The sequence below is a fragment of the Eulemur rufifrons genome, chromosome 23 (genome assembly GCF_041146395.1).
Source record: "Eulemur rufifrons isolate Redbay chromosome 23, OSU_ERuf_1, whole genome shotgun sequence".
Classification (NCBI taxonomy): Eukaryota; Metazoa; Chordata; class Mammalia; order Primates; family Lemuridae; genus Eulemur; species Eulemur rufifrons.
The window spans coordinates 4,939,364-5,202,411 of NC_091005.1; the positions used below are offsets into that span (position 1 = coordinate 4,939,364).

Consider the following 263,048-nt stretch of genomic DNA (forward strand, 5'->3'; position numbering starts at 1 on the left):
TGGGCATGGCTCTAGATCTGTGAACCAAACAAAGTCTTTGCCTGTGAGAGCTTACCTTCTAATAGTGAAGACAGTTCACACACACACACACACACACACGCACACACAATATAATGTCCATGATAAGTGCTAGGACGAAAAGCAAAGCCAGACGAGGGACGGGGGCGTGTGTGTGCTATTTTGGAGAGTGGCTGGGAGGAGGTGTGGAGGACAGACTGGAAGGGCTATGGCGGGAACTCCAGTCCCGTAGCGTCTGCGCCAACCCAGGGGACATGGAGCCTCAGGCCTGGGAGGTGATGGTGGGTTTCAGCGAGAAGTGGTCGCTCGCGTGCGATGATCATTTCGGCCGTTAGGGGGAGACCTTGCTCGCAACATTTCACTTTCTCGCGTTCTCGAAAGGGCAGCCTGACGTGGCGCTGGAGCAAAATGAGATAGAAGGTTTCTGTGCTGGTGATTGGTTGGCCAGAAGCTGCGCTTTGCAAACAACGGGAGAAAGTGCTCAGAAGCAAACGCGCTTTCCAAGGGTTTCTGATCGCTGTTTTTAGGAGGAACTGCTTTTTAAAAGAAAGAAAGGGAAAAAAGAAGAAAGAAAAGAAAAAGAAAACTGCTTGTTTTTGTCAACTTGTTGAAAATGTTAAAAGCTTAATTAAAATTTTAGTGTTTTCTTCATTGATGTCAGGTGGCTTTTCCATTTGCAATGGGGCAGAGTGGCAGATTCACGGGGGCTCGGCACCCCGACTTTCTGTGAAATGAACTCTCAAAGCAGGTTGGCCTTGCAGGACAGTGTCTGTCTGTGGCTGTCGCCCTCACTGGGTGGCAGCATTTAGAACATTATTTCTGCATCATGGAAACTTTGGGTTCCCTCGCAGCATCGTACAGACCCGAGCGAACCCGGCAGACGGAGCAGGGCCCTTTTCATCCCCAGCACCTGTCTTGGCTTTGGAGCTCGAGGTAAGATTTCCCATGCTAGAACCTCTCCATTGCTGTAAAAACCGAGCCACCAACCCTCAGAAACCACTCTTTTACCGAGGCCCACGGGTGTCAAGAGGCAAAGAGAGGCAGCTGGCGATCAGACTCCAGGTCTCTTGACTTGAAACCTAAATTAAGTTGGCAAAGAGGAAGCCCTGGACAGAAATGGTGTTTAAACTTTGCTATGGTCAATTCGAGTATGTTCTCAAAAGTTAGTGTTTGTAAGCTTGAATTCTAAATGGAAGTCCTAGAAAGCCAAGCTTCGGAGTGGAAAACTGTAACCAAAATTATTTTTGAAAACGACCAACACACAACCCCTTTCAGATTTCCACAAATTAGAAGTATTCCAGGCTGGGTGAGGTGGCTCACACCTGTAATCCCAGCACTCTGGCAGGCCGAGGTGGGTGGGGGGGGCATCACTTGAGCTCAGGAATTCCAGACCATCCTGAGCAAGAGCGAGACCCCATCTCTACAAAAAAATAGAAAAATTTGCTAGTCATAGTGGCGCGGGCCTGTAGTCCCAGATACTCAGGAGGCTGAGGCAGGAGGATCGCTCTGATGATACCACGGCACTCTAGCCCGGGCAACAGAGCAAGACTCTGTTTCAAAAAAAAAAAAAAAAAAAAAAAAAAAGATTTAGAAGTATTCCATACTCTTTTATTTGGGAAGGCAAAATACTTAGAGCACAAAGGGTTTTCCAGGAGCACACCAGGCAGTGTGAGTGTACAACATCCACGAAGTTAGGAAAAAGCCTTGAGCGAGAGGAAACACCTGGATACACCTGAGCAGATAATCGATATCTGCTGGTCTCACTCAGACTTTTCTCTTGGGAGGGGATTCTGTTCTTACCTAACTGGAAGGGAGGCAACTCCCTACTGCTTGGGGTCTCCTCTCCTTCCCTTGACTTCCTTAAACATTGTGCTTCATTTTGTTGCCTCAAGGAAAACCACAGTCACTGTGTCTGTATTCAGCCCTGACAACAGGTAGCAAAGAACCACTGTGGGTAATTTTGACATTGCAAAGGACAAAGCTCAGATGTTCCAGCTCCCTTGGTTTACAGAAGTGAGGATCGGTGCCTTGCCTGAGTCGCTTTTTGTAGAACAGCTGTGGCTAGAGGCAGCACATCTCATATTAGGAGGTTTTTTCCACTGCATCCCAAGTGACCAAGACCTGCTCAGGTGGGACTGTGCAAATTGGAAATGGCCTTGGAACTGCCTATGACCAAGTTCCCAGAGAGTTCTTTTTGGGCCACTGACAGAACTTAGTTCCTATGATCTGAAAACCAAAAGAATGGTGAGTTTTTGGAATATTTTGGGATTTTTTTATGGCCACAACATAAAAAACATCCCAGCGTGATTGAGTTGATGAAAATGCAGAATTCAAGGTAGACATTGCTTCAAACTCAGAATCCCTTCATCATTTCTTCTCAACAATCTCCCCATTTTTCCAGGCCCAACTCGATGCCCCGGTTTCCACAAGACCTCCCTCAATTAACCCAGGCAACATGATTGTCTTCCTTCTCCTCATCTGGAACTTTCTCTCATTCAAAATCTCTCAATCTCTCTCTTTCAACAACATTAAAAATTGCATTAAAATTACCTTTCCCAGCCCGGAGCCCAAGTCCACTAGTTTCTCCAGAAACGTCAATATATGAATGTCTTCCTCACATTCGTATTATTAATGTCTGTATCTTTGCCATTCTGTTATATGAAAAAAATCAATGCTCTTTTCCCTTCAGTAAGAGTTGATAAGCTATTTTCTTTCAGTCAGACATCATAAGCCATTTTTCCTTCTTTTTCTGGGGCTGCCTATTCTTACTCTTTGCCCATTTTTCTATTGATTTATTGGATGTCTTATTAATCAATAGGAACACTATTAAATAGCCATAGATTATGCAATATTTTTAAAATTTCATTTGTCATTTAAAAAGATATTGTTTATGTCTGTGATATAGGTTTTTCCTACAAACTATATTTTAACCTTTATATAGTAAAATTTATCAGTTATATTCTTTAAGGTCCCTTGGTTTTCTATCTTGGAATGACCATCCCCACTTCAAGATTTTAGAAACATCCTTTTTTCTATATTTTTTTCAAGTACTTTTTATGGGTTCACTGTATTTAAATCTTTGATCGATTTGGAATATATTTGGATATGAAGAGTAGATTGGAATTCAACATAACAATTTCCCCAATCCCATTTATTAAATAATCTACCTTTCCCCCACTGACTTGAAATGCCACCTTTATCAAAGAACAAATTATCTTTTGGGGATTTCTGAACCCTCTGGTGTCCCGTGGGTTTGCAGGTCCACTCAAGGGCCGATGTTCACCTGTTTTAGTTACTTCTGACTCTCTTGTGGTATTTTTTACTTTCTTACATCACAATTCTTTGTGTACATGTCCTAGCTCCTTTATTACATTATAAGTTCTTTGATGACAGAGAAAGTATCTTATTCTTTTTTGTAAATTCTGTAATCGCCTCTTTACTCAGAGCTGGTGTTCAATAAGCATTTGTTATTTGATTGAATAGAGATGGCTTCAAGTTGAAAATTGGATGCATAAATTCAGAGCAATATCAAGATTTGTCATACTTCTGGTTGTTAGACCCCTTTTCCCCACGAGACCAGGCCCCCCAAGGAACTTTTCTCTTCTGTTTCTCTCTCTCTCTCTCTTTTTTTTTTAGACAGTGTCTTGCTGTGTTGCCCAGGCTAGAGTGCAGTGGCATCCTCATAGCTCACTGCAACTTCGAACTCCTGCCTCAGCCTCCCAAGTAGCTGGGACTACAGGCACTCACCACCATGCCCAGCTAATTTTTGTATTTTTTGTAGAGATGGAGTCTCACTCTTGCTCAGGCTGATTTCAAACTCCTGGCCTCAAATAATCTCCTCACCCCATCCTCCCAAAGTGCTAGGATTACAGGCCTTTTTCTCTTCTCCCTTAAACTTTTTACCTCTGTCACTCATTTGAACCTTAATCTCATGTGGCCTTTTCTCATTGTTAGTTTCATACATGTCTTATTTTCCCACCAAGGTTGTGCTCTCCTCGAAGGCTAGGCTAATCTTTCGGATACCTACACTGTCCATGTCAGTATCTGGTACAGAGCTAGGCACATAGAGAAATTCTCAAGATACTATTGAAAAGAACAGTTGTAGAATTGATAAGAATTAACATGATGTTTTTAAATAACATTTATTTTTTAAGTTATCTCTCAAAATGTATTCCTTTTTCAACAATGTGACAAGTTTTTTCTTTTGCAAGCTGTTCAAGTTTATTGTAAAATTCCTGTTTAATTTTTAATTGTAAAATTTCTATAGCATAGAATTTACCATTTTAATAATTTTTAACTGTACAATTCAGTAGCATGAAGTACATTCCCAAAATTGCAATCATCACCACTATCCATCTCCAGAACTTTTCTCGTCTTGCAAAACTGGAATTCTGTACTTATCAGACATTAACTCCTCATTGCCCTACTCCCCAGCCCCACAACCACCATTCTGCTTTCTGTCTCTGTGAATTTGACTACTCTGGGTACCTTATGTTAGTGGAATTGTACATTAATTGTCTTTTTGTAACTGGCTTATTTCACTTAACATAATGTCCTCAAGGTTCATCCACGTTGTAGCATGTGTCAGGATTTCCTTCCATTTTAAGACTGAATAATATTGCACTGTATGTATATCCCATATTCAGTTTATCCATTCATCTGTTGATAGACATGGGTTGCTCCCACCTTTCAGCTATTGTGAATAATGTAACTATGAACACTGGTGCACAAATATCTGTTCCAGTTCTTATTTTCAGTTGTTTTTGGTATACACCCAGAAGCAGAATTACTGGATCTTATGGCAAATCTATGTTTAATTTTTTGTGCAACTGCCGTACTATTTTCCATAGTAGCTGCATCATTTTTCATTCCCACCAGCAATCCACAAGGGTTCTGATTTCTCCACATCCTCACCAACACTTCTTGTTTTCTGTTTTGGGTTTTTCTGTTTATTTTTGTTTTGTTTTTATGATACCCATCCTGATAGGTGTGAGGTGATGTCTTATTGTAGGTTTGATTTGCATTTTTCTAATAATTAGTGATGCTGAGTATCTTTTCATGTGCTTAATGGCTATTTGTATGTCTTCTCTGGAGATATATGTCTATTCTTGCCCATTTTTAAATCCAGTTATTTGGTTTTTTATTTTTGAGTTATAGGGGTCCTTTAAATACTCTGGGTATTAACATCTTTTCAGATACATGATTGCAGATATTAACTCCCATTTCATGGGTTGCATTTCCACTCTGTTGATAGCGTCCTTTGATGCACAAAAGTTTTACATTTTTATTTTAGTCCAATTTACCTATTTTTCTTTAGGTGCCTGTGCTTTTGGTGTCATATCCAAGAATAACCTGACAATCTGACAGTGCAATGCAAGTCCCTCAAAATGGGCTCTAACCCTAAAATATTAGAAATCCTAATATAAGAGCCCGGACCAGCCAGTTATACAGGTTTTTCTAGACACTGTAGATTTTTCCAGAAGATGTGAAATATGTGTCCTGACTCTCTTAATCAGGAGACTTGACCTACAGGATCAGAGTAACATGTTTTCATTACTTGGTGAAACTCTGTCCTTCTCAGGATAGTTTTTCAGCAGCAGAAAGGGGCAGACGTGGTCCTATTAATACAAACACAATTAATGAGAAAAAAATGTTGGGCAAGGTCATCGCAGAAGAGATTGTCACCTTGGAATTTTAATAGGCCAAATTGTATTATAAATTTTATCTGAAAGGCATAACAGCTATGGAGAATGCAATTGATACTTCAGAAAACAAAGGGGCATTAAGTGAACCTGTGACTCTAATCACAGGACGGGAAGGGAGGCCTGAAATATGCTCTCATGGCAACTTTGTGCTCATCTTGGTACCGGAACTATCCAAAAGCTTCAAATATGATTTCTATTACTAGAACATTCTGCGTAGCCCCCAAAGTATTTCCTTTTGTCACTCATTTATGATATCCACAAATCTATCTATGTCTACTCTGTATGATTTGTAGAAGTTTCTCTTACATTTTCCCCAGATTTGAAAGCAGCAACTTTCTTTTTCGTGGATTCATGTAAAAATGGCAAACTCACGTGAACAAGAGACTTAAAATATAGATACATTTTCAAGTTACCAAAAATATTTGAAGGGTCAAAAATACATTTTTAAAATTCTGGTATGGAATCTTCAGACTTTCTGAAATCATGGTCTTTTTAAAAAAAAAAAAAAAACCCTCAGCTATAAGGAATGATGAAGATACGACATCTCTATGGTTCTCCTGGAGAGAGTTGGAACCCATTATATTAAGTGAAGTATCCCAAGAATGGAAAAACAAGCATCACATGTACTCACCAGAAAATTGGTTTCCCTGATCATCACCTAAATACAAATCTGGGAACGACACCAATTGGACATCAGACTGAGGTGGGGGGTGGGGGAGGGGATGGGGGTATGCCTACACAATGAGTGCATTGCGCACCGTTTGGGGAGTGGTAACACTTGAAGGTGCTGACTCGGGAAAGGGGGGGTGGGGAAAAAAAATATGAAACTATTGTTTTTAACTTGCACTGTTCACTTAATAATTTATCATGAATATTTCCCATATTATTTCATATCATTGTACAAGAAATAATGTATACATTATGAGGACATACTGTATCTAACAAGATATACTGTTAGACTCTTTGATTCTGTAAAATTAAATTGAAAAAAAAAACTATAATAAAAAAAAAGAAAAAAAAAAACCATGAGCTTTTATATTAAAAGGTAATTTGACCTTTTTCACACACTAATTTTATTGATGTATACAACAGAGATTATAATAAAATTTATGAGTTGTACCTAGCAATTCATCTTAATTGAGAGTTTTGAGAAAATAGTAATAATGAAAATAACATTTCAGAGTCATTAGATTAGAGATCAAGATTATAATAAATTTTTCTTTTTTTGACGCGGCAACCTATCCAAAGAGAAACAAGTATAATATATTTTCCATCCATAGGTGGCAATATTTGCACAGTGAGCATCATCATCCTTATTAAAGGGAGATTATTAGAAATAATCTTTATGCAAAAATTTTTAAAACTTTTTATTATGGGAAATTTCAAACATATGCAAAGGTAGAGAGAGTGGTATAATGAACCACCTGTTCTCACCCATGTGGACAGGTGCCACAGCTAGTCTTGTTTGGTTAACCCATCCGTACCCTCTATACCTCCATCTGGTTTATTTTGAGGCAAATCCCAGACTACCACAAAATTAAAACAGAAAAATAAAGTTACAATACCACTTGTAAAATACTTCCAAGGAATTCTAGTGGTACCTATGAAATCCTAAAAATAAATAAATGGACAAAACAAAAAGCAACCCTCCTGCCATGAAGATGAAAGGCATTGAATGCCGTATCATTGTGTGATAAAACTCCGTGTCTGTCACATAATGTAAGAAGGTCTATATTATACAGGTAGAGCGTGTGCAGGTAAAGTAAAAGGTGATACTTTAATTTTTTTTTCTTTTTTTTTTGTCATCCTTGTGCAGGGGCCATGCTAATCTTCTCTGTATCATTCCAATTTTAGTATATGTGCTGCCGAAGCGAGCACGATACTTTAATTTTTTTAAAGCGATTAGTAACAGAAATAAAATACCAAATGACAGAATATATGACATGCACATCCTTCCTTGGGGTTAAAAATAATAAGATCAATTATGAATAAAGCAATTAATATACTTTTTTAAACAAGATCAATTTAGAAAGTTTTTACAGAGTGAGCGATTAAATATAAAAAGGAAATATGAGTAAGCAGGGGGAATGGAAAATTACTGACTTGTTAGAACAAAGCAGTGACAGCTGTTGGCTCTAAAATTAGGAACAGAGACAAATTTTCAGAGCACCACCAAACAAATCACAAAGGCTCAATGCACCCAGCACCTTTCAGAAAGATTTTAACCCCTAAAAGAATACAATGCAAGCCATTGCCAGCTGGGTCATTCAGTGCCTGTTTATCTCCCAAAACCTTGCTACTCACTGAGTCCAAGGTCATTTCTCTACAGAGGGCTGTCCTTGAATGACAGCCCGAATGAAAAGCAAGGGCAGAGAGCACGCATCTCTCTGAAGCCTTCTGTGTGTTCTATGCTTTACTGAGATTTTCTGATTTCACATACAATCTAAGAAGTCCAGGACACGTGACTTACATTTCCATCATACTCTTTGAACTCTTCCAGCCTAAACTCTGGAGATAAAATGATTAGCCAAAGCAATCTAGTTGCATTACACGGAACATGAACATTTTTAGGTACCTAGGCAGTAGGTTCTTTTACCTATCTGAAGCAGAAACTTAGCCAATGGTACTTTTAAAAAATTTCCTACGTAATAATCTGTAAACACAGTAGTTCTGTCCTCAGGAGGAACAGAAGGCAACTTTAGGAGCTCAAAGCCTGGTTTCTAGTCAGTTCTCTGCCCTCGATGGATCAAGGACCTCAGAGAAGCCACTCAGGGCTTTAGTTTCCTCCCTTAAGAGGGAGTAGCCCTACTCACCTTAAATTAACTAAGTCATGGGATGACCAAGGAAATAAAGCATCATAAAACCACTGAAAAACTTTAAATGCTAAAATGTTAGCTGACCCATGGCTTTTCTTCACTTTGTTCCATCGTTGGTTACATATATAATTTGTGCTAGTCGTGGTCATTTGCTGTTTGGATGGCCCTACATCCGCTTCCCCTTCTGCTGGTAACAGCACCCTTGCCCCCAAGGGCCACGGCTCCCTTCTCTCAGTGGTGTGCTTTGGGTACAGTGGACCCACCCCTCCCCACCCCTAGTGGGGCTGGAGGCTCAGGCCTGGCCACAGGATGGCTTGTACCCCAGTGGTGCGCAGTGTGGTTGGATGAGGCTCTGGGGGATTGCTCAGGCTTCTTTCTTGTGCCGTCTTGCTGCACTTGAACCTGGAAGGATGAAGGCCTGAGCCAATCACTTTAAGGTCCCAATCCAGCTCCCCCTGAAACAGCTGTTACGTCAGTATAGTCTCATTTTGTTTAAGCCACTTGGGGTTGGGTTTTCTGAAACTCATCCTAATTAGAATCCTCACCGACCAGACACTCACTCACTCACTTGGTACAAGGTACTTAACGGCATCATACTGTCAAGAGACAAAATGACAGAAACTTTACTTATAGTTCTAATTGGCTTTTATTTGTGATTCATGAATCACGGCAGCCTCCATTCTCCGAAATAGAATGAGAGCTCCCCCTGGGCAAGGGCAGAACAGTGGTTTTGTAAGGTGGGAACCAGGAAACGGAACAATAGAAAAATAACTGATCGGTTAACATCAGGTTACTTTTTTGTAAGGGTTAAAGGAGAGGGAACTGTCTTATTACACTGTCTCCGGTAAACGAGAATCTTCAGTTTTCAGGAAAAACTGGGATCTGTTTGGGATTTTTCTGCTTCCTTCAAGTTTCAGTTTCTTTACGTGACATTTAGCATGAGTGACTCCATTTTGGTTTGGTCTTTCTGTTGGGGTCTAGTGCGAGAGCTCAGTCCAAAACCATGGGCTCCTCTAATTTCTGTTTGACATTGTGGAGATGTTTACTACACCAGTGAGTATTTAAACTCAGGGATTCATTTAGTCACTGACTAGCCCATAGATTCTAAGGCTACTCTTGATTGCTTCTAAATTAGAACTCTTAAATAACATCTAACACGCCCAGTTTTACTTCCTCTTCGGGGAAATTAGAGAAATAGCAGTACTTGGAATTTTGAAGATTTCTATATTGCAAGATGTTGGCTGCCAAGTGGAGAGAATTATCTAGGCACTATATAGTTCACATTAATTGCTACATAGTGGTACTAATGTGGAGATATTTGCTGCAAAGAGATAAACTAGTGGATCACATCCATCTTCCGGACCACACAAGAGCCAAGAACGTCAAAGTACTCTTGCATAATAATAACTAAAAGAAGGAGCCCTAACCAAAAAGTCCTCTCCAAAAAGCTGGAATACTGATACAGTTTGTGGTTTCTACAATAAAATGCCAAAAAATGTAAAGTAGGCTATACGAAAATGTTATAAAAGCATCACATACAGTCAAGTTTTGAAATCACTAAACAGGCAAGAGGACTGATCAGAAATATTTTTGTTGGTAGGAGACTAAGGTGGTTAGAGCCTCCCTAGGGCTCTTCTCAGAGAAAGGAGACACTTTTCAATTCCATTATATTAACTATGATTCCTTGATGGGAAAATTGTGGTCCAGGTAGAGCAGGGAAACGTCACTACTGTGTAGATCAGGATTTCTCAACTCCAATACTGTGGACATTTGGGCCACATAATTCCTTGTTGTGGAAGGTTGTCCTGTGCATTGTAGAATGTTTAGCAGCATTTCTTGCTTCTACCCACTAGATGCCAGTGGTATCCATCCCCCCAAAAATGTCTCTGGACATTGCCAAGTGTCCCCCGGGGGGCAAATTGCCCTCAGTGAAGGACCACTGGTGTACGGAGTGTATAGATTCAGCAGTGTCATCAAGTTGAAACCGAGCTGGTTATATCCACACAGGATTTAAGATATCATCTGGTACAGTCAATGTGAAGATTAACAAAGAAGCTGTCTACCATAGCTCATTTGGGAAATTCTAAAAAGTAAAATATGGGCTGGTCATCCTACAGTGGCTAAATAATTAGGCTATTGTATATTCAGAGTGTCTATAAATTATAAGCAATTTGAGTTCAGTAAAGTTTCTTTAAATCATTATTTTAGGGTAAACAACAACTATAAAACTATAGATTTTGTATTATTCCACTTATATGAGGTACCTAGAGTAGTCAATTGATAGAGACAGAACGTGGAAGGGTGGTTACCAGGGACTGAAGGGAGCGGGGAATGGGAAGCTGTTTAATGGGCACAGAGTTTCCATTTTGCAAGACAAAAAGAGTTCTGGAGATTGTTCCAGAACTCAATCAACTCAATAGCAAAAAACCAAATAATCTATTTAAAAATGGGCAAAAGACCTGAATAGACATTTCTCAAAAGAATACATACACATGGCCAACATATATATGAAAAAATGCTCCATGTCACTAGTCATCAAGGAAATGAAAATAAAAACCACAAAGATACCACTTTATCCCAGTTAGGATGTCTATTATCAAAAGGACAAAAAATAAAGGCTGGCAAGGATTCAGAGGAAAGGGAACTCTTATATACTGTTGGTGGGAATGTAAATTAGTATAGCCATTATGGAAAGCAGTATGGAAGTTCTTCAAAAAATTAAAAATAGAACTACCATATGATCCAGCAGTCCCATTACTGGGTATATATCCAAAGGAAATGAAATCAGTATGGGGAATAACGATCCGCAATCCCATGTTTATTGCAGCATATTCACAATAGCCAAGATAAGGAATCAACCTAAATGTCCATCAACAGATGAACGGATAAAGAATGTGGTATGTAGACACATGCACACACAATGGAATTCTATTCAGCCATGAAACAGAATAAAATCTTGTCATTTGTGGCCATATGGATGAGCCTGGAGGACACTATGTTAAGTGAAATAAGCCAGGCACAGAAACACTGCCACCACATGATCTCACTCATATGTGGAATCTAAAAAAGTTGATTTCGTAGAACTAGGAAGTAGAATACCAGAGGCTGGGGAGGGGAGGGAGAACGGGGTACCAGGAGAGGTTGGTTAGTGGGTACAAAGTTACAGTTAGACAGGAAGAATAAGTTCTGGTGTTAGGGTGACTACAGCAAATAACAATGTAGTGTATATTTCAAGATAGCTAGACGAGAAAATTTTAAATGTTGTCACCACAAGAAATAATAAATGTTTAAAGTGATGGATGTGGTAATGACCCTGATTTGATCATTATGCAGTATGTTTATGCCTTGAAACATCACACCGTCCCCTATAAATATGTACAATTATTATAAATCAATTATAAATAAATTTATAAAAGAGGAGGGAGGAGAGGTTCAGAACAGATAAAACAATGAATTAAGAGTCCAATATTCAACCACCATAAATGATTTTTCTGTCCTCGTTGCCTCCTGTGATCACTGTCACCAGTTGAAACTGAGCTGGTTACGTGCACACACGGCTTGGGATACCATATGGTACAGTCGTGAAGATTACCGAAGAGTTGCCGGCTTCTGCAAAGGGAAACATGATTTACGAAAACGAAGCCTGTCTTAAATAAGAGCCTGCATTGCATCACCTGGGAAGAGGCTGGGGTTGACCCAGTTAGCTTTATTTGTCGCCTTATCAATTAAAGCATTCGACGTTAGAATGCCGTGGACACAGCCACAACACCGCGGGCTTTGGAATCGACGAAACTGAGTTCACAGCCCAGCTCCACCGCTTTGCAGGTCACTTCACTCCCGGGAACCTCCAGTCCCGATGGAAATTGACCCAGGCGGCAATGAAGAGCACCTGCATTAGGCTTCAGAGGAACAAAGACACAGGTGTGTAATTGGGGGCTCATCACGAAGGCATCTGCAGCAGGGAGATCAGATGCACCCAGGCAGGTCCCACCTGCCAGACTTCATAGAAACAGCCACTGGCTGGGCCTGATGGAGACCCAGGTCACAGTAAGAATGCAGCTTGGCTCTGACACAAGGGTATTTTGCCACCCTCCTCCCTTTCCCGGACAACCTCCTCCTCCTCCTCCACTCTGCATCTTTTCTCTACCTCGTTGTTTCTGTTTATTCACAGCAATCCCTACCTGATGCCCTCCTGCCAGGCATCTTTCACCTTCTGCTTTTGCCACCAACCCAGTCTCACCTTTTCCAGTTAACATTCCCAGGAGAGATTCTGATATGTCCAGCTAATCACCGTCAACCCTGATCGGGTGGAACTTTTTCAGTCGGGCCCTTCATGGGCTGATCTCGAGTCCTCTCTCATCCCTGGTTTGGGCATCAGGGGTCCAGGAGTGAGGTTTCATGGTGTGGAAAGTGGCCACCTGTGGCTGCTCCTCTGCAGAGGACTGGGGCAGAGCTGTTAGCACAAGTTAGATGGGGCAAGACAAGACTAAGAAGGGCCTTGAATGTCACTGCTGTTTTCCTGTGGACATTGAAGGGCGTTAAAGCAAGGACACAGTGATCCGGATCAGAGTAGTTAGAGTGCTAAGGTTTACAGATGTGCAATTTCCTTGTGAAGAACAAAAGAATGGAGGTAGGAAGAAGGAGAAGGCAGTTGATTTTGTACATGGTGAGACATGGGGGTCTAGTTTCATTCTTCAGGCCTCGTGTCATTCTGCCAGGAGCATCTCTTCCCACCCCAACCTCATTCTTCTACATGTGGATATCCAGTTTTCCCGGCACTATTTATTGAAGAGGGTGTCCTTCTCCCAATATATGTTCTATATGCCTTTGTCAAAATCAGTTGGCTGTAAATATATGGATTTATGACTAGGTGTTCTGTTCCATTGGTCTATGTGTCTGTTTTTATACTGATACCATGTTATTTTGTTTACTGTGGCTTTGCAGTATATTCGGAAGTCAGGTAGTGTGATGCCTCCAGCATTGATCTTTTTGCTTGGTATTGCTTTGGCTATTCAGAGTCTTTTGTGGTTCCAGATGAATTTTAGGATTATTTTTTCTACTTCTGTAAAGAATGTTACTGGTATTTTGCTAGGAATTGCATCGAATCTTTAGATTTCTATGAGTGATATGATCGTCTTAACAATATTAATTCTTCTGATCCATGAGCATATGTGTAGACTAGAAAGGGAAAGGAGAGTAAGGACGGTATATCCCCATGGAAAGAGAGGAAAAAAAAATGGGCCAGCAAAAGAGACAAAAAACTAATGGGAAAAGGCAAGAGGAAGGCCAAGGTTGAATGCTGTACCGGAATGCAAGAGGAGAGAAAGTATCGAGAAGAATTGAGTAGAAAATAGCATCAAATGCTGCGGAGAAACCAACCAGGTAAGACCTGAAAAGGGTGCAGCAGGTCATGGTAAGTTCGGAGGCACGGAGGGAGCAGAGCCAGAGACCAGGCTGCAGGGGGCAGAGAAGTGAGTGTGGACACAGAAGTGGGCACAGCAAAGACAGACTACACTGTTGAAGCATTTCACTCAAGATGAAAGGACAGGAATTAGCAAAGTCAAGGCCACTCAGGATCATAGGGATAATTTTGAACTCATATTGTAGTTTTATATAGAGATGAAAAAACCCAAAGTTCACAGAGTCCTCTTCAGTGTTAGAAAATCAAACTTGTCAAGTTAATGAAGCTTGCATAAGTGAGACAGACCCTGTTAGAGCATATGTCACTCGGCTGTTATAGGTACCCAGCCATGACTCAGAAATGCTGACACAGAGCCATGTGGTGCCGTATATTACTAAGCAGTGCCGATGCATTGTCAAACAGTGATTGCAAAGATTGCATAGTGGTTTACAGCTGGCAGAACAGCCCGGAGCTATGGAGGTTACATTTCTCTTTGTGAAAACTTTGGGAACCGATATTTGATTACAAAATACCTCGAGAATTATAAAAGCCAATCAGTAGATACAGGAAACTTGCAGTTTTATTCATATCAAAGCTTCTGTTGGAAAAAAATGACTCCGAAATGTATTGAATAAATTCTATGGAATTTTTTTTCCTGGTTCAATTAATCAATCTTTCTAAAAATTGGATTCAAGTGTGGTGTGGTGGTTAAGAGCACAGGCAATGAAACCCAGCTGACTTCAGTCTTGAATCCAGGGTCAGTCTCATGAGCTGTGAGATCTTGGGTAATGTTTTAGTCCATTTTGTGCTGCTATTGCAGAATACCACAGACTGGGTAATTTATAAAGAACAAAAATTTATTTCCTCACAGTTCTGGTGGCTGGAAAGTCCCAGATAAAGGTGCTGGCATCTAGTGAAGGCCTTGCTGTGTCATCTGATGGCATGAGGCAGAAGGGCAAGAGAGTACCCAGGTACAGAGTAAGGGGGACAGACTTGCTTTATAACAAACCCACTCTCACAATAATGACATTGATCCATGATGAGGGCAGAGCCCTCATGACCTCATCCCCTCTTAAAGACCCCACCTCTTAACACTGTTGCCTTGGGGATTCAGTTTCCAACACATGAACTTTGAGGAATGCCGTCATTCCATAGTCAGTAAGTTCCTCATTTGTAAAATGGGAAAAATAATAGTGCCTGCTCCAGAAGGTTGTTATGCAGATGAGGTGAGGTCATGCATATGCAGTGCTTGGCACAGTATACGGCACCTAGAAGGGGCTCCGTTAGCCTGAGCCAAAATGTGGTTCACTGAGGCCAGCAGGTGGACCCTGGCAGGAAGGGAACTGTGGACACAAAGGGCTGAAGGCAATAATGACTGAGGCTCACCTGGGACAGGAGAGGATGTTGGGAGGAAATTGACAGAAAATGAGGTAGGGAGAGTGGGAGCAAGATATGTGGATCTTTTTTTGGGAAAAACAATAAAGCAAGTCTCCAAATAATATTGATATTTTGTGTGTACATATGTATATGTAATATATATCTGAATATACGTATATACACACGTACATGTATACTATACGTTACCACCAGAGTCTTTCATGTGCTTACCAGAGCCACTGTATCTCTCAGTATCAAGTAACAGAAACCCAACTTCAAGTGGCTTAGGCCAAAATTGGAATGTACGAGTGTACTGGCTCACCTCACTCAAAACTGAAGGGCGCGGCTTCGGCCTGGCTAGATCCAGTCCCTTAAGGGGATCCAGCCTCTCTTGCCCCACCTCTCAGCTCTGCTTGTCTCCCTGTGGGCTCTCAGGTTAGGCAGGTGCTCCCCTGCAGGTGGCCAGCAGTGCAGAGCCACTTGCAATTGGGTTTCTGTCATTTGATAGTGAGAGATACAGCGGCTCGGATAATATCTCTGTCATAGGTTTAGCAAAGCGTAGGAAAGACTCTGGTGGTAACACGCAGTACACATGTACATGTATATCTGTGTATATATGGACATGTAATATATGTTATTGACCGTGACAGCATCCTCCACTGGAAGAGCACGCTCCTGGTCCCAGGATTGGTTTGGCTTGGGTCACAGACCCGTCTCTCTACCGCCGTCACTGTTCCGATTGACGAGCCTGAGTCCCTCGACCAACCAGGTCAACCTCACAGAAACTACGTGGACTAAGAGCAGGGAAGGGGTGGTTCCCTAAACAAAAATCAACCATTTATAGATTCTGAGCAATCAAAACAACTCGTATCCTCCATTGCTTTTGTCTCAGAGGTTGAAAAATGTTACTGATTTAAGAAATTAAGGGTCTGGGCTGGGCGTGGTGGCTCATGCCTATAATCCCAGCACTTTGGGAAGCCAAAGTAGGAGGATTGCTTGAGGCCAGGAGTTCGAGACCAGCCTGCACAACATAATGAGACCCCATCTCTACGAAAAACTTTAAAAATTAGCGGAGTGTGATAGCACACACCTGTAGTCTCAGCTACTCAGGAGGCTGAGGGCAAGAGGATCACTTGAGCCCAGGAGTTCAGGGTTCCAGGTGACAGCGAACTACGAGGGACCACTGTACTCCAGCCTGCGCGACAGAGTATGTGACTGTCTCAAACAAAAAAAAAGGGTCTGAAAAAATTCTTGTGCATATTAGACTTTTTTTTTTTTTTTTTTTTTGAGATGGTCACATACTCTGTCTCCCAGGCTGGAGTACAGTGGTCCCATCATAGTTCGCTGTCACCCTGAGGGAAAGTGGGGCTTCTGGGCTTCAGAACCTGCCCTTTCAAACACCAGGGGCTGAGACCAGGGAATCTGCCACGTATGGGACACACAATGAGTGAGCAGGCGTCCCCAAGTACATCTAGGGGATGGAGGAACAGACGGGGAACGGCCTGCAGGTAAAACACATGGTGACCAACGGTCTCAGTTTGCATGGAACTAAGTAGGTTTTATTGCTTTTGTTTTAAATTTTTAATTTTTTGTAATAGCAATACATATATAACATAAAATTTACCATTCTAACCATTTTGAAACACACTGTTGTTCAACCATCCCCACCATCCGTTTCCAGAACTTTTTCATCTTTCCAAACTAAAACTGCACCCATTAAACACTAATTCCCTATTCCCCCTCTCCCCAGCCCTTGGCAACCACCATTCTACGAATCTGACCACCTTGGGTACCTCATATAGGTGGAATCATACCATATTTGTCCTCTTGCGACTGGCTTATTGCATTTAACATAATGTCCTCGAGGCTCATCCATGTTGTAGCATGTGTTAGAATGTGTTAGAATTTTCTCCCTTTTGAAAGCTAAATAATATTCCACATCTTATTTACTCATTTGTGCACCAATGGACACTAGGGTTGATTCTACCTTTTGGCTGTTTGTGAATGGGACTGACTCAGTTTTAACGCTAAAAGTCCTGTGTCCCAAGAAACCCCTCAGGCCTGGGCAAACTAGGACAGTTGGTCACACTAAGCATGGACCATGCTAGCACAGCAGAAGCCAGAACCCCAGCACAAGCGGGCAAGGGCATCCGCACCAGGGGAGCTCCCCCTGCATAGGGCATGATTTTGGTGTTCCAAGAAAGGTGGCCCTTCCTGCACAACCTCTGAGGACTAAGCAGGCTAAAAAGAGGTGGTTCTCAGAGGTCCCCAGGGGAGCAAACCATTCTCAGGGACAAAATCCATTGCCCAAAAGGGATACCAAAGATGATACTTTCTCTCTCGTTATTTCTCTCTCTCTCTCACTCTCTCTCACCCTCACACACACTCACAGTCCACAGGATTCAGTTTTGTCTAAGCCTGGCCTTATTTGTAAATACCAAAGTGCATCAAAGATCTGACTCCCACAAAGCTGAGATGGTTTCCCATTAACAAAAAAAAACTTCATGAAAATGATACATTTTCAGTAAATCTAAGGTCTATTTCTTCCCTGGTGTTTTTTGTGCATTATTACTTAAATGTGCTAGCTGGCAAAGGTACTACTTTTCTATATATTTTTTTTTTTCCACACTGCATTACTTGCAATAAAACAGAATGCTCAGTTTCTGGCATTAAACACATTTTTTTGGTATTACTGTCAGTATAATCAACAAGGCTTCTGTTTCTCGTGGTCGGTAATGCGGTTTGTTGTGTGGTAAGAACGGGAACAGTAGGTTTTGGGGAGGTGTAATGTTCTATTTGCATTGGTTTCCCAACTGCTAGTGTTGACAGATTTGAGCATCTTTCAGGTCTGAAATATCTTAGATCTTCTGTGGCACTGGAGATGGGTGGAGGGAAAGAGTTTTGTTCTGTTTTTTTAAAAAAAATAAGTACTTGATTGTTTATCATAGAATCAAGCCATACTCTCTGTACTTTAAATCTCATATTTTAAATTTTGACTGCATGGTACTGTCTGTTGTTTACTGGTAGTGTGGGATGCAGGATTTTTAAAAGTGTATTTGCATAGACTCTTCAGTTAATTTTTTAAACTTTTTGATTAAATATAAAATACTATCTCCTAAGAAGAGACATTAGGTGAACAGGAGAAAACGTAAGGAAGCTAGAACTCAGTCGTGATGATGTGCTCCTGATTGTCATAAACAAAGTAAACAGGCAACTGGCTCTGTTTCTAAAGATCACCCGGCTGTGAGTGGCTTCACTTGAAGAGAGCAAAATTGCGGGAGGGGCGTTCCTGGTTCCCGCCAGAAGCGTGGGTCTACTTTACCTTACACACACCCTCCGACTCAACATGTTAATACATAAGAACACCTACGTGGCTGGGACTGATGAGTGTTTTAAAAGTTTAAATTATGTGTGATGATATTTTGGAAGATAAAAGCTCCCCTGAGGCCAAACCATGGGGGTAGCTTGAAGCAGAGTCACGGAGCTGTCTACACATCCAGCGGCAGAATATTGGGAAATGCTGCCTTTGTCACTTCGTGGGGTACAGTGACACCCCTCCCCACCCTGAACTTATAAATTAGGAGACTTTGGTGGCCTTCTAAAGTTGGGTGCACGTTGGTGGTGTTTACCCAGCATCCATTCCCCTCCTCCCAGTAAAAGCTCTCATTTCCCCATCGAAAGGGGCGTGGGATCAGTATGGCACGTCAACCTATGATTTGTAAGCTCTCATCTTTGCTTTCACTACAAAAAATATTATTTAAATTTTACATTTGCTTTACTTCTCAATTTCTTAGAGTTTTTAGTGTAAGAATAATGCATGCACAGGTTTAAAATTTCAAACCATGCAAAAAGATACAGTGAAAAGTAAGTCTTCCTCCTCCCTCGACTCTCAGCTTCCTAGTTCTCCTCCCTAGAGGAAACCACCGTCACCATTTTTATTAATATCTTTCCAGAAATACTGTATGCAGATACAAGCAAATTTATAACTATATGGCTCCCATTTTTACAAAAATGGTAGCATGCTACACATGTTCTGCACCCTGCTTTTAAAAATTAAACCTTTAAAGATATTTATAGGTTCATAAGCAATTATAAGAAATACAGATGCTCCTCAACTTATGAAGGGGTTCATATCCCGCTAAACCCGTGCTAAACTGAAAAGATTGCGGTGGAAAATGCACTTAATACACCTAACCTATTGAACATTATAGCTTAGCTTAACCTACCTTCAACATGCTCAGAACACTGACATTAGCCTACAGCTGGACAAAATCACTGGCAACACAGTACACTGTAGAGCACCAGTTGTTTACCCTCACTGTGGCGTGGCTGACTGAGAGCTGCAGCTCACTGCTGCTGCCCAGCCTCACTGGAGAGAAACTACTGCATTTTGCTAGCCTGGGAAAAGATCAAAATTCAAAATTCAAAGAACAGTTTCTACCTAATACGTATTGCTTTTGCGCCATTGTAAAGTCAAAAAATTATAAGTTGAACCATGGTAAGTCAGGGACCGTCTGTAATGCACAGAGACATATGTACTCTTTTTTTTTTTTTGACAGAGTCTTGCTCTGTTGCCCAGGCTAGAGTGCTGTGGCATCAGCCTAGCTCACAGCAACCTCAAACTCCTGGGCTCAAGCAATCCTCCTGCCTCAGCCTCCCGAGTACCTGGGACTACAGGCATGCGCCACCATGCCCGGCTAATTTTTCTATATATATTTTTAGTTGTCCATATAATTCCTTTCTATTTTTAGTAGAGACGGGGTCTCACTCTTGCTCAGGTTGGTCCCAAACTCCTGAGCTCAAACAACCCTCCCACTTCGGCCTCCCAGAGTGCTAGGATTACAGGTGTGAGTGACATGTGTACTCTATCCAGTTTCCTCCAGTGGTAACATCTTGCAAAGCTGTTGTACGATATATCACAACCAGGATATTGATATTGATACACTCTATGACATTATTTAGATTTCCCCACTTTTTCTTGTGCTCTTTTATATGTATTCAGCCCCGTACAGTTTTATCACATGTGTAGGTTTGTGCATCCACTACCACAAAGTTCAGAACAGTTCCATGACAGCAGGGATCTCTTATCTGTCCCTTTTATAACCACAACCAACTTCCTTCTGTCCTTTCCCCCATCCTGAACCCCTGGAAACCACTAGTCTCTTTGTTCATTTCCAAAATTTTACCTTTTCAAAAATGTTATGTAAGTTGAAATATACTATATATTATCTTTTGGCCTTGGCTTTTTTCTCCCAACAAAATTTTCTGGAGATGCATCCAAGTTATTACACGACGAATCAACAACGATCCATTATGCAATAGTTCATTCCTTTTTGTTAATTTTTAAATTTTATTTGCCTCCTAAGATTTCTGCATCCTACATTTTTTAAATCCTTCTTTATCGCTGAAGAGCTATTTCATAACATGGATGTACCACAGTTTGTTTAGCCACCAACCTGTGGAAGGACATGTAGGTTATTTCCAGATTTGGACCATTTTGACTAAAGCTGCTAATGAGCATTTATGTGCAAGGTTTTCTATAAACATAAGTTTTCATTTCCCTGGGATTAGTACCCAAGAGTACATTACTGGGTCATATATAATTGCATGTTTAATTTCATAAGAAATTGCCAATCTGTTTTCCAAAGTGACTGTACCATTTTACATTCCCATCAGCAACCTAGTTTCTTTGCAACCCTGCCTTTTTTACATATCAAAGTTAGATAATATTATTTTTTATTCAACTGAATTCTCCAGGTTGTGTTTTTGTTGTTGTTGTTGGTTTTTTTTCTTTTTTTTTTTGCCAGGATATCACTCTATTGCCTGGGCTGGAATGCAGTAGCGTCATCATAGCTTACTGTAACCTTAAACTCCTAGGCTTAAGGGATCCTCCTGCCTCAGCCTCCCTAGTAGCTGGGACTACAGGTATGTGCCACCATGCCCGGCTAATTTGTTTTTATTTTTTGTAGAGACGGATTAAACTCCTGGTCTCAAGCCTGGGCAACATAGAGAGACTTTGTCTCTACAGAAAAATTAAAAAATTAGTCGGCATGGTAGCATGAGCCTATAGTCCCAGCTACTCAAGAGGCTAAGGCAGGAGGATCATTTGAGTTCAAGGCTGCAGTGAGCTATAATTTCATCACTGCACTCCAGCCTGGTTGACAGAGTAAGAACCTGTCTCTAAAAAGAAAAAAAAAAAAAAAAAGACAAAAAGAAGAGAAAGAGACACCAAAGGCACACACGTACAGAGGAAAGGCCATATGAGGACATAGCAAGAAGAAGAGATGTTTTGTCCTAAACTTGTACAATTCCACATCTTTGCCGGAGGTTGATCCTTGGGCCTGGAATGACCCCTCCCCACATTTGTGGGCCTACTGAAAAATTCCTACCAATACTCTAAGGCTCTATTTTTTTTTGCAGTGTGGTTCTGTTATATCTAAGGCCCTATTCTGATGGTCCTTCCTCTGCGGACAGTGTAAACTCCTCTTATGTCCAGGTCAGAACTCACCATGCCTTTTGAACCTCCATGACATTTTGGACAGGGCTTTATCATCACTTTTTTTTTTTTTTTTTTTTTTTTGAGACAGGGTCTTGCTCTGTCACCCAGGCTGGAGTGCAGTGTCATCATAGCTCACAGGAACCTCAAACTCCTGGACTCAGGCGATCCTCCTGCCACGGCCTCCCAAAGTGCTGGGATTACAGGCATGAGCTCCTAGTCTCTGTCATCACTTGTATCAGCTCCTGTTACTGTGTCCTCTCCTGGGTGCTGCCTGACCTCCTTAACCATCCAGCCACTTTATACCCATCTTCGCATGAGTCTCTGCAGCCCTAGGGCATCTAGTAGACACCTGAACATCTTGATAAGTAAATGACCACTGTTCTCCCCTATTTTCTCCTCAGAATAACAGATCTGCTGCCCACCCCACCCCCTTTGGACCGAGATAAACGCTGGCTATCAGCCCCTGGATTGAACTATATAATAAATAGCCAGAAAAATATGAAAATATAGGAATGGTAGGAAAAGGTATTTTGATGGAACTGAAAATACACAAAAAGAAAAGTTGGATTAACAAGTGCTTGCATTGCAATGATGCAATATGTTTACATATGTCGGCTTTCGTAGGTACTGCCAACAGTTTTCCAAAGTGGTCGCACCATTTCACACTTCCGTGAGGGAGCTCCACTTGATTCGCAGGCTTGCCAACGCTTTTCTGTCCTTTTCTTTTCAGCCATTCTGGTGGGTGGTGCTGCATTTTAGTTTTAATTTGCATTTTCTTCATGACTAAAGAAGTTGGCAACGTTTTAATGAGTTAATTTTCTCTGATCTTTTTTCTCAGCTTTTTATTTCAAAATTTTTTCGCATACAGAAAATTGGAAAGAATTGTATAATGAACACTCATCTACCCAGTACCTAGATTTAAACAAGTTGTTAACCTTTTGCGAATTTGTTTTGTGTGTACTTGTTTTGCTGCTCCACTGTAAAGTAGGTCGCAATTGTGACACGTGACTCATAATCACACCAGGAAGTATATCTTAGAAATAGACATTTTTCTATATAACCTCAAAACCATCATAATATCTAACCCAATTAACAATAATTTCCTAAAACTATTACCAAATGGTCTGTGTTGAAGTCTCCCCTGTTGTCCCCAAAATATTTGTAATCTACTTTTTTGAACCAGAAGCCAATCAAGGCTGAATCATTGCCTTTGATTTTTATAGCCCTTTAAACACACCCACCATTTTCCCCACTCCCACCCACAACATTGACTTTTTGAATAGCCATATTCTGCTCTAGTTGTCTATATAAAGAAATTAAAAAAAAAAAACACTTCAAAACTTTAGTGGCTTAAAACAACTATTTTATTATATTTCACAATTTTGTGGATCATGAATTCAGGCAGAACCCAGTCAAGCAATTCTTCTGTTTCACGTGACATTGACAAAGATCCCTTGGTGATATTCAGCTGTCAGATGGACTGCTCTGGAAGGCCCAAGATGGCTTCAGCACGCTCATGTCCGACACCTTGGTTGAGATGGCAGGAAGGCTAAGATCAGCTGGGACTGCCCACCAGAACATGCCCATGTAGCCTCTCCAGTATGGTGTCCTCATGCCCATGTAGCCTCTCCAGTATGGTGGCCTTGGAGGAGTCTCTTTTTTTATGTAATGACTCCTGGCTCTGAGGACAAGTGTTTTGGGGAACAGGACAGGAGCTGCATTGCCTTCTATGACCTCGCACCGGGAGCACATAGCCTCACTTCCATCAAGCTCCGTTGTTTGAAGCAGTCACAAAGCCCACCCAGATTCAAAGAATTTTGCAGCTATGTTTTGAAAACCACCATGGTCTGCCTCCTGTCCACAAATCATTTGCCTTTCCCTCACATGCAAAATACTCACCCTTTCCCAAGACTCCTCCAAAGTCTCATCCCACCATGTCAGCAGGCTCAGTCTCTGAGATGTGCCCTTCTTTCTCCTGGGCTCCCTGAGAAGCCTCTGTGTGCCCCCAGCCTTGGGAATCTTAGACACATTGATGTCTGGCTGAGAGGAGCCATGAGCCTTTAGATGCTTAGAGAGCTTCTGGTATAACTGAGAGGGCACAAAGCACCATCTTAAGTCTTTCTGAGGTTGCAAACAAGGGTCCTAGAGTTATACACTAGATGCCCTGAGACAATATTGCACTGGCAGTGCCCTTGTAGGGTGCCCCACATTCTGATCTTGTCTGCCTGTTTCCTCTCAGTGTCATTTAACTTTTTCTCAAATCCTCCTCCTTGACTTCCAGATCGCCTGTAAAATTAGGTGTAGAGGCTTGATTGGATTCAGGTTGAATATTTTGGCAAGAATAATTCGTAGGTGATTCATTATACATTGTAACTGCATGATCTTACAGGCGCATCATGTCAAGTTGTTCTACTGTTAATATGTTAGGTGTCATCACTTCCGTGTGGTGGTGACCCCAGATGCCTCCATTGTAAAAGGACAGTTTCCTCCTTGCGATTACCATGACATCTGTGGGGTGATACTATGAAAAATATGAAATGCTTCACAAATTCATGTCATCCTGGCGCAGGGGGCCGTGCTAATCATGTTGGCATCCTTCCAGTTTTCCTTTGCGCTATGGAAGCAAGTCCTGACCTGCCTCTTGTGAATACAGACCCTCCACCTCTTGTCCCAGTACCACCTCCTGCTCCTGGTATCTGTTGACTAAGCTTAGAATATTCCTGAACTGCTCTCATTTCCTTGGTAGTATAAATAGTTTTTGCCCACCTTGGTTAAGCTGCGTCTGCCATTGCTCCAGATTTTCTACCCATCGGATCCCATCTGCTTTCTGTTCTACAGAAGTTCCTGTAGATTTCTGGTCCCCTTCATCATTCTCCTGTGTTTTTATGGGTTGCATGTGTACATGCGAGATACCCACAAAGAGACAGACTATGTTCTTTAAGGAGATTTGAAGCAGGAACCAGGAAGGTAGGTGTGTGTGGTGGTGTTCGGTCAAGCATGTGTAGCCAGCCTTGCTCTAGGGCAACAGTCTAAAGAAGTGTCACATATTATCAAATCACCACATTGTCCCCCATAAATATATACAATTATTATTCATCCATTAAAATAAAAAATAAATTAAAAAATCATATCAGATGACATAGATGGAAACCAGATTGTTATGGACTGTATTGGGGCCCCCATCAAAATTCATAGTTTGAAGCTCCAATTTCCAATGCGACTGTGTTTGGAGATAGGGCCCTTAGGAAGGGCATCAAGGTTAAATGAGGTTTTAAAGGTAGAGCCCAGTCTCGTACGACTGGTATCTTATATGAAAGACAGAAAGAGACACCAAAGGTGCACATGCGGAGAGGAAAGGCCTGTGTGACGACACAGCGAGGAGATGGCCATCTGCAAGCCAAGGAGAGAGGACTCAGGAGAAACCACCTCTGCTTGGTCAGGTTAGATTAACAAGCACCTCTATCATAGTGATGCACTAGCTGCTTCTTTGCAACTTATGAGCGTGACACACACACATTAAGAAAAAAAATCTCTGAATATATAAGATGGGTTTACGATTTCTGCTGAAGACTGTGGGAAGTATCTAAAATTGGCACTACCCACACAGAAGGTCGCGTGGTGCCCATCAATTTATTTTGATCCCAGGGAAGGCGTGTTGGAGCAGTGCTCAAGAAATAGCTCAACCAAAAGAACATTTAAATTATGTAAAAATGAACTCCAGTGATTTAAATCCATTATCTTTACATAATAAAATTTCAATCATAGTACTGTAATTTCAAAACACCCTCCCCCCAAAAAAACTTTAATAATTCGATCTCATAGAAGATAAATTCTACCTGAACTTTTGCAGGAAAAAGTTGGATTGGAGAACAATAAATTATCACCTTCAAGTACATTTAGTCACTTGACTTGGAGAGGAGACCAGTATAGCCAAGCCTAGACCAATGTTGATAATTAGTAATGACAGATGTTTGACAAATGTTTCCTGAGTGCTTGCTATGTGCCAGGTGTTGTTTAGGTGCTAAGCATATAGCAGTAAACAAACATAGATGGATAATGATGATAAGAAGGACATTTATTGAGCCTGTACTGTGGGCCAGACTCTGAGTTCAGTGCTCTGTATACAGTTGACCCTTGAACAACACAGATTTGAATTGCATGGATTCACTTGTATGTGGAATTTTTTTCAATAAATGTTATACTGATGGCTGGGTGGGGTGACTCATGCCTGTAATCCCAGCACTTTGGGAGGACAAAGCAGAAGGATCACTTGAGGCCAGGAGTTTGAGACCAGACTGGGCAACATAGAAAGACCCCTGTCCCTCCCCTCCCTCCCCCCAAAATTAGCCACGTGTGGTGGTATGCACCTATGGTCCCAGCTACAGGGGAGGCTGGGACAGGAGGATCACTTAAGCTCAGAAGTTCAAGGCTCCAGTGAGCTATGACCAGTGCACTCCACCTTGGGTGACAGAATGAGACTCTGTCTCTAAAAAAGAAAAAAAAGTTACACTAAGTGTATCCACCTCTCCTGTCTCCCCTTCCACCTCCTCCACTTCTTCTGCTTCTGCTCCCGAGACAGCAAGACCAACCCCTCCTTCTCCTCCTGCTCCTCAGCCTGCTCAATGTGAAGATGAGCATGAAGACCTTTATCATGATCCACTTCCACTTAGGGAATAGTAAATATATTTTCTCGTATGATTTTCTTTTCTTTAGCTTGCTTTATTATAAGAATACTGCATAGAATATATACAGCATTCAAAATATTAATTAATGGTTTATGTTCTCAGTAAGGGTTCTGGTCAGCAGTGGGCTGTTGGTAGTTAAGTTTGGGGGGAGTCCACAGTTCCATGCCGATTTTTGACAAAGCGGGGGTCAGCGCCTCTGCCCTCCTCAGTGTTGAAGTGTCAGCTATGCATTGGCTCATTTGTTCCACAACTCCACGAGCTACGGTGATCATCCCCATTCCAAGAGGTATCTCGCCCAGGGTCACAAAGCCAACTAAAATGATGGAAGTTGGACTCTACCCAGGCCTGTCAGATTCCTGATGTAACACAGCATTTGAGTAGAAACAGCTGCTGGCGATGTTTCATAGGCAGGGAACTCAGCCACTTGAAAATGCACTCCTTCTATTTGCTGAAGCATCCCATTTTGACAGTTTGTATAAAGGTAAAATTCAGTACAGATCTCCCAAAACTGCAACAAAACCTAAATTCGTGGAGCCCAATCAGTGGGCTTTCATCATGACATTGTTAACGACTTAAGCTCACAGATCTAGAGAATTACATGTGACTTAGCCTGTCCCTTGGCTAAGTTAACTCTTTTTTTTACCACTTTATCTTAGTTTTTCATTACTTCACTGCTACGTTTTGTAACCATTGTAATATCTGCATATTGCCTGTACTATTATTTACTTAAAACTTTTACTTGATGTTTTAAAGGAAGTTTAATATCATTGCTATAAATAAAAAGCCACTAGTTCATTCAGCAAATATTTATGAAGTGCCTCACCTCCACTGGGCAGCGGGGACACAGCAGTGAAAAACAGACTTCAGAGAATCCCCGCCCTCACGGTGCTAATGTTCTACTAGGCGTAAGAGACAATAAACGTGATAAATAAGTGAAATAAATAGTACATTCCAGAGCCATCAGTGATGAAGGGAAAAGGGGGATGTCTTCGTCCATTTTGTGCTGCTATAATAGAATATCTGAGACTGGGTGATTTATAAAGAACAGACATTTATTCTCTCACTGCTCTAGAGGCTGGAAAGTGCAAGATCAAGGTGCTGGCATCTGATAAGGGCCTTCCTGCTGTGTCCTCACATGGCAGAGGAACAGAAGAGAGAGAACCCACTCCCCCAAGTCCTTTTTCTAGTGGCATTAATCCATTCACGGTGGTAGAGCCCTCATGTCTAAACACTGCTGCTTGGGGGCTTGAGTTTCCAACACATGAATTCTGGGGGTCACACTCAAACCACAGCAGGGGCATATCAAGCGTGAGTGGAGAATAGTTAAAATTTCAGGTAGTGTGGCCAGGGAAGCCTCATTGAGACAGTGACTTTTGAGTGAAGACCTGAAAGGAACCAGCCATGTGGAAACCTAAGAGAAAGGCAATTTAGATACTGGAACAGACAGTGCAAAGTCCTGAGGAGCAAGTGTGTTTGGGGTGTTTAAGGAACAGCAAGGAGGTCATGGGCAGAAACAAGGAGAATAGGCCAGGCGTGGTGGTTTATGCCTATAATCGTCACACTCTGGGAGGCTGAGGCGGGAGGATCGCTTGAGGTCAGGGGTTCAAGACCAGCCTGAGCAACATAGAAAGACCCTATCTCTACAAAAAATAGAAAAAATTACCTGGGTGTAGTGGTACATGCCTGTAGCCCCAGCTACTCGGGAAGTTGAGGCAGGAAGATCGCTTGAGCCCAAGAGTTTGAGGTTGCTGTGAGCTAGGCTGACGCCACAGCACTCTAGCCCAGACAACAGACTGAGACTCTGTCTCAAAAAAAATGAAAGAAACAAGGAGAATTGATAGAAAGCTAATGCACAAATCCAAGCAAGAGATGATGGTGACTTGGACCAGGGTAATGAGAAATGGCTAGATTCTAGAAATATGATGGTAGAGTCAGCATTTGCTGATAGGCCAGTTACAGAGTGTAAGGATGGGGGGAAGGGATCAAGGAAAACCCCAAAACTTTTGGGCTGAGCAAGCACCTGGGAGGATGGAGGCCAGTACATTTCGTGGTTCCTTCTTTCCCACCCCCCGCTCCCGTAGGTCCTCCCCACCCCCAGGATTTGGATTTCTGTCACTTGCATCACAACCTCCCCACTGAATGAAAGAAATTTAGAGAGCCCTGGTATTCAAAAGAACAGATCTAAAGCTGCTTGTGGTTTTGCACATCTAAAGCCTATATATGCTTCTGAGGCAGTGACTTCTGAGGCTGCACCTTAAAACCTAATGCAGCTGTTGTCCTTTTCCCCAAAACACTTGTGCTGTGTTCTAAAACTCTGTACTTCTGTGATTTTGCAATCTTGTAATGATTGCATTGGAAAAATTGCTCTATTTTTCAGGGATCTAGCAGATACCTTTCAGAATACTGAAATTCTGTATATTGTAAATATACCGAACATACTCTGAATATTCTAAGTATACTGAAATTCTGTTTAGTGTCATCTGGTACGTCGATTGGTTGGCCAGACGCTAAGGAACACAGCTTTCCCAGAGAAGAGAAGTACTCCTGGCTCTTAGAAGTTAAGCTATAGACAGATATATACTTGATAAACCATGTGCCACTTCTGTCAAATGAATCAATGCAGTGTAGCTTCATTAGCTCACACTTTCATTAATTTTGCTTTTTCTGGCTTATTCACTTGTTTATTAGTTCAAGGAGAAGACAGATTATTTTAAGTAGAGTAACAATAACATGCAATGAATGATACTGTCATCATGAGCCAAGACATTAAATAATAAAAACAAGTCAATATCATCTTTTCTTAAACACTGATGTATTACTTTAGTATTAAAATAATAGTGACATTTGTGTTTAGAGCCAATATTCTTGTCTCTGTACAAAAATAAGGGCTTCTTTGGCATCAATAAACCAGTAAGCATCTCTCTTAAATTGTTTCAACATGAAAAAAATAGCTTACTGTCCCCAGCAGTAAATAATGCATTGCCTTCAATTAGACAAATTAATTTATATTTCTGTCCCAAACATTATCCAGTACCATACATCCATTTCATCAAATTCTAAATTAACTATATTTGCTTTTATATTGGATTGTATAGCAAAATGAACATTTAAAATATGATAAAGGAAAAAACCTTCATATAACTACCTCCAAGTATAATAGGTGCCTCCTAACTCTGCAGTATCCAGGCTGGTTTCCCCACTGGGCTGCAGACTTGCCTGTCCAGTAGCTCCGGGACTCCGAGTGCCAAACTGAACTCATCCTTTGCCTCCAACTGCCGCTATTCCTGTGTCTTGTGTAGTAACAACATCTCCATCCACCTGGTCAACCAGGCTCAAAACTTGAATCTTTAACCTCTTTCTATACTTCATTCCCTGTATCCAGTTAGTTGCCAAGTACTGCCCATTGAACAGCTTCCAAACTAGCTTCCCAGTATCTAATCTCTCCCTTCTTCACACCACTGCTAGAATTCTCTTCTTCTTCTTCTTCTTTTTTTTTTTCTTGAGACAGAGTCTCACTCTGTTGCCTGGGCTAGAGTGCAGTGGCATCATCATGGCTCACTGCAACCTCAACCTCCTGGGCCCAAGCAATCCTCCTGCCTCAGCCTCCCGAGTAGCTAAGTCTACAGGCACATGCCACCATGCCCAACTAATTTTTTTTTGTTTTTTTGAAACAGGGTTTAGCTATGTTGCCCATGCTGGTCTTGAACTCCTGGCTTCAAATAATCCTCCTGCCTCGGCCTCTCAAAGTGCTTGGATTACAGGTGTGAGCCAGCATGTCTGGCCTAGAATTCTCTTTTTAAAGCTCTGATTTGTGTTGTTATTTTCTCAAAAACCTTACAATCTTCTCCCATTTTCTAAGGAACAGCCTCCTTAAATAGTACACAAGGCTTTCCACAGTTTGGCCCTGACTCTCCACTGCTCTCTTGTTTTCATTGTCCTCTGAATTTAATTTATAGAGGTGACTACAGTTCTCAGAAGGGGGCTTTGCCACACCACACAGGGCCACACAGGGGAGTACCAGGGTCAGTCAGGAAGCAGAGGGAGCAAGGAGAAAGAATGGCCCAGAGCCTCTACTGAGGTTTCTGTGGGCAGGAATGGGTGAGGCAGGATAGGCAAGTTTAGGATGGAATAGTTTGAGTAATGTTGGCAGGCTCTCGGATATCGGGGTGATGTCTAGTTGTCCGGTCCTTGGCCCTGGGGTCATTTACTACAGTGATTTAGAGCAGGGGAAATGTTGGTATGTGAGCTGGATAAAGGAAGCGTGGGGATATAGGCTTGGACTGATTGGTTTGTATATGCAAGCTGTGCTCACCAGCAAATTGTTTGCTATCTCTAGGAATTACCTAACCCTGGAGGGACAGTTCCCCTCCAGGTCCCCAAGGCCCCAAGATGCCAAAGCGTCATAAAATACAGAAAATAAAACTCACAATTAATACACAAGTCTGTTGCTCTGTGGCCATGATCCCTCCCCTGTCACCCTCCCCCAGCCACTGGACCAGTGATGGCACCTGACACAGACACCCCATCTATAGGATGTCTGGCAATCTGTGACAATTGTGGCCAGCCTCAAAAAGATAAACTGGACTAACTGGATTTCCTCTTTTAGGTACTTAAATTGAGAGCGGCAAAAGGAGATTGTCTGTTGATGGTAAGGTGACCACGGATGCCCTGAAGGAGACTCAAGGCCTTTCTTTGCAAGACTCCCCTCCATCCACCCTGCCCCATCCTCCGTCCCCACCAAAATACAACAAATAGTTCATAATCTAGTCCATGATAACTACCTGGGGCTGGTGCTGGAGATTTTTTTTTTTTAATGTTTCTTTCAAATATCAAGATTAACGGAGTTGCGCGGTGAAAAAAACTGTAGGAAAGGCCAGACTTAAGCATGTAGTGGAGGCACGTGATGTCTTTATTTTAAGACCCAAACGTGTTGCAAATTGTTTTTAATTTCATATAAACAGTTAAAAGACCACAGTCTAGTGCGAATGCATCCTGGAGCTTCAATGGGCCATCCAGGTTCTTTGTAACGAACGCACACTGAGCCGCACGCGGAGGGAAGAGCACGTCGGGCCTACCCACCTGCTGTTCGCAGCCTCTGGGTCCCTGGGCTCCGAGGCCGCAGACTCTGTCGATTGCTTCTGCCTGGGCAGGCGCGCCTGGATCGACTGCTCCTGCCTGGCCCGTCCCGGAGCGCGGGAAATGAGTTTCCCCGTCAATCCCGCCCGGCCTCCTCCTCCGTCTCTTTTACGCCCTGACTCCCTGCGGTCCCCCCGAATCACGCGAGTGGAAGAGGAGACGTTCGAGGGGCCGCCATGGGCGAGGCTTATTGCCGGGTGGAGTCGGGCGCGCTGGGGCCCGAGGAGAACTTTCTGTCGTTGGACGACATCCTGATGTCTCACGAGAAGCTACCGGTGCGCACGGAAACCGCCATGCCCCGCCTGGGCGCTTTCTTCCTGGAGCGGAGCGCCGGCGCCGACTCTGACCACGCGGTCCCCCCGGTGAGCCTTCGGGCGCGGGTTCCCGCCGCACGGACTGCAGCTCCCGGCGCGGCTCGAGGCCCAGGGTCGCCGCGTCGCGGCGCGCGGGCCTCTGGGCTTTGTAGTTGCGGGAGCCGGGTCCGCGGGCGCCGAGCACCTCTGCGCGGGGCTCCGCGCGCACGGTGGGCTCCCGACTTTACCTGTGGGGAAACTGCCTTGATCCTAGGTCGTCGGGCTCCCTCCAACACTGATTTCATTTTTGACTGTCCAAATTCATCATTATGGTGAATGCTTAAGGATTGCCTCCAGCTCAGGATCAGGGTGCTGATCACGTTTGCCTTAAAACCTCTTTGGGCTGTAAGAGCATGTGATGAGTGTAGGAACCCTAAAATGTTAGGTGCATTCCTGCGTAATGATCAAGGTATCAGCACCCATTTACTGAGGGCTTGCTGAGTGCCAGCATGGGCGAGGCGGGGGAGTAAGCTTTTCCGTCTGTTACCTCTGTAATCTTTCAACAGCCCTCTAGTTAGGTATTGTTACGTACGAGAAAACTGAAGCCCAGAAAGGTTGGGTAACGTGGCCAGGGTCTCGCAGTAAGAGTGGTGAGCTGGGAGTCGAACCTAGGGCCCTGTGGCTTTAAATACCAGTTTGTCCCAGGAACGTGACTTAGAATGGTTAATTTTGATTTCCTGTTTCACCTAAGTTTTGTTCAGAAGGGTGTTTCTGTTTGGTCTGTTTCGAGTTAATTTTTATCGAAGTAATACACAAAGTTTTAAAAGTCAAATAGTACCAAAAGATTTATCAAAAAAAAAAAAAAAAATTCAGCCTTGTTCCCCTATTTCCCCTTCCAACTCCGCAGGGCTTGTGTACTTTATCAGTGATGTCCTTGTTTCTGTTCTGGGATCCTGTGAAGGATACCATATTGCATTTAGTAGTCATGTCTCCTTAGACTCCTCTTGGCTGAGACAGTAAGACTTTGCTTGTTTTTAATGACCTTGACAGTTTCGTGGAGCACTGGTTAGGTATTTTGTAAAACATTCCTTGGTTGGGATTTGTTTGATGTTTTTCTCATGATTAGACTTTGGTTATGGGTTCTGGGGAGGAAGACGATAGAGGTCAAGTACTGTTTTCATCACATCATTTCAAGGGTGCCTACTGTCAACATGATTTATTACTGTTCATATGAACCTTGATCACCTGGCTGAGGTGTTTGTCAGGTTTCTCCCCCTTTTCATACTGTACTCTTTGGAAAGAAGTCATAGTTGAGTTTTGTTTTTTATTCAGTTTGACAATTTTTAATGGGTATATTTAATCCATTTACATTTACATTTAATTTTTGATATATTTGTGTTTAATTTTGCCTTCCTACTTTTTTCTTTGTGCCTTATCTGATTTAGGTTCCTTTTTCTTTCCTTTCTTGACTTCTTTTGGATTAACCAAGTTTATTTTATTATCCATTTACCTTTTTATTAGTTTAGTTAGATATTCTATTATTTTAGTGGCTACCGTAAATATAATATTACACAATCATTTCTGACTAACAAGAATGTTATACAAGTTACTACTTTCAACACAGACATTACTAGGATCTTAGAACACTAAAACCCCATTTTCTTCCTCCTTTTGTGTTATTGTCAGCTACTCTAATTTGACTCACTTTAAACCTTATAAAACATTATTATTATATGCCCACTTATTTATTCTTTTCATTACTCTTTTTTTCTTCCTGTATTTCCATAGTATTTTCTGGAGTCGTTTTTATTCTTTCTTCAGGATTTCCTTACTCTTGGTTTTCTGGTAATAAATTCTCGATTTCTGTCTATGCCAGGGGTCCCCAAGACCAACCCAGGTTTGATCTTTCACTAAGAGGACTCACAAGACTCAGCATATGGTCATATTCACGGTTAGGATTTATTGCATCAGAAGATACAAAGCACCATCAGCAAAGGGAAAGGATGCGTGGGGTGAAGCCTAGAGGAGACCCAGACAGAAACTTCTGAGCGTTCTCTCCCAGGGGAGTTACACAGGATGCACTTAAATTCTCCAGTAATGAACTGACAACATGTGTGAAATATTCTCTACCAGGGAAGCTTGTTAAAGACTCAGTGCCCAGAGTTTTAGTGGGGGCTGGTCACGGAGGCACTGTCTGCCTAGCACGTACCAAAATTCAGACCCCCAGAAGGAAAGCTGGTGTTCAACATGAACCACATTGTTTTACAAACAGTTTAGGCACAGTGAGGCACTCTCATCAGCTCTGGGACTGGTGGGAACACTTCTGAAATCCAAGTTCCCAGATGGCAATCAAGAGCCAATTGTGATGTACATTCTTGTCTGATGCAGGGCTCCAAGATTGAACTCCCCTTGTGGCTGGCAAAAGGACTTTTTGACAACAAGCGTCGGATCCTCTCCGTGGAACTTCCCAAGATCTACCAAGAGGGCTGGAGGACTGTGTTCAGTGCAGATGCCAATGTGGTGGACCTCCACAAAATGGGGCCACATTTCTACGGGTTTGGCTCCCAACTCCTGCGTTTTGACAGTCCTGAGAATGCAGATATTTCCCAGTCTCTGCTACAGGCAAGTAATTGATGTGAAAACCTATGGTGCTGCAAGTGTCTCAGGAGCCAGCGTGGCAGCCACCAGATGTCTTTTACCCAGGACACTGTATGACTTGTTAACTTGGTTTGTTATCATTCCAGGCCAGCCTACAATTACACCGTGTCAGCTATTTATATGTTTTTAAAAATATGACTTGTCTGCTGTTCCTCATATTTGCTCGCTAAGAGTTGGGACCAGCGGAAGTCCAGGGAATGAAAAAAGGGTGATGGTGGATTACAGGTGACAGGGACTTAGACACACAGTGCCAGCCCAGTCGCAGGCCTGGTCTGGGGGTTCCCGTTGGAAATACATGAGTTATTGGGTGATTTGTTCCCTTCCTTTGCTCTGGGGTTAAGACCTGGCTGTGCCGTGGAGTAACACGTGACTTGCTCAAGCTACTTGACCTGTCTCGGCATCGATCCTTCACCTGTAAGATGGAGATGATAATAGTGCCAAAATTACAGAGTTGTAAAGTTACGTAGTGCCATGTCATAAACAGTAACTATTATTGTTATTATTTTGCACGGAACAGAACAATCTTATTCATCTGTTACCATCCTGTATAGTATAACATTATTTTAATTTTTCATAATTATTTTTTATTCTGTTAATTTTAGGAAAAAAACATCTTTTTTGCCTCTTAGGACATAAATCTCCGAAAGGCTTTATTCCTCATTTCTAGCTTTATAAGAACAGTTGGTTCAAGACACGTTTGCTCCCTGGGCTGTGTTGACATCTTTTATCAGGCTTAAGGGTTGTTTGGCCTGCCACGTGCTAGTGCTGTTTTTAATGTAGACAGTCAGGGAAAACGTTGTTGCTATCCATTCAATAGAATAAGTCAATGCATAGGTGACAGACGGTTCAAGTTTAGGAAATTCTTTGAGCAGAAAGCTGTTCTTAAATTGGAATCCTGCCCCTTTTTAGTGAGGGCTGTGTTTTCTTTTTCCATCACTGCTTCAAAATACTTTAAACTAGCGTTGCTTATAGATAAGGTGATTTTGCCCTTAGGCAATTGAAGAAACTGGAGCAGAGCCTTATGGTTTATGCTCCGAGCCTGGTGGTAAAAGGGTACCCCCAGATAATACGTGTCTCCGTCCTGCTTTCTAGCTGACAGACGTAGAAATTGCATCCAGTTAAATCAGGAGTCTTTTCTGGTTGAAAACTCTCTGCATGTGACTACAGTACATTATTATGGCCTTTGTTACAAATAGCAGTAATAGATAATGCTTTTTGAGGACCTTACTATGTGCCAGGCATTAGTTAGGTGCTTGACATGTATGACTTTGTTGGTTTTCATGACAATATTTTGCAGACAAGGCAATGGGGGTTTGGCAGTGTGCAATAACTCGCTTGAGTGGTACAGAGGACTCAGACCTCCTGGCTGAGTCCTGCGACCTAATTCTTTCTTTTCATACTGTTTAAAGTTCTAAGACAAAAACGGATCTGGCTTTAAGGGGTGTGAGATCAATCCTGACTTCTCTTACTCCCTTCTCGTTCAGACATTTATTGGCCGTTTTCGCCGCATCATGGACTCCTCCCAGAATGCTTACAACGAAGACACTTCAGCACTGGTAGCCAGGCTAGACGAGATGGAGAGGGGCTTGTTTCAAACCGGGCAGAAAGGGCTGAATGACTATCAGTGCTGGGAGAAAGGGCAGGCTTCTCAGATCACAGCTTCCCACCTCGTTCAGAACTACAAGAAGAGAAAATTCACGGACATGGAAGACTGAAGGCCAGAAGAACACGGAGTTGTTCCTTGTAGACTTATCCCTCTGTGTGTCCTTGGTAAGAGCTGGCTGACCTTATACAGGACCAGATTCATGTCCTGTTTCATGGCTTATTTCCTGTAGCAGTCTCAGGAGTGGGACCATCTGGTTGGGAACGGACATGCCACAGGATGCTCCTGGCCCTGTGAGTTTTCTAGGACTATCCCTCCCTGGCGACCCTCAGCCCAGGCCTTTTAATGCCAGAACCCACAGCTGAGGAGAAATCAAAGTCATTCCCAAATAAGGATCATGGATGTATACATCGCAGTAACATTGCAACTGGGATTCCTTGTGTCGGTGAGTTTGGAGCCTCAGACGCCCAGTTTCACCGGCTGCAAAGGACAGGGACAAACTGGGCTGTCTTGGCCTGTGCACAGAATGTTCTCTCGATCTTACCTGCCTCATCTTCCTCATGGTTGTAGGGAGGACAGCACTCCCATGATGCTGTCCTCACGTGGTATCTCCTGCCACCCACCTGCAGGGAGTTACCCCAGTTTCCAAAAACAGTCACCAAGAATAAGGGAGGAAAAGAGAAAGGCCGACGAATGGCATGGCTGTGACTAAAGAAAAGACGTTGCTTTCATGCTCTGCCGTCAGGGCTTTGTGAACGGGAAGTCACACAACTCTGCAGTCAGCCTAGAAGGAACGTGGTTAGACTGAGCTTGCTCTGTCTGAGAGATCTGTAGAGCACCCGCAGGCTTGCTCTATTCCCTGCCTAGCAACGCTGTCAGGGAGTCACTGGGAATTGCAAAGTCGTTATTAAAGGATGTTAACCAGCCTTTAGTACATCTGGAAATCAGGGCTTGAGGGTTGTCAGCTGTGCAGAGTCCTATTTGAGAAACTCAACATGGCGAATCTACGTGGGCAAGAAGCCTCAATTGTGTTTGTTTTCTCTTCAGTAAATTTTGCAACATTATTGCACAGAGGATCCCTGGACATTTACTGGAAACCTGTTTAAGCACAAAACTCCTCCCCTGGAGATCGAGGAGGCAGCCTCAGGCTGAGTAAGAGGCGGCATTCCCTGGGCCCACCGGACTGTTAGCAGAGCACCCCTGCTCCCTCTCCCTCACCCCACAACTAGCAAAAGTTGTCTCTGTCGTTGGGAATTAGAGGGATTTGGGTCTCCAGACTGTGCAGACGTCTTGATGTAAACTTAGAATGACAGAAATGCTTTTAAAATGCCTGTTTTAAGATGGAATTGATGTTTTTATAATTTGATTTTAGTGCTAAATAAATTTGTACATGAATACATTATGTACAAGCACTATTTCTGTAACTGTGGTACTACAGATGATCAGCAAAGCTATCGGAGAATTTTGCCTTTGATCGTATTTGACGAGAATGCCCAAATAAATCCATGTTTCAGCAGTTGCTCTTTTGCTTGTACGATACGCGTAAATATGAGGCTCATTCTCCATAGGAATGTGCCGTGTCCTGGGAAGATGAGATGTCTATTACTTCTACAGAATTTATATATAGTCAGGGCCCCAGAAACCATTCACAGAGTGAGAAAAGCATGTTATTTAACTTTTGGCATCATTATATTCACTTTGTATTGAAAGTTAATTCTAAGACTGCTGCCATTTTTCTTCTCTCACTAAAGGGTGGCTCATGCCTGTAATCCCAGCACTTTGGAAGGCCAAGGTGAGAGGATTGCTCAAGAGCAGGAGTTTGAGGCCAGCATGGACAATATAGCAAGACCCCGTCTCTACCACAAAACAATTTAAAAACATTAGCCAGGCATGGTGCATGCACTTGTCCTAGCTACTCAGGAGGTTGAGATGGGAGGATCACCCAGGAATTCGACGCTGCAGTGGGCTGCGATTGTACCACTGCACTCCACCATGGGTGACAGAGCGAGACCCTGTCTCTTAAAAAAAAATTACTCAGGGGCCACATGTCAGGAATATGTGGGTATGCATGTACAGAATTTATTCCCTGCTTTAAGTTGTGGACAGCTTATATTACACAGCTTTTGAACCCATTGTCAATTACAGCTCCGCCTTCAAGCCTGTCGGTCAGCCTACCCTCTCACTACCGGCCCTCAGTAAGTCTTTTGGATTACTATTTGGTCCCTTCAAAGGGGCGAATTTTTCAAAAGACCCAACAAATTGACTCAAATACCAAATTGCTTTCCAAATCCAGGGAGTAAATGTGTGCCCTGTCCCCTTCAGGGCTCTGTTCCCACATCATTGTGGCCTTAATTATAGACAAAAGACCTCACTGTACTCAGGGTTTTCCCAGGGACAATCTGGGCTGCCAGGAGGAGTGGGACAAAGCTCTGTCTCTGTCAGTTCCTCCTGTTCTCCCTGACCTCTGAACTTTGGCCGCTCCAGGCTGAGTCCTTAAATCTCCATCTATATGCTGCTAACTCCCAAATCTGTATCTCCAGCTCAGATCTGTCCCTCTAACTCCAGACTTCTATCCAACCACCTACTTGGTGTTTCCACTTCAGCACCGGACCTAACACGGCCCAGACCGAGCTCCTGATCCCGCCCGCCGGGCTGCTCCTCCTCTGATCTTTCCCATCTCCAGTGCTGTCACTGGGGCCCAGGGCCCCCCCACTTCTCCCCTGCATTGTTGGGGTTGCCCCTTGACTGCCTTCCCGCATTCACGCTCCACACCACCTCCATCCAGGCTCTTCTCACTATAGCAGCCAGAGTGGTCTTGCTCAGAAATAAACCCAATCTTGTCGAGTCTCTGCTCAAAACTCTCCCATCTCAGAGAAAAAGTCCACTCCTTCATCCCAGCACAATTTGTTGAAACGTCCATCTTTACCCCAGTGGTCTGATACTGAATTTCCTTACTGCTTTCATAGCAGAAATAATTTCTTATTTTAAATAAAAATTCTACCTTCTTCCTAAGAGAATTCTAAGCATCCGACAGAGCTTCTCATTAGTCTGTCAGCACCGCTGGACCTGAGAAGTTTCTGGAATACTGTGTCTGAAGTAGGAAAACTGGCTTGCAGAGGCGTTGACTGAACACACATCGGTTCTGCTCTGAGTCTTTCTGTTCTCAAGAAACCCTAAGAGAGCTTTGTATCTTTATGCTTGAAACAATTGTGTTTAAGTGAAACTATGTTTTAGACTGACCTTGGCCAAATAAAACAACTGTGTGGAGGCTGTATGTGTGCTTCTCAAAGTAGATATTTTTGTGTTCTGAAGGAAAATCTATACTTGTAGAACAGAATATAGGGTAGATGCTTAACTATAAAGATTAAGAACTATAATTTCCACGTTTCTTATCTAGTAAAGGTAAACTTAAAATTCTAATATTGAACACACATAGGAACAATTTTTTAAGGGACAGTTAAATGCCCTAAACCTAAAAACAGGGATCTGAAAGTTGGAAGAAAGTTGGAATTCTGTTACTAACTCTTGATATTACCCTTCCGAATGGGCTGCAGTACATCTCCCATCCTCAATAAGAGCGAATAAAATGTCAAGTGAATCAAGGGCAAGGGGGAGAAAATGTAGTTTGCTCTCTTCCCGCGAGCAAATGACTAATCCAGGTGACGGGCCCAGCCTGCTTTTTTTAGAGCTCATTTTGTTGATTTCTCCAAGTTTCTGCTTTTCTGCCTAGTTAATCAAAGGAGACACGGTGTGGCCAGACAGCACAGCCTGCTTGCCAAGCAGTCTTACTCATTCTCCTTAGAGCATTCTCCTTCCCGGCTGCGCTGTCCTGTTGCCTGCCTGGTGATCGAGGGGAAGGGACAAATGAGGCCACCCCCCAGAAGCAGAGGTCTCCTATGTCTGCTTTTTCTGAGATCAGAGTCAAATCAACTAAAGGGGCATCATTTCATTCAACTTTTTATTTGGAAATAATTTTAGATTTAAAGAACAGGCCAGGCGCGGTGGCTCACAGCTATAATCCTAGCACTCTGGGAGGCCGAGGCAGGAGGATCGTTTGAGCTCAGGAGTTCGAGACCAGCCTGAGCAAGAGCCAGACCCCATCTCTACTAAAAATAGAAAGAAATTAGCTGGACAACTAAAAATATATAGAAAAAATTAGCCGGGCATGGTGGCACATGCCTGTAGTCCCAGCTACTCGGGAGGCTGAGGCAGGAGGATCGCTTGAGCCCAGGAGTTTGAGGTTGCTGTGAGCTAGGCTGACGCCATGGCACTCTAGCCCGGGCAACAGAGTGAGACTCTGTCTCAAAAAAAAAAAAAAGAACAATTGCAAAGAGAAGACAGAGAGTTCCCATATATCCCTCACCCAGCTTTCCCTAACATCTTACACAATCGTGGCATATTTATCACAACACTTATTAACTAAACCACAGGCTTTATGCAGATGTCACCAGATTTTCCACTAATGTCTTTTTCCTGTTTCAGATTTCAATCCGAATCCCACATTGTACTTAGGGGGCAATCATTTTTGAAAGCAAAACAGAGCATCGAACTCTCCACCACATTAATTTCAGAAGTTAAGCTTATTGAAAAGGTTTCACTGCACTGGGGGGGGGAGGGGGTCACTAGGGCCAGCTAAGGGCCAGCTGGAGCTTGCGTGGGAGCAGACTGCTGGTTAGCTCATAGAGGAAGGGAGAGAATAGTTGCTTTTCAACTGAAATTTTCACTTTTTCCCCAGTACTCGCATCTGACAGAAAAAGGCCTCTTTGATTGTACTGAAAACTTTTAGCATTGTTTTTGTCTGATTGCAGTAACTTGATTTTCTCCCCCTTTCTTTTCTGGCACTCTCTAGCTCATTTTCTTTGTGTTTAAATGAGTTTAAAACGAGCACGACTTTCTACACCAACATTATTAACAAGTGTCAGCGCAGCTCTGAAAATAGTGCCTGGGAACTGCTAGTGTTGGAGAATTCATAAAGCAGCACATGGAACCGGCACGTCCCACAAACGTCTCCCACTGGTGGCTAAGGACAAAAAAAAACAAAACAAAACCGAGTTTCAAACCTTTATGACATTTTTTGCTCCTATATCACCCTTGAGGGAGAAGTGTATATGATTCCCATGTGATTTGCACGTCTCCCTTTGTACAGCTAAAATTCTTCCCTGGGGACATTTTCTTTTCTTTGGACACAGGAGAGCAAGTGAGTAGCTAAAGAGTGTAGATTGAGTACAACAAATGGGGCAGGTGAGAGAAAGATAGTGTGATTTATTAAAGGAAAAGTGTGGTTGGGATTTGTTTTGAGGCTTGTGGAAAGACAGACGGGAACCAGTATTAAAAGCCGGCACTGCCGGTCAATGAGGGGAGAGATGACAACGGTTGTTCCCAGAGAGTGGCCTTATCTTAATGGGACCAAGAGGGCCTGGCATTCGGCTATCTCTTTGGTTCAGGAGCAGAACATTTGAAAAACTGTTTCAAAGGACACTGTCATTTTCTAATTTAGCATGTCACATTCACTCTTATTTCTTCATCCAAGGCAAATATTGAATAATGTGCTTCTTTTGAAATAATTCACAGCCCGGGAAGACTTTTCTCAGGTTTTAAGCCAGTTCAGACCTCGATCAACATTTCAGAGGACGCTACTGCCTGCATTTCTAGACCATTTAAAAGATTTCTCGTATAACATGACACACGATGTTTGTGTCTGGCCAGCAGTGAAAATGAAGTTCTTCGATTTTTAAGGCATTTTAAAAGAAATCAATAAAAATGGAAAAGTTCACACTCCATTTTGAAAGACTCATTTCCATAAGCCATTGTGGTTTTAAAAGGCTTTTCTGCCACTTCAAATAAAACAAAGAAACCATAGAAAAACAATGTGTCTCGGGTACTGTGTGTGTATCTGTAGAAAGAACAAAGTGTTTATCTGGGTTAAGTGGAGATGAATGTACGACCTTGCTTAATGACAGCTCAACCACACCCACCTCCTCATGCCATGGGGCAAGGTCCCTGGGGGACCCACGTCGCAGAGCAAATCTCCCGGGACAGAGGTTTGGTCTTCAGGCCCCTGAGATGTCATAAAGACCAAGAGAACTAATGCAGGGATAACCAGGTGAAGGAGGTTGTGGCGAGTTTGTTATCAAATCTCCCTAAACTGGTAGCTGCTACACCATAGCTCAGAAATCATAGCCTAGAGCAGGAGGCTGAACTAGTCCAGACTGTTAAAAAGACTTATTTTATTGTTTTATATTTGATACATGCAAAAGAATGTATGTAACATACCTGTATGTTTTGAAGTGTCGCAATATAATGAACGCCCGTGAACTTCCACTCCTGTAAGTTCTAGAGCATGACCATTGCTTCCCCACTCTTTAACGTGGTTTCTCTGCCGCCTTCCACCCCCAGAGTATTCACTATCCTGGATTTTATATTTATCCCCTTTATTTTTTTAATAAGCCTGTCCCTTAGCTAACTACTTGACCTTTTGAGTTGTTTCTCAGAAATGGCAGAATTTCTGCAAGACAAAGGAGTTGAAATTCCAAAGTCCCCTGGGCAGACTTCCTGACACCAAGACTCAGGGCCCCTCACTAACCTGCCCCAATGCACACAGCCCCTTGTTTAAAGCCCACACTCGCCCTTAGCCAGGGAGACAGATTTGATGCTCCTTCTCCTGTTCTCCCAACAGATGTGTTTCATATTAAAAATTCCTTTCTTCCTTAGCGATCTTCATGGTCTCAATAACTGGCTATCTATCTGGGCGGTGGCAAGTAACCGGACCTAGGCTGGACCCCTTCTGGGTTCAGTAACAAGACTGTTGGCTTGCAGGTCTGTGAGTGCCCTACTCCACAAGCTAATGCCAAATTGTACCACCTTATTCTCCCATCCACAACACATGATTTTCCATTATTAGAATTCTTATTTTTTTTGGCCAATTTAATGAGTATTAAAAAAAATCTCATTGTGATCCTAATTTACATTTTCCTGAGTACTAAAGAATTGAACATTTTTATACATTTGTTGGCCATTCAGGCTTCCTCTTTTGTGAAATGCCTATTTATGCATTTTACCCGTTGTTCTACTGGGTTGTTTATCTTTCTAATAATTTGTAGGAGTTCTTTATGCTTTCACATACTAATCCTTTGTCAGTTATCTGTGTTGCAAGAATCTCACCGTTTGTAGCTTGTCTTTTAATTTTCTTGGTAGTGTCTTTTGATGAATAGAAAAATTCTTGACCTATCTTTTTTAAATAGAAGGAAAAATAGGCACAAAGAGGTGATATGACTTCCTCAATATACAAGTGTTACTAATAATAGCTATTATTTATTGAGAGCTTATTCTGTGCCAGGCATTGTGGTAACCACTTTATATGTATTGTCTCATTTAATCTTCATAACAACCCTAACAGTCAAATTACTGTTACCTCCATTTTACAGAGAAAGAGACAAATTCAGTGAGGTTGAGTAACTGCCCAAGGTCACACAGCAACCGGGACTGGAACGCGGGCCAGGTTGATTCTGGAAGTCGAGTTCTACCCACTCTCCTGTACCGTGCGGTTAGCAGGGGAGCCCGGCCAGGGCAGCCCATTTCCCACGACACCACCAGGCGTCTCTGATCAGTTCTGGTCCTTCCAACACAGCTTCTATAGGAGTCACCACCACGACTAAGCGTCCCCTTTGGGAAAACTGGCCCAAGCTATGTCTATGTCACATAACCATTATCTGCAATATAAATAGGACCCCTCTTTCTGTTTCAAAACACTGCTCATGTCATTGACAATTCATGCTCATTCCTGAGATTGCAACTTGCTATTTTTGAAAAGTTATTTTGCATGGCATTTTGCTCCAGGGGCCCTAAGCTTGTTTAATCTGAGTATCTCAATTGGCAGAACACTGTGCAGCCCTCTGGATTTGATTACATGTGTCTAATCTGCAACTCTGGCTGTGGCAAAAACAGCCTCCCTCTGCCTCCTTCTGCCTCACCCCCGCCCCCTTGCTCAAAACAAAGTGAGGGATGGCTGCTGGTTGCCTGGAGGAGGGGAGGTTCTCAGAAAGAAGAGCCCTGGCAGCTCAGCCAGTCCCCTGCGGTGACGGTGGCGCAGGGTTGGCTGGCTTCTGGCCTCTCCTGTGGACTTCCCTGAGAGCAGGAACTAATCCCACTCGTTCACGTGTCCATTCACCTCTCCAATGAGGGTCTCCCTTGGGCCATGCTGGGCCCGGGGTCCACAATGGGGAGCAGAATGGTCATCCCTCCCTACCGTTGTGCAGTTTACATTCTAATGGGCAAGGGGGACTATGAACCGGATTGCGACTAGATCTGTGAAGTGAATTAAGAGGGTGTGTGTGAAGGGGAACAGCTAGGGGACCTTCTTCAAATGGTGAGTTCAGGGAAGGTGTCTGAGGAAGGATGTGGAACCCGCCCAGTGAAGAGGCCAGGGAAGGGCATCATTCCGGGCAGTAAGAGTAGCAAGTGCCAAGGTCCTGGGGCAGGAAAAGGTGAGAGGTGTGTGGCTTGGCCTGCCCTGAGGAACGAAAGCAGGCCTGGTGGCAGGAGCGTGGACAAGAGTGGCAGGAGAAGAGGGAAGGAGAAGGAAACGGGGTGCAGCTCCTTTGAGGGGTGATGGAGCTGACAGGGAGTGGGAGCACGTTATTAGGACTATAGATTCTAGTGCCTCACCCCAGACTCGCTGAGCCCCCCAAAGCACAGAGCCTTACATGTGGTCCATTAGTGGCCAATGAATTGCAGCTGTCAAGACCCAGAACGTGCCCCAGAGTTAAGATGCACAGAGTCACGAGATGGGGGGGCGTACCCCAGCCAGTGGGTGGCGCCCACCCAGCGACCCACCCAGGCGTGGAACGAGGACAGGGCCCAGCTTGCCTGGATTTAGCTGATTTCAAGGTGCAAAGGTAGAGACAGAAATGCTCTCTACAGCTCTGCCAGTGAAAGTTCACACTTGGCCTCCATGTGCCTCTGGCAAGGTGTGAAAGGAATTAACATTCGCTAGAGCGGTTAGCAAGCTTTAAACTGGTTTTGAGTTACAAAATGCAAAAGAAAAGGAGTCAGGAAATTAGGTTCTCTTCAACCTCAGTTAACTCAAGACCAGCTGCAGAGGATGTTACCAAATTATCCGCCAAGAAAACCCACCTTGGGGCTGAGACTAAGCCTGAGACTTTCAACCTCCGGGGTCCTTTTGAAAAGAAAGTTCTCTGCCTGAGAACAGTTGCTCGCAAAAGCCACCTCCTCCACAGCGCTGTCGACACTTTAATTGCTCTGATGGAAACAAGCTAATGGGTTTCAATAAAAATAGAACCCAAATAGGCGTTGGGTCCCCTATTTTTTGCAATGGGAGGCACTGCCAGAGCTGCAATGCCACCAGTGCTAGCGTGGTCTCTTTTGGTGGCACCCTGTTGAGAATTACATAAGGGAAACGAGCTTATGGAGTCAGTATTTTGGGAGTGTCAAGAAAAAGCTGTAGAACTCCGTCAATTGCGGCCTGGTCTATCACCATGCAGGGAAAACCTGGTCACTACAGGTAGTAAAATCCTGGTGGGGTCGGGGGTCCTGTGGGTGCTGCAGGCTCCTCAAGCCAATTTGAATCTTCAAAAGGTAAGATTAAGGTGTCGGTTTTTTGTTTTTTTTATCACATTAGTAGTTTCAGGCAGGATCATTTAGGAACTAGCAGCCCAGGCTTTAGACTGAGAGCACCTGGGTTCAAATCCCAGCTTTGCCGTTTTAGAGTCTTGTGACTCGGGGGCAAGTTGCTTATCTCTGTGCTTCACTTTCCTCACCTGTGAACTGGCATCATAGTCACACCCGGGAGAGTCTGGAGGAGGCTAACTGGGTTATCTGCAAAGCGCTTCACGCAGCACCCTGCGCACGGTAAGTCCTTGGATAATGCTGGCTGGTCGGGGAGATGGGGAATAAACTAGGACAACTGAGGATGGCAGATAACGGTGGAACCGAAGTGATAGAGTCCAGGACGAGAGGGTTGGATGCACTTGAAACGGGGCCCTCGGACCACACAGAGGTCTGGAGAGTCCAGGCGTGGGGAGCCGGGAGTGCACAGTTCCCAGGGTGGGCGACAGCGTCGGTGTCCCGGGACAGAGCAGGTCCGGCTGGAACAAGTAATGCAAGAAGAGAAGCCAGTGGGGTCAGAGATTAGATCAAGAATCTTATTATAAAAGCCGCAGGGAAACAGGGAACCGACACGACCTGAGCAAGGTCGGAGGCCATCGCGGCTGCTGTGCGGGCACAGCCGGGCTCTGGGGGGACAGCGCCACGGGAGACCACCAGAGACCCTTAGGAGGCTACTGCGTTAATGGAGGTGAGAGATGAAGGTGCCAGGGACCAGGGGGGCAGCAGTGGGGATGCCAAGAGGATGTGGTGACAACTGGATTCCTTCGAACTTTGATGAGAAAGCCCCAGGGAGCGATAGGTTTAGGCCAACGTGCCCTAATCCCCCCTGGCTAACTGCGACTCTCAGCCCTTCATCCTGGGCATGCGCGAAGCCCGCCCGGCTGTAAGCCCCCCAGCGCTGTGCAATTGCCCACCTGATTTTTGTCACTTGCTTTCCACACCGCTCCACGATCTTCCCAACTACTACTGTTCTTGCTTGGGACATAAGAGCATGCCCCGTATGGCAGCGCCACTCTTGACGTAACCATTTGTCCCTTGCTGGGGACTGAGCCTGTTTCTGACCCTGAGCGTAGCCAGGATCTGTGGGCCCTTCCTGAAACTTCCTGCCACTTTGCAGATGGAGCCGTTGAGCAGCTCAATGGGGGGAAACATTTAGCGTTGGGGTGGGGGTATTTTAAAGCTCTTTCTTATTTTTTACTGTGTGCTTTAAAATTGGTTACATAAATAATACACAGTCACACATAGACGACTTGTAAAAGATTCAAATAATCCAGAACAAAACAGAAAGTCCCCTTCACCATCACCTCCCACACCCCACACCACTTCCCAGTGCCTGGAGGTAACACTGTCAACAAACAACGGCTCCTTCCAGCGCCTTTCATCGCCTTTACACACACACACACACACACACACACAGACACACACACTCTCACCAGTCCTTTATGTAGGTTGAATCTTATTATATATTCTGTTCTGTAAACTCCCCCTTTTTTTTTTAACCTAACAATTTTTCTTGTCAGAGATCTAGCTACCTTATTTTTTGTTTTTGTTTTCAAACAGCTGCAGAGTTTTTCAGAATATGGAGATACCACATTTTATTTAACCACTCACCTTCTCTGAAGGGTTTGTTTGGGCTGTCGATCAATTTTCGCAACATTGTGGTGAACGTCACCGGACTTACATTCAGACTCACGTGCAGAGATTTCTGTACAACAAACTCCTGGAAGTGGAGCTGATGGATCAAGGGTACGTACCTTTAAAATTTTGATAAGCTACTACCAAATGATCTTCCCAAAGGCTGCCTTTTCCTTACAAAAATTTTTCTTTGATTACAAAAGTAATTCATACTCTTGTAAACATGTAAAGAACACAAATGAGACCTGAAAAGAAGTTTTAAACATTCATGATTTCATCACCCCGCAATGACAATTATTAACATTTGTAGGCTACTTGAGTCCTTTTACTGTGCATGTTTGTACATATGAATTTTTTAATGAAAATGTGGTCATAATATAGACTCTCTTTAGTAACCTGCATTTTGCAGTTAACTATGTATCATGAAGACCTTTCCAAATCATTAAAGATTCTTCTATGGTGACATTCTAGTTTGTTAATAGGTTTAGGGGCAGGAAGAAGAAAGCTTATATGGAAAGAGGAAAGCTAAAAAAAAAATTTTCTTTAATCACTGTGCTAAAAGCAACATCGACAACCCGTGAACTTGTTTACACAGGAGAATTAGTCTACGAGCCTGGTTCCCGGATGCTTCTGAGAATCTGGCAAAGCTGTCCTCTTCCCAGCAAGGTGTGTGAACATACAACTTGTATATAATTTCAGGGCTCCATCACCCTCCCACTAAAATGTTCCGGGACAAAATCCCTTTACAACATCATTTTAAATGGTTGCATTGAATGCCTTTGGTGGGAGCGTGGTGAAGAGTACGGGCTTTTGAGTCAGACACACAACTTCGTATCCTGGCTCTATTCCATACTCTTCAGACCTGCCTGTTTCCTCACTTGTAAACTCCAGATAATAATAAGCGGGTTCCAGGGTTACTGTGAGGTTTAAATGAGTTCATATGCATAAAATGTTTGCAATAGAGTCTGGTACACGGTAGGTGGTAATTAAATGTCAGCTCTTATTATTTCCAGTGTTTCACTCTTGTAACATTTCTAACCATATCCTTGCACACATCTGTGATTACTTCTCAGGGATAAATTCCTAGCTGTGAAATATAGCTGGGTCAAATCATTAGCATATTTTTTTTTTTTTTTTTTTTTTTTTTTTTTGAGACAGAGTCTCACTCTGTTGCCCAGGCTAGAGTGAGTGCCGTGGCGTTAGCCTAGCTCACAGCAACCTCAAACTCCTGAGCTCAAGCGATCCTCCTGTCTCAGCCTCCCGAGTAGCTGGGACTACAGGCATGCGCCACCATGCCCGGCTAATTTTTTCTATATATATTTTTAGCTGTCCATATAATTTCTTTCTATTTTTAGTAGAGATGGGGTCTCGCTCTTGCTCAGGCTGGTCTCGAACTCCTGAGCTCAAACGATCCGCCCACCTTGGCCTCCCAGAGTGCTAGGATTACAGGCGTGAGCCACCACGCCCGGCCCCATTAGCATATTTATAAGATGTTGGAGATATAATGCAAAACTCAGCCAGATGTAGTAGCTCATGTCTATAATCCTAGTGTTTTGGAAGGCTGAGGCAGGAGGATTGCTTGAGACCAGGAGTTCAAGCCCAGGCAGGGCCACAGAGTGAGACTCCATCTCTACAAAAAAATTAGCTGGGCATGGTGGTGTGCACCTGAAGTCCCAGCTACTTGGGAGGCTAAGGCAGGAAGATCACTTGAGCCCAGGAGTTTGAGGCTTCAGTGAGCTCTGATCATGCCACTGCACACCAGCTTGGGTGATAGCAGGGCGGGACCCTGAATCTAAAAAAAAAAAAAAAAAGTAGAACTCTTCTGTAAAGATTCAGATTCAATGATTGTTCTAGCACTGGGTTTACAATGGTAAAAACAAAATAACAATAATCTTTGCCCTCTTGGAGTTTCCACTAGAAAGGGGGTAGACGGTAAACTAAATAAGTGATCTATTAGGGGGTGAGAAGTGCTATGGAGAGAAATAAAGCAGGGATGGGGGCTGGGAGGCTGGGACAGGGTGGGGGCTGCAATTCTAAAGAGGGTGGTCAGGGAAGCTTCCCTGAGAAGGTGACATTGGAGCAAAGACCTGAGGGAAAGAAACATGCGAACTCCTGGGGAAGGAGTATTCCAGGCCGAGAGAATAGCAAGTGCAAAGGGCCTGGGGCAGGAACTTGCCTGGGTGTGTGGGGGAAGTGGGAGGAGAGGAGGACAGAGCAGTAAGGGCCTGGGACATGTCAGAAGGGCCTGGCAGGTTGAATCAAACTGCACTTTGGGAGCAGTTTTAATTTTATCCAACTATGGGTCTGGGAAAGATGAAGTAGGCCTTCAAGGAGACAACTAGAACAAATTGAAATTATGTTTTCCTTGTTTCAATTTATGCTTAGGAGCTCTAAAAGGAAGTGACACCTCTGTTTCCCGAGAAAATCAGAGATTCCTTGTTTTTTCAGTAATAAGTGAATATTTCAGATACTCAAGTCCAGTCTTTTTTTTCCTAGAACAGTAAGAACCAAGAATAAAATGAAAAGACAGATGCTTGTTTTGTCACTGGGCCATGTTCCCAGACAGCCTGTTTGCCAGGTATGCGATTTTGAGACAGCATCTATCAGGGGAATTTAGGTCTGAGATGACACTGCCCTGGTGGAGGGTCCCCGAGCCCGAGACCTCACGGCCACAAAGCCTCAGCCCCAGAGACACATGCAGAGGGCAGAAAGACCAGCTCACAGGTTGCAGTTCAGGGCAGAGAAGCAGTGAACTACAGGTTCATCTTGGGGACCACTGTAGCTGAAGTAAGTGACCTAGAATTGCCACCTATTTCCCCAAACTGCGCAGTCTGTGCCTCAAATACCCTAGGACGTTCCAGGGGCTTGAGAAGGACCATACTTCGAGCTGAAATGGCTGGAAACAAGGGGAACTGAATCTTGGTATAGAATTGAGGCTGGTGGATGCACCTGTCGACCTAGGGGGTCAAAGATGACCCCTGACATGACAGAGCAGCATCTATACCGTGACCAGCACTTGCATTTGTTGTGTGGCTTGTTGACAATATGTCACGGCTCACCTGCTGTGTACAGGCACAGGGCCAGGTGTCGAAAGAGAGGATGAGAAGAAATATATCTGGAGGAGCTGCCAGTTCCTGCAGGGGCTGGGGGGAGGATGCTTTGTAGCACGAGCGCCTTGGCTGAGTGCCCCACGAGCATTCCCTTCTGCAAGTTAGCACTGTCAGTCTGCTCTTTTTCTCCTCCTTTCCTTCCCTCCTTCCTTTGTTTCCATTCTCTCTCCTTCCTTCCCTCCTCCTCTTTCTCTCTCTCTTCTTGTTTTCGGATGGTACAGTGCGAACACTATGCACTGGGAGTCGACGTGTAGCTACTTTGCTTCCTGATAACCGTACCTAAGTTCATTTTTATTTTTTAGCAGAAAAATAAACACTTGTTGAAAACAATAAAACAATGAAAACATCCAAATGAAATGGACACATCCTCCCCATTGCATCTCCCCTCTCTTCCTCTCCTGACATACTTACTATTAACAACTTAGCATTTACTTTCCAGATGAGACATTTTTTCCACGAACACACATATTTCCATATACAGTTTTTATACAAGAAAGGAATATGAATTTCTCCTGTGCTCCCAGCTCCTGGCACGTGGTAGGCATTGAAAAATGCTTGTTAAACAATGAGTTACTAATTTCTGAAACGTGCCTCCCTTATTCAGAATACAGCACGGACGGGCTTCCACGTCATCGCCCTCATTCTTTCTGTGGCCGCAGAGCGATCCCTAGACTGGCTGCATCGTTCATCCGAAACCCGGTTGTCAGATGTTCGGTTGTCTCTGTGTTTTCAACGTTTGTACCTATATCCTTGCACGCTTGCGGGTTCTGTAGGCAAGCAAGCGTGGGAGACAGAATAGTGGCCTCCCACAGATGCCCACATCCTGATCCTCAGAACCTGGGACTGTGTTGTCTGGCATGGCCAAGTGGACTCACGGGTGTGATTAAATTAATGCTCTTGAGATGGGGCGTCATCCTGGGTTATGGGATGGGCCCAATGTAATCATAAGGGACCTCGTAAGAGGGAGGCAGGAGGGTCACCGTCGGAGCAGGTGATGTGACCAGGGAGCTGAGGGAAAGCGGAAGCTGCGGTGACGGAAGCAGAGGTTGGGGTGACATCGTTGCTGAAGGGGCCACAAGCCAAAGTGTATGGGCAGCCTGTGGGAGCCGGAAAAGTTAAGGAAATGGAGTCTCCCCTGGGCCTGCGGGAGGAATGCAGCCTCGCCGACCCATTTTGGACTTCTGCCCTCCAGAACTGTAAGGTTATGAATTTGTGCAGTTTAAGCCACTCAGTTGGTAATAATGCCTTACAGCAGCAATAGGAAACAAATTCAGCAAGAGATCTCGAAATGAAATTACTCATTGTGTCAGTCTGTTTAAGCTGCTATCACAAAATACCATAAACTGGGTAGCTTGAAAACAACAGGAGTTTATTTCTGACAGTTCTGCAGGCTGGGAAGTCCAAGGTCAAGTTGCCAGCAATTCCTTGTCTGGTGAGGGCCCATTTCCTGGTTCATAGATGGCATCTTCTCACTGTGTCCTCACCTGGTAGAAGGAGTTAGTTAGCTCTCTGCAGTCTCTTATATGAGGGCACTAATCCTGATAATGAGGGCTTTGCCAGGAGCGCCACTTCCTAATGTCGTCACCTTGGTGACATGAACTTGGGGGGTTGGGCACAAATGTGCAGATCATAGCACTGGTTCAAAGGGTGAACTCATTTTCTCAATTCATGGATCGTTGCTCTTACACATATGGTTTCCATCCTGGTCACTGCCCTCCAGGTGGTTTCTTATGTTCCTACAACCTTCCAAAGTGTCAGTGCCAGAACGACCTACCTGTCCAGACCCATGAGCCATCATGCCCGGCTCATTTTTTCTATATACATTTTTTAGTTATCCATATAATTTCTTTCTATTTTTAGTAGAGGTGAGGTCTTGCTTTTGCTCAGGCTGGTCTCAAACTCCTGAGCTCAAACGATCCACCTGCCTCAGCCTCCCAGAGTGCTAGGATTACAGGCGTGAGCCACCACGCCCGGCCAGGCCTCATATTTAATGTGCATTTAGAGGAGCGGCTTATGTTGAGCGGGACTTTTAGAAGCAGGAGCTGGTACAGGGCCCGATTGCTCCTCTGCTGTCCTCAGCTCCCCGACTCAGCAAAACAGAAGCTCTGGAGTGAGTGCAGTGGCTCAAGCCAGTAATCCTAGCACTCTGGGAGGCCCAGAAGGGAGGATCAGTTGAGGCCAGGAGTTCAAGACCAGCCTGAACAAAAGTGAGACCTGGTCTCTACTAAACATGGAAAAATTACCCAGGTGTGGTGGTGCACACCTGTAGTCTCAGCTACTTGGGAAGCTGAGGCAGGAGGATTGCTTGAGCCCAGGAGTTGGAGGTTGCTGTGAGCTAGGCCGATGCCGTGGCACTCTAACCCAGGCAATAGAGTGAGAACCTGTCTCAAAGAAAAACGAAACAAAACGGAAGCCCTAGAGTTCTTCCGTCACCTGCCTTGGAACCCAGGTGGCAGTTGTCATTACTTATTCATGTTCTTTGCTGCGTCTCACCTCCCTCGCCCAAGAGGCCTACCAAAGCGTTCCTTCCTACCCCACACGTGGCTTTCCCCAAGAAGAGAAGAGCTCTGGTTAATTCATATGATTGTCCCCCCCTGCATGGCATTTGCAGTGTGTCATGGTGCCCTGACTCACTGGCATCCCGGGCAGCTCTCTGGCCTGCCGGCCCCTCAGCATCGCTCTCCTCGCAGCTCTTGGCCTTGGAGAATGAGGCTGCCTGGTTTCCAGGGACTCGCTGCCCGGGGAGCCTACGCCTGGCTGCTTTCTGGCTTCCCAGTGCTGCCGCTGGCCTGCTTGTTCTGCTCCTTGTCCAGAGTTAGTTCAGCCAGGGTTTGCAGACAAACCCAAATCCGTCACCTGGAAGATACCAGGAACCATCCCATCCTGTTTGCATGGGCCACTCAGGCCAAACGGTCCCACAGGGGCAGCGAGGGCGGCCCGGACTGCTTCATTCCGAGTTCTGTCATCCTTGACTGGAAGCATTTTTCAAGCCCACGATTAGCCTAGATAGCAAACTGCAGCATAGCCTTTCCATTGGGCAGTTCTAGAAATGCCGCCTAAGAGGACTCAGCCTGTGCTGAGTGCTTTACCTGTGTGACAGACCACAGGTATGTAAATGTGAATGTTCCCAGCTATTCCGGGCCTGCGAGAGAGAGCTCCGGCGGTGCCTGCTCTGTGTCCTTCCGTACCCTCCCTGGAGGACCTTGCCATTGCTGGACAGAGAGACATAAAAAGAACTGTCCCCAGGAAGCAGGGTCAATGGCAGCAGGGTCAATCTTGTGGCAGGTGGCAACAGGGCCGCCGCGCCACCTCGCCCGTTGACGCGCTGTGAGTGGAGCCTTCTGGAATTGGGCCCTGGCTGCAGGGCCCGGCAGAGGTGGAGGAGACGTGCATGGAGGAAGGGGCGGTTTCCTGTAAAACAGAGTGAGCATTTTGTGGGAGTTGCTTGGTGTTGCGAGGACGGGGACTTGACCAGAAGTGGCTGTGGCTTATGTACCTAGACACCACCCCTCCGCGTGTTCGTCAGGAGACTTGAGCGCTCGCTGGAATTCCAGCGTGCCGCATTTCTCCGAGACCCTGCCCCAGGACTGGACCACGTGGGTTTCAGAGCCTCGGTGGGTTCCACATGCCTTGTCCTCTATAATCCTGCGACAATCCTGAGATATTGGTGTTATTGCTGATGAGAAAACCATTTTACAGATGAGAAAACCAAGGAGCAGGGAGGCCAAGTGACTGGCTGGAGATCTCCGACAGCTGGTGTGCGCAGAGCGAGGATTTAGAACCCTGGTCTGGACGACTCACATTTTCCTGCCTTCTCAGTGCCATGTGGCCCAGAACCAGAATGATCTGGCTCAGACTCGGGAATCGAATGCTCCAGGGTCTGGAATTGGCCAGAGCTCTCAGTGCTATAAATGCCTACGGCCCCATGGGATGTGCTGTGTGGGGACCGGCAAGTCCCGCTGCAGCCCAGGCAAGGCATCAGCGCTGCCCTCGGGGACAGTGTGCAAGGACTGCCTCCCTGGAGAGAGTGTGCAAGGGCTGCCGCAGGCGCTGCTGGGGGAGGAGAGCCGGCCTGCCCTGCTCCTGGCTTCTGCCTTTCTCCATGTGGCCTTTCTCATCCCCCCACCACCCCCAGCATGTCACCGCCATGGTGGCCAGGAGGCAGTGAGTCTCAGAGGGTTCCCTCCCAGTGGGCCGTCAGCCTGAAACTATAAATATGTGGCAGCTTCCGTAATCACCGTGCTGCCCAGAGGCGCCCACTGCGGCTGTTCTGAGGCAAGTGTGGATAAGGGGCAGGGCTCCAGAATCGGCCCCAGCTCAAGTCCTGGTTCTTCCACGGTGTTGGCCTCGTGACCTCAGGCAAGTGAGACAGGCTGGCAAGACCCAGGCCTGGGACTCGGCTCACCTCAGCGCTGCTGTCAGTGCAGCCAGCACCCATCCCCCACCAGCACCCACCCCCCCAACCAGCACCCACCCCCCTAACCAGCACCCACCCCCAACCAGCACCCATCCCCCACCAGCACCCACCCCCAGACCAGCGCCCACCCCCCTAACCAGCACCCACCCCCGACCAGCACCCACCCCCAGACCAGCACCCACCCCCAGACCAGCACCCACCCCCCTAACCAGTACCCACCCCCGACCAGCACCCATCCCCCTAACCAGCGCCCACCCCCCGACCAGCGACCATCCCCCACCAGCACCCACCCCCAGACCAGCGCCCACCCCCCGACCAGCACCCACCCCCCTAACCAGCACCCACCCCCCGACCAGCACCCATCCCCCGACCAGCACCCACCCCCCGACCAGCACCCACCCCCTACCAGTACTCATCCCCCTAACCAGCACCCATCCCCCACCAGCACCCACCCCCCCTACCAGTACCCATCCCCCAACCAGCACCCATCCCCCGACCAGGACCCATCCCCTGACCAGCACCCACCCCCCTAACCAGCACCCATCCCCCGACCAGCACCCACCCCCCTAACCAGCACCCACCCCCCCGACCAGCACACTGTGGTGCCAAGGGAGTGGGTGTGTGGACTACACTCCCTGGTCCCTCCCACATTCCTCAGGGAAACATGCCCAGAGTTTGGGGCTCAAGTAGCCCAACTTGGGAGGAGGAAGAGATCCTGCAGGTCAAGGGCTCCCAGCGCCCAGGCTGCTGGGACTTTATCAGAGTGGCCATAAGAGGCTACATCAAGCCCCAGGGCTCCCCATTCTCCACACCAGCGAGTGCCTGTGCTGAAGGCAGACACTGCACACTTTCACCACGTTGGCTGGCGTGTTCACTGGGAGCCAGAGCGTGTGCACGAGGCTCTGTTCTGGGGTCTGGCGTGCATGGGACAGGCACCCCTTCCCCTCTTACAGCTTTTCCTGCCCTTGGCTCTGCAGCCAGAACAAGCTAGCAAGTCCCTAGTCCTCAGGCTCAATTTGTCATCTGTCAGTAGTGTCACAAGAGTCCTTATCTTGCAGTGTGGTCGTGAGGGTCCATGGGAGATGATGGGGGAGGGGGCACCTGGAACTGGACAGGTGTCTAGTAAATAGTAGCTATTGTATATTGCTATTGAATAATATTAATGATTACATTGTACTAGAATATAAACTTCTTCAGGGCAGGGCAGACCCCAGACTCTTCCATTCATTTTCCTTCTGAAACATAAGAAGGTGGGGGAACCCAAAATTAGGAGTCAGGAGACCCAGGTTCAAGTTCTGACTTTGCCATTTATTTGCTCAGTCATCTTAATGAGTGAGGATCAAGTTCCTGCTATGAGGTCTGTGTTTGTTGATGGAGATTCGGTCTCAGGCAAGGCCCCTGACCTCATGGAGATCACAGACCAGGGAAGACACAGGCCGTCAAAAAGTGAACATACAAATTCGTTTCCAACAGTGATTGCTGGTGTGAAGAAAATAAGATAACAGCACAGGCAACAGCTAGGATGGGAGGTGCTTAGCACAGTGTGTTGGTTGGGTGCACCCAGAGAGGGCACCCTGAAAGGGGAGATTGCTGGGGATTTATTTATGAAGAGCTGTATTCAGAAGTGTGGGCACAGTTCAGGGAAACCAGCATGGTATGGTGATGCACCCAGGGACTGGCTACATCGGAAAGCCTTCATGTCGCCCAGCTCTGGAAGGACAAGGAGAGGGGAGTTACTACCAGAATCCAGCAAGACGTGTAGGAGAGGGCCACCACGAAGGAGCTGTGGCCTTCTACTATGGTCTGAATGTGTGTGTCCCCCCAAAATTCACGTGTTGAAACCTTAGTCCATGCATGCTGCTACAACAAAATACTTCCAACTGAGTGATTTGTAAAGAACAGAAATTTATTTTCTCATGGTTTTGGAGGCTGGGAAGTCCCAAGCTCAAGGCGCCACAGGTTCAGTTACCTGGTGCAGGCTGCACCCTCCAGAGGGGAGGAACACTGTGACTTCATGTGGCAGAAGGCAGAAGGGTGAGCTGGCTGAACGCTGTGGGAAGCCTCTTTTATAAGGGCCTTCATCCCAGTTACCAGAGAGGAGCCCTCTTGGCCTTATCACCTCTTAAAGGCCCCACCTCTTAATACCTTCACATGGCCATTAAGTTTGAATGCCGCCTGAATTTTGGAGGGGACACTTTCAAGGCATAGCAAAAGTGAATCCCCAACGCGATGGTGATAGGAGGTGGAGCCTTTGGGAGGTGATTAGATCATAAGGGTGGGGCCCTCACAAATGGAATTAGTGCCTTTATAAACAAGGTCCAAGGGAGTTCATTTGCCTCTTCTACCAGGTGAGGACACAGCTAGAAGACACCATCTGTGAATCAGAAAGTAGGCACTCACCAGACACTGAATCTGCTGGTCCCTTGATCTTGGACTTCCCAGCCTCCAGAACAATGTGCAACAAATTTCTGCTGTTTAGTAGCCACCCAGTCTATGGTATTTTGGTGTGTCAGCCCCAATAGACAAAGACACCTTCAGAAGAGGAACCAGTCACTGCCAAACCAAGGCATGGAAGGGACGGCTTCAGGGTGACAACCCACCCCACTCTCCTTCCTTCAACTTCCTGCCAGTCTTCCCATTGGCTGAAACCACCCAGAAGCCACAGGGCAAGGGTGACAGGCACCCACAGGTCAGCTGTCCAGGGCTCAGAGCACGCTGAAGGGAGGGAGGACAGCAGAGGTAGAAGAGCAAAGGGAGAATGTTTGAGTCTGGGCAAATGGCATCGAATGTATAAAACCCAGGTAGGGATAGCCACCAGGGTGCTGGTGAGTGACCAGAAACTGGCCCTTCAATTCTCCAGACTTCAGGGTCCTCACGTGTAAAATGAGGATTTGAACCCAAAAAGCACCATGGCCCCCTCTCATGCTTACATCCCAGAATTCCAGCTGGTCACTGTGGCTGGGGCCTGGGCTCCACTCTGCGTCCTGCTGCAGCCAGCAGAGAAGTGGATCAGCAAGTGCCTTTGGAAGGTGACAGTGAGAAGCACCACCTTTGACAGTGTGCACGGTGTACCTAATGAAGGGAGAAATGTTTGCAGCAATTATAGCTTCAAATGTGGAGCATATATAGTATGAGTCTACCTATGTTAAAATTATAAAAAAAAAATGAATAGAAGCATTAAAAAAAGACTGGAAGGAAAAACAGCCACAGATTTTAACAGGTCTGTGGGTGGTTTTTGCTTTTTATAGTTTTCTATGTTTGCGATTTTTCTAAGTTGAGCATGAGAGAAAAAAAGTAAGGAAAAATAATGTGAAACAAAACTCGTTGGACCTTAAGCATGAATTAGAGTTTAAGAAAATGTGGTTCTTGCCAAGAAGCATGTGGTAGGAGGTCCTCCTGCCTCCCTCCCTCCCCTGCCTTCCATTCCTCCTCCTCCTCCTCCCCACGTGGACCAAGCGCTAAGTATGTGTTGCACACAGTGACAGGCACCAGAGATGCAGAGACAGTGAGGCTGGCACTTCCTGCCCCGACACTAACAAAGGACAGAATGTAAGCATTTGCTTCTCTCTCCGCCTTTTTTTTCTTTGAAATAACTGCCCCATGTATTCCTGTCTCGAACAAATCAGCTGACCCAGTTGGAAATATCCTAACCTAATCTGTTGCTTCCCTACCATGGGTCTGGCTTTCGGAAGCGTGCCGCCTGTGCAGAGTTCTGGCCCTTGGAGAGTTATAGAGCTCCGTGGTTAAATATACGGGCTTTGGAGCCAGGCGATCCTGGGTCCCAGTCCTGCCTCCGCTGCACGCAGGCTCTGAGACCTGGGCCAGGCACTCTGCCCTCGGGCTTTAGCATCCTCGTTTGTAAAATGGCACAGGGTGCCTGGCAGGTCGGACTAGAAGACAGATTGAGGGGACTTAGCATCTGCTATAGGCTGAATTGTGTCCCCCTAAAATTCCTGTATCGCAGCACTAACCTCCAGTGTGATGGTGTTTGAAGATGGGGCCTTTGGGAGGTAATCATGGCTAGATGAGGTCATAAGGGTGGGACCCTCATGGTGGGATTAGTGCCCTTATAAGAAGAGACACCAGAGAGGGTGCTTGTTCTGTCTCTTTCTCTCTCTCTCTCTCTCTCTCTCTCTACCCCCCTCTCCCCCCTCCCCGTCTTTCCCTCTCTCCCCCTCCCTCACTCCCTCCCCACACAAAGAAGAGGTCATGTGAGCACACAATGAGTTGGTAGCCACTTGCAAGCCAAGAGAAGAGGTCTCAGAATGAAGCCTACCCTGCTGGCACCTTGGTCTTGGACTTGCCGGCCTCCAGAACTGTGAGAAATACGTTTCTGTTTAAGCCACCCAGTCTGTGGTGTTCTGTCATGGCAGCCTGAGCTAACAAAGCGCAGCTGCAGGGTGGTGACAGGGTGTGTTTCTGAAGCCTCTGGTTTGTGTCTGTCGTTAGGTTCAGGGTCGGGAAGCACCGATCAGCCAGGGAGCTGCAACCACCCCCATCAGCACGTCCCCGGGAGTGACCGGCCATTGCCCATCTGCTCCCCCAGAGCTGAGCTCCCAGCTCCTGCTTCTCATCCTCCACTTGGTACCAGACTCCATGTGCACAGCCCTGAGCTGGTGGGAGCCTGTGACCCCAGGCCACTCTGTCCCCACGTGCCCTGATCCAGGGGAAGCTTCCAGATGGGAGCCGCTGCATGGCCCCCAGGCCCCAGAGATGTGACACAGCCTGTAGCTTCTCCCACCACTATCACCCATCTAAAGAATGTGTTGAAAACTCATAGGCTCTGTGCGTGTGTGTGTACGTGTGTGTGTGTCCATAACACAACAGGCTGGATTCTTTCCTGGTGTTTCGCTTCAGGCTGAGGTTTGCTGCAAAAGACGAAGGGAGACCAGGAGGGCTTCACGCACAGGGATGGGACCTCATTTGTGGAGGGGGAGAGGCTAGATAACAGGTGGCCATCCGGAACAACTATTAACACCTGGAGAATCAGGGTTTCCCATGAGGCCGGTGAGCAGGGGACAGCAACAGGAAACTCACTCAACAGGCAGGTATGCGTGAAGCACCTGTTGTTTGCCAGGCACGATGGCCCTCTGGGATGTAGACAGGCCACAGCCCCAGGTGCGGCCCCAGCTCTTCCACTTCGCAGCTGCGTGAGGCCAAGACCATCTGCCGCCGGTTCTGGCAGCATCCATTCTCCACCCCCTGGAAACTATAGCCCTGTCGTCCTCTGGGGAGCGACTCCTTTGGTTCACACGCTCCCAGACAAGCTGGCCTTAAGCCCTGTTCCAGGGCAGGAGCCCGTGCCCCCACTCTCCCGCCCATCTGGATGGGAGCAGGCCCTTGGCCAAGTCCGAAATCCGGGCACGCCCCGGACACGTGCAAATTCTTGCTGCACCTGAAACCAGGGAGGAGGTGGGAGGCATAATGCTCGTCTCCACCCGACCACAAAACAAAGCCTGACACTGAAGCGGACATGGCAGAAGCAAGAGCCAGAGATGGGGAGAAACCGAGTCAGCTGTGCCTGAGACAGATGCATCCCCAGACCTCTCAGTTTAATGAGTAAATTAATGACCTTTTTTCTTTTAAATTGTTTTCTGCATAAGCCAGATTAAGTTACTGTCACATACGACTGTTCTGATACGTGTTCGTATGCAAACCAAGTACAGATTTCAAAAAATGGAGTGTGAATAAAAAACAGCAGGTTGCACTTGGCGACTCATTGTCGGTGAGGAACTAACTGATGGGGCAGATCTGTGATTAGAGTCGGAGAGTATCTGATGTAGACAGGAGAGCTCATCTAAGTGGCTTCGTGGATACCAGATACAACCTGACCTTTCCCCCTTCTTTTCTGAGGTTGCCACACAGCAGACTGATTACTCCTTGGGGACCCCAAGGGGAGAAGTCCTCAGGTACCACCCGAGGGACCCTGAGCTTAGAGCCTTCGGTTGCCCATCCTGACATCCTGGGATGGCCGTAGTCGCGGGCAGGCTCACTGATCCCAGAATTAACACATTCAACTCATCCGGGAATGGGACTCCTAGATCAAGAGAGAGGCAAGGGAAGGCATATTTTTAGAGAGAAGTTCGGCAGAGCAGCAGAAGGAATTCCATGTCCATGTGGAGTGTGGCAGGAAGCTACTAGATCTTTCTTAGTCAACTAGCAGAGCCTGGCACCCATAGAGGCTCGATAAACTGGGGCTTGCATAAATATGAATGAATGAATGAGCAGACCTCTCAGAAGAGCAATGTATGGAGGTGGCTACTATATAGGAATTTTCCAAGCCCTTGGGATGTCATTTGGCAGAATGCACCCCAAGCTTGTCATTCTTAGGCAGAGCAAAATCTGCCTCTTCGGAGCTTCCCCAGCGCCCTCTCAGAGCATCTTGTCAAGTTGTGTAACTGCATGACGTCTCCCCGCAAACTAGGAGGTGTTCTAGGCTGGGGCTCCGTCCTCATTCCATCCCCAATCCTGTGAGCCCAGAACACTGCCGGGCACAGGGCAAAGCCCACCCTACATTTGTTGAATGAAAACTGTATAGAAGCCACCACCCCACATACGGTTCACTTACAAATTTAAGTCAAGTCATGCCCGAGAGTAAACAACAGTGATGTCAAAGATTTAACAAACAAAAAGTTAACATTTAAAAAACTCACGTTCCATTCTATTTTTTAAAATACGTAAGCATTCTTTCATGAACATAATTGTTAGACTGGGTCTTGTTTTCTCTTTTCGCGTAGAGTTCTGATCATTTTCAAAGAGGTCTGCGTGTGAGTGGCTTTAACAAGTTTGTAAAAGCTGGTTTAACAAGTTCACAAAAGTCAGATTCGCCTGAGGTTTTGCCTAACGGATCAGATTCGTCTTATCGAATGAATTTTATTTTTAATAACAATAACTTTATTCTTATTGTTATTAAAATGATACACTATTTTAAATTACAAACAATGAAACATAAAACAGGCAAGGACACATAAAGAAGAAATTAAAAATCCCCTTAAAATCCACCACCCAGATATAACCACTGTTAGCATTTGGTGAACCAAATGCACCAGTAAGAACCCAAGCTGCTGCTTTTTACGATGATCTAGTACGGTATATATTTTTAGGACTCCAGACTGGCCCTCTTCCGCCCCGCCAGACTGCTGAGCTTGGGCACAGAGAGCCAAGGCCTTGCCCTTGGTGAGCAGATACCCCCGTCGCAAATCACAGGGCTCAGCTGTAAAGCTCCATTGCGCTTGTGTGAGTCTGGCTTCGAAGAAGAAAACAACGATGGGAAAATATCTGCAGAGTAATCAGTCCAGTGAACACGCTTAAAGAACACACTCATTTTTGGAAAACAAAATTATTAAATTAGCAAAAGGGAACACATTAGACTCAGCAGAGCTGCGTTTCCAAATGTCTTTTGGAAATAATTAACTCCAGGCAGCAGGGATTGAGCACATTCCCTGCCAGTGGGAAGTGGCTGCAGAACTGTAGACTGCAAGGTGGCCCTGGGGACAGAGTGTACAGAAGAGGGCTTGAGGAAGGGGCTGTCCTATGAAACCAGGCACTGTTACCAATATGAGGGGGCTCTTTGGCAGAGTGGCTAAAAGCATGGGCTTGGAGGTCTGGGCTGGAGTCTTTGCTCCACCACTGGCCAGCTGTAAGACTGTCAGCAAGTTTCTTCACTTCCCTCAAGCCTTGGTTTTCTCATCTGTAAAATGGGCAGATAATCTAAATTCCTACGTGATAGGATTGTGGTGACAAATACGTAGCACATTTCAGATGGATTAGCAGTCTATGGTGAGCATTCAGGGCTCGCTGGTGATTATTTTGGGGGCTCCTTTGGTGAATGAGATGGAAGAAGGGCGGGCATGTGTTCATGAGGGTCACAGCTGATTCTGGATTAGGGGGGCATTGAGCACCACCAAGGTCACTGAAGTCACTTGGGACCTCAGAACCAGACTGCTTCGCTGATTCACTGCAGGCAGGAAATCACACAGTGACATATTAAAGTAGTCAAAGCCTCAAGCGTCTCTGACAAAACAGATTGTTCCTGGTAAACTAGTTAGCTATTGCTGTAACAATGCTGCCTGGAAAACCACCCCCCTCCTCGGCCTCCAGCATTTACCAAGAGCTCTCTGGCCCAACCAGACTCTAGACACAATGACGAGGATGCTGGTGTTTGGGGCTTGTGGCTTCCTGGACACCGGTCACACAGATACCTTGGTTGTCTTGCTGCCAGTATGGCGGGCTCTGCAATTGTGTTCCTAGGTCTGGGGAAGACCTTGATGTAGATCACCTGTGCCTCCAGGAGAGGCACCTGCAGAGCCAATGCCAATTGTCCTGGGTCCGAGAACAGGTATGGTGATTGTAATTGATTAGAATACAGACACCAGTGGAGGAAGTGAGAGATGGTGAGGTTTGGGAAAGCTCGTTCCCTTAATTCTCAGGGTCTTGGGATGGAAGAAAAGGAGCTTGAGAGACAGGACTCTGGAGTCCAGGACTCTTTCCAGGGGCATCTGGAACAATCTCCAGCAGAGCACTTGCTCTCTAATTTCCCACCGTGGGCCATCTGCTTTGGAACCACTAAGGAAGCGTATTAAAGCCAGACTCTTTGGTGCCCCCAGCCCCACCCAACCAGGGTCCCAGGGTCAGGGCTCAGGGGCTTTGTGGGTGCCAGGGCCCCAGATGATTCTGAGAACCTTCAGCCAGTCACTCAGGATCTGGGAGTTTGGGGCTTAAAAGTAGGGAGGAGAAACAGATCCCTGCCTCTGGTTTTAGGGGCCAACACTTGCCGAATAAATGCCTTAAATTCTGAGGAAAGGGGAGAGTTCAGTCCCAGGTGGGGCGACTTCTGTGATCACCTGGAGTTTTCACTTTCGTTTCCAGAATTTCCTGGTGCTAGCCCTGGCTTTAAACAACTACTGCCTTCAGCTATTGCCCATTTTATAGACATGGAAACTAGATGAAACTGACCCGGCTCCTGCCTGAAGCTCATCGAATTCTGCCCGTGGAGCCCTTGGCTTCCCCTTCCCTCCAGGCGCTTCCTTCCAAGACTTTGTGATCCAAACTGGTGCACTGTCCGAAGTTCATTTTCCCAGCATTTACTGTCCCCCAGGCCCTGCGCTGATGGCTCTACCCAAACCCTCTCATTTAATCCTCAAAGTGACTCAGTGAGGCAGTGAAAGAGAAGGAAACTAATGTGCAGAGAGGTCAAGCAACTTGCTCAACATCACACAGCTCCACAGCTGCGGGCTCCCGGGGCCCTCAGGGTCCCACCTTAACTCTACATCTAAGCCCCTCGTCCCACTCCCTTGGGTGAGAATGAAGAAGAAAATGATCCTTACCGGTTACACTTTTAGTTAGGAGACCCAAAGAGGCAACAAAAATGTGCTCAAACATGAGTGCTTAAATCACTCTCTTCCACATACGACACACACAGGCCCTCCTCTCACGACACACATGTACCTATACATGCATGCACCATCCACACCCCTTGCCCCACCCCTACAGACACACCAGGGCGAGGGATGGTGAGCTGGGACTTTTCGGCTGCGGCTGCTGCTTGGCTTGGGAAGTCAGGAGCTTGCTGAAGGCGTCAGCTGCCTTGGCAAAGACGAAACTGTGCTCACAAGGTGGTTCTCATGGATGGGAAGAGGGGACAGGTTGTGCCACACGCCAGGAGCCTGCCGAGACCCAGAGAGGCGGGGGGAGGGGGAGGGGAAGGGAGAGCTGAGAGTGAGGCTGGGGAGGAAGGAGCCGCCCTTGGTCCTCTCCAGGGACACAGCGAGGTCACAGCTTATGGCAGGCAGCATCTGGGTGCCCGCAGGAGGTGAGTAATGGGCCATAAATAATGCACCAGGGCAAGGCAGGGGGCAGCTGGAGGGAGAGCGCGAGTCTGGACTTGCAGGCAGAAGACCCAGGAAGGAATCCCACCCTTGCCTCCGATGCTGGGTGCCTGTCTTTCCGGAGCTCTGATTCCCAAAATGTGAGCCAGGGGCACTAATCATAACGACCAGCCACTGACAGGATGACAGGAGAAAAGAGGAAAATGTCCTGTAAACTGAAAGGCTTTATCCAAATGCGAGGTGGTATTGTCAGGGAGGAAAAAAAAAAAAAAATTTTTTTCCTTCTATCCCCCTAGGTTCTCTGGCTGGGGCCCTGCAAATGAGATGACAAAAGACAGATGAGCAAGAGAAAATCAAGGAGAAGTTCATTAACACGTGCATTGTGCACACACGTGGCAGCACTCAGTGATGAGTAACTCCCAGGGGTGGTTAGAACTCCGGCTTATGTAGCATCTTAACAGAAGATACGTTCTTAGAGAAGTGACAAGACAAAGGGAAAGGCCTTTGAGTTCCTGGGGACGCAAACTGTGGGAAGATGCATGTAAGTGGGAATGAGTGGAGGCAAATTAGGAGGGTTTGTTATGCGGATTCCTCTTGCGCCCTCCCTGGGCCCATGAGCTTCCAGACTCATCTCTATTGATTAACTTCTGTCCTTCCTGTCGAGAGGGACAGGGAGATACCTTTGCAAATTTATGTCCTGCTTTTACGCAAACAGGGAGAGGACAGAGAGTTTTTCTTGTATTTGTTTGTTCTCAGTTGTCTTCAGCTCAAAGTAATCAATATGCCAAGGTGGCATATGTTGGTATTCTGTTTTTATAACATTGTGCTATTATATATTATGTTATAATTATTATTTCATCTAGAGAGGGAGTAGAGTATTATGCTTAAGAACAGAGGTCCTGGAGCCACATTGCCTTTGCTCAGACACAATTGCTGATTATGTGAGTGGGCAAGTGACTTCCTTTCTAGGCCTCAGTTTCCTAATCTGTAAAATGGGGATGAGGATACACCTGCCGATGTGCAGCTTCTGCAACAGTGCCCGACGCGGTGCAGGACTGTGCAAGCGCCGGCTGGTCTCTCCTGTGGCACAAGTGCTTGCGTGACGGGCTGTTGTGCCGATTCTGTGGGGGGCTTAGGACCCTGCCTGGCAGAGGTAGAGACTCAATGCCTGGTGCCCTCGTGGTTGTGAAGGTAGCAGGTGTGGCAGCCCAGGCCTGAGGCCAGGGGCGGTCCCAGAATGCTGACACCTACCTGCCCTGCCTGGCGTCGTTGCTCACTCACCAGCCTGTGGCTCCCTTCCCCTAGGGGGCCCCTGTGACATTCTCCGTGACCCACCCAGCCTCTCAGGACCAAAGTCTGACCCAGCTTGACACCTCCCAATTAAGCCCCGATATATAAATCCAAAATATAAAAAGTACTTTTTTCTTATGTGTCTTTCCTGAGAATAAGTGGAAATCACCCGGTAAGTGACCACCAAGTGTGAGCTGTGATCCCTGGCATTGGGGATGGGGCACTATATTAGTTTTTTATTGCAGCTGTGACAAAATTACCACATTAGTGGCTTAAAACAACACAAATGAATTTTCCTATGGTTCTGGAGGTCCTAAGTCTGAAATGGGTCCCCCTGAGACGTAGGCAGGGCTGTGTTCCCTTTGGAGCTGTGGTCCCCAAGCCCTGGGCCGCAGGCAACCACTGTACAGGGTGCAAGAGAGGAGCTGAGCCATTTACTTTGCTTCTGTGGATCTGTTTCTTCATCTGTGAACTCAGAAAAATAAAGCTACAGGCAGCTCTCTAAACACGGAGAGAATCCAATGAGATAACACACGTAGCTAATGCCCCCGGCACTACGCCTGGCACTGATAAACAGTAGGCTGTTATTACCAGTAAACATGCGGCTCGGGCCGGGCACGGTGGCTCACGCCTGTAACCCCAGCACTTTGGGAGACTGAGGCAGGAGGATCACTTAAAAAGCCCGGAGTTCAAGACCAGCCTGGGAAACACAGTGAAACCTCATCTCTACAAAAAAAAAAAAAAAAAAAATAGAAAAATTAGCCGGGCATAGTGGCTCATGCCTGTAGTCCCAGCTACTCAGGAGGCTGAGGTGGGAGGATCCTGGAGCCCAGGAGCTCGAGGCTGCAGTGAGCTGTGATCGGGCCTCTGCACTCCAGCCTGGGCAAGAGGGAGATCTTTTGCAAAAATACATACATACATACATACAAAAGCACGTGGCTCAATGGGAGCACAGAAGAGGGTAGTCAGGGAATCGGGGAGTAAAGTGAGGTCTAAACTGACACCCAGATGATGAGCAGGATGAGCCCCCCCAGGGAAAGTGGGGAAGTGGAAGGAAGGGGGCCCTGGGCAGAGAGAGTGCACATGCCCTCAATCCTCCCGACACCCCAAAGCCCCGCTAAGTCTCCTCCTGCCATGAGTTGTGCTCCCTTCCCAGAAGTCCCGAAGCCACAGGGCCCCCCGACCCGTCAGCGCCCAGTTCCAGGCAGCTGGATGTGTCACCATACCTACTGCACACATCAGAAGGGTCTCAGTTGCCCCCACACCTTGCACCTGGAGCCACTGTCCCCACAGCCACTAATCAACGGGCTCCAGCTGGGCACCAGGCCCTGGGCTAGGGGCTCCGCAGTTATCAACTCATCAGTTCCTCACAGCTGTGTCCATGAGAGCCGCTTGAGAGAAGAGGAGATTCTGCAAGGTTAGGATACTTGCCCAAGGTCACCCAGGTGGTAGGTGGCGGAAGCCAGGCAGACTCCACGCCATGAAGCCTGCACGGGCCAGCAGCCCCAGCCTTGATGGCTCAGCTCCATGCATGGAGGCTGGACAGTGGGGAAAGGGGATGAGATGGGACCTTAGAAGACGAGCTGGTCTACCCTAGAGTCAGCCCAGTGAGGGCCAGAGCCCGGGGCAAGGGGCAGGGCAGGGGGCAGAGCACGTGTCAAAAAGAACAGGCTGCCTTCTTTGCCAGGATAAGTTGCAACAGCAGCAAGGCCCAGGAAAGAAAGGACCAACTGGCTTAGACACTTAAGGAAGGGTCCCAGACTGTGCCCTCCCACCCTCGGCAGGCCCTAGTCCTTCCCAAGAGCAGGAACAGCTGACCCAGAGCTGCTGCAGGAACCAGAGGCAGCCTCTCACCTGTTCCTCGACTGGACACAAAGCTGTGCAAACAAACAACAAAAACGTCTTTGTTGGGTTCATGGTGTACACTGGTGGCTTTTGGCTCCTTCATCTTCAAAGTCAGTAACATCGAGCCAACTGTTTTCTCTTGGGGAGCACCCACTTATATTATGTCATGATATCCAGCCCACTTTCTTGGCTTTAAACCTCCTTTTTAAAAAATGAAATCATGGTGATAACAGATAAGCATGTGTGTGTGCATGCGTGCGTGCGCACAAAATAAATCATTGGCTTCTGAATGGTAAGGGATTAACTCAGCAGGCTGGTGTTGCTCAAACCCTGCACATTCCGAAGAAAGGGCTGGCCCTGGACTCCTGCAGTGAGATGACCTCTGAGCCCTCGGAATATCCTACTGGATAGCAGTGTTTTTGTGTGTCTGAGGCCCTGGGCAACGCTGCATCCGTTTGAGCTCTGGGGGCCTGGAGATTAAGCAGCTGAGGTTAGTAACATGGGTGCCACGTGCCTATGTGACTGACCCCCATAAAAACCCTGGATACCAAGGGTTGGGTGAGCCTCCCTGGTTGGTCATACTTTGCATGCGTTGTCATACATTGCTGCTGGAAGGGGAGGGGATTCCTGTAAGTTTGCAGCTGGCGTCTCCTGGACTTTGCTCATGCACCTTTTCTTTTTACCGATTTTGACCTGTATCCTTTTACCACAATAAATGGTACACATGAATGTAATGGTTTTTCTGAGGTCTTCCTTCTAGCAAATCATCGAGCCTTAGGGTGGTCCCGGGACACAGCACAGCATCCTAAGTCAGTTCCTCCGTTTCTATTATTTGGAAACTTGATTGGAACTTCTGATTCAACCCAACCCTATTGTCATGATGCTGAGGACACTGTGGGGACGCTACAGCCCCTGAAAAGGGAAAGTATTCACAGGTGGTCCAGCCATAGGGCCGACAAATCCACCCCAGGTCTGGGAACTGGCATGTGCACAGCTGCGTGGGCAGCTTTAGCTCAGGCCCAGGGTGGGACTGGGACAATGACAGCCCATGAAGCCTGAGCCTGCAGAAAGGGGGCCAGCTCCCCGCACCACAGGACAGAGGCTTCTCCAAACACGTGTGCTCTCCTTAGGAAGGAGAAGGCATTGCTCAGCTCCAAAGAGCGAATCTCATCTTGCACCTGCTTTCTGCCAGATTCCCCATGGGGAAGCCATGTCCCTGTCCCCCTCAGGTTCTCTCTCCCTGCAGAGAGCAGGGAGGTCAGCACACACTTGGGCCAGCAGGGACACTATGACAGAGGAGAGCCTGGATGGCCACCTGCCACTCACCATGAGGGGCGCCTTTCCCTACACCAAGTCCCACCCTTCAGGGGAAACTGAGACAAGGACAAGGAAATGTAAACGCTACGTAAATAGTTGACATACTGTATTTTTTATTTGTATTATTTTTGTTATATTGCTTATTTTTATTTTTTCCAAATAGTTTGGATTTGTGGTTAGTTGAATCGTGGATGCAGTACCTGCAGCTACGGAAGGCCAACTGTGTGTGTGTGTGTGTGTGTATATGTATTATATTTATGCAAATATGTAAAGTGCTGAAGGTCAGACCCCCCAATGTGTTAACACTGGCTATCTTTAGGCAATGGGATTATGAGTGATTTTTATTTTTCCCTCTATAAGTATTGTGCGCTGAATACATATATAATTATTGTAATTTTTAAAAAATATTATCAGATCCACCTCTTGCCTGGACTCAGCACCAACTGGGCTTCCATTTGTCTGCTAAAGTTTCCAGGTGAGGGAGAGGGACATTTGCAAAGGGCACTAGGGGGGCTCTGCTGTCCTCAGGAATGGAGGAGATAGTGGGGTATCTGGAGTTACCTGGAGAGCAAAGGACTGGCCCTGCAGGAAGGAGGTCCTTACATGTCATGGGAGAAAGGGGGTGGCAACATAGCCAGTGAGTGGCCCAGGGTGGCCCAGGAACAAGAAGCAGATAATCTGGCAGCGCGTGAAATTCCAGAGCCAGGCTAAGGCCGGGCACTCTCCGCTACCTGCTTCCTCATTCCAGCTTCCTCACCATCCACTCATGCATGCCCAGCCTTCTCCATCTCCATCCAGGAGCTCCTGTTGTGGGACAGGTCCGCAACATGCTCAGCTCTGTGCCTCCCCAAGCTTAGCACAGGGCCTGGCTGACCCAATGTAGGATGGATGGATGGATGGATGGGCGGGTGGATGGATGGACAGATAGATGGATGGGTGGATGGACAGATGAATAGATGGATGGGTGGATGGATAGATGTGTGGATGGACAGATGGATAGGTGGATGGGTGGATGGATGGATGGATAGATAGATGGGTAGATGAGTGGATGGATGGATAGATGGGTGGGTGGATGGGTGGACAGATGAATGGATAGGTGGATGGATGGATAGATGGATGGAGTTCTCCCCATTTGCCCCATCTCCTATCTCCATCTGCTGACCTTCCACCTCTTCCAGGCTCAGATGCCTCTACCTCCAGGAGGCTGAGCCCTCCAGGCCTCCACTGCACTCCATGGCAACCTCAATTACACATTTTAGCAAAGTCTGCCTGTACCTGGATTATGGGGCTCTGAGCTGGTTTCCTCCATCAGTGCATGAACCTTAAAGGCAAGGTCAATGTCCTTGTCAGCTCTGGTTCTCCAGGGAAGCCCACAGCACAGGACTCAGCACTAAAGAGGCATTCAATACTATAAAAGGAGAGAAAGGATCCTCTCTTCTCTCCCTGAGGCTGCGTGGCTCATGATTAGTGAGTAGGGAGTGTTAGTGGCGAGGGGGAGACAGTTGCTGCCTCCCCCTCCTCCTGCTGAGGAACAAAGATTCCAGATCCCTAGGCTCATCTGCACCCCCAACTCCATCAGCTGGTTCATTTTACTTGCTCCCAGTCATGGTCACAAGGGGACCGGAGAGGGATGGTGACTCAGCCCAATTCATCACCACAATGGAAAAACCCAGTCACCTGTCCTCCTGGCAGCAGGACCGGAGCTGCCTCTGCATCTGGAAGGGCAGCAAGCCATACTGTTTTCAAGGTCCTTTTGTCTTTCACCTGCTGAAAAATCAAAGAGTAAAGTATGGAGGAGCACCATTGGTTGACACTGTAGGTTTACAGTGTGGTATGAATCTCAACGCAGGGATCGTGTGTCCCTTCCATGCCAGGCTCTGAGTTAAGTGTCCATGCAGGTCATATCACAGACTTTGACAAGTCCACTGTTATCTGAAGTGGTCACTAGTCACTCTTTTGGCCACCGGCATCTCACACGCCCTTCCTACAAGGCAGAGCCTACCTCCCTGCATGGAAACTGGAAATACCTTTTCCCTGCCTCCCTTGCAGCTTTGTCAGAGTACATGACCTGGGCTCCTCCAAAGAGACGTCTCATTCCTGACAGTGAATTAGAAACTGTTGACATGGGGAAGCCAAGACCGTGCAGAATCCATTGTAGTGAGGACGGGCAGCGGCAGCAGCACCACCTCCGACTTCAGAGGCAGCCATGGTCCCGATGACCGTGTCCATGTCCAGGAATGGCACCGGCTGCAGCTTCTGTGCCCAGGGATGGCAGTGGTGATTTTAACACCAGACCAATACTGCTGTGTCAGGCCTGGGTCTTGGGATCCCAAGAGCTGCCCACCTTCCTTTTTACAAAGCCTTTTTCTGCTTAAGTTAGCTAGAGTGGGTCTCTATTTCTTGCAACTGACACCCTGATTAAGTCAGCCTGAGTTTACAGATGGGGAAGGGAAGGCTCATTTGAGATCTTCAGAAAGGCTGTGTCTCATCTCCAGCCTAGGTGCAGGCCAGCCAGTCTTCTGCCCGTATACGAGGCAGTGACTCACAAAGCATCTTTCAAGTAATTAGGCACAAGAGTCGGGGGGACACTTGTTAGAAGCCCCCTGTCCCAGGCAACAGCTTGGCTCTCTGCAGTGTTCTGCTTTCCACCGTTAAAAACCCTGCCACCCAGCTGCCCCCAAACATCACCCTTCCTCCACGGGTGCTAAAGACGAAGAGCCCAGCAGCACAGGGACCGAGAGCTCACCCTTCTGCTGACTGAGCAGTGACTCCTTTTTTGCCTGGTGTGACTGACGCCTCCAGAAACTGCCTATCCCCTAAGCACCTTTGCTTGATGCAATAGCCCTGGGGGGCTCTCACAATTACATTTCTTCATCATTTACTAAGCTTCTACTTTTACGGGTTCAAATCCACAGCATGACCCTCCGGAACACTCACTTGGAGTTCATGAGTTATTGGAGCCAAGTGGATTGTATGCATTAGTTTAAGGCCGTTGCAGACGCCTTTCCGCACACAGACAGACTTGTCATAGTGTCAAAGCTCTTGTTAGGCAGCCTTTTACATCCTCTCGGGGCCTGTATTCCACCAAGGAATGCAGAACAGGCTAGACCTCGTGAATTACATTGCTAGAACATCAACAATTAATTTTGTTCAATGACTAGGTCTGAAATTACTGAAAGGGTAGAACTCAGGAAAGCCTGAAAGAATCTCTAATGCAATAATAACAATTTCATCATTGGTAACAAAAGTGACCACTTATTGAACACTTAAGCCATGTGTCTGGCACTATTCTAAGCATTTTCTTTATATTCTGTCATTTAATTCTGTCATTTAATAGCAGGAATCCTCTGAGGTCTGCATCGCATCATCCCAGTTTCACAGAGTATGACATGTAGGCTCAGAGAGGGTAAGCGGGTAAGGCTTGCCTGACATCACACAGCCAGGAAACTGCAGAACCAGCCTATTTCTTAAGGACGGGCTCCTGATTTCTATATATAGAACTACCGTCTGGGGGAAGTTTCAGAAACAGAGGTTCACACTGTCACCGCAGACCTCCCCGCTCCTTCACATGGAGGAAACAGAGGCAGGGATTTCCTCCAGGTGAGGAACCCAAGTTTGCTGCCTCCTTTGAGATTTATATACCGCACCCCGAGCAGGAAAAAGCTGTAACCCAAGGGGGAATGTGGGCCTTGTCTGAGGCCACCAAAATCTCACCAGCTTCCTCAGCTGGTGGGTGGATTAATTCGCTGCCACCGCAGCTGCCACCGCCCCCTGGAGCTGAAGGAAAGTCAGGACCTCGGCAAAAAGCAGTGCAGACAGCGGTGGGCTGCGGGCTTCCTCCCACCCCGCAGCCATCCCCAACCTCCCGGAGGACCTGGCCCAACGCAGCCCTTCTGCGCTGAAAAGGCTGGAACCCAGGGAGGAGCAGAGCCCCCGGCCAAGGTCACCCCAGCGAATACGACCGGGTCTCCAGGAGCCCCTGTCTAGAGCTGTCTTGTCCAGGTTTATTTTTCCAGGTCATCAGATCCCCATACTCGCTAGAGTGGGACCAACACTTTCGCCTTCCCTCTGGGCCGGCGGGGAGCGCAGGGTGGGAGCGGTGCCCCTGGGCCGGAGCAGGATGAGCCCGCAGAGGACACGGCTCTCCCCGTTCCCTTTTCTGCTCAGGTAATGGAGGGAGAATTGGGGATAACGGGGGGCTCACCACACTCTGGGCAGGACCCTGAGGGCCCAAAACACCTTTGCCAGAGACTTCCCTCCCGCACGAGTTCGCCAAGGAAACCCTCGGTTCCCAAAACAGGGGGCACAACGCCCCAAGGGCCCCTGGTTCTTCCCGACCCCCCAGGGCTTTTCTCCGGCGCTCCCCAGTCGGGCAGGAAGGAGAGGGCAGGGGGGCTCTGTCCCTAAATGACCGAGGTCCCCTCGGGAGTCTGAACAAAGTCCGAGGCAGAGGCCGCCCACCCAACCCGACGCCGCGCGGCCACCGGGGGACAGGAGGGGCGGGCAGGGCCCAACCGCACCCGCCGGGGTCCGAGTAGCCCGGGACGGGGGGAGGCGGGCGGAGGCCGCGGGTCGGCCCGGGGTCGCCGCCAGGCCCGCGCGTCGCGGCGCCGCGGTCGCCCTCCCGCCCACACCGGCGCTCGGGCCGCGGCAGGAGGCGGAAGCCCGGGACCGCCGTCCTCGTCCCGCCGGCAGGCCCGGCCCCGCGCGGCCCCGGAGCGCCCCCGCCCGCCACACCCACGCGGGCACGCCCCCCGCGGCGCGCCGCCCCCAGCCCCGGCCTCCACCCTCGCTGCGGGCGCGCGAGGGGCTCCCCGGCCGCCGGCACCTGCACCCGCGCGTTGGCGGCGGCAGCGCCCAGGCCCGGCTCCCGCCTGCGCGTCTGTGTCGCTCGCATCACCTCGGTGAGTCGGCGGCGCCCCTCGCCCCTGCTGCCCCGGCCCCCGCGCCCCCTGCCACTGCGGTGGCGGCGCGTCCCCGCCCCGCCCCAGCCCAGCCTCCGCGCACGACCCCAGACTCGCGAGCCCCGCAGCCCGTCGCCGGGGCCACATTTCGCCTACGCGAGGGCGGCACCCCTCCTCCCCATCCCACCCCATTCTCCCTTCTCTCCCTCCGGGCCCAGCACGGGGACCCCCCGGGGCCACAGCCCAGCCGCCGCCCACGCCTCCCCCACCGCGCCGCCCGGGGACCGCCCGGCCTCTTTGTTCGGGCGGCGGGCGCAGGGGACCCCCTCCTGCGGTGTCACCGGCACCCCCCCCCCCCCCGCGCACTCCCTCCGCCTCCCCGAGTTCGCCCCTACCAGGTGGTGGCGGGCGCCTTTTGGGGGTGCGCGACCGTGCAATTGGTGGATTTTTTTAAACCGCTTTGGAGGGGGGAGCGCGGCGTGGGGGGCGGCGAGAGCGCTCCCGGCTGCGAGCTGCTTCTCCTGCCTCGCTCCGCGCTCTCCTGCCGCCTCGCTCCAGGTCTCCCGCGCTCCTCTCCCGGCTGGGCCGAGCGCGCTCCCCCGACGCCGCAGCCCAGCCGGCCGCGCCGGGCGCCGAGATGAAGGTGCTGGGACACAAGATCGAGCTGCTGGCAGGTACCGCCGCCCTTCCCGGCGGCCGCCCACCACTTTCCGAGTTGGAGCGGGCTCCGGGCGCGGTGGCCGGGGGTTGGGGCAGCTCCGGTCCCAGCAGGAGGGAGTGTGGATGCCAACTCATTCGCAGTTCGTGTGCTACCGAGCCCGGCCCGGGGACTGGAGGCTGTGGCCCGCACGGCTCTGCTCTCTGAGTCCCTGGTGCCGGCGTCCTGGCGGGTGGAGCGCGTGGCGGGAGTGCGGGTCAGGGCAGCGGCCCCTGCGGCCTCCGACCCGCCAAGCTCGGGAACAGGACCCCGAAAGGGCGCTGAGAGCCCCCGCCCTCCAATCAGTGTCGCTTCTCTTCCTAGAAAGGAGCTCCCTGGGTTCCCATCAGGAGCGGTGCCGTGGGCCTCGTATTTCCTGCCCCTTGCGGCAGTCGCAGCCGCCTTTCTCTAGCCGGAGAAGTTTCTTGCTGGGAGTAGAGGCCAAGTGGCCTGGGAAGTGGGACGCCAGATTGGACCCTGCTGACTGGGGACCCTCAGCCTTGCCCCCCCCCCCCAGAAGTGACCAGATGCCCTGCTGGAAACCCACATCCAGGGGGCGGTGGCTGGAGATGACATGGGCAGGCTGGGCTTGCCTGGAGAGCAGGCGGAGGAGGGAGCGAGGGGGCCGGTGGTCTGAAGGGTGGGACACGCACTCCCAGGCACAGGTGGCTTCTGTGTTCTCCCAGGGTAGAGGTTATGGAGAGACCCAGACTGGAGGAAAGGGAAGCCGCACGATTCCCCCAGGCCTGGGCCTTGAAGGTGCAGGATCCACCTACACTGGATGAACGCAGATTCCAGTAAATGGCCTCCGGCACCTGGGGGTTTGGTTCCTCCCCTCCAGGATCTTACCCTCCGGTGCAAGAGAACAGGACACAGGGGCCCTGCTCCAAGGCCGGGAAGGGGCAGCAGTCTGTGGGTGCACGTGGGAGACAAGTTGGAGTCAGAGGGTAGCTTTTGAAGCCCCCAAAAGACGGAGTTTCCGTTAATGGAGGGGAAGGTGGCATTACAGGCCGGAGGATCAAGGGACTGGCCCGTGGCCTGGGGTGTGAGAGGCCTGATCTGGGAGAGGCGTGGGGGCTGGAGCACCTGGAGTATGTGTGGGTGGGGAGAGGGTGGTGTTTCTAAGGCTGGGGGTTCGGTTGCGTGAGGTTTTGGGCTGTGAGTACATGAAATCAGCAGTAGCTTGTGGCAGGCTCATAGAGAAGGGAGGGTGGGGGCTGTTCCCGGGACACGGGAAACTCTGGCTGGGTGCTCAAAGTGCCAGCTCTGGGCCCAGTTAGCCACAGGGCCGGCACCCCTCCAACCCCTTGCCAACTTGTCCTTGTAGAGCTCACTTGAGGCAGGCTTGGGCCCGGCCCGCTGAGTTTGTTAACGCCCTGGAGGGAAGGTTTTTACAGCCTCCTGGGTTTTTAGAGCCTTGCTTGGAAGACAGAACACCTGGACCTTCTGTCCTCCTCCTCTCTCTGCACCTGAAGGGCCTGGGGGAAAATTGCTTTCAGGTGGCATGCGTGGGGGGCTCCCCGGGGGTCCAGGCTTTAGGGCCCTGCTGCAGTGTGCCCTCCTCTTTTGGGTACAGGGGTCAGGACCTCTCCTCCCTCATGAGATGGGCTCACCACGTCCTGGCAGACTTCCTAAGCCCCTGGCCAGGCTGGAACAGGACGCTCTCAGTCACTGCTGTCGGTCACAGGCTGTGGTACCTCTTATCTGGCCTGGGAGACAGTGCAACCCCTCGGTTGCTATTTCATCATCTTTTCAGTCTTCCCTATCCAACTCCCCCCTGTCCTCTTCCTTGTCTCACAGATCTGGATTCAAACTTCAACCTCACCGCTAGCCAGCTGTGTGATTTCAGATAGATTGCTTAACCTCTCTGACTTCAGTTTTCTCATCTTAAAGATGGAACTATGGGCCCCTCCCTTGAAGAGATGGCATGAGGCTCACTGAGATAATGCAGGTGACACACCTGCTTGGGACGTAGGCCCTGCTGGGCATTTCTTGGACTTTGTTCTGGTCCTTGATCTTGGCTGTCCCCATGATGACGAGCTCCACCTGTCCTGGCTGGTTGGCCACTAGGGAGTTTGGATCTGTCCCCATTCCACTTTATCCCTGCTCACAGGCATCTGTACAATTGGGACCTATCCTCCCCATTGGATGATGAGCAGGTCACAGTCAAGGTGGTGGCCGATTTATTGGGGTGGTGACACAGGAAAGTGACTCCCAATGCTGAGAGCCACTTGATGTCCAAGTGGGTCCTTGGCTTTGTGCAAGAAAGAATTCAGGAGCGAGTCGACAGGATAAAGTGAAAGCGAGATATATTCAGAAACTATAGAAAGTTACTTCACAGGCAAAGCAGAGGCAAGTTCTCCCTGCAGAAGGGAACCGGCCCCCTGGTTCCTGTTGCCTTTCTATTTAAGCACCAGCTTAATTATAGGCTAAACAAGGGGAGGAATATTCATGAAATGGGCGGTGTCTTCCTGGAATCAGGGCAACACCCTCTATTTCTCCACCATCTTGATTCTAACCGGTTGGAACTTGCCCTGCCTACCTCTTGCTTTGATCAAGGTAATTTGAAACTTTTTTTGGGGACTTCCTGACTCAGTTAGGTATTGCCTGAGGCGATGCCCAAAGCAGAGCCCGAAGCAGTACCTGCCAGTTCCCGGTCTCTGTGGCACACGGCAGATGCTCGGTGACTGTTGGCTGAGTCTAGGCTCACGCCGCCTTCTCATCACCTGTGTCCCTAGGATAATTTTGTCGAGGCCTCTAACTCCCTGCCCCCACATCAGCCTTAGGAAATGGTTTTCCTGAATTTTTAAAAAAACACTTGTTTATTTAGTTCTGTATAGTTTTTACATTCTCCCATGTTATTACCATGTCACTTCCTCACGTTCACACAGCTAAGGAAGGTGGTGCTGGATTCAGACCCCAGTCCGGACAGAGCTAGGTGTGGTCCCCGGGCCTGCTGACTGCCTGGCTTTGCACTGGTCTCGTAGCTGTGCCACCCTTCACTTTCCTCCTCTGTAAAATGGCATCATCGCGGTACCTGCCTGGCTGGGGTCTTGTGAGAGTGTGCACAGTGTGGAGCGCAGCTTCAGGCAGGTTCAGCCAGTGGCAGTTGCAGGGCTGTCTCCCTGAGCTGTCTGCTCATGTCCTGGGGTCTCTTCCTCCCCCTTTGTTCCAGTTTCTAGATCCCCCCCCTCCAGGGTGTCCCCGTTCCTTTGCTGGGTTCTCTGCACAACCCAGGCCTCTCTGAGCTGTGTCTCTGGGGGACCCTGCTTAGGTCTCATGTTCCCGTGAGTGGGGCCTGGCATCTGAGTTTGGGCCCTTGTGGCGGGATGTCCACAGCTCAGACACCAGTGGGGAAAGCCGGGTGCCCCCGCCCCTGTGGGACTGGAAGGCTGCCTGTGAGTTGTCACCCCCAGACCTAGCTTGCCTTTTGGTTCTGGAGGGAAGGGGGTGTTGGGCCCTTCCAGACCCCTCGCTGATAGCTGATGCTTTCCAGGCCAGCCCTGTCCAGGCTTCCTCACCATGCTTTGCTGTAACAGGGTCAAGGAAAGCAGGATTTTGAGATCGGAGCGTGTGAATTTCGAGGTCTCCTCTCTGCTTCCCAGCTCCTGGACAAATGCTTATTTTCTCTGAGCCTCAGTCTTCTCCTCCATAAAATGGGAATTATAGCCCTATCTCATTAGCATTTGGGGAGACAGCCGAGGTGACACTTGTGGGGAAGCCCAGTACACTGTTACGTCTGCACACAAGCTCGCTCCAGTCCTCGGGGGCAGATTCTTGGTGCCTTTGGTAGCTGGGCGATTTTTTTATTTTTCATTGTGATATGGGAAAGTGGGACATTCGTCTGCTTGCAAGTAGGAAGGCAGTTGTTTTTGTGTACTGATGCTCAAGCAAGATGTTTCCAAAATGGTTCAGAGTCAGAGCTCTAAAATGGCAGCCATGGGCCTCCGAAATGGTCCCTAGGGAGCCTCCATATTGGATCTTGGAAACTTTTTAAAATATACTTGACGTGTGAAGCAAGAAGCAAAAGTTTTACCAGTTGTCTAGCATTTTGGTTTGATTTTAATGCATGGAATCGTAGCCCCACTCGGTTTTATAGACTATATTTAAAGAGCGTTTGGTTGTTGGCGGAGGTGTGACCCACATTCTACATGCAGGGGAAGGTGAGGCATGGGCTTGCCCTGGGAGGCTGAGGAGGGGACCGTGAATCCTCATTTTCAGTTCATTCCCTGATGCGCTGGGCTGCTGCGACCTCGGCGTGGGGGCCCATGGAGAAGCCCGGGGGTGTGGTCTGCTTGGAGGGCAGGAGAGACTGCAGGTCACCAGGTGTGCCCAGGGTCTCGGGGAGACGGGCTTGCTGCTCCACTGCGCGGAGGAAGGGGAACTGGTACGACTCTTATGAAGGACAAGTTGGCAATGATATATCAAAAGCTTAAAAATACGTGTGATCTGTGACTCAGCAGTTGCATTTTTAGGAACAAATAAAGATGTGTGCAAAGGTGTTTGTTCAAGGATATTTATCCCATTGTTGTTTATAGGGAAAAAAAACAACTAGAACCAACCCAGGTGCCTAACAGTAGAGGAGGAGGTTCATGCCAGGGAGCCCCGGGTGGCTGCGGATTATGCTGCCGAAGGTTGTTTCTCACCTGAACAGATGTCCCCTTAAATATGTGTAATAATAATGGTGATGACAGCTCACACGTACATGGCATTTGCTACGTGCCAGGCACAGCCCTGTGTGCTTTCTGTGCATTAACTCATCCTCATAACAACCGTGTGAGGTATGTGCCATCATTTCCTCCTTCGTACAGAAAGGGAAACTGAGGCACAGACAGGTTAAGTAACTAGCCAAAGGTCACACAGATGGTGAGTGGCCGGCTGGGATTTGAACCGGGATATCTGGCTCCTGAGTCCAAAGGCTGTTTCAAAACACTGGAGGTGTTTTGGTTTTTTCGTTTGTTTAAAAAAAATTTTTTTTCAGTGTCTAGATGAGCACTGGAGAAGGAACAAAAGACTGTATGCTGGCACAGTAACAGGACTTCCTCTGGTTTGCGGGATTCTATGTGGGTTTTGCTTTCTTCTTTTTGGTCTTCTGTTTTTCTCATTTTTCCTGGTAAATGTGTATTAGTTGAAATTCAAATTGTATTTTTAAAAACTAAAAATGAACCGATGCATAGGGGCAAGTGCCAGGCGCTCTGGTGCTGATGAAACCAGTCCCGCGGGAATTCCGAAGTCCACTGTGCCGCGAGGAAAAGCGCGGGAAGAAGAGTGGTCCACGGTGGGTGGCGAAGTTGGTTTCCTTCCAGTCTAAGGAGGCGGAAGTCACTACAGGCAAAGTGAACAATGTGGGCAAAGGTGGGGCCACGGGAACTTGGGGGTAGGGTGTGCTAGGCTGAATAATGACCCCAAAAATATTTTGATCCTAATTGCTAGAAGCTGTGAATGTTACCTGATGTGGCAGAAGGAGCTGTGTAGAGGTGATTAAGGGTCTTGAGATGGGGAGATTTGCCTGGGTTATCCAGGTGGGCCCTAAATGCAACCACATGTGTTCTTAAAGAGGGAGGCAGAGGATGTTTGAAAACAGAAGAGGCGATATGATACTGCAGCAAGATGCGCTGCTGTTGGCCTTGAACATGGAGGAAGGAACCACGGGCCAAGGAATGCAAGGAGCGTGGCCCTAGGAGCTGGGAAGGGCAGAGGAACAGGTTCTCCCCTAGAACTTCTGGTGGGAGGTGGTCCTGCTGACACGTGGATTTCAGCCCAGTGAAACTGATTTTGGACTTCTGAATCCAGAAATGTAAGGAATTAGTATGTGTGGCTTTAAGCCACCAAGTTAGTGTTGATTTGTTATAGCAGCCGCAGGAAGCCAGCAGGAGGTGCGGGCAGATCGGACTCCTGCCTCAGCCTCCACCAAGGGCAGCAGCGTGGGTGGCGGATGGACCTCAGGGTTGGGGTCTGCAAAGCTGGTTCTCATGGGCCCTGGCTGTGTGACCTTGGGCTGAGCCTGGCTCTGCCCCCATGGTAGTCCCGGGATCAGCTGGGAAAGCACTGTGACCCTATTTTGCAAATGGCAGAGCATCAGCCAAGCCTAATAGAATGAGAACTGCCACCCACCCTAGCACAGACCTGGTGTCCTCGTCAGACCAGAGAAGCCCCGATTGCACCCCTGCCATCCCCCTTCTTAATCTTCAAGTGCTTCAGATTCCAAACCGTGGGAGAAATGTGTACTCCACCCAGGGTGGCCGTGCGTCTTAAGCCCGATAACAAATACCTCCGGGGACCCAGATGCCTTTTCAGTTCACCTGTTGGGCGGGGGTGGCAGGGCAGGTGCCATGTGTCTGTTAATGTGCTCATCCTAGGCGGTGAGATGGGGATGGGGGACCCCAGCCTCTCTGGGGGAACAGAGGGACCATTTCTGGGATGTCTTCTCCCCAGAGTGTGTGTATGTGCGGGAGTGTCTCATAGCCAAGTCCAAGGTTTGCAGCCCTCAGGATCATACTCTCTGCACCCTGAACTGTTTCCTGGAAGCTCTGGTGGCTTTCAGGCACGTGGATGCTGGAAATGGCTTTTAACAATATTGCCCATGTTTTGTTCTGGAGTAGAGATGCTCTGTTGGGGACCTGGGGCCTGGGGTGGGGGCAGGGAAGCCCACCGGCTGCTCCTCCGGGCTGTCAGGAGAGCCCTCGCGCACACCTCTTCCTTGTCCACGCGGGCGGAGTGCGGAGCCTGCGGCTCCCAAGGCCCCTTCCAGCAGCAGAGTAGTCACTGTGTGCTTGGTATGCAGGAGTAGTGGCCAGGGGTGGCCCAAAGGTCCCTTGCAACCCACAGTGGTCATCCAGGGGGATGACCTGACATGGCCTGGAAGTGCTTTTCACCATCACAGCTTAGTCTCCATCTTTGGAGTGCCTGGGTTGGAAAAGACCCGAACTGCCCCAGAGTGGACTGTGGCCCTGACCCCACTCTGGCCCCCCTGACCCCACCCTGGGCTCCCTGACCCCACGCTGGGCCCCCTGACCCCACACGGGGCCTGCGTGTGATTGCCAGGGGGGTAGGTGGGATGCTGGGCTTCATTTGGCCCCTTTGGACCATGCAGGAGAAAAGAACTTAGAAGTACATTGGGTCTCTTGGTTGCAAGTGACAGAAACTGAACTTAGACTGATACAAAGAGGGGAACATGGGGCATCCGGGCCAGGACGGTGGACCCAGGGCCACACAGGGCCACCGGGCTGTATCCCTCTCCCTCTGGCCCCTGTCAGTTTGGTTCTTTGGGCCGGCTGAGGCCTGAGTGAGGCCCTTCCTCACAAGGGCAGCACGGCTGCCAGCCCACAGCCACCGCCCTGACCATCCCACTGCTGGGGAAAGGCCGCCCTTCCCCAGGTATCCCAGCAGAGCCCTGGTACTGACTGGAGGCCACACGGCTCCCTGAACTGCCACTGAGACCCAGCCCTGTGCTCTGTCCCCTCGCTTTCCAGGCCACCCACCCCTCCGCCTGCCGCCTGCCTTGGTGGCTTCTCACTCTACTTGGCCACTTTCTCTTCACGGCCTTTTCTAGGGCTCAGTCTTGGGCCATCTTCCCTGTCCTCATTCACTCCCTGGCTGACCTCATCCAGCCTTGTGGCTTCGAACACCGTCTCTATAGTGACGTCTCTGAAGCGGCCACCTCGCGGGCGTCTGCAGCACAGACTGGCACACCCACCCGCGTGTGTGTGCAGCGCTGCCTGGCGCAGGGCTGAAACCGCACCCCTCGTCTTTCCAAACCCTTTCTTACCAAGGCCTTCCCCAACTCCTAAACGACAGCCTTGTCCCTCCAGTGGCTCAAAACTAACGCCAAGTCACCGTGACTCCCTCTCTCTGTCCTACCCCCATCCAATGTTCCTGCTGTCCCGTTGGCCCTGCCTTCAGAAGCCACCTAGAAGCCCGCCTGGCCCCGGTTCTGGCCGCCTGGCCTCTGTGCGGCACCGCTGTGCTGGATCCTTGTGACAGCTGGTCTCCCCGGCTCCACCCTCGCCTCCTAGGTCTGTTCTACACCTGGCAGGAGGAGGGATCCTTTACGGTGGAAATCCTGTCACTTCCTTGCTCAGCACCCTCCAATGCACTTCCACCCTCAGGGTGAAAACCAAAGTTTTCCTAAACCTTCGAGGCCAAATGTGACCCGGCACCCCCACCCTTTCCTGTTTGTCCTCACCTCTTTCTCCTTCCCCTCCCCCACCCCCGCTTCAGCCCCCAGGACTTCCTTTCATTTGCTAGAACATGCCAGGCACGCACCTGCCTCCCAGCCTCTGCACTCGCCATTCCCTCTGTTCTGACGCCCTTCCCAGATGTCTCCAAGGCTCACTCTCCAGTCTCCTTCAAGTCTTGCTCGCGTCCCCTTAGCATGGCGACTTGTCACTCTGCCACCCTGTTGCAGATCACTCTCTGTCCCCTTCTGTGACGTTGCTCCCTCCATTGCTCTTAGGACGTCTGACACGCCATATAGTGATTTAGAATTTATTATCATTTGCCTCCCCCGCTAGGAAGCTCCACAAAGGCAGGCATGTTTATCAGTCAGTCATAGTGAGTATTTTATCTCCAGTGCCTGGAACATAGTAGGTGCTCAGTCAGTATCTGGTGAATGAATGAGTGACTTGGGCCTGGGCCGCCTGGCCCCCCGCGGGGTGTGGTCATCCCTGCCTGGACCACGTGGACTGAGACTGGAGAGGAGGTTTCCCAGAGGTGCTGTTAGAAGAAGAAAGGACCTGGGTGTCAGGTGGGCATCGCTGCAGGAAGCCCCTCCTGCAGACATCGTATTCGAGGCGGAAGGCTCTGGGAGCTGCTTGGAGTAGAGGCCTTGTCTGCCAGGCGAATGCCGGTCTGCAAAGCCCTAAGAAGGCAGGCGTTTCCGAGGAGTGGGCGGCTTTCCGTGAGTAAATACCCAGTAAGAAAGATGCTCCTCCTGGCTTCTCTTTCCCGCACACTCCTGTGCTGAGGGCGGCTCGTTCCTCAGCTTACCTCTTTGAATCTTGCTCAGAGATCCAGGACAAGTGTATCTTTGTCCCCGGGAAGTTTGCCACCTTGGGCAGGGGTACACAGCTGAATTGAGCCAAGCACCTGTGTTAAAGATACTTGAGAATTTGTGACCAAAAGTGCCAAACTAAGCTTTTTAACTCTTATTTTATTTATTTTTAAAGACAAGGTCTCACTCTGTCACCGAGGCGGATGTGCAGTGGCACGATCTAAGGTCACTGCAGCCTCAAGTTCCTGGGCTCGAGTGATCCTCCTGCCTCAGCCTCCCAAGTAGCTGGGGGACTACAGGCCTGCGCCTTTTCTAAGAGATAGTCTCACTGCATTGCTCAGGCTGGTCCCAAACTCTTGGCCTCAAGCGATCCTCCCACCTTGGCCTCCCAAAGCACGGGGGTTATAGGCATGAGCCCCCACACCCAGCTCATTTTTAACCTTTTAATGTAGGTTATGGTTACCCATGTCGATATTAATATAATTATCGTGAGCTTGTGAGGTATGGGTGAGAAGGGACTGGCTTATTTGTTTAAGCTTCCTGGGGAGAATCACATTATGGATTATTCTGCCCACTGGAGAGAGGAGGCTGCAGGTTCCGGGTTAGCTCTAGCATTTCCCTATTTTCCCTTGGGAGAGCCCCATTCTTTCCCTTTTTGTTGATTTTCTTTAGCATGTTAGAGTGGGTCTCCAAGAAAGATGTCTCCAGTTTAGATTAGCTTCAGAAAACCCATGATAGTAATAGATTAAACAAGATAAAAGTGTATTTCCTTCTTTTATAAACGGGGTCTGGAGGTAGACCATCCCAAATCATGGCTTCATGACTCTTGGGTACCCAGACTCCTTCTATATTGCTGCTCTGCCACCGTTAGTGTCCTGCCTCAGGGTCTAAACTGGCTGTTCAAGCTCCTGCCATCACATCTGTATCCAACCAGTAGGCAGGAGGAAGAATCAAAGAATGGCATGTCTCCTTTTTTAAGTACACTACCCCAGAGTTCACACATTTCCATATACATCTCACTGGCAGAACATCACGTGATCATAAATAGGCTTTGTTCCCATCATCCACCTGCCCATCTAAAATTTGGGGATCTGTCATGGGAGAAAGAGTGAACATTTTGTGGGGAACAATTAGCAGTCTGCATCACCAACAGTCTTGATGCCAGAGAAGCCCAAATTGTACAGAATTACATGGGCATCAGCAACTCTAAGACAGAAAGATTTAGAGGCACCAGCCCCAGAATGTGAAGTTTTGGAAAGACCTTAAGCAATTTATTTCAATTATACTTTCTTTTATAAGAATTCACAAGAGTGATAGATGATTTAAAAAATCTGGATCAAGCTGGGCATGATGGTGTGTGCCTGTGGTCCCAGCTGTTCAGAAGCTTGAGCTCAGGAGTCCTAATCCAGCCTGGGCAACATAGCAAGACTCCATCTTAAAAAAGAAGATGAAAAATAATAAAATTTAAAATATTAAAAGTCTGAATCTATGTCTAAAAGAGTTCTTTAAGTACAAAAAACCCTGAGTGATGAGAACTCATGTTGGTAGCAATTCTGAAACTACTTTGTTTATATTCTAGGAATGAACAAATAAGCAAAAATATTGTGGAAAACGAAAGCCAGGTTTCTCACTATTGGAGAAAAAGTTACAAATAAGGGAGAAATAGAATAAACTCTGTGGTATTGAATTCAGATTAGAGGCATCAATATAAATTTGAAGTTTTTAATATGCATGCAGATGGGTAGATTTTGAAGTAAATAGGTGTGTTGTTGTCTTGCGTACATTTCCTAGCTCTGCCTGCTGACAGGGCCTTGACCAGTGAACTCCTCAGTAGCAGTGAGCACACCTAGTGGCTCAGGTCTTGGTTTCTAAACAGCATTCTCCATTAAAAGGAACCAAGGCTCCTTGGAGAAATGGTTGGTTTCCAGGTTGAGGCAGAGAAAGTACAAGATGAATTTCAAACATCTAATGAGGCTAGCAAATTCTAAACTACTCAAAAAATGATGGGTACATGTTGAAAGCACACGAGAACCTACTTGAAGGAACTCCCAATGGTCCAATCTGGCCCAATTTTTACAATGGAATAGATAAGGATAGCAATGGATTTTATCCTGTAGGTTAAAATAAATATCCATGAGTCCAAACTGATGTAAATAAATAATTGAAGAAATAAATAAGTGGAAGGGAGAGGCCATCTCTTTCTTACAGGAGAATTCCAACTAAAAAGTGTAGAAGGGATGAAGGAAATAGAAAGTTGTCGGCCGGGCGTGGTGGCTCACGCCTGTAATCCTAGCACTCTGGGAGGCCGAGGCGGGTGGATCGCTCAAGGTCAGGAGTTCGAGACCAGCCTGAGCAAGAGCGAGACCCCGTCTCTACTAAAAATAGAAAGAAATTATATGGACAACTAAAATATATATATAGAAAAAATTAGCCGGGTATGGTGGCGCATGCCTGTAGTCCCAGCTACTCGGGAGGCTGAGGCAGTAGGATTGCTTGAGCCCAGGAGTTTGAGGTTGCTGTGAGCTAGGCTGACGCCATGGCACTCACTCTAGCCAGGGCAACAAAGCGACACTCTGTCTCAAAAAAAAAAAAAAAAAAAGAAATAGAAAGTTGTCATTAGGCAGACAACAAAGTAATAACTGTAGGCAAGAATCATCAATTGTTGCTAAAATTAGTGAGCAAAAGAAAGTATGAAGAGAAACAGGATGTTTGCACGGTCTCAAATTATCTTCCCACAAGATACTTACTAATCACAAAGGGAAAAATAGTATAAGAACTTTCCAGCAGACAAACCTAGTGGATACCACCTTAATCAAGTGATGAAAGTTAACACCTCGGTATTAGGACAGATTGACATCACATAGCCCTGATATGATGTATGGAGAATGGCCCATCACTTCTGTCGTGTTCTTGCCAAAATTGTATAACCTCAGTCTAACCATGAGAAACCCGACAGACAAACCCAGGCTGACGGTTTAGCTGACCAGTGCTCTTCAAAAGTGTCAAGGTCATAAAAGCCAAAGACTGAGAATTTTCCCAGTTGGGGGAGATTAAAGAGACATAAAAACTAAATGCAATGTGGCATCCTGGACTGGATCCTGGACTCAGAAAAGGGTGTTTTTGGGAAAACTGGTGAAATTCATACGAGGCCTGTATATTACTTAACAGTAGTATATCAGTGTTTCTGGTTTTCTGGTTTCTCTAACTGTGTTATGGTTGGTTCTGTAGCATAATAACATTGGGGGAAGCTGGGTGAAGGGTATGTGGGAAATTTCTGTGTTCCTGTGTGGTTTTGTTTTTTTGCTTATTTTTTGCAGTTTTTCTATAAGCCTAAAGTTTTTTCAAAATAAGAAGTTAAAAAGTGGGGAAGGCATTATGTGGGACATGTGCTGGACAGGTGTGGGGAGTAGGGGGCATCAGCAGGGTGGTGATGGTTGCTGGGGACATAGGAATTCATAGTCTCAACCCAAGAAAAAAGCACGAGAACTGGTCTGGTTCAAGTTGGGCATAAACCATGGAGCTGTGACTAGAGAGAGGAAGTGGAGAATGGGCTGGAAAAAAAAAAAAAAAGTGTCTCTTGCATCCTCCTGTCCGGCCATCTACCCAGGAAGGCAGAATGCATGTAGGGTGGGGTGCAAGAGCAGGGACTCTGGGTCCCCTTGGTGTGTCTACCACAGAGGGACTTGCACTAGTCACACTTCCCTGTGTCTTTCCTTTCTCATCTGTGAAATGGGGATGCAGAGGGAAGGTCTTGTCCCTCCCAGGCCCACCCTCAGTGCCATCCCAACCCTGAGGTCAGGATCGGAACAGGCAGCTGACAAGGAGGCCAGCTCCCTGGATGGCTCCAAACCCCCTGTGTAGTGCAGTTAGCAGGTGATTCCCCAGTTTCTGGGGTCTCAGGTTTCTGGGGCTTCTTTTCTAACCGGGGTTGCTGGCATGGTGTGTATGGGGGGGTGGGGGGGTGGCAAGTGTGTCATTGAGCACGGACTCTGGTCCAGGGCAGCAGCGACTGGAAGGGCGTGTTAGGTGCACAGCAATCCTTATCCGTGGCCCAGACCCCTCCCGCAGGCTCGCCCTGAGCAGCCTCGTCTCCCAGAGAGTGATTCCATTATGCAGCACTGTCCCCGAATCACACGGCCCTTGTCACCTGTGGCCCCCGGGCACTAAATATTCGTAGGAGCCCCCAGTCACTGGGACCACCAGAAATCCCCAGTATTTCTCCAAACATCCCCCACCAGCCCCCGCTACTGTCTGACTTGCTCTTCCCATTCAGCAGGTGCTCTCCTCGTGAGGACGTGTAACTGTCATGGGTCAACTGAAGCATTTATTGAGGAATTTCAGGAATGACCACAGTCATTGCTTATATTTTTTTTTATTTTTTTATTTTTTTGAGACAGAGTCTCACTTTGTTGCCCAGGCTAGAGTGAGTGCCGTGGCGTCAGCTTAGCTCACAGCAACCTCAAACTCCTGGGCTCAAGCGATCCTTCTGCCTCAGCCTCCCGAGTAGCTGGGACTACAGGCATGCGCCACTATGCCCGGCTAATTTTTCTATATATATATTTTTAGTTGTCCATATAATTTTTTTTCTATTTTTAGTAGAGACGGGGTCTCGCTCTTGCTCAGGCTGGTCTCGAACTCCTGACCTTGAGCGATCCACCTGCCTCGGCCTCCCAGAGTGCTAGGATTACAGGCGTGAGCCACCGCGCCCAGCCATTGCTTATATTTTTAACCCCAATAAATCTGAGGGTTCACACGGCTCGGGTCTCAGCATAGAATCACATTTAAAGAAACACAAATCACCAAAATGAAGTGCGGTTCCCCTTAAAGAATCCACTCACATCAACAGCTCGGGAGCCCCTTGCAACACTCCCCAGTGCTCCCTTGCCCGTGAGGGGCCTCTCGCGTGTCTCTGTCCCCCAGCCAGGGGGCTGTGTGTCCTCTCCACGTCGCTTTACCATCTCTTCCCCCTGTGCAGCAGCCGTGAGTGTTTCCTCTAACAGAGACGGGAGGGGGAGGGCGAGAAACTCCGAGTAGCCTGAAGCAGGCCGGGAAAGGCACGGAAGCCCCGGTCCCTGTGCTGAGCTAGTTTTGTCCTGTGCAACTATGGACAGAAATTTTCCATTTAAAAGGCATGTTTATATGTCTGTCGTCTCTTGCTCTTCAAGCCTTTCTGAGGCGGGCAGAGGAGGGCTAACGCTCCCCTCCTGGAAATATTAATAAGTGGGCCCCTGAGTGATTTGCCGAAATAAAGCCAGGTGGCCGGGGGGAGGAAGAAATACTGGCCGAGGGTCCGTGACTCCCGGCCTCTGATAAGCAGAGAGGCCGGGATTCACCCCAGGCCCGTTTGTTGTTATAGCTCCTTGTTCTCTTTAGGAAATAAGGGACCAAAAGGGGGAAAATGGTAGAGCGGAAAGAGCCACCACTGACCGCTTCATAGACCCCCCCCCACCACCGCCGCCGAGCCCCCCGGCCACTGTCCTTGCAGCCCTTAACCGGGCTTTGCTGTAGAAGCTTGATGGGATTCGCACTGTCTTCTAACTTATCCCCCAGCTGCTTGGTTTTTTTTTTATTAATAAAAATCATAACTTTGATCAGAAGAAACTTCTCTGCCACCCCCCTGGGGGAATGTCCGCTCCAGCCCCTTGGTCCCAGAGTCCCCGCTGCCGCCTTCCATGGGCTGAGACGGTCCCGGTTCCCTGGATTATGAGGTCTCTCTCTGCCCCCCTCCCTGCCACTCCCTCCGTCACAGGCCATCTGTCCCTGCGCTGCCCACTCTCAGCCCTTTTAATAGCCTTGTCCTTGGGGAGAAGAGTCTGGGGGGAGGGTGGGGACCCCCCAGTGATGCCAAGGGGCTTAACTGAGGTGGGAGTTCAGGGAGGCAGATGGCTAGGAACGTTCCATTGGGGGAAGACTGTTCCAAGGTGGGGGCTCTTGTTTTGGCTCCCACCGGGTGGCTGGGCGAGTGTGCACACATCAGAAGGGATGGAAGGGAAAAGGGAGGAGGAAAGCAGAGAGGATGCCTTTCTAAAAATACAGCCCATCTGCATTGTGTTAGCTGGTTTCCTCGGAAACCACTGGGAGCCCGAGCGCTCTGGTAAGGCTCAGTGGTGTGCAGGGCCCGAGGCTGAGCAAGCAGGTGCCTCCCAGGCTGGCCTCCTGGTGGGTGGGCCAAGGGCTATCCCAGGAGGCTCCGCAGCTCTCAGTTAGGCTTCCATGGGGCCTGGGTGGCCAGGAGCTCCGAGCGCAGCCCCAACACGTGCGAATCCCAAACTAGACTCCTGCGGGGACCCCCACACATTCACAAGGCACCCGCCGTCTTCGTCTTTGTAACCATCCGGAGGACTGAGGCTTCCTGCTTCCCTTGCCTAGGGAAGGAAGCCTAGGGAAGGTGCAGAGCGGCCACCTGGTCTCACGACAGCAGCCCTGCCACAGAAATGGGTTCCACCGAGGCTCTGTGTCCTTGTGTCATCTTCAATCACTGGGCCTGCCGCAGGGAGAAGCCAAAGGGGGGTGGGCTGGGCAGGGGGCTTTACCCTTAAGAAAGACTAGACATAAGGTTGAAAAGGATGGGAAGAAGGAATCTAGGAATCCGTCCTTCCAGGTCAGGCAACTGTGGTGTTACAGAATGAGCACTGAGCACTGGACTGGGAGTCCAGTCCTGGTCTATCTGAGCAAGTCATTGAAACTTAGCCTTGGTTTCCACATCTCACTTCCCAGCAGAGTGAAATAAAATAGCACAAGAAAGCACTTTGTGAGCTTTGAAATGCTTTGCAAGAAGAAGGAATTATTACCAGATCGTTTTAGAAAATGTTTTTTCCTGATTCCAGATTGCAGAGCCCAGTTTTCAGTCTTTCCCCAGGGACAATGCCTGCTAACTCTGAGGACAGCCTTGCAGGCTTTTCCTGTGGAACTGCCTGTATCTTTCACGCATGGGCTAATACTGCATATTTCTTTTGTAACTGCTTTTCTATTTGTTATAACACAAGCATTTTCCCATTTTATTAAATATCTTTTACTAGTTATTGACCCATAATTTATCTTTCTGGTGTTCTATTGATGGACGCTTTTTTCCTTCTAGTTTTTCTCTAATATAAATGGCACTGTAGTGAGATTCTTATAGTTAAATTATTAGTTGCCCTCTTTGGTTTCCTTGGGAAATTTCTCCCAGGGAGGGGATTGCTGAGTCCAAGAGTATGAACCTTTTAAATAATCTTAATTCTAAGTCTGTCCTTCCAAAAAGAAAAAAAAAATCTTAATTCATTTGGGAAACTTCCTCCAGAAAGATACATCTCTTCATCCAACCGTAAGCCGTAGAAGAAAGGGCCAGTCTCGGTGCGTGTTTGCTAGCACTACCAACTTGGCCAGTCCCACTGGGGGCAAGGAAAGGCATCTTAATTGAATTTGAATTTCTTTGACTCATAGTGAGCTTGAATATTTTTCCAGGTATTTATTGGCCTGTTTTAATTCTTTTATGAATTTCCAGATCATGCCCTTGGCTAGTTTTCCTCTTGGCGCATTCTGGTCTGTGCCATACTGAAACGCCAGTGAGGGATGGGGGTGCCAGTCCTAGAAGAATTGTGGGGCCTGGGGCCCTGTCTATCTTCTTTCCCCCACCACTGGCTCCTACACATACACACACACGCACACACCCCCCTGCGTGTATGCACATGTGTGCACACACACATGACCTTTTCTTCCCCTGAGGTCCAGAGGCCCCTGGGTCTCCCAGGGACACTCCGCAATTAGGGCCTGGGACCTACCCTCCGGCAACTGTGTCACCCGCTCCGTGCTAGTGGCCTGTTGTGACTGGTACCCATTCCTTTAACATCACTCTACTGGTCCCCTCCCTCCCAGGGCCACCCTCAGGCAGGCTTGTCCTTCAGGCCCTCAGGGGAGCCCTGGCTCTGTCCCTGTCCAGCCTTCCTGCCCTCCAGAACCTCACTGTGCACTCCGGACGCCAGGGGCCTTCCGCAGGGGATTTCTGTCTGCTTCTGAACCTGACTTTGGCCTCCCCACACTGGCCTCTCTGCTTCTCAGTTAATGCAGAATTTTGCTTGTAATTGTTTTAGGGATCATCATTTGTTGCTTTTCTGTTTTGAAACATGTTTTAACTTTTAAGAGCGAGTACCATAATGACATCCCCTGAGCCAAACAGGCCGGCCTGGCAGGTCTTGCAGTCCGAGGCCTCGGTGCCGGCGCGAGGAAGATGCGCCGGTCCGTGCGGTCCCCGGCGCTCCCGCCCCAGTCCTGGCTTGCGCTGCACTCCTCTGCCCGGGAGATTCAGAACAGCGCCCGGCCGACCCCCGCGCAGCCGGCCTCATCCTCGCCCTCCCTTCCTAGGCCTCCTGCTCCACGACGTGACCATGGCCGGGCTGCAAGAGCTGCGATTCCCCGAGGAGAAGCCGCTGCTCCGGGGCCAGGACACGACCGAGCTGGTGAGTCTCCCCTCTGAGGGCCTGGTGCCAAGCGCGCCACCTCGCGGCCAAGAGGGAAACCGCGCGCCTTCCCGTCCGCCTTTTGGATCAGGGCGCTGACCCTGCTTGGGCAGCACCCTGAGAACTGGGAGGCCTTGTCCCCGCCTTGGGAGACTCCCTCGGGCGGCCTGAGCACCCATATGACTAAGACCCAGCCCGCCTCGCTGAGGCTCTGGCTGTCTTTGAGGCTGGAGTCGCGGGGGAGAGTTATCCCCATTTTAATGATGAGAAAACTAAGGCACAGAAAGGTGAGCCCACGTGGCCAGCGTCACAGGGCTGGCGGGGAATGAGGCGGCACTCAGCCCCTGGTTCTGCACAGCCACGGCCCCGCGAGGGTAGCCACTGGGTAGTGCTGCCCCCAGGAGGACGTGGTGCCACCCCCCACCTGCAGGGACCTTTCCTCGTCTGCAGCCGTGCCCTTTCCTCACAAGCCTCGGAGCTGCCAGGGCAGGTCTTACCAATAGCGCTGCCAGGGGCGGTGGGGCACAGGCGCTCAGAGGTTCCGATTTTGTCCCAGAGTCTCAGTCGGGGAAACCAGGCGAAAGATGCCAGAGCGACTTACACCCCACGCTCTTGCTGTGGCGACACCCTGTCCACCTTCCCTTTCCCTCCCTCCCAGTGCCACTGTACTGGTGGCTGTGACAAACCACTCTGCAAGGAGGAGTATGGGTCCTGTCCTCTACTTGTGGAATTCTGCGTCACCAGAGCTGGGGAGGGGGGCCCTCGTTTTACAGATGGTGAGGCCTCGGTCCTCCCGGAGAAGGGACCGTCTTATCTTAAAAAGCAAACCTAGAGTTAACCGATAAGGCCTGGACGACCTGAGGGCGGGGTCGCCGGTGAGCTGCACACGGGCAGGCCCTTTATTCCTCGTCCGCCCGCTCCCGCTCCAAGCACCATTGCCGGCTTGCAGAGCCTGCTGGCTGGCCTTTCTGCTTCTGCCCTTGCTCCATACGACCCCTTTAAAATGCATCGGGCCACTCTGCTTACAGCCTCAGCGGCTGCCACCTCACCCAGAGGTGGGGCCCAGGATGCAGTCTGTCCCCCCCCCACGCCCAGTCACCCAGTCTTTCCCCCAGCTCACTCCTCCCCAGCCTCCTTGAACACGCCGGTCATGTTCCCAGCTGTTCCTCTGCCTGGGACGCGCTAACCCAGAAATCCGCAGGGTGACTCCTTGTTTCATTCAGGGCTCTGCTCCAATGCCCCCTCCTCAGAGAGGCCTTCTCCAACCACTGGGTGCGATCCTGACCCCCCAGCATGCTCTGGCCCTGGGGGTGACACGTACCACCGTCGACCCTCCCGCACTGGCTCCGGAGCAGAGCTCTGGTCTGTTTTGTGCCCCGTGTCTCCCCAGCCCCCAGCCCCCAGCCCCCAGCCCAGCGCCTCGCACACAGTGGACTCTCAGTGACGGGTGGAAGGCACCGACTGCCATACTGCCCAGAAGAAAGAAGTTTCTCAGAACTTTCCAGAAAGTCCTGCCTCCCCATGCCAGCCTATTTTTTGAGGCATGTGAGCAGAGACGTCTTGCGAGGCTTTGGGAGGGCGGGTGGTGGCCCTCGGGGGCCTGTGCTTCCCATCACGCGTGCTGAGGTACACGGGTTACAGGGCAGCCGCACGGAGGTGCCACCTGTCTGTGCGGTATGTGCCTCTGTGGCCCAGGTTGGAGCCCAGCACGGAGCGGAGAGCTGCGGGCGGCTTGGCTGACCCCTCCCTGCCTGGCTCTTCACCCCGCCCTCGGCAGGGCACCCTCCCCTGCCCAGCCGGCCCGGCCCTTGCCACCCCGGCCACCTGCCTCGGCGAGCGCGCTCCTGCCTCCTCGTGCCCCGCGAGGGCGCTGGCTCCGCCGCAGTTGGTGTCCCACTCCGTCCCACCCACCACCGGGCAGAGTTTGCCACCACGATGTCCCCACCGCTGCGTGAGGGGTGTGTTCAGTCTCCCATGGGGGCCCCTCTCCTCCTTGAGTCGGCACGAGCCCTGTGCGGGGGGCCCGGGCACATCTGCCTTTTCCTAGGGTGTAGTCAACGCCCCAGCAGCCTCCTGGGTGCCCCCAGCGTGGTGCCCCGGTGCAGTCCTGCCCCTCTCTCTGCCTTCCACAGCTGTCTCGCTCTGTCTCGGGCTGCGACCGTCACAGGCAGGTTCTCCTTTTCCAAGTGCAGGGCGGGGAGGGCCCGTCCGTTCGCTCTGTGGCGCTGCAGTTTGCCGGGTGCACGTGCTGTGAGCGCGGGAGCGGCGGGTGCTTCCACGCACATCCCACCCACCCTCCGCTTGAGACTGCCTGGCGTGTCCACGGGGGCGCTGCTGTCACCCTGCCCCCGGGCCTGTGTCCCCACCTCGGCCTCCCGCACAGCACTCGGAGGCCTGTGCACGTCCCCGTGGCTGGCCCTCTCCCCTCTGTTTTCCTCTAGGTGCCCACTCAGGTCCCAGGGGACCTCCGGGGCCTGTGAATCGGCTTGTGTTATTCCTGCTGTCTGTCGGCTTCTTGGTCCCGGCCCTCCCACACCCTTCATCTGGGGCCCCCGGCACCCTGAGAGCACACAGCACACCCTGCTATTATCTGCCTCATCCTTTTTGCCAGATTCTGTTTTTAAAAAACTGCCTCCTCCCTCCTTCTCTGAGATAATTGCCCTCTTTAGGTCTCGAGTATAAAAATCTCCCACGGCTGGGCGTGGTGGCTCACGCCTGTAATCTCAGTGCTTTGGGAGACCGAGGCCGTGGGATCACTTGAGGTCTGGAGTTCGAGACCAGGCTGAGCAACGTAGTAAGAACCCCCAGCTCTAAAAAAAAATTAAGGAAAGAAACTAGCCAGGCATGGTGGTGCGCACCTGTAGTCCCAGCTACTTAGCAGGCTGAGGCAGGAGGATCCCTGGAGCCCAGGAGTTCGAGGTTACAGTGAGCTATGATGATGCCACTGCACTCTAGCTTGGGTGACAGAGAGGACCCTGTCTCAAAGAAAACAATCAAAAAAATAATTTGAAAAAATGTCCCACGTCTACCTGGCCAGCCCTCCTTGGGCACGGTGTCCGAGTGAGAGGATCCAGCGACCAGCAGCCCCAGGCCCTTGTCGCCTTCCTTGGGGGCTCCAGGAGTAGCCACCTCTCCTGCACCCCATGCAGAGCCCGCAGGCCTGGGCTGGAGTAAAGCTCGGCTTTCCTCTCTGGGTGTGGGCACCCCTGGGGCTCTTTGATCCTCTCCACCTGCCAGAGTGCAGGTGGCTGAACTTGTCCTTATTTTGAGAAGAAACACCAGAAGTATTGGTTTCCTTCTCCTTCCCACTGCTGGGACTTGGGTTCTTTCCCCTTGTATATTGTCACCCACCCCCCTTCTCGTGTTACCCTCCACTGCCGTCCTGTTTGCAACTTGATGGTCTCGTGTATCCACGTGTTTTCCGCAGGACCTGGAGCAGACACTGTACTAGAGACAGAACACGAAGGACGGGGCCGTGGGCAGCACCACGCTTCTCATTTACTCCTTTAAAACACTGTGGCTCGGAGGCTACGTGACCTCCCAGGAGCTCACAGCCCAGCAGAGGGGAGCAGAGAAGCTTCTAGAAAGACACGGCAGGGCCTAGGAGTTCTGCTTTACCTGGACGTGTGCCGGTGCCTGATATGTCTCCCTCCCCAGGCCCAAAAGGGGCCCGAGTCTGAGCAGGCCCAGGTGCCGTATTGTACACACGAGGAGACGGGGACCCAGAGAGGGCGAGTCACACAGCCAGAGCCAGGCCCTCCACAGTGTCTAGGGTCGCTTGGCCTCAGGGAGAGCCCCGGAGCCTCAGGCGTGGGGTTCAAGCCCCCACTCTCCCACTCTCCATCTGTGCAGCCTCAGAGACTGCAGGTGCCTTCTGGGCCTGGTTCTCCTATTTGTGAAGTCAGATTGTTCGTGCTGATCGGTTTGGGTTTAGGGAGCCCCTTCCGTGCCAGGCTTCACACCGAGGGCACAGCCAGACACGGCCTTGCCCTCGCGGCACCTGCGGTCCAGCGGGCAGGACAGGCTGGCATCCAAGGCTCAGGCCGTCAGTATCAAGTGAGCCCCAGCCATTCGAGAGCTCGGAGCGGCCAGGTCTAGGAAGGTGGGGGCAGCCCCACCGCCGTGCCTTTGCTGGGGGTAGAAAGTCCCACTCAGTCCTCCTCCACGTGGGCCTCAGCTTCCCCATCGCTAAAGCGGGTGCGATGGTCATACCCACCCCTCCCTGCCTCCGCCCTTGTTCCCTCATGGTCAGAGCGTGAAAAATGTCTAGGGGGGCAGGAGGGCAAAGTGACCAACAGCAAGTGGGAGATTGCACCACTTTGTAGCCTGTCACTCAGCCTCTCTGAGCCTCACCCTTATGGCCTGTAAAATGGAACTCACATCTGAAATTAACACGCTCATAGGCACATCTGTCAATACTTGATAGCCACATCCCTGGCACTTGGTGAGGTCGTGGTCGCTCTTGCTAACATTAAGACAGACTGGGAAACAGAAATCGAGTCTGCTTGTGGCAGATCCCTGTGGGCCCCTCAGGCCAGCTGGGGCCTAACTCGCCACCACCTCTGTTTGTCTTCCCGCAGGAGAACTCCGACGCCTTCCTCTCGGCTGTGGACACAGACTGGAAGGTATGTCAAGGCTCAGCCTCCTGAGATGTGGGACCAACAGCTGGCCTGCCCCTCGCCTACCCGGCCAGGTCCCAGAGGAGGGTCACAGCCCTTCTGTGTGCCCCTAGCCTGGAGTGGCCGGTAGGACCACCCTCACGGCTCTCGGTGGCTCTGCCTGCCCCCTGCCCGATGGAGAGCTGCCCAGGGTGACCAGGACAGCAGGAAAGGGAGCAAGGTTCTGTGGGGAGTGAGGATGGGGAAGGGGGTGAGGGATATTGTCATCTGAATCAGCATTTTCCTCCAATGAAAGCCAGGTTGATGCTCCAAAATAGCTCCTGTTTCCATGGCAGCTGTTGCCAGGACAACTGTATCCTCTTTAGTTGATACCAGATTCTCTGTGAAAACGGAAAGTGCCCTTTGTTTTCATTCCTCCACACGGGGATGCTGCTCACTTGGTCAGCCCCTTCTCCCCTCGGGGTCCCGTAGTGACCGTTTATTTCCAGTTCTCGGCAACATGTCTGACAGCAGACACAGGCAGCTGCACTGGGTTCTAGGGCCCCACTGGCCATCAAAACATGCTGAAGAAATTCAGACACTTCCTCCTTGGTGGATGGAACCAGCTCCCAGGCCACTGCCCTTGTCTGGGCCTGACCTCGATTTGGGTCAGTCTCCAAGCTCCATGACAGCACCAGCCTTGTGGTCTGGACGCAGAGCTGACGTGGGAGGTGGGGCTGCCCGCTGGCTCCTCCCCCAGCGTGAGCGGCTCTACAGTGAGAATCCAGCCTGTGTGCTGGTCCCTTGGTCACGCGCCACTCCAAGGACGGGAGGGGAGGCTTCAGGTCAGCCAGTGTGCACATGCTCAGATCCCCTGGGAGTGCCATGTCCAGACACAAAGGGCTCTGGAGCTGGGGGACAGGATGGGATTCTGGCAGTGGGGAACAAACTCGAGCCCAGGAGGGATGGGAGGGATGTGGCCGAGATGCCCCAGGCTGCTAGGAAAGGACAGCCTGAGATCCGAGCAGACACACCGCTGCTGCAGGCTTCTCTTTGTCCTCTGTGCTCCCCATGAGGATGAGGATGGCCGGGAATATGTGGGCAAATGGGCCCTGGAGGAGGGGCCTGGTGAAGCCAGATCCTGCGGCAGCTAGCGCAGCCCGGCACTCTGGTCCCACAGTGTGAGAGGACAGACCAGGGGTGCTGGCTGCCAGCCCCCAACACACGCACACCCATGGGGGAGAGGAGATCGAAGGGACTCCTGGGATCATGCGGGAGGCCCCCGCCGCACCTCTCGGTACCCGACTGCTTCTGCCTCTCTGCCCACCAAGCCCCCTGAGCGGTGGGGCCCTCACCTAGGGCAGCCGCCCTGGTGTGTGGGATCCCGGTTCTCAAGATCCTTCACGTGGTCAAGGGCAGGTTATGTTGAAAGGCACCTTCCTGTCCACTGTGGGCACACCACATGGAGGAAGAAGCAGCCACAAGCATGGTCGTTATCTGGGCTAAGCCCTGGTAGGGATTTTATTCCCTGCTCACCATGACAGGTGGTGATACTGCCCCTTACCTCAATGGGCCCAGCGAGCAGGAGAGGTAGCAGAGGGACTGACAGCGAGACAGACCAAGGCCCGGGTCCTGGCCCTGCCACTTGCGGGCCACACGGCCTCCAGCACAAGTCACTCCGCTTGGCCACCTCATTTTCCCAGTGAGCCAGGCAGCGTGGACTGCCCTGAGCATTTATGAGGTGATGGTGCCCGCAGGCCTGGCACTCGGACACACTTGGCTGCCTGTGACAAGTGGTCACCAGAGCACAGAGTTGGAGCCAAACTGCCTAGGTGTGGTTTCTGACTCTGTGCCCACTAGCTGTGTGATGTCGCGCAGGTTACCAAACCTCTCTGTGCCTCATTTGTAAAGTGGATATGAAGAGGATAAAATGAGCGCTCACTTCAGTAGCACAAATACCAAAATTGGAACGATACGGAGACTAGCATGGCCACTGTGTAAAGATGACACGCAAATTCATGAAGCGTCTATATATTTAAAAACAAAAAAAAGATGAAATGAGGTAATGTGTAAAGTGCTTGCATGGAGCCTGGTGTGTGGAGACATTTTAGTAAGTGGCCGTCACTCTGGATAATGAGCCCGCAGGCCCAGAGGTGCCGGTAAGCTCCGTGCGAACTAGCTGGGCAGGAAAATTACCTCATTCTCTGCGCCTCAGTTTCCTCATCCTTTCTTATAGGTTCACAAGGACTATGTGTATTATCCTCGCAACCACCTGTGCAGTAGGCTCTGCTGTTTCTCCCATTTAGCTGGGGAGGCTCAGAGAGGTTGACTGACTTGCCCAAGGTCACACAGCAAGGAAGTAGCAGAGCTGTGACTGGCACCAAGGTTTGGCCAGTAAGACCAGAGCCCGCCTTGTCTCGCCACAATAACTGCACAACCTTCATGGAAGGGGCCCACAGTCTGGAGGGACAACACATTGTCCCCTGTCTCCCCTAGCAGGGCCTGGGCAGGGGTGAGGTCGTGTCTGGAATGATTTATGCAGTGTTTTCTTATTCTCATGGCACTCTTTGAGGAAGGCACACAATTCTTGGTTTACAGTTGAGAAGCCTGAGGCACAGAGAGGCTAAGAGAGCTTGCCGAAGGTCGCCCAGCGAGTGGAGGGCCGGGAGGGACTTAAGCCCAGGTCTGTGGGTTTGTAGCCAATGAGCTGGTCAGAAATGGGGGCCGTGGCTTGGAGTGAGCAGTGTCACAGGTCAGCTTGTCACCTGGGTCCAAGGGTGGCGAGAGGCTACTCAGATGTCAGAGGTTGGAGTGTGCATAGGATTGAGTGGGGACCATGGGGGGTTGGGGGGACTTTGTGGGCAGAGCAGAGGGCAGGGCTGTGCCTTAGCCGGCTGCCTATGAGCTTCTGTGGCCACAGTGGCTACAGGAACAGGGAGCATGGCCAGGAGGTGAGGGGCTGGGGGACACCCCATTCCACGTCCTGCTGCCCTTGGGGAGCACAGGGCCTGGTGCTCTGCTCTAAGCCCCAAAGCAAGAGATCAGAGATAGGGCAGGGAAAGTTGTTGGTGTCCCCAAGCAGAGGACATCGTCAGGAGTAGCATACATGGCAGACACTGACCTGGTCACCAGGCATCTGGGGACGAGGAGCTGACCACCTTCCCCAAGGGCAGCCGGCCAGCGTGCTGGGCTGTTGGCGCAGGCTGGGTGAGTGGTGTGCTGCTTCACCAAGACAGAATGGGAGCACAGACGCCAGCACCCCTCCCTCCCCTCTGTCGCCCCTGTTCTCTCAGCCCAGGGCCCCCTCCCCCCCTGCCCGGCCTATTTCCTCTCCTCCTCTGCTCTCCTGTGGCACCCCTTCTCTGCTCACTCCACCTGCGTGCCTCAGGCCGGCTCACCACCCAGATCCTTGCTGCCCAGGAGGACGTGGCACGGAGCCTGAGGTGGCTCTTGTGTCCTGCTCCCCAGAGACTTGGGAGCCAGGCCCCACACTGGTTGGCCCGAAGCCCCTTACAGCAGGGTGGGAGTAGGGAGGGCAGAGCCAGTATATGCCCTAGCCCACCCCTGGTCCTGCCATCTGCCCAGGGGCCCTGGCCCCAGAACCCCACTTTCAGCAGTGTGGGCCAGCCCTGGGCATCCATGTGGGCAGAGTAGAAGCTGCCATAGGGGAGAAAGTCCCCAGTGGGTGGAGAAGGAGCAATAGGGGAAGCAGGGTGATGACCCAGATTGCCCTGAAAAGCAGTGACTCCCCGGGTCTGCTCAAGGTTAAGTGATCCAGGCCTTCCAGGTGGGGAGGCTGGGCCTGGAGGTCTGGCCCCCAGGATGCTGCTGAGCGTAGGGCCCTCTCAGGCCCCCTATACTGCCCAGGGTGTGGGTCAGAGTTGCTGCCTGTCTGGGCCATGCCCGTGTGTCCTGCCTTGCCCTGCCCACATTGCTGTGCATGTCTATGAGAGGCTCCTGTGTCCCCGACAGGGGTGAGCCTGTGTTCCCAGGACCCCGTGTGCAGCAGCAGCTGTGTGGCTGGGGGTGGCGGTGGCGTGCAGGGCTGGGACCACGGGGATGCTGCGTCTCTGGGCGGGAGGAGCGGCGCAGGGCTGGGAAGCCAATGGGAGCCGGGCTTGTCTCCCCGCAGCCAATCCGCGCGCGCGGGCGGGGCGGGGCTGCGCGGAGCTGCGGGGGGGCGGGGCCGGCCCGGCGGCCCGGTCCGCGTATAAATGGCCCAGGAGCGGTGCCCCGTCACACAGCCGACCGTCTCCCACTCGAGCTGCCCCCTCCCTCTGGACCCGAGTGACTCAGGCCTTTGTTTGCCCTTCCTGGTCGAGGCGGGTTCCCTCCCTCGGCAAGATGCCGGAGTGCTGGGATGGGGTGAGTGAGGGCTCCAGGGGCGGCCCGGCAGGCAGGGAGGATGGCGCATCCTTCAGCCCTCGGCTGGTGGCAGCTCTGCCTTCGGCCGCCTCACCTTGGGGGTTGCAGAGGCAAGGCCAGAGTCTCCCTGGTGACCCTGGTCTGCAGGAGTGGTTGGGGGCAGCTGCTGTTCCGGCCGGGGGGTGGGCGGGAGGGCTGTGACAGGGAGGGTTGAAATCCCTGCGGGAAACGGAATGCGCTGTCTGACTTGTCTGCGTTGCCTGTGTGGACCCGTGTGCCGGTGTGTGTACCTCCCACTGACCGTGTGGGTCCGCCTGGCGTGTGCTCTGCTGGTGTCTGCCCGGGCATCCGGGACCCTCAGCTCAGGGGGTGAGGGGGTGTCCTCTGCGAGCCCCGGAGGCCGTGTTCCCAGCGTGTGTCTGGGGGGTCTGTGCGTGCGGGGTCTGCTGTCCTGCCCCTGTGGGCAGTCGTCTTGGTTGTTTGGATGGCTTTACCAGAGTGGGGTCGGAAGGACAGGCAGCCTCTTCCTTAGGAGTGCTGTGCGCGGTCCCCAGGGCCCGGCGGTGCCAACCGCCAGCGTTCTGGGTCTCAGCAATCATGACAGCCATCAGGCAAGGGTCTCTGCGGGGGGGGAATGGGGAGGGGTCCCCCACGTGCCCTATTTTGTAGGTGGGGGAAGGCAACGCTGGAGCCATGAGCCCCCCACACACACACCTCCCCAGAGCCGCGGGCCCCAGAGCACCTCCTCCCACCCCTGGGGCAGCAGCTACCCAGGCCCGGTGATGCTCTTCCTCAAGGAGGGAGAGGCAAGGGCAAACCTACCTCAGCCCCCGGCCCCACGCACCTGCCCTGCCAGGTCTGCAGACCATCAGGTTGCCCCTGACGGAGGCGACATCAGCGCCTACTTCCCCCTGCAGCCCCTGCCCCCGAATTATTGATTATTGATGCGGTTGACAGAAGCAATCACACCCACTCGCACAGGCGCCAAAGTCCAGCTTGAAGAGTCTCCCCTTCCCCCTCCCCCCACCCCCAGCGCTCAAGGTCACAGGCGAGGGGAGCTGATGCGCTGAGAGGGGACGTCAGGGCCCCCTCCCCTGCTGCCGCAGTGCCTCCCGCGGTGCCCACCTAGAGGCGGGGCCGGCTCTGACGTCACCAGGAGCCAATGGGAGCGCTCGGTCCTGGGGCTTGGGGGCCTCAGAGTGCCTCATGCTGCCGCCTTTGGGGCACCCCACCTTGTGCAGCACCCTGGGGGTTGGGGACGTGGGACTTCTATCAGGCTGAACTGAGTCGGAGCTCCCCACGGACGTCAGAGGGGCACAAGGGAGGTCGGTGGGAAGGTTCAGCGAAGGTCACCGGGCTGCGTAGGACAGGCAACCTGGCCTTAGCAGGGGCGCGGGCCCTGTGCTGTCTGGGGATGGGGACTGAGGCAGCCACACCAGGGCTGGGAGGGGACAGAGGGCGCCTGCTTGGCAGGGGAGGTCAGGCACTCCTCACAGGCACCCATGGGCGGTGGAGGTCTGGGCTCATTAGATGGGCCCTGGGCTCAGACTTCTGCCCGCAGGGCGAGGCTGACCCGATTGGAGACTGTCCTCTATGCGCATTGCAGCTCTTTCCCTGTGCGTCCCTCCTGCCCCCAACCCCGCCCTCCGGAGCTGAGAGAACCACAGGCAGCTGTAGCGGGGCCGCCTGCTCAGGGGGTCCCTTGGGTGGATTGTGATCTTCTCCTGAGAACACACAGCCTTCAGTGCACAGCCTAGCCCCTGAGACTGGCACCCAGCAAGGCCCACCCTGCCACTCTGGGCTTGACCTTGGGCAAGTCATTTCTCCTTTCCTGGCCCGTCTCCTCCTCTCCGGCTTGGGTACATAAGATACGTGAACCGTGTGGTCAGTAGTCAGTGAGCAGGCAGCGTCCCTTGACTTGACAGCCCTGGGGGAGGACAGGCCTGGGATGTGGGAGGCCGTGGCGGCCCTGGGCCCACCTGGAGGACAACAGGGAAAAAAACAGGCCTCAAAGCAGAAGTGCAGCTCCCAGGGTGCAGCCTTTGGCCACCAGGTTGGCACCACCTTGTGACTCCCCAGTGGAGACAGAGGCCTGGACAGTGGTCCTCTGAGACCAGACCCGATAAGGCCAGTCCCTGAGATGCTGTCTCCTGCAGCCTAAGTCTCCCTTTCCCTGTTGGAGGCAGGAACTTAGGTTCTTAGGTTCTTTCTGAACCTAAGTGTCCCTGTCTACCAAACAGAGGGTGGGGTTCCTTCTCTCTTGGGTAACAGACGCGCAGGAAGCCTGGCACACAGTAGGTACTCAGCTACCTGCTGTTTCCTTCCTGTCCTGACCCCAGCCCCACCTCCAACTCACTGGGCCACCCACTGCAGCTCCCAGGGCTCCCCACGGTGCAGGGCAGGGCTGTTTATTGAGACCCTGGTGAAGTCTGCCCAAGTGAGTGGCCAGTTTGCAAAGGGACCAGCCAGCAGGGCATCTCCCCAAGGCTCAAGGGTGCCCAAACACAACAGCCCCCCTTTCTGAGGCCACCTCCAAGGGCTAAACGCTCCACAAACATCAACTTATTTAGTTCTCACAAAGTCCCTAAGAGATGGCTCGGGATGAAGAGGCTGAGGCCAGAGAAGTGACGGGCCCTCCTGAGTCCCACAGTGAGGGGCAGAGCGGGTCTTCCTGAGGAACTAATGACCCTGAGCAGCAAAACCAAGGGTGTGAACTCTAGGGGATCCCGGAGAGGGCGCTGCAGAAGGCCTTTGGAGGGAGGTGGGGGTCCAACCTGGCCCTGCCTGCAGGGGCGCCTTGGGTTGCTTGGATCACAGGGACGGGCGTTCAAGGGGGAAGGCGATCCTGGGTGGGGGCGGGGCTGGGCGGGGTGTTTACTGAGGATTCTGGGCAGGGCTGTTGAGGCCGGTCCCCTTCAGGAGCAGGAAGCCCCCAAGGGTTCTGAGTCGGGGAGGGTCTTGGACTGGGGCGGCAGAGCTGTGCAGGAGGGGCTGCCGCAAAACGCCTCGCTGGACCCTCGAGGGCAGAGTGCAGGGGCTGGGTTGGGCTGGGCTGTGCACGACCCACTGGCTGCTTTGCAGAGAGGACCAGAACTTTCCCACACAGACCAGGTCATGCTGTCTTTGTGGTTAGCATCCCCGAGAAGCCGTGCTCCATCTGGTCTGTCCTCTCCGGGGGCTGACTGGAGTGATGAGAGTGACACCCTGAGGGAGGGAGGGGGCCCACAGCCCCAGGCTACCCCACCGCCTCACTCCCAGAAGAGCCAGGAGTGGGGCCTGCCCAGAGCGAGCAGCGCTGTCTCTCCCCCCAGGAACACGACATCGAGACGCCTTACGGCCTTCTGCACGTGGTGATCCGGGGCTCCCCCAAGGGGAACCGCCCGGCCATCCTCACCTACCATGACGTGGGCCTCAACCGTAAGTGCAGCCTCCCCTGCCTCCCCTGCCTCCAGTCTGCCGGAGCAGCCAGGCTTCCCCACCTCGCCACAGGCCCTGTAGATTCTGCTCACACTTAGCTCGGTAGCCTTGGCTATCTGAGCCTCAGTTTCCCCACTGGGCCCTGAGGCTGGTCGCCACTGCCTCACCCCCCTCTCAGGGCCCGGTGGCCTCCCTTCCACTCCCCCCACCCCTCTACGCAGCCACAGCTGAAGTGTGTCTTTGCAGACAAGCTGTGCTTCAACACCTTCTTCAACTTTGAGGACATGCAGGAGATCACCAAGCACTTTGTGGTGTGCCACGTGGATGCCCCTGGGCAGCAGGTGGGGGCGTCGCAGTTTCCTCAGGGGTAGGTACCCCCGAGCCCCCTGCACCTGTCCCCAGCTCCGCACCCCGGGCTGTACCCTGGCCCTGACCTCCTGCTCTGCCTGCAGGTACCAGTTCCCCTCCATGGAGCAACTGGCCGCCATGCTCCCCAGCGTGGTGCAGCATTTTGGGTGAGTCCCCTCTAGCCCCTGCCTCTGTGCTGGGGGGCAGGGAGTGCCCACTGCCACTGCAGAGCCACCTGGCTCCGGCGGAGGGCTTCGGGCTGTGGGCGGGCCCCGCTCCCAGTGGCTTTTATGGGAAATGGCACCCCCAGCCCTAGAGAGTGACCAGCCTGCTTCGCACCAGGTTCAAGTACGTGATTGGCATCGGAGTGGGAGCTGGAGCCTATGTGCTGGCCAAGTTTGCAGTGAGTCTCCCCTCCCCCACCCATGACCTGACACCATCCTGCTCTTCCTGCCCCTCCCCCACCTCCTTTTTATATAGAAACCCCTTATTTCTTTTTTCTCCAAGGAAATTAATTTCTGTTTTTAAAAAAGAGTTCCTTTCTCCATATGTTTTCTCAAAAGACTATAAACGATAATTTGCTTAAAACTATTATCAAAAGCCAAAATTTCCATTGGCAACAAACTACAAGTAATTGCTCTGGCCACGAAGTAAGGACTGTCCCTCACTAAGGTAGTATTTAAACACAAACGGCCCAGCGGCTAGTGGCTCACACCTTTAATCCCAGCACTTTTTGAGGCTGAGATGGGAGGTTAACTTGAGGCCAGGAGTTTGAGACCAGCCTGGGCAACATAGCAAGACCTCATCTCTAAATGAAAAAATATTTTTAAAATGAATAATTTTTTAACAAAAAATCACACTTATGTTAAGGTTGTGAGGTTTAAAGAAGTCACATTTCAAAAACATCATGTTGGGTAGGTAAGAGTCCACAGCTTTTCATCTTTACAAACAAAAATCGTAATTTTTTTAGGACTCAAAATATTTATTTCTTCAAAAGAAACAACCAAGAATTTTCAAGTCCAGTTTCGATATGCACTTAACCACTCTCCCGGCAGACTGTTCCTGCTCCCCCGGACTGACGCTCGTGGCCAGACTATTGTACGCGTGTTGCCATTTTCCCCTAGACATGGACAAACAGTTGAAGAGAAAATGCAGATCTTTTTTACGATGTCTAACACTAAACAGCCTTTGAAAAGGTCCATTTCTTAATTTACACCATGAGGGCTTCGTTTTCTATAAAAGCAAAGAAATAACATGTTTAAGATTTTAAGATGTTTAACGCTCAGTTTTGCAACTGCACCATCTTCAAAAAGATATTAAAAGGGACAGAAAGCAGTGATACAGATTCTAAATAAATCCAAGAGTTGTTACAGGTTTGGGGTGGGCGTGGGGAGGGACAGAGGCGTGTGGACGTGGCAGCGCACACGCGGTCCCAGCTGTAGCCAGTTGGTTCCTCAGCGTTTCCACCTCCGTTTCTACTCGCGAGACAGGCAGGGCCAGAGTTTTACAGCCTGTCTTCTAGGTAGGAAGATTGGGGCCCCCTGCACCCCACCCCCCAGCCTTGCCCAGCCCTGTGTCCCCTCTCACGGCAGCTCATCTTCCCCGACCTGGTGGAGGGGCTGGTGCTGATGAACATTGACCCCAATGGCAAGGGCTGGATCGACTGGGCAGCCACCAAGGTGAGCGGGTGGCGCCTGGGGTGGGCTGGGGGCGGGTAGGGGCGGCACTCACGCTGGCTTCCCCCTGGCCCGCAGCTCTCCGGCCTGACTAGCACTTTGCCCGACACGGTGCTCTCCCACCTCTTCAGCCAGGTAAGGGGTGGGGCTTCTGTGACCTCCCTCCCCCACAGCAGGGGACTCAGGGCCAGGGAGGGCTCAGAGCCTCGGGCAGCCGTCCAAGGGCCTAGCTCCGCCGGCTCTCAGGGCACCCTGGGCTCCTGCCCCTCCCACCCCACCAGGGGGAGGCAGGCGGGTCAGACGTCAGACGTCCTGTCCCGTGTTGTGTCGTGTCATCCGTTATGTTGCAGCATCTGAGGGACAGAGGGGGGCGGGAGGCCTCACCCTCTGCCCCCTCCCACCCCTGCCTTGCTCGGAGGGGGGCGAGGGCTGCTCTGCCGGTGACACCTGGAAGCCCACTCTGAGCCTGCACCCCTCTGTCTCCCGGTCCCCTCCACGTCCCCACTGTCCGCGGGCCCAGGAGGAGCTGGTGAACAACACGGAGTTGGTGCAGAGCTACCGGCAGCAGATCGGGAACGTGGTGAACCAGGCCAACCTGCAGCTCTTCTGGAACATGTACAACAGGTGTGGGCGGGCGGGGTCCCCTCCCACAGCCCTCCCAGGGGGAGGCAGGGCAGGCAACGCTCGGCCCGGCTTGTAGATGAGCAGGTTACTGAGCCCTGGAAGGGGTCGCTTCCCGCCCAGGGTCCCACCCCTGAGACGGACTGAGGGGGAGCAAGGCTTTGGACTCTGGTCCTTAGGCTCTTCGCCTTCTCCTCTGGCCCTGGTGCACTGCTGGCCGGAGCGCAGGGGCAGCTTAGTGACCTCCCTGACCCCAACAGCCCAGCCTCGGCAGTGACACCTGTGAAACGGGGAGGCGGCTGGGCCCGTGGTTTGCCAGCTGTGCGCCTTGGAGCGCAGTGGGGTGGTCAGGCCCCTCACTCCCCTGCCCTCCCTCCTCTTTTTCCTACCAATATTTATTAAGCACCTGCTGTGTGCACAGTGCTAGAAAAACAATAGAAAATAAGAGAGACCCAGGCCCTGCTGTCCCGTATGGTCCAGGAGACAGCCAGCAGCAGAAACTCCCACGGCACAGGTGGTGCGCATGGCTCTGAGGAGGGTGGGAAGCAGAATTTGAGAGCCCACCTGGCATGATTTGGGGGTTTGGAAAGAAGTCATGCATGAGGGGCACCCCTTGGCCCCTATCTGTGCAGAGCAGGGCCACATCTAGGGAGAAGGACTGGGGACCCCCCTCGTCCAGTGCTGGGATGCCCACCTCTGCCTCTGCCCTGCAGCCGCAGAGACCTGGACATTAACCGGCCTGGAACGGTGCCCAATGCCAAGACGCTCCGGTGAGTGCCCCTGGCCTTCCAGCCTGCCCCGGCCTTTGCCCCCCGCCCCGGCCAGACAGCCCTTTTCCTCTGTGTCTGCAGCTGCCCCGTGATGCTGGTGGTCGGGGACAACGCGCCCGCTGAGGACGGGGTGGTGAGTGTGGGGCTGTGTGCTGCCGGGGGCGGGCGCTGGGGGCTCTCTGGGCCCCGGCCACCCCGGCCGGTTCTTAACCCACCCAGGTTAGCCTCGGGCCAGCCTGGAGGCCGCCTCCTCCGCTTCCCCACCTTCCCAGGCATCACCAGCGAGCCAGGCCTGCAGACGGGAGGGGCTGGGGCCACCTGCTGGCCCCGTCTTCCCTCCCCAGCAGCGTGGCCCTCACTTGGGTCTCGACCACCTCAGGCCCCCCCGGAGCCTAAGATCCCTCTTCTCTCTAAAATTCAATTGACTCATCATCATTCATGGGCACAGCAGCGTGGTCCCCTCTCACTACCACTTGTACCCATTGTGTTTGGGGAGCCCTGTGTCACCTCTCATGTGGGCACTCTAGGAGCAGGCGGCCTGTGGGTAGGGTGCCCCATCAGTACAGAGCTGTCTGGAGGCTTTGGGGTCCAGGAGTGCCGGGAGCAGCCCCCAACGTGCCTGGGAGATGCCAAGCCTTCCCATGCCCACGCGGAGGGCTTGGAAGAGCAGGGGGTGGGCCGTGCCAGCCCTGGACCCAGGCAGCAGCCTCAGAGTCTCCTGTGGACCTTTGGCACTGGTCACTTCACTGACTGACTGCTGTGGCCCTGGGGCTGACTGCTGTGACTGACTGCTGGGGCTTTCCCGCCCAGCCCCTGCCCCATTCCTGCCCTACCAGCAGTTGAGAGTGGGGTCCGAGGGTCTCAGGCCTCTCAGGGGACAGCTAACTGAGCTCCAGGGGGTTGGGGAGCCCTGGGAGAAGAAAGCCTGGGAGGGTCGGCCGCACCCCTGCCCGAGGTGCTGGCTGTCCCTCTGCCCCCCTGCACCCTCCCCCCAGCTCTGGGCACAGCACCTGCCTTAGCAATGGAGGCTGGGGGTGTGGCTGAAGCTGGCTCCTTGTCCCCAGGTCGAGTGCAACTCCAAACTGGACCCCACCACCACGACCTTCTTGAAGGTGAGGCCTTCCTCCCAGCCCTGGGCGGGCGACCTGGCACAGAACCAGCCTGGGGGGGTGCTGGGGTCCCAGCCAGGGTGGGAGCCTGTGCCAGTGTGGGGGGCCTCACTCAGCTCACCACTTTCTCCCTTGCAGATGGCAGATTCTGGGGGGCTTCCCCAGGTCACACAGGTGAGACTCTTGGCCCTCCGTCCCTTGTATCACCTAGCCTGGGGTGGGGAGTGGGGGAAGCCTCCGGCCCCCCTCCCCTGGCCGTGTCCGGCAGCCAATCAAAGCATGTGTCTCTCCTGCTCTCCTGCAGCCAGGGAAGCTGACCGAAGCCTTCAAATACTTCCTGCAAGGCATGGGCTACAGTGAGTACGCCTCCACCCACCCCCCCGAGACCCGTGGGGGGCGGTGGGAAGGGCTCATGCTGGTGGGGCTGACACGTGGTGTCAGGTGGTGCCAAGGAGCCTGTGGCATCTGCGCTGTGTGTCACCTGGGCCTGGATGCTGGGCCACACACCGACGCCACCTGAGTTGTAAGTGGAGCATCCCAAGCTGTGCCCGGCCCTCCTGTGCCCTTGGGGAGGCTTCGGGGCAGCGTTCTGATGGCGGTGCTGGGGCTACTGGGGGGTCCAGGGCCTGGGGCCTGCCAGGGAAGCCTGAAGGTGAGTCACACACACCACCCACCCTCTGCCAGGCCAGGGGTCACCACTGGGCCCACGCACCCGAGAAGGCCCTTTGCTGCAAGTGGTGGATGTACCCAGGGGCATCACAGGAGTGGACCTGGAGTCTGGGGACCAGGGAAGGCAGGTGGGACCACCTGGGTGTTAGAGCTGAAGGCAGCCGAGCCTGGGGTGGCACATCGGCAGACCCTGAGCCCCCGTGGGCTCCACACCCACCCACACATGCAGAGGACCCTGCTGGCTCAACCAACCCTTCTCCCCTCTTCCCCCGACACGCACCTACCTGCCGCCCCAGCTCCCCCGCTGCCAGGCAGCAAACCTCTTCTCCCTGAGTTTGTCTTTTTCCCCCTGGAGACTTCAGCCTTTGGAGCTGGTACCTCCAGGACGACAGGAGGGGCGGGCAAGGGGAAGGCTGGGAGCCCACCCAGGAATAGAATTCCCGCCAGCCCCCATGGAGAAGTGGGGCGGAGAGGCCCAGGCCAGCAGGGAGGCCCAGCTGGAGCGCCAAGGCCGGGCCCTGGTGAACGTTTGTGAGGTGACCGCGTGAGCACCGCCCGTCGGGTGCGGGACGTGTGCACAGGGGCCTCAGGAGAGATATCACCACGCAGCCCGAGAGTGGGGAGGGACGTGTGGGCCTCCCCCGTTCCATACATGGGGAGACTGAGGCCCGGCAGATGGTGAGGGCTGGCCCTAGGCCGTGCGCACAGTCTAGGCTGGAGAAGGGGGGTGAGGAGCACCCCCACCTGCCATCAGGGCTCCCTCGGGCCAGACAGCGGCCACTCCTGGGGGGCAGGGGGGGGCAGGTGTGGGCTCTCTGAGGCTCTGGCCCTGCCCCAGCCGTCTCTGTGCCTGTCCTTTTGTCTCCTCTCTGGCCTGTCTTCATGCCCTGGCCTCCCTGGCTCTGTCTTCTCTCTTAGTTGCGTACTTGAAGGACCGAAGGCTGAGTGGAGGCGCAGGTAGCCCCGGGCCCTCCCCCCACGCATGGCCCCGACCTCCCCTCCCCGCTGCTTCCTCCGTGCAGCGCTGCAGCCAGGCCGCATCTTGCTGTGGTTTGGAACCTTCCTGTGTCCTAGTAACTCAAAATCCCCAGAGATTCTTGCTCTTCCGCAGATCCTGGCCTTCCGGCTGGCTGGGTTGTAGAGCAGTCCTGCTTCTAGGTTGCCGCGGGCTGCGTGGCTTCCAGAGCTCCGGGGGCTGGAACCAGAGCCTCCTCGGAGGGGGAGCCCAGGCCCGGCCCTGTCAGGGCCAACCAGGTGGCCGGCAGTGTTCAGGAGGGTCGTTTTCTCCCCGCAAGTCTCCCTTGTGAAACCCTGAATTTAGGGCAGTGAGGCCACCACCATCTGTCGTCCTTCACAGAAGCAACCCTACTTCCCCACCCCGTCCTCCTCTTGAGGGAGGCACAGTTGGGAATCAGCACATCCCTATTCCAGCTCTGGGGGGGTCTGGTCGGCTGTCGAGAGAGGGCCCTGCTGGCCGCAGCCCCTGGGCGCACCCGCTGTGCTGGCACTGCATGCCCCAGGCCAGACAGGGCCAACCCTGGCACCTGGCTTGGGCGGGGCCTCTCTGCGCCCTTGGAAGAATGATTCGCTGGCCGCTTTGCTTGCATTATCCTTTTCCCGCCAGCAGGTGCCTGGCCCTGCCCGCTGGCCCTCACCCTGTCCCGTCTCTGTCCACAGTGCCCTCGGCCAGCATGACCCGTCTGGCACGCTCCCGTACCGCGTCCCTCACCAGCGCCAGCTCGGTAGATGGCAGCCGCCCGCAGGCCTGCACCCACTCGGAGAGCAGTGAGGGGCTGGGCCAAGTCAACCACACCATGGAGGTGTCCTGTTGAAGCCCTTGGTCCCGCCGAAGACACCCACCTGCCCGCTTGCATCGAGGTCCCACTGCCATCCTTGCGCCGGCTCATTTTCCCTTTAGTTTATTTTTGTGAGGGCAAAGGGGAGGAAATGGGGTTACTTCTCTTTTGTATGGAAAAGTCAGGGGGTCCATCATAGGTGCTGCAGTGGAACAGTCTCTGGATGGTCTGAAGGGCTCACCCCCCACCCCCATCGCAGCCTGTCAGCTCAGCTGACCCGGACCCCTCCCACCCCACTGCCTGCGCGCAGGCAGGCAGGGACAGGGAAGGGTCCGGGATCGTTCCTGGGTCAAAGAGCGAGTGTGGGATGAGCCGCTGGGCAGGCGGGTTTGAGGACGGGAGGGGACTTTGAGCGGGTGGGTGCTGGGGGCCAGCCCAGGCACTGGCGTGGGAACTCGGAGACAGCAGCGGGGAGCATTGCCAGGCCCCCTTCCCCTCCCCTCCACCAAGCACACCTGTTTCTGTCTTGTAGCACATATGACAATCATCTGGACAACAGCCACACGGGGGCGCTCCGACCAGGCAGACATTTTCCTGGTGCTGTAGGGCCAGGCAGGCAGGGGCTGAGGGGGTTTCTCTGCCCAGGGAAGACAGAACATGGAGAACCCTGAGGGCGGGAACCCCACAGACTGTCCCTTCCAACCCACACACTCTGCCACCTCCTGGCCCTGTCCCATTTCTGAGCCACTTCTCCCTGAGGCAGAAGTCACCTCGTCTTCTGTCTCCCCAGTGACCTGACTGGGGCTGAGGGCAAAGGCTGGGACAGCCCGTGTGTGTTGTGTGCACTCCGGAGACCTTCATGGTGACTGCCTCCAGGAGCCGGCAGGGGCAGCGGAGAGATCCTACAGACCCTTTTTTGCCCCCAGGTTCCCCAGGAGACAACCCAGTGGGCAGCAGCCTGGTATTCCCAGGCCGAGCTGTGGTCAGGCCGTGCCAGCGTTCCCTGTAGGCATCACTAAGGAAGGGAGTGGAGCTGGAGAGAACTGGCCCAAGGCAGTGAGGCTCCCGCAGTCCCACATCCCCGTCTCGACCGCTGGAGTGGGTGTGGGCTGGGGCTTGCTGGGACCTGGGGTGGAGGCTGAAGGTTTCTGACATGAACAAGGGCCAGGTAGAGGAGAAAGGCTCCCCAGACACCCCAGACCCCTCCTGCCACCTGAAGCCCAAGACTGTGCCGTATACTCCCCCCCCCCCCCCTTACCCTGTAGAATCTCCAGGCCCAGAAACCAGACCCATTTGTCTTGGAGCCTAAATTGAGGGTCACAAACCCCAAACCAGAGAGGGGAGAGCAATGAAAAACTGAAGGGCTGTGGAGGGGGAGGGTTGTGTGTGGGGGTGTTCTGAGGCTGAGGGGACACCTGTATCCGTATTTCCTCTGCACACATCATCCCCCTACTATAATCTTAAGCCATTACTGGACTGCTCTAGAGCCTGGTGGAGTGTTAGTCCCCCCAGTTCTATTCACTCACGTGCTTCCTTTGAATACTGAATGTGACTTTTTGAAAGCTGGTAGAATTAATCCCTCTTACTGTAGATAGTACTGAGAATCTTGGAATTTTTTTTTCTTGCTGTGTTTCCAGATGAGAATAGCTATAAATATCTATACATTATATATATGTATATTGGGTCCTCCTGCGTGTGGTTTTCCATCGGAGGTTGTCTCTTTGGGTCAAGGTGAACTTTTAATGGAGTTTATTATTTTCCTCTCTGTACAAAGTGAAGAGCCTAATTTTGTGTATTCTGGTGGCTGTCATGAGACTTTGAGATGACAAAATGTAAAACAAAAATCCTTGTCGATGTAGAAAGAGTTAACTGTGCCGAAAAACTAATAAAGAACCTAAGAGGAACGCAGTGTGGTGCGGCCGTGCCCATCGTGGGAAGCTTTGGAATACACATTAAGATGGAGGCTGCTGGTGCTTCCTGGGTTTCAGTGGGGTTGAGGGTGCCAGGTGAGGCCAAGAAACTGTCTCCACCCATCTCTCTATTTCCAGTGCTCCTCACAAACATTATGTTAACAATCCTTGCATTAATTCTGCAGGGTAGGTATTAACCTCAGTTTCACAGCTGAAGAAACAGTTTCAGGATAAAGGCCTTATCAAGAGGCCAAGCTGAGAGATGAACTCCGGCATTGCTTGGCTTCAAAACCCACACCTGAAACCTCTATATTCGCTGCCCCGTTTTCTTATATAACAAGCATGCACCTTCCCCATGTTTAACCACCATTTGTTTCAGTTTATTCATTTACCCAACAAACAGATACTGAGTCCCTGCTATGTCAGATAATAAAAATAAAGCCCGCCACGTGCTATGCAGTAGATGAAAAACGGGGATGTACTAGCAAATGAGGGCGGAAGAAGGTCTTTTCTAGATCTGGAAGCCCTCCGGGCCATGCCACTCCAACACACACACAAACACACACGCTAACTGCTCTAACTGAACAAATACCAGTAAAGCGGTTCCATGACCATCGGTAACAAGGGGTGGAGATCAGGAAGGCCGCTGGCTGCCCCGATGGGTGCACTCACCACCGGCCAGCCGCTAGGCCCTCGGCTTCCGATCCAGAAGCCGTATTTTATTCTTGCACCCATACTTATCCTCCAAGAAGCCTCAGCTCTCGGGGACAGACCAAAGGGGAGGGCTGAACCTGGCTCAGAACCCGGCTCCAGGCGGCGCGAGACCCCGCCTTCCTGCACTGGGACCCGTGAGTGCGGGGGAGACACCCGACTCAAGGATGTTTCCAGTAGGACGACTCTCACCTGACGCGCATCTCGACCCCTAAACCGGCAGCACGTGGCTCCGGGGCCGGGGCGGGGCGCGCCAGAGTCCTGCCCCGGGGGCGGAGCCAGCGGCGCCGGAAGCGTCCGCGCGGCCCGCGGCCCGGCAGGGCGTGCGCGCTCAGACCATGGCTACCCAGGCGAAGCGCCCGCGGGTGAGTGGCGGGCGGCCGGCGCGGGGCTCACCCTTTTCCAGGACGCCTCACCCCTAACCCCCGAGTGTCGTCCCGCGTGCGCCCCCTCCGGTCCCTCCTCCGGTCCCGCGTCCCTCTCCGCGCGTCCCCTCCCCCACCCAGAGCCCTTCTTCCGCGCGCATGCGCCGCCATCTCCTCCCGCCCCGCGGGCTCTCCTGGGCGGGCCTGGTCACTACGCTCCTTTATTTCAGGTGGCGGGGCCCGTGGGCGGCGGTGACGCGGACCCGGTGGCCGGCTTTCTGAGCTGGTGCCGGCGGGTGGGGCTGGAGCTGAGTCCCAAGGTGAGCGAGGGGGGTGGGCGGGCGGAGGCGGCGCGGTGGGGACGCTGGGCTGCTCTGACCAGCTCCTTCTGTTCAGGTGGCGGTAAGCCGGCAGGGCACGGTGGCCGGCTACGGCATGGTGGCCCAGGAGAGCGTGCAGCCCGGGGAGCTGCTGTTCGCGGTCCCACGGGCTGCGCTCCTGTCGCAACACACTTGCTCAATTGGCGGCCTGCTGGAGCGAGGTGGGCACGCCTGCGGACGGGGACGGCGAGGCGGGCTGGTGGGACCGCGCCGGCGCTCTCACTCTCGTGTCTCTCTCAGAGCGAGGCGCGCTGCAGAGCCAGTCAGGCTGGGTGCCGCTTCTGCTGGCGCTGCTGCACGAGCTGCAGGCCCCAGCCTCACCCTGGAGACCCTATTTTGCGCTGTGGCCCGAGCTGGGCCGCTTGGAGCACCCTATGTTCTGGTGAGAGCCGTGGGAGGGGTTGAGAAGCGCCTGCACCGTAGTGTGTCCAACCACCCTGCCCTGGGGACAGAGCCCACAAGCACCAGTCCCAGTAGGGCGAGGGGAACCTGGGTGGGGGTGTCCCTGCAGGCCAGAGGAGGAGCGCCGGCGCTTGCTGCAGGGCACAGGCGTACCCGAGGCCGTGGAGAAGGATTTGGCCAACATCCGCAGCGAGTACTATTCCATCGTGCTGCCCTTCATGGAAGCCCACCCTGATCTCTTCAGCCCCTGGGTTCGCTCCCTGGAACTCTACCAGCAGCTCGTGGCCCTTGTAATGGCCTATAGGTCAGTGAGTAGAGCCGTGGAGCCTTTTCTTTAGAGCCCTGTTGAGGGACAAGAGGGGAAGAACAGTGAAATCCACCCCTAGTCCCTCATACAAGACTGGGCCTTAGCCAAGTTCTCTCTATGGCAGCTTTCAGGAACCACTGGAGGAAGAGGATGATGAAAAGGAGCCAAACTCCCCTTTGATGGTGCCTGCTGCAGACATATTAAACCACTTAGCCAATCACAATGCCAATCTAGAATACTCTGCAGTGAGTGGATCCCGCCCAGTTCTTATTCTTACATGCACTGATTGAGCATTTGATTCAAACCTGGTCATTAGGCTCCATTCTACTAATGCTAAAAAGCTGAGGTCAGTCAGCTCCTCCTGTATGTACTTCGTACTATAGCAAAATCGTTTGAGTACAAAACATTTTAACAAAGTTGTGGTAGTTAACTCTGCTAAACTACACTACCGTTATTGATTTGGTGCTAGAGACTGGGTGGTCTGCATAGTCGTGTCCACCCCCCCACCCCGCCCTGTGCAGTGAGCCCAGACTGTGTGCAGGCCCTGTGGGGAGCAGCCTAGACCAGCTGTAGTCTCGGGGATGGGGGGACGTCTTGGGGGTGGGGGAACGGCTATGGGGGGGAGGGTGTTCACAGGTCTAAGATGACGCCAGGGCTGTGTTTATATTAAAAATTAGTAAATATGGCTATTTCTTAAACCTTGCCTCCATTTACCTTTCCTACTATGATCTGGGTTTAATTTCATTTTTAAAAGCTAGCAAGTTGTTAAGTACTGAAGATAACTGCACAGATTGACCTAATAAAACATGAAGCTGACCTTATGTTGGCCTCACCCCTTTCATTCTACAGTACAGAGTCTAATCAGAACCAAAAGGTAGAATTTTGGTAAATACATCATCAGTCCTATGGCTGAACCACCTGCTGGAGGCTCTTCATAAGAGGGAAATAATCTTTATGGGACTGGCCTGGGAAAGGCATGGCCCTAGCTTCTCCCTTTTACCCCAGAATTATCTTCGAATGGTGGCCACTCGGCCCATTCCTAAAGGCCATGAGATTTTCAACACTTATGGGCAAATGGCTAATTGGCAACTGATTCATATGTATGGCTTTGTTGAACCATATCCTGGCAACACAGATGACACAGCTGACATTCAGATGGTGACAGTTCGAGAGGCAGCATTACAGGGTGAGTCTCATTAACTTGATGTTTGACATGCAGGCTGTATCTATACCTGCCACAGGTTACAGTAATTTTGCTGAATACCAGTTGACTTGTAGACTAGGTAGTAGACTAAGGGAGAAAAGAGCCCTTGGGTGTACTGAGTCATTCACACTATTTATCTACAGGAACAAAAGTTGAAGCTGAAAGGCTCCTACTGTATGAGCGCTGGGATTTCTTATGCAAACTGGAGATGGTGGGAGAAGAGGGAGCCTTTGTGATTGGGCGGGAGGAGGTGCTAACTGAAGAGGAGCTGACCACCACACTAAAGGTAAAGAGCTAAGAGTGGCCATTTAATGCTGATAAATAGCTTCAGTATTTGGAGCAAAAGAGCTAGAAGATGAGAGAGGAAAGGTGGGATGTTGGGAGAGAACACTTAATAAATGCTAAGATAGATTGGGTCTCTTCTAAAACAAGTATATCCTAATCAAAGGGCCCCATGGTTGCTTCCAGGTACTGTGCATGCCTGCTGAGGAATTCATAGCGTTTAAAGACCAGGATGGATGGAGAGATGAAAGGGCAGAGGACAGCCTGACAATCACAAGTATCCCCAAGCTCAAAGCATCATGGAGACGGCTTCTTCGAGACAGTGTTCTATTAACTCTGCAAACCTATGCCACAGACTTAAAAACTGAGCAAGATTTACTCAGTAATAAGGAGGTCTATGCCAGACTCAGCTGGAGAGAACAGCAGGCCTTACAGCTTCGCTATGGTCAGAAGATGATCTTACATCAGTTGTTGGAGCTGACAAGTTAGCAGGTTCCCCGTTGCCTATAGGAACAGCAATAAGAACTTATTCTAAATTGATATTTATTGATGCTTGAAAAGGAGGAAAATTTGGATCTTTTGCTTTTCTTATTAAATACTAAAAGGAAAGTAGCAAAGGTGTTATGGTAAGATTAACTGAGGTAAGTGTGATGTGTTGGGCACAGCAGACTTGGGGATCACTGCTAGCTGTTAGCTGATGATTTATAGCGGTTTTCAGTTCTAAGCAACACCAGCAGAAATAGGGTGATAGTAGGTCTTACTGTGTTCTAGCATTTGATAACATGGACTTTGCAAGTAGACCTGGTTCAAATCTGGGTCTGTTTTTAAGAAGGTCACTTAGCCTTTAAAAACCATTAGAGGGTTTAATAATATAAGCTGTCTAACTGGCGCTCAAGAGTGGTTGCTTTAATTCCACCTTTAGTTATGTAATCAGCAGTCTCTGATGTTTGGTGTCTTGAGGGGCAAGTTGTGCTATCTAGAGCAAAGACATTCCAAACCCCGTTCACGTAGGATTTAAGCTATCTAATTTTGTCCTCTCTGGCCATAAAACTTGACACTCACTAAAAGGTGAATTTCTTAGGCAGGATAAATTTTTATATACCTACTCATTTTCTCTGATATTTTTAAAAGTAGCTGAGGGTAAAGGCTATTTAAACCTGGGTGTTTCGTAATTCAGTATAATCAGCAACCTGCTCCAGCCTTTTTCTCCACTGTGGGAAATAGGAAGAAAAACACCACATAAAAATTTCCTTGCTTGTTTGAACACATGCGAGCTTAGTACTAGGAAAAATCATCATCATTCAGCAGGAAGTTGGTGTTTCCCTAATGGCCCTTGGGCTGTCCAGTCTCTTCCTCACCTACTGAGAAAGGCACAGTGGACTCAGATGCATGTCATGACTTTAATGTTTAACTACAGTGTGCATGCACATACAAGAAGTAGGGGAACTGAAGCCCAGCAAAGGCTACAAAGTACAACACAGGGACCAATACATCTACAGAACATTCAAAATCCTTAGAAAAGGGGCTGTATTGGTCCTTTTGACTTTATTGTTGTCATTCAGCTTAGCCTGTGTGGCCATTCAGTGGGGTAATGAGGGCGATTCGTAAGTATGAGGAAGGGAGCATTATTAGGCCTGGTCTTGTTTCCCCTTATAAAAAGAATGGACCCCCATATCTCACAGAGCCCAAGTGTATGGTCTGCAGCAGAAACAGGAGCTGCTACCACTGGTGCGTTCCCTGCAGGCAGCTTTAGAATGAGTTTGAGGAGAGGCAGAACAAAACCCCAAGGGGGATCCCACTTCTGAGCCTTTCCCATGTTCCCTGGCATAGCAAATGCTAGCATATCCATGTTTTTAATAACTTAGTGATTGCCAAGGGCCCCTGTCCACCTTAAAAAAAATAAGTTACATAATATTTAAACTGGCTTTTTGCTATTCTTTGGGACACTAGGAATGTCAGAAGACGTGGGACCTATGCCCTCAGCGAAGTGCATGGTGCTGCTTCTTGATTACAAGGTACCGGTTTATGTACTTGCCTTGGACACAGTTTGCACAAACCCAAGAACGTCCAGACAAAGGTTTTTCTCTTTCATATATTTACACAAGTTCAAAATGATATTCACAGCATCTTCTAAATTTTGGCCAATAGTCAAAAAAAAAAAAATGCATTTAAACTTTGGAACGTCCCCACGTAGACAGGAGGCTGACCCCAACAGTAGTTGGAGCAGGTACCCGAGAACCAAAGGGCTGGGAAAGTCAGGAAGAGCTGAAAGGATTCTTCAGTCAGTTTATGAACTTGATGCAGGGGGACCTCCAGACGGACACGTTTACAACGGAGACGTGGTTCCATCTAACTGGCACCTGTCCCTTCCATTACTTGCTGAGCCTGCTTCTGTCCCATGCAGCACTGTGCAACCGACTGGAATAACCTGAAGAAGGAAAACACTCATACATTTATCTGGAAAAAAAGTTTTTAGCCTCAACAGTATCTTTTATCTCATTTGCTTTAGCTACTAATCACCCACATAAGCTGCAACCATGGTTTTCATCCTTTCCTCATTTTTAGACAATTAAAAATTGCTTGTAACTCACTTTTCGATTTCTGGGGCACAGTGTACAAACTCGTGGTTCCAGAACTTAAACGCTGGATTTTTAATCAGCTCAATAAAGGTAATAAGAAGACCCCAAGGATGTGGCCTATTTACAATCAACCGTTCCAAGAGAACCCTGGAAGAGGGGAGAGAGGGTTAATGCACAAGGAAAAATACAAATTCATGAGTGTTCCTCCATTATCTTTCTAACTCTTCTCCCTGGTTATTAAACCATATGCAAAGCTTTTACCAGTAGTGAAGACTGGATTGTGGTTGAAATACCTTGTTCTTTTATTTAGATGCTGTTATCCTTGCTTTACTACTCTCTGAGCTGTTCAGAATTACAGTGGTGTGGGGAAGCCACCCACATAAAGCCCGTAGAATATGGCACACAAAATAATCACTTAAAGAATGAAGACTCAGTGAAAGTGAGAAAATAATTCTAAAACTACTACTGCATGTGTAAATTGGTAAAATTTTTCTGAATGGCAGTAAGTATTGGCTTAAATATTCATATCCTTTCACTTACCAATTGTACTTTTAAATTTACCCTCAGGAAATTAGCACAAGAACAAAGATGAAATAAAAGGTTTACTTCAGCTTTATATATAAAATCATAAACAAAATGGGATATTAACCTAACCATCCAATAAAATACGAATTAAATTCTAATATATGAAACCTAAGGAATACCATATTTAGCACCATATGTACTACTATTAGGTAAATGGAAAGTTTAAAAATGGGGTGGGACTTTTTAAAGTATATGTGTGTGTATATCTGTCACTGGAATCTACCTATTTCCCAATCTCTCCAATGTTATACAGGAGCGTGCACACATCTTGTTTTCCTGCTTAAAGTCCTTTAACACAGAGGTAGTGAGGAATGTCCTAAATCCTTAACATAGTGTGTAATGGGCTTGCATGATTCGGGACGAGTTAAAAATGCCAGGACCTCCGAGAACCTCCGGAGGTCTAAACTACTTTTCACTTCAGCAGTGAGTAATGTATAATCTTCTACTTATAATTTGTGTCCATCAGACTATTAGGAGGACATCCATTTTGTTCACAACACATTTAATATATTATTACAAGTAAAGCATGTTGACTGAACACAATGTATAGAAAACACGCCCAACATTCGAAGTGAAGTGGTTACCTTGTGATCTGTTCCTGGATAGCTTCGGTGTTGGCCTCTGCAAAAAGGTACAGCATGGTGCAGCTGAAGTAGTGAGTGTGGCTATTTGGGTACCGCAGCTGGTTTGCAATTGCATTCAAGAAGAGGTATCGACCTGGAAATTGAGACACCTCTGCTTAATGAGGACTTGCTCTGAAAGGCTAATGTGGGAAAGACACAGAGTTCTGCCTGGCTAGGGTTTGGGTTTCTGATGGGAGGCTTTCAAATCTTTGGTTTAAACCAGAAGTCCTCACCACCCAAAGGAGCTTTCATTTCTGTGGGTTTTATTTCAACATTTTCCACATTAGAAATTAAAATGTTAGCTGGTACTGAAAAACTTAAGTTTTCTAAAAAAAAATTTTAAAGATTTAAGTTTTTTTTTCCCCCAGTTTCTCACGCTGTTGCCCCAGCTAGACTGCAGTGCAGTCATCATAGCTCATTGCAATCTCAAACTCCTTGGGCCCACCCTCCTGCGTAGCTGGGACTATAAGTGCCACCACGCCCAGCTAATTTTTCTATTTTTTTTGTAGAGACGATGTCTTGTTCTTGCTCAGGCTGGTTTCAAACTCCTGACCTCAAGTGATCCTCCCAACTTGGCCTCCCAGAATGTTAGCATTAAAGGTGTGAGCCACCATGTCCAGCCTATTAATTCATTTTTTATTTTTTATTTATTTTTTTCCTGCTTCTCCGTGGGTTGGACTATTAATTCATTTTTTAAAACAGACCTACTGTATGTTAATATAAATATTACTAAAAATACTTTATAAAACAAGTAGTGACCCCCTCTTCACTAAGTTTTTTTTTTTTTTTTTTTTTTTTTTTTTGCAGATCTCTTTAATGTTCTGCTTCTACATTCAGTCTGTTGCAGTATATTACATGTAGCCTCTGGAAAATTCTATTGTACACATGGCAGAATGAGAACAAAAATAAAAAGTTGTCTTATGCTGAAAATAGTTTTGACCTTGAAGCTCTCCTGAAAGGGTCTTAAGGATTCCCAGTCCACACTTTGAGAACTGCACTACCTTAGAATAAATATTATCTTAACCGGGTTGGGTTGTCTGCCTCTGCTTGACTACTCATGTTTGTAAGGCTATCACAGAGTGACCCTTAACATTTCCCTAAAGGCTGTCCTCTTAGAGCTCAGCTCTGGAGGTAACGGTATTTTGTTTTGCTAAATCTTGATTTTAAGCTGTCTTAACTCCCTTCTACATATAAGCATGCAATATATACTCAAGATGAGTTAGCCTCTCAAGCATCCATAGCAAAAGTAGCCATCGTTCTGAATTACGTGTGCTAAAATGAGGACTGTACAGCTAGCTAACACCTAATTGGGGTCTCTATTATAAGAATGAATACAAAGGACAAAAAGAAATGTAGCTCAACCAGGAAATCTGCAACCTGCAATAGGAGATACACTATGAACTTTTCATTAATCTGTATACACCTAACAAATTTAAGAGGTTGCCTGGCAAACAAGCACCAATAAATGCAGGTAAAAGGCAGGCTAACAAAACAACGTAACATGAGCATATGTGTAAAGAGACTACTAAAAGAAATTTTTTTTTTTTCCACACTAAAATACTATAGGCATGGTGGCTCACGAGCACTCTGCGAGGCTGAAGCGAGCAGACAGTTTGAGCTCAGGAGTTCAAGACCAGCCTCAGAAAGAACCAGACCCCATCTCTACTAAAAATAGAAAGAAATTAGCTGGACAACTAAAAATATATAGAAACAATTAGCCAGGCACAGTGGCACATGCCTGTAGGCCCAGCTACTCAGGAGGCTGAGGCAGGAGGATCTCTTGAGCCCAGGAGTTTGAGGTTGCTGTGAGCTGGACTGACGCTATGGCACTCTAGCCCAGGCAACAGAGTAAGACTCTTGTCTCAACAACCAAAATAAATAAATAAATACATACTATAGTCGTATAAACCAAAATACTACCCGATACAGGAGGGTTCTACATAATTCTTTCCTTAATGCTTTTCTGTATTTTCTACATTGAACAGATAATGTCCAATGACAGATAAAATAACCAGCCAGACCTATGAATATATTGACAGAACATTCTCTATTGTGGCTAAAGCACACAATATATTTTTGTGATGAGACTGCGGTTTAAAAACAAAAAAAGCCAGAGAACTATACTCTGAGAACTGGCAGGTTTGACTCACCCTCGGTGTCCAAGTCCACAGCCAGGTTCTGGAAGATATCCATGTGTGCTGAGTGGGTGATGGTGCTCATTGAAGGTGTGCTGCCCTTGTTGTGGATGTGCGCAATGGCCTGAGTTCCTACATAGAGCACCAATGCATTGATGAGCTGGAGGTTGTAGCGATTGCCAGGCTCATTGGATACCTTAAATGAACAAAACAGAAAGCTCCTTATACATACCCCCCCAGAGGACTGATTCTAGCACCAATATTTCTAAACCCTTAAGCCTTCATAGAAAGGCTGAACTGTTCCCAACATTCATTGTGATTTTAATAAATGCAGGCACTTACTTGAGTTTGTGAGGTTATTTAATAAATACACAACTGCCCCAAGGGTGGTTGTACCAACAAGAGAAACATGATTTACCTCAGTAAGCCAAAGCTGTCATCACTATGCTCATGGCATAACTCTAAAGTTAAGTTTATAAAGTTAAAATGTGCATTATCCCAATTATAATAAAGATTTGGAGAGGAAGAAAGTTGTGGTTGCAGGGTATGAAAAGATTGGAAAGATGATACAACTTCAAGTCATTCAATATAGCAAATTAACACACTGACTGCCACACTAGAAAGAAAAATGTTTTTCCTTGGGGCCATAGTGTTTTCTTACAAAAATAGAATAAAAACTTCTAAAGCAAAATGATCCTTTCAAATTTCAGGAAAATTTGTTATTTTTGTTTTCTGTACATGAGTTATATGCAACTAGAAAAATAGTTCAAACAGTTCCCAGGTAGAGAGACATGTGAGTTACATATGCTTCACAAAGCCCTGGGCTCAAACCTAGCATGAGTTAAATACAACTCACATGGCAGTTAAACAAGAATACATTTATTTACAAAAATCTTAGAGTACAATTAGGGAGTAACTGTCAGCGGTCCAACAGTCCATTGCCTAGTTGCCTCATCCAAAGGTATAGCATTGTGTGCCTGATAAAATGAACTAGTAAAATATAAAGATCGAATTAAGTTCACTCAACTGATAGAAATAATAATGTGTTTTTAAATCTTTAAATCAGGTTGAAAACACTTCCCAAACATACTGGACTGTGCATAGAAAGTGCTTTCTATTTCTATGGAAGACATAACTAAATTTAAGCCAAACCCAATTAACCTGCAAGTTGCTGCGCAGATCAGAAAGAAAAGTGACTGGCGATCGAGTTTTAAGATAGGAATCCAAATCCTTTTTGAACTGAGGTGGCATCACTCCAGTGAAATTGGTGAGTATCCGGGGTGCGATGTTAATTTCACTCAACATGTCCACCTGCCACAGACGAATTCAACAATCACAATTTGTAGGAATTGAAAGCAAATTGTATCTATGCTAAAAAGTGGTAGGATTGTTTTTCTAAAATTATTTACACTATAAATGTCTTGAAGAGTAGAGCTACCACTTTCTTAATTTAACCAGTCTTTCTTTAATAATAATATTTATAAAAAATGATAAGAGTTTCTCATTTTATAATGTATTTCCTTTCTTAGGGCAAGACAGGTACCCTTTGTGGAGAGGTCTAATTTGCACCATTAATAGATCTGTCCTGAACTTGTATTTCAAAATATGTGTTCAGAATGAGCTTCCTCACTCACCAACCGCCTTTGAAAATCAGCCTCAGCAGGACAAGATAACATGATACTTAGTACTTTTTTAAAAATGCATGTGAAAAAAGATTAGAGAATACATAAAAACTATAGTACAGTGCAGTGGTACATGCCTGTAGGCCCAGCTGCTCAGGAGGATGAGGCAGGAGCATTGCTTGAGCCCAAGAGTTCGAGGCTGTGGTGCACCATGCTCGAACATGTGAATAGCTACTGCACTCCAGCTTGGGCAACACAGCAAGACCTCAAACCAAAAAACTATAGTAGCCACGTCAGGGTGGTGTGGTTTTAAGTGGTCCCTTCCCTATATTTCAACAATTTAAACAAAATATAATCAGCCCTCTGTTCAGTATCCAAATCCTACCAACCACAGACCAAAAATACTCGAGGGGAAAAAGTTTTTTTTTTTTTTAACATAGCGTAACAACTATTTACATAGCATTTACATTGTATTACATATCATTAAGTAATCTAGAGATATTTCAGTCCTTTCAATTCACATGGCAGTTAATATGTTAAATAATATAAAGTATATGATAAGATATATATAGGTTATATGCAAGTATCATGCCATTGTACATAAGGAACTTGAGCATCCTAGAATTTTGGCATCTGAGGGAGTCCTGGAACCAGTCCCCCGTGAACATCAAGGTACAGGCATGTGTGCACACAACACCAGTGAAATATGGGTATTATATTGTTTGTTCTGCAATTCTTTGCCACATGGAGTCTACTGAGCAAATGACTGACCTAACAACTAGTTTGAGGTTTTATAAATATACCTGTATGTAATAAACATTGATCTGAAAAATAGCAACTAGAAAAACACTGTGAACTAATATTAAGCAGCAGCAATAGCAACAATATCATATTTTATCAGGCTTAATAAACAAGACTCTTTCCCCTAAACAGTACCCTTACCTAACAAATAACCGTATGTTGGAGAGTGGGAGTTAAACAGCCTGGAAAGGACTAAAATATTAAGATGTAACTTTTCCTTGACCTGTATGGAACTTTACCTTCAGATTAGGAGTAAATGGGTCTGGGAGCCTCATGTTTCTTGGGAAGGCACTCAGGATCAAATTTCTTAGCTGGATACAATTAGGTGGGATCACATCACAGAACCCATAATGGTAATCACAAAGGAACTCTGGGAAATCATGCAAAAGAACCAGCAGCACTCTTAAAGTGCCCTATTGTTTAAAAACAAGAAAAACATTTCCATACTAAGAAAAAGGAAGTAACATTTTCCTATTATGAGTTCAACTCCAGTTAAAAAAAAAAAAAAAAAGCAGACAGCATACTTCAGTAACATTTTTTAAAAATGTTATAGGCTTTAATTAAGATTAACAATACCACAGGTGATTTATCAAATATTTCCATCTAGAAATCACGAAAAAGTAGAGACCAGAAGTTTATAGCCTTAAATGAATATGCTAGAAAAGGATGGACCAAAACAAAAAAACACAAAAAAAACAAAAAAAAACCTGTAAGCAATAGTGTAAAGTCTATCTTTAGAAGCTAAAAAATAAACAAACCAAAAAAACCCCAAAGTAGAATAACAAGTATCTAAACTTTTTTTTCAAACTTTGAAAGGGGAGTAGGGAGTAAAAGCCAGAAAGTTAGTTCTTGGGAAAAGATTAATAAAATTGATAACTGCCTACCAATCAATACTGATAGAAAAGGCACCCAAATTACCAATATCAGGAAATGTAAAAGGAACTCCACTACAGATCCTACAGCCACGAAAAACAGTTTAACAGAATGTTTAACAATTCTTATGCTAATAAAACATATATGGGTAGTACACAGAACACCCAAGCAACCTGAGACAGGCAAAAATTTAAGTCACAAAAGCAACTTAATAAAAGTAAAAAAAAGGCTGGGCGCGGTGGCTAACGCCTGTAATCCTAGCACTCTGGGAGGCCGAGGCGGGTGGATCGCTCGAGGTCAGCAGGAGTTCGAGACCAGCCTGAGCAAGAGCAAGACCCCGTCTCTACTAAAAATAGAAAGACATTATATGGACAACTAAAAATCTATATAGAAAAAATTAGCCGGGCATAGTGGCGCATGCCTGTAGTCCCAGCTACTCGGGAGGCTGAGGCAGTAGGATCGCTTAAGCCGAGGAGTCTGAGGTTGCTGTGAGCTAGACTGATGCCACGGCACTCACTCTAGCCTGGGCAACAAAGTGAGACTCTGTCTCAACAAAAAAAAAAAAAAAGTAAAAAAAAAAAAAAATTGTAATTTTGATGACAGTAAATTTTAAAGCTTCTGTTCTTCAAGAGTCACCCCTTCTTTTAAGGGAGTAAAACTGCAAGCTGTGAGATCGATTTGAATATATATTAACAAAGGACATGTATCCAGAATATATGACGAACTACTTTTTAAGAAAAGAAAAATGCCAACAATCCAATAGAAATATGAGCTAAAGAATGGAAGAGGAGTATCACAAATGGGAGCTATCCAAACGGCTGATGTACACATGAAAACCTCATCAAGGAAATGAGCCAGCCTCAGGTCAGCTTCAGGTCGGGAGTCTGAGACCAGCCTGACCAAGAGCAAGACCCTGTCTCCACAAAAAAATAGAAAAATTAACTGGGCACGGTGGTGCACGTCTCTAGTCCCAGCTACTTGGGAGGCTGAGGCAGGAAGATTGTTTGAGCCCAGGAGTTTGAGGCTGCAGTGAGCTATGATGACACCACTGCACTCTAGCCAGGGCAATAATGAGAGACTATCTCTACCCACTGTGCCCCCCTCCCCACCACACACAAAAAAGAAGTCATCAAGGAAATGTACATTAAGTACACAACGAAATTCTACTACATGACTGCCAAAATGAAAGACAATACCAGGGATGGCAAGGATGTGGGAAAAACAGTGACTCCGACAAGCTGCCAGACAGTGTAAACTGGTACAAACACTAAAACTGGAATATTCACTAAAGTTGAACATACACACACCCTATGCTCTGGGTCCTAGTTATACAAGTGTTTCATTTTTGCACTTTAGTGCATGTACCCATACCTTAAAGGCTTTTTTTTTTTTTTTACACAAAAGACCTGATATGCCTAGCTAAATATGTTTTTTTTTTTTCTTTTTAGTTCTGGAAATTATTTTAATTTATAAATTCAAATTAAGTACCTTGTAGAGGATTTGCATAGGTTTGGTGAGTTCCACATTTCTAAGGAAAGGCGCTAAATACTTGAATAAATCAATCAGTAGCTGTGCATACATAGGCCATCCCTAAAAGAAAGAAATATACGTTTGAGTCGTAATTATACTCGGTTCTTGTTCTGCTTCCAAGAGTTGCCCAGGCAATTACACGGTGGTTATCTTTTTTCATGCTAATATAAGTGCAGAATACAAACATAAGTACCTCTACTAAATACTGATTGGCATGAAAAAGGACTAAGTATGGAGATAGTGGGAAATATGTGAATCAAACTGGCTCCAGAGATTTCAGTACATATTGATCCTTGTGCCTATAGCAAAATTAAAAAGGGGAGAGGAGAAAACCCTGAGGAAATTTCAGAGAGAACACAAAACACTCAGCCAACTGAGACACTGACAACTAGAAGTCTGTTGCCTTAGTTCTTCGTAATTAAGTACTGGGTCTCAACCATTTCTTTTCCCAATTCCAACTCCTGCCAAATAACCTAGTCATGTTTACGACATGAATCCCCTATTTTTAGCCAAAGTGGGCCTGCTCAGTGTCCCCTAACCATACCAATTATGTTCAATTCACTCTTACATAATTTTATTCAATGTGTTGTGTTCCTTCTTCCTGGAAAGCCCTTGTCCACCAAACAAAACCAAATTCATTTAAGGGTTATGTCACCACCTTTTTTGCCAAGTTCCCTCCAGCCATAGTAGTCACATTTCTTCTAATTTGAAGGGCCAAACTCTCTGCAGTACTCATTTGCCATTTAATTGCAAGATGGGAGAAAACCTTCTCACGTTAACTGTGCAGTATTCCCAATTAGACTAAGAACTCTTTAATAGAACTTAATCATAATCCTTCAAAATACAGTATCCCAGTGGTCCTCAACCTTAGTGTGAGGCCTTTAGCATTTAGAGTGAGAATGTGTAAAACTAGCAAGCTCCCAAACTCCATTATACATTTATTCAAGTATCTAAGGTGGCATTCGAGGATTCCAACTTTAAAAACAATAAACCCACAAAACTTTGACTAGTATATAAAATAAATCATTCCTGTGAATAAAAAAGCAAAGCAGTTATAAAAAAAAAAAAAACCAAACAAAAAACCTTGAGAGACTAACAAAGGCGGCCCACAATAGAGTTGCAGAAGCAACACCCTAATCACTCCCTTAATTTTAGACAGAGGCAGTCAAGTATTGACTCAAGTCATGGAGAGAAGTAAACACTAAATAGAAGAATTCCCAACTAAAGTTGAAAGAAGTACAATTACTATTAATATTAAATGACTAATAAAAATCTACAGGCAGTGCTAATAAGCCCCACGTAGTTACTGTCGTCATCTGTAGGAGATAAACTGCAGCCACACCTTCTGCTGTGGCGTATGTGCCAGCATTCTTGCAATAAATATCCGATGGGAGATGAGTTCAAGCCAGGCATATACAAAGCCAGGAGCTTTGGTAGGCCTCAAGATGTGGAATGTATTGCTGAAAGAAGAAGAATCTTAGTCAGAAGCATACTCTAACTTAAATATAGTGAACACTTGAGTATAGGCAACATGCACGTTGTTTTACAAATCAACATGCCTCAAAATCCACAACAGTTTTTTACTACACTATAAACCAGCAGTCCTAAACAGGAAATCTATATCAAACACAACAATACTCACCAGAAAGCTGTAAGTGTCTGGAAATTAATAGTTTCCAACACATGTTCGGGTGCATTGAGTTCCAAGAGCAGCATGATAAAAATTCGATGGTAGGGAAGCTGCTGAAATTCACTTTGCCGAACATCATGATCCTGCAGGAGAACTCCCACTACTATACCAAGGACCTGTACAGAACACACAGATTAGAGCTTGTAAATCATACAGATAATTCACTTTCAAGTCATGTTTGGGTTTTTTGTTTTGTTTTGTTTTCTTTTTTGAGACAGAGTCTCACTCTGTTGCCCGGGCTAGAGTGCCGTGCTGTCAACCTAGCTCACAGCAACCTCAAACTCCTGGGCTCAAGTGATCCTCCTGCCTCAGCCTCCTGAATACCTGGGACTACAGGCATGCACTACCATGCCCGGCTAATTTTTTCTATATATTTTTAGTTGTCCAGCTAATTTCCTTCTATTTTTAGTAGAGATGGGGTCTCGTTCTTGCTCAGGCAGGTCTCGAACTCCTGAGCTCAAACGATCCTCCCGCCTCAGCCTCCCAGAGTGCTAGGATTACAGGCGTGAGCCACCACACCTGGCCAGCAGTGAACATTTCTAGCCACCCACTGACAGTGATTCTGTGTAGAGGCAAATCTCATACTACCTAAATATCTTCTATTTTAGTCATTACCAACCATTGACCATTAATACACTGAAAAATACATTATTATTCTTTAGGACAGAACACGTTTTGTGCAATGGCTGGGCCTAATAATATTGAGAACCACTGATGGAGACGTAAAGTATAGCAAGAATAAGACAAGAAAGGATTTCAGACCTTGTTCAGCAGATTAATCTTTGTGACAGTGTTGGTGGCCTCCCCTGAGTGTTTCACTAGCAGTGCAATGAGTCGAACGAAGGCATCCAGGTTGTGATAGCACTTGGCTCGGATCATGGTGGGATTAGCCGCAGGATTGTGCTGCTGCTCAGCCTGTGCACGGTAACTGATTTCAACGCACATTTCAGTACACAGACGAAAGAACCTAGTTATGAGATCATCGGTCTTCAGTATTCCTTGCTGGTGCATCTACCATGGGAACAAAAAAAATTAGAGACAGAATTAGGTAATACACACAAATAAACTTCATACACCTTTAATTTTCATGCTTAATATTCCCTCATTTGTTCTATTGTCACATTTCTATTTCTTACATCGTAAAAAATGTCATTAGAAGAAGTACTTTTCAATTAAGGAACCACGACAGAATTCCTCCAGCTATAAATTTAATGGAGAACACTCAAGTTGGAAATTGACAGAGAGATAATAAGGCAATTTTGAATAGCAGGCCACTGCCAAATAATTTGGAAAATAACTATGCAAATGAAACCTACTTTTAGTAACTATCTAGGTCATACTAAGACATTACAGACAATGCATCTTTCCCCCAAGGAGGAAATTATGTAACTTTCACTTTCTCATGGCATGTAAGATAATTTGCTTCTCAAAGAATTGAAGATAATTTCCACCAATTGACTTAACCAATATTTACAAAGCTTTTGAAATTCCAACTAGCTTACCCCCAGAAAAAAATCAATAATTTGTACAGTAAGTAGGTACTAAATGAAAATACCTACAGATCATGTCTAGCTATTTTAATATAATAAACTGTTAGGTTAAGTTGTAAAATAAAGTGGGAAAGGCAAGTTTATTTTACAGAAAGGAAAAAAACCACAGTTATGTGACATGGACTAGAAGTGAAACATAGCAGAAAAGTTACTTGGCTAGTACACTCCCACATCCCCCAAAGATGACGATGACAACAACAGTGAAATAAGCATTAAGGCTGCAGAGGAAGAAAAAGGTCAGTACTTACTAAACAAAGAAACCAGGCCCAGAAAGAAAACTTGAAGGTTATCTTGAAAATTTTAAAAACAATTTAACTGTCCCCAATAAGCAATAAAGCAGCTGAACTGGTAGGGCTATGATAATAACGTGCCCCTACACGGCAAAGGGACTTGTGTCTACAGAGAGTCTGAAAAACAGGGGGAGGAAGGAGGACAGTATGCTACGATCAAGGAGGAAAGAATTGTCAAAAGGATGCAAAATGGAACAGAAAAATGTAATGCACTATCTTTTTCAAGAGAAGTGGAGAAAAGGAATGAAAGCAAATAAGCCAGCAAGAAGAGCTGAGACAGGCCACATCCATACCCATGAAATAGCAATGATCACAAAGAACAATTTCTTCCAAATTGGGAATCAAACTATACACATGCAGTAAAAGCTTTTCAACAGAGTATGTTTTATAATTCCCTGGATTCTTTTAGAGGAGAAATGTATTCAGTATGATTTACTGAGTAACATTCATCTTGAAAAATAAATCCAATTTCTAACAACTTCTAGAATTCAAATCAGCTCTTCCATATTCAGCTGTCATTTGAAAACAGATCAAATTTGTAATCTTTCTTTGGCAACATACTTAAGTTTTGGTTTCCGTTTGAATAAATCTAATAGTCAATCTGCAGAAGTAAGCAGACAACTCACTCTGAACAAGTATTCCAATAGTTCCACTAAAAGAAATTCTAAGGCCAGTTCTGGAAAAGTACCACTCTTGCCAAGTTATACTACAGTTAAGACACATTGGCTCACTATGTCTTATTCCCTCAGGTGCTGAAAGCAGCCAGTGGCAATCAAAAACAGAATGCTCAATTGTCCTATGGCTTTCTTCCAACAATTTTTTCCTGTTCATACTATTAACAAATATTCCTGGTCAAACCTGATTTTTAGCTGGGGGCTTGCTTCCTAACACTTTAACTCAAAGTCCGTTTGCATCAAATTTAGAAAATCTAGGCATTCTAGAAACTACTTCCAAAGGAACATGTTACTACACTTAAGTAGATAAGCATCTTAAATTAGAAAACATACTAAAATGCTCTACCATTCAAATATCTTAAGTTTTTTGTTTTGTCATATTTTTTTTTTAAATGCGCTATTACAAGAATTTTACATATTTACTAGCCTGCAATACCATCACTGCTGATTATCAGGCTAGGAAAATCACATTTGGCAGTTTCATTACTCGTTATCTGACCTATTGTACTTTGTATCTGTGACAACTGAAATGGGATAAACAGAACTAAAGGGAGGCAGAGAATGTTGACTTTACTGCTCAGTGATCAATGAGGAGGAAACAGGCTGTAACAATTTAACAGCATGATGACAGTATTTTTGGTTTGCATGAGTATGGAGGTAACTGGCCACAGGTACATAATACTGAATTTTAATATTGGAGGCATCACACCCTACTACTTATGTTGAATAAAAAGCACCTTTCTTTCCAAAAGCTCTACCTGTCCAACAAATGCAGAGAAAGCTTTAGTGCTGTCACGGCCAGCTGCTGCTGAATGGTAGAGATTCACCCATTCCCTCAGAAGATACTCTGCCTTCTCCCTCAGGCCTGGAGGGTCATCATACTCTGAGGCTTGAGATATCCCAGAATGCATCATAAAGTTAGGGCCTCCATGAGCACGATCAATCATTGCTTCATAGTTGGATCGCACTACTTCCATCAGCTGAGGCAATCTAGTATAATAAATCCAGAGTGAAAATCAGTCTACTCATGGTTGTGATTTCACAGACATATAGTTCACAAGAGTGATGATCACTTCACTTTACCATTTCCATACTTAAAACAAAACTATCCTTGGTCTTTTCTTTTTTTTTCTTTTTTTTTTTTTTTTTTTGAGACAGAGTCTCACTCTGTTGCCCAGGCTAGGGTGAGTGCCGTGGCATCAGCCTAGCTCACAGCAACCTCAAACTCCTGAGCTTGAGCGATCCTCCTGTCTCAGCCTCCCGAGTAGCTGGGACTACAGGCATGCACCACCATGCCCGGCTAATTTTTTGTATATATATTTTTAGCTGTCCATATAATTTCTTTCTATTTTTAGTAGAGATGGGGTCTCGCTCTTGCTCAGGCTGGTCTCGAACTCCTGAGCTCAAACGATCCGCCCACCTCGGCCTCCCAGAGTGCTAGGATTACAGGCGTGAGCCACCGCGCCCGGCCAGTCTTTTCATATCTGTTTGCTCATGAGGGCGTAATATGCAAATGACCTCAGTTAAACTACTTCTTACCCCAAAAAATGTATCCATTGAAATGCAGCTATGTTCAGAGTCAACAAATATTCACTGCTTGCCTGCTGTGGGCCAGGCTTTATGTTACTTCTCTTGATTTTCAATAGTCCTTTTAGAAATTTCTGTTTTGTATAAGAAACGGACTTAGGGAGGATAACTTCCCTAAAATCAGAAAGCGTTTCAGTAGCATAACCAGGGCTTAAACTCAGGACTCTGGCATCAAGCCTCATACTGTATGTACTGCTCTGTACCACGAAGGCTTGGCAGTTAGTTTAAGCTTTCACACTTCGAGGGACAATATTAGGCCTCACCAAAGCATCCCATACGTTGTAGGTAAAGCAGTTACAACAAATATTGTTAGTAATAAGCCTGCACATTCCTTTCTAAAGCTCTTAGGCGACTGCTAAATGCACAGGGGTCCCAACGCATTTCATCCTCACCCTTCTGGAGCGTTGCCTCTGGAATGAGCATTAATCCTCATAAGGGTTTCAATGGTGTGGAAGAGATCTGCCTCAGTAACATGGGCAACACTCCTTTCATCCACCAGCAGGATTTTGACCAGTTGCATAGCAAATGCCACAGCCATGTAGTTTAAACCATTCTCCATTGACTGGCAACACAGAAAACATAATGTAAGACAGAAACCACTTAGAGCAAACATACTTCCCAAGTTCTTTTGTCCGTTTAAGTAAATTCCTTTCATACCTGAGCTAGGTGAAGATCATACTGCTGCATATTAACCAAATGATTGCGAATTAGCAACTCCACAGCCTCCACATTATATTTATACTCATCTCGACATTCAATTAGGCACCTAGGAAAATTCAGTATTTCTTTATTCATACAGCCTTAACCATACTGTATCAGATAACATAAAGAGCCCATTTTATTCACTGGAAATTTGTTCCAAATTAAGGAAGCCTAGAGGGTCAACTGCAAATTAGTATCTAAGTTTCCAAACAGCCAGTAATGAAGTAGAACAGATAGCCCAGGCTTTGCTTTGAAATTCTAGGAATTTCATTTAAGACATTAAAATGCGGCTATTATGAATACCACTGCTGTGAAATCACTGAAACCTTTTAAAACAGTGCCCTATAATTTATTCCCCAAAACAAGGTACTAGTGTTCTTTATCCATCATGAGGAGAAGGTAGAGACCAGACAGAAAAAAGACAACTATTTAACAATTCTCAGATTTAGGAAGTCCAAATGTCCTATTTATCTTCTAGAAAAAAAGGAAACCACTGGACATAAACAGGGCTACATATATATGTCAAAGGAAAGCTCAATAATTACTACTCTTCTAAGATGGCTACAAACCTTGTGATCTGTTTGTTGCACCACGGGGACCCATATGCTCGGCCATCCTGCAGAGCTTTTAGGACCAAGAGGTGGCATTCCCTGTAGCGCAGCAGAAGGTCAGCATCAGCACCACTTGTGGCATCTAGCAAGCCCTCTACAGCCTATGGGAGAAAGCAAGTATTCAAAAACCACAGAAAATATAGTACTCAGCCCAGCTATCAGAGCCAAAAACCAAACCTCAATGACAACTACAACATGGGCCAGACATGGTGGCTCATGCCTGTAATCCTAGCACTCTGAGAGGCCAACGTGGGAGGATCGCTTGAAGTCAGGAGTTCAAGACCACCCTCAGCAAGAGTGAGACCCTGTGTCTACTAAAAATAGAAAGAAATTAACTGGACAACTAAAAAATAGAAAAAATTAGCTGGGTGTGGTGACACATGCCTGTAGTTCTAGCTACTCAGGAGGCTGAGGCAGGAGGATCGCTTGAGCCCAGGAGTCTGAGGTTGCTTTGAGCTAGACTGACACCACGGCACTGTAGCCCAGGCAACAGAGTGAGGCTCTGTCTCAAAAAAAAAAACAAACAAACAAACAAACAAAAAACTACAACGTACCATCTAAAGCCTCAAGATTGTTTTCTCTGCTCTCCATATCCTTTTCAGTCACCTAACACACTCTAAGTTCTATTTAGTTTAAGCTCATTCTGTGTTCTTCACTGTCATAAAAGGTTCTGCTGTCCCTACACAGCCAAAATTCAGGGCTCCTCACTTACCCCGCACTATTACTCAAATTTTTGGATCAACTTGTCCTCAAAATCTGAAGGGCTATCTTTTAAACTTTCTTCAATAATCCCATTTCCAGACAATCTTAACTTAAGGAAAAATAAAGACTTCCCACTTTACCATTTGAAGCTACCATGACTACATTCTACTGGGGGGGGGGGGGAGTCACCTATAAACAGAACTTGATTTATATTAATTTTTTTAAATCTTAGGCATAACTGCTTTTAGGTATGTGAATATGATACAGGTCACTAGATATTTATAAACCTAGCTTCTCCTAAAAATAACAGCTTAAGAACCAACCTTCTGGAGCAATCCAAGAGCAGCTATGGCATCCCGAGAGTTTCGAGATAATACTACAACCTCCAAAAGACTTCGAAGAGCCTGAGCTTGAGGGTTCATGGCTAAAGTTGGTGGGATGGCATGTAGGTGCTGCTCCAGTTCTGTAATGCACTTATCATAAATCTGTGCCACATCATCTGTTGCCCAAGCTTGCTGTTTTGGAGAACGAAACAACCAAAAAGAGATAAAAAATTTTAAGGTTTTTCATTGGCACATGTACCAAACAGAAGTCACTGGGTATGTTTACTCCCTTTATTTTTCTCCTTTTTTTTCATCAAAACATGAAGAGCCACTTCCATTTCCCCTTCCCGAGCTACTTGGTCTAATGGTATTAGGTGGGGCTGTGCAAGGCAGACACAGGGGAAGGGGTGCTTCACTTCAGAGTGAAAAACTGGCAGATACTGCCATAATCAAGTGATCGAAGAGAGTACCATCAAAAATGGGACAGACTGACTGAGGGCAGCCACCACTTGTGGCATCTAGTAAGCCTTCTACAGCCTCAGAAACTAAATGTTCCAAATCACGAAAATACAGTGCTCAGTCAATAAAGCCTGATAGGCCAGAATAGGAGCATAGTATCTGTGTTCCTATTCTGTGCTGTTCCTACCAAAATGCATTACCTCGATCTAGTCATGAGAATACACTGGTCAAAAACCCTAATCAGGCCATTCTAGAAAATAGCTAGCCTATAATCTTCCAAAGTACCATGGTCATGAAAGAGAGGGAAAACCAAAGATCTACACCAGGATGAAATAAGGGAGATTTTAAATTTATGACAACTAAGAGAAATGTGTGATTTTAAAATAGGTCTTTTGCTATGCATTATTGGGACAGTTGGTGAAACTTGAATGAGGTCTAAGAATTAGATGATAATAAGGCATTAGTGTTAATTTCTGATTTTAATGGCTGTACTGTGGTCACACAGAAAAATGATTTTGTAAAAAGTACAAACCAAAGGATTCAGGAGTGATGGGGACATCAGGTCAGCAGCTTACTCTCAAATGGTTCAGGGGGAAAATGTTTTTCCTTATATTTCCAACGTTTCTGTAAATAACTTTCAAAATTTCAGAAAATCCTATTATTTAAAAAAGGGATTGTATGGTGTTACCATACAAATTTCTCTAATTAGGCCAAACATTACAATTAGATCAACCTCATGGATTTTAAAAAAAAAAAAAATCCCCTATATGCCATGCTGATCTGGTACCTATAACTCAACAATTGTGGCTATTTTTTTTTCCCTGTAGCTTAAGCTCCCAGGAAACAAGTGATATATTAAATGTCAAAAACATTTAAATTAAACTTTAAACACACTATTTAAAACCAAAGCAAGTACTTACCTTCATGGGCTGAGCTAAAAATCCTGTAGGCTGACTTAAGTCATTTGTAGGCAAAAAGCCAGGCACATTACGTGCAAACTCTTCATAAACAGCCAGCTGCTTTGGGTCCACACCACCAACCTTGGAAGAAGAAAACCTATTTTGACAGGATTCATTCCACAATCAACAGAAACTTTTTTTAAGTGCAAAGTTTATATGCAGGTTAAGCACAGGGGTTCTGAGAATGTAATGATGTAAGAGTCATTACAACATATAACAGCATGATTGAGTATACATGTGCACATAAATGTAACTCAGAAGAGGGTTTCCCATTCCCTTGAATCCCGTAAAGGATGTATAAATTCATTTGCCATCAGAAAATGCCTCAAATGGGATTGTGCCAGTTCAACTCTCCCTTGGAGCTGGTAAATATTATCAGATTTCTCACCACCTTGTTGAGAACAATAAGCAACCATCAATGAAAACACAAACACCAAAAAATGCAACTACAGAAGCCCAAGTTGGGAAACATAAATACTAACAGGCACATAAACTCTTAACAGTACCACTTCAACAACTTGGAGGGGTGAAGGAATCTATGCAATTTCCATACCTGCTCAACAGGCAGCCTTTAAGTGAAATGCTATTAAGGTAAGCTGCTTTCTCAGAAACCACATTTAACCCTGCTTTCCTAGTCCTGATAAAAAGTTCAAGCAACAAGAACATAAAAAACACAAGACAAGGCAGGATAGAAAGAGCGCTAATTCTCACTTTCAGCCTAATTTGCTCTGGCATCCGCTCGGCTTGATATGTTAACACAACAGGATCACAGTATCTGCGCCCTTCTTGCCTGGCATGTTTTCTCAGCTCAAATTCCTGCAAACAAAAAAAGTCACTGAGGTTCTTGTTATAAGGCACTTTCTTAAATTAAAAAAAAAAACTTAAAAGGCAAATGCTAAACACTTACAGTTGCTAATCTCTTGTCCATCTCAGGGCCTGCTTTTTCTACTGCAGTCTTCTGAATAAAACAGCAAGCTAATTCACAATTGTCCTGAGCCAACTGAGCTGCTGCCTGATCCATCATTTCCCTTTGTTGTGGGGAAGCAGTCTATGGAGGAGATGGGGAGGAAAACGATTTAAAAGTTGATGTAGATAGACAGGTAAGATAGTAGGAAATGCAGTGCATCTGAAAGGTGTACAAGCCTGGCTCCACTTATGAATCAGCTGTGACCTTGAAATAGTCGTAACAATCAGCTTCCTCATCTGGAAGATGAAAATGCCCTAAACATCTATCAGTATGTTATGAACATGATAAGCAATATGCAAGCAGTAAACAAAGGAATCATAAACCATGACATCTGAGATTCAAAACCAATAACTGCATTACTTTAAGAGAGAATATGTGCTCGTGTGTATACACACATTATCATTTTCAATTATTTTGTAGTACCCTGCTCAAACTGCTTTAATCTAAATTCTTCATGGATAATAGAAATAAGATTGTTAGCTTATTGCATTTTCACTTCTCTCCTTTAGACAGGGTCTTGGTTTGTCACCCAGGCTGGAGTGCAGTGGTGTGTCATCATAGCCCATTGCAACCTCGAATTCCTGGGCTCAGGCAAGTCCCCTGCTAATTAGCCTTCTAAGTAGCTAAGACTATAGATCCTAGCTGTGGTGTGTACCACCACAGCTGGCTGATTTTTTAATTTTTTGTAGAGACAGTGTCTCACTATGTTGCCCAGGCTGGTCTTGAATTCCTGGCCTCACGTAATCCTCCCATCTCAGCCTCCCAAAGTGCTGGAATTACAGGCGAGTCACCACATCCAGTCCTCAATCTTTCGTTTGTTTAAATTAACAAATATTAGGGTATCTATACTATTTGCCAAACACTGTGCTGGGGAATACAACAGTCAGCAACCACATGACCTTTGGCCTCAACAACATTTGTGATTTAAAAAGAAAGAAAACATCAAACAAATATGGTGATTATTAAGTGGTAATGTCCACTGCCACAGGCCAAGGGGGGGAAAAGCCTGGCAGACAAGCCGTAATGAATGAGCTTTGTACCACACCAAGGAAATAACCAACTTACACGGAGGGCTGAGGCAAAACTGTTTTTCAGGTTGGTAGATATGCTCATGAGCAAAGGTTCCCTGCAAGTAATCATAGCCATTCCAGCTGTCAAGTTACGCATCATATGATGAGCTGCTATTCGCATTCGAGATTCCTCAGAATCCAGGGCAAAATCCTTCCTGACTATTTGCTCACAAGTAGTCATGGCAATCTTAATTGATCGATCTACCACAGGATGGACTAGCTCTTGGACAGCCCGTTCAATTGCTTGACGCACACACTGCTTCAACTGTGGATGGGCCTGAAACAAGGGAATCTAGGCAGGGGAAAAAGTAAAATAAGTTAATAGCTTGGTAGCTTGTTTACATAATACAAGCCAATTCCTACTGACAATCACACCCATACACTCATGATTTTGGAAATCACTTCAAGGTTAAGCAAAACTACCAATTTCTACTTAAAATTAACCAATGAAAAATTCTGGAAACAGGAGCTGGGCTAAATAGAGGGGAAGTTATTCAGAATACCCTGTGACACATAATAACAGGTATACATGATTTTTTTAAATTTAATAGGCAAACTGTTATAAGATGCCTTAGAAGCTTAAAGACACATTACTTGCTTCATTAAAATTTATGGCTCAAGTAGTCTCTTAAAAAATCAACTCCTCTATTAGCTTGTAAAAACAGCACAAGAATCAAGTTTACAGAGAAAAGGCTTCCTACAAAACTATTATTGCTATACATAATTCCTCAGAGTAGCAAGCACTTTACACTGCCTACTGAAGTCTTTTGCTTCGCCTGAAAAATTGTTTCTGATCTTGTACCTTGGGTAAAATTTATGCCCCAATACTTACCTTGGTCTTTTTAACTTATTGGATATCAGGAACCAATATAAACGATGTCTAGTCACTTTGACTATTTTTAAGAGAGAGAAAAAAGTTGCGGTTGTGCTACATAGCAGTTCTAGACCCCTACCTCTCTCGGACAAGAGTCTACAACCTAGGAATCCAGAGGGAAGGGCAAAGAGGAAGAGAAGGTGACCAAACAGTTCGCTTTGTCACAAGCTAGGAATCAAGGGAATGGAGCAGTGTTTACTTACTGTTGGGTTCAGAGTAATGTGTGGTGCCAGGCCTGCAAGGGAATAGACATTGATGTCATGGTAGCTGTACTGTGGCTGTGGTGGAACGGTGGCTGTACAGGTGGTGCTGGTAGCTGGTGTAGTAGAAGTTGCTAAAAGTAATAAGAGACAAAGACAGCACATTTGTTGACTTTATTACAAAATTAGCTGGATGGTAAGTGGTCATTATCCAGTTAAACTAATTGGACTGGGAGTGGGGAATGGGGAGGAAATGTCACAGGTCATATCTTTCCCACCCTAAAAGAGATATTCTGTTATTTTAACAGAGATGCAAACAAAGCATTAAAACTGTATCAGTGGCAGTGCCCCCAAAGCATAGAAATCAATGGAGTGGTTATGCCACATTAGCGGACCCAAGTCTTATAGGCTTAGATCTATATGACAGATTTCTGTTTTCAACCTAGCCTTTTCCCTGGTTTACACCTGGGGATTCTTGGCTGCTGGGGGCTGAGACACAAAAAGCAGCAGATTTATTCTAACCACACCACCCAATCATTCAAAACCTCTACACACACCATTATCATCATCACCACCCCCACCCCCACCCCCCACCCTTCAATCCTCTTGCTATAGACAAAATAATCCATTTCTACCTGGTCTGACCACCCCCATGGTTGAGAGATAACATGGGCCCTCGTGCCACACAATTATTTCTAAGACTTCAAACAACATAAGACATGACCTGGCCTACATGGGATATGAGGAACAAATGATTAGATCATATTCCGTTAAGAATGCCACGTGAATTGCTAGAGTGGAATCTAATAAGGTGACAAAATGCCCAGTCATTACTAACTTTACTCGATAATTAAGAAGGTTCCCCCAAAAAAGGTATACAAAGTTTCAGCACCACATATATTATGTAGGAAAATTATAGTTCCCTATAGTCATGGAAATGTGCCATTCAAGAGAACATTCTGGCTAACAGAGGGCTAGAATAATTAACACACTTACTTGTGGTTGTAATGGGAGGGAGTTCTTCTGGCTGCTTGACATCTTTCTTTGGAGCAGAGAGTTGCTCATCTAAGTTCTTCAGGCGATCTTTATCCTTTAGGAGGTTTCCAGGTTTTAGCTCATTGATGTCTAACGCAAGGTTCTTGCAGAGGACTTCAATCTCAAACTTCAAGTTTAACTGCATAATTCCAGTATTTGATTAGAATTTTAAAAAGAAAAATTTAATTTTATTCATAATATACTCCACTCTCAACTCGGTTGTTATAGTGCTTCCGCCAAAATACTCTGCCTGCCTTTACTATAAATTTTAAATGTGAAGGCAGAGAACGTTGTAAAAGATAAAGAAGCAACAAATTACCTTTAAGTCATGTTCCTGATGTAGCTCAGCTAATACATTCATAATTGCCATTGTCCAAGGGTTTGGTGGCCTGAAAACCTAAACAAAAGCTAATATGTTAAACTGACCCAAAAAATATCCTTTAATTTGGATTATTTAAAACAGTTGACGATTTATACCACTGTGACCAAAACAAAACCCTCAGCCGTCCCATGAATATTTCAGAAAAAAACACCAAAATCCAAAACCACTCATCAGAATCTTTCCTGTAATTTCACCTAGCCTCTCAAATTGGAAATATGAGTTCCACAGTGGGAAACAGATCTCACCAGCTTTATGTTCATATGAACTAAGGAAATAATCTCTTGACCCTGTGCTGAAACAATCAACTCTTACAAATTAGCCATGGATAAAATTATTAAAATCTACTCACCACACTACGAATGCTAGACTCTAAGACTTTGGCAACAAATGGCACTACATAGAGCAATTCTTGTTGTCCTTTAACATAAGCCTCTAGCAGCAAAGATTTCACATCCAAGTCCTGGAATTGAAAAAATATTTTCAAAAGTTAGGAATAGGCTGGGCGCGGTGGCTCACGCCTGTAATCCTAGCACTCTGGGAGGCCGAGGTGGGCGGATCGTTTGAGCTCAGGAGTTCGAGACCAGCCTGAGCAAGAGCGAGACCTCATCTCTACTAAAAATAGAAAGAAATTATATGGACAGCTAAAAATATATATAGAAAAAAAGAAATTAGCCGGGCATGGTGGTGCATGCCTGTAGTCCCAGCTACTCGGGAGGCTGAGACAGGAGGATCGCTTGAGCTCAGGAGTTTGAGGTTGCTGTGAGCCAGGCTAACGCCACGGCACTCACTCTAGCCTGGGCAACAGAGTGAGACTCTGTCTCAAAAAAAAAAAAAAAAAAAAACAAAGGCCAAAATCTTAGAAAAGCCCAATAATCATTAAAATAGTCCCAAAGTCAAGATTTTGACCTAATATGCTGCATGAACGTTCCCAAACTTTACATAAATGCTCAGTTAAAACTTACAGTGTGTAAGATGGGTTTATTTTTAGCTAATGTGATCATTCCTAACCAATGTCCCAAGTTCTTAAGCAAAGAACGATCTGAGAAATTGGCCGCAGCTTTATCAGAAGTCAAGAGGACCTGAAACAGTAAAAGATTAAGATGAGAATGAGCTTATGAAAAAAATTTTTCAACTAAATGTTTCAGAATTCTATTATTCTACCCTAAAAAGTAAGCCATCTTTTTTTCTTATACCAATAAGAATGAGGTTGAAAGAAAGCCATTTCTGAGAACATGCCCCAAAGCAGATCAACTCCACAAATCACATCATTTTGATGTATTCATGCCCCAACAGTGCCATTTTTAACCTTTAAAAATATTTATATTTTATTTTTTTTAATTAGGTAATACAAATACATTGTACAAAATCCAAAAAATACACAAGGTTAAAAATGTCAGGTACCCTACCACTGAAAAGTATTTTAAAACTCTGAAAACTTTAGCTAGATCTGAGGCACAGACTCAACTGCAAATCTATTTTGATGGGTTAAATTCAATTCAAATGAAGATGACAGCTATGCTTGTAAGTCCTTCAAGGCAACAGGCATACAGAAGAACATAACCAACATAGCCACCTATTGCAATCTTCAGCATATCCAGGTCATTGACACATCTCTGGAGTCAACTAAGAGACTTTCGGAAATACAGCAACTACTGCTTACATAGTTCTTTTAAAATTTCTAGAAAAGACAATCCATTTAATTGATTATCCAAGTTCTTGTTTTTCTAAGGGACAAAACCATCAAAGGAGAGTGTTTTGACTGCAGGCATAGACACATATATACATCCATCTACTACATGGTACCTCTAAATTTATGACTATGTAATTTTTATTTGAAAAACAGAGCTTGAAACTTTTGCCCCAGGGTATGTGGGAACTTTCATGCATCCCAGCCATCCTTGCTATATCAGATAACAAAAGCTGAGTATAGTCATGTTCCTTAACTCCATATAGCAACAGCAGAATAGTACAAGTCAGCTGTGCAAGAGAAAGAGCCAGGAATTCTTTTGCACTACAGCGTAACCAAGAATGGGGAAAATTCCCATCCACAGGTTTAAATATAGTGCTGGTTCCTAAGCCAATGTCCCAAGTTATTCAGCAAAAAATGATTAATGGCTGTATGCTGGTTCACACTGTTTTCTAGTGAAGATTTTCTTCCTAAGAAATAAGGGACAGTTTAGAAATTGAAATACTTGAATTTTATTGAATAAGCATGAGGTCATTAAAGAGTATGACCTTAAAATCAGCAGCAAAGAATCCTAGACAACAGATATTCCACAAACAGGTCTAGAGTCTAGGGACATCTGGCCCTTGACTACAAGATACAAATGAAAACATTCACTATAGTATTGTTTATAATTAAAGTGATTAACAACCTCAATGTCCAATGGCAACATACATCCATACAATGATTTTCTATAAGACTATCTTTAAAAAAAATGGACTACAGCCAATAGTACATCATGAATAAAAATGGGGGGGCCCCACGAAAAGATGCACAGAGGGTGATGCCATATAGAAACACTAAGCATTATTATATTGTTTGTGTGTAATAGATGGTAAAGTTCTCAAGTCATTCATGGAATGATGAAAACAAATTTTCAAAGTAAGTACAGAATTTAGTTCTATATTTATAAAACCTAGAGAAATTTCCACAGATACCTACTACAGATGACATCTAATGACATAAGTAAAAACAACACAAATTCTACCTACACAATCAAGTATTTACAAATCAAAGCAATAATTAAACAAAATACAAGAACCAATTCTTACTTTGATGTTTCTGTAGGTCTCATTCAGGACCATCTTGTTAAATTCAGGATTCTTCAGCGTATCAAGGAAGTTTGAATATAGGCTGTGAAAGTTTGGCTCAATACTGACTCTCTTCATAACCAAATACTGTGAGACCCAAGGCATAAATTCTTCTTTCACAGTCTCCTTTAGCTCTTCAACCTAGCCAATCAATATGACATAGGAAGCACAAAATTACACAATGATAAAATCAGGTTTTGGTTTCTGTGAAACAGACTACAGCTTATGACTTTTTGCAAAATTAACTAGATGCTAAAGCAACATGCTTTCCCTCATATCAGACAGATGCTATGAAGAACAGTATGCTCAGATTCACAATCGTATCTCAAACTATGGGTAATTAGGACTGAAACATCTATGGTCATTTTTAGCTTTAAAATTTTACATGTAGGCCAGGCGCAGTGGCTCACGCCTGTAATCCCACCACTTTGGAAGGCTGAGGCAGGAGGATCGCTTAAGGCCAGGAGTTCCAGACCAGCCTGTGCAAAACAGCAAAATCCCTCTACAAAAAAATTTAAAAATTAGCAAGGTGTGATGGTGCATGCCTGTAGTCTCAGCTACTCAGGATGCTGAGGTAAAAGGATCGCTTACGCCTTGGAGTTTGAGGTTGCAGTGAGCTATGTGATTACACGACTGAACTCTAGCCTGTGTGACAGAGTGAGGAAATCCTATCTCAAAAAACAAATAAAAACACCAAACATGCAATCCCTTGCCCCTCACCTTAAATTACTAAATCTACAACCTGCCATTAACAGATCTAACAATAGAACTATGTTTTCCTGAAATTTCATCTCCAGGAATCATCTATAAGTTTAGAAGCATCTCTTCCAAAAAGGATGCTAAAGGCCTCAATTTTTTCCCCAGGCAATTGTGCTGGGATTTTGAAAGATGGTACTTGCATTACATCTTAGAATCCACTTGTATAAGCTAATCTTATTGGCTACCACTGACATTTATTTCCAAGTACAGCTGACCCTTGAACAACACAGGTTTAAACTTCTTGGGTCCACTTACATAGATTTTCTTCTGTCTCACAATTCCTGAGACAGCAAAACCAACCCCTCCTCTTCCTTCTCCTCAGCCTACCCATGGTGAAGATGATGAAGATGAAGACCTTTGTGGTGATGCTCCTAATAGTAAATATATTTTCTCTTCTTATAATATTGTTAATAACATTTTCTTTTCTCTAGCTTACTTTATTGTAAGAATACAGTATATCATACATAAACCATACAAAATGTTTTGGTTTTTTTTTATAAGGCTGGCCAAGTGGAGCAGTGGGAGTGGAGAAGGAACAAAGGCATCTGTAACTGGTTGTGATCAATTAGTTTTAAACAACATTGCGCTAGGACCAACCCATACAAAATGTTTTAAAAGACTGTTTATGTTATCAATAAGGTTTCCATCAACAGTAGGCTATCAATAGTTAAGTTTTTCTGAAGTCAAAAGTTATAACTGGATTTTAAACCACGCAGGGGGTCGGCATCCCTAACACCCACATTGCCCAGAGGTCAATTATAATGTTTTGGCAGGCCGGGCGCAGTGACTCACGCCTGTATTCCTAGCACTCTGGGAAGCCAAGGTGGGTGGATCATTTGAGCTCAGGAGTTTGAGACCAGCCTGAGCAAAGAGGCAAGACCCCGTCTCTACCAAAAATAGAAAGAAATTAGTTGGACAACTAAAAATATATAGAAAAAATTAGCCAGGCATGGTGGCACATGCCTGTAGTCCCGGCTACTAGGGAGGCTGAAGCAGAAGATTACTTGAGCCCAGGAGTTTGAGGTTGCTGTGAGCTAGGCTGACGCCACGGTACTTTAGCCTGGGCAACACAGTGGGACTCTGTGTCCCTCCCGAAAAAATAAATAAATATAATGTTTTAACATACAATCTGAGGAGGCAAATATCATTCTTTATGTTTTTCACAATGTCTACCTCAGTTATTTATGGATATTCTCTGGGAGAAAATGAGTATGACCAAAAGAACAAATGAAACCTTCTGTCATTGAACACTGTTTACTTCAAAAGCCTATAACTCACTGCAAAACACAACACTAATGTCTACAAAAACCACAACCACTAGCTGGATATCCACATTCCCCTTGCTTTGATCCTATTATCTCTACCTTAAAGTGATTGTTTTTAAAAGGTTAAAAATATATCCTTCTACCCATTAGGAAAAAGAAAAGAGGGCATTTATAACCTATAACATCATACTCACCTTTTGTGTCATATTCGACTGTGAGAGATTATTGAAGATAAACGCAATTTTCTCTTGGATATTTTCTGGGGGTTCCACAATTCTCTCCGTTTGATCTGTGGCCACAAGCAATGTATCTATATTTGTAGTATTAATAGAAGGCTAAAAATAATAATGAAGTACATAAGGCAAATAAGTTGAAATAACTCCTTGAAAAATCCCAGAAAAAAGAATGTATACAGATTCTGTTAGAGTAAAAAATACACATGGCATGTTTGTGCACTGGAAGTATGGGCAAGAACATTTACTGAACTATTAATAGTGCCTGCTTCTGAGAAATACAGGAAGGGGAGATACAAAGGGAAAAATGCTGGTCTTTATGCTTTTTAGTAGGCATGTGTTATGCTTATAATAAAATTATAATACATGCTCACTGCTGGATATATTACAACATAACAAATCATCCTACAACAGAAAAAAGATAGACCTACTTACTGGCACATCTTTCTTAAAGCTGACTCCAGTTGGCCTGGTGACTGTAACTGTTTTAGCAACAGTGGTGGTGGTTGAGGTGGTTACCATAGTGCTAACCTGACCAGCAAGAGGAGCTTTTGCTGGAACCTGGGCCTGAGCCTGGGCCTGAGCCAGTGCAATACTTCCAGGGGTTGTGATAGAGCCTTGCATTTTCACAGGAGGATCTCTGGACTGCTGTCCATACTCGATATACTAAAGAGGCAGGGAGGAAGAAACACGTTAAAAGAATTCTTAACAGAAATTGAAAAGCTTGAATTCTATGCCCCTCACTTCTGAGAGGGTAAAAAATAATTTCACAGTACTCTTTTGGCTCATCTACTTCGCTTACTCCTTGCCCCATCCCAGCACTAAAACACACGTGGCTACCATGAATTCCTTTGAAGATAAAAGATTAGTATGTTAAAGCATTTATGAGAGAAGAAGTCTAGCAAAACAACTTCCCCCAAAAAAAGGAACCCCAAATATCTGCATACATCTTTAAACCCTTTAATAAATGCAAACTTTAAAAACCCTTAAAAATTTATATAATAAACTTTTTTTTTTTTTTTTTTGGAGACAGAGTCTCACTCTGTTGCCCAGGCTAGAGTGAGTGCCGTGGCGTCAGCCTAGCTCACAGCAACCTCAAACTCCTGGGCTCAAGCAATCCTCCTGTCTCAGCCTCCCGAGTAGCTGGGACTACAGGCATGCACCACCATGCCCGGCTAATTTTTTTCTATATATATTTTTAGCTGTCCATATAATTTCTTTCTATTTTTAGTAGAGATGGGGTCTCGCTCTTGCTCAGGCTGGTCTCGAACTCCTGAGCTCAAACGATCCGCCCACCTCGGCCTCCCAGAGTGCTAGGATTACAGGCGTGAGCCACCGCGCCCGGCCTATAATAAACTTTTATATTGGACACTGATTAATAAGAAACCTAAAGCCTAAAGAACACACTGCAGTGTGAGTTGTATCTCCCTGAAGCTGTTGCTACAAAAAATAAAAAATACTATATACAGTCCAACCAACTGAAGGGTAAGCCACACCAATGATGGGTATTGTAGAGTAGTATTTTTTTTTCCATTTTACAGACCTATAATAAAACACATACACACACACACACACACACATTAGAAGGCTGACATAGTGTTCCTGGGGCTATTTCAACAGTCTTTTCCATAGCAAAACTAAAATTACCATCTACGTAAACAATAATTTTACTTTTAGAAGAATATTTTAAAGTAAGAAAGAGAATCTCTGAGCCGAGCGTGGTGGCTCACGCCTGTAATCCTAGCACTCAGGGAGGCCGAGGCAGGTGGATCGCTCGAGGTCAGGAGTTCGAGACCAGCCTGAGCAAGAGCGAGACCGTCTCTACTAAAAAATAGAAAGAAATTAACCGGACAACTAAAAATATATAGAAAAAGTTAGCCGGGCATGGTGGCACAGGCCTGTATAGTCTCAGCTACTCGGGAGGCTGAGACAGAAGAATTGCTTGAGCCCAGGAGTTTGAGGTTGCTGTGAGCTAAGCTGACGCCACGGCACTCTAGCCCAGGCAACAGAGTCAGACTCTGTCTCAAAAAAAAGCAAGAAAGAAAGACAATCTCTGAAGAAAGTATACCCCTTTAAACTGACAAAGTACAGAAAGATAAACAATGACCTCTCTCTGTCTCTATTTTGCTTACAGCGTGGCTGGAGACTGGTTTTGTGTGACCACTTTCCTTCTCGCTTGCTCTCTAGTCTTTCAGTCTCCATATTCCTGGCTCTGAATTCCCTTCCATCCACTCACTTGAATGAATACACGCTTTCCTCCTACTCCATGTTCTCCTAGGTTAAGTCATTGCAATAATCCTGCCCTCCTACTAAATGCAGAAGGAGGAGGCAGAAAGTGCTGGACTAAAATAAAATATAAATTTCAAGTAGATTCAAATTTCAATCTTTTTGATTCCTTCAAATATGATCTTATAAAATCATTTGTCTACCTTATGAAAAAAATAAAGTTAACAAAGATCATTCAACTTTCCTGTTCTATATAAGCTGACATTAACCAAAAGGTAAAGTCAAAGCTATGAATAATGTTTGCCACTCAAGCCAAAAATCAGTCTCTAAAACAATGGTTCCTAATTTCAAGAACGGCAATCACACAAAATGGCTTAAAATGTATATTCCCTGGGAAAAGGTCCCCACGAACTGCATCCTGTAAACAAGCACTTCAAGGGAATCCAAACAGGTGGTAAGAAGGTTCTATTTTTAAGAAACATTGGTCTAAGTCTTATGTTTAACAGCTTTGAACTGCATAACATTTAAAGCAAAGGAAAATTTTATTGATTATAGTCAAGACTCACATTCCAATTTGCTTTTAGAATCAGGCAGGATTTCCATACATATTAGCATAAAGATTCTCTTAGTAACAGTAAAAGATGTCTATTCTTCCATAACATTATCAGGCTAAAAGAACCAGTAAATGCTTTGATTCTCTTAGTAACAGTAAAAGATGTCTATTCTTCCATAACATTATCAGGCTAAAAGAACCAGTAAATGCTTTGATTAATCAAGCAAACCCACTGCTTAGAAAATCCAACAATGACATTTTTAGTCATGTTTTATTATCAAGCCACAAAATGAACAGGAAATATGAATACCTAGATAATGCTGATCATTAAGAAATCTTAATACCATTCCTAGCAAATTCCAAAATAAATAAATCTTCCAACTATTAGACAGTTATTTACGTTTTAGATACTGAGGGCACTTACTTCCTGTAAATGATGTGGAAATTGCATAAAGTGACCAATAGAAGCCAAATGCTGACAATACTGGGGATAGTCCTTCAATCTGCCAACAAAAACATTCATTATTATTTCTTACAATGAGAGAACAGCACTACTAACAAAAACTTTCTTCCAAATGCTAATCTAGGCCATTTTCCACGTTGTACTTATGAATAACCTATTTGAAGAGAATGCCAAATGAAAAGAACACATAAGCAGAAGGGGAAAACACTTGCGATATTTCACTCATTTTACATCAGGAAAGAATACATTAACTTTGCTTTTTAAAGGTCATGGTTTGCTAAAATTAGATTAAAATGAGCCCCTAAACCTGCTATTTGAAAACTACTCAAATTTTCATCAACATGTGAATGGAAAAACAATTTATAGTCAATCTACCCAAAAGAATACTACGCAGCAATAAAAAGGAACAAACTACTGAAACCTGCATTAACATGGATGACTTTCAAAAGCATCACTCAAAAGCCACACGTTGTATGATTCCATTTAAATGATACTCTGAAAAAACTTTAGAGATCAGTGATTACCAGAGACTGAGAGTGGGGGAAGGGGAACTGACTACAAAGGGGAACAAGGGAACTTCTTGAGGGGGGCGATATTCAGTATTTTGATTGTGGTGGTGGTTACACAACTGTGGTTACACACCCTAAAAAGGGGTGACTTGTACTATATGTAGGAAAGTATACTTCAATAAATAACCAGTCAAAAAAAAACCCTACTATCTCATTCTAGTTTTCCCATAACTTATTTGATAATTGTAATGAATTGCACTGTTTCCTATTCTTCCTCCTCTATTTCACACAGTGTAAGATTTGTTAGTATAATTTTGAGGCCTGGTACCCATTAATTGATAAATGATAATTATTATTGCTCCTTAAATTAAAAAAGAAAGCTTTCATAGGAAACCTATCCACTTACCTATTCTTAAATCTATCTAGTGCAGCAATCCCAAAGTAATACATTTTGGATCCAAAAGGCTTGCGTAAGGCTTCCAGAACATATCTCAGGGCCAGACCCAGTGCCATGTAAGTGACCAGTCCTTTTTCGATTATCCCACCAAACAGACAGGCTGTTATATGTAACTCTTTATCAGGGTACTGAGGAAAAAACCGATATTCTTCAAACAAGTTCCTTAGCATACAGTTAAATACTTCTCGTTCCCTCTTTATAGTAGAGTCTTTAAATCTCTGTAGCATTTCTAATACCTGGAAAAGCAAGACAGAAACAACACACACAAAAAAGAAACTATTACTAAGAACCTACCTCAAATATTCCTGAGAGAAGACTATTACACAGAATACATACCAATAAACAGAGCTCACAACAAATATTAAGGTTTCAAAAGATACATAAATACATCAAAATACTTTGAGCTAGATTTCTAAAAACCCTGAAAAGGGTATTTAACATTGGTCTAAACCATAAATAATTAGATCATCCTAGACACTCACCTCATCAACAGACATGGTTGGATGTGGCGGGTGGTTATATATTCGCTGGAAATAGCTGTTTGCCTCATCATCTATCTCTTTGCTAAAGTGCTGGTTTGCCTCCGGCCACACCTGAGACAAGTCCGCTGTCAGAAACAGAAAAGTAATCAGTAAGCACTTAAGTACTTCCACTGCTCCCTCATAAAATACATAGAGCCAGAGAGACCAGGAGAGGTCTAACTTTAAAGGAAAAAATAAGAAATTGTATAAAGTATTAGTATTAGGTAGTCAAGTTTCAATGTTAACGTGTTCTAGGTAGACATAATATAACTTTAACAAAATTCTCTTATATAGTCCTACTTTAGTATTTCCTTCACTGAGACTTATTACAATATAAAACTAGCTTCAAAATCATAATGCACTTACCCTTAATACAACCTCAGTAGAGGTTAACAAGTCTTTATTATTTTATAACAAAAATCACATTTAACATGTTAAATCACATGAATTATCAAACGCATGTGCATGACAGACTGATATCAACACAAAGCATGCTACAAAACATAACATTCAGACAAGCCTTTCACACTAACATTATCAAGTCAGCTGATGTACTTCTGAACCTTGTATCATGACTATTTAGTCTCAATGACAAGGACATGTAAGTCAATACACCTATGGATTTATAAAAGATGACTTCTCTGTCTTTAGTTAGGACAGTAAAATTAGTAAGGAGGTTGAGACTTTTAAAATTGGTTTATTATATATTGCATCATATATATTACATGGCAACATTTATGACATAAAGGGTATATATATTATAAAGCTATAACCTTATATAGTTATTTACTCATAAACTACTAAGCTCAAACAGAAATCTGAATTCTCATGTCTTCATGTCTGCTCCTGGCAGATTAAGAAACAACAAACGTTTACATCAGGTACGATATTATTTAAGTGTTTTCTCTTTACCATACCTAACTTCTTACTTTTAGAATAACATCCTCAGGGTGCTGCCTCTTATTGACCATTACTTTGTTCTGGGAATCTAGAATAAAGGTGGAGAGACACCTCTAATTTTTATTTTAATAGTTCAAATTCGTGAATTTATTCCCTCTGGTCTAGGATGCACATCAACAGATGACCTTACTAACAATATATTAAGTCAGTATTTTGTTCATATAACTCTGGGGACAACAATTAAGACAATTGAAAAAAATTTATGTGCATCAGTCACACTTCACAATCACAGACAACACTACCACTTACAAGGTTTCATCTTACTCTGCTGGAATGTAGGCTGGTTCAGTCCAGAGGTGCCCAGTTTCCTCTGTACAAAAGGGTCGTTATTCACCGCAGGGAGTCCAAGAGCCCCAGTCAGGCTGCCTGTGCCAAGACCACCTACTAGAGAGAACGAAGGCAGCCAAAAGTCCTATCATCATTACTCATATTCTTGACTTTATTCACATCTCAGATATACGTTCTTGTTTTAAGTCAGGGTCTTTGTTGATTCCCTGATTACACATCTATTCAATTTTATAGAGAAAGAAAACCAGTAAAGAGTAGGTGAAAATGAACAATGCCAAAATTTCCTCGGCATTTGGAATTATTTTATTTCATGATAATATGCAAAATTTTAACATATACATTCTCAAGGCACATACCAGCATACCCAAAATAGTAACAGTAAGAGGGGCTGGCGTGCTTTTCTCAATGATTAAAATGGGAGAATTTCATGAGTCAGAACTCCTTTATTCCTCTCAATTTTCAACAAACAGAATCTTACAGTAGTTAAGAGCTTTGCTAGGGGCCGGGCGCAGTAGCTCACACCTGTAATCCTAGCACTCTGGGAGGCCGAGGCGGGTGGATCGTTTGAACTCAGGAGTTTGAGACCAGCCCGAGCAAGAATGAGACCCTGTCTCTACTAAAAATAGAAAGAAATTAGCTGGACGACTAAAAATATATAGAAAAAAATTAAATGGGCATGGTGGCACATGCTGTAGTCCCAGCTACTCAGGAGGCTGAAGCAGAAGGATCACCTGAGCCCAGGAGTCTGAGCTTGCTCTGAGCTACACTGATGCCACAGCACTCTAGTCCAGGCAACAGAATCAGACTCTGTCTCAAGGGGAGGGGGGGGGAAAAAAAAAGCTTTGCTAGGAAGGCCTCAATAAGTACAGCAACTTTGGTTTAAGTGAATCCTCAAGGCTAGTACAAAAAGCAGCAGTATTAAACTAGATTACAGAATCATGACAACATTTCAGTCCTTAGGTTTTAGTGCCCTAACTTCTAGTGTAATCATAAAAAATACAGAAAGCTCAGGGAAGTGGGCACAAACAGGAAAAAAAGTATTCTTTATTTCAATGTGAAGTTACAAGCCAAAATATTTGAAAAAATTGAATAGGTTTTAGGGATTTTACTATCATTTTCAAGGTCAGTGAAGTACAAAGGCAGGCATAACATATGTCTGAACCTAATATGTGCAGTAGTTTCTTTCTACCTTTATTATACACCAACCTGGAATAATTCATAAAGCTGTGAGTTCCTGATCTAAGCTCTGTAGAATACACGATTAACACGTTACTGTTTATACTATCATTTAGTAATACAGAATCATTACTGAAAAATTCAACTAACTTTACAACTACAAATATCCTAAGTCTTTCTTTCAATTAGACTGAACTGAATGTAACAGTATTGTTTTTCTGTTCCCAACTTTACATGTTGAAGCAGTTTACACATTTCATTTAAGCGGCTTTCCTTAGCATAATGACTCCCAACCCCTTACCACACACTAAGGCACAATGAAACTTAAATAATCCATGCTCCACCCCCCCCTTACCTGGAAGCTGTGATGAAAGTCCTCCAATACCACTGAATGCTGTTGTCTGATTTGGGGTTGAAAGGGGTGGAAATGCTTTTGCTGGTGACTGAGGGGTACTGAATGCGGAACCCAAATTTGGAGGAAAACCCTGCATGCTCTGAGTGTGAGGGGCAGCTGAACCACCTATACTAAGAGATGCCATTCCAGCAAGAGGGTCAATCTAAGGAAAAACATAAAAATGTATTAAATATACTTCAAGGACATAACCCAGGTAAAGCAATCTTTAACAACAGCTCTTCAAACTCTTAATAAACAAACTACAATACCCATACAATCATAATGATACTTAATCACAATACCAAGTCTAATGTGCCAGTTATTTTTCTATGTCATATATGGAACAGATTTAAAGAGTTAGCCTTTGCCAAAGTAAAGGTTTAGTATCCTTTATCCAAAATACTTGGAGGGAGGGAAGGGGCATGGGAAGGGGGAAAAAAAACCAAACTACTTGAGACCAGAAGTATTTCAAATTTTGGTTTTTTTTTTTTCCTCCCCAGATTTTTGAATTTTGCATAAATATAATGAGATACCTTGGGGGTGGGGCCTAAATCTAAACACAAAATCCATTTATGTTTCATATACACCTTTATACACATAGCTTGAAGGTAATTTTATACAACATTTTTAATAATTCTGTGCAGGAATAAAGTTATGGTTGTGTTTTGGCTCGACACATAATACGAGGTCAGGTATGGAATTTCCCATTTGTGGTATCATGTTGAGGCTCGAAACTTTCAGATTTTGGAGCATTTTTCAATTTCCAGATTAGGGATGCTTGACCTATACCAGAGCCATAAGAAGAGAACTACAAAACTTCTAGAATAAACATTTAAGATGAATCACGCTATCACTGTACCACTAAACATTTAGTAGTAGTGACATGGGACAGTTATTATATAAAGTCCTTACAATTTCAAATAAACCGTTTTATTAATAAATAATCTCTTAAGCTAATTTACTTAACTTTCAACACAAATGAAAACACTAAAAATTAGAAATAAATCTAGCTAAAATCTGATAATCTTGGAGATTGGGGAAGATCAGCTCTGAGTCTGAAAACAAAAACAAGGTATGCTATTCACCAAAATATTTTTTTAAATACCTACTAACTACACATTCAAGCTTCTTATAGTTTAGGGCACTATTTCATGCCTTCACGACTATAGAAAATGACAAGCAAATGCCTTTTACAAAGTAGCCACTGAAGAATCACTAAGTGTCTCTTTCTTTAAACCTCAAACTGCCATTCAAGGCAGCTGAAAATTGAAGCACAATATGTTGCTCCCAGAGAGAAGGGGGTGGTCGATGTCAGGGAGTAACTTAAATGTACCTTGTTTTTAAAAGAGCAGTTCAGTTGAGAGCTGAAGAGCCCCAGTTACAACAAGTCGTTATGCTCTAGCACTGCTGCTTGGCCCGTGAAGCTACAAACAAGACACATCAGGTTCAAAGGCAGTGCTTACTTCTCAAAAGTATACGTAATTCTTATTTTAAAAAGAAACCCTTTCCATTTACCTAAATAGTTTTGTTTGTATCTTTACTCTGATACATGTTGTATTTGATGATTAAAATCTATTCTCAACGACAATACCTATTTATGGATCTCTTTTAAAATACAACTGCTAGACATGCAGTTATATAAAATTTAATAAATTCAGACAATTTATTAATGATGATGTAGAAGCTTATTCTATCCCAAGTGTGTGAACAAATGCAGATGTATCAATTGTAGCATTCATTTACCTGAACGGGAGAAATGGCATCTAAGCTGCTAGCACTGGGAGGGCGTCCTTTTGGCATAACTCCAGGTGGTGGTTGTCTGGCCTTATTCATAACATTACTACAATTGGCCACCATGGTAAGAATGGTCTCTGATAACTCCTGAGAAACACTCCTACAGATAGAAGGAAAAAACATGATGTGCTATTACCCAGAACACCGAACTAAGCCAATCTAATTTTCTAATAAAGAGAATCTGCTGGAACAGATGGCTAAATTTCTGCCATACCCAATCCCTCTGCATCTGTCATCATCACTAGGATTTTCGGAGCATTGGCTTTCTCTTGAAACTCTAATTTGTACCCCCGAAACTAAACTTGCGTATGATACAACCAATACATTTTAAAATTCTCCAAGAAACATTCCATATTTTTAACCACTGTCACAAAATTACATCCAAACCCAGACATATCAAAGCAAACAGGCAAGCAATTTTTATGCTAGTATGTCATAAAGATAACACATTTATTAAATATAGATAAAAATATCATACCTAGTTAGTAACTACATTTAACAAGAGCATAAAGAAGTGATTGACCTCTAAAACAAACGTAAAGTAGGATAAATATTTATTTGATAGAAAAACCCATTTTCCTAGCTAAGGTTCTTAGTACAGGTTGAGCATTCCAAATCAGAAATGCTCCAAAACCTGAAAATTTTTGAAAGCCCACATGATGCTCAAAGGAAATGCTCATTGGAGCACTTCAGATTTTGGATTTTTGAATTTGGGATGCATAACTAGCAAATAAGTATAGTGTAAATAAAAAAAAAAATCTGAAATACTTTTGGCCCCAAGCATTCCAAATAAGATACTCAACCTGTATTGCTTCACAAACCTATGGGGGGGGGGGGCGCTCCTTGTATTCAGAAGCGCTACATGAACTTGGTATCTTAAATCATCCCTCCTGAATTCAGAATTTTACTATTATCATTAAAATGTAAACATGTGGCTAGAAGCGGTAGCTCATGCCTGTAATCCCAGCACTTTAAGAGACGGGAGTAGGAGGATCACTTGAGGCCAGGAGTTCAAGGCCATCCTGAGCAACATTGTGAGACCCTGTCTTTACCAAAAAAAAAAAAAAAATTTATCAGAATATTAGGCTATAGTCCTAGCTACTTGAAAAGCTCAGACATAAAGATTGCTTCACTTGAGCCCCAGTAGTCCAAGATTGCGGTGAACTACGATTGTGCCACTATACTCCAGCCTTGGAGACAGCAAGATCCTGTCTCCAAAAAACAAAACAACAACAAAAAAGTAAAGGTGGTTTTCTCAGACAAGAAAGTTGTTTCACATGTTTAAAAACAAAAAAAGGTTACAGTGCTATCAGTAGTAAATAACTCTGCAATTACATTATATCCCTACAGCAAAATGTTGTCCAACACCAAGACTACAAATTTAACAAGCTGTTTTACATCCACTGAAGCCAGGAAGAAAAATACAGTAGTGCACCACATAATGACATTTCAGTCATCAAAATGGTTATGCAGGACCACATAAAAGGCGGTGGTCCCACTGATTGTAATAATGTATTTTTACTGTAACTTTTCTATGTTTATATACACAGATACTACCATTGTATTATAACTGCTTTCAGCTTATTCAGTAAGGGCTATACAGGTTTGTAGCTTAGGAAAAATAGGCCATACCATATAGCCTAGGTGTGTAGTCCACTATACCATCAAAGTTTAAGTATACTCTATAATTCTCAAACAACAAAAATGCCTAACAATGCATTTCTCAAAATATTCCTGATGTTAAGCGACACATGACTCTAGACTAGACTAACAGACCATAGAAAAGAAATGGGAGAGTTACACTCCTAAAGGTATGGGTCTACTTTTTGTTTTAGTAACAAGTGGTAATACCACTGATTTCCAAAAGATGCTCAAAACAATTAGAGGTATTTCAAATGTAAAGATACAAGTAGCCCTCTGAAGCTTTACTTAAAAATGTATCTGCATTCAAACTACCACTCTCGAGCAATTAAAACTTCAGAGATACTGTATCTTACCATTCAGACTAGCACATACTCCAACAGCAAGGCTATGGGGAAACAGGCACTCATACTGCTGGTACTTATACAGATTGGAACAATCCCTATAGAGGGAAATTTTGCAGCTCCTAACAAAATTACCCATGCATTTATTTACCCGCTAACCTAGCAAACCCCCTTCTAGTGGTACAAAATACACACTGGCAAAGATGATGGATATAAAACACTATTCATTGCAACACTATTCGTGATACAAAGAGGAAAACAACCAAAATGTTTACCAATAAGAGAATGGTTGAGGAAGGCATAGAATATCTACTAAATAGAGTATTAAGCAGTAATTAAAAGGAATAAGGAAGCTCTTGAATTGTGTATCATGAACTCTAGAAAAGAGCAAATTGCAAGCATACATAATGTACTACCTTTTGGGGGGGGTGTTAAATACACAAAGATATTTGTATTTGTTGTTAAAATGCAAAGATAACTCAAAAATATTAATGAAAATGGTTACCTACAGGAAAAGGGGAGAACAAGGTGGAGGTTTGACAGAGGACTTCTAGGAATGTACCCTGTTTTAGAGTTTGATTTTAAAACCATGTCTATGTTTTACCAATCATAAAAACAAAAGCAAACAAATGAAAAAAACCATTAAATTAAAAATAAACTATTCCAAAGAGACCTATGCTGTGGGTTCTGGAAACAGGCTACCAGCAGTAGATAATACTATCACAGTGGCAATAAATCTAAAATGCCTTCAATTGTGTAAGCCACACCATTATTTTATGTCTTTTGCAAAATCAAAATAATTCTATCAATTATAACTATAAGACATTACCAATGAGGCACATCAGCACTTCAGAGATGTTAAAATATTTTAAAGGGTATCTTAGAATTGATAAAATATGGTAAATTAAAATATCAATCCTTATTTGGGGGTAACTTATTTCTGAGACAATTCCAAACTCAAAGGGGGCAAGAATATTGTAACGAACTCCCATAAATGGGTCGCTCACCAATGGTTAACATTTTGCCCTAATTTTTAACCATTCCTATTTTTCCCCCCTGAAGCATTTAAATTTGGATATATTGTACACATTTTCTAAAAACAAGAACATTTTCTTACATACCATGTGAAATTATCAAGATCAGAAGCTTAACACTGATAAAACAAATAGGCCATATTTACATTATACCAATTGTTCCCACACTGTCTTTCACAGCTATTTTCCCCTTGGATTAGGATTCATTCCACTACACTAAGTTGTCACTTCTCTTTAGCTCCTTTAACCTGGAAGAACTCTTAAGCTTTCACCTGTCTTTCTTGACCTAGATGTTTTTTAAGTACCAGTCAGTTATTTTGTAGACTGTCCCATGATTGAGTTTGTCTATTTTAGATTTAGATTATGCATTAAAAGCCTTAACACATAAGTTATACTATATTCTTCTCAGTGTATTTTATCGTGAGGCATATGATGTAGGTTTCAGCTGGTGATCACTGTGATTAACAGACTAATGTTTGTCAGGTTTCTCCACTAAAGTTACTGTTTTTCTCCTTTGTAATTATTAAGTAATTTGGGTTTTAGGAGCAGGATAATTTAAAACTACGTAATTATCCTGCTCCTAAAACATTCACTCACTACTTTTAATGTTCATTAAATATTACAACTCCATCATAATGACTTCCATGTTTATTAGTTAGAATAACTTTCCTTCTCTGGCATTTATTTATAAACATGGATTCTAAATACTTCACATGCATTATTCTATTAAATTCTTCAAGAAGACAGGTACTGCTAATATAGCGACTAAAGAAAATAACTGAAAACCCAGAAGGTGGGAAGACTGCCTCCTTACACATATATACAAAGTAATTGTATCCAATTTTAACATGCACTTAATTTGCCAGAATATTCAATTCCAGATGGATTGAAATGTATGTATGTGAAAGGCAACATTTTTTTTAAAGTCAAATTTTAGAACAGAGTAAGGACATCCAAATATTCTCTCCTTTATAAAAGCAACTAGAAATAGAAAACTAGCAAAAATTGTCAGAATCAACGTTTTCAGAACTCAGGAAATTAACCAAAGGTTTACAATTGGGGAATTTTTATTCAAGAAAGACTTACTATATCTTAGTAAAAAACACCAAGCTTTCTGGCATATTAATTTGCCCTGTTCCAGTCTCCAGCTCTGCAGCAGCCTTGGAAACGAAGAGCCCCCAAATGCTCTGAAAACCAACAGCCTGATAGCAACCAGAGGTGAGTCAGAACAGGGTTGAAACATCTTAGCCTCATTCTCAGAGAACTGTCATTATTTCAGCTGTTTAGGGAGTTCCTGTCAGGCCATAATGGCAAGGCTGTCTTTATTGACCTAAGAGCTTGCCCAGAAAAAAAACCTTTTTTCCCATGAGATGTCAGCAGAAAACATTTAAAGGTAATTGCTTTAAACTCTCTGGCTGGTTGAGGTGGAAGATTAAAGCTGGAGCAAACGACAGGCTAACCAAAAATCTTAAAAGAAAAACTCTGGAAATAAAAGCTAAGGTGGAGTAGTCAATTGCCTGGCTTGGTGTTTAAGGTATGTCCCAATGCACACAGAATAGCAAGGAAAAACCTAGCTTACTGATTCCCAGGTTTGGGTTTAAGGAAATCTCTGTCCAATCTTAGCTAACAAAGCTAATCAAACAGGGACTTCAGTGGCCAAATATGACAAAGAATAGACTTCACAGAATTATTTCCAAAAGCTGCTAATAAAAAAAAAAAAAAGAACAATATCAAACCACAAACTCCAGTGAACAAGGAAGAACAGGATTTCAAAAATTGCCACAGTATTTTAAATTTCCCTTTTTCAACAAAAAAAATTTACAAAATCTGCAAAGAAACAAAAAGGTTTGGCCCATATAGAAATTGTCCCTGAGGAAGCACAAGTGTTAGACTTATTACACAAAGACTTTAAATTGGCTATCTTAAACAGGTTCAAAAAACATATTTTAGGGCCGGGCGTGGTGGCTCATGCCTGTAATCCTAGCACTCTGGGAGGCCAAGGCAGGAGAATCGTTTGAGCTCAGGAGTTCAAGACCAGTCTGATCAAGAGCGAGACCCCGTCTCTACTAAAAATAGAAAGAAATTATATGGACAACTAAAAATACATATAGAAAAAATTAGCCGGGCATGGTGGCACGTGCCTATAGTCCTAGCTACTCGGGAGGCTGAGGCAGAAGGATTGCTTAAGCCCAGGAGTTTGAGGTTGCTGTGATCTAGGCTGACGCCACAGCACTCTAGCCCAGGCAACAGAGCCAGACTCTTTGTCAAAAAAAAAAAAAAAATTATATACAATGACCAAATCAGGTTTAACCCAGGAATACAAGGTATGACATCCAAAAATCAATTAATATAACACATCATGTATCAAGAGAATGAAAAATAAGAACTGTGTGATCATCTCAATAGATGCAGAATAAGTATTTGATAAAACCCTTTCATCATAAAAACATTCAACAAATTAGAAATGGAAGGTAAGGAAACTTCCTGAACTTGATGAAGGGCATGTGTGAAAAACCTACAGTTGTCATCATACTTAATGGTGAAATACTGTATACTTCCCTCCTAAAAATCAGAAATAAGACAAGGATGTCCTCCTCTTGCCATTTTCTATTCAATGTTACTTTCGAGATTCATATTAGGGCAAGTAGGCATGAAAAAAATAATAAAAGTCATCCAGATTAGAAAGCAATAAACTATCTCTATTTGCAGATGACATGATCCTTACATAAAACACACAACAAAGGATTTAATAAAAGAGATGCAAGACTTACACACTGAAAATGACAAAATATCAAACAAAATTAAAGACCTAAATAAGTGGAAAGATATCCCAGATTCATAGACTGTAAGAATTTAATATTAATAAAATGGCAATACTCTCCCCCAAAAGAGCTAAAGATTCAACACAACCCTTATAACATCCCAGCTGGCTTCTTTTTAACTTCTTTGAAGAAATTGACAAGCTTATCTTTTCAGAAGAGTGAAGTGGCCTCAAAACAGCTCACTGCAACCTCAAATTCCTGGGCTCAAGTGATTCTCCTGGCTCACTCTCCCAAGTAGCTGGGACTACAAGCCCACACTACTATGCCCAGCTAATTTTTCTGTATTTTGTAGAGACAGGGTCTCACTCTTGCTCAGGCTGGTCTCAAACTCCTGGAGCTCAACTAATCCTCCCGCCATGGCCTCCCAGACTGCTAGGATTACAGGCAGGCGTGTGTGAGCCACCACGACAACCCTGACAAGCTGATCTTAAAATTCACACAGAAATTCAAGGAACCCAGAATAGCTGCAACAATCCTTAAAAGAACAAAGTTGGAAGATTTATAATTCTCAATTTCAAAACTTACTAAAAAGCTCTAGTATTTGTCAGTTATGCCAAGGTAAAAAAAAATGGGGGGGGAGGAGCTACAGTAATCAAGACAGTGTGGCATTGGCAAAAGAAGAGACATAAAGATCAACAAGGTTAAAACACCAGAAATAAATCCATAAATCACTGAGCAATTGCTTTTTTTGAGAAGGCAATTCAAAAGGGAAAGAAGTCCTTTGAACAAATGTTGCAGGAACAACTGAATATGCACATGCATAAGAAATGAATTTGGTCTACCTTGTACCACACACAAAAAATTAAATCATTCAAATACATATTATAAGTAACAAAGTAGTTTGGACTTAAAAACCATCAGATTATTTTAAACTGCTGTCCCACATTCAACCTTCCCTTCCACCATCAACAATCATCCATATAATCCAATGTCAGGATTAAAGGGTCATTCTCAAGCATGTTCTTACCCTGCACAAGCCTGCAGACAGGCCAACATTGTCGCCAGAGTTTCTGGAGGAAGTTGAGCACTTTTGGGCTGGTCTTTCTCTGGGGCAAGTCCACCCAATATAGAAGGGCACCGTCTCTTTAAAAAAGTCATACATGCTTGGATAAAAGGCTCCTGAAAAAGAAAAAAGTCTCTTTGTGTATTTGAAATTGATCTTAACTGCTTTCAGATTAAAAACTGCTAAACACTATGACTAAAATCCAGAATAAATAATACCTTCATTGCCACTTTTAAAGTTCGTTAGCAAATTTTAGCTACCAAAATTTAAAAGCAGAAATAATGAACAAATCTTGCTTACCCCATGCTCTCGAATCTTATCCGTGAGCCACTTGTCAAGTTTGAGGTATTCACGACGTGAAGCAAGTGCAGCAAGGTCAATCACAAAGGCAAAAGGAGTACCGTTTAGCAGCATTGACAAGGCCTAAAGAAAAAGCAACATTAGAAACTACAGGTTAAGCTATTAAGTAAATATCTCTCTGTCGCACTATTTCCTGCTTTTCACAAACAAGTCTAATAAGACATACTGTTAATTTAAACAACTTGGTCACAATTTAAACAACTTAATTCAATCCAGTGGTTTAACATTAGCCCTTAGATCACTTTTTAAAGGAGAATGCACGACTCTACCTTCAAAATAAACTTTATTCTGTGCTTTTTCAAATAATTAAACCCAGAGCAAGATTCAAACCATCAATAATTTATCTTCCCCATTTTTTAAAATGTAAATACAGGCTTACTCTAACCTAAACAAAACTGCATTACCAACACTAATGAACCTAGTAATTAATGGTATCCAGTCAAATAATTTGTCAAAAGAACCTGCTGATTCAGGAAGAAATACACCTAGTTTATCCAATAATTGTATCTCACAGATTACTTACGAAAAAAGCTCAATTATCACTTTAAAACAGCCTTGCAATACATGTAAGACCAATCAAAAACAAAAACATTCTTACATATCTAAAACCATTCTCTTTTCCATCTTTTTGACTTACAAGGCAAATTCTAAATCTCAACTCATTTTATCTAAGAGCTGGTTACATGGGAATTATTCTTAAGACGTGCTTGTTACACAAAAATTTATTTTTTATCACTAATAAATAACCCAGTGTCTTTCTATTCTTCTGAACTCACCTTCAAGTCCTGGGCCACATCAAGTATTCGAGATAATTTGGCCTGATCATACTGCTCCCCTCTCATGTACCATTCTGCCATTGCATGCATGATAAGTTGGCGAATTGAGGGAGACTGTCCCTAAGAAAAGGAGAAAAGCTAAATAGCAATACTGCTAAACATTGTGACAAGTGCTATTACAAATGCCCAGCTAATTTTACTTGTTGGAAAAATCAGGGATATTTGTGCAGACATTAAGTTCAGGTCTCAAACGCTGTGCAATTACAGTGACAGTCTTTATGGGAAAGCCAAGTTACATGACATCTTCAAAATGAAGTCTACTCCTAAGCTTGAGTTATACACTTATTCAACCATCTTATTTTCTCTACATACATTTTCAAATAGAACATTACAAACAGAATATAACATAATATATGAACATGGTTATATCAAGTTTATGTAAGTACTCGAAATTACAAATTACTGATGTATAAATAAAATAAAAACAATTTCAGGTGACTATGTCTCGTGTTGCATAGTACAGAGCTCTATCACTATTTCTGGGAGTGGTGTTTGTGCATACATTTTAAATCTGGCTATTTCCACAAAACACAAATGGTCGAATTTTTTATTTTTATTTTTTCTTTTTTTGGTAATCATTCAATTTCTTTTTTTACCAGCAGGTAGCCTGGTACTAACCTTGAATAATATAAACAGACAGCTGGAACTCGGTAAATATCTCTCGAAGAAGTGACACCAACAAAATTACTATTGCTGTATCCAAGTTATATTCCAGTAACTGCCCTAGAAAGGCAGATGGTCTAACTAGGACAAGAATGAGGAGATGCAGCTCCTTTCAGACTGACCCCTCCCTTTTTTCCCCTGAGACAGGGTCTCAACTGTGTTGCCCCAGCTACTACAGTGCAATGGCGTTATCATAGCTCATTGCAACCTCAAACTCTTGGGCTCAAGCAATCCTCCTGCCTCACACTCCCGGAGTTGCTGGGACTACAGGCATGCACCACCACGTCTGGCTAATTTTTCTACTGTTTGTAGAGGTGGGGCTCTTGCTATTTGTTCAGTATGATCTCCTATTCTTTAGCTCAAGCAATCCTCCCTCCTCGGCCTTCCAGAGTGCTAGGATTACAGGCCATGAACCACCACATCTGCCCCAATTAATTTTTAAAAAGCACTTGTAGGTAATACAAACTACTGTAAGAATAGTTAAAGAAAAAAAGTAACATGGGGGGCTGAGGTGGGAGGATCACTTGAGCCCAGAAGTTCAAGTCCAGCTGGTCAACATAACAAGACCTTCCTCTCTTTTTCCAAAAAACAGAGAACAATGAAAAAGGGCACTTGAAGTAAAGGGGAAGATAGATGACTGCTATTAAGGTGGGGGGGGGGGGGTGCGGAAACCAATGGACAAAAAGAATATTTACTTGTCCAATACATTCTACAAAATTAGGGGTGAAAAGTACGAGGGCTTGAAAGGCATTTCGGCACAAACTAAAATTAAATGTAAATGCTGAATTGAGATAAAACTGAAAATAATGCTAATTAAATGGAGCTGTGATCTTCTCCCATTTACTCTTAAAAAGTGACATTGGTACCTTCTGCTCATGTAATAAATGTTTAAGCTCTTAACTGTTATCAAAACGATGCTGATGGCCAGGTGTGTGGCTCATGCCTGTAATCCTAGCACTCTGGGAGGCCAAGTCAGGAGGATCGCTTGAGCTCAGGAGTTTGAAGTTGCAGTGAGCTAAGCTGACACCACTGCACTCTAGCCCGGGAAACAGAGTGAGATTCTACCTCAAAAAAAAAAAAAAAAGAAAAGAAATTATCTTGCCTCCTTGCTCTTTGGGATTATATATTTTAATGCTCACATGATCCTAAAAGATAAAATAAGTTTTATGACAGTATGGCTTCTCCAGAAAGTCACAGTAATTCAAAGAATGACAATAAATTTCTCTAGCTGAAGATCCTCAACACTCCAAAGAATGTCAATTATTTAGATGAAGACATTGTAAGTACACAGTTGTGTCTTACCTGCCCATGCCATGCATAGTGCAAAATAATAGCTGAGTTAGGATGGTTTCCAAGGAAAATTGGCATCAGAGTGGAGATGAGTTCATGGCGCAAGGTATGCCAGGAGGTGTTGATTTGTAGTAAGGCCAATACCAGCATGTCTGGACAGTGTTTAATAGGGAAGCTGAAGAGCTGTTTGACTTGCTCATACTGCCCAACCTCTGCAAGCCTTAGCAGAGATTCAATCAAATCCAAGCTCTTCCTAATAAGAATGGAAGAAAGGTGCTCTCTCAATGAAAATCCAAGTACACAAAATTCATTTTTGAAATAAATGATACCAGCTATCAGGACAAAACCAAGTTGCCGCCGTGTTTTAATATTTGATACTTAATTTAAATTATTGCTGTTTCTCTCTATAACATATGCTGCTATGCTTCCAGATTAATTTCAAAGGCAGTCCAAATTAACAGAGAATAACTGATGAAGGAGAGGACAAAACCACTGAACATCTGCATAATCATGGATCCTGCTTACCAAAAGCTATCACAGATGCTCGTAATCAGGATGAAAAAAAGAAACAAATCACAGTTTAGAAATAGTCAACCCAACTACACACATAGTCATCCATAGTCATCGTAATCTACATACAAAAAAAAATTCTACCAAAAACACATCCTGAACACTCACTTTAGTAATGCAAAGTTACAACTTAGGTGTCTCCTCATGTGATGTAAGTGTGAAATCCACAACACCTGCTATGAATTATTCTTGCCAAGAAGTTGGACCTGGTTGGCTTTAATTGAATATCAAGATATTAACACTATCCTTAGTCCATAAAAAATAGGAGAAAGAGAACAAAAGAAACACCATGAGGAATCAAGAAAGATCATAACGTGGGGTAGACCTGAGGACAAATTCTCCATCAAATCAATGGCAAAAAATAAATTTAAAAAAAAGAAAGAGGGACTTTCCGAATAAAGAAACTATGTGGACCTCGTCTGGATTCTCAGTTGTAGAATCTATTAAAAGACAATGTTCAGCCAATCATGAAAACAAATGTAGACAACTTGCTGTACTAAGGAACCAGTATTTGTTAAATGGGATGTTGACATGTTTTTAATATGGAAAGAGGCCTTTATCTGTTAAAATAAAATGAAAAAGATGTATTTCTATACGCATTAGGCTCAACAGGAAAAATCAGCCAATCCAATGATATAACTAGTGATAACAGATGAAAAACAATTTTATCCACCAACACCCTCTATGAAAACTTAAGGTAAGTAGGATCACTGAAAATACTGTTTCGTTTAAACCTGTTAACTATATACTTGGCTCATGATTAATTTTATATTTCAAAAAAGATGTGACCCTTTAAAGATTTTTAAAATCTACATGAGAGTGTTTACCATGTGGCAATTTCTCGATTGTCATCCTCCGGTGGTGCTTTCAGAATATCAGTGGCAACAGTATGACAGGGATAATCCGCAAAACAGAAGATTTCTGGATTTATAAGGGAATGCTGAATGAAGGAGAGCTGGAACAAAAGAAGAAAGTCTTTACCACCACACAATTGTGAATGGCAAAAAAAATTCAAAATGTTTTCATCAGGCTAATCCCAAAGTTATTAGAATGACAATTTCCCTTTTAAAATATTAATTGTTTGCCCTTTGAAAATTTAGACAAATAAAAAGGTGCATGATGAGATGGCCTTGGAGACAAACAAGATTAAATTACTGGGAAAACAGCTTGATTGTTATACCTGAATGGAGTCTTACTGGTTTAAGACTATGGTTAAACTCTGGTTAAACTATGGTTAAACTCAGACTAAAACTATGGTTATATTCTTTCAATATTTATGACACTCCATTCTCTTCTGAGCTGCGTAAAACAAACTCTACTTTAAAAGAATATTTCAATCAATGAATAGATAGCACTACATAAAGAATAAGTCACTATTTTGTTCCCCTTCTATAGCTAAATACCAGTCACTTACCTGGCCTTCTGCATGTTTCCAAGGTCTATATATGAGGTCTACTGGGAATACTTCCATACCCAAACCCCTCTGAATGCCATAAACCACATTATGAAGCCCTTTACTGTCACGAATTTGAAATCCAGGATGGTCCAGTTCATAAGTTACTTCCTTGAAATTCAAACTCGGGTTCTAAAAAAAAAAAGCAGTTTAAAGTTTAATGAACACAAAGCTTTATCCAAAGGGCCAAATTAAATCTGAAATTCAATCAAGATGTTCCTCTTATAAACTCAAATCACCTGAATTTTTCTGGCATTTTGAAAGAGATATGAAGGTCAATTCCTAATATTCAAAATAAACTGGCTCTAAGAGCAAGGCACTCCAACCTTCAGTTCAGGACATACTTCTAAATGTGTGAGTACTTAGGCAGGAACCCTCTCTTCCCCTATTTAGTCCAATAACAGGACCCATTCCAATATGGCAAATGAATAACTCTTCGCTCAGAGCTGTCTTTCCACCAAGATTCTACTGTCTTGGAACAAAGTGGCAAAGATAAATCTATTATCCCAGACTTTTTTTTTTTTTTGAGACAGAGTCTCACTCTGTAGTCTGGGTTAGAGTGCCGTGGCGTCAGTCTAGCTCACAGCAACCTCAAACTCCTGGGCTCAAGCGATCCTCCTGCCTCAGCCTCCCAAGTAGCTGGGACTACAGGCATGTGCCACCATACCCAGCTAATTTTTTCTATACGTATTTTAGCTGTCTATATAATTTCTTTCTATTTTTAGTAGAGACGGGGGTCTCGCTCTTGCTCAACCTGGTCTTGAACTCCTGGCCTCAAGCGATCCTCCCGCCTCGGCCTCCCAGAGTGCTAGGATTACAGGTGTGAGCCACCACGCCCGGCCTCAGACATCATTCTTAATTAACATAAGATCTCCTTTAAAAGCATCCCAATGTATGCATCAATGGTCTAGATTCTTTATTTCTCAATGACTAAAAATTCTATTCAAAAGATGTTTTCTGGAAAAGGTATTCAAGAAAAGCAGTCTGAGACTCAAAGAAAAGCAGAGGAAACAAGTTTATAAAAGGTAATTATACAAAATACCCTGCACAAAGTTGTGTGTCTTATGCTTGAAAAGAAAAAGGCAAATAAGGAAACGACATATGTTGGCAGAGTACAATTTGTATCTAAAGCTCTAACCATTCTTTGCCAAAGTGTTCTGAAGGGGGGCAGGGTGGTAGAAGAGTTCTAAAGTGACTCCGTTCAAACCATGAAAAATTTAAAACTTGGCTTGTGCTTGTATATGGTACAAAACAATCTTCAACTGTGGTTTTCCTAAGGAAATAACAACTTTCAGAAAATAATTTTTTTTAATTTGTTTTCAAAGACTGGTTTTTAAAAAACAGTACCATAAATTTACCGGTAAACAGCATTATCCTAGATAGAGATAGGTTTGATAAATCCACAGTCATGCTCATCCTTGACAGACAATCAAAAAACCAAATTATAAACCCAATGTGTATCTAAAATTGTCCTCTGGTCAAAAATTGTGTGGAAAACTCTAACAGAGTTCAAGAAGAAAAAGGAAGGAAGAAAGGAGGTTATTAATTCAACTGTTTAAAACCCCAGGGCAGGCACTCAATTTTTTCACTCTCTATAAACAGGAACAACAACAAAAAAATAGCTCCAGATATCATGGGATAGTCTTCTTGTCTACAATTTTTAAAAAGAAAATGTTTCTAATTGGGTAATAAAGAACAAAGACAGAACTGCTGAGTTAAAAGGGCATGTCCTTACTTTTGCATGACAATCACAAGGATAAATATTAACTCCCTAAGTGGTTATCTGTAAGTGATAAAACTGTGGTTTTTATACTTTTCCTAGTTTTGTGCTATGATCGTGTATTATTTTTGCCTTCTATTACTAATGAAAAATTGTCTGAACAAATCCATCTACTATTGAGAAAACAAAAAGAAAACACATTGATATCCGTGGCAGCAAGGTCATATAGAGAATAGCACGCTGCTTCTGGTCTGCTGCCCGCTTAAAAGAAATAAAATAACAGCAGAGAGCGAGCGAACCCCATGCTTCTCTGTAACTGGATTTTACCCTTAAATTCCAAACACGTGAAAGTGAAGATGAGAAATAGGACAGATATATCCTATCTCTGGACACGTGATTTTAAAATGTTATGATTATGTATATGTAAGTCTTCTATTATATTTTGTTGCATGACATTTTATGAACAAAACTGAAGATACTACATCTTGACACCACTACTGTTCCACTGACTAAATTTTATCACTTCCTTTAAATATCTAAAAGTTTCGTTTGTTTTATTTAAGCATTTCACTATTTTAGTGGAGGTACTTTATCTGTTTAGTTTGTAGATGATCCAAAAGTGCAACTAATAAGATAAATATGAATTTTTATTATCCTTATCCACCATACAGAGTTTGCAGGATTTTTGTTATACCTACCAAAAAACATTCAGAAGGCCTTCCTTCTCAGTAATTCTTTAATCATTACTTTGCAATACATTAGCCCTCTCCACTCCCTGCAAAATTAGACAACTCACCTAAGCAGTGCCGCTTAGAACTGCAAGCCAATAATCCCCCCCCCAAAAAAACCAGAATTTGATTATGTACTATTTCCAGTGCATAATTAACTCAAATACTTCATTCCTTTCTTTTTCCCAAAAGACTATTCTAGCGCAGCAGTAAGAAGGGCATAATGAGTAGAATAAGCAGTTCAATCTGTAACTCACTATGATCAATCAAGATAATTCACAACCTTTCTACCAGCGCCATTACTTTTCGAGCCAAAGAAGTTGGAGAATTACAAAACACTGCTGCTCTTACACAGCTGGGCATTTTATTTATTAAAATTTGCCTTCTTTGGGCTATATCTTACTAATATCACGAATCAAAAACCATGATTACAGGTACTTACCAGTTCTTTGAGAACATCAATCAAAACTTCCACATTCCACGTGTGTGCCTGTGTTCCATCACTTTTATCCTTTCCGTCACTCCAGATACCACTGCCAGGAGCAGAGATACTCTGTAGAAGTAAAACTTGAATTAAACAAATCCAACTACTTAATGTGTTCAGTTTTGGTTGGTAGAACAGTCATAGTGTCATTTAATGAATAAAATAAACAGGACAGGATATTAACTCACTTGGCAAAAGAGCTGAATTCAACACACCTGTAATGGAATACCATCTGTTAATCCTGAATGAGTTCGAGCCATCATTCCCAAAACCCTTGCAACCTGGGCAGCTGTGACCTCCCGAACACCAAACTGCATGATTATATTGCGACATTCTTCAATACTGAAAAAGAAATGTAACTTCAGAAAAATGCTACCATCCTCAAAACCAAGATTACGAAATGGTAGTATATTAAATGAACCCTTGTGTGAAATCATACATTTCACTTATACAAATAGAATAAGCTTCATTTCTTGTCACTTTTATACAGCTAGGAACGTAAAAATCACCTACTTAAGATAATGGAAAAAAAATTTTTTTTTTTTTTTTTTTTGAGACAGAGTCTCACTCTGTTGCCCAGGCTAGAGTGAGTGCCGTGGCATCAGTCTAGCTCACAGCAACCTCAAACTCCTGGGCCTAAGCGATCCTACTGCCTCAGCCTCCCGAGTAGCTGGGACTACAGGCATGCGCCACCATGCCCGGCTAATTTTTTGTATATATATATTTTAGTTGTCCATATAATTTCTTTCTATTTTTAGTAGAGACGGGGTCTCACTCTTGCTCAGGCTGGTCTCGAACTCCTGACCTCGAGCGATCCACCCGCCTCGGCCTCCCAGAGTGCTAGGATTACAGGCGTGAGCCACCGCGCCCGGCCAGATAATGGAAAAATTTTAAAAGATCAGTGGAAGAAAATAAGAGCCAAGAGTAATGATCTTTCACAGTGACATATAAAATTATCCTCAATCCTCAGTGTGAATCAAGTTACTCTTTAAGATTTTAACACTCAAGGTAAGTTTGATTATTCTGATACATACAAAGCCTTGAAAATGAATCCTAACCTTTAGACTTGGCATCTTAAAGTTTGATTAAACAAAAGATACATGTCAGCCACCCATAAAACACAAATACAAAATTTCAAACATAAGTAAGAATGTGGTTTGTATAAGAGTTTTTAAGTCACAGCAAAGTACATTAATGCCCTTAATAACTTACCCTCAGAAAAATAACAACAATACACTATGTCACAATCTTAAGTGCTACTAACAGGGTAAAACCCCAGGCAGGTGAAAGTTCCATAAACCCTTGCCTGAATGTTCTTTTCCTCCCCAAAAGCTAAAATATGCCTATCCTACAACTAGTCTAGAAACCTCTGGTTCCTAAATTCAAGAAACTGGTGGGGTCAAGGACATAGCAATTTAACACCCAGGATGTATACAGTTGCCACCAACACTAGTATGTAGAAGATTAACATTTGGAAGCAAAAATCTTGAGGCAAAAGTTGTTAACTCTAAGGAACTTGTTACAGGAATTACATCATGCTTGGTACAAAAATAATCAGAAGTTTAATCGTGTCTTAAACCAACCTTGCACAAAAGCCATAGCCTACTTCTTGCATGAAATCAGCCAAAGAGCTCTCCATCATGGTTTTAGCTACCCCTCCAGAATCAGGCAGGATCCTGTCCATTAGAATGTCCCGTTTTTCAGGGTATAAAAGTGGTGCGAGCACCACGGGACAGCGTTCTTGGGGAAAATCTGAGGGAGGAAAAAGGTTACAACTGCTATAGTGATTAAAAATAAGCAATCTTCTTTTATTTTCTCCAAACTTTGTCCCCAAATTCATAATCAAAGCAAAGTTTATTTCATGTTATTAAACCTGCTAGCCCAATTTATGAGTTCAACACCAATTCTAAAATTTGAATCTTTTTATCACAAAGATTGCTCAGTGGTATACTTTTAGCTTTTAATATGAGGATTCCAGTGTCAATTGGCCAATTCACACCCTAAATATTACTTTAAATTTTCACAATGGGGCTACCAATTCCCATACAAGCAAAGCATCACAAACCAACAACTAGAATACCACAATTTCACTGACAAGAAGAAAGCTTCCCATCAGTGAGAAAGTTATTGCAGTTTAAAATTACACTATATAAACCTAACGAAACAAAAATAACAGTGAGAATGGATATTAGTATACTATCACCAATTTGTTTTTGTTTTTGTTTTTTTTGGGGGGGGGGGCGGTTTTTGAGACAAGAGTCTTACTCTGTTACCCGGGGTAGAGTGTCGTGGCGTCAGCCTAGCTCACAGCAACCTCAAACTCCTGGGCTCAAGCAATCCTTCTGCCTCAGCCTCCCGAGTAGCTGAGACTACAGGCATGTGCCACCATGCTCGGCTAATTTTTTCTATATGTATTTTTAGTTCTCCAGCTAATTTTTCTCTTTTTAGTAGAGACAGGGTTGTGGTCTTGCTCAGGCTGGTCTTGAACTCATGACCTCAAGCAATCCTCCCACCTCGGCCTCCCAGAGTGCAAGGATTATAGGCGTGAGCCACTACGCCTGGCCACCAATTTGTTTTTAAAAGACTCTCTAAAACAAAGATCTCTCTAAAAGATTGGAGGCAACAATGCAACTAGGATTGGGAGGGGTGGGAAGGGAGAAAAAAAGAACTAGGATTTATCTTAGCATTATGCCAACAGCCAAGGAAATAAGGTAGGTATATCCAAAGTGACCAGTTTTTGGAGCTTAAAACAACATGTCACACCTGGGTGTGGTGGCTCATGCCTATAATCCTAGCACTTTGGGAGGCCAGGGCAGGAGGATCACTTGAAGCCAGGAGTTCTACAAAAACTAGAAAAACTAGCCAGGCATGGTAGCACACGCCTATAGTCCCCTAGCTACTCAGGAAGCTGAGGCAGGAGGATTACTTGAGCCCAAGAATTTGAGGTTGCAGTGAGCTATGATGACACCACCGCACTCTAGCCCAGGAGACAGAGTAAGATCCTGCCTCAAAACAAACAAGCAAGCAAGCAAGCAAGCAAACAGACCAGTGTGTAGTCTCCCTAAGGCGGAAAAAAAGACTGCATGGAAATATACCAAGTCTTATCTCTGGTTATATTTATATATCAAGGATTACTGGTGAAGTTATATTCAGTTTATACCTTTTTACAATGAGGCTTTATCATTTTCATATTTTAAATATAAAAGTCTCTTCCTTAAAAGATTACCAACATAAGAAGTAAATCAATGACTCCCCTTATATTCCAATATGCTTTTATCATGAGTGATCCTCCAAGAAATTCATCTATTATAGGCTACAAAGACTCCCTTACCTCTGCGCAGTGTCTTAAGAAAAGCGTCTATCTGCTCCTGTCCAACTCCAAAAGCTCCCTTCTGCCCAAAGAGGAGATGGGAGAGGAGGAGGTGCAGGACCTCTATTGCTATATCTTGGAAGCCACCTTCTTGATTTCCACTGACGTCTGCGTCAATGTAAGAACGCAGAAGATCTGGAAGTTTCTGTTTGATAAACTGGGCAGCTAGAAGTCAGATAAACCAAAAATCACAAATTATTTTTGGACTACAATGGGTAAAAAGTCACAAATACTCGAAATACAGATGGTCACCCTTCTCCTTCACAAACTCACCCCTTTAACCTTTCTAACGTTTTATACCTATCAAGTAGAGCTGTGAAAGACACCAATGGCCAGGGGCTGGTTGGGGGCAGGGAAAAATGGAAAGTTGTTCAATGGGTATAGTTTCAATTTTGCAAGATGAACAAGTTCTAGAGATCCATTAGACAACAAGGTGAATATGGTTAACACTATGGAACTGTACACTTAAAAATGGTTAGGAGGGTAAATTTTATATTATCTGTTCTTACCACAGACAGACAGATATTAATGGGAATTAATCTTAGATTATCTTGCTCTCTAAATCTAAACTATGAAGCTCTATGATTTAAAAACCCATGGATTTTTAAAGTCTCCTTCCTTCAAGCAGATCTGACCCCCAGCTATATTTTCAGAAGAAAAGTAACTTACCAAAACCTCTGAGATCTGAGCTAGAAGAATTCAACAGGGCAAGGCCAAAAATTACCTGAAATAACAAGGGCTAGATTGACCAAAGAGTCATATGGCTGTTTTTAATTCTAATTTTACCTACATCGTTTTTGTTTTTTTTTTTTGTAAAGTTCCCCAAATAGCTGAATACAGTCCTTTTCTTAAATCACTCACCTCTTGTACTTTGCTTAACTTGAGCACTTTACTCAGCTGGGCAAATAAGTGAGGTGCAGGCTTTAAACTCTGAAACAAATCAAATTTTATTTTAAAACGTCTGAATTTTCAAGGAGTTTTAAAAGCATCTGTTTGCCCAAGTATGTATGGCACTATATAGGAGATACATAATTCTGCAGTGTTGCTAGAAATAATACAAAATGTCCTTGAACTATGGACTGACAAGCTTAAACTTTTCACATAATGTGGTTTTAGTAAGATTTCATTATCAAATGAAATGCCTTTCGTTGAGAAAGCTACAGAAGACATCCTAAAGTAACTACTTGAAATCTGAAAATTAAGATACAACATTATGATATCAAGGATTTCCTTTTGAGGAAAAGAGGGTGTGAATGATGAGAAATTACTTAATGAGTGCAACATACATTGTATGCTCTTGACTTCATGACTTACGTAAATATATTCACATAACAAAAGTACACACTTACATAATATATCCATGTAACAAAATTACATTTGTATACCATAAATATATACCAAAAAAAAGGGCCCAGGACCTTTTAGAAAGCCTAAGAGATCACATTTTTAGAACTACTAAGTAATACCAACCTTCTGATAGTGCAATGGATTATCAATGGCATAGGACAGCGTCGAGATAAAATTTGGCTTTGTAATCAGCGATGCACACTCCTGAATCAGAAACTGAGTCTTTAAAAATAAAAAATGAATTTTCATTAGCACTAGCCATTATCTTGCACAAACAGAAGCAGAGGTTCTCAGAACATTACTGTATGATCTAATATTGTATACTGTTTATATACTATCAAAATCAGCTCTTTTAAAATCCCATTAAACTATGTCTATTATCAACAAGTATTAAACCAGCACTTCCACAGAACAGACTCCATTGACAAGATTACTGTAAGAAATAATATTATGTCAAACTGTGGTCAGATTGAGAAATAAGCCAAAGAGACTCAATCCAGGACACGAGATCCCCTCTCTGCCTTACTTACTTGTCAAGCAAGCAGGGCATCCCCACATTCCTGCTTCCTTCAGGCAGGTCTGATCCCCAGCTCTCTAAGCCTGAACTAGGTAGCTGTAATGGTCTGCAGCCAGGCAGGAAAAGGGAAGGACAGAAAAAAGGAAAAGTCTAACACCTTTTAGCCATCCAGCTAAGGTTATTTCTGGATGCTATTTTGTATGTGTCGTTTACTACATACAATATACCCAAAATGTAATTCATTGAACACTTAATTAGAGCTAAGTGGACATAAACTCTGTGAGCCCCAAATACCTGATGGAAATCTTTGCCACTGCTTTTACCATCGCCACTGAAATCCACATGCGAAAATAGGCAGCGTAATAAATGCCTGTCTGCCTCAGGACCGTGCCGATTCACAATCTAAAAAGATCAAAAACATAAGTTTATGGGAGAGTTTTTAAGAACCATGAAAGAGGGTTAAAAGAGAAAAAAGAAAATCAACCTCCAAGGCAAAATCCCATTACATTAAGTGTTCACTTTGGAATAGAGTTAAAGGAATTATTGAGATGGAAGTATTATATTTTATAATTCAATATTCTTAAAATTTTTCCTATAGTCACTGGCAGGAGGAAGAGAAGAAAACTACCAGTAATTATCCCATATTAACTCTGACTTTTGTCAACATCTACACCAAAAACACCAAGTGGTATCAGACAACAGGTAATAGAAAGGTCCTCTTTTCTTTTAAGTTAAAAAAAAAAAAAAAAAAAAAAAAAGCTGGGTGTGGTGGTACACGCCTGTAACCTCAGCTACAGAGGAAGCTGAGGCAGGAGGATCACTTGAGTCTAGGAGTCCAAGAACAGCTTGGGCAATATAGTGAAAACCCATGTTTTAAAATAAGCTAAAATAATTATGGCCCTTGAATGTGTTCTGCAAAAACATAAGGGAAAAAATAATAAAAATAATTTTTTTAAGATTTAAATAAGTTTTTAAATAAAAAAAAAAAAAACATTTTAAGGCAACAATTTTATGTAACTCAAATTCTGAATAGCTGTAACCCTTTACAATCTACATGGCATTGCCCTGAACGAAGCTTCCATTTGCTAGATGACTTCAGTGATTTTTAGCTGCTGCCCTTGAGCTCCATTAGTTTCTTCCTATTTGTCAAATTTACCAGTATTTCTATTTACTATCCCTTCTAAATGGAAAGCTCCAGATAACCAAACATGGCCTGTTGTCTCACTTCCTTTAGGTTTCTGCTCTAAAGTTACCTTACCAGTGAGGCTTTCATAACTACCATCCCTAAAAAAGCAACATGGCCTGCCCCACCATCACCCCTTACACCCTGCTTTACTTTTCTCCACAGTACTAACCATTACCTGATAATTTCTGTTTACTGTCCATTAGTAATTGCATGAGAACAGGGAAATTTGTGCAGCTATGTTCAATTCTGCACATTTAGTCCAGAAAAGAGCTGAGCACACTGTACATACAGAGTAATCAGTTTATTAAATCCCACATTAAAATATTATAAATAAAATACTTAACTATCTACTTTGGGCTAGATATTGTGCTGAGCTTCCTTGGTTTAATCTTCAACAATTCTGCCAAAATTTACTCCCATGGATGAAAAGGGTAAATAATTTTTTGTTTTGGTTTGGTTTTTGTTTGCTTGTTTTTGAGATAGGATCTCACTCTGTTGCGTGGGCTAGAGTATAGTGGTGTCATTATAGCTCACTGCAATCTAAAATTCCTGGGCTCAAGCAATGTGGAAGTAGATACTTAAAACAGACTCCATGAGCCTAACCTCCAATAGTCTATGAGCTAAAGAATCTGGATTCATACTCCAATTCCAAAGCCTATGATCTTCCCACTGTATCATGATAATTATGTGACAGCTGGCTAAGTTATTTTCAGTTTCTGTTATTCCCATCCAGAAAACATGGGAGTTAAGATCAATCTGTACGCTGTCTTCCAGACCTCTGAAAGTTAAAATATATATATAATTAGACAAACAATAAGAACCTCTGCATCTCAAGATTACTGTGAACTCATTCATGATGTACTGGTTTTGTGGGTTCCTACCAATCCTTAATAAAATTCTACAAAAGCAGGGACTATGTTGTCCTATCCCCTAGAATGATGAACAAAGTATTTTAAAAAGCAAATTGCGGGTAGGGGGGCAGCTATTAATAAAATTAAGTAATAGAATCACTTATGCCCCAACTAACCAGACATCTATACCCCTCAAAGAAAAAGATGATCTGGCTCAACCTGTATTTGTTGAGTATATGCTAGGCACTATTGTAGATATCATAAATATAGCAATGGAGGACACTGATACATTCTAAAATCTCCCGAAGTACATTTTCCTATGAGAAGAAAAGTACAGGCAAAGAATTTCTGATAAATTACATGTTACATGAAGAAAATAAAACAGGGCTATGGAAGACTGATGGGCGATGGGGGAAAGTAGTACCCCAAAGAAGCTTTACCTAAAGGTGAGACGTATGAGCAGAGGCAACCACAGATACAGGTTGAAAGAAGAGCAATCCGAGCAGAAGAAAAAGATTCTAATCTGGGAGCCACATATTAAAAATGACATCAACAAATAGTTATGGTGGTAGAAATTCAGAAAATCGTATAGAATGTATAGGAAAACCAGTCATTATTAGGCCTAGGGAAGACACATAAGGTAGGATTAAAAACTTAATTATGTGAAAGTTGGTTACATTAAATAGTAAATCTTATTTAGAAAAAAAGCTCAAAACATTTGATTTTTAGCTCATTGTAAAGAAATTCCTAATAAGGGTGCCCACAAATGGTAATGAGTAAACCTTAAGAGTAGTCAACCAACTTCCACAGTTAGAAATAAAAGAAATCCCCGTATTTTTTAAGTCCTTCTTTAGGAGGAATATTGGTAAAGCAGCATTATCTGAGGAATTGGGCCTTCAACCTCAGCTCCTAAAAATTGCTTTTTAGAAAAAAAAAAAAAAAACACATGGGGATTTTCACGAAAGCTCAAAAAGTTTATATAAAGAAAAATACAGGTCAGGTGTGGTGGCTCACGCCTATAATCCTAGCACTCTGGGAGGCCAAGGTGAGAGGATTGCTTGAGGCCGGAGTTCAAGACCAGCCTGAGCAAGAAGGAGACCCCGTCTCTACTAAAAAACAGAAAGAAATTAGCTGGACAACTAAAAATATATAGAAAAAATTAGCTGGGCATGGTGGCGCACACTCGTAGTCCCAGGTACTCAGGAGGCTGAGGCAGGAGGATCATCTGAGCCCAGGAGTTTGAGGTTGCAGTGAGCTACAATGATGCCACTGCACTCTGCCAAGGAGGACAGGTTAGTATATTTAATGACTTGCTTTTGTTCTGGCTTAGTCTGATCAGACTTCATAGCTTTTTTTGGGCTTGTGTTTCCTTTGTTATTTCCCCTAATTTGCCCCATCAGTTGGGATTTTAGGGCATTCTTTAAAGATTAACACCTGTAATTGTTATTTTCTTTTTTCCTTTTCTTCTTTTTTTTTTGAGAAGAGTCTTGCTCTGTCCTCCTTGGATGATTTACAGTAAGTTTCTTTACCACCTGTCACCAAAGGAAATCAAGATAGTGCCAATAACTAGATCCTTGCTCCCATCCCAGCTCTACATTCCTAATCCTTAAAAGTGACATGGCCAGGCGTGATGGCTCACTCCTGTAATCCCAGCACTCTGGGAGGCCGAGCCAGGTGGATCGTTTAGTTCAGGAGTTCGAGACCGGCCTGAGCAAGAGCGAGACCCCATCTCTACTAAAAAAAAGTTTTAAAGAAATTACATGCACAGCTAAAAATACACATAGGAAAAATCAGCCGGGCATGGTGGCGCATGCCTGTAGTCCCAGCTACTCAGGAGGCTGAGGCAGTAGGATCGCTTGAGCCCAGGAGTGTGAGGTTGCTGTGAGCTAGGCTGACGCCGCGGCACTCTAGCCCAGGCAACAGAGTGAGACTCTGCCTCAAAAAAAAAAAAAAAAAAAAAAAACACCACATTGGAGGTGACAAATACTTTGAATGGATTATTTCCCCAAAGATATGCAAATGAGCACATGAAAAGATGCTCAGCATCATTAGTTATAAATCAAAACCACAAATAGGCCGGGCGTAGTGGCTCACGCCTGTAATCCTAGCACTCTGGGAGGCCGAGGTGGGCGGATCGTTTGAGCTCAGGAGTTCGAGACCAGCCTGAGCAAGAGCGAGACCCCATCTCTACTAAAAATAGAAAGAAATTATATGGACAGCTAAAATTATATATAGAAAAAATTAGCCGGGCATGGTGGCGCGTGCCTGTAGTCCCAGCTACTCGGGAGGCTGAGACAGGAGGATCCCTTGAGCTCAGGAGTTTGAGGTTGCTGTGAGCTAGGCTGACGCCACGGCACTCACTCTAGCCTGGGCAATAGAGAGAGACTCTGTCTCAAAAAAAAAAAAAAAAACCAACAAAAAAAAAAAACCACATATAAAGCCAGCACAGTGGCTCATGGCTATAATCCCAACACTTCAGGAGGCTGGGGCAGGAGGATTGCTTGAGGCTAGGAGTTTGAGGTAAGCTTCTGCAACATACTGAGACCCCACATCTATAAAAATAAGAAGTAGCAGGGTCTTGGTGGCATGTGCCTGTAGTCTCAGCTACTTGGAGGCTGAGACAAAAGGATCGCTTGAGCGATATTTTGAGTTCAAAGCTGCAGTGAGCAGTGAGCTAGGATCATGCTGCTACACTCCAGCCTAGGACACAGAGTGAGATCTTATCTCAAAATAAAAAAACAACAACCAAAAAATCCACAACTGAGATACTACTTCATACTCACTAGGATGATTACAAGTAAAAAAGACAGGTAATAATGAGTGTTAGTGAGGATGAGGAGAAACTGGTACCCTCATGCATTGCTCCTGGAAGTGATGTACTTTCAAAAAGTCTGGCAATTCTTCAGAGCGTTAAAGACAGCATTATCATATGACTCAGCAATTTCATTCTTAGGTATATACTCAAGAGAACTGAAAACAAATGTCCACATAAAACCTTGTAAAACTAACTCTCTGGGAGGCCAAGGTGGGAGGGGAGATCACTTGAGGTCAGGAATTCCAGACCAGCCTGAACAAGGGCAAGACCCCATCTCTACTAAAAATAAAAAAAATTAGCCAGACGCAGTGGCACAGGCCTATAGTCTCAGCTACTCAGGAGACTGAAGCAGCAGAAATGATGGAGCCCCGGAGTTTGAGGGTGCTGTGAGCTATGATGACGCCACTGCACGCTAACCCAGGCAACAGACTCAGACTCTGTCTCAGGGGGAAAAAAAAAAAAAAAAAGACAGATCATACTTCATATAATTTCTATGAAAAATAAAAAGCTGTGAAAAATCCTTTTTAGGAAAAATAAAACAGGGCTGGGCAGGGTGGCACATGCCTATAGTCCAGCTACTCGGGAGACTGCGGCAGGCGCACTGCTTGAGCCCAGAAGTTCTGTGCTGTAGCACACTATGCCCGTCAGGTGTCGGCACTAAGTTGGGCGCTGATATGGTAGCCTCCTGGGAACAGAGGACCACTAGGCTGGCTGAAGAGGGGTGAACCAACCCAGGTCGAAAAGAGAGCATGTCAAAACTCCCAAACTGATCAGTAGTGGGATCATGCCAGTGAATAGCTACTGCACTCCAGCCTGGGTAACACGGTGAAATCCCATCTCTTGGGGAAAAAAAAAGAGAAAGATTGGGATAAAATCTCTTTTATTTATTATGCTGAATATAAATCACTTGAAGTAAGAGACAAAACTTAATTACCTTTCATGTAATATACCCACATGAATTTCAGGCTTTCTTTCCACTGTATACCCAGTCCTTTAATGGTACTTGTTTTCTGACTAGTTTACTTACATGCTGTATTTCCTGCTGGCTGGCTCGGTAGTTTTTCTTGGTTAAATTGTCCACCAGGTAGCTGATTTGAGACAAGGCCAGCGAGAGCGAGTCAAGATTCATTGCTGGTTGGGGCGGAAGCAGGCGGCCGAGCCCGGCGCAAAATCACCATTATTCCCCTTTAGTCACCTCAGAGGCAGGTTAATGCTTTCTTTGTAATTAGGCTATATCTGATGTATGTACAATGTCTTCAGTTCTTCTTTACCAGGGGTCTTACTCTGTTCTGAAACATGGCACCTGAAAAAAAAAAAAAAATCCAGAATTTTAAATCAGGAGAAAAGGAGGGCTGGTCCCAGTACAATGGTGTTTACAACTACTTCATCACAACCAGTTCCAGATTCCTTTGTTCCTTCTCCACTCCCATGCTTCACTTGACTGGCCTTTTAAAAAAAAATAAGAGGCGAGGAAAAAAAAGAGAGAGAGAGAGAGAAAAAACGAGGTCAGGCTGGTGGCTCATGCTTGTAATCCCAGTATTTGGGGAGGCTGAGGTGAGAGGATTGCTTGAGGCTAGGAATTTGAGACCAGCCTGAGCAACATAGGGAGAGCCCATCTCTACCAAAAAAATAAAAAATAAAAAAATTATCAAATTTGGTGGTATGCACCTATAATCCCAGCTACTCAGGAGGCTAAGACGGGAGGTTAGCTTGAGCCCAGCAGTTTGAAGTTTCACTGAGTTATGATCATTCCACTGCACTCTAGTACAGAAAACAGAGCAAGACTCCATCTCCAAGAAAAATATATCAAGGGAAAAGGAGGTTAAACGACCTTTGTCACTGTCTTAGTATCTACAGTGTTACTGAGAACTTAAAAAACTGTAAGCTAGCTCGACCACGGTTGATTAAAATGCCAAGTTTCAAAATTAGGGCAAGTATAAAAAGAAAATTCTACCACAAAAAGTTTTATTTTAGAGCAAGACAACTTTGAGATTTCTAATTTACCAATTCCAAAATTATAATTTCTACTATGTCCTTTGGAAGTAGCAGCAACTTAATTAAAATTAGGATTTCTGGAAAGAAACACTGACCTTATTTTCAGACCTTGTTTCCATGCTATCTGCAATCTATTTATAAGACCCCATTTGTTCACTTTATTCTTTATGTTACTGCTGCAGAATTAGGTAGTTTGGTCTTATAGTTTTAAATAAGGATGTATGTTTTAGGTATCTGAATGGCAAGTAAAGACTGACTTAAAGGCAAGTAAGAACTCCAGAAGCCAAATTCCTTCCTTCATTGCTGAAACTGTTCACTAGGAGAATTCAGAAAGGGAAGCCCAAAGCAGCAGTACAGCTAAAATGGCAGGATGTTTATCAGTTTGACTCCAACCACCTGAGTTGGGGGAACCATTCTGTACAAGCAGAGTGGATTAATAAAATGTGGTATATGTACACCATGGAGTTCTACTCAGCCACAAAAAACAATGGTGATCTAGTACCTCTTGTATTATCCTGGAGAGAGCTGGAGCCCATTCTACTAAGTAGCACAACAATGGAAAAACAAGCACCACACGAACTCACCATCAAATTAGTATTTAACTGATCAACACTTAGGTGCACATACAATAGTAACCTTCATCAGGTATCAGGCAGATGGGAGGGAGGAGGGGATGGGTATTATTCACACCTAATGGGTGCAGTGCACATAGTCTGAGGGGTGGACACGCTTGAAACTCTGACTTGGGTGGGGCAAAGGCAATATGTAACCTAAACATTTGTACCCCCATAATATGCTGAAATTTAAAAAAATTAAAAATTAAAAAAAGGGCAAGCATACAAAACTCTACATTTGTAAAAGAATTCACCAAGATCCACTGAAATACAAAAATCTCTGAATACAAGGAGCTGACCTCATCCACAGCATCATGGTCTGTAATCTCATAATTACACTGCAATCAGAATTCACCATGTATACTCCCACAATATGCTGACAGAGAATAAAAAAAAAAAAAAAGAATTCACCATGTATAGCATAGTAAACTTACAAAAATTAAAGCCCTTGAAAAGGTCAATTAAACTTTTATTTCTAACAGTGTCTTAATGTGGGAAGACTATATTGTTTTATTTATACAAAGCGAAGGTTCTAATGATGCTAATATCTCCATATCCACCTGAAAAAAGAGTAGGAAAGGCTTGGGAATATATCAAGATATTTTTGTTCATCCTGCAGTAATAACATACAAAAAGTTAAAGGTAAACTGTGCTTACATCCCCTAGATATAACTGAACCTGTCTGCCATAAATTCCTATAGCAAGTAGTTTCCTTCACGTTACAGTGGTAGCATATTTTACATATCGGACTAGCAAAAAAAAAAAAAGAAGTTTGAGAACACCCCATAATGAGCAGGATAAGAACAAACAGGACTTACCAAACTATTAAGAGCAGTATAAACTGATACAACCTTTTCTGAAATTCAAGTTAGCAATGTTGTAAAAAGTATTTATTGTACTATCCTTGAACCTGTGATTAATTCCCATTAAGATTGTATCCCTCCAGTTACATTACCTCAAACACTCAAAAGGAAATTGAAAACAGATTTTTCACTGAAGTATTTTCACTTAAGTATTAATATTATTTATCACAGCAAAAAAAGGCAGTAAAAAGTAACTTCTTAAATAAATTATAATTATAGTATATCCAAACAAGACAGCTTTTAAAAAGTGTGAAGTAAAACTATGCAAGAAAGATGTCCATTAAGAAAAAAGGCAGGCTGGGCGCGGTGGCTCACGTCTATAATCCTAGCACTCTGAGAGGCCGAGGCAGGTGGATCGTTTGAACTCAGGAGTTCGAGATCAGCCTGAGCAAGAGCGAGATCCTGTCTCTAATAAAAATAGAAAGAAATTATATGGACAGCTAAAAATATATATGGAAAAATTAGCCGGGCATGGTGGCACATGCCTGTAGTCCCAGGTACTCAGGAGGCTGAAGCAGTAGGATCGCTTGAGCCCAGGAGTTTGAGGTTGCTGCGAACTAGGCTGACGCCACGGCACTCTAGCCTGGGCAACAGAGTGAGACTGTCTCAAAAAAAAAAAAAAAAAAAAAAAAAGCAAGCAAGCAAGCAAGCAGGCAGCATAGAATTTTTTGGTTGAGTAAATAAGAATTTAATAATGGATGCCTCTGAATAGGTACGGAAGCTTTGCCTTTTCACCTCTTTATCTTTTAAATTTGTTTTCCACAATTGTACATTTTATTTTCTAACTTCCTAAACAAAAGTTTACCAAGGAAGGGAGAAACCCTCACAAGAGTGGTAGGGTTTAGGATAAGATTAGAAGATAGACTGAGATTTTGGTAAAATATCAGCCAAAGAACCAAGAGAAAAAATGAATGCAGCATTCCCTCCCCACCTGCCCCCTTCTCTCTCTGTATATGTATATCCTTCTGTTGGCTGCTTCAGAAATCTCTATATCCAAGATAAACCGGGCAGCGTACACATAAATTGATTTTAGGAAAAAATGTCCAAGAAACCACTCTCCAGCCTCCCCAAGTTAAAGGCAAGAAAAAACTCAACTCCAGAAAGTCCTTGACTGAGATGACTTCAGATAAACAAAGAGTATCATTAAAATTTGGTGGGTGACAGGGTCAAAACAGAATCCTCTTATTTAAATCTAAAATGCCCATTTTTAGCATGAAGTATAAACCACAGTATTTTGAATTCTGCAACTTGTGTTCAGCCAAAATGATATTTGAAGCACATTATTTTATATGAATGACATTATTTTACATAATATTACATCTAATATTATTACTATATATTACATACCAAAAGGAAAGTTCTTATTAAATATATTTCACGATAAGAGTTTGCCAGACATACAGTTTCTCATTCCTCAGAAGTTATATCAAAAATGCTGACACAGAGTGCGATGAGCACTGCCTGGGGAATGGACACGATTGAAGTTCTGACTGGGGGGGATGGGGTGGAGGGAGAGGAGGAGTGCACACCTACATGATGAGTGTGATATGCACTGTCTAGGGAATGGACACAACTGAAGCTCAGACTCAGGGGGATGGGGAGGCATGGGCAATGTATATAGCCTAATCTTTTGTACCCCCTTAATGAGCTGAAAAACAAACAAACAAAAAAAAAGAATAATATATGTAAGGAAGAATAAACTAAGAGCATGTGAAATCCCCTCAAAAAAAAAAATGCTGACACAGAAGGAACAAGAGATTTAGTTTTACCATGAAATCGATGCTATGACAAGCCTATTTTAGCATTTTACCATTCTACCTATGGTAAACCACAAATTCAGCAAAATGAACTTCTAAGAAACTGTGAATTCCTCAAACACAACTGAGATTTTAGTACTTCAATTATACCATCTCTTCTAATAAGGGTCCCACGCAAGGGCGACATCTTTTCCACATTACCATCCAAAGACTGGTAAAGATTAAAAATACTAATGTACTAAAACTTTCAACAAACCAATTTTCATTATATGAACAAAGTGATGCATTAAACTCATAACCAATTCTCAGCTCTTTCTGGATCTGTTAGTATGGTAACCACAAAGTGAAGAGAGCACCATTAATAATTTACACCTAAGACAACATGTATATACAGGACATGTTATCACCCTACCATCAGCTTTGACAAAACTGGCCACTCCCACCAAGATGATACATGTACTTATTTTGTTCCTAAGATGCCATTTTCACTGGTCTCTCCTTCTTTAGTACCTCTACTGGCTTTTGGTCTCTAGAATTGGAGTCCTTTAAAGTCTTTTCTTCTCTGTATTCACTTTCTTGGTAATCTACTTCAGTTTTATGGCTTTAAAGCCATCTATATACTAATAACTCTCTAAGTGCTATCTCTAGCCCAAGCTTCTTTCATGGTATCCAGATTTGTACTATATAATTTTCTACTTGACACTTCAAACACAGCATATTCAAAAAAAAGTTCTTGGTCTTCCCCCTCAACATTATACCTGTAAAGACTTCCTCATCTCAATTTATGCTAATTCATTCTTAAAGTTACTCAGGTCAAAATCTCGGAATCCTCCCACTCCCCATAACCACTCTGTCACGAAACCCTTTTGGCTCTACCTATAAAATATAACCAGAATCCAACTACTTCCCACCACCTCCAAAACTATGATACTCTAAGGACCATAGTCTTCTCACCGAGATAACAGTGCTAGCCTTCAAACTTGGGTCTCCTTGCTTTCTACCCTTTCTCCCTATAGCCTATTCTCAACATAAAAGCCAGAGAAAAATACTTTTCAAATATAAAAAATTCAGACACGGCATCTTGTGCTTAAAACCCTCCATTGACTCAAAGTGAAAGCCTGAGCCCTTACGGTGGCCAAGGAACAGCTTTACAGGATCTAACTGGTACTCTTCAGGCTTCCTCTTCTATTCTTCTCCCCAACTCAGTTCTTTTGAGCCACAAGGGCCTCCGTGCTGCTTCTCAGACACACTCTCACTTTTAAGGCCTCTGCATGTGAGTTGATGCCTCAGTGTGGAATGTTCTTCCTCCAGAAGGCAATATAGCTGATGACCTTGCTTCAAGTCTTTACTTAAATACCTTCTCAGTGAGGGCCACTCTGACTACCCTATGCAAAACTGTACCCCGCCCCGCCCACTCCTCACACCTCTGTCCCATTCTTTTTACCACATCATAGCACCTAACATAATATGTAACATACTTATATTTGCCTGTCTCCTCATATTAGGATGTAAGTTCCATGGGGGCAGTGACTTAATTGTTCACTGTTCACAATTATAAATACTCTATGTCCCATAGTAAGACTTCACTAAATATTTGTTCAATGACTAAGATATAAAATAAAGCTTAGGATTTTTTTTTTTTTTTTTTTTTGAGACAGAGTGTCGCTTTGCTGCCCTGGCTAGATGAGTGCCATGGCATCAGCCTAGCTCACAGCAACCTCAAACTCCTGGGCTCAAGCAATCCTACTGCCTCAGCCTCCCGAGTAGCTGAGACTACAGGCATGCGCCACCATGCCCGGCTAATTTTTTCTATATATATTTTAGTTGTCCATATAATTTCTTTCTATTTTTAGTAGAGACGGGGTCTCGCTCTTGCTCAGGCTGGTCTCGAACTCCTGACCTTGAGCGATCCACCCGCCTCGGCCTCCCAGAGTGCTAGGATTACAGGCGTGAGCCATCGCGCCCGGCCAAAGCTTAGGATTTTGTAACCTATATTTTCACTCTACCGAAAAGCATGAATACCCACTGAAATTTTCCTGGTCGGATACAGGATACAACAATCATATTCGAGTAAGCAATAGATGATTTTTAATTTAATAAGCTCAGTAACATATACTACTACCAAGTTGCTAAGCCCCTTCAAATTAATCTCTAGCCTCATAATGTATCTATCATTTGGGTCACAATGTCTTATTTATAGGCCATGTTTCCCATAGCACTGATGCCAGCAACTTTCTCAGTATCACCAATCTAAATTACTCCCATGTTTAAATATCAGGTTCTTTAAGAAGACAAATAGGCCAGACCCAAGGCTATCAATTTATTGAAACCCAACTTCCAAAACTAAAAAAATATAGAATACTTATTAAGCCTACGGATACCCAGGTTTGACCTTGAAAATTTTTCTCTTCCCAGGTCTTAAGGTAGCATTCTGACCTCAAAAGAGGTCATGCTGAATCTTGTCTTTTTTTTTCATTCTTTCTGAAATTATGAAAATGTTCTACATCCGCACTGGCCAACATGATAGCCACTTATCACCTGTCTCCTTGAAATATGGCCATGGTGACTGAAGAACTGAATTTTTTATTGTATTTCATTTTCACCAATCTTAGTATAAATTTAAATGGCCATAATGTGGAGCAAGGCACAGTGGTGCACACCTGTAGTCCCAGCTACTCTGGAGGCCAAGGCAGGAGGATCTCTTGAGCCCAGGAATTCAAGGCCAACGTGGGCAACACAGTAAGACACAATCTCTAAAATTAATAAGTTGCCACATGTGGGTGGTGGCTATATATTGGACAAAATTGTAAACTCCTAAATGGCCATCTAAATCAAGGAAAGTATCTTTATTCTATCATCCAATCCCCGATCTTCCCTCTAGTTTCCTTAAAAGAGAGAGCTCACTATTCTTTATGGGACTTCATAACCCATAATCACCAACTTAAAATACAGTCATCCCTCAGTATTCATGGGGGTTGGTCCCAGGACTTCCCTCTCCCCCAGGATACCAAAATTCACAGATGCTCCAGTTCTTTATATAAAATGGTGTAGTACTTACATATAACTGATGTACATCCTCCTATATACTTTAAATCATCTCTAGATTAATTATAATACCTAATACAATGTAAATGCTATGTAAATAGCTATCATACTGTACTATTTAGGGCATGGCAAGAAAAAAAGTCGGCACATTTTCACAACAGACACAACCATCCATTTTTTTCTCTCAAATATTCTGGATCCACGGTTGGGTGAATTCACAGATGCAGAACCCGTGGATACAGAGAACCAACTATACTTATCCTCGTAGTAATCCTCTGAGAGGCAGGGATTCTAGATTTATGGTACATAGTTCCAAAATGTTGGTTCACTTATGAAAATCTTAGTTATAATTACAGTGTACATAATTAGGATAACTTATGCAAGTTAACAAATAAACACTTAAGTAGAATTGTTCTCAGCACTTTACATGTTTATTTAATCCTAATAACTTTCTGAGGAAGACAATATTATCCCAACTTCACAGATGAGAAATAGTTTAACCTTCAGTTGGTAAGTAGAATGTAAGACATTTTAGTAAAGGTAAAAAAAAAAAACTTTTATTATTGTTTCAAAATCAATTTGTACAAGTCTACATAAATGCTTCAATACTAATTCCTAGTATCTCTACCCTTACAGAAAGTGATTAATAAATGCGTTTTAGGCCCATAAACCTCCTAATCTCTGCACTGAATACTCAGGAGTCTTCTTTCATTCATTCCTTTTTCATCCAGGAAATGACCAACTCTTTAAAAACTATCAACAGAAAACCTACATACTCACCAAAAGGGAACTGATTAAGTAAATCATAAAATAAAATACTACGTAATCACTAAAATGGACTTTGGAAGGTTGGAAATTACCTCTTAGAGGGAAAAAGTTACAGAGTTCTGTTTATATATGTCCTTATATGTATAGAGTATCTCAAAACAATAACCATCTGAAAAGTCAGATGAAAGGAGCTGAGAAGGGAACTGAAATTTTTTTTCACCAAAGTAGAAATTTAGCTTTCAAAAGCAAAAAAATATTAGGTCAGTAAAGTCTTGCCTATTCTGAGATTCTCTATGCAAAATCCCAATCTATGGATGCCATTCATCTTGCTCATTATGTAGAAAACAGTTAACAGATGTCCTGGGACTTGCTGCTTGCTTTCAAGGTTGGCCCTTGGCTGGTGTCTGAGAACCTGGAGAGTTCCCGCCATCTCCAGAACTAGTAATTGTGACTCAATGTGCCTAAACTGCACAAACAAGTGTGATAGGCAAAGGGTACCCCACCTCCTAATAACAACCCTAGGTACTGAGTCTCTAACAAAAGCTTCCCTGCTAGGCAACATTTCACACACATGCTGTCACAATTCCTTACTGGAGGAACTGAGTGTGTCCTAGCATAACGCCACTGGGAGAGGACACTTGGGAGCATGAGCCTGGTTCCCTCTGGGCTTCATTCCATTCAACTTTTCCCTTTGCTGATTTTGCTTTGTATTCTTTGCTGTAAAAAAATCACAGTCCTGAGTACTACTATATACTGGGTCCTATCCAGTCCCCCTAGTGAATTACTGATCCTGGAGGTGGACATGGGGACCCCCAAAACACTCACCCAGCCAGTGGTGGAGATAAAATGTCTTATGAAGGTAATTATGACCCAAATTGTGATTTCCTCTCTAGTACAGCATTTTGCATTTTATCATAAAGACAATCCAATCCTGGAAGCTACTTTGATTAGCCAGGGTGTGTTGTGGGAAATAGGGCATGGGCAGACTGGCAGATGCTCACCAGATCTGTTTCCTCTTCCTAGCTAAAGAACTAGACTACATTTCTCAGCTTCTTTTGCACTGGTATGGCCATGGGACTTAGTTCTAGCCAGTGAAATGTAAGCCAAAAATGGTATGTGACACTTTCAGACCTGGCCCATAAAACCTACTCATGATCCTCTGGTTCTTTCACTATCTGCCAGATGAATGAAGAAGGCTCCCAAGACCTAGAGAAAGGTTGCACTACAAGATGGAAGGAGCCTGGGTTCTTGAATTACTACATGGAAGGCAGCCTAATGAACACCCTCAATGAAAGTTATTTGAGAAATTTCTACTCTGTTAAGCCACTGATAGCTGGAGTCGTTTGTTATCTTGGGGTTGTTATTATGTCTTTTTTGGCCTAGTAACAGACATGACCAGTGAATATTTTTAGAAGTTACTCTTGATTATGTAAAATACAGAGAAAAGAAAGAGCAGGTCACAGGAAAATAATGACTATCAGAGGGAAAGAGAAATAAATGCACTCAAGAAGAAACCGCAAAGACTCTGAATAAGGAAGGAAAGTGAAAGTGAAGGAAAGGAAGAAGTTAAATACATTTCCAGACTAAGCACCTGAGTGCCGGTTACTCCTGACATGAATGAAACAACTGAGGAAGTGGAAGTTGTAAAGACCAAAAAAAAAAAAAAAAAAAAAGAGGAATTTAATGTGGGACATGTCTAGAGTGAGGCATACAGATGAAATCCATCGGGCTGCTGAATTTATACCCTGGAGTACAGAGTATATGGCTGCAAATAGAGGTCTGGGAGTCACCAACATATTTAGAGATAGCTTGGAAAAACTGTAGAATGAGAATAAGAAAGGGCCTGGAGTATTGAGCGCGGTGGCTCACGCCCATAATCCTAGCACTCTGGGAGGCCCAGGCGAGCGGATCCTTTGAGCTCAGGAGTTTGAGACCAGCCTGAGCAAGAGCAAGAGCGAGACCCCGCCTCTACTAAAAATAGAAAGAAATTATCTGGGCAGCTAAAAATATACATGTAAAAATTAGCCGGGCATGGTGGCGCATGCCTGTACTCTCAGCTACTCGGGAGGCTGAGGCAGGAGGATCACTTGAGCCCAGCAGTTTGAGGTTGCTGTGAGCTAGGCTGACGCCATGGCACTCTAGCCTGGGCAGCAGAGCTAGACTCTGACTCAAAAAAATAAATAAATAAATAAATAAATAAAAGGGCCTGGAAAGAGTCCTGAGGAAGCTTAGCATTTGTAAGGATAGGAGGAAAAAATGGATCCACAAACGAAAATGAAGAGTGACAAAGGAGGTAGGAAGAAACTTAAGAGTGCATAATATCAGAAATCAAAGTCTTCTGCATAGTGGTAATAAACAAAACTAAGGAAGGGATAGCATCCCTAAAGAAATCCAAGGACAAATCTTTGGGAAATGTTTATTGTGGTAAGCAACCTAATATTTAAACTGTTATGTAATCCCCTCCCCTTAAGAGCAGGCTGGACCTTCAGCACGGCTTCTACAGCAGAGAAAAGAAAGTCAATTCCAACATTAAATCACAAAAAGACTTGTATTTTTTTAATGGTCATTTTTAATTTACTTTTTTTTTTTTTTTTTTTGAGAAAGAGTCTCACTCTGTTGCCCAGGGTGGAGTGCAGTGGCATCATCACAGCTTACTGCAACCTAAAACTCCTGGGCTCAAGCAATCTTCCTTCCTCAGCCTCCCGAGTAATTGTGACTACAGGCACTTGCCACTATGCCCAACTAATTTTTCCTCTTTTTTGATATAGATGGGGTCTCACTCTTGCTCAAGCTGATCTCAATGGACCCTTGCTCAGGCTGACCTCAAGAGATCCTCCCACCTTGGCCTCCCAGAGTGCTAGGATTACAGGTATGAGCCACCAAGCCCATGACTTGTCTGGTTCACCTCAGAACCTGTGCTCTGGGGAAGGAAGCTGTCATGTTGTGAAAAACACTAGGGAGCGGGTACAAGTGGCAAGGAACTCCCAACCAACAGACACCAAGGATTTGAAACCAGCCAACTGCCATGTGAATGAGCTAGGAAAATCTTGCTCCATAGCCTAGAGGTGACTGCAGCCAGTCAATATCTTAATTGCTGCTTTTTGAGATACAATGAGTCAGAAGCACCTAGCCAAGCAGTGCCTGTCTGTTAAGGAACAAAGGACAAAAATGTTTTAAACAGCTAAATGTGGTCGTAATTTGTTATGCAGCAATCAGTAATTAATATATCCATATACTACTGGAAACCACGGGGAAGAGAGTTTAAAAGGAAAATGAGTTGGCAGTGTATTAATAAATAAGGGACAAAAAAGTAACAATTGTTTTGGGGTTTTTTTTTGTCTTTGAGACAGGGTCTTGCTCTGTCACCCAAGCAGGGTTGCAGTGGTGGATCATAGCTCATTGCAGCCTCGAACTCCTAGGCTCTCAAGCAATCCTTCTACCTCAGCCTCCCAAGTAGCTGGCTACACGCACACATCACTATGTCTGGCTAAATTTTCTTATTTTTTGTAGAGATAGGATCTATGTTGCCCAGGTTGGTCTCGAATTTCTGGCCTCAAGAGATCTTCCCGCCTCAGCCTCCCAAAGTGCTGGAATTACAAACCTGAGCTGCAGAGCCTGTCAAAAATTATTACAATATCACTGGAATCAGGAATTGGTAGATCACTCATCACTGTCAAGAGAAGAAAGCTGGTGATCACTTGGCAGCAGGACAAGTCTCCATAAAGAGGGTAAAAGGATGAGGAGTAAGTCAGTCAGGCCTACCTCAAGCCTGAGCCCCACTAATGCCTCCCAAACCACTTCAGATCATCTACAGGCTGGTCTGCCCCCATCACTTCAGTATGCATAAGGCATTATAAAGTTTAATCACACTATTCACTATTGTTTCATGTGTATTACCAGGGACATACCTCAGCTTTATTTCATATCTCTTCTTCACCATCACTCCCACCCAACCATCTGTGAGGACAGAGAACATTTTCTAGAACCTTTGTAGGTCCAGTAAGGGTGTGTGTGTGTGTGTCTGTGTGTGTTTTACTCTGTTGCCTGGCCTAGAGTGCCATGGAGTCAACCTGGCTCACAGCAACCTCAAATTCCTGGGCTCAGCCACCCTCCTGCCTCAGCCTCCCGGGTAGCTGGTACTACAGATGTGCACCACCATGCCCAGGTCATTTTTAGTAGAGACAGGGTCTCACTCTTGTTCAGGCTGGTCTTGAACTCCTGAACTGGACCTCATGCGATCCTCCAGCCTCGGCCTCCCAGAGTGCTAGGATTACAGGCCTGAGCCACCACACCCAGCCCCAACAGATATATTCAAGTTCTAGATCCCTAAAATAAAGTTTGACTAGGCTTTTTTTTTTTAAGTCAAACAAAATGTAGTCAATGTGTTTGAAATTTCCTCCACCTTCACCACCCATCAGAGATAGTGGTGATAATTTTCCATAATCTCATCTCAGCTTGGGTTGTCTTTAATCATGGTAGCATCGCTATTTTATATAACACAAGTTTATCTGGCAGCATTTGTTTTTCTGACATGATACATCCCAATTTGAGATGTTAAAATGTGGAAAGTTTTAGAATCAGCGAAATATATTCCTTTTCCCTATGTAGTCTTCTTCTTCTATCACATGTGCTATTGTAAAATTAAAATAATTTTCCAGCCTGAGCAAGAGCGAGACCCCGTCTCTACTAAAAATAAAGAAATTATCTGGCCAACTAAAATATATATAGAAAAAATTAGCCGGGCATGGTGGCACATGCCTGTAGTCCCAGCTACCCGGGAGGCTGAGGCAGTAGGATTGCTTAAGCCCAGGAGTCTGAGGTTGCTGTCAGCTAGGCTGACGCCACGGCACTCACTCTAGCCCGGGCAACAAAGCGAGACTCTGTCTCAAAAATAATAATAATAATAATAATAATTTTAAGTGATTTGTGACTTACACCAAGAATAATTTAATCTAAACTAAATAGAATAATCCTGACAAGAAATCTGAACCTCAAGAAGGCATTTACTGGAATAAACTGGAGAGCAATATTGTCTCCAACAGGATTTTAAAATGTGTAGGGGTGGGAGAGCTACTGGCCTTTTTGTAAGAATTAGGGATGTAATTAAACATCTTGCAAAGAAGACAATACAGGTTGAGCATCCCAAATCTGAAAACCCAAAATCTAAAACTTTTTGCCAACATAACACTCAAAGGAAATGTTCACTGGAGCATTTGAATTTTGGATTCTCAACAAGTATAACCCAAATATTCCAAAATTTAAAATCCAAAACACTTCTGGTCTCAAGCAATTCAGATAAGGAATAGTCAATCTACACTACCAAAGAACCGTCCTGCTCAAATGTCACTAGTGCCCTTGTTGAGAAAATGGCTTATGCACCTTCTGCAGGGTGGGCCCTGGAGGTAAACACCTCAAAACTGACTTTCCACAAAGTTAACAGAAAGCCAAGCACTACTTAAATCCACCAGACAAGAAATGATATATGGCTTATGTGAAGTGGCTAGCACAACTTATCAGAGCGTTTACACATAACTGTTATGTGTATTAACTCAGTCAAATACTTGCTGAGTACTTACTATGAGCCAGGTTTTTGGAGTATTTTTTTGGTAAGACACGAGGTCTCAGAGGTCTCACTATGTCGCCTAGGCTAGAATGCAGTGGCTATTCACAAGCTCAATTGTAGCACAATACAGCCTCCAATTCCTGGGCTCATGCAATCCTCCTCCCACCTCAGCCTCCAGAGTAGCTGGGATTACAGGCTCACACTACCACTCCCACTTTGAGCCAGGTATTTCAGATAACATCAGTAAACAGAAATACAGCCCTCTTTTCCCACTGGGGGTGAGAAACAGTAACCATTAGAAATTATGTAGCATGTTAGGAGATGCTAAGTACTAAAGAAAAAGAAAAACAGCAAAGTAAAGGTGAACTAAAGAGGAGAGGGGTTGCAATTTTAAGTAGGGTGGTCAAAGGGCATTTTACTGAGCAAACAGTATTTGAGTACACTTGGAAAGAACGGAGGGATTTAGCTATGCACACATCTGGGAAAAGAATGTTCCCGGTAGAGAGGCTGGTCAGTACAAAGGCTTCCTCAAAGAGTGCCTGCCTGGCATGTATGAAGAAAAGCAAAGAGGCCAGTATAACTGCGGTAAATTTAGTGGAGGAAGAGAGTAAAAACGCAAGTTGAGAGGAGAAGGAAATATGTGAGGAGGTATAGGACAGGGTCAGATCCTGCAGGTGACAAAAGGACTTTCTTTGGCTTTTACTGAAAGAAATGTAGAGCAAAAGGTTGCAAACAGGATGACATGGTATGACTTTTAAAATATAAGAATCAGACTGGGCATGGTGGCCTGTGCCTGTGATCCCAGCTACTAAGAAGGCTGAGATGGGAGGACCTCTTGAGCCCAGAAGTTCCAGCCTGGGCGACACAGCAAGACCCTGTTTCCATAAAAAATTAAAAGAATCATGCTAAGCCAGTCACGATGTCGACCACCTGTATCCCAGCTACTCAGGTAGCTAAGGCAGAAGGATCACTTGAACCCAGGAGTTCAAGGCTGTAGTGCTTGCTATGCTCACCTTTGTGGCCCTGTGAATCAGCACTGCACTCCAGTCTAGGCAAGACAGCAAGACCTCGGCTCTTTAAAAAAAAAAAAAAATCACTAGATGAATTAAGAATAAACTGTGGGCCGGGTGTGGTGGCTCACGCCTGTAATCCTAGCGCTCTGGGAAGCTGAGGCGGGTGGACCATTTGAGCTCAGGAGTTCAAGACCAGTTTGAGCAAGAGCGAGACCCCGTCTCTACTAAAAATAGAAATTATATGGACAACTAAAAATATATAAAGTTAGCCGGGCATGGTGGCGCATGCCTGTAGTCCCAGCTACTCAGGAGGCTGAGGCAGTAGGATCACTTGAGCCCAGGAGTTTGAGGTAGCTGTGAGCTAGGCTGACGCCATGGCACTCTAGCCTGGGCAAGAGTGAGACTCTGTCTCAAAAAAAAAAAAAAAGAATAAACTATGGAGGAGCACAGGTAGAAGCAGGGTATACATCACAGTATATAAGAGAGAATTATTAGTCACTAAAACTCATGAAAGAACTCTACAATGCTCTACACAAATATTGCAAAACTGTTCAGTATACTAAGTTATATATAATGCCAATGTTTTTTGGTTGCCAAAAATAACTAAAAACGCAAAATCAAATACTTCCAAGTAATATATGCATTTACCTTTGTAACGTCCTCAACTCCTTTAACCTTTGGAATAGTGGCCCTTTTCAAAAGACAATTCTCAAAATATCCATGGCATAATAGGTGTACACATGATACACTTACCTCTCCACTACTCAAACTAAAGAACAAAAACACAAATGTAAATAATCCATACTATGGGCATCCAAAAATTTTGTATAATTAGTCTCAGAAATGCCTAGTATAAAAAGTTTTTTTTTTTTTTTGGCCGGGTGCGGTGGCTCACGCCTGTAATCCTAGCACTCTGGGAGGCCGAGGTGGGCGGATCGTTTGAGCTCAGGAGTTCGAGACCAGCCTGAGCAAGAGCGAGACCCCACCTCTACTAAAAATAGAAAGAAATTATATGGACAGCTAAAAATATATATAGAAAAAATTAGCCGGGCATGGTGGCGCATGCCTGTAGTCCCAGCTACTTGGGAGGCTGAGATAGGAGGATCGCTTGAGCTCAGGAGTTTGAGGTTGCTGTGAGCTAGGCTGACGCCACGGCACTCACTCTAGCCTGGGCAACAGAGTGAGACTCTGTCTCAAAAAAAAAAAAGTTTTTTTAGAACCCAGTTGGCAAGGGATAAGGAAATATTCACAGGCATAAAGGCTGATAGGTAGGCTGCAACCTCAAACTCCTGGGCTCAAAGCAATCCTCCTGTCTCAGCCTCACAAGCAGCTGGGACTACAGGAGCCCACACCACCCTAGCTAATTTTTCTATTTTTAGTAGAGATGGGTCTCACTCTTGCTCAGGCTAGTCTAGAGCTCATGAACTAAAGCAATCCTCCTGCCTCAGCCTCCCAGAGGGCTTGGATTACAGGTGTAATCATGCCCAGCATTCAATAACTTTTAACATTTAACAGCCTTATGTGGATATCTTAAAAATTTTACAAGAATTAATCCAATTCATACATCAGCTTAGTTCAAAATATTTAACTGTTAGCAAACAAATTCCTTATTTTTAAAAACTCAGGGCCGGGCGCGGTGGCTCACGCCTGTAATCCTAGCACTCTGGGAGGCCGAGGTGGGCGGATCGTTTGAGCTCAGGAGTTCGAGACCAGCCTGAGCAACAGCGAGACCCCATCTCTACTAAAAATAGAAAGAAATCATATGGACAGCTAAAAATATATATATCAAAAAAATTAGCCGGGCATGGTGGTGCATGCCTGTAGTCCCAACTACTCGGGAGGCTGAGATAGGAGGATCCCTTGAGCTCAGGAGTTTGAGGTTGCTGTGAGCTAGGCTGACGCCACGGCACTCACTCTAGCCTGGGCAACAAAGTGAGACTCTGTCTCAAAAAAAAAAAAAAAAAAGAAAAAAAAAAAAAACTCAGAAAGTGAAGAGAGAGCCAGAAAGCACACTTACTTTAAAGTCAGAAAGGAAACAAGTTCCTGATCTAGAATCAACTGACTATTCGTAAGTGTCTTCCAAGTAGCATTTCAAAATTTAAAAGCTATGAAATACATAATTTAGTTAAGACCATTAAAAGATAACAGAATATATCTTTCTTGAAGCCACTTTATTTTAAAACTACAACTACACCAAGAGAAACCTTACTCAAATATCTGTCAGAATTCAATTTACGGAGCTAAAAAACTTTTAAAAACTTCAATTTTAAAAAAACTTCACCTTTAAGAAGTCTCAGATACAGAGAAACGAGGATGCTATCAATAATAAAACTAAAAAACAACAAAAAAAAGGGAAAAAAAAGTCTCAGAGAACTTCAAGTTTATTATTACACTGAAGTTAAGTAATTACACTAACTATAACAGAAAAGACCATCTTTTTGTCACATTAGGTTTTACATTTTAATAGTGAAGAGATAAGCACCTCAAATCTTGGCAGGCAAGGTATAATCCCAGCACTTTTGGGATTACAGCTGTGAGAAGGACTGCTTCAGACCAGGAGTTTGAAACCAGCCTGGGCAACTCAGCAGGACCCTATCTCTGCAAAAAATTTAAAAATCAGCCAGGCACAGTGGCATGCACCTGTAGTCCCAGCTCCTCAAGAGGCTGAAGCAGGAGGATTCCTTGAGCCCAGGAGTTTGAGGTTACAGAGAGCTATGATCAGACCACTGCACTCCAGTCTGGGTGACAGTGTGACCCTGACTCAAAAAAATAAAAAAGCCTCAAGTCTTCTGTCTTGTCCTTCAAAAAACTGCTGGGAAAAAAAAATCTGTATTTGGGCCAGGGGCAGTGGCTCACAACTGTAATCCTAGCACTCTGGGAGGCCGAGGTGGGAGGATGGCTCGAGGTCAGGAGTTTGAGATTATTCTCACATTTCTGATAAATGATCAAATTCATAGATCATTCTTTTCCTTGCTTTGAACTCCAGTAACGTTACTTACTCATGCAAGTAGTATGGAAAGACAGAATGGCTAGAGAGGAGGAAAACCTTGTCTGACCCTAAACTGAGGAAGTAAATCAGTTCACTTTCCTAGGCTTCAATTTCCCAAAAGGCTATCATTAATTCTCTACAACTAACTTTCAAAGTTTAACCATCTAAAATAAGCAAGAGGCCGGGCGGTGGCTCACACCTGTAATTCTAGCACTCTGGGAGGCCGAGGAAGGAGGATCGTTTGAGCTCAGGAGTCTGAGACCAGCCTGAGCAAGAGCAAGACCTTCCTCTACTAAAAACAGAAAAATTAGCTGGGCGTGGTAGCACGCACCTGTAGTCCCAGCCACTTGGGAGGCTGAGGCAGAAGGATCACTTGAGCCCAGGAGTTTGAGGTTGCTGTGAGCTAAGCTGATGCCACGGCACTCTAGCTCGGGCAACAGAGTGAGACTCTTGTCTCCAAAAATAAATAAATAAATAGATAAAATTTAAAAAAATTAAATGTCAACAGAATTATATGCACATAGCACCAAGAAACAGTCTGTGCCCTCAAAGAACAAAACCCAAAGAACATTCGTTTCTAAGAATGCCAGGTTCTATAAGTCTACTAACAAATGAAGCATTATTCAACTACAATTTAGGGCAGCTGTATACATGCTTGGGGGAAAGAAGACTCCTTATGCACTAGGAACAGAAACTCACAAGGCAATATAAGGTGCAATTAAGTGAAACTAGCCAAGGAGGATGGCAAGAAATCAATTTTTGCTTAAGGAAATTAGGGAAGAGATTTATAGGCAGTACATTTGAGTTTGGACTGGAATGACAGAGAAATAAAGTTTTGGTAGACAGAGATGATGATGTCCCACGTAATAGAGGCAATAATGTATTTGTGGACCACTACTTAGCAGTCTTTTGACTATACAAGACAGTAATGTACCACCACAGGCAGGAAGGGATCAACACTTACAGCTCCAGACGCAAGTATCAGAAGGACTTTTGAACAGAGAACAGGTACTTCCAAAGTAATGATTTAGGAAACATTTTGGCAGAAATGTAAAGAATTAACTATACTCATAGAATCTTTTACAATTAGAATGCATTCACATTTTATTCATGTGATAAACTCATTAGCCAAATGATGGGGAAAAGATAATGGAGATTAGTTAGAAAGTTACTGCAAAAAAGTCAAAGAGTTTAAAAGTAGACAAAAGGATAATTACTATGTTGGCAAAAACTGGGTGCTATAATTTGTTCAAACCCATAGAAAACACAACACCAAGAGCAAACCCTAATGCCAACTATGGATTTTGGGTAATAATGTGTAAATGTAGGTTCATTAATTTTAACACATGTACCACTCTGGTGGGGAACGCTGATAATGGGGGAGGTGAAGCCATGTGTACGGGTAGGAGGTATGTGGGAAATCTCTGTACCTTGTGTTCAATTTTCAGGTGAACCTAAAACTGCTCTAAAAAGTAAAATTTTAAAAAACCTAGAAGCTATAAATCTAAGATGACAAATTCAAATTAATTATGTCAAAGAGAAAATGCTGAGTTCTTAATATGACACTTTAAGAACATTAAGATGGTATCTTTCAAAATACATGCTTTCATCCTACTTTATGTCTCACAGAATTAGCTCAACATTATTGTGGTATTGTGAAATATATACTTAGTCTTCATCCCATTTCCTGGCACACAATTCCTAAAATCCTAGGAATAAGTGTCTTTTTTTTTTTTTTTTGAGACAGAGTCTCACTCTGCTGTCCAGGCTAGAGTGCTATGGTGTCAGCATAGCTCACAGCAACCTCAAACTCAGCCTCCCGAGTAGCTGGGACTACAAGTCTGCACCACCACACAGGGCTAATTTCTTTCTATTTTTAGTAGAGAGGGGGGGTCTCCAACTCCTAACCACAAAATCCTCCCGCCTGGACCTCCCAAAGTGCCAGGATTACCAGTAAGAGCCACCACCCAGCCCAGCCATAACTGTCTTTTTGTATGGTAATAAGTTGACTGATGGCTTGGCAGCTCCAAGACAGCTTCCGGATGGGTGCTGGTCACCTGGAAAGACCAAGGCAGGATTAGAGGGTTGAAACTTTCAGCCCCATCCCCCAACCTCTGGGGAGGGGAAAGGGACTAACGGTTAAGTTGACTACCATGGCTATGTAATAACGACTCCATAAAAACCCATAAAGAACTGAATTCATGCTGGGCCTGATGTTTCACTCCTGTAATCCTAGCACTCTGGGAGGCCAAGGCAGGAGGATCACTTCAGGTCAGGAGTTCAAGGCCAGCCTGAGCAAAAGCAAGACCCTGTCTCCACAAAATATAGAAAAATTAGCCAGGCGATGGTGGCCCCCGCACCTGTAATCCTAGCTACTCAGGAAGCTGATACAGGAGGATCGCTTGAACCCCAAGAGTTTGCGGTTGCAATGAGCTATGATCACGTCATTGTACTCTAGGCCCAGGCGAGAAAGGGAGACTCTGTCTCAAAAAAAAAAAAAAAAAAAAAAAGAACTGGCTTCAGGGAGCTGAGGCATGGCACAGCCTGAGGAGGACACAGAAGCTCCAGGGAAGGCAAGGAAGCTCCATGCCACTTCCCCCATAGCTCACTCTCTGCATAACATACCTCCCCCTATGTACCTCCTTATCTGTATCCTTTGTAGTATCCTTTGTGTTTCTCTTGAGTTCTGTGAGCAGGTCTAGCTAATTAACTGAACTCAAGAATGGGAACCCTGATTTATAGCCTGATGGTCAGAAGCATAAGTAAAACAACCTGGGGCTTGAGACTGGCATGGGGGGCAGCACTGTGCAACTGAGCCCTCAACCTGTGGGATCTGACACTATCTCCAAGTAGATAATGTCAGAATTGAATTGAATTGAATTGGAGGACACCCACCTAGTGTCCACTCCAGAAGTGCTTGCTTGATGTGTAACGGAAAGAAAACCCACATATTTGAGGTCAGAAGCATGTTTAGAGTACAGTGGAAGAAACTGAGTTTATTACTATATTCTCAGAACCCCCCAAAAATTCTGCAGTTTAACATCTCATTCAACATTTCAGGAATGTCCTTCTAACAACTGTAACAAAATTAATACATTTATCCTGAGGTTTATGCTGAGCTTTCCAGAATTAAAAACAGAAATGTATGTCCTAGGCTGGGTGCGGTGGCTCACGCCTGTAATCCTAGCACTTTGGGACACTTTGGGAGGCCGAGGCAGGTGGATCCTTTGGGCTAAGGAGTTGGAGACCAGCCTGAGCAAGAGCGAGACCCCGTGTCTACTAAAAATAGAAAGAAATTAACTGGACAACTAAAAACATATATAGAAAAAATTAGCTGGGCATGGTGGCACATGCCCGTAGTCCCAGCTACTCAGGAGGCTGAGGCAGGAGGATCGTTTGAGCCCAGGACTTTAAGCTTGCTGTGAGCTAGGCTGATGCCACGGCACTCTAGCCCGGGCCAACAGAGTGAGACTCTGTCTCCAAAAAAAAAAAAACAAATGTACCTCCTAAATCTACACTCTGTATTCCCAAAGGCTGCATTCCCTTCAAATCTCCACACAGGCTTCAGGCTTCAGATTAGGTCTACACCTCTAAGTAGTACCTTCTCAACGCTTTTTAAGGAACAATGTTTCATTTGCTTTGCTACACTCTTGCAAATTTGAGTGAAAAGTACATTAAAAAAGCATTGTATACACAGGGTGCAAAAGGTTTTGAGCCCGTATTAGCTTTGAAACATGCTTCTCAAAAACTGTGGGCAAACAGAAAAGGAATTCCTTCATACATAAAATTTTAAAATAAAACTCGATGAGATGCCATTCTGAAATTCCCCAGCACAAAGTTTAGTTTGGTCTGAGGGTTGTTTAATAAGTGCTTCAGCTAACATTGTTGCATGACCTGAAAGTTAGTCTTGTTCTTTTATAAAAGAATATATTAAGTTTATAAAATACAGCATTTCAAAATACCAGACTACTATTTTTATTAACTCAATAAGCATAACAAACATTTTATAAAAAATTAAGGTCTTAAAATATGAGAGCATTCAGAGTGAGGTGGCTCACACCTATAATCCTAACACTTCCAAGGCCAAGGCGAGAGGATCATTTGAGGCCAGGAGTTCGAGACCAGCCTAAGTGAGACCCCATCCCTACAAAAACAGAAAAATTAGCCAGTTGTGGTGTGCACCTATAGTCCCAGCTACTGGGGAGGCTGAGGCAGGAGGACTGCTTGAGCCCAGGGGTGTGAGGTTTCAGAGCTATGATGATGCAACTGCACTTTAGCCTGGGAGACAGAGCTGGACACCGTCTCAAAAAAAAAAAAAAATTTATTAGGAACAAATTCTTCTATGGTATCGAGATTTGTTTGTTACATCATAGAGTGAGGTAATCAAGTTCATAAATTTAAGTTGGTTAAAAAGAAAGCTTCTCACAACTAGCTCAGAATACAAAAATATACCTTAGAAAAAGTAACATGCAAGGATAATTTGAGATTAGGCTATAAAACATGTTTTGAAGGAGATAGCAGACACTTCCTTTTCTGTTTTTTTTTCTTCTTTTCTTTCTTTTTTTTTTTTGAGACAGAGTCCCACTCTGTTGTCCGGGCTAGAGTGCCATGGCGTCAGCCTAGCTCAGAGCAACCTCAAACTCCCGGGCTCAAGCAATCCTACTGCCTCAGCCTCCCCAGTAGCTGGGACTACAGGCATGCACCACCAGGTCTGGCTGATTTCTTTCTATTTTTTTTGAGACAGAGTCTCACTCTGTTGCCCAGGCTAGAGTGAGTGCCGTGGCGTCAGCCTAGCTCACAGCAACCTCAAACTCCTGAGCTCAAGCGATCCTCCTGTCTCAGCCTCCCAAGTAGCTGGGACTACAGGCATGCACCACCATGCCCGGCTAAGTTTTTCTATATATATTTTTAGCTATCCATATAATTTCTTTCTATTTTTTAGTAGAGATGGGGTCTCGCTCTTGCTCAGGCTGGTCTCGAACTCCTGAGCTCAAACGATCCGCCCACCTCGGCCTCCCAGAGTGCTAGGATTACAGGCGTGAGCCACCTCGCCCGGCCTCTTTCTATTTTTAGTAGAGACGGGGTCTCGCTCTTGCTCAGGCTGGTCTTGAACTCCTGACCTCGAGTGATCCTCCCGACTCGGCCTCCTTTTCTGTTTTGACATCGTTCCTTTTTTTTAAATGTCTTAACTCCAAATAAGGATGTTACAGTACTTGGCTTGACAAGATCTACATTAAAGAGACCAGGATTTAAACCCCCAGTAGAAAATTCAGAGACTGGAGAAAAAGAAAACTAAGCCAGGGATCCATTCAAGTGAGTTAGGAACTAAGAAGAGCGTATTTCCATTCTGTTCCACCCTAATGCCACAAAACCCTGCCTTAAAACTTCAAAGATCACAATCTTAGGTAAGAAAAGGAAATACTTTCTGTTATAAATGGTTAAGTCTTTGTGCCTCAATTCTAGACTTAAGTTTCCACTAATAGACTTGGGACCCACACTTGTTGAAAAGGGACCAACTCTCCAAACAAGTTTTATCATCATGCCATCATTTCAGTCACAACACAGCCAGCCGCCCAAAACTTTATGTATCATCAACCCATTTGCTCCTTAGACAAGGTAACAATTTGCAGTGTCCCAAAACATAACTATTTAAACTGTTACCATATATCTTATTAATAGCTAAAATACTGTGCTGCCAATCTTTCAAAGGGTAAGAATGCCAACCTGAACAATAGATCAATAAGTATTGAACCCAAGTACCTCTACAAAAACAAATTTGTTCTTAATCTGTTTAACCTACCTCCTAATATTTTACTTGCCCTCCCCCATTTTTCCCTCCATGTATCCCCTACTCTATTCCTATCAAAGGGCTGTCAGCAGGAAAATGTTCAGAATTTTTTCGAAAAAAGTGTATTTACTCGATTATTGACTTAAAAAAAAAAAACACCCAAGTGGTCACAGACGATCGAATTGTAAAGAAACAGGCAAAGAGATTAAGTATTGTTACTCAGTTTTCAGGAAAAAAAGTAAGACTTTAATTTATTAGAGTCCTAAGAAATGTGACATTTGTTTGGGTGACTTCGGGGGAAAAGCGTACGTGTCATGAAGTTTATTTTACATACAACACATTCAAACGCACAGTTATCAAGTATTTTCTTTTTTAACCTACAAAGCTCACTCCTCATGGGGACAGTATGTGTGAGCATGGTTGGGTGAATTCTGCAGAGAGTGTGGTACAGAAAAAGCACATTATTTGTGTGTTTGGCCTTAAGTAACCTCTACAAGACCCGCAGCAGCAACTCCCACCAGCCTTAAGCCCCGCAAGCGCTCAGCTCTCTAGCGGGGACACTTCCCCTGGGTGAGCAAAAGCGCCACTACTGCAGACACCGGACAGGGTGGGTGGGGGCCGACTTCGGAGAAAGTGTGAGCGCCCGGGCGCGCGAGTGGAACAAAACCTGTGGCAAGTAGCAATAAGGAAGTGTTCGCTCCCGCCCGCCTTTCCCACTGGCGGACACCCGAAACAAGGAGGAGGTTTGACAACGTGCTGGAGGAGGAGAGCGGGGAGAGAGCGGCAGCTCCGGGTACACGGAAAAGAATTAGGAACCTGCAACAACTCCAAACAGAGTTCCCTGGCCCGAGGAGCTAGGCCTCGGGAGCCGATGGCCAGTGCACCCATCCGGGAGCACGGAGAGAAAGGAACAGTTGAAGAGCTCGTGGGGTCTCAGAAAGGTGCCAAGCAAGACTCAGCGGCCCGAACTGCCGCCACCGCCGCCCTCGGAGCCTCCAGGCCCCGGTCGGGGGCCACCCAGGGTCTTGCCCCGCGCTCTGCCCTCCACTTCCTGGAGGCTTCGCGCCGCCCTCTTCTTTTCAAAGCGCGAAGCCCCCGCAAACGTGGGGAGACAGTCGGCCCTCTCCCGCCTCGCCCAACTTCCCCGTCCCGGCTGCCCCTCACTCCCCGCAGCTCCGAGAAACGATTCCAGTGGCCCCAAGTCCACCCTCGGTCCTCCTCCCACCGGCACTCGTGTTCTCAAGCTGACACGCCAGCGTAACCCGGCCCCTGACCGCAGCCCACCTCACCTTAGGCGGCTCCGGCGGCGTTGGACACAGGAAACTCCTGGGTCCCCGACTCCGGCTCTCGACCCCCTCTTCGGTTAACTCCGCTTGTTTCTCTACAAAATGGCGCCGGAGGTCGCGCGCTCACGTCGCGGCCTTTCCCCTCCCCGTTCCCATTTCATCATTCGCTGCCCGCCCGAGGAGGGATGGCTCCAGCACCAGCCAATGACCGCAGCCCTCTCGTGGCTCCCGCCCAATCACCGACAGGTGCCCGCGGATTTAAACCAATCACACACTATCACTTGCAGAAGTCGAGGAAGAAACCAGGCTTCTGCTAGCAACTACCAATCCAGACTCCTACTTCGCGGGCTTTGGCCAATTGCCGCTCACCAGCCCCTAGGGACTGAAGTCCGAGACCTCGCGCCTGCGCTCGAGGAGAGGGCCAATGGGGAGAAACTGATAACTTCGATTGGAGCTTCGTGGACTTCTCACTTGCCCTCGAGGTCTTCGACCAACGGGGACCTGGCGTTGCCTCTGAGAAACAATAAATTATGGAGAGGGTCCGTGCCTCCTCGCCACCCTGCGCGGGAACTACTTTGAGTTACAGTGAAGCAGCTTTCCTCCACTTTCCTTCCTCTTTCGAAATGTCACGGTCCAGTAGACTGCGGGGATTCCCAATCGAAACATTCCCCTCCCCTTGTGTCCCTTTGGCGGGGAACACCGGCCAGAAAGCAAGCCAGCCAGGCTGTGACTAGAATCGGGGCGCTTTGCATCCTGGGATATGTAGTCGCGCCCCCGCCCCATTCCGGTCGCAGAACTTATACGTTTCCTTCCGTCACTGGCTGAGTCTTTGGAGGAGGGTGCATCCCCCAGAACGTAGTCTCGCAGGCTCCCACCTGGTCCTAGCTTCCTTCGTTTTAGTCAAGGGAACTTTCTCTTCTAGTTGTGCCTAGGAAAGAAGGGAAGCCTTACAGAGAGGTCTGAAACTCCAGTTCTCTTCCTGGCCTCATGTAAGGGAGAATACACATGCCCTTTACTCTGGAGGGAAAAAGCATAGAGACGTCTTTTGCTATGATTTGTTTGTTCTGTGTAGTATTAATAGTTTGTAAGATTTTATGGTCACCTGTTCCCAAAGGAGCCTGGGTAGCTCTTCTACCTTTTGAAAAAAACCTATCCGCCTCCTCACCCACGTCCTCAGGCTAGGCTCAGTAGCTTGTTGCCTGGCCATCAGTCTCATACCACCTTTTGTGCCTAAAATACTTTTTTAAAAAATTGTGCTAAAAACATGAAATTTACCATCTTATCCATTTTAAGTGGACAGTAGTCTTAATTATATGCCATATTGTTGTTTAACAGATCTTTAGAACTTTTTCATCTTGCAAAACTGAACCTATACCCATAGTTGTTTAACACCTCTCATTTCCCTCTCCCCTAAACCCCAGACAACCACCATTCTTCTTTCCGTTTCTAAGAGTTTGACTTCTTTCTTTTCTTTCTTTCTTTAGAGACATGGTCTCGCTGTGTTGCCCAGGCTGGTCTCAAACAATCCTCTGAGCTCAGCTTTCCAAAGTGCTGGCATTTTAAGCATGAGGCACCGTGCCCACCTGAGTTTGACTACTGTAGGTATCTCCTATCAGAGGAATTATGCAGCATCTGTCTTTTTGTGACTGGCTTATTTCACTTAGCCTAATGGCCTAAAAATACTTTTTCACACCTGCCTTTCCTTGGTTAGAGGCCAAGTCTTTCAGCGAACATTTACTGAGTGCCTTGTGTTTCCAAGCAACTATGTCCGAGCCAGGGACCCCACATACAGACACGGTTCACTTCCGTCTCATTCATAGCTTTATTCCCAGCATCTAGCACAGTGCCTGGCACGTGGTAGGCATGTGAGCAATTAAATGTTGAAAAAGGAGGAAACGGGCTGGGCACAGTGCCTCACGCCTGTAATCCTAGCACTCTGGGAGGCTGAGGCGGGAGGATCGCTTGAGGTCAGGAGTTCTAGACCAGCCTGAGCAAGAGCAAGACCCTGTCTCTACTAACAATAGAAAAAAAATTAGCCGGGCGTGGTAGCACGTGCCTGTAGTCCCAGCTACTTGGGAGGCTGAGGCAGGAGAATCGCTTAAGGCCGGGAGTTTGAGGTTGCTGTGAGCTAGGCTGATGCCGGACACTCTAGCCTGGGCAACAGAGGGAGACTCTGTCTCAAAAAAAAAAAAAGAAAGAAAGAAAGAAAGAAGGAAAAAAAAGTAGTAAACGGAGAGATTGACTTACAACATTGTAATCATAGTGATAAAAGGCCCCATAAACAGATCAAAGATGAGGAATAAGGCCCTTCCCTGCACTGTTTGTTTTTTTTTTTTTTTTTTTTTTTTTTGAGACAGAGTCTCGCTTTGTTGCCCGGGCTAGAGTGCTGTGGCGTCAGTCTAGCTCACAGCAACCTCAAACTCCTGGGCTTAAGTGATCCTACTGCCTCAGCCTCCCGGGAGCTGGGACTACAGGCATGCGCCACCATGCCTGGCTAATTTTTTCTATGTATATTTTAGTTGTCCATATAATTTCTTTCTATTTTTAGTAGAGACGGGGTCTCGCTCTTGCTCAGGCTGGTCTCGAACTCCTGACCTTGAGCGATCCATCCGCCTCGGCCTCCCAGAGTGCTAGGATTACAGGCGTGAGCCACCGCGCCCGGCCTCCCTGCACTGTTGCTAGTAAAAATTGCTAAAACCTCTATGGATAGAAGCATTTTAGCTGAGTTTTTCAAAACTGAAAATGCGCAAACCCGCTGACCCAGTAATTCCTTATCTAAGAATTTATTCCACAGATGAACACTGCAAATGTGTACCAAGATGAGTGTATATGGATATTCAATGAAGCATTGTTTCTGGGGACCCAAAAGATTGGAATTAATAGGGAACGGTTCAATAAATGTATGGTATTGCTATATAAGGAATAGTATGAAATTTTTTAAAAGAATGAGGTAAATGTATATATACTGATAAGAAATGGTTCCAAGGTTTATTGTTAAATAAAAAAGTTAAATGCACCAGACTTCACCACTGCACAATATATCCATGTAACAAATCTGCATTGTACCCCCTAAATCTATCAAAATAAAAAAAATTTAAATTAAAAAATGTTAAAAGTTCTTAAAAAGCTAGGTACAGAATAGGAAAAAAAAGATAGTATAATCAGTATGTTGCCATTTGTGTGAAAGAAAGTAACTATATTTACATATAACTGAATGCACTAAAAAATTTGGAAAGATACCCCCTTCCCCCAGTTGACACCAATGTTTATCCCTGGGGAGATGAGTGGGAATGAGGAAGGGTAATGGAAACTTTTGCTTTTCACTGTTTGAACTTTTTACAAAGTGGATGTATTCCTGTTTTATTTGCATAATTTAAAATATTTTTTTTTTAAAAAGAAACAGAAAGCAATACCCATAGAAGTCAACTGTCTAAGGGCAACTCTGTAATTCTATAACTAGTTCAGGTCTCAAGCATAGATCTCTTAAAATAAAGATAAGGTGAAATAAAGATAAGTTGCTTTTCCCCACTTCAGCCTGTCTTTGCTACTTTAAACTGAGGCTGCTCCAGGAAATCCTTGTATCCACAGCCAGCACCTGCCCTGGATCTACACCAACACCACTCTTTGAATTTGAGGTGTCCGGAGGACTCAGCCAAGTACTACAATATTTGTGCAATAGCCTGGAGATCAAAGTCCTCCTACTGTGTGTCAGAATTCTGGGTGGCTTCTATCCTAATAAAAAGCTGAGGCTGGGCACACACCTATAATCCCAGCACTTTGGGAGACCAAGGCAGGAGAATCACTTGAGCCCAGGAGTTCGAGGTTATAGTTAGCTATGATCGCGTCCCTGCACTACTCCAGCCTGGGCAACAGACACTGTCTTGTAAAAAAAAAAAAAAGAAAGAAAGAAAAAGGAAAACTGAGAGACTCACAGAATATTTACAAACTGGAAGGGGCATTGGAGATCACCTGGTACACCTTTTCATTTTACTGCAAGACATAATTGGAAATCACACTGAGACAAACTATTTTACTAGAGACCTTCACAAAGGATTCACTGAATCACCTGATAAGTCAGCAATTATGTGGGTTGGGGTTCAAATGTACTATATTTAGAAACAAGATATTTCAGCCAGCTGTTAATTACTCACCTGGCCTCTTTCCTCAGCCTTCTTCCAGTCCTTCACTCCCCTATTAATTGTGCATCTCAGGCTCTGAAAGAATTTAACAAAATTCTTTGTTTCTCAAAATAGCCCAGAGACGGAAATGTAAATGCTGGGAAACAAAAGCCTTATTGAATTGGGTTAAGGAAGAGGGAGAAAAAATACCTAGAAGACAAAGAACTTTGAGGCTTTAAGATCTATGCAAACTATGTTATAAAATGTTTGGAGGTGCTTGGAAGAAAGGTGAGCAAAAGTACAAGGCCTTATTATTCCATATTCCTGGTCTTCAGTCCCATTTTTCAGGTGAGTCAGTAACTTCCATTTACAGTAGTTTGACTACATTAGGATTCTCTGTAGGAGCTGGGCACAGTGGCATACTTTTATAGTCCTCACTACTTGGGAGGCTGAGGCAGGAAAATCACTTAAGCCCAGGAGTGAGAGGCCGTAGTGTGCCATGATCATGCCTGTATATAGCTACTGTACTCCATCCTGAGTAGGTCCATAGTGAGACCCCATTTCTAAAACTTAATTAATTAACTAATTAATTAAAGGATTCTCTGTCCTATCCAAAGCCACTCATGGGCAGCCTGACTCTAAATCGTGATCTCCTTCCAGCCCATTACCACTGCCTAGCTCTAAGCCCTCTGACTCCTTGGCCCCCCAGACTTTGGTAGGACTTTGGTGGCTGTAGCCTAGAGGATGTTCAGGGAGGCACACTGCAAAAAGCCCGCTGAGAAATTCGGAAACCTAAGTCCTAACTAGGCTATGCCACGAAATTTCTGTGTAATCTTAAGTCACTCCCCTTCCCCGGACCTTGTTTCCCCTCTTTATTATTATATTGGACAAATATTATGCTTCCAAACTGTGGGCTGTGGACTCCTAGGAAGCCAAGGACTCACTACAAGGTCCTGGAATTCATATATGCATGTGGTTTTGTTTTTGGTTTTCTTTTTTTAATCAACTGGTGTTTTCTAAAAGTACAACTTTACATATTTTATCTCATCCAAACTTCAGGACCTAGTGTGGTAGGGTCTGAGTTATTTACCCTGTTTTATAGATCATAAAACTGAGGCTTAGAGAGGTTGAGTCACTTGCCCAAAGTTACATACCTAGTCAATGGCAGAGCAAGGGTTACACGTTCTCACCCACCACACTCGAAGTGTGGTTTGGAAACCCTGCTGTTGAGGTGACTTCCAAGGTCTCTCTTTAAGTGGGCAGTTTTGTTCTAAGACTACGTAGGAAGCTTTGATTTTTTTTTTTTTTTATTTTATGGTTATTTCTCCTAATGCCTCTTTTTGTGAGAGAACAAGGAGGGAGCTAGGGAGGAAATCGGAAAGGCTACATAGCATCTCCTTTGACTCATGGTTAGTTTAGGGTTATCTGAAAATGGAAGCTTGCAAACAAGTTGGGACAGGTCTGAGAAACCTTCCTGGGCTCTAGACAGATAAGCAGACCTTGGGAGTATTGATGGACTTCAGAGTTAGACAGGTTCTGTGACTCTGCTCCAATTTCCTGTGCTATTTCTGATTACAGACCGGCTCTTTGAAGTGATTGCAGAAGCCTGGAGCAGCTACTCATCCTTCGCTCCTCTGGGCCCCTGCCTGGGCAGACAGTTCTCATTTAGTCTTACAGACTTTTCCCCAGGCACTATCTCAGCCCCCTGCTTACACTTAACATCTTTTACCCAGCACCCTTCTCTACTATCATTTTAAGGAGCTTAGAGAGGTAAACTTACAACGTATTCTGAACTAGAGGTGGGGAGGGGAGCAATAAGTTGAAAATTGTCTTCCAAACTCCTCTTTCCTGTTCTGCACTTCCCTCTCTGGGTTATAAATCCATCAGACATTTAATCTCTTCCAAATATAGTCTAGAGTCTTAGAAGTCTGAGAAAAAGAGGCCTCTGACTTCAAGACGTTTACATTCCTCTTTGTTTTGTTTTGTTTTTTGGAGACAGTGTCTCACTCTGTCACCAGGGCTAGAGTACAGTGTGGTGCCACCACAGCACATCACTCCTTGGGAGAAGCAAAAGACAGAACAAGTGGCCAAATGTAGTGGCTCACGCCTGTAATCCCAGCACTTTGGGAGGCCAAGGTGGGAGGATTGCTTGAGGCCAGGAGTTCAAGACCAGAGTGGACAACAAAGCAAGTCACTAGTCTTGACAAAAAATTTTTAAAAATTAGCCAGGCATGGTGGTGTGCAACCATAATCCCAGCTACTGGGGAAGGGAGGCAGGAAGATCACTTGAGCCCAGGAGTTTGAGGTTACAGTGAGCTATGATTGGGCCACTGCACTTTAGCCTAGGTGACAGAGCAAGACCTTGTCCAAAAAAAAAAAAAAAGCAGAACAAGTCATAATTAGTAATTTACATTAGGTATTTAAGTCTAAAATGTCCCATTTCCTTAAGTACTAAGTTTGACAGTTGATATTATCTCTGACATTTCACTTTGATATTTCTTTTTTTTTTTTTTTTGAGACAGAGTCTCACTTTGTTGCCCAGGCTAGAGTGAGTGCCGTGGCGTCAGCCTAGCTCACAGCAACCTCAAACTCCTGAGCTCAAGCGATCCTCCTGTCTCAGCCTCCCGAGTAGCTGGGACTACAGGCATGCGCCACCATGCCCGGCTAATTTTTTCTATATATATTTTTAGCTGTCCATACAATTTCTTTCTATTTTTTTAGTAGAGATGGGGTCTCGCTCTTGCTCAGGCTGGTCTCGAACTCCTGAGCTCAAACGATCCGCCCACCTCGGCCTCCCAGAGTGCTAGGATTACAGGCGTGAGCCACCGCGCCCGGCCACTTTGATATTTCTTGTTTTATTTTTATTGTGAAGGTACATCCTCATTCTTTCAAACACATGGTTTCTTGTGATTATCTTTCATATTTTTAGAACAATTTTTGTGAAACCATGGATAAGCAAAAATTTTGTGTTGCTTTCAAATATGAGTTCTGTCATAGAACCAATGCTGTACAGACAGCTCGAAATATCAGTGAAGTGTCTGGGATGGATGAGGCTAATGAACACACAGTATGCCGATGCTTCGAGAAGTTCTGTTCTGGTGATTTTATTTTTATTTATTTATTTATTTATTTTGAGACAGAGTCTCACTCTGTTGCCCAGGCTAGAGTGAGTGCCGTGGCGTCAGCCTAGCTCACAGCAACCTCAAACTCCTGAGCTCAAGCGATCCTTCTGCCTCAGCCTCCCGAGTAGCTGGGACTACAGGCATGCGCCACCATGCCCAGCTAACTTTATATATATAGTTTTTTTTAGTTGTCAGTATAATTTCTTTCTATTTTTAGTAGAGACGGGGGTCTCGCTCTTGCTCAGGCCGGTCTCAAACTCCTGAGCTCAAACGATCCGCCCACCTCAGCCTCCCAGAGTGCTAGGATTACAGGCGTGAGCCACCTCACCCGGCCTGTTCTGGTGATTTGAATGATGAAAATGAGCCACGTGGGCAATCTGAGACCAAAGTGGATAATGATGAGCTGGAAGCTGTAGTGGAAGCAAATCCATCTCAACCTAAGCATGAATTAGCAGCAAGGTTTTGATGTTACTAGTTCAACAATACTGAACCATTAGAAACTAATCAGCAAAGGTAAATAAGCTGGATAGATGAGTAACACATGAATTCAAGGAGCTTCCAAAAAGAAATCAAATCATCTGGCAGCTTGCCTTTCTTTGCTGTCACAAAATAAAGGCGAACCATTTCTACATTGTATTGTTACATGTGATGAAAAATGGACCCTTTTTGACAATTGCAACTGTTCAGCACAACAGTTGGATAAAGATGACGTGCTGAAACACAGTCCCAAAGCAAATATTCATCAAAAAAAGCTAATGGTGCCTATTTGGTGGTCCAGTGCTGGTATTATCCACTACAGCTTGATGAAACCTGGTCAGGCCATTACAGCGGATGTCTACTGCAACCAATTAGACCAAATGATGAGGATGCTTGTGATTAAGCAGCCGAGATTGGTCAATAGAGACAGGCCAATCCTTTGTTTTTGTTTTTCTTTTTCTTTTCTTTTTTTTTTTTTTTTAGTAGAGATGGGGTCTCTCTGTCTCACTCTTGCTCAGGCTGGTCTTGAATTCCTGACCTCAAGTGATCCTCCTGTCTCGGCCTCTCAGAGTGCTAGGATTACAAGCATGAGGCACCACGCCCAGCCAGACAGGCCAATCCTTTTTCAAGATGTCAATGCTCGACCTTGTGTTGCACAAACAATGCTGCTCAAACTACAGCAGCTGGACTTGGAACTCTCTGTCATCCACCATATTCACCAGATCTTGCACCAACTGACTACCACTTCTACCAGGCTTTGGACCACTGCTTGCAAGGAAAAACATTCAGTTCTCAACAAGCTGTGGAAAATGCCTTTGGAGATTTCATCACCACTTGCTCTCCAGGCTTCTTTGCTACTGGCATAAACAAGCTACTGTTAAGATGGCAAAACTGTGTCAATAGTTTAGGAACATACTTTGATTAATTTTACTATTTCTTGTTTGAGATATAATAAACTACACTTTAGATTTGAAATCAGACATTTCATATTTAATGGCCGCGTGCGTGCATAAGGCTAGTCAAGTGAAGCAGTGGGAGTCATAATTAGTGAACAGTTCAAGGCTGTATATTACCTGCAGAATGAGTGGGTTAACAATTATCAACGCTGGGAGATGATCCAGAAGTACTTTTTGCCAGAATTCTTCCTGGATACATAGCTTAAAATAACAGCCCCTCCCTGCACCTAAAAAGGTGGGCTGAATAGCCAACCCCACTGGCCTGAAAAGGACTTTTCATGACCAGGAATCCCTAAACTTTCATAGGGCCTCAACTTACACTTGTGAGGGGCCCGTGAGTAGCTTTCAGTATTTCAAAAAGCATAACAAAATCAATGTTTATTCTTACCCACTCCACCCCCTCAAAAGCTACAGCAGTTATCATTTAATAAGTTCATCCCATTTGGTAGGCAAAAATCTTCCAAAATATGGAGCCCATAGGGAAAATAATTATCAAAGATCTTTGAAATAAAATATTGGGGAATCTCTATATTGAGGCTCATTCCAGTTCAAAAAAAATCTGAGCCTAATTCACTGGGCTAAGAATAGGGATATGTCCTTATTTGTCTTTGTAGCACTCGGTGTGTTAGAGTAATGAAAGATGGTGAAAGAAAGGATATGACAAACTCCAGGTTCAAATAAAGAAGAAAGCATTTTGACAAGTTTAATTGTAATCCAGAGACTTTAATACTTAGCAATCTGCCCCAGCCTGGTGCTTGGCACATAGTAAGAGTTCCATAAATACTGAATGAATGAATGAATGAATCAATGACTCTGAAAGAGAATCAACTCCAACAAATCATTTCTACTTAATAGGCTATAGATCATATAGAATCCGCAATCCTGTTATCTTTTTTTTTTTTTAATTGAGAAAGGGACTTGTTTTGTCACCCAGGCTGCAATGCAGTGGCATGATCATAGCTCACTACAGCCTTGAACTCCTTAGCTCAAGCAATCCTCCTGCCTCAGCCACCTAGTAGCTGGGACTACAGGCTCAAGCCACCCTGCCTGGCTAATGTTTTAATTTTTTGTTGAGAGGGGATCTTGCTTTGTTGCTCAGGCTGGTTCCAAACTCCTGTCCTCAAGCGATCCTCCAGCCTCAACCTCCCAAAGTGCTGGGATTACAGGTGTGACCCACCATGTCAGGCCTCAATCCTGCTATGTTGATGCTGTCCACAGGCAAATAGAAACATCTGTTTAAAACAAAACAGGAATAGGAGGGGCTGTAAAGGTGTGGGTAAGTGGCTTTCAAAGTTTCCTTTATGTAAGAAAGCCTTTAGAAGTACAATTTGTACTAAGATTTATTCTTTCCAAACCACTGTCAAGATCCTTCCCATCAGTTCTGGGAGGCAGGATAGAAGCTTGGGAATGTTGTCCTACCATTTTGCAGATAGGAAAATGAAGATTCAAAAAGAGCTCAGTAACTTTGTCAAGGTCACATAGCAAATTGGGGGCAGAACCTTCACTGGAATCCAGCTTCTGGAGACTTCCAGGAACATACTACTGTCCATCCTTCTCACATAGACTCGTTTTTTTAACCCCTTCCCTCCTCCCAGATTCCACTATATTGGTACAGCAGCATGGAGCTTCATAGTACAAGATACATCCCAACAGAAGCAGAATGGGGGGTGGGAGGTGGGAAACTCCAGCCTCTGGAAAACTCTACCAGCAGCTGAGGAAGATAACAAGAAGGAGGTGTTCTTCAGGAAGCTCTCAAACATCTTCAGAGCCTGACCACACGGACCATGTGTCCTGAGCCGCATGCAGAAGAGAGATAGGCCAAGTAGTACGGGTTATCTTGCTAGTGCAGTATATATTTCTGTAGAGCAATGGTTCTCCAAGTATAATCCCCTGATCAGCAGCAGCAGCATCTGGGAGCTAGCTATAAACGCACATTCTTAGATTTCACCCCAGACCTACAAAATCGGAAACTACGGGGTGGGGCCCAATAATCAGCCCTCCAAATGATTCTGCTGTGTTTCAAAACCGGGAACACGGCTCTGGAGTTAAAATTTATAGATAAGCATTTTTTTTTTTTTAGCAGAAAAAGCAGCAAAGATTTTTTCTTTTAAATCTACAGAGGCCTGGATAGAGAAATAGGGGAGAAATCCAGAGACATTTTTGGGGCTTCTTAGAGAAAGTGGTGTTTGGATGGAGCCCAAATAGCCACGTAGAGCCCTTTATGACCCCAGCCTCAGTTTTCCTATTTGTATTCTCCCAGCCACCCTGCCTCCAGCTGCACTCACTTTCCATAGTCCCCTAACTCGCAGCTTCTTTCAGACCCAGAACCTGGGTCCTCTTTAGCACCCGTCAGTCACTGAAGAGGAAGAGCTTCCCTTCCTACTCCCAGGAAGACCCAGCCCACACTGGATCCTGAGGCACCGCCTGTGCACAGGTGCTGGGGAAACATGGGTTAAGAGGTGGGGAGAAGCCCAGCTCTACCTTGACCTTGAGAAACCAGATCTTCCTCTTTAAAGAAGCTAGCAACCTGCTTGTTCTAGTACCAGGGCTAATAAGAGTTCACCATCAGGGGAACAAAGAGAGACCAAAGAAAGGGGTCACTCAACGACTCTGCTCTCCACAGCCTCTGCAAAAGGGATTCCTCCTTAAGGCAGCCCTTGGGCCAGCTGACCCTTATTTGCGTTTCCTAACATAGCCACTGGGGTGGGAGCCAGAGAACGGACTTTGGAGCTGGTGCATCAGGTGCTTATGAGCCAGTAATCGCAGCTCCGCAGCCACCACCTCTACCACCACGACAGAACCCTCATTTTTTCAACACTCGTGGATTAAACATTCACTATGTCCTGAAAGAAACATAGCTCTGAACAGTGTAGACACTGCAGGTGTCTATGCTGGTTGGTGTTGCTCACAGACTAATAGAGAAGCCAGCTGTTGAACAAAGACTTGCAAGTGTGATAACTTTTAATAAAAGGGGAAGCACAGAAGGCTTTGGGGTGTCTGCGACCCAGTCTTGGGATTCAGGGACTCCCCTGAGGATGTGAAAGGAGTAGGAATTATGTAGGTAGAGTGGCGAGGAGGGGGTACATTCCAGCAAAGTGCTAGGTCTTCCAGAGATGATACTGGCATCTTTGGGCATCTGGGAGGAGTTGAAAGACCAGGAAGGCTGGAGCCCAGAGAGGTAGCCAGAGGCACAGCTAGGGCTGCTGTGGTCAGCCCTTCATGCTAAGAACTCTGGGAAGCCTTCAGTAGGGTTGGGTGGGGTAGCTGACAAGCTTCTATTTGCATTGTTTTAAGGTCAGGCTGGCTGTGATGTGGAGGAAGGATGGGTGCCCAGTGGGAAAAGCTGCTGGGAGATAACTAGGGAGCTACTGCAGGAGTCTTGGGGAGGTAGTGCCGTGAGCATGGACAGACTGGGGCCACAAGAGATGTGGGAGCTAAAGTTGTCCGGCTTTGGCAATTGATGGAGTGTGGAAGGGAGGAAAAAGTGGACTGTCTGCCACTGGGTGCCTTTCTCCCAATGAGACAGGGAGACTGCAGGAGTTTGGGGGCAGAGATGGTGAGTTCAGTATGGGAGCTGGAGGTACCTGTGATTCACCCAGATGGAGATGTCCACTGGCTCCCAAGGAGCTAACGGTCTGGAAACTGGGGACAGCAGCACTAACAGGCCAGGCAAGTGGAGCTGCTGGCCTGGGGGAGCTTGCAGAGAACAGAAGCCGGGCCCTAAAAAGAGCAGTGCTGGAGTTCAAGGCTAAGGGTGGAAGAGTCTCCAGCATATGAGGAGGAAGAGCAGTCCAGCCCAAGAGGCCCGAGGGAGAGAGCTGAAGGACTCAGTGTTTTTGAGCAGTCAAGCAAGGAGGGGACGGTCAAAGTCCTTGGGCTGTGCGACAGCTATTTGGCTACTGGTGACCTTGAAGAGAGCAATTTCTGTGAAAGGAGGGGGCTGAAGCTGGGAAAGCTATAGCTGGAGGGGAGGAGAGGGTTATATTTTTCTTTTAAAGACAGAGAGATTGGCACACATTTAAATGCTAATGAAGTTCCTTTGGAAAGAGCTTATCTCTCATCTGTAAGATCCGGGTGGAGCTCAGCTTTAGCTAGTTGGAGGGACAAGGTCTTCTTTTGGGTACTTAAAGGAAGGGAGAAATACTTGGGCTTTGATCGTCTACACAGCCCTCCTCCTCCGGACATTTCTTCCCGGAGGCAGAATGCTTTCTGGAGCAGCACCGGAGACTTTTCTCCAGGCTGCTGACTTCTGGAAGAAGGAAGGGCTGCACAGTCCCCCCCCACCCCCACCGTCCCTACAAGGCATCCCCAGGATCCACTCTTCTGTCTCTGTCCTTCTGCTCATCCCCTTCCCATGTAGACTAAGTCCTGCCCCCTCTCTAGGGCTCAGAATCCCCTTCTGTAAGACAGAAGACTTGTCCAGGGTGATCACTAAGTCCTTTCCACCTGCAACTGTTCTCAGCCCCAGAGTAGCCCCTGGTCCACACTGTGCTCCAAATGAGAGTCCTCAGGGAGAGTAACCCAAGGAGGGTGAGCTGGAGAGGAGGGGCGGCCAGGCGATTCTGCGTGCCTTCCTCTCTGCCTCCATCGCCAGCCAGTATTCCCGAGAGGTAGGACCCAGGATGCACCTGCCCTGGACAGGGGAGCCTGGGGAAGTGCTGCCTCTCTGCTATTCCCACTGCCTGAGCGCCCACCATCCTGATCCCTTGCAGACTCAGACCGTGCCATTTCCAGTGCAAGGCTGCCCTGGCACAGAAAGCACCCAGCAGACAGCTGGCACTGAGCATGCTTCCGTGGAAGGCAAAGCGAGGTGCGTTGGGCACCATTTATCACACTTGTAAGTTTTTGTTCAACATTCTGAGCTCTGGAGTCAGCCTCCTAAGGTTCATATTCCAGCTCTGCCCTGGGGAACCTTGTACTAGGATATCACTCTCTAAGCTTCAGTTCCTTCACCTGTGAAATGGGGATACTCATTCATTCAACAAGCAGGTATGAAATGCTTCCTAGGTGCCAGGTTTTAGGAATGTAGCACCAAAAAAAGCAAAGTCCCTGCATTCATTGATCTTGCATTTAAATGCAGGGTGGGGAGGGAGTAAAGAATAATAAATAAGTATCGCCAGGCGGTAACAGCGCTGCAAAAATAATGAAGGAGAACACATTGGTGGAGCGACAGAAAGAGGTGGGAGGGCTGGGGAGGCAGGCAGCTGACGTCTCTGACTGAGACTCTCAGGAGAGACCTAAAGGAAGTGACAAGCCATGCAGATATCTGGTGGCAGAAGCACCAGGGGGCCAGAAAGTGCCAAGGCCCTGAGGCTGGAGTTTGGCAAGTCTTCAGGTGAGGCTGAAGCAGAGCAGGGATCGGGGAGGGGAGGGGTACAATTTGTGGTCAGAGAGGAGCCGAAACACGTGGGACCCTGTAGGCCACTCGAGGACTTTGGCTTTCATCATAGTAAGAGAAACCATAGAGGATTTTGAACTGAGGATGATATGACTTGACCTTCATTTTAAAAGGCTGCTGGGAGGAATAGAACAAGGGAGGCATCAGGAATCTCCGAGTTAGGAGTCTGTTGTAATAGTCCAAGCAAGAGATGACGGATGGTAGATTGGACTAACTGCAAAGGCGGAGAGAAGCATTACCTCTGATAACTGTACCCAGACTACAGGGCACAGCCCTCACCATCTCACATCCCACCTAACCAACCACTTACCGGGGCGGCCACGTTGAACTGGTATCTTTGGAAGAGGTTGCTCAGGTCAGCAGTGTAACTCCCCTGGTAGCCATGTACCCCCAGCAGGGCGAGTAGAGGTTGTAAATGTTGAGGCCAATGCCCTGAGTCATTCCCGTAAGCTTCCAGGACCTGCAGAGAAGAATCAGTCCAAAGGTCTTTCCAGAGTTAAGGATGAAACATAATTTGCTATACTTCTGGGTACAGGTCCCAATTACTTTGACACACAGAGCAGACACTGCCAACAAAACATATGGGACCTGAGCTTGTGCCCTCTGGCTTCTTGGAAGGGAGGGCAGTCTTGGAGCTAAACCCAGGGGACACATCCATGCCACGTATTGGCTGGGGAGCTCTGCAACCCTCCCCCACCCAGGAGAGAGCTACCAAATACCAAGCAGCTCCTCCAAGCCAGTGGGCTCAATTATGCTCTAGGGGCCGGGGTTCACAATTTTTTTTTTTTTTAATTGGCCTATTTAGGTAGGGCCAAAGACTCTATGGTCTTCTCATCTCACCCATTCCCTCTCCTGGTAGTATTCCAACCAACTGTCTGCACCTGGGCATGTACAGCAGACACTTTGCAAGGCTTCATGGCAGCCAGACTTCTTGGCAGAGGTCTGAGTGCCCAGTACACACTCCTAAAATGCTAATTCCTATTTGAAAACCAAATTTTGGTGACCTGTCATAACTCTGTGTACAATAATCCTTTGTCAAGGGTCAAATGGAAGTCTGAGGCACTTGGAATTTTTGGATTCCAGCAATGACTAATCAGAACTTGAGGGCCCAGCATCAAGCAGGGAGCATAGTAAGAATCCTGGCTCTAGGACCACCTTCTCCTCTGAAGTCACCATTCCTTGTGAGACCTCCTGCTGTTTTTGTTTTTGTTTCTGTTTAAATCACAGATTGCAGAAGTCTGTAGAAATAACTTTTGTAATGAAATCAGAGCCAACTCAGAGTCACCCCAGACTGACTCTCAGTCATTTGCTTTCAGATTTGCATACCCTCTTGGGTGGGAGAGACAGGGGTGGCATGACAGCAAATTCTGCTAGAGGAATTTAGGGACAGTCCTTTCTCTTGCTGCAAAGTGAATGTTTTCTCTGATGTGGATCACCATGGCCTATCTGCTGAGTGCTTTTGCCAGGGCCTTTGACGGGGGCAGGCCAGGGGGGCCTAGTGGGAGGCCACACAGCCAGGGGGACAAGCCCTGCCCTTGGATATAAAAAACCTGAAGTGTAGTCCACACTCTGCCACTTACTACCTGGAAGTCCATGAGGTAGTTTGTGTTCCTTTCTGCAAGATGGGAATAACAATGCCTATTCTGAACAACAGAAAAATTAAGTCCAGTCAGCAGCTACTTAGGAGGCTGAGGCAGGAGGATGGCTTGAGGCCAGCAGTTCAATATCAACCTGGGCGACATAGCAAGACCCGTACCCACTCCCCTACGAAAAATTTTATTTTTATGTTTTTAGAGACATAGTCTTGCTCTTTCACCCAGGCTACAGTGCAGTGGCATGATCATAGCCCACTCTAACCTCAAACTCCTGGGCTCATGCAATCCTCCTGCCTCAGCCCTGGAGTAGCTACGACTATAGACATGCTCCACAGTGCCCAGCCTACAAAATTTTTTTTAAAAATGTAGCCCGGCACAGTGGCTCACATCTGTAATCCCAGCACTTTGGAGGCCCAGGCAGGAGAATTGATTGAAGCCAGGAGTTTGAGACCAGCCTGGACAGCACAGTGAGACACCTATCTCTACAAAAAAATTGAAAATTAGCCAGGTGTGGTGGCACACACCTGTAGTCCTAGCTATTCGGGAGGCTGAGGCAGGAGGATCGCTTGAGCCCAAAGTTCAAGGTTACAGTGAGCTGTACCTCAGGGCCACTGTACTACTCCAGCCTGGGCAAATCCCATCTCAAAAACAAGTAAGTAAATAAAAATTTTAAAAAATCAAATTAAGTCTGGACCTACCACACCAAACTTTCATATTGCTTGAATAATGAGGAAACCATATTGCATTTGCAATTTAAAAAGTGAAAATGAATTAGATTTTTTAAAATAACTATGTGGGCCCAGTCACTCTGCCTGCCTGACAAGATTGCTGTATAATGCGGGTTTTGAGCTCCTCTTTTTTCTTTGCTCTCCTGCTAGCTGAGCAGGAAAGAGACACCCTCTTTCTGACCCCCAACCGTGGAGAAGGGATGTCTCACTGCACTGAAGCAGTTTCCTCTGCGTTGCTGAAGTTGCAGGTGTCCTCAGCGCAGTAGCAGGTGTGAGGGATGCCTAGGGCCTACAGAGGGCCGGAGAGTCAGGCAGTGACAGCGGGGCCACCTGGGCCCACCTCCATTTCCACGGCAGTCACCCCATTTCCTGCCATATTCTTAACTCTGACCAATCTAAATTGAACTGCCTGGTGTTGTCATCTGTCTCTGGCCTAAGGATGGCAGAGAGCCACCTGCCTCAGATGTGCCACAAGGTGCCAAAGATAAGGACTAGAAGGAGACAGGACTTACTCACTGCCAAAGAGGCTGTGGTAGTAACCAAACTCTAGCAGAGTGGCATCAGTCAGCTGGTCATTGGTCATTCTGTTTCCCACTCCAAAGCCCTAAAACCAGAAGAGACAAGTAAATGCCCCCACCTGATGGTGACAGTGATAGTGACAAACCACTGAGTGCTCACTGTGTGCCAGACCCTGCTCTGTGTTCTTTACACTCTTCTCCTTTATTCACTATAACCCTGTGAAGCAGGTACTATTGTGTGCATTCTCATTTTACAGACAAGGAAACTGAGGCACGGAGAGGCTAAAGAGCTTGCTCAAGGCCACAGGGTCGGTCAGAGGCAGAGCCGGGATTCAAACCCAGGTCGGTGTGGTGTCCAGACCTACACTCTTAGCCACTTGGCTACACTGCCTTCTGCAGGGTTAACACAGATCCATACTCAGAACCTCGGAGCAGCTGACACCTCTCAGATAGCCTCACTGACAGTAAGGGGGAGAAGGCTGAAGGTCAGGGATCAATTGCTATCGTCTGAATATAGCCCCAGTCCTTGCCTTTATCTCTGTCTCCAGTGCTCTCATTCTAGTCCCTGTGTCACTGTCATTGCTGCCTGGACCACAACAGGCCCTGACTGGTGTCCCTCCTTGTGTTCTCCCCTGCTTCTCCATAATCTATCCATCGTTCCAGTATCTTCCTGTAGAATCCTTACCATGGCTTACACCCCCCCCCAGGATCCAGCTCCTGCCTCCCCTACAACCGCACTCTCCCACGGCCCGTCCCTCACTCAGCCCCAGCCCCAGCGGCCTCCCGCCCCGACACTGGGGTTGTTCTACTTCACATTCCCACTCATTTTTCTCTCCACCTGGACCACCTTTCTCTCAGCTCTTCTCACAGCTGCTCCCCCTCGTTCAGCTCACCTGTTTCCTCCGCAGCAACGCTTCCCAACCATGTGTCTAAAGTGGCCCTTCACGGCCCTCAGCATTCTCCGAAACAACCTTGTTCTTATATGTATGTTTCATGGTTATTGTTTATTGCCACCCACTTAGAAGGCAGAGACCATGTCTGTCTTGGTCGCCACCGTAGTCCCCATGCCAGGTCAGTGCCTGGCACAGACTGGGTGCTCAGTGAATATTTGGAGAATGGAGGAAGGCTTGAGGCAAAGGATAAGCATTTGCAGGCACTGCTGGTGTAGGCTTCTGCACAGCTAGCCAGGGCCTGAGACTCACCTTGGATTTGACGGGAAATGGACCATTGATAATTTGTGCACTCAGGGCACACACACACCCCCCCAGAAGTCATGGCTGGCAAAAGTGGGGAGCTTTTCAAAGAAACTCCGCAGTGCTTGGTGGTTGTCTGCAGGCACCTGAACAGAGAGGAAGTGGGGTCTCAGACAGCCTCCCCCGCCCCAGGCAAAGGGTGAGAGAGCTCATCTACTCATCTGCATATTTCGCTGCTCTTGGCAGAGCTGGTCATGGCAGTCTGGGCTTCACACCCTTCCAGAGCTTCCTATTACCCTTAACCCTAATGGGGCCCATAGACCCTCTATAGTTGGGCCCTGCAGAGCTTGCCGGCCCCAGCTCCTGCCTCTTAAAAGTGATGCCCCAGCCTATGATGCATCAGCTTTCATTATCGGCATGCCTTTGCCCACTGCTCTCTCTGCCTGGACTGCTCTTTCCTCCGCGCTCACTGGTCTTCCCTCCCTGACATCCTAGGCTATGTACACCTCCCTGCTTGGCCCTCCCACAGTCCCCCAGTCCTCCCCTGCTGTCACACTCTTCACACTTGTCATGACTTGTTTAATGTCTGCTTCTGCATTGGCTGTAAACTCCACGAGGGCAGACTCCGGGGCTGCCTCCTTCACTAGTTTCCACTATAGGTAGCCTATTCCTGGCACACGGTAAAGTGCTCAAAAAAAAAAAAAAAAAAAGAAAGAAAGAAAGAAAGAAAGAAAAGAAAAAAAGAAAATTGTTGCGTTCAATTTTAGATTTTAGAAAACAAAAGTCCGCTACACCTGGAGTGACCTGTAGTCGCTCAGCATCCACTTTGTGTCTTCAAAGTGTATGGGACTCTGTAATCTTTTGATTTGCTTCTGAGAAAACACAATGAAACGTTTCATTTTTTAAAAATCCAAAGCCATTTAATAAAATATGCAGTTAGTCAGCCCAATGCAAAGTTTATATCTTATCTGCCACCAGCATGTACCATTGATGCTCTTCATTCCTTGAGCCAGCTTTTTAGGTGGCTTTAGAATTCAACAAGTCACATCTTAGCTAGTGTCCAGTCTTGTTCCCGCAAATTAATAAAATGATCTTCTCTAGGATTTCGGTAGGGGGTTGGCTATGTCTGAGGTTTTACTAATACATCCCCCAGATTTCAAAGAACTACCAATTTTGCCATGACTCAAATGTTAAGATCTATGTCTGCTATTCAGTTTCCCAAACTGAAGTTCATTGATAAAATAATGTATAATGTTATATGTTTTATTGTAGCAATATTACTAAGGCAATATTTAATGGAAAAAAAAAAAAAAGAAAAGAAAACAAAGGTCCAGAAATTATTTTATCTGGTTCCTTAACTTCACAAACGTAGAAACTCAGGATCAGGGAGGGTAGACGACCCGCCCAAGGTCACACAGGGAGCAGTTGTAGACAGCCGCCCCTGATCTCCGGGTTACACAGAGTGTCTCCTCCTACACATCTGCTCTCTCTGACAGCCTCAGGAATGACAATAATGACAGCTGACACTGAGTGCTTTCTAGGGTCTGGTGGTTTCTGTGTATTAACTTCATTAATCCTTGGGACAACACTATCAGGTGGGTACTTTTATTAGCATCCCATGAGACAGATAAGGACACTGAAGCACAGAGAAGTTAAAGGAACTTGCCCAAAGTCATACAGCAGGGAAATGGCAGACTGCGTTTGAACCCAGTCGTCTGATTCTTAACTGCTCGTCTATACAGCTTGCCCCATCTATGGGGGGAAGCCGTTATCCTTTATCCATCAGCTCCAGAAAAGGGCTTGGGGTTTTTTGAGTCTATAACAGGGGCCACAGGCCAGGTGCAGTGGCTCAGCCTGTAATCCCAGCACTTTGAGAGGTTGAGGCAGGAGGATCCCTTAAGGCCAAGAGTTCGAGACCAGCCTGGGCAACATAGTGAGACTTCATCTCTATGAAAAATAACAACAAAAGTAAATAAAACAGCGGCCACAAACCTAATGTCTGTAGGAACCAGGCAGAGAACATGAATGTTGAAGCAGACAGGAGTGAGACAATAGGGCATGATGGGGACAGTGATGAACTAGAGAGCAAGTGGCCTTCGAAAGCCATCTGGCCGTTGGGCCCCTCAACTCTGAGAGGTGCTGCAAGGAGGAAATGTAGGCTGAGGGCTGACTTCTCAACAGAAGCCACAGATCTGAATTTCTAAGTGCAATCTCTCAATTGTATAAATGGCAGTGACTAAAATTCAAGTTTTCTTCCCTGCAAGCAATGTGCAGACCCAAGAAACGATGTCCATGGGCTGAATGAATGCCACTCACAGGACAGGAATCCGCAGCCTCTGCTGTGAGACATAAAACATTTCCTTTCTTCTTCCATTGCCCTCTCTCTCTTGTCCTCCCCCACCTCCATCTCTCTTTCTTGTTTGTCTTCCTTTCTGCCCCTTTCCTTCCTTCCTCCCTGTCCCCACCTTGAACATCTCAACCACTCTGGTCATCAGTCTGGTAGTTCCGGCTGAGAGAGTAGGAGTAACCCACACCGGCAGGGGACTCAAGGTACAGGACATTGGCCACCAGGTTCCAGCTGTGCAAGTTCATGCAGAGGAATCTGCAGGTGTTCATGTGCAGGGAGCATTGTGCAGACGTGCAGGTGTCTTCCAGCCCGCGAGAGCCAAGGGCATCATGGGGCTGAACACAGCGTTCATGGGGGCTCTTGCCGGTGCCCCTTGATAAGACGGCAGCCGGGGAGGAGCAGAGGCGGGTGCTCCAGTCCGGGGGCAGATGGCTAGGCAAGCCCTCCTTCTTCCAGTATCTTCAAACCTTCTCCAGAGAGAACCCTTCCACGGCCTGAGCGACAAAGGGTATTCCCATTTAACGTAAGGTAGAGTCCTGAACGCTCCCTCCAAACTACTCCTTACTGGCCTGTTCTTTCCTAGGCCCTCGGGAGAGGGGCATTGTGGAGCGATAACTTGCCTGCCAGGAATTGTATGAAGTACTCCGTGGGAATTACCTCCTTGCTTTAAAAACAAAACAAAACAAATGAGGTCTCCCTATATTGCCCAGGCTGGACTTGAACTTCTGGGCTCAAGCAATCCTCCTGCTTCAGCCTCCCTAGTAGCTGGGACTATAGGCATGCACCACCACACCCAGCTAATTTTTAATTTTTTTGTGTGTAGAGACAGGAGTCTCGGGAGTCTCGCTATATTGCCCAGGCTGGTCTCAAATTCCTAGCCTCAAGAGATCCTCCCACACTGGCCTCCCAAAGTGATGGAATTATAGGCATGAGCCACTGTGCCTGGCTCACAGCAACCTTTGAAGTAGGTTCTACTATTATTATTATTATTCCTTTTTCTCAGACGAGAAAACTGAGGCCTGGACAGGTTTATATTTGCCCAAAGTCACATAGCTGGTATATGGCAGAGCCTAAATTTGAACTAATCAGTCTGTTTCCAGGGCACACATTATGCTAACCTTCTTCCCCTACATGATCTACATCTTTGCAACACTAATATTATTGCCCATGTCACAGGTGAGGAAACTAAGGCCTGCAGAGGTTAAGTAACTATTTCCCATTTTTCACAGATGGGGAAACTATGGCCTGCAGAGGTGTAGTAACAGCTGGGAGGTGTCGAAGATGGCACTTGCACCACTCTGTCTCATCTAAGCACGTGAACTGACTCTGCAGCTTTTAGTAATGCTCAGGATGGCCTGCTGTCCTTGGGATTTTACCCATCTGACCCTGAAATGTCCAGAAGGCAACTGATTGGCAAAAACACGGGGACCCAGTGAGAGGGAGTGACTGGCCAACGTGATACCATCCAAGACCCAGGTCTCCTGAATCTAAGTCCAGTGCTCTTTCCACCATGCTGAGCTGTTGCTCTTCCAATGCCCACCCAGAATTTCTGGCTCTGAAGGTCTGTCTTGCCCCCAGCCCTTGCTGCCTGGCACTAGGTCACTCAGAGCTCCGTAGGGACACTCACCATAGCTCTGGCTTGTATACCATCAAGGAAAATGTAGGCCAGATGGCCTTCCTCTCTTCTGTCCCACCCAGCTCTGCTCCCAGGGAACCCCTGCCTCACCTGGTAGGGCCTATTCTCATGGAGCTACAGCCAGAGCACGGGAGGTTCCGATATTCTGAAGCAAGAGAAAGGGATCCTGTGTGTCCCAGGGTGGCCAAGCAGGGTCAGCTTCATGGGCATGTGTCCTGTGCAGTCACTCAAGGCCCTGTGTTTAGAAGGTCCCTGCTCTTGGTTTAATGCTTTTGAAATTCTTTTTTTATTTGTTTGTTTGTTTGTTAGACAGAGTCTCGCTCTGTTACTGGGCTACTAGAGTGCTGTTGCGTTAGTCTAGCTCACAGCAACCTCAAATTCCTGGGCTCAAGCGATGCTCTTGCCTCAGCCTCCCGAGTAGCTGGGACCACAGGTGTGCACTGCCACATCCGGCTAATTTTTACTATTTTTAGCAGAGGTGCAGTCTTACTCTTGCTCAGGCTGGTCTTGAACTCCTGAGTTCAAGCAATCCTCCTGCCTTGGCCTCCCAGAGTAGTACAATTATAGGCGTGAGCCACTGTGCCTGGCCTCTTTCTATTTTTAGTAGAGATGGGGTCTCACTGTTGCTGAGGCTGGTCTCGAACTCCTGACCTCAAGCGATCCTCCTGCCTTGGCCTCCCAGAGTGCTCTTGAAATTCTTAATAACTTTTGAACAAGGGCCTCACGAATTATGTATCCAGTCCTGCGGCCAGGAAACTACCTATCTGCTTGGAAATGGGCCTGCTGCGAGGCCTTGTGTTGGCAAAAGAAGGTTGGCTTCCCTTTGTTTTCTGGGGTTCTCACTGAGGACTCACGCTGCCCCAGTTCTTGTAGCTGGTTCCTGGCCCAACTTCAGCCCCACTAGCCATATGTGATGGGGAGGGGCGGTTAGGGGCTGGAGGTGTCTGTAGGATCATTAGTGGCAAACTCTAACCGGAGCCACAGGATTTCTGAGTCATCTGCTGCAATCCTCCTACTGTAGAAGAAAAGAACTTGAGGCCCAGAGGGGGAAAGAGACCTATGTGAGGTTGCACAGCAAGTAGGTGTTTGGACTAACAGAGTGGTTCTTTCCTTTCCTCCTGCACTTTGTTGAAGGCAGACAACCGATGAAGAGGAGGGCTCATTTAGTACTGGGCTGGGACTTGGGAAAACTTCTATTATCTTAACTAAACTGTGTGAAGTTAGGTTTAGCTACTGGTAGGCAGGCTCCCTGCAGGCTGGGAGCAGCCCTGCCTGGGATTCAATCGAAGCAACATGGCCCAGCCAAACCAGAGCATCAATTCCCTTTAAAATGAAAAAAGAGTGAGGGACAAGATTTTAAAAAATAAAGAAACAAAAAACCAAAACCTGATTACCCAGCAGAGCACCTTGGCAGGATGCATTTGGTAGAGCGGTGTGTCCTGGTGGCCACACCTGCCGTGTACACACCCTGGGCCAGGCCCTGTGCTTAGGGTTTTCCAACACTGGGCTCACTTAATCCACCCAACAAACCAGTCAGATGCTTATTTTTGTTTACACCTTAGAGATGTGGAAATTCAGACTCGGGGAGGTAAAGTGCCTTTCTGGGGGTTTCAGAGCTGGCTGACCAAATGCGATAATGTACAGGAAGTGTTAAACACTGTGCCAAGTGCATAGTAAATGCCTGAGCAAGGTTAGTTATATACGATCCCACTGGCTGGACACGGTAAAACCAGGACTCAAATTCAGACCGATCCAGTTCCAACCCTGTGCTCTCTTCCAATTATCAGGACTGTCCAGTTCCCCAAGCCCTGTTCAGTTAAGCCTCAATTAATTTAAATTTAGCTACTTAGCGCTTACGATTGGGTTGATTTTTTTTTCTGAGCTTTCAATCTTTAGGAGAATAAAAGCAAATCCTTAAGAAACAAACTAGGATTCAGAATTTAGTCTATGAAGGCAATTGCTGAGGAATATTCTGTGGTTATACCCATTCCAGCCCACCGCCTGCACCTTCTCTGTCTGCTAAGACGGAGGATGACACATCATAGGTGCTTAAAAACAGCTTGTGGAGGAAAGGGAGGGAGGAAGGAAGGAAGGAAGCTCTTTGGCAGACCTTAAGTCAGCAAAGAAAGATTCAGTTATAGTCAGGAGGTCTTTCCTGAAGAAGGGTTTTCTTTAGAGATGGGGTCTCACTGTTGCCCAGGCTGGCCTGAGAGTCCTGGGCTCAATCTCAGCCTCCCAAGTAGCTGGGATTACACACGTGAACCACCGCACCTGGCTAGAAGAAAGGATTTCTGACACATTTTAGTATTATTTCTTTTAAACATCTAGGGACTCACAGGTTAGGAGATTGACTCATGTTAATCAGCAATTCAGTTAAGCAGAATGGTCGCTTGGTTCTGGTTTTTTGAGGTCCAGCTGTATTGGCTCCACACCCAGAAGTCTCCCTTATCCTAATATTCCTGGTGCCCCAGTCTCCCTTATACTAGTATCTTGGGACTGGCCTAAGAGAAGGTAGAGTCAGCTTCTCCGTAAGCCTCTATTAACCATGAGCAGCCAGACAAGCAGGGAGGATGTTGGGTCCACGAAGTGCTAAAGTTCGTAGTGAAGCTGAGGGGTGACATCCATCTCAACCTCACTCCCAGGACAGCCCTGGCTAGTGTTCCTGGCCAGTCCCGTTCGACGTAGGCCTGAGCTTCCGGGCAGAGGCTGGTGGGACAGCAGGCTCTGGTGCTGGCATCTGCTCATCTACTGGCATTTCAGAGCCGCAGAGTGGATGCCAGGTTACAGGAGAGCAAGGGAGTGGGCTGGAATTGGCTGATTGGGTTCAAGGTCAGTTGCAGGTCTCCCAAACCCAGATGTTCTCAGGGGCCAGGCAGGGCATGTACATGAGAAAAGCTGCCGGGCTAGAACTGCAGTGAGCTGGAGAGCAGGGGTCCATTGGACTCTGGCTAGCGATTTCTAAGCAGGAATGAGGACCAGTGTGGCCAGATTTTCCGACTTCTCAGAGGAGCCAGATGTCCAGATTTCCATGCAATGGCTCTTAGCTTTTAAATGCTTCTTCTTCCTCTCTCTCCCTCTTTCCCCTCCTCTCTCCTCCTCCTCTTCTTCCGTTTTCTTCTTCTTAGTCTTTCTTCTTCTCCTTTTTTTTTTTTTTTCCAAAATATAAGCACAAAAGGGCTTCTGTGTACAACCCCTGGGATAAGGAACTGGGGAGGAGAAGGCTGAGGATGATATAATCAGCCAGGGCTGGGAGGAACCACAGAATCTCCCCACCTCATTTCACAAATGGGGGACCTGAGGGAAGAGGGACCTGCCCAAGGTCACAGAACGGGCCAGTGCTGAAGCCAGCCCTGGAAGCCGGGGCCCAGGCTCAATGCAGAAGGAGGATTTCAGTCCCTGAGGCCGAATTACAGGGAGAAGGTTTGCAGCCGAGAGGCTGGAATTAGTTGTAAGGAACTTCCTGGCATTGAGGATGGGGAACTGAGAGGCAGGGCAAAAGCTGTGCTTCCCCTCGGGCCAGGCTGGTGCTTTCCCTCACAGGGGTTGCACAGCCCCCAGACTCGGTCGCTTGTCTGGTCTGCTGCCTGCCTTCCCACCTGCTGTGTGTGGCCCCTGCCTCCGTTCTGAGGGGGAGCCTAGTACACACTGGACATTTGCTTTGGGGGGGTCTTACCCTTTTACTCATTTTATTATTTTATTTATTTTTTTTGAGACACAGTCTCGCTCTGTTGCCCAGGCTAGAGTGCCATGGCATCAGCCTAGCTCACAGCAACCTCAAATTCCTGGGCTCAAGCGATCCTCTTGCCTCAGCCTCCCGAGTAGCTGGGACTACAGGCATGTGCCACCATGCCCGGCTACTTTTATACATATATATTTTTAGTTGGCCAGCTAATTTCTTTCTAAATTTTTAGGAGAGACGGGGTCTCACTTTTGCTTAGGCTGATCTCAAACTCCTGGGCTCAAACAATCCTCCCGCCTCGGCCTCCAAGAGTGCTAGGATTACAGGCATGAGCCACTGCGCCCGGCCCCTTTTACACATTTTAAAAGGATCTCAATGGCCCCAGTTTGGCTCTGCTCCCAGTGCCAGAAGCCCTGATGATAGTAGCCTCAAAAAGCAAAGTGCCTTTGTTCCTTGGTGAATGGCTGTGTGTAAGCTCAGATGATGAAAGAAAATAACTGTCCACAAATGCTAGGAGCTGTCATCTTCAGAGTTTGTGGTTGTCATCTGGCTGTAGAGGGCTTCTAAGCTGATTCCAAATAAGTCCCACCACAGTCCCTCTTGGCAGTTCCTTCTTGAGTCCTTTTCCTGTGGCCACAGCCCTGCCTTTGTGGGGGAGAGGGCTGGAGGAATTGAGGAGGAGTGGATTTTGCAAACTCTACCTATGGGCACCCAGTTTCTTTCTTTTCTTTCCTTCCTTCCCCTCCTCTCCCCTCCCTTTTCTTTCTTTCTTTTTTGTTTTTCAGATAGAGTCTTACTCTGTCACCCTGGACTACAGTTGAGCAGTTGCACAGCTCACGGTAACCTCAAACTCCTGGGCTCAAGCGATCCTCCTGCCTCAGCCTCCTGAGTAGCTGGGACTACAGGCACCACCACCACACCTGGCTAATTTTTTCTATTTTGTGTAGAGATGGAGTCTTGCTCTTGCTGAGGCTGGTCTTGAACTCCTGAGCTCGGCCAACCAGCTTCTATTCTGTGCTTTTCCTGAAATTTTCTCACTGCTGTTTCTCTGTTCTTTCGGGGAGAGTCCCAGGGCTTCCCCCTCCTAATCTTCTCCCTCCCCCATTCCTCTTTCCCTGGCATGAGTATCAGGGACATATGAGGAGACAGAGGCTAAGCAAGGTAAACATCATCAGGCTGTCATATGAGACCAAGCCTTGGACTAGCAGGCTGCAGGCCTGGCTTCCAGGCTGCCATTAACTGCTGGTGACCTTGGTAAGTCACCTTCTCTTGCTGAGCCTGTTTTCTTCTGATTTTAATAAGGGTGTTGGATTAGATCAGGTTCCCAGATTTGAGGATTTCATGGATAAGTAAAATTTCTATCCCCACCAAAAATAAAATTTAAGATTTATATAGAATTGAAATTGTTTTATTTTGTAAGTATTGGCATTTTATTTTATTTTTATTTTTGTGTTTTTTTGTTTTGTTTTGTTTTTGAGACAGGGTCTTGCTTTGTCACCCTGGCTAGAGTGCAATAGCATGATCATAGGTTACTGCAGCCTTGAACTCCTAGGCTCAAGCGATCCTCCTGCCTTAGCCTCCCAAATAACTGGGACTACAAGTGCAAGCCACCATACCCAGCTAATTTTTCTTATTTTTGTAGAGATGGAGTCCTGCTATGTTGCCCAGGCTGGTCTCAAACTCCTGGCCTTAAGCGATCCTCTTACCTTAGTCTCCCAAAGTGCTAGGATTATAGGCATGTGCCATTATGCCCAGCCTCATAGCCATTTTTTAATTTATTTTTTAATTGTTTTTAGAGATGGGGTCTTGCTATGTTGCCCAGGTTGGCCTCAAACTCCTGGGCTCGAGTGTTCTTTCTGGCTCAGCCTTCCAAGTAGCTGGAACTACAAGGTGCACACCACTGTGCCTGGCTTTAGTTCGTAACCTTTCAACATGTGAACATACGACACATCAGCTTCCAGTCTTACGTTTGCCCTGGCCCAGCTGTAGTGAGGAGCAGTGAGGTGGGAAACAGAGATTCTCAGCAGTCTGTGGGCTCTGCAAGGATCCTGTGCTGTCTCTCTGGCTGTGTACCAGGAGGTGGGAAGATCTTGGAAGGAGTTAACCACATGGTTGCCCCTGCGAGGCCAGATCACAGGCTCCCTCTTTGGCCAAAGTTTCCCTTGTCCCAAAGACCCACTGTGGGGCTAACACACTGGGCACCTCAGTGGTAACCCATTTGGACAGATGAACCCCCAAGCCTTGAAACCTTGGCCAAACTTGGTCTCACATGCGGTTGGGGACCCTGAAACGTGCTTTGGCTTGAAGTTGGCATTTTCCATATAGACAGCAGAGAGGAAACCCCTGTATCTGCAGGATTATTTGTCGCAGAATTAAGAGTGCCCAGTGGCCGGGCGCGGTGGCTCACGCCTGTAACCCTAGCACTCTGGGAGGCCGAGGTGGGCGGATCGTTTGAGCTCAGGAGTTCGAGACCAGCCTGAGCAAGAGCGAGACCCCATCTCTACTAAAAATAGAAAGAAATTGTATGGACAGCTAAAACTATATATAGAAAAAATTAGCCGGGCATGGTGGCGCATGCCTGTAGTCCCAGCTACTCGGGAGGCTGAGACAGGAGGATCGCTTGAGTTCAGGAGTTTGAGGTTGCTGTGAGCTAGGCTGACGCCACGGCACTCACTCTAGCCTGGGCAACAGAGTGAGACTCTGTCTCAAAAAAAAAAAAAAAAAAAAAAGAGTGCCCAGTGCCCCAATGACTTCTGGTGTGGGTGGTGAGGAATACAGCGAGGAGGAGACAAAGATGGGACCAGGGATTCTGGTTGGGATCCACATGGTGATTTTTCTATAGGGAGATACTGAAATGGGCAAAAAGGCTTTTTTTTTTTTTTTTTTAATTTAAAATTTCCTTGAACAAAGTTTTAAAGAGATCCAAAGAGTTTAAGTAACTTGCTTAAGGCCTCACAATAAACAGCACTTGTAGTCCCAGCTACTTCGGAAGCTAAGGTGGGAGGACTGCTTGAGTCCAGGAGTTCAAAGCTGCAGTGAGCTATGATGATGCCACCGCACTCCAACCTGGGTGACAGAGCAAGACCGACTCTCTTAAAAAACAAAATTGCTAATTTTACTCACCCTTTGATGCGTAGACCACTAGAACACCTCTTCTCTAGCTATACTTTTGCATCTGTTAACTAACCTCTAGCTAACCCTGCTCCCCACCCTGCTTCCTTGCCTCCAGTAACCGCTATTCTACTTTCAACTTTATCTGGAAATATTTTTATTTCATGCTCATACTTAATTGAAGGTTTGGTTACATACTGAATAGGTTGAAAATTAACTTCACTCAAAATTTTGCGGGCATTGATATGTTAGCTTCCACTCTGCAGTGATGCTAAGCAGCATCCCCTCCCCCCACTCAGAAAACTTTTAAGATTTTCTCCTTTTTTTGTAGTGTGCAGCCTTAGAATTCAATTTATTGGACCACATATGGTGACTCACGTCTTTCATTTCTGGGAAATTCTCTTGAATTATTCTTTGATAATACCTCCCTGCTCGGCTCCATACCCTGCCCATTTTCTCTGCTCTCTATTTATGGAACTCTTATTAGTCAGATGTCAGAACTGAGTTGAAAGTCTGATTTTCTTTTCTTTTGTCTTTTCCACGTCTCTTTGTTCTGCTTTCTGGGAGATTTTTCTTAACTATCTTCAACTCTTTTTTGATTTATTCTTTTCATTCTACTGTCATACTTTGAAGTTTCAGGTGTTAGCTCTCATTTTATTTTTCAAGGCATCTTTTTTTTTTGTTTTACAATTATAATATCTTCTTTATTTCTGAGAGTATTAATTATAAGTTTTCTTTTACTTTTTCTACCTGTGTTAACTCTGTTCCCTTTGAGTTGCCTTTTTTCCAGTTTGCTATTTTGGTCTCTTTTTTGTCTCTCTTTGGTACGTTAGGAGCTGTCCTCATCTCTCCCTCCAGATCCGTGGTTGTTCATCCATAGCCAAGAGTCTTCTGACTGGAAGCCATGTACTTGGTTCCAGCTGATTTGTCAGCTGAGGCCATCACTATGGGGTGTTGTAGGGACCCAGTCTTTGCACTGGGGTATCTGTAGGTCTTTTTTTCTGGGGGTTATTCAACTTCTCCCAGAATGGATCATCCTGTGTCCTTTCTGGCAGGGTGCAGAACCTAACTTCCAGCCTTTCAGAGCAGGCAGAGGACAGAGACTGAGGTCCCATCAGTTCAGGCTGTAGGATTCCACATAACCCCCGTTTCCAGCCCCTTGCCTTTTCCCTGCCCTCTACTAAAACTCTGGTTCCTGAGTCAGGAGCCTCCCTGGTCAGTTGCTCTAGGGAATAAACCCATTTTCCAGAGTGTGGCTGCAGTAGGGGAAGAGAGGGGACTTAGGGAGTAGCTGGACTCTCTAGAAGCAGGGCTTGAGATAAGATGGGGATTCTTGTAAAACTGATGTATTGAGAGAATGGGGAAAGCAGGATGGGGCAGGTGAAGAAAGTTCAGCAAGAATGTGGTCTTAGCTAGAGGATGGCTATATCCTGATCACGAAGGGGCACCATGAAGGTAGTCTCACTTTGAGGCCAGGGGTGGGGAGTGGGAAGTGAGGGGTGGGGGGGTTGTAGGTTTAGGTGCCCATCTCAATCAGTCTTTTTTTTTTTTTTTTTTTTTTTTTTTTTTGAGACAGAGTCTCACTCTGTTGCCCGGGCTAGAGCGCTGTGGCGTCAGCCTAGCTCACAGCAAGCTTACATTCCTGGGCTCAAGTGATCCTCCTGCCTCAGCCTCCCGAGTAGCTGGGACTATAGGCATGCGCCACCATGCCCTGCTAATTTTTTCTATGTATGTTTTTAGGTGTCCAGCTAATTTCTTTCTATTTTTAGTAGAGACAGGGGTCTTGCTCTTGCTCAGGCTGGTCTCGAACTCCTGAGCTTAAACAATCCACCTGCCTCAGCCTCCCAGAGCGCTAGGGTTACAGGGGTGAGCCACCATGCCCGGCCTCAGTCATTGACTGTGTGATGTAACTTCCCAGTGAAGCTTGGGTGCCTTTTCAGTAGAGGGCAGCTCAGCTGACAAGAGGGCAGCTGTGGACCCTTAGCCAAACTGACAGCCACTAGGACTTGGGTATATCAGCCCAGTGACACACCCAAAGATACCCAAAGAGGGTCTGGGTGGGTCTTCAGCAGTATTCACTCCGGGAGTCAACCACACTGAAATTTTTCAACCACCCCCTGCCAGCCCCAAGCCCGAGTCCTGCCTTCCAGGTGCCTGCCCAGGACCACCTGCATTAGACTGTGATGTAAGTGACATATAAACATTTGTTGTGTTAAGCCACTGGGACTTTAGGGTTTATCTGTAGCATCCTCTTAACTAATGCATCAATTTTGTTTTTAATGGAAGAATGATTACACGGATGAATCTTGTGCCTAGTTCCCCTAGGAGACTTGACATGTTTGGAGGACAGGGTGTGTGCCTTCTTCCTGGCTGCAAAGCCTTTGGCCTTCCTCCATACTTCCTTCCTGGAATGTTTTTCCATTGTGTCATACCTGGGAACTATTACTGAATCTGGGTTTGAAATATCTATATGTACATCTAGCACACATACCTATGCAATTAGTATCTGTGATCATTGGATTGGCCTGATTCCCCTACCAGACTGGAGGCCAAGACTTAGAGGTGGCCCCGCCCTAGCACAGGGGTGTCACTCATATGTACCAAGCAGCCGAGTCACTTAGAGTCCTAGTGACTCAGAGGCCTGGATTCTCCTCTGAGGCCACAGGCTTCCCACTGTCGTAACAGAAATTACACAAAGGTGACCTCTATTGAGCAAAGGAAGAAATTGCTGTTACACTCCTACTATAGCGAAATAGCCAACCCTGCTATCATGCATGTCACACGTATCATTATACCATTATCGTTGGATTTGTGATATCTACATCTACAAGGTGGGCATCATCACCCCCATTTTTTTAGCCAAATTTAGCAGTGGGGGGGGGGTTGAATACCAACTTTAGTGACACCGATGTTAATAAGTGCTGATAACCTACCACCCCCACTTTATAGTTGAGGAAAAGGAGTGAACCAACTCCCTGAGTTTCTCACAGTTTAAGAGGCATCACTGGGATTCAAGCCAGGTCTGTCTGACGCCAAAGACTTACCTGTGTTCACGAGGTTCCTGCTACTCAAAATGTGGCCCCACGGCCGGGCGCGGTGGCTCACGCCTGTAATCCTAGCACTCTGGGAGGCCAAGGCGGGCGGATGGTTTGAGCTCAGGAGTTTTGAGACCAGCCTGAGCAAGAGCGAGACCCCCATCTCTACTAAAAATAGAAAGAAATTATATGGACAGCTAAAATATGTATAGAAAAAATTAGCCGGGCATGGTGGCGCATGCCTGTAGTCCCAGCTACTCGGGAGGCTGAGGCAGGAGGATTGCTTGAACCCGGGAGTTTGAGGTTGCTGTGAGCTAGGCTGATGCCACAGCACTCTAGCCTGGGCAACAGAGTGAGACTCTGTCTCAAGAAAAAAAAAAAAAAAAAAATGTGGCCCCAGGACCGCCAGAGCACTGTCACCTCTGGAAGTGTCAGCAATGCAGACCTCAGGCCCCGCTCCAGATCTACTGGATCAGAATTTGTAGCCCAAGACCCCCAGGCGATTGTGCTTTGTATGCACGTTTACCCAAGTTAAAGGCTGAGAAGCACCCTGACTCCCAGGAGGCAGTGGGTGAGACCCTGGTGTGTGTCCTCTTGAGAAGCTGAGTTTGCACATTTCTTTTGTACATGTGGCCTTTGCTTAAAAGCACTTGTTACTTTCCGAGGGCTTTCTTTACTCTGGCTCTCCTTTGCCCTGGGAGGTAAATAAGGCCAGTGATTATCCTTCCCATATTAGAGACAGAGGCCTGGAGAGGTGAAGCAATTTGCCCAGAGCCACCAGCGGCAGGTACTGTCACTTGACCATCACCTGAAGTAGACTGGCTGGGACAGGACCCAAGGGTTCCAAGATCTGGTGTTGGTGCCAGCATGAGTGTGGTAGGGTCCTGGGCTTGCCTTCTGGGTCCAGGAATCATCAAGCTGTCTCTGAGCGCCCTCTCCTCACTTGTTTATTCAGGCATGGCAAGAGTGCTGTCTGGCTCCAACCTTATGACCTGTGACCTGTGTGACCATGGGCAAAGTGTCATCTCTCTTAGCCTTGGCTTCTTCATAGAGCAGTTGTGAAGACCAAATGATGATGCAAGTGAAGTGCTATGCAGTGTGAGTACTCAACAAATGTTCCTATTCATTCATTTGCTTGTTCAACTTTTTTTTAGAGACAAGCTCAAGTGCTCTTCCCACCTCTTGAGTAGCTAGGACTACCTTCATGCCCAGCTCATCTTTTTACTTTTTAAAACTATTATATATTTTTTGAAACAGGGTCTCACTGTCTTGCCTGGGCTAGAGTGCAGTGGCATCATCATAGCTCACTGTGACTCCCAACTCCTGGGCTCAAGCAATCCTCCTGCCTCAGCCTCCCCAAGTGCTGGATTGCAGATGTGAGCCACTGTGCCCTACCCTCAACAGCTACTGAGCACTTGCTTACTCTGTGCTAGGCGCCGGGGTAAGGCACCTGGTGGATAGGGAAGACATGGGACTGCTCCTATGGAGCTTACAGTCTAATGGGTGAGACAGACACTGATCAAGTGCTTTCAAGTGTGTGAAACATTAGGCTGGGGATGTCTTGAGTAAAATGTATGACTGGATGCATCTGGCTGTTTGCATGCGAGTGTGCCTTTGGCATAGGTGTAACCCTTCCTTCCCTCTGTTCAAAGACAGTGAAACCCAACCTCCAGCTCTGGGACCACTAGTCTGGTGTGAACATAGACTAAAGCCCAAAGCCACCCTACCCTGCAAGCCCATCTGAAGTGTTTCCTCCTTAGAGGGTGAGCCCCTCCCCTACCAGAATGGGGGCTGGTGGGGGAGGTGCTTACCCTTACTGGAGTATGGCTGGAGCAGAGAAGAAGAGTGTGGTGGGAGATGAGCTGGTTTGATTTGACCCTAAGGGCAAGAGGGAGCCATTGAAGACCTGCCTGGAACTCTCTAGTCCCACCTCTGCTGCTCTCCCACACCTAGGCAACGCTCCACCTACACTGGCCATTTCTCAGTTCCTCAAGCCATGTTCCTCCCAGCTCAGGGTCTTTGCACATGCAGTTCCCACTGCTTGGAAGGTCTCCCCAGCTCTTTTCCCTTAGTTAATTCCCACTCATCATCCAGGGGCTAGTTCAAACATCACTTCCTCCAGGAAGTCTTTCTCGACTCCCAGACAAGGCCCCCAATATAATGCACTCTATTTTCCCTTCTTGGCACTTACTGCAATTTGCAAGTGTATACTTGTGTGACTACTTGCTTAGCATCAGTCTTCCCAATAGTAGGCTGAGAGCAGAGCTGGAGTCTGTTCTGATTATTTTCTCACCAGCGCTGAGCACGGTTGATTGGCTGCAACCAGGATGGCGGAGGCCTGTTCAACACCTGCCTCTGAAAAGATGAGGATGATGCTTAGGAGTTTGAAGCTCACCCAAGGTTTGAAGTCAGGGGCCAGTCAGAAGCCACAGAGGTGCAGGAAGGACAGAGAGGGCTTGAGTAAAGGCCGAGGTAGCAAGACTGCAGACGGAGCTGCATTCCCAAGTCAGTGGGGAGGGACTGACAGGCTGTGGGAGGAGGGGAGGGGGCAAGCGCCATTTGCAGGTTCCTGCTTGGTAGAGGGAGCCTGGTGGTGCCAATCCTAAAATGGGGGTCATAGAGGATGATGTGCCATCTATACCTCCCACCCCAGCCCTTCTTCCTCCTGGCAGTGGCCTGGACTCTGCCCCTACCACCAGACACAGGGGACGCAGCTCAGCAGCACAAGTCCCTTTTATTAACCATCTTCCCTTTTCTTCATGTGCACAAGTAGAAAAGAAACAGTGAAATACCCTGACAGAAAGGACAGAGGGGAGGATGGGGGGCGGGGGGGACTCCTGAGGTTAGGCCAAGAGGCAAGATTCCAGCTCCTTTTCCTGATGGTCTGTCTCTGTGCAATGACTCCTCCTACATCCCCCCACCCCCACCCCGAAACACAGCACTGGGAGGCTGAGCAGCCCTGCTGCCTGGGCTGTCCTCGCCTTGTCAGGGGTGGGTGCTGGCAGAGCCCGGTGCTGTGCGGGAGAGCAGTAGAGTGGGGTTGCCCCCCTGGGGCAGAGAGGATCAGGCACCAAGAGGGGACGTGAGCAAAGGCAGTTCGTCCAGTCTGGGGACTGAGCAGAAGCCTAGCCAGCCTCTGCCCTGAGTGGTGGGCTGCTGCGCACCCCCACTACAGAAATTTGGGCCAGGAGGGGCCATGAAAATGCTGAGGGTTCCAGGTGAAGGAGGAAGCCGGATTGCTGCCTGGGACTGGCCAAAATGAACAAGGGCAGTTGAGGGGCCGAGACGGTCAAATGGGAGTATGGGTGGGGGTGGGGGGGACAATGTTCCTCCTTACCCCACCTGGGGTAACAATTCAGGTATGACCTCAATGTGATTGACAGGCCACCAAGGCCATGACCAATGGACGTATGTTGCTGAGGAAGTTGTGAGAGAGGGTTTGGTATCCCCACTCCCCCCAACTTATGTGAGTGGGAGAGACTGAGCTACGCAGAGCAATGGGGTAGGGAGTGGAGAGGGAGAGGGAGGGAACAGACAAGATCCAGACTGGAAGGGAAACTTCCAGGCCAGTGTGACAGGCTGAAATGTTGTGCCCATCAGTGACAACCTGGCTGCCCTTCTTCTCTCTGAGTTATCAGGCTAGAAGAGTTGGCAGGGGAGGAGGAAGAGGAGAGGCAGGGAGAAGAGAAACAATCACTGAAAAAGCTGTCAGAGACGTTCACCTTGATCCTGGCTAGCCCAGCCTGCATGGAGGGTCAGAAAGGTTCCCAGACTTCTCCCTCACCTACCCTGGAGCCTCTGCAAAGAAGGGGGCCCTTCTGGAATCTGAGAGAGAAAAGCAGACTCCCCCCTCAACCCCATGGGGAAAGCTAACGGAGGAATACTCACAGCACCGTGGCACGGGACGGCCCCTGGCTTCAGAGCCGGGCTGGCACCGTTTGTAAACATTAGACTTGGTGATGCCTGGGGATGGAGGAGGACAGGGGTGCCCAGCCTGGACCATCAGGTTTGGAGAAAGAGACAGGATGGGGCCCCAGGAGGGAGCAGACAAGAATCCACCTGCCTCTGAGTATTTGTATGACTGTAGTGCTACCTTTGGAAGTTGCCAGAGGAAGCCACTGTTGACCCCCAGATAATGAGCACAGCCCCTACTCCGGATGGGCTGCTTTGTGGAGGGTGGTGGCCTTTTGTCCACAGTCTTTCTCCAGAGGGGAGTCAGACTGGGTTCCTTCTTCTGAGACCCACTGGCCTCTTCACCATGGGTTCCAGGCATGGAGAAGCTGAGAGCTGGAGAGGAAGATGGTTCCTCTGTGACATGAGAACTCCTGCCACCATCCACGGCACTGCCAGGACTGGGGGAGCAGGTAGGGAGCTGGGTTTGAGCTGTCCGGAGGTGTGGGGCCTGACTTTGCCCCAGAACTGTCCCTGGAAAAGGATGTCCAGATGTCATCCTACCAGTTGGAATGATGGTGGACACAGAGTGACCCCACAGCTCTAAGAGATGTGTTCCTAGGTCTAATGGCAAAGGCCATGTGTTCCCTGGAAGGCAGTGGTTATGCCAAGAGATCCACAAAGATGGCGTTGGCTGTGGTCTGGCCGAAGATGAAGGCTCCCAGGGTGACCAAGAGGACTCCATAGCTGACCAGCACCCACCAGCTGTAGGGCAGAGGATGAGAGGGGCCTGATCAGTTATCCCATCCCATGACTCTGCAGACTTCAATATATATAACAGTTAATTACTGTAATTATACTACTTCTCCTGCTGGTAGAGCACTTCCTACTTCCTACGGACTTTTCCATACAAAGGCATGTAGGGCAAGGTGTATTATCCCTACTCCATACGTAAGGGGACCAAGACCTGATGGGATAAACTGACTGGTAACAATACACCAAGGGCAGGAGCAGGATTAGAATGCAGGTCTCCTGTAGGAAAGATGTTCAGGAAAAAAACAGGTCACATGCAACGTGATCCATTTCATCAAAAAAAGAAACAAAAAGCAGACATCTGCAAATATATCTATCAAAAAACAGCAACAGGGTATTGAGATTAAGGGTGACTTATTTTTTATTTAATATGTACATATATTTAAGAGATAGGGTCTTGCTCTGTTGCCCAGGCTGGAGTGCAGTTTTACGACCATAGCTCACTGTAACCTAAAACTCCTGGGCTCAAGTGATCCTCCTGCATCAGCCTCTCAAGTAGCTGGGATTAGAGGCTTGAGCCACTGTGCCCAGCTAAAATTTTTACATTTGTTTATTTATTTATTTAATTTGTTTGAGACAGGCTCTTGCTCTCTTGGCTGAGCTAAAGTGCAGAGGCATCATCATAGCTCACTGCAACCTCAAACTCCTGGGCTCAAGCGATTCTCCTGCCTCAGTCTCCCAAGTAGCTGGGACTACAGGCATGTATCACCCCGCCCGGCTGATTTTTCTATTTTTTGTAGAGACAGGGTCTGACTCTGTTACTCAGGCTAGTCTCAAACTCCTGGGCTCAAGTGATCCTCCCACCTTGGCCTCCCAAAGTGCCAGGATTACAGGTGTGAGCCACCATGCCCTAATTTCTTCTCTAGACATGTTTGTATTTTGTAAGTTTTCTACAATGAACAAGATTATGATGTAACAATTTTTTTTAAAGCATGCAACCTGTCCTCAACCTCTCCATTGCTCAGGGAAATCTGCATATTAAAACAATGTAATAGTTCTCATCCATCAGACTAACAAAACTTAGAAAGGCTGTTACATACAGTGCTGGCAGGGGTGTGGGGAAAAGGGCACTCTTATTCACAGCTGGTGCAACTCTAACTGGCACTGCCCTTTTGGAGGGTAATTGGAACCCATGAGCTAAAGTAAAATGAACATGGTGGGGCATGGTGGTTCATGCATATAATCCCAGCACTTTGGGAGGCTGAGGCAGAAGGATCTCTTGAGGCAGGGCGTTTGAGGCCAGCCTGGGCAAAACAGCAAGAAACCATCTCCACAAAAACTTTAAAAATTAGCTGGGCATGGGCTGAGGCAGGAGGATGGCTTCAGCCCAGTTATCTGAGGCTACAGTGAGCTATGATCAGGCCACTGCATCCAGCCTGGGCGATAGAGTGAGACCTCGTCTCTAAAAAAATTAAAAAACAAATAAACAAAAAAACAAAGTAAAACAAAGACGCTCCGTGACCCAGCAGTTTTCTTCTAAGACTCGATCCTACCAAAATGTTTGAATAGGCATGTCAAGATGTTTAAGGGTGTCCACATTCACACAGCAGAATATTCTGCAGCCACTTACAAAAGAAAGAAGCAAATATTGTGCTGACATGGAGAAGTGAAAAAAATGTAAGTGACAGAAAAGTGTGTCTGGCATGAAACCATTTTTGATAAAACAAAACTGTTTACAAAAGCCCCTTATCTGTATATACATGCACATAGCTATGTGTACACAGAAACGTACACGTGCCCAGCAACAGTGTGGGGGCACAGAGCACACGGCTAACATGGAGCGATCTCCGGAGAAGGGGTGTGGTGGGAGTGTGCTGTGGGGGAAGGCGACTTCTACTCTTTTCTCTTAAGCCCTTCAATAGTGTTTGAATTATTACAACTAGCATGTTACCCATTTTAAAAATGGTATTAAAAACTCCATGATTTTTAAGTACACAAGTCTCTTGACTCCTGCCTTTATTAAGGCCCCACCAAGGTCATTCCCCAATCCACCACCTCTCCGGGAGGACCATGGGCTACGCCCTGCTTTACCTGGCTGGTTTGACTTCCTCCATCTCAGAGAGTTTGGCCTGAATGAGGCACAGCCCTGTTAGGAAAGAGGTGGCCCTGAGAGTCTGTGGGGGAAGGGGGCTCCCTCCCTCAGGCTCAGGCTCCCCCCTTCCAAGAGGCAGTGGTGGAGGACACAGAAAGGCCTGTGTTTACTTTTCTGGATAGTCCATCTCTGCCCCCCATTCTACATCCGGCTGGGGGGCCTGGCATCTGCTCCCCCAGGACAGCCAGCATCTGACAAGGTTGCATATGACACTCGGAGCTAAAGGGACGGCAATGAATGGTGACTCAGTGGTAGCTCAACCCCAGGGCTCTTCCCAGTCACTTCTGAGCAGATGTGGCTCCCTTTCTCCAAGCAAAGTGGCCAGGGCTTTCAAGGTGGCCTCCTGGACAAGCTGGGTATGGGTGGAACTCATGGGCAGACAGGACAATTCCCCAGGGATCTGGCGCACACCCGTGTCTAGAACTCAGGTCTCCCGATGTGCGTGCCAGGGTGCCACCACCAGACCCCATTGCCTTCTGGGCTGTGATGGGCTAAACCAGCCAGACAGATCCCTGACAGTCAGAGAGCAACCGATATTGGAATGAAGGATTAAGAGTATCGACTCTGAACCCAGACAGCCTTGAGTTGGAAGAGCTTTACTCACTAGTTCAATCTGTTAGCCGTCAGGAGATAATTGCTTGGACAGGGGCTCCCATACAGCTGAGGTGGGTGATTAATAAATGCTGGCAGTTACTCTCCCTGGCAGGTGTTGAGCCAGTGGGGAGCCGAGGCCAGGGAGTCTGTGCTGTGGGGCTGGGAGAGGGGGCGCCAGGGGCCTGTACCTGGGAAGACGAAGATGAAGCAGGCAGCCAGGCCCCCGATGACTGAGATGACCTTGCCGATGTCAGGGATGAAGAGTGCCAGCAGCAGGGTGAGCAGGAACCAGACCAGCGTCTGCAGCACTCGCCGCCGCCGCTCCCGCCCCACGTCCTCCTCCACAGGCATCCCCTGGTAGCGCAGCCACAGGCCTTCGACCACCGCCCTGCCCGCATGGAGAAGGGCTCAGAGGCGCTCTGCCGCCGGGCCCCACCTCTGGCTCACAGGAGCCAGATCACTAACTAGGTAGACTGTAGGTAAAGCCCTGATCCTGAGCCTCAATTTCCTCTTCTGAAAAATGGGCTTACTGGCACTGTGGTTGGTTGCTGTGGGGACCAGATGAGATGGGGAGGGCTCAGTGCTTTGCTTCACCACATGGAAACTGATACCACTATTCTCCTTAAAAGGAACAGTCTGGGGTATCCAGAAAGCTAGGTGTCCATGTGAAAGCTCAGGAAAGGATCTCAACAGAGATTCTTAGAGGGCTTGCTGAATGTTCTGGTGACCCCAGGCAAAAGGGGTCTCCTGAGACCCAGCTTGGGGAGTACCTTGGGTGGCCATCCTAGGCACTGACTCTTTTCTACTGGCTTCAGTTTCTCCTTCTACAGAATGGGCTCCACACAAGGCCAAAGGCCTGTGTTGAAAGGGCTCACAGGGGGCTGAGGGGCCCTGAGGAGCAGGAGGGTCCCGGTGGGATGGGAGGGGGCTTACCGCCCACAGAAGTGCAGGATGGGGTAGGAGGTGAGCACGCTCAGGATGATGAAGGCTCGGGCCACGGCCACAGCCATGTCCTCCGAGGGGTAGGACAGAAGCACGTCAGGGTCCACAGCAGCTCCGAAGGTCAGGAAGCCACAGATGCCTGTGGGCATGGACAAGGGGGCCGGGTCAGGGCAACCCTGGGAGGGTAAGGGGTGGACCGCCCATTCCTGTGACACCAGCTGGGGAGGACACTGGAGCAGCTCTGGAAGCTTAGACTGAGGCTTGGAGGGATTATGGGTCTGGGATCAGATGCTTCCCACCTGGCTTCTCATAACCCCTCCTCGCCGGAAGCCCTCCCACCCTCATCCTTCTGATCCTGAACTTGCCCAGTGTGTTCCTACCGCGGAGCCTGTGCACTAACTCTTCCATCTGCCCCAGTCTTCACGCTGCCACGTCCTCCTCATTCAAGTCTCAGTTCAGATGTTCCTCCTTAGAAAACACTTCCTGCCAGCCCATCTACAATGACCCTCATCCTAGCACTCGCTCAAATCACCCTGTTCAATTTTCTAATACACACTTCTAATTTTTTTTTATTGGTTTATTGTCTATCACCAGAACATGAGTCCCAGGAGAATAGGGACTCTGCTTGTTTGCCTCTCATGTTCTGGGCTGTGTCTTCAGAGGCTAGAACAGTACTGGGCCAGGCAGCTCCTGCAGCCCATCCACGGAAGGAATCACAGGGCTACTCTTCCTGGGTCTCCCAGTCCTGCTCGCCCGTCTCAACCACTCTCCCTAGAGCAGTCAGCGCCGTCTTTCCCTGAGCCACTCCCCTGTTTAAAAAGCTTCCTCTCTGGCTCCCGCCACCCCTAAAGGCCCGATAGGATCTGGCCGCCGTTACCTGCCTGGCCTTAGTGCCTGCCACCTGCCTCCAACTCACTCTATTCCAGCTATACAGACCCCCTCTTTGTCCCTGCCTCAGGGACATGGAGTTTTGTGGTTCCTCTTCTAGAACACATCTCCCACAGCTCTTCATAGTCTGGCTCTTTCTCATCATTTGGGCCTCCTGAGAGAAGAGACTTCTATGAACTGCCCTGCCTGGTCCCATCCACATCTTTCCTGTTTTCACCGTCATTGTGGCACTCTCTGCTGTCTGCAATTCCTTATCGATTCCGTAGTTCCTATGGCACAACTGTGTCTCCAATGAGACTGCTAACTCTGTGAGGGCAGGACCAGATCTACTTTTCTCCATGGAATTCTCCATGCTGAGAACAGTTCCCGGTACTTCCTAGGCACCAATTTAGAACTGATGAATCAGCAAATGCATGAATACACCTCTCTCATCTTGGCAGGAGGAGGTCTCAGGAAGCCCAAGTTCAAGCCAATGCCTACAGAAGCGTTTATCCTGCTGGGAGTGCAGGGCTGTCCCCAGGAAAGCTGGGCCAGAGGAGTTGGGGACTCGAAGGGGAGGGGAGCACTCACCTGTGCCCATGTAGACAGCAAGGGCTATGACCATGGCAGCCGTCACCACCCCGCCCCAGGTCTTCACCTCGGGCCGCTGCATGCTGTTGAAGACGGGCACACTGCTCACGTGGCACTGTCCAGGTAAAGAGCACAGTCATGGTGGGGAAGTGACCTCACCCTCAGTTTCTAGAGGCAGGTACCACGGGACAAAGGCCTCACGGACAAGGGACAAGTTCTGGGCTCCCGCTCCACCCTTCCACCCAGGATTTCCCCCATCCTGCATGTAACGTGGGTTCCATCCCAGGGTGGGCGGTGGGCTAAGGGGACAGCAGGGACCTCACGACTGGCACCTGAAATCCGAAGCAGATGGTGGGCATGGCATTGAACACGGCCATCCAGGAAGCCGGCCTGTGGACAAACACACAACGTGCTGCTGGCTGGGAACCCCTCAGAGCCACCAACTGACCCCACACCCTTGCGCTTCATTCATCCCACTACGGCCTCCAGCAACCAGCATTCTACACATTCCACCCACAGAAGTCTGTGAACGGGGAGAGGAGACATCTCCATTTCACAGGCTAGTAAACTGAGGCTCAGAAAAGTCCTTTTGCTTCTCTGGTTTGTCCCTTTCAAAGAAAAAAGCAAACTTAAAAAAAAAAAAGATAGACTTATGCACAAATGGAAGATACAGAATTTACAGAGAAGCACAAATTAGAAAAATGTGCATTTCCACCCTGGTGGTCTCCATAACCTGAAGCGCTAGTCTTGCCCTGACTCATCTGCTGGATGCTGGTGGCAAAGTCTCCCCTGTCTCTGGTTGTCACTCCTCCCTCCAGTAACAAGAGATCAGGATCTTTTGCCTCCTTCCTATAATGACCAATGAGTCAGCCCCAGGGAGCTAATAAGCCTTGTGAAGAGCACTTGTGTGTGTGGCTTTTTTTTTTTTTTTGAGACAGAGTCTCACTCTGTTGCCCGGTCTAGAGAGCCTAGCTCACAGCAACCTTAAACTCCTGGGCTCAAGCCATCCTCCTGCCTCAGCCTCCTGAGTAGCTGGGACTACAGGCGTGCACCACCATACCCAGCTAATTTTTCTATTTTTAGTAGAGATAGGGTCTCATTCTTCCTCAGGCTGGTCTTGAACTCTTAACCTCAAGCGATCCTCCCACCTTGGCCTCCCAGAGTGCTAGTATTACAGGCATGAGCCATGGCCCCTTGTGTGGCCTTCTGATGCCTATCCTATACATCTCCCAAGGGGCCCTCACTTACCTGGTCAGGATGTCCCCTGGGGTCATCTCTTTATCTGGCCAGATGTATTTGATGATAATGATGGCAGTGACGTACCAGGTACCCACGACACTCAGGAAGCTGCCGGGAAGCAGAGATTGGGTATCCTCTTCCCCATGCCAGCTGCCCCTTCTTTGACTCCCTCCCTGGGGACATCCACACTCAGCTCTAGTGACAAGTGTCCACTGTACGAACTGGGGACTATGCCAAGCAAAGATTCAGGAAATGTCTGAGAAATAAGTTTCAGAGAAAGCAGCCACAGCTAGGAGGGAGCCAGTAAGGAACCCGATGGGCATTTCTGGACATTGGGAAATGCCTTGGTTCAGTTCCATGGCTCAGAGACCATGGTAGAGACCTGGGCACACCTGGGACTTCAGTCAGAGCAGCCCAGCCTTGGCGAGCGTGGCGAGCAGGCCATCCTCTGAGCCCAGCCTTTGAGAACTAGGAGATGCCAGAGGTAAGAGGGTTCAGAGTACAAATACTGGAATGTCAACATTCAAGGAAGCCACAGACACAGCTGCGTGTGACCCCTTCACTTACAGACTGGGGACAGTCTAGAATCCCACAGCTTTCCAGACACTGAGCCAGGAAGCCAGTCTCCTCCCTTTGTGCCAAGCTGGGTGGAAGATGCTGCCAGGCTGACAATCTCAGGTGATCCAAATCCCATCCTCCCAGGGAAAGCCAAGGCCCAGGCCAGCAGGCTGTCTTCACACTCCCGGCCACCACCCATCCCTTCATTGACAAGGACACTTAGAACTGAATCTCTCAGTGATAAAAGGGTTGCTATCTCCCTTGATAGAGCCAGAAAAGGAAGGTCTGCTGCCTGAAACCCTGCAAGCCCTGGCCCACCCTGTGTTGCCCACTCTTGCTCCCTGAGAAGGTGAGGTGGCACGGAGGAGCGGGGTTCCCCAGCAGCCCTGGGTCTCCATCTGCCCAGGACCAGAGCTTCTCACTGCCCCGGGCTGGGAACCTGCTCCGAACCTGGCATACTTCTGGAAGCCGATCTCCCTGGGGATGGACAGGGGCAGGATGAAGAGGAAGGCAGTGAGACTGATGGTGAACTTTCGGTCCGTGTACCAGGGGCTGCCGCTGGTCCCCTCAGGCTCCTTGGCCATCACAGCTATAACTGCACGGGGAAAAAGGAGGGAATGTCATGTCAGGCCACCACAGGGTGTGACCCTTCTGCTCTGCTGGGTCCCAGGACCTCCCTCTGTATAATGGGCCCGGCAGCCTGGAGGGAGCACTCCCAGGTGAATGATGGGCCTGAGTATGTCCTAGGCAGGTGCTCAGCGCCTTTTCCCTCCACTCCAGGATCCCAGGGCAGAGGGGGAGAGGTAGGTACTGAGGGGGAACCTCACTCTTGTCCTCCTGGTCCCCGATGATAATGAGGAAGGCGATGCAGGTGCCGAAGGTGTATATGGCGATGGTCACCTCACACAGCACACCCGTCAGCTTGCCGCACACAGCCCACACCACCTCCTGGTAGGTCCTCTCGTTGCTGGCCTGGGAGCAGTAGGCCAGGATGACGAGGCCACTGATGATGAAAACCAGCATGCCCTGCAGGGGTGCAGAACCAGAGCATGTGGGAAAGGCCTGGCAGGAGAGGGCATGCTGGGCCTGCTCAGCATTTACCGGGCCAGTGCCCAAAGCAGGCTTGCCAAATCTCATGGGGCAATTTTAACAGATTGCTAGAGGATGCTGAATTGAGATTTTCTGTGAAAACAAAATGTTTGGTGAAAAATTTCAAACGTAGAAAAGTAGGGAGAACAGCATTGCCATTATCCATCACTCAGCTTCAAATATGATCAGTTCACGGTCAATCTTCTTTCGTCATATTCCCCTTCCCGCTGTGGATTATACTGAAGCCAATACAAGCTATCACATCATTTCATTAGTAAGTATTTCAGTACATAGTTCTGAAAGATAAGGGCCCTCCTTTTAAACATAACCACAAAATCAACATAACACCTAAAAAATTACATATGCAGTTGATGTTCAAATTTCTCTGATTGTTGGGAAGGCTTCTGAAGCCTCGTCTGGGCTCAGAAGAAAGAACGCTGGAATAGATTAGTGATGTCTGCCCCGTGTGAGGGAGGGGAGAGTGGTGCATATGTCACCTACTGGCCATCCCTGACCCAAAGTCCCCCTTTCGAGGCAAAGAGCCCATCTGAACTGCACCTCTGCCCTCCCGGCCAGTGCACTCACCATCTGCAGTGCGATGCCAGCTGCCACGCCCCCGGCAGTGCTGAAGGCTGCTGGGAAGTTGAGCAGCCCTGCGCCCAGGCAGGCATTGACAACGATGAAGACAGCCCCAAGCGTGGAAGTGGTGCCTCTGCTCGGACCCCCAGGAGGGGGCTCCCACTCACTCTTGGGGGCTGTGTCCACACAGGGGCTCTGCAGCAGCCGGGCCCGCTCCCCAGCATCTGTGCTCAAGCCCCACTCGCCATGGTCACTGTTGATGCAGAGCTGGGCCATGGCCCCGAGAGCCTTCTTCCTGTGGGCTCTGCAGGTCCTGCCTCACGAACACATCCCTCGGGCAGCGGAGGAAACACTCGCCTGTTTGGGGCTGTTCTCCTCAGAGGACTCCTCTCAACCTAGATGGGACAAAAGCGGGCACTACTGTTATCCTGAGATGGGGAAACTGGAGCAAAGAAAGGCGAAACAACTCTCCCAAGATCACATGGCCAGGATTCAAACCCAAGTGTGCCTCTGTGCAGAACGCCGCCCTGGGTGGGGAGGCAGGGACAGAAATATGTCACGTGCAAATCTTGCTTGTTTTAGGCTTACAGACCCATGGAGTCACTTAGATGTGAACGTAAAAAAGAGAAGTACTAACACACATCAGCACGAGAGAGAGGCCATGCACTGGGCAGGCACGTCATGGACCTATCTTATCTCATTCGATCCTTATGACACCCTCGTGGTCACAAGGTTCAGAGACATCAAATCACTGTCCCGGGTCACACATTAGCAAGTTGCAGAGCAGGATCTGGATCCAGATCTGTCTGGCTTCCTGGTCTGTTTCCATCCCACAAGGTCCCCAGAGGAGCCCTTACCAAGAATGGTGATTCAACATATTACAGCGCAACACGCCTCCCTCTGGCCCAGGGTCTAAATTCTGTGCGGCTTTCAAGGCTGTTCAAAATTTAAGCCATGTCTCACTCTTGACCCACATGTCTTCTCCCATGTGATAAGCCCTCCACGTCTGTCATGTATGTGTGTTCAGGAAAACAATTATTAATCCCGTGCCTGGAATGCTCCCAGCCACTTTGCCAGCCACCCTGTCAGGTCCCATCCCTTCTTCATTTCCTCAGACACTCCCTGTGCTCTTCTTGGAGCCACCCGGGAACCCAGCCGCGCTCAGGATGTTTCCTGCCCGCATTCCCTCATGTGCTAGCATTTCATGGGCACTTGGCTTGTTCTTCTGGGTTAGATTACAAGGCTCTGAAGCCAAATGTGCAATGTTTATTGTTACTATCAACTACCATTGCTGCAGCCATGGAATGCTTTATCTTGATCCTCCATGTAGTCCGAAAAGGCAGATGATGACAATCACCATTTTACCAAAGAGGAAATTGAATCCCAGACGGGCTAAGCACTCTCCCCTGGGTCACACAGCAGTCAGTGGTAAAGCCAGGCCTGCCAGACCCCAGGCGCATCCATTTGTTTGTATTTGCTCCACCTTTGGGCCCAAGATGGTACCTTGGGCACAGCTGAGCTCAGATACAGGCTTATCATCTGATTTATTCTCTTCATTCTCTGGGTGAACACAGGTGAGCTGCAGTTTTTCCTTTGGCCTTGGTCCCCTTTATTGAAAACTGGGAAGAGGTTTCTTCTTCCCAGAATCTTAAGGGGCTCTGAGGAGCCTGGCCCTGAAAATAATCTTCAGTGTTCTCAAAGTTAAGCTCACAGCCTGAGACCCCCAAGAAAACGATGGTCTTAAAGAACCAAGTCCACCCCCAGATCAAGTGTAGCGCTGAACAGGGAGGGGTGGTGGGACTGGGTCTCGGATTAGACTCTAAAGTCAGCATGCTGACCCCTCCACTTCCTAGCTGTGTGACCCTGGGCAAGTCATTTCACCTTTCTAAGCCTTTACACGGTAAGTTCCTGTGAGGAGTGCGTAAATACTGATCAAAATCAGGGCCTGGTGCCATTGGCCAGGTAACAATGGGCACAAAGGCACTGGGATAGCTGACAGAAGAGCGACATGAAGGCCAGGTGACAAAGGCAGGGGCCGATGGGGTAGTAAGGAGCCAAGAGCAGCCTTCCCCAGAGGCTGCTATTGGCTAGTTACCACGCAGGCTGGTGAAATCTGCCAAAGACTCCTTTCCCTAGAGTCTCATCATTCCTGAGTCCCAATCCAGGGCATTCACACAAAACTCTCTTTTATTCCCTACTCATCCCTCCCTGGTTTGGTCTTTGTAGCCCACAGAGAAAAGAAGGGAACTGGCTGGATTCAGCCATAATGACTGGTCTAACCACTGTCCCTCATAGAGCCACGCCCTCTGATGCCCTCAGCCCCTGGAGGTGTAGAATGGCTACCAAGGCCCCTGGGGCTGGAACATTACACTAACGAGAAGGAAAGGGAAAGTTCAGGTCCTCTCAGACATCTGTCATCAAGCATGGAACCAAGGGGCACAGCTCCAGAGGAAACATTCCTCTGCTGGCTCCAAATCCAGAAAAATCAGTCAGATGCCACAGGGCTCTTCCTCTTATGCAGCCTGTCATCAGGCCAACAACTCAGCAAAAATCAAAGCAGTGAGTCACGAAGGCAGAGTTTTGGGACTCCCAGGCTTCCAGCATAGCTTAAGAGAGAGTCCTACAAAGTGAATGCCTCCAGTTACAAGACCACCTCCACCCTGCTCACATTACAGACACAGACATCTACAGAGTGACCCATTCAAGGTCATACGGCTTGGTGTGGCTTTCTGACTCTCCCACGTTTCCCTTTGGCACCCTTGCCCCAGACTTCTGCCACCCACAAGAGAGCGCGGGGTGGGGGGCGAGGTCCTTATGGAACTTGGAGGCAGAGTGGTCCCACCTCTTGCAGGCTCTCTGCATTGGTCCAAGATCTCTCAGCACCCCCATCCCTCACACCCAAATTACTCAACCCCAGTGTTCCCAGCTTACCTGCCCTTTCTACCTGATTGGCTATGGTGGGGCTGCAGTGCTCCTTTTCCCCTAACGTCTGGGATCTGATTCTCCTCACCTCCCCCTCTGGCCCCCAATTTCTTCTTTCTCAAGACATAACCTAAAACCTGCTGTCAGCAGAGAGAAGAGTCTGCGCTGTTTCTGTGCTGCTTCAGCAGAGTGTGGGGAACGGAGCAGCTCTGACACTAACTCACAGAAAGGAGTGCCAGATCAGACAGGGTCACAGGCCCACGGTGGGAAAGAGGTTAGACTAAGGTCAATGCGGCTAGTTGGCAGAGCCAGAAGAAGAAGCCTGGTGCCCATATGCTCAGGCCACAGATGTAGGCCCCTCAGATCCCAGCTGGCGTGGGTTCCCAGTCCAGCTTGAGGCTGGAGCTCTGAAAAACAAGAGGTAGGCTGCATTGGGAGGTGTGCCAGGGAGCACCCGGGCCGGGGCAGCGGAGGATTGATTCTCAGGCCTGACGTAAGGCGGATGTGCAACTGTGGGGTGAAGTGGGGAGGGGCTCTGGGACTCGATCCCGGCCTAGGACTAGGTGGTGACTAGCCCGGCTAAGGCGCGGCGGAGCCGGCGCAACAGAGGGCGGGCGTAGGGCGAGGACGCCGGGCTCCGGCACCCTGCGGGGAAAGGGCCCGAGCTCTGCCGCGGTGGTGGTGGTGGTGGTGGCTCCAGGGACCCCGGGGACCTAACGTGTCCACTCCCCACCGCCTCTACCGTCTACCACCTACCTTCGGTGCTTCATTCCCGAGCCGGCAGCAGAGACACGTGAGCATGGATCACATGATCGCCCGGCTCGGTGGGCCGCGCGGCACACTGGGAGTTGTAGTTTCCCACAGGTGTCAACCTTGCCCAACACCGGCTCCCTGACCTGACTTCATCCCCTAAGTCAGCCTCGTGCCCAGGAAGCCCGTGTTCATCCTGTTACTCTCCTGGCCTCTTGCCCAAGCCAAACACTGCTCCTTCCTCCTAGGAAGAGCATTAGGAGGTTTGGTGTCTTTGCCAGTTCTGAGGCAGTGGGTCAAACCTATTTGGTCTCATTATCCTCCTCGTTTCTGTCCTTGCCTTCATGGCCACCGCCAATGACCCTGGAGTTTCTTTTACCGAGGGTTGTGGGGAGACCATTTTTACCACCTCCAGCCGTGATCTTTCCTACAAGAGAAAGGACTGCACTGACTATTGTTTATGGTTACAACTCCTGGGCTTAGATTCTAGAACAGTTTCTGAGGCATTGTAAACACTCAGTAAATATTAATATTTGTTGAACGAAGGAATGGGCGTCCAGAGCCGTGGCTTCCGTTCTTGGCTGTGTGCCACCCATAAACTGTCACATAATCTCTGGCATTCTAATGTTCTCATCTATGTTTTGAGGATGTGTTCTCTACTGCAACCTTCCTCTCCAGGCATCAGAAGTCCTCACTGATGAGGAAACACAGGGACTGTCATAGAAACTCAAGTCACATTTTAAAAATCGGAATATTTATTGCGATCATTGTATTGATAGATTTGTAACCGGCTCTATGACACCTATACATTTTTTATAATCCTCTCCCTCATGTTTTAGATTCTCAGGCCAGTAGAGCATGATGACCAGAACCCTGAAACTTTTAACTACTTAATTTTCACTAACTACTTAACTTTTCTGAGTTGTTTCCCAGAAATGGCAGAATTTCTGCAAGACAAGGAGCTGAGATTCTGAAGGCCCCTAGGCAGACTTTCTGACACCAAGACACATTATCCCCCGCCACCTGCCCCATGCACAGAGCCCCTTGTTAATTATACCACTCCTGCTCCAATGCATGTATCCCTTCCTTGTGAAGTCCCTAATCTCCATTAGTTAGAAAGTCCGATTTGAGGCCTGGTTCCCTGCTCTCCCGACAGACATCTTTCATATTAAAAAAGTTCCTTGGCAACTCTCGTTGTCTCAATAATTGGATCTTTGCGTGTGCTTACACTTGCACTTGTAAGAAATACTACAAAGATATTCTATGTACCATTTACCCAATTTCCCTCAATGGTGACATTTTGCAAAACTATAGTATACTATAACAACCAGGATATTGACATTGACACAATCCACTGATCTTAGATTTTCCCAGTTTTACTTGTACAGTTGACCTGATATGCAGATTTTCTTTCACCTCTGCCACCCGAGACAGCAAGACCAACTTTTCTTTCTCCTCCTCCTCAGCCTACTCAAAACGAAGACAATGAGGATGAAGACCTTTATGATGATCCACTTCCACTTAATGAATAGTGAATAAATTTTTCCTTCCTTATAATTTTCTTAATAACATTTTATTTTCTGTAGCTTCTTTATTGTAAGCATTCAGTATATAACACATATAGCATACAAAATACGTGCTAATCAACTGTTTATGTTTTTGCTAAGGCTTGTGGTCAACAGTAGGCTATTAGTGGTTAAGTTTTTGGGGAGTCAAAAGTTATACATGGATTTCTGACTGTGCAGGGAGTGGGGGTTGGCACCCAAAACCCTGCATTATTTAGGGGTTAACTGTACTTATTTTTTGGTGTACATTTAGTTCTGTACAATTTCATCACGTGTAAAGTTTGTATATCACACTGCATCACCACAAGGATCCCTCCTGCTGCACTTTCCACACTCACCTCCCTCCAGCAAGACCCCCCACCTTCCATAATCCCTGGAAACCACTAATCTGTTTTTCATTTCTAAAAGTTTGTCATTCCCAAAAAGGTTATATAGATGGAATCATACTGTCTTAGTTCAGGCTGCTATAACAGAGTATCATAGATTGGATGGCTTAAACTTATTTCTTACAGTTCTGGAGGCTAGAAAGTCTGGAATCAGGGTGCCTGCAGGGACAGGTTTGGGCAAGGGCCCTCTGCCTAGTTTTCAGATGGCTGTCTTCCTGCTGTGTTCTCACAAGGTGGAAAGCAGAGAGAGGAAGCAAAGTCTCTCCTGTCTTTTCTAATAAGGGCACTAATCCTATCATTAGGGTTTCACCCTCATGACCTAATTACCTCCCATCTCCAGATACCATCACATTGGGGATTAGAGTTTCAACATATCAGTTTGGCGGGGACATAAACATTCAGTCCATAGCACATACAGTCTGTAACTTTTTAGGACTGGCTTTTTTTTTTTTTTTTTTTAAACCAGTATAATTCCCCACAGACCCATCCAAGTTATATACATCAACTTATGTAGGTTTCATTGCTGAGCAGTATTCCATGCTATGTATGTGTCACAGTTTACCAATCACTTGTTGAAGAACCTATGAGTTGCCTGCTGGTTTTCCAAAAACAAATAATAGCTTTATTGAGATATTATTCATATACCATAAAATCTACCTTTTAAAGTATTCAATACAGTGAATTTTAGTATCTCCAGAGTTGTCCAATTTATCACCAGTATCTAATTTGAGAATATTGTGATCACTTCCCTGCCCTCCCCATTGCCAAAAAATCCCATAACCATTAGCAGTCACTCCCTATCTCTCTTAGCCTCTGGCAACCACTAATCTACTTTGTGCTTCTACGGATTTGCCTATTCTTGACATTTTGTATAAAGTGAATAATACAATATGTGACCTTTGTGTCTGCTTCTTTTACTTAGCATGCTGTTTTCAGGGTTTATCCATGTTGGAGCATGAATCAGTACTTCATTCCTTTTTATTGCTGAGTAAGAGTCCCTTGTATGGCCATACTATCATAGCTCATGGTAGCCTCAAACTTCTGGGCTCAAGTGATCCTCCCGCCTTAACCTCCCAAATAGCTAGAACTATAGGTGTGTGCCACCACACCCAGTTGATTTTTAATTTTTTATGTAGAAATGGAGTCTCAAACTCTCGATTCAAGTGATCCTCCCACCTTGGCCTCCCAAAGTGCTGGGGTTATAGGCGTGAGCCACCACACTGGGCTAACTTGTAGAAAATAAATTTGACTATTACTGTGAAGGTTTATTTATGGACTGTTAATTCTATTTCATTGATCTATATGTCTATTTTTTTTTTTGCCAGTACTACCCTGTCTCACGTTTTTTTCTAGAGGCTGTATTGTTTCACCTTGCATATTTAAGTGTATAATCCATTTTGAATTAACTTTTGTATACGCTGTCAAGTAGTGAGTCAAAGGTCAAAGTTTATTCTTTTCATTTAATACACAATGAAGTACTTGAGGGCAGAATTTGTAGCGCAGAGGCTGGAGGTATCTATAGTGACATGGAGTGCCATTCCTTTTTCTTTAGTTGTCATCAACTGCTGGGAAGAGGGCTGCCTAGCACTTAGATTCTCTTCCTTCCAGTGATACAGTGGTGGTGCAGATGGCTCACCTTCACATTTTCTTCTTTGGCTCTGCCTCTTCTGCTACCGTGTAAGCCAAATACGGCTGTTACAAAAAGGAACCGTTGGTTCCTCCTGGGAAACTCAGGCCTGGCCTGTGTTCTGTAATAGCACGGGTTTTCTTGTAGTGATCCTCCTCACCCTGGTCCAGTCTGCAATGCTCACTTCTCCTCTTCCTATATAGTGGCTTGTGGTAGATTGTATTACTGTTCTAAAACACTTGCTGTCCTTCCCCGGGAGAGGATTGTATTGTACTTCTATGCCCTGTTGCTTTCAGGCTTGATCATGTGATTTGCTGTGGCCAGTGAGATTTGGGTGGATGTGCCAAGTATTACTTACAGATAGAAACAAATTCTTTTTCTCTCTGCCATAAGAGGTCGTGTTGAAGGGTGGAACTAGCTATATAAAATATCTAAAACAGAGACTGGGAGTTTGAACCTTCCAGATTTTGGGGATGTTTATCTTACCCAATCACTGAGATGTCCAATAAAGTCAGTCCAGTCCTGTTTTAGACAAACATTACCTTAGGACTCACCATTCAGAGCAGTCCTGTTACATAATCATGTGGGTCTTAAACTACTACTTTCACTGCTTGGAAAGGACATGCAAGAAGGCTACTTGGGTCTAGAGGAATCATTTCAGATAGTTGCCACTTTGTAAATGGTCTTGGATAGTAGGCTAAAGGGTTGGAGCTGTCTTTGAGAAAATGCCATAGCAGCAGGGCACACTCTTTTAGCAGATTGTCATTTAAGTGTAACAACAGCCCTAGATTTGTGTAAAGACTATGAGATCATGGGCAAATCAAGTCTCAGTTTGTTTATCTGTAAAAATGGAAATAGCAGCTATCTCTTGAAACAACAAGGATTAAGTAAGACTATGTAAGTAAGGAATCTAATGATAATTGCTACAACGGGGAACAGTAAGTTGTAGTGCTCTACAGACTAGGCTACACGATCAATGTCTCACTCCAGAGTTTGCACGGCTCACTGCTACATGATACTGCCTCCCCAGTAATTTAGGAAGATTTCACAGAATTAAACCTTCCAAGCAGCAGACTTATTTCTGAGAGGGAAGCTATTTGGCCAAAATGTGTGAACTGGTTTTGGGTTGTACATTAGGATCTGTGACTTCCTTATACCTAAGCAAATAATGGAAGTATGCATCCTATGAGAGAAAAAACGACGTCGTGTTTGATAAAGTACCATTATACATGCCTACATATCAACAAACAAGTGTCTATTCAGGAATATTCTTTCAGCTAAATTTGCTTTATAATTTTTTTTTGGTATGGTAGACATAGAATCAAAATAATTGCAACTCCTATCACAAATGGCTAATACTAATAAGATCGGTAGGAAGGGAGCTCCTGAAGTTGATAAGACAATAATATTTCAATAGAAAATGGGCAAGAGAAAGGAATAATTTAGAGAAAATATTGTCTGAAACATGAAAAATGTTGAATCCCCTCACAAAGATAAATACACATGAAAACTACACTGAGAGGTCAGTTTTCACCAATCAGATTGGCAGAGATCAAACATAATGTGTTGAAATTATGATCAAACCAACTCATTCATGGCTAGTGTGAGTGTAAATCAGCATCTCTAAGAGGAGGGCAATTTGGCAATGTCTCCGAAATGTACACATATTATTGGCTCAGCAATTCTAGCTCTAAGAATTAATCCTTCGGCTATACTTGCTTATGCATAAACTGACACTATGTACAAGATTATTTATTACAACACTCTTTATAATGCTAAAGATTGGAAAAGGCCTATCAAGAAGGAACTAGCTCAATAAATTACAGTATATCCAAACAATTACGCCATGATTAAAAATACTAAGGAAGTTCTTTTAATTATGTGGGGGAAAGGCATCGAATATGTTAAGTAAAAAAAAGCAGGATATAAAATTATGTAAAGAGTATAAACTCAACCACATAAATATTTGCATAGAAAAACCAAGGGAGGCCGGGCGCGGTGGCTCACGCCTGTAATCCTAGCACTCTGGGAGGCCGAGGTGGGCGGATCGTTTGAGCTCAGGAGTTCGAGACCAGCCTGAGCAAGAGCGAGACCCCATCTCTACTAAAAAATAGAAAGAAATTATATGGACAGCTAAAAATATATATAGAAAAAATTAGCCGGGCATGGTGGTGCATGCCTGTAGTCCCAGCTACTCGGGAGGCTGAGACAGGAGGATCGCTTGAGCTCAGGAGTTTGAGGTTGCTGTGAGCTAGGCTGACGCCACGGCACTCACTCTAGCCTGGGCAACAGAGTGAGACTCTGTCTCAAAAAAAAAAAAAAAAAAAGAAAAACCAAGGGAATCAATTTAAATTATAACAAAACAAAGTAATGACTATTCTTTCTCAGCAGGCAAACCACTCTCCTCCATCAGGTTGGAGAGCGTTCATGTTTTAGACCCAGACTAGGAAACTAGGAAATCGTTGTAGGCAAACAGACTGAACTTCTGAGAAAACATCAGGGTTCACACACCATGAGAGGAAAGAGACTTAGTCTAGGGTGAGCTGGTGATACATGTGTTTAAAAATAGCAAGGTCAGCAGGGTGGTCAAGCTGCTTTGCCAGTTAGTTGAGGTGAAGTCTTGGCAGGCAACTTTCAACTACTGTTGCTCCGACACGGGGGCATTTCAAGCAGTTTCTCCTCACTTAGGTAGTCAGTCCCTTTCTAGAGCAGCTAATATGTTTATCTTTTCCCCTTTTCAGATATTTTTCCAAAGATATCCAGTGAACCAGTCTATTCACTTATCCTTTCAGCACCTTGGCATATCCATTAGCAGTAAGAACACAGAAGAATAAAGGGTCAGGAGGGGTCAGGAGTGACCTAACATACACTGTGTACCGCAGGACGGGAGAAAGCAAGGGGAAAAGAACAAGTTGAGCCTGCCTTCCCCTCCCACCCACCATCAGAACACTATGGCCAGTCTCTGGGCCTGACTCCTGCTCCACTGCTTGCCTGGCCAGTTGCCATCCCATCTTGAAAGGCTCCTCGCACTAAGCAGAAAGGGACAGAATATGCTAAGTAAGCCTTATGCTGTGCAGGTGCCACTGCTAGATGTCTGCTGACAGGGGAAAATGACTTTATGTTATAGTTCATAGACTGGCAATCACTGTTTGCACCTTGCTTGAAAACCCTTTTTTAAAAATTGAATTAGTTGCCAAATTTTTAGTTCCAATAGACTTCCCATAAAAATTGAGATTTCCATTTCTCTTGAAAAATTTAAGACCTGTGACCTTGCCATTCTCACAGGTCCCATCACTTCCCAACTGCTTCTCAACACTGAGGATGAGGGTTGATCACCACTGATAATCATCTTACACTCAGTTCACATTTTTATTTACATCACTCACTTGGCTCCTGTAGACATCTGAAATTGCCACCTCCCCTCCATCCCTTCCACCCCTTACCTATATCCACAGGATCTTTTGTG

At 46.0% G+C, this 263,048-nt stretch overlaps 5 protein-coding genes, 4 non-coding genes and 1 pseudogene across 23 annotated transcripts; 4 read left to right on the forward strand and 6 right to left on the reverse strand.

The window, feature by feature from the left end:
- Positions 1 to 7,494: 7,494 nt before the first annotated feature.
- Positions 7,495 to 7,601, reverse strand: LOC138374090 (U6 spliceosomal RNA). The gene has a single exon (XR_011231360.1). It is a non-coding gene; the product is annotated as a U6 spliceosomal RNA (small nuclear RNA).
- A 16,741-nt stretch (positions 7,602 to 24,342) lies between these two features.
- On the reverse strand, positions 24,343 to 24,440 carry LOC138374020 (U6 spliceosomal RNA; annotated as a pseudogene).
- A 7,373-nt stretch (positions 24,441 to 31,813) lies between these two features.
- GINS3 (GINS complex subunit 3) lies at positions 31,814 to 36,303 on the forward strand. Of its 2 annotated transcripts, XM_069456563.1 has the most exons (3): positions 31,814 to 31,999; positions 34,319 to 34,552; positions 36,073 to 36,303. In XM_069456563.1, the coding sequence occupies exons 1-3, from the start codon at positions 31,814 to 31,816 to the stop codon at positions 36,301 to 36,303; spliced, it is 651 nt and encodes a 216-aa protein (XP_069312664.1). The 2 variants fall into 2 exon arrangements, with proteins under 2 accessions (XP_069312664.1, XP_069312665.1); XM_069456564.1 differs by lacking the exon at positions 34,319 to 34,552.
- Positions 36,304 to 92,197: 55,894 nt separating this feature from the next.
- NDRG4 (NDRG family member 4) lies at positions 92,198 to 113,289 on the forward strand. 8 transcript variants are annotated; one of them, XM_069456598.1, is made up of 17 exons: positions 92,198 to 92,284; positions 96,865 to 96,909; positions 101,917 to 101,944; positions 104,506 to 104,664; positions 104,911 to 105,031; positions 105,117 to 105,179; positions 105,355 to 105,415; positions 106,605 to 106,691; positions 106,767 to 106,823; positions 107,209 to 107,312; positions 108,023 to 108,079; positions 108,161 to 108,212; positions 109,144 to 109,191; positions 109,327 to 109,362; positions 109,493 to 109,544; positions 110,776 to 110,814; positions 111,535 to 113,289. In XM_069456598.1, the coding sequence occupies exons 1-17, from the start codon at positions 92,213 to 92,215 to the stop codon at positions 111,687 to 111,689; spliced, it is 1,236 nt and encodes a 411-aa protein (XP_069312699.1). In that variant the 5' UTR covers positions 92,198 to 92,212; the 3' UTR covers positions 111,690 to 113,289. The 8 variants fall into 8 exon arrangements, with proteins under 8 accessions (XP_069312699.1, XP_069312698.1, XP_069312702.1 ...); XM_069456597.1 differs by lacking the exon at positions 110,776 to 110,814; XM_069456601.1 differs by lacking the exon at positions 101,917 to 101,944 and having other exon boundaries at positions 104,559 to 104,664.
- LOC138374100 (U6 spliceosomal RNA) lies at positions 98,817 to 98,920 on the forward strand. The gene has a single exon (XR_011231368.1). It is a non-coding gene; the product is annotated as a U6 spliceosomal RNA (small nuclear RNA).
- Positions 113,290 to 114,581: 1,292 nt separating the features above from the next.
- Positions 114,582 to 118,649, forward strand: SETD6 (SET domain containing 6, protein lysine methyltransferase). The gene is made up of 9 exons (XM_069456488.1): positions 114,582 to 114,639; positions 114,870 to 114,959; positions 115,036 to 115,180; positions 115,260 to 115,401; positions 115,531 to 115,725; positions 115,853 to 115,973; positions 116,734 to 116,914; positions 117,076 to 117,218; positions 117,401 to 118,649. The coding sequence occupies exons 1-9, from the start codon at positions 114,613 to 114,615 to the stop codon at positions 117,701 to 117,703; spliced, it is 1,347 nt and encodes a 448-aa protein (XP_069312589.1). The 5' UTR covers positions 114,582 to 114,612; the 3' UTR covers positions 117,704 to 118,649.
- Positions 118,650 to 118,762: 113 nt separating this feature from the next.
- CNOT1 (CCR4-NOT transcription complex subunit 1) lies at positions 118,763 to 207,776 on the reverse strand. Of its 7 annotated transcripts, XM_069456481.1 has the most exons (50): positions 207,168 to 207,776; positions 197,102 to 197,162; positions 182,511 to 182,786; positions 176,926 to 177,033; positions 176,238 to 176,336; positions 175,629 to 175,697; positions 175,437 to 175,491; positions 174,729 to 174,932; positions 172,981 to 173,149; positions 171,613 to 171,739; positions 171,356 to 171,466; positions 168,427 to 168,597; positions 167,840 to 167,967; positions 166,455 to 166,695; positions 164,430 to 164,549; positions 163,594 to 163,716; positions 163,258 to 163,409; positions 156,399 to 156,549; positions 154,617 to 154,818; positions 153,047 to 153,181; positions 151,799 to 151,923; positions 151,266 to 151,552; positions 150,312 to 150,390; positions 147,544 to 147,774; positions 147,070 to 147,210; positions 144,813 to 144,992; positions 143,000 to 143,116; positions 142,387 to 142,497; positions 141,975 to 142,052; positions 141,617 to 141,794; positions 140,624 to 140,754; positions 139,542 to 139,838; positions 138,417 to 138,557; positions 138,221 to 138,325; positions 137,471 to 137,590; positions 136,092 to 136,283; positions 135,025 to 135,167; positions 134,411 to 134,519; positions 134,146 to 134,315; positions 132,904 to 133,156; positions 130,415 to 130,663; positions 129,605 to 129,768; positions 129,305 to 129,422; positions 127,921 to 128,022; positions 125,799 to 125,972; positions 124,298 to 124,447; positions 123,152 to 123,332; positions 120,963 to 121,095; positions 119,806 to 119,940; positions 118,763 to 119,642 (listed from the first exon to the last, which is right to left on the reverse strand). In XM_069456481.1, exons 3-50 carry the CDS (start codon positions 182,610 to 182,612, stop codon positions 119,564 to 119,566), a joined length of 7,140 nt encoding a protein of 2,379 aa, XP_069312582.1. In that variant the 5' UTR covers positions 182,613 to 182,786; positions 197,102 to 197,162; positions 207,168 to 207,776; the 3' UTR covers positions 118,763 to 119,563. The 7 variants fall into 7 exon arrangements, with proteins under 7 accessions (XP_069312582.1, XP_069312583.1, XP_069312584.1 ...); XM_069456482.1 differs by lacking the exon at positions 197,102 to 197,162 and having other exon boundaries at positions 153,047 to 153,178; XM_069456483.1 differs by lacking the exon at positions 197,102 to 197,162 and having other exon boundaries at positions 153,062 to 153,181.
- On the reverse strand, positions 143,968 to 144,104 carry LOC138374029 (small nucleolar RNA SNORA46). Its single transcript, XR_011231313.1, has one exon. It is a non-coding gene; the product is annotated as a small nucleolar RNA SNORA46 (small nucleolar RNA).
- LOC138374030 (small nucleolar RNA SNORA50) lies at positions 155,981 to 156,116 on the reverse strand. Its single transcript, XR_011231314.1, has one exon. It is a non-coding gene; the product is annotated as a small nucleolar RNA SNORA50 (small nucleolar RNA).
- A 35,783-nt stretch (positions 207,777 to 243,559) lies between the features above and the next one.
- Positions 243,560 to 256,058, reverse strand: SLC38A7 (solute carrier family 38 member 7). The gene is made up of 11 exons (XM_069456705.1): positions 256,011 to 256,058; positions 252,339 to 252,727; positions 251,492 to 251,690; positions 251,115 to 251,259; positions 250,116 to 250,214; positions 249,200 to 249,257; positions 248,868 to 248,982; positions 247,401 to 247,548; positions 246,656 to 246,855; positions 245,813 to 245,867; positions 243,560 to 243,733 (listed from the first exon to the last, which is right to left on the reverse strand). Exons 2-11 carry the CDS (start codon positions 252,606 to 252,608, stop codon positions 243,631 to 243,633), a joined length of 1,392 nt encoding a protein of 463 aa, XP_069312806.1. The 5' UTR covers positions 252,609 to 252,727; positions 256,011 to 256,058; the 3' UTR covers positions 243,560 to 243,630.
- Positions 256,059 to 263,048: the final 6,990 nt, after the last annotated feature.

Excerpts from the sequence above, each read along its gene's own strand:
- NDRG4 (XM_069456598.1), top strand. The coding sequence starts at position 92,213 with ATGGCCGGGCTGCAAGAGCTGCGATTCCCCGAGGAGAAGCCGCTGCTC. Across the intron at positions 109,192-109,326 it reads CCACCACGACCTTCTTGAAG|ATGGCAGATTCTGGGGGGCT; the intron begins GTGAGGCCTTCC and ends TCTCCCTTGCAG. Across the intron at positions 109,545-110,775 it reads CCTGCAAGGCATGGGCTACA|TTGCGTACTTGAAGGACCGA; the intron begins GTGAGTACGCCT and ends CTTCTCTCTTAG.
- SLC38A7 (XM_069456705.1), bottom strand. The coding sequence starts at position 252,608 with ATGGCCCAGCTCTGCATCAACAGTGACCATGGCGAGTGGGGCTTGAGC. Across the intron at positions 248,983-249,199 it reads CCATCTGCTTCGGATTTCAG|TGCCACGTGAGCAGTGTGCC; the intron begins GTGCCAGTCGTG and ends TTACCTGGACAG. Across the intron at positions 243,734-245,812 it reads GAGGAAGTCAAACCAGCCAG|CTGGTGGGTGCTGGTCAGCT; the intron begins GTAAAGCAGGGC and ends TCTGCCCTACAG.
- GINS3 (XM_069456563.1), top strand. The coding sequence starts at position 31,814 with ATGGGCGAGGCTTATTGCCGGGTGGAGTCGGGCGCGCTGGGGCCCGAG. Across the intron at positions 32,000-34,318 it reads CTGACCACGCGGTCCCCCCG|GGCTCCAAGATTGAACTCCC; the intron begins GTGAGCCTTCGG and ends TGTCTGATGCAG. Across the intron at positions 34,553-36,072 it reads TTTCCCAGTCTCTGCTACAG|ACATTTATTGGCCGTTTTCG; the intron begins GCAAGTAATTGA and ends CTTCTCGTTCAG.
- SETD6 (XM_069456488.1), top strand. The coding sequence starts at position 114,613 with ATGGCTACCCAGGCGAAGCGCCCGCGG. Across the intron at positions 115,181-115,259 it reads TGGCGGCCTGCTGGAGCGAG|AGCGAGGCGCGCTGCAGAGC; the intron begins GTGGGCACGCCT and ends TGTCTCTCTCAG. Across the intron at positions 116,915-117,075 it reads TCGAGAGGCAGCATTACAGG|GAACAAAAGTTGAAGCTGAA; the intron begins GTGAGTCTCATT and ends ATTTATCTACAG.
- CNOT1 (XM_069456480.1), bottom strand. The coding sequence starts at position 182,612 with ATGAATCTTGACTCGCTCTCGCTGGCCTTGTCTCAAATCAGCTACCTG. Across the intron at positions 166,696-167,839 it reads AATCGAGAAATTGCCACATG|GAAGAGCTTGGATTTGATTG; the intron begins GTAAACACTCTC and ends CATTCTTATTAG. Across the intron at positions 123,333-124,297 it reads ATCTGCGCAGCAACTTGCAG|GTATCCAATGAGCCTGGCAA; the intron begins GTTAATTGGGTT and ends TGTTCATTTAAG.